The sequence below is a fragment of the Pleurodeles waltl genome, chromosome 5 (assembly GCF_031143425.1).
Source record: "Pleurodeles waltl isolate 20211129_DDA chromosome 5, aPleWal1.hap1.20221129, whole genome shotgun sequence".
Classification (NCBI taxonomy): Eukaryota; Metazoa; Chordata; class Amphibia; order Caudata; family Salamandridae; genus Pleurodeles; species Pleurodeles waltl.
The window spans coordinates 445,393,225-445,681,582 of NC_090444.1; the positions used below are offsets into that span (position 1 = coordinate 445,393,225).

At 43.8% G+C, this 288,358-nt stretch overlaps 1 protein-coding gene across 6 annotated transcripts; it reads left to right on the forward strand.

Moving 5' to 3' along the window:
* The first annotated feature begins 74,634 nt into the window (after positions 1–74,634).
* On the forward strand, positions 74,635–213,097 carry CEP68 (centrosomal protein 68). Of its 6 annotated transcripts, none has more exons than XM_069234259.1 (8): positions 74,635–74,796; positions 87,653–87,783; positions 126,018–126,436; positions 170,541–171,983; positions 176,362–176,484; positions 182,145–182,241; positions 201,371–201,534; positions 211,692–213,097. In XM_069234259.1, exons 3-8 carry the CDS (start codon positions 126,065–126,067, stop codon positions 211,722–211,724), a joined length of 2,232 nt encoding a protein of 743 aa, XP_069090360.1. In that variant the 5' UTR covers positions 74,635–74,796; positions 87,653–87,783; positions 126,018–126,064; the 3' UTR covers positions 211,725–213,097. The 6 variants fall into 6 exon arrangements, with proteins under 6 accessions (XP_069090360.1, XP_069090358.1, XP_069090359.1 ...); XM_069234257.1 differs by lacking the exon at positions 87,653–87,783 and adding an exon at positions 114,816–114,934; XM_069234258.1 differs by lacking the exon at positions 87,653–87,783 and adding an exon at positions 114,819–114,934.
* The last annotated feature ends 75,261 nt before the right edge of the window (positions 213,098–288,358 follow it).

Genomic DNA, 288,358 nt, shown 5'->3' on the forward strand with positions numbered 1-288,358 from the left:
GTGAATTGGGATTTGGCATCCAAATGCCTAGTTGAGGTGATGCTGGATGTATAGATGAATGGGTTTTTTGGCACTGCTGTTGGACTGGTTGTCTGGTCTCATGGATTGGGCGCTGTATATTTAATGGCATAGTTTGGGTGCTGATCGTCTAATTACAGAAATTGTGGCTTGGTTCAGTATTTGCAGAAGATGGGACTTCTTTGTCTACTTGCATGGCTTTGGTAGTTTGGGTGCAAGGGTGTTTGTCTAGTGTAGGAACTGAGGCCTTCATTACAACTCTGGTGGGTGGAAAATGCCACCAGCCAAACTCCTCCGTTCGGGAGACCCTTAGTGCGGTCTCCTTCCCGCAGCCCATATTACGAGTTTCCACCCGCTGGCCCAGTGGGGAAACACCCACAACGTTGACGCTGGCTCATAATCGAGCCGACGGTAATGTTGTGGTGCTTCAGGTGTAGCAGCACCCGCCGCACTTTTCACTGTCTGCTAAGCACACAGAGAAAAGCGCAATGGGGCTATCCATGCCCCTATGCGGCCCCCGGCACCCTGTCTCTGCCAGCTTTTACATGGTGTTTGCTTATGTCAACTGTTTTACTTTTCAGTTTCAATTTATGTGGCAAAAAAGTCCAGTTAGGAATTTACAAAGCTAATAGCTCTAAGTCAAGCAAACGTGAGACCAATTACATTGCAAATGCTTGTTTTAGAGGGCAGTCATTGCTTACATTCTAAATGCTGCCATTCTTTCCATTACTGCCTTTTCGTGACTTTAAAATACAGGCAAGGCTATGGATAGATCATGGAGTGTGTATGCAAAGTATATTGAGGTTAAAGTTGTTAAACATGTTTCTAATTCAGCTTGAGTGATTGTGGAACTGCAATGACCTGACTATCCTCGTTTGACTTTTGTTATCAAGGACAGTCACAGCAAATACATATAGTTGAAGACTTTTATTTTCAGCTTTAAAACAGAAGGAAGAAAGGTTTGGCTGAGTGCTAAGCCACACTGTAATGTATTTTTGTATTGTAATGATCTTAAGTAATCAGTTGGCTTGTTCCGGTGACTGGATATTTATCTATTTACCAGTTCTTTGGAGGATGGTTATCTATCAGAGGTTATTGAGTTCGGAATAGGACTGATGAGCATCTGCAAAAGTTTATTCTTCACAGTCTTGAGTTCTCTTTAAATGCAAACATGTTCATTCTTGAAATCTCCAAACAAGCCTTAATGGGAACAAATATTTATTAAACTTCCATTCACCTGCATTGAAGGAGTGAGTTGTTCATCACAGTAAATTTGGACAAAAACTGTCAGATTTTAAGAGGACAAGAACTAAACTAGAGATGCTCACCCAAATAGGGCAAGTTGATAAGTATAGTTCAAAGTTGCAGTGTGCTATTATAAACCGTGTCTGCTTAGTTTCATAACACACTTATGTCATTTCTAACTGGGGTGACACAGTGAATGCCAGATCCTGGAGCACGGTGCATTAGTTTAGTTCCTCCTGCTATTGTGTGTCTGACTTATGGTATGACCTTGAGGTTTTGTGAATCCTGGTGTACTGGAGATCAAAGCCCTCATTACAGCATTGGCGGTGAATGCCGCTTACCGCCGTGCAGAAGACCGCCAACACACTGCCGTGGAAATCCGCCACAGCTATTACGACCCACAGCTCAGAACTCGCCAAAATCTAGACACCCACACAAGTCCGCCACACCAAAGGTCAGTGATAAACTGGCGATAACAAAACCTCCACCGTCACGGCAACAGGAATACGCCCACACTATCACGACCCACGATTCCACGCGGCAGTCTTTCAACCGCGGTATTCCATTGGCAGTACACACTGCCGCGCTCAAATTACACACACATTTACAAAACACTGCCACATTGGACAAGTCGAAATACACACACCTGATACACATACACACACCACACACCCAATACAATATAAAACACACACCCACATTACCCACAAACCCTTACTACCCAAGAATTTGGAGAAGGCCAGAGAGACAGCAAAGCAAAGACAACACCAGCATACAGAGGCACACAACACCATCCCACATACACATCCATGCACAAAACACCACACATCCCTAAATATCACCCCACACATCACAACACACACCACCTCACACATCACCCACACCACCCCATGGCACCGCAAAGACACCCCAGGTTTTCTGAGGAGGAGCTCAGGGTCATGGTGGAGGAAATCATCAGGGTAGAGCCACAGCTATTCGGATCACAGGTGCAGCACACCACCATAGCTAGGAAGATGGAGCTATGGCGCAGAATCGTGGACAGGGTCAATGTAGTGGAGTGGGACAGCACCCAAGAACACAGGATGACATCAGGAAGAGGTGGAACGACCTACGGGGGAAGGTGCGTTCCGTGGTCTCCAGACAGTTCAGAGGACTGGCGGCGGCCCCCACCTCCTCCCCCACAACTAACAACATGGGAGGAGCAGGTCTTGGCTATACTTTATCCTGAGGGCCTCGCAGGAGTAGCTGGAGGAATGGACTCTGGTAAGTTAAATCTTTAACTACTTCATCCCCCACCCTACCAGCATGCTATCACATACCCTCACCCTCGCCCTCACCCCCATCACTCCAACTCCTCACATATGTCCCACTATCACAAACCACACATCCCAACACCAAGTCCTGCATGCAACAACAAAGCATGGACACCCATCACCAATGCATGTCCACTACATATACCCACACAGACCCCTAAACAATTATCACACAAGGTCCTACACAGGAATGGAAGCACTGAGGTACAGGGTCACCCACCCATTGCACACAATGGCACACACAGATGCAATAATCATGCCTTTACACCCCTGCAGGACCCTTACCCAACGACACTGGACAGGAGGGTCCAGACATGTCCACTCCACCCACAAAAGAGGCCCACAGTGATGACAGAAGCTCTGTCCAACTGGATCTAGATGACCAGCCCGGCCCATCTGGGACCTCGGGCAGTGGGTTCCCCTGACACAGTAACAGGCCACCACAGAGCCTCCCCCCTCAGGAAACACCAGCACAGCACCCACCCAGCGGGCTCATCCCTCTGTCCCCAGGACATGTCAAGCAGCAGTGTGTCCACCACTACAGGGAACCCAGGCTAACCCACCACCCCAAGAACAGAAGGGACCTGGGGGCAGTGGTAGTGGGCACACGGTTCAGGGGACAAAGGCCCAGGAAAACCGGGGAACTGGGAGGGCTGCTGTGCGACAGGGGGAGGACAGGCCCAGGGAACCCAATCTCCACGACGCCCTCTCCAATATCATGGGTGCCTACCATCATTCCCAGGAGAGGATGGCAACGGTACTGGCCAAGTTTCAGGAAACCCAGCAGCTGCAGGAGGAACAGTATTTGGGGTTCAGGGAGGAACTCAAATCCATCAATACCACCCTGGGCACCATTGTAGGGGTGCTGAAGGACCTCGTGAATACCAGGAGGGACACTGTGGCACAACAAGGGGCCCCTAACACTAGCCTGGACGATGAACTGCCCACCACCTCCGCCGGTGCTAGTGGACAGGAGGCACCGCCACAGGACCACGACACAAGCACCTCACCCCCTGCAGATGGAGAACCACCCCGCAATCGGTCCCTGAGAGCCAGGACAAAGACAGAGAACAATGCCAAGACCCCTGCCAAGAAATGAGAACTGATTGTCATCCTTCTGTCCCACTTTGTCACCCTGTCCATCCTTAAACTGCCCTAGTTCCACTTCCTATGCCCCTTTGGACAATGCACCTGTGAGACAAATAGACTGGACTCTGCCATGGACATTCCTCCACCATCACCCCTGCCCATTTTACAACCCCCTCCACTAATCTGCACTTAAATAAACACCCTTGAATCACAAAACAATCTGGAGTCAGTCTGTGCTTTCACTAATGTGTATTTGCTATAACTAAGGAAAATACCAATGTCCATTGTATTGTCAACATACCTATGTCACACAGCTCTAGTCCATGAGGTAACATAGCAGAGGTCACACAGTGGGACCCACATCTGTGAAATCGAATGGGAAAGTGACAAATCAGGGTCCATACACTTGGTGAAAGTGACAGACAGATGAGAGGTCGAACAATTTTATCAGATGTAGGAGGCAGTGAGGTTTTCTTACCTGTGTCTCACTGGAAGTATTGATGGATCACGGTGTTTCTGTTGTCTATGTCCTCTTCTTCTGCCTCCTCTTCTTCACTGTCCACAGGCTCCACAGCTGCCACAACACCTCCTTCAGGACCATCCTCCTGCAGAAAAGGCATCTGTTGTCGCAAAGCAAAGTTGTGCAGCATACAGCAGGCTACGATGATCTGGCAAACCTTCTTTGGTGAGTAGTATAGGGAACCACCTGTCATATGGAGGCACCTGAACCTGGCCTTCAGGAGGCCGAAGGTCCTCTCTATAATCCTCCTAGTTCGCCCATGTGCCTCATTGTAGCGTTCCTCTGCCCTTGTCCTGGGATTCCTCACTGGGGTCAGTAGCCATGACAGGTTGGGGAAGCCAAAGTCACCTGAAAATTTCAAGGGACAACTGTTAGACACACACTAACCCTTAGGGACAACCCCAGACCCAGACAACTATTCACACTGTATAGGGTCCATGTCCTCACCTAATAGCCACACACGGTGCCTCTGGAGTTGCCCTATCACATAAGGGATGCTGCTATTCCTTAGAATGTAAGCGTCATGCACTGAGCCAGGAAACTTGGCGTACACATGGGAGATGTACTGGTCGGCCAAACACACCATCTGCACATTCATTGAATGGTAACTCTTCTAGTTTCTGTACACCTGTTCACTCCTGCGGGGGGTACCAAGGCCACATGTGTCCCATCAATGGCACCTATGATGTTGGGGATATGTCCCAGGGCATAGAAGTCACCTTTCACTGTAGGCATATCCTCCACCTGAGGGAACACAATGTAGCTGCGCATGTGTTTCAGCAGGAAAGACAACACTCTGGACAACACGTTAGAGAACATTGGCTGGGACATGCCTGATGCAATGGCCACTGTTGTTTGAAAGGACCCACTTGGCAGGAAATGGAGGTCTGACAGGACCTGCACTAGAGGGGGTATCCCTGTGGGATGGCGGATAGCTGACATCAGGTCTGGCTCGAACTGGGCACACAGTTCCAGTATTGTGGCACGATCAAGTCTGTAGGTGACTATTACATGTCGCTCTTCCATTGTCGACAGGTCCACCAGCGGTCCCCTCTGTGCTCACCGCATCTACAGGTACAGCTGCCACCCCCGTACCAGCACCGCCCTCCCAGCAGCCCCTCAGCGTGTGCTCCGTGGCCGCTCACCCAGGAGGGTGGGCATCTCCTTCGCCCCAGGCACCTCAGCCCCTGCCCCAGTTATCCCTGCTGCCCTCAGTGAGGAGGCCATTGACCTCTTCAGATCGCTCACTGTTGGGCAGTCTACCAATCTGAATGCCATCCAGGGTGTAGATAGGCAGTTTCAACAGACAAATGCATACCTGGAGGGCATTAATTCTAGACAGGCAGCCCAACAGCGAGCTTTTCAGACTCAGGCCTCAGCACTGATGGCAGCCATTGTCCCTGTGTCCAGCCTCCCCCTCCAACTTCCTCCACCCACACCCAATCCCCAGTACCTCAGCCTATCCCAAGCACCCCATCAGACCAGCATGCACACACCTCAACACACAAGGGTAGCTCTGGCAAACATAAGCACCACACATCCCACAGGCACTCACACAAGCATCATACCCATGCAGACATACCAACAGCCACTGCCTCCACTGTGTCCCCCTCCTCCATGTCTCCCTCCTCCCTCCCTGTCACGTCTCCACTCACACCTGCATGCACTACATCTTCAGCCACTACCTCCATCACCAGCACGCCCATCACCACACACCGCTCATGTGCACTCACCACCCCCACTACCATTCACACATCCCCTGTGTCCTCTCCCAGTGGGTCTGTGAGCCCTTCTCCCAAACTACACAAACGCACCCACCCAACAGCCATCCACCTCACAACAGCCTCCAGCCCATGCACCTTCACCCAAAGTCAGCAAACGAACACCTCCTACAACCACTACCTCTTCCTCCACTCCCAAACCCCCTCCATCTACCCGTCCCAGTGTGTCTAAAAAACCTTTCCTGTCAAACCTTGACCTCTTCCCTTCACCTCTCCCACCCCTTCCGTCCCCTTGGGCCCGCCTTTCCAGGTCCCAAACCCAGCACCTCAGCCACCACATCACCGGGAACAGTGGTGCCAGCAGTAACCGGCTTCTGGAGTGCGCCAATCAGCAGGGCAGCCAGTGTCCCAAGGAGCCAGACCAAGGACATTCCCCTACCTCCAAAACAAAAGAAGTTGCCCACAGCCCAGAGGGAGAAGGCCAAAACACCTGCCACCAAGGGCTCAGCCAGGACAACAGTTGGGAGTGGCAAGACAGCTACGCCACCATCCAAGGTGGGGAAGGGCCAGAGAAAGAAAGGGAAGTTGCCGCCAACCTGCACAGCGGACAAGACCGCCACCGGCACCGCCACCACGGGCACCGCCGCTCAGGACACCACCACCACCAGCATGCTCAGTGAGCTACCCACCAGCACCGCCGCCCAGGACACTGCTGGCACAGCTGCCCAGGACACCGCCGCCAGAAGCACGCTCAGTGAGCCCCCCACCAGCACCGCTGCCCAGGACACTGCTGCCAGCAGCACGCTCAGTGAGCCCCCCAGCAGCACCGCCGCCAAGGACACCCCCGCCAGCAGCACACTCAGTGAGCCCACCAGCACCGCTGCCCAATGAGTGCCGCAAGCACCGCCGCAACTGAGGCCGCTGCCAGCACCGCCAGCGGCCTGTGCCAGTGGTCCCCAGTGGTCAGTCATACGAGGCTGGTGGTCAGTTCCAGGGGCCCGGACAGCTTCCATGTTGCCCCACCGTCAGTGGAGTGTCAGATCCACTACCTCAGTCCTTGGCAGGATGAAGCACTCTGGGCCCAAAGCCCCCTCCAGAACCAGTGGAGAATGACATCCACTACCTCTGTCCTTGGCAGGATGAGGCACTCTGGGCACAAAGCCCCCTCCAGAACCAGCGGAGAATGACATCCACTACCTCTGTCCTTGGCAGGATGAAGCACTCTGGGCACAAATCCCCCTCCAGAACCAGTGGAGAAAGGCATCCACTACCTCAGTCTTTGGCAGGATGAAGCACTCTGGGCACAAAGCCCCCTCCAGAACCAGTGGAGAATGACATCCACTACCTCTGTCCTTGGCAGGATGAACCACTCTGGGCACAAAGCCCCCTCCAGAACCAGTGGAGAATGACATCCACTACCTCTGTCCTTGGCAGGATGAACCACTCTGGGCACAAAGCCCCCTCCAGAACCAGTGGAGAATGACATCCACTACCTCAGTCCTTGGCAGGATGAAGCACTCGGGCACAAAGCCCCCTCCAGAACCAGTGGAGACTGTTATCCACTTGAGAGACTGTGGCCTTGCACTCCCCAGGATACAGCGGTGGGCAACCCACCCACTGGAGAGACTTGAGAGACTGTGGCTTTGCACTCCCCAGGATAAAGCAGTGGGCAAACCACCCACTTGAGAGACTGTGGCTTTGCACTCCCCAGGATAAAGCAGTGGGCAACACGCCCACTGGAGAGACTTGAGAGACTGTGGCTTTGCACTCTCCAGGATAAAGCAGTGGGCAAACCGCCCACTGGAGAGACTTGAGAGACTGTGGCTTTGCACTCCCCAGGATAAAGCAGTGGGCAAACCACCCACTGGAGAGACTTGAGAGACTGTGGCTTTGCACTTCCCAGGATAAAGCAGTTGGCAACCCACCCACTGGAGAGACTTGAGAGACTGTGGCTTTGCACTTCCCAGGATAAAGCAGTGGGCAACCCACCCACTGGAGAGACTTGAGAGACTGTGGCTTTGCACTCCCAGGATACATCAATGGGCATGGAGCCCCCTCGTGGAGCTGGCATCGTGCACTCATCCGGCTGATGTGCCCCCCTTCCCTTCTCCCTTAGGTGCCTGTTTTATTTCGATCTGATGCCCCTGCAGTGTTCTCTCCGTTTGGATCACGTATTGAGTGTGGGCCTCGCCCATGCATTTTGGGCCCAGTGGTCCACGGACTATATAGGTGCAGTACATGGACTTGTATTCTTGGTGTACATATTTGTTAATAGTGTATATATATTTTTGACTAATGGATTTTTCCTGATTACAATCGTTCACCTCATTTCCTTTTGTCCTTGAGTTCTTCCAGGGAGGGTTGGGGGGTGTAAATGTAATGTTTCAGCATGTATTGGTGTGTGTGTTGTGTGTGAGGGTGAGGGTGTTGCGTGTGTGTGTCACTCTCTTTTCCCTCCCCCTCCCCTGTGTAGTAGGTGCACTACTCACCGTGGTCGTCGCCGCCATCGGTTGTGCTCCTGGTAGAGGAGCAGGAAGACAATCGCAGGTAGAATTTGGAGTTCTGGCTGCATGGCGTCCTAGTTCCTTGTGGGGTGTGTAGAGGTGAGAGTTTTCCCTACCAAGGCCAGTTTCCGCCGTGTTTTGGTTCGCGTTGAATCCGCCCCGGAAAAGGTGGCGGATTGGCCTCTCATAATGGTGTGGGCGGTACATTGTCTTCCACTTGTCTGTTGGCCCGTGACCAATGCTGTTTGTTTGTACCGCCGTGGCGGTCGGAGTGTTAAAGTGGCTGTCTATGTTGGCGGTTTCCGCCGCGGTCATAATTCCATTTTTTTTACCGCCGGCCTGTTGGAGGTCTTACTGCCGCTTTAACACCGACCGCCAGGGTTGTAATGAGGGCCCAAGTCTTCTCTCTGTGATGCCATAGAACGTACCTGATCCACATGTGCCTACGTGATCGATGTGGAAATAGCTCGATCTAACAATAAACAGTGCTGCCTAATTATGTGCTTGATCTCATTAGGAAATTTTTTTGCTTTTTGCTGTAACTGTGCCAAACAGTTTGTTTCCACACAAATGTGTTTATATTATTCAAAATGGGTATAGTTCCTCAATGGAAAATGTTGGTAAAGGTAGAAGACTGGAAAGTAAAGTGCAGTAGAACTTTGGTGACGTTTGTTTGTGTAGGATTTCCTCTGAAGTATATTGCGCAACTTTTAAGGCCAGCGTTTTTTTTTACTGCACTGTAGCTTTGTTCTAGAAAGAACCCAACTCATATTATAGCTCTCCAGGTTCCTATACAGAAAACGAGTATTCCACTGTTTTTGGCAGAAGTATTTTACCTACAAGCATTGGGGTGACATTCAAATTATCACTAGTTTTCAGGGAGGGAACATATATTTTTGTTAAAGACCATCTCTTACCCTTTCATTATATGATACGGGTGTCCATTGTGAATGGAGCCACCTCACACCCACTAATCAAATTATAGTTTTTTACACCCCTCTAGGACATAGGCCCTCATTATGAACACGGTGGTAAACACCACCGACCGCCGTGGTGACGGTGAACAGAAACCCACCATAAAATGATGCAAAAATCTGATTCTGACAAAAATCACCCATCCACCAGTCTCCGCCAGGACACTATCAGCGGAAATGCTGGATGTCCCACCCCGCCGAGCACACCAACACTCCGCCCTCCAAATAATGATGCACAAATCACCTTGGCGGTCAGTGGAAGCCTAACGACCATTGGCGGAGCAGACCGCCACGGGCGGCAAGTGAACCCAACAGTAAGAAGTGCACACATTGGATAAGTTAGAAACCCACACACCTGACACACATCCACAACACTATAAAACACTCACAGACACACCCCACAATCCTTTGCAATGAAAGTAGGCTAACGAAGACAGAGAACATCAGAAGCAAACACTGAACGCCACAATCCACGATACTCACACCCAACCACACAAGAGCACCCTCACCTAGATCCACACCAGACACCATTCACAACACTCACCAGGGCACCGCCCAAACACCTATGCTTCACAGAAAGGGAGCTAAGGACCATGGTGGACGAGATCCTGACTGTTGAGCCACAACTATGGAGAAGTGTGGCTCAATGGTTAGAGCGGCAGACCCTGAAGCAGAGATCTGGCTCAAGACCAGGGTTCAAGTCCCGCTTCAGCAGGTCTTGGGCTCAATTCCCCTTGACCAGATAATTCTCGCCTCGGTGCCTAATCTAATTCATGGGTCCCACTCTGCAACTCTGGGCAATAGCTTGCTTAATCTCCACAACGGCCCCAACAGCGCTTGGATGCCTGGCTTCACCCTGGGGGTGCTCAGGAGTGGGCGCCTCACAGGGAAAAGCCAGGAGGGGTTCCATAGCGGTATGAGTACAGCGCCTTGAGACCCTAACGGGTGAGTAGTGCGCTATACAAGTGCTAATTTACATTTAACTATTCGGGGCTCAGGTGCAGCACCAGGAAGATGGAGCTATGGCAGACCATTGTCAACAGGGTCAATGCAGTGGGACACCATCCACACACCAGGGATGACATCCGCAAGAGATGGAACGGCCTGCGGGGAAGGTCAGGGCCATGGCATCTAGGCACCACATTGCAGTCCAGAAGACTGGGGGAGGCCCTCCACCAACACCACCGACAACACTGACTTGGAGGAAAAGGTAATGGCCATCATGCACCCTGAGGGCCTCACTGGACTCACTGGAGGAATGAACTCAGGTATGTCATCTACAATTACCCCATATCCATCACACCTGAAATGCATGCACCACCCCACCCCTCCAACACCCACCAGGACAACTACCCCACCCAGCCCACAGGCACTGAATCCACTCCCCCTGCATGCCCACACCCACAAACCCACTAACTATCCCAGATCCCTCCCCCTGTGCACCGCCACCCACCCCTGCAAGGAAACACAATGGCCTATAACACCCACAATGCACCTCCACATCCTAAGTTAAAAGCAATGCCAACCTCACCAAAGCATCCTGCATGGCCCCAAAGTGTGTAAGCTGCACAAACCTGCCCAGGCCTCTGCACCCCATCCGACCATGCTAATGTAACAGACATGTCCATTTCCCCCAACAGGCACCACCGTCCATGCCACCTTGACGGACAGGACAGGGAGTGCCAGTGCCCCACAGGGAGACAGAGGCACCTCACAGGACACTGGGGATGGAACCCTAGACACTGATGATCAGGCTGGCCCATCACATAGTCCTGGACTGTCACCATCCAGAAGCCCCACCCAGGATACCACTGACACCCCTACCACCCAGCCAATGACATCAGCCCAGGGCAACCGTCCCCACACCTGTGTATTCAGGCCACAGACTGGTGGAACACAAGTTCAAGGGCCACAGTCACCCCCTACCAACAGGCAGGAAGACGATGGCCCCAGTACAAGTGGTACTGCCAGACCTGTGCAGGGGACACAGGCACAGGGGGCTAGGCCCATTGGGAGGGCATCAGTGGCCCTGGGGGGAGGCCACAGGATTGATACTGCAGCCCAGGATGTGATTTTGGAGGTCCTGGGAGCCTACCACCATACCCAGGACAGATTGGCCTAGATAGTATCCACCCTGGAGCAGAGTCAGAGGATGCAGCAAGCACACCACCAAGAGGCCATGGAGCAGTGGAAACTGCACAATGCCACAATGGCCAGCATAGCAGGAGTGCTGCTGCAGCTTGTCCAAACACAGCCTGAGGCCCACACAGAACAGGAAGCCCCCACTACAGCACAGGATACAGACCGGACAACAAGAACATCAGCATCAACCTCACATGTACTAGCCTCTGAGGAAATACAGGGGACATCCATCTCAACCCCTACAGTCCAACAACAGGCGCCCAAATGGACCCTCAGGCCAAGATATGGGACAGGAACACCTGCCAAGAACAAGGCTCCCTCTAAGAAGTGACTCTGCTAAAAACTGTCCCCCAAGTGTCCCACTCAATCTACCACCAAACTGTGCTACAAATAATGAAAACTCATGTAAGCATGGATGGACCTACCAGTACTGCCAACAATGCTGCCACCATGTTGCCATTTTGGATAACCACCATTCACCCACTCCCATCACTGTAATCGGCACGATTTTATCCCTGCACCAAATAAAACACATTTTCACCTGTTACAATGTCCCCTGTCATCAAGTGTGAACAAAGTGAAGTATGGATGCAACTGGTTGATTACTCCTTTATTTGTACCTGAGTAGCATGAAAAGCACCACACGCATTACATGTTGTTGTGCCTGAATATGTGTTGAACTAATGGACTCAATTGTAATCTGTCCTATGCAGACCTGGTCACAGTGGCAATTAGTATTGATCCAACCCCCCCAGATGACAAGGCACACTGACAGTATGATGCACAGACACCAATCTCAGCCAATTGTCCCACATAGTTACTGGAAGTAGAGTTGTATCAGTTGGGTCCTGGAATTTACATCTTACCCTTCCTCATCATCACCATCATTCTCATTCCCTCTCTGAGGAAGCTGGTCTGGATATACAGCACCCTCCTCCTCCAAGAGGGGGTTAGAATTTCTCACAGCCACGTTGTGCAGCATGCAGTAGGCCACCACTATTATACACACTTTTTTAGGCCCATAGGCCAGGGAACCACCAGAGATATGTAGACAATGAAATCAAGCCTTCAGGAGACCTATTGTGCGCTCTATCACTCTCCTAGTACGTCCATGGGCCTCATTGTAATTCCTCTCTGCATCTGTTCTAGAATTCCTTACTGGTGTCAGGAGCCAACGCAAGTTGGGATAGTCAGAATCACCTAGGAAAAGGTGCACAACTCAATTTTAAATGACAAGCCTCAGAGGCAGACAGCCAGGCTGTGTGCTAGGTGGCAATAAGTGACAGAAACACCTACCTATGATCCACCTTCTGTCCTTTTGTAGTTGTTCCATCTTGTGTGGCACACTACTGATCCTCAGCACAAATGAATCATGGACTGAAGCATGATGGCATTCACATGTGTGCTGTACCGGTCTGCAGTACACACCAATTGAATGTTCATGGAATTAAAGTTCTTCCTGTTTCTTACACCTGTTCACTGACTTTTGGGGGGATGATAGCTATGTGGGTGCCATTGATGGCACCTATCACATGGGGTATGTTGGCAAAGGCATAGAAGTCCGACTTGATGGCAGGGAGGTCAGCACTTTGGGGAAACCTCACATAGGACTGCAGGTGTCGTACTAATGCATTCAGGAATCTTGTCAGTATAATGCTAAACATTGGCTGTGAAAAACCTGCACCCATGCCCACTATCACTTAAAATGAGCCCGTGGCCAGGAAATGGAGTGCAGAAAGCACCTGCACTTCAGTAGGGATGGCATGCTGATTACGATTTGCCAGAGTCAGTGCAGGATCCAGTACTGCACAAAGTTCAAGAATAGTTGCACGGGTGAGTCTGTAATTGATAATGAGGTGACGGTCCACCATGGTCCGGACATCCACAAGTGGTCTGTACACCGATGGGGCCCTTCCTCGCCACAAGGGTCTGTACCTAGGAGGAGTTGAAAACACGTGTGAGGAACACACATACATCGGCACACATTGTCAGTCATTGAGCACTGCTAGCATGATTGTCGTGGACACAAATGCATAGTGTGTATGACATAACAGCAACTTGACCACAATGATAGATCAGGGTAATGTTAATTGCCACATGCCTATGGGTGTTGTTTGGGGAACAATGGGCCTGCATTGTGCAGATGTAAGTTTTAAAAATGTGTAGTGTTTGCCAAAATGTCTGACCCATGTAATCCACTACTGTCGTTGTGGAAGTGACCTCATACCGCTAAAGGTTGATGTACCAGCATAAGGCGGTGTTTAACGCTGGGCGCCAACTCATTGGTTAACATGAATGTCAATGGCGAATCCTAGCGTATCATGATCGCCGGCGGCAGTGACGGTGCACACCGCCGCGGTGCGTACGCAAAGAAGTCACCCCATCTTCACTTGACTCCCTGATCTCGTGCATGCAGGTACTCCACTGAGTGTACTGCTGTGTACTGCCTCTGGTCATGGAAGTGGCACGTGTTGCAGGGGAAAGGGCCCCGGCATTCACCCAAGAGGAATTGGAGAGGCTCGTGGATGGGGTCCTGTCCCTGTACACCAAGCTCTACGGATGGCCAGAGGTACAGGAGAGTAGGAGGATTGGAGGCCATGGATGTGTGTAATGGTTAGTGTTGGCTGCATACATGTGTGCTGATCTGAAACTGGATGGGCAAGGGTTCCTGACATGCTGCATGTGTATGTGCTGTTCTTCGATTTGTACTGTCTGTCCCATTGTGGACATATAGCCAGCTGTATATGATTGGCCAGTGCCTGACCTCTGTGTTACATTTATGTGTGTCCCTTTTAGGTAAGCGCCCACCAGAAGAGGGCACTTTGGCATGCCATCGCCAAGGAGGTGCAGGCCCTGGGGGTCTACAACCGGCGAAGCACCCACTGCAGGAAGAGGTGGGAGGACCTGCGACGCTGGGCGCGAAAAATCTGCGAGGCCCAGCTGGGGAAGTCCTCCCAACGGGAAAGGGGGGTGAGTACACATCCCATTTATTTGTCCCTTGATGGATGTGTGTGTGTGCATTCGGACTTATGCTGCTTAGTTGCAGGGACTCTGACTGATGTCCATCTACATTATGGCCCCGAGGGGAATATGGGTGTTTTTGTCAGGTCTACCACACGTCAGGTCCTTAAGTTATTTGGGGAATGGCTGTAGAGCAGGGTTCTGGGCACTAGTCAGGGGAATAGCCCTGGGTATAGCGGTAGGTGCTGCCTGTAGGAGTGTCATCTGGGTTGGTGTATGTATGAACCACTATGTTAACTCCATTCAGCTATTTACAAGTGTCTGCTTTTTTGTCTCCCCATCCCTGTTCTCTTGTGTTGTCTGTGTACATCAGCATCATCTGGCGAGGGAGCTGAGTCACCGGCGAGTGGGGATGCAGCGGCCCACAGATCCTCAGAGGCAGAGTCGTCCGACGCCAAGGGGACCAGAGGGTTGGAGGGCGAGGGGAGTACCACGGGGGAGGCAACTACCACTGGAGGCAGTGACTCCGATACCTCCTCCTATGGAGGTTCCCTGTCGCTGGCAGACCCTAGCGGGCCCACACCTACTGTGTCAACTTCTGCCACCCCCATACCATCACCGCCCTCCCATTTGCTCCCCACCGAGTTGCCTGTGCCCGCTCACCCAGAAGGGTGGGCGTCTCCTTCACCCCAGGCACCTCTTCCGCTGCCCCAGTCAGCCTTGCTGCCCTCACGGAGGAGGTTATTGACCTCCTGAGAACCATCTCTGTAGGGCAGACAACCATTGTCTATGCCATCCAGGGGCTCGCATCAGAGATGCAGCAGACCAATGCCTATCTGGATGGCATTCACGTTGTCGTGTCTGGCCTACAGAAATCTTTTGAGGCTCTGGCCTCCTCTTGGACGGCAGCCAGTGTCCCTGGTCATTCCGTCCCCCCTCCAACCTCCTCTACCCCTTCCAGCACCCCACTCCCTTCACCCATCCAAAGCACACATTCTGACACGCAGGCACACACCTCAACACACAAGAAGCACACTTCAAAACACAAGCACCACTCCTCCCACCACAAGCATTCACACAACCAACATACACATGCACACACAACAACATCCACTTCCCCCAGTGTGCCCACCTCTTCTGCCTCCCTGTCTGTCCCCTCTACATACACACCCCCAGGCACTGCACCCTCATTCACTGTTGCGGAGCCTATTCCTGCAGTCACCACAATAGCACACATCCATATATGCACCCCAGACACCACACCTGCACTCACCACAACTACTTTAGTTGACACATGCAGCACACTCACCAGACTTGCAGACACCCACACAACATACATTCACACTGGCAGCCTGTCTTGTCCCACTGTGTCCACCCCCTCCTCCCAAGACACTGAAACGCACCAAAACACCCACCCATCACACATCCACCACACCTCAGCATACTGTCCAGTCACCTGCACCAACATCACGCACACCTACACCATTTACGATCACTCCCTCTACGTCCACTCCCACGCCTTCCTCCACGCCCAACCCAATTGCACCAAAGAAACTTTTCCTCTCCCGTGCTGACCTATTCCAACCCACTTGCCCACCCCGTCTCACCCTAAACGTGCACACCTCCTTGCCCTATCTACTCCTTCCACGTCACAGCCCGCCCCTGTCCGCCCTTCCCATTCCTGTGCCCCTTCCCCAGAGAGGAAGAAGCCCTGTGCTGAGCCTGTTCCATCTGCCTCCACCCGGTCCAAGCACACTCCCCCACCTTCCAAGGCCAAACCCAAACTCCCTCCAACTTCCGAACGTAAATCTAAGCCCCACCCGTCGTAAATCCCCACCCCCACCATCCCCTGCCCCTGTTCCCTGAGGTGCCTGGATGCCCCATTGTTGCCCCTATAAGGTGGAGTACCATAGCACTTGTGGGAGTCAGGTTGGGGCCATTGTGGCCCATCGGACTGGTGTTCTGACGGCCTGGGCATTGGCCTTATATCCACTTCGTTTGCTCAGTGAGCACAATAAAATGTTAATGTGTGGCCTGTGTTTTTGGCGGCACACTCTGGATCCATGGTCTTTCGATTCATTGTTTGTGAGTGTGGGGCACATGTACGTACTTTGGACAGGTTGGATTTGCCTTGTGTCGGGTAAGTCCCTCTTGCTATGGGGTGTATGGCTTGTGCTGCTGTGAAGGGCTGTGGGAGCGTTGCAGGGAGGGTGGATTGGGTGGTTCTATAACTGTGCCCTTTCTTGCCTTGTTTCGTAGGTTGCGGTACTTACCATCGTTGTCTTCATCGGCAGTCTCGGTTGTGGAGGTATATGGCAAGGAGAAGGGCTGGCATGATCTGCAGCTCTCTATCCATGTCTGCTTCGGCGTGTTGTGTGATGCTCCAGTGGGTGTTTCCTTATATTTGGTTTGTTTTCACCTGGCTTTGCGTGGCAGTGGTTCCCGCCCCAGAACTGACGGCGGTCTAGTGGTTCATTATTTGATGGGCAGGTGGGGCTTTGCTGTCAGCCTGTGGGCGGGCTCTGCCATTGTTGCGGACATTCCTCTGCTGGCGGAGGGTGGTTTTGAGGATGCCTGTGTTTCAGTTGGACCGCATGTCTGTTGGCGGTTTTTACTGCCGCCGCCAGCGGTGCGGTGTTTACCGCCGTGTTCATAATGAGGGCCATAGTGTGTTGGTTGTTGTTTGCTGTTCACTAAGCCCTTTATATAACATACGTTGACATAAACCATAAGCACATCAAATAGAACTTGAGAACAGCTGTCATTGGGGTAGAGTGTGGCCAACCACAATATTTGGAACACCCACAAACATTATCTATGACTCCTGATAAAGGTCGGAGTGGGTTTCCAGAGTGGAAAGCAGAAGAGAGAAGGGTAAAAGATATTTTTTCCTTTGGCGGAATGCAGTTTCTATTTACACCCTCGCGGATTGTCTGTAGTGTGAGCATTCCTGAGGAGTGAATTCAGAGCGGGAGTCTGGGTGGAAATCCTACAATTTCCATAGGTGACCAGGCAAATTTCTGAAGAATTTTTGGGAATCCTCTGACAGAAAGACACATATGGTTCACAGAAGATTTCCTCTTGACTGCAGTCTTCCTTGTGAATTGTGTTCCGTAGCTCAGTGTACATCAAATTGAAAATATGTGAATGTGTTATGTACTATGCAAGGCCCAAACATGCAATCCAATATTATATATTCCAACTTCCTGAATGCTGCTACTGATATCTGTAATTCAGTGCCAACTGGGCCTCACCCACAATATTTTTATATACAGCACCTCATAACTTAGTGAAACTCCTTCCACAATTTTTTTTTCCATGTGACTGATGCTCAGCTGTTTCGGGGATATCACGTTTTGTTAAATGCCTAAATGTGAAATGTACAGATATAGTGTACTTAAACTTGGCATATTTGTACACTGTTAATTTGTATTTGTCTTGAATGACCAGTAATCGTATATATTCTGGAGTGAGTTATTAGCTTTCCCCTACAGACATCTTTTAGCTTTCTGTTGTCGAGCACCTATTATGTACAATTCGATACATAGAGTGAGCTTTTGGTCAAACTTTAGTTTATATTTTATTGGCTTTCTTGTCAGTTTTATTTGCATGCTTCTTATTTGATGGCTATCCTCCCTTACCTTATGTTTTTTGCTCCCTTGGACTGTAGGTTGTGTGGCATCGTTTTGACAGGATAACTTGTTCCTTCAACTGCTTGCCTTCAGCCATCTGTTTTTTAGGGGCGAGCGCAAAGCACTCCGCCCCCTGCTGTAATCTCTCTTTGGGCTTCTAACCATGCCCATGCCATGTCAGTCACTTTCATTGGTTTGTGGGCTGGGCTTTTAAAATCCGCTTGCTTTCATTCGTGAAAGACATGCATAAGTCATGCCTTTTCCAGTGTTTAGCCCACCTACACAGCACCGGTATAATATGAAAACATACAAAGCTCCATGTTTTCAGCATGGTTTCCGGACTACTATATATTTTTATTTTCCACGCAGCGCGATCGCGCTGGGGTTTACGTAGCGCGATCACGCTCTGTTTTTCCGTTTTCAATTTCAGCGCGATCGCGCTGCATTTTACATAGCGTGACCGCGCTTTGTTTTTTTCTTTTAATTTGTATGGCAAGAAACGTCCAGTTAGGAGTTTACAACGCTAATAGCTCTAACTGGAGCAAAATGCAGGACCCGTTGCATTGCAAATGCTTTTTCTTTTGCCTTTAGCACTGCAGGGGATTATATGGGTTGTATGGATCTTCTCCCCGCCACCCAGTGTACTATGATCCCAACTCTCCCTACCTCATCTGTAAAAGCACTGCTGCAGGTTAATTTTTGCCAGGGTTGAATAAAACTCTACCTTTATTGGGTTGGTTCTCTTTTATCTCTTGCGTGCCAGAAAATGGCAACAACAAACAGGTACCAAAGCCTGGTGCAGGAAAGCTCAGGCTTTGGCACCTAAAGGCATCGTGTATGATTCTGTCAGGCTGCTGCACTCACTCATCTTTTCGAGGCAGAATGTTTAATTAGAGTGACTGTCTAGGTGATGTCTCTTCTCCTGGATGCCCATAAATCCTTTTCCAAGGCTGCTGCAAAGACCAAATGGCGATAGCATTTGTTCCAGTTCTAAGGTGTGCGGAAAGTCAATGGCATGCGTTTTCCTTTAAAATTGTGGAAGTTGCTCAAACAGCTATTATATTCTTTTAAGTACTTGTAATATGTTTTTTAAAATTCGTACAAAGTTTCCTGAATGAACCTTGAAAAATAAACTTTGGCCTTTTCTTATCGTTTGAAAGAATTTAATTAAGTGTTTAGTTTCGAGATATCTTAAGAAGTGGGTGTGTGTAGTTTTTCTTCAATATTTTCATTTTTTTCTTTGACCTTTTTAAGAATGCATTTAAATAAACATTGGCTGTTTCTTATTTGGTATAAATCAGGCACAATTTTCTTTTTATTGAAGCACACCATGAATTCTACAGCCCTTGTAGTAATTTTAGCTAGATTTTATGGTAAACAATTGAGTAGCACTATTGTTTCCCTTTTTTTGTGATTGAACGAACATGGCTTTATTGCATAATACCAAATGTTGCTCATTAGTGCCACCTCCATGTACTGCTGGGACCGCAGTAACTGATGTGCATTTGACTTCCATCAGAATGTACCAAAAATGCCCCACTTTCAAAGTATGAGCAGCTGGAAAATCCTTGAAACTTGGGACCACCTTCAGTCACCCATGAAATGTAACTTACTGTTCCTAGGGTCAGTAAGCATATACTTCAAGATAAGTCTATACGGGTGACAAGGAAATTCCAGTCGCCTTGGCTTACTATTTCAGTGGTACCACCCTGGTGAGATGCCCATCAACTCCAGTCAGGTAGACTTCTTTGTCCATTTCTCCTAACTACAACTGCCAAGAAATCGTAGTGACGTAAATAATCAGTCTACGTGCCTGCATCGAAAGCATTTGAAGACCATGATACCTCAAAGAGCAATCTGTGAGAGAAGAAATTCTGCATTTTGACCCCCCTCCATCGTTTTATTTCCTCATGCCTCCTCTTTTTCTGCCACCTGACCACCATGTTCGATGCAGCGCACTCTGAAGCACTCATTGACATCTTGAGTACAGCGCACTATACAGAAAAAATATTACACATCTTTGCCTCTTGATTTCAGGGTTTAAGTCTCTCCTGACTTTTCTCTAGTCATTTGTCCTCGTTTTCTGCCACCTGCGCATTATCTTGAATGCACTATGATCTGAAGTAACCATTTGCCAGCTGCATGCAGTGTGCTAAAAGGGAATCGGCAAATATATATATTTATCTCTAGGAACTCATTGCAAGAGATGCACTGGCTTCTGTTTAGGGGCATATATTGCTTTGAGCCAGGGCAAATGTTGAATGGAGAACCTATATTTTTTGACACAAGATAATTTAGATTAGAGGCTACTTACCAGATGCATTTGCAACTGCACAGAGGACTGGCTGTAGTTTGGGATGGAGATGACACAGGGTCATTGGTTGATCGTTATTAAAATGATGAATAATGTACCGAAGTGGTAAGTGTCGATTAAACAATACTAAGAAATAACGCAGGCATTCTTACCAGTGATGGGGTGGCAAAGCTACAACGGTGTTACAAGCATATATACATGCAGTAGGCTTCTCCTTGCACAACCCTCTCAACAAAATTGAAGTTTTGGAGAGGGGGTTGACTAAACTTCTACACTAGTGTACTCATTAAATATCTTAATTTGTATTAGTTCCTTTATTCTCTGAGTCTTAATCATTCATGTATTCAACATTATTTACATTCATGCATCATCACCATCTTTCCTTTGCTGCCTGTAGTGTGCCTGGAATGAACAACATAAAATTTGTGCCAGCATTAAATCTGTGTGGGTTCTATTGTGCCACTGATGTAGATAATCCACATAAACCAACAGTGATCGTTGTAGCAGATGTATGTGCCATGGATGTCCACATAACATCAACACTGAAATAATCAAAACTTTAATGGATGGAATTTACTGAATTAATCTCAGCCAATTGTAAAATGCTTGGGGCCATATCCTGGCCGTTATTTTTCACATCATGCCACCTTAGTTTAGACCCAGTCATTTGCAAATCAGTCTTGAGCCTGCTGTAATAGGAATTGTCCAGCCCATACTGTGAAGCAAAGTCCTCCCTTAAATAGAACACAAGCAACCCAGGCAGGTTTTGCATTAACTATGGCTCATCAGTTGAGTATAGCATGGTTTCAGTGGTGCAGTGTACATGGGGCCCATGTCTGGGCATACCCTTCCTACTTAGGATGTTGCACTCAAGTTAACAAAAAGATGATGGATAGAAAGCTTGAATTAATCTCAGCCACTGATAATTACTTGGGCTGCATCCATTTTCACGTGCAAATCCCTCCTGATCCAGCTCTAGTACAAGCAGTCCAGCCTGATATTGTAGACCAGGTCCTTCCTGAACAGAAACACAAGCCATAGGAACCGTGTCACAGCTTACTCGTCCCACTTAGGGAATCCCACTGAAGTATCTAGTAAAATGATGGATGGAATGCAGGAATCAATCTCGGGTACAAGTAATTATTTGAGCTGCATCCTAGGACATCACTCTTTTGCACACCATGCCAACTCAGTTTGGGCCTAACTGTACGCAAACCATTCTTGACCATGTTACAGTAGGTATAGCCCAGCCCTAACTGCCAGACCATGTCCTCTCTGAACTGGAGCACAAGCAAACAAAAGCCGATTTTGCCATTATTAGAGCTCATGAGTCTAATTTGCATATGACTGAGGCCAAACTGAGGTGGCATGGTGTGCAAAATACCAATGGATTGGGTCCCTGCAACAAAAAACTTACCAGTGGCTGAGATAAAAAATGTCATCCATCGCTTTTTGTTTACTTCATTGCTACACATGTCAAAAAGTACCAACGGTGTACAGTGGATGTAGACAGTATTGCCAAAATTCCCACCATACTGCCTGAACCATCACTCTCATCGAATACCACAACATGGCAGAACTTACCACCATTGAGCCAGGGTGAACAATATGTTAGGGTTGGTCACCATTGTGCAGTGCAGGCCCACAGTAAGCCAAGACAACCTCATATTGCTATGACAGTCCTTATGCCATGTATGGGAATCACTATTCAATAGAAGCACCCTATATACTAGGAATGACCACCATTTTGTCTGAACTAACATCATGCCAGAGACAGACACCATCATTCCATGGATGCTATAATTGTACAAGGATTTACAACTCTTATTCCAGAGCCAGCATTTATCCACAGCAGGCAACATGCCAGGGAGGCACAAGTTGCTCAGAATTACTAACATTGCAATAGGGCCAATATTTTTATGATTGGGGAAGGGCCATCCTCTCACAGATGCCCACACCACAACAAGCAGTGTACACAACACTCATATACATACATGCATATATGCATGCACACACACACAGATACACAGATAAGTAGGTGCATAAACTCACACAGACATGCATACATACATAAGCCCACACAAACACACAGTATCAACTTATCTTGTAAAACTTACTGTCTGCTGCCGAGCTGCTGTCCGACTCCGGCTGTTTCTCTGAAGTGTCCTTCCTCTCTTTCCCATGGCTAGCTGCAGCTGCTGAAAGGTACTTCCAACATCATGAGGGATGGGCACTTGGAAGTATTTCAGGGAGTCACAGGGGGAGGGCAAGCAGGAGTGCCTGGGGCAGATGGGAAGAGAGCAAGTGGGAGTGCCTAGTTGAGATGAGCAGGAGTGCCTATAAGGTTGGTCTAAGCCAAGAGGAAGGGCCCAGGGAGGAGCAAAATAGGAGAATGGGGAGATTGAGGGCAGGTTTCAAGTGGGAGTGCATTAGTGGAAGGTGCCAAAGATGACACCTGTACAGACATTTGGGTGTGCTTGGCTGGTTCTGGCTAAAGGTAGGGTACTACCGGGCAGTCATGGTCACTGTTGGGGCCAGAAGAGAGGAGTTCTCATTTTTCCCACCAATGAGAGAAACTACGAAAGCCACTGAGGGCAAATCTAAAATGAAAATGAATAAGGAGTTCACTAGGGGTTTTGCCAACCCTCCTTTACTTTCATTAGCAGTGCACTGAAATTGCTTGCTAGCACCGGATTTGTTATTTCATTTATCAGTTCATCCAAAGGCATCTGAAAGATATTCCATATGGAGATATTAATTTAATGAAGCTTTTGGTGTGTGAGCGCTGAAATTAATATGAATATTTTTTACATGTATTCCTGTATTTGATTTAATATATAACATGTATTAATGTTGAAATTAATGTGTGAGACATAAGGTGCCTATTTGATGGGCCACCATCATAATTGATGGTCTTTCACAAATAATGTACTAATATTGTATTGGGATTTTCTATTTGTTTAAAATGCATTGCTCTGTTATATTAATGGCTGAACATTACATGTGCAAATTAAAGGGCCTCAAGTAAGCAAGGCCACAGCGAAAGTTGAATGTCTGCCAAAGTGCTGGAAAGTTGTAACGTTAGTAGAACAATCTCATGTCCCCTGTATAACAAACTCTTTTGTTTAAATCTCAAACTTGTGCAGAGCTTGTATTAATAAAGTGTATTTCCTTCGAGGAAAATGGTGTATAACTCAAGAATGTTTCCACATCTCTGTATCTGCTGCCTCAGAGCGTATTCGGAATATGGTGAACAAAGGGCCTACTGATTACAGTCAGAAGGAACTAAAGGATGATACATATTGTATTTACTGTATTTACGCAAATGGAGAAGAACCAATCATTGACATGCGGATGTCTATCGAACATATTTTTCTGGTATGTAGTAAATCTGTAACTGAACAATCTTCATCACAAAATGCCACTGGCCAATGACAAAGTGGGATAGATTTAATTTAACTGCATTACATTTGGAGTTTGGGGGCAGCCACTATTCCTATGTCACAACCACCCACTTTGACTCGCTGTCACTTTGACACTTGCCAGCCTGTCTACTGATGTTCTGGTACTTTATTATTTTGAGTTATTTCCTATACTCCATGCAATGATGCTGGCACTTACTTTAGCACATAGGGCCAGATGTAGCAAGAATACATTTTGCGACTTGCAAATTGCGAGTCATACCGACTCGCAAATTGCAACTCACAAAAGTGCATGCAGAAAGGTGTCTCAGACACCTTCTGCAACTCGCTATGGGGTAGCAAAGACCCACCTCATGAATATTAATGAGGTGGGTCGCATTTTGCGACCCCATAGCGAGTCCATGCACTCACAGGGATGGTGGCCTGCTGGAGACAGCAGACCTCCATGTCTGTGACTTCTTTTTTAATAAAGCAGTTTTTTTTTTCTTTTTGCAGCCTGTTTTCCTTAACCTTTTTAGTGCGGGCGTCGGCCACTGGCCGATGCCCACACTCCCGCCCTGGTGCGGGTCACGACCAGTGGCTGACACTAGGAAGGTTATTAATAAATCCTCGGGTGCGTCGCACCCGAGGATTTTTTATATTTTTTTTCCTTTCCCCGGGAGACACGGAAGCTTCCGTGTCCCCCACCCCACCCGCCCCTTTGTTTGCGGCGCGCTGACGTTACAAAGTTGTTTTCCCCATCAAAGCAGGAAGCAGCCTTGAGGCCGCTTCCTGCTTCAATGGGGAAAACGGCCTTCCCCACGTTCGGGAAGGCCTCGTAAGAAAGGGGAGAGTCTCCCCTTTCTTACGAGGCCTTCCTGAAAGTGTTTCCTGGCCCCCGGTCGCAGCACAGCTGCGATCGGGGGACAGGAAACACTTTCAAAAGGCCTCGTAAGAAAGGGGAGAGTCCCCTATCTTACGAGGCCTTCTGAAACTGTTTCCTGGCCCCCGATCGCAGCTGTGCTGCGATCGGGGGCCAGGAAACACCACTAGACGCCAGGGATTTCACTTGGGGGGGTCGGCCCCCTCAGAAAACGGGCCGCCCCCCCCGGGGGCATATTTAAAAAAGATAAAAAAGTAGGTCCCCCATGGGGGGGCTGGGGAGGGGGCGCGATCGGGGAAATTTTATTTAAAAAAATGAATAAAATAAAATAAAAGGACAGGGGGTCGCCCGTGGGCAGGGTGACCCCCTGTGGGGACAATATTTTTTTTAGATGTTGTAGGGTTTCCCTGGGGGCCATTTTGGCCCCCAAGGAACCATACAACAACTAAAAAAAAATAGAACTATATATAGATCTATATATATATAGATATATTTATGTAGATATATCTATGTACATGGATATATCTATAGATATATCTATGTAGATATATATATATATATATATATATATATATATATATATATATATAGATAGATCTATATATATCAATCAATCAAAGAGATTTATAAAGCGCTACTCACCCGTGAGGGTCTCAAAGCGCTGGGGGAGAGGGGCGGGAGGAGGGAAAGGGGCTGGGAGGTTCACTGTTCGAAAAGCCAGGTTTTGAGGCCCTTCCTGAAAAGAAGTAGGTTTTGGGTCTTGCGAAGGTGGGTTGGGAAGGCGTTCCAGGTTTTGGGTGCAAGGTAGGAGAAGGATCTGCCCCCAGTGGTGGTGTGTTTGATGCGGGGGACAGAGGCGAGAGAGAGGTCAGCTGAGCAGAGGTTTCGTGTAGGGGTGTGGAAGGTGACTCTCGTTGAGGTAGGCAGGGCCTGTGTTGTGGAGTGATTTGTGTGCGAGGATGAGGATCTTGAAAGTGATCCTTTTGTCAATGGGGAGCCAGTGGAGGGATTTGAGGTGTGGAGAGATGTGTTCGTGTCCGGGGAGGTCGAGGATGGGTCGTGCTGCTGAGTTCTGGATGCGTGTAGTTTGCGCTTGAGTTTTAGAGTGGTGCCGGCATAGAGGGCGTTTCCGTAATCAAGTCTGCTGCTGATGAGTGTGTGAGTAAAAGTTTTTCTGGTCTCTGTGGGGATCCATTTGAATGTTTTTTTCAGTATATGGAGTGTGTTGAAGCATGAGGAGGTGAGAGCGTTGATTTGTTGGGTCATTGAGAGGGAGGAGTCTAGGATGATGCCGAGGTTGCGTGCATGGTTGGCGGGGGTGGGTGCAGGGCCTAGCGTGGTGGGCCACCATGAGGGGTCCCAGGTGTTTTTGTGTGGGCCAAAGAGGATTATTTCGGTTTTGCTTGAGTTGGGTTTCAGGTGGTTGGCTGTCATATATATATCACTTTTGTCAATATGTGTGTGGTTTCCCTGGGGGGGAAAGGGTCCGACTTGTCTAGTGGCAGTTTTAGTGCCATAAAGAAGCGCAGAAGGTTTATATGCCTACTGCAAAGAGCAAATCTGTATTTTATGTAAATAGCTGAGTACATTAGTAAAGTCAGCCATTACCTGCGCTATAATACCAATGAAATGTATGTGCGGGGTTGACGGCGGCTATGGAGAGATGAAGGGCACTTTTGCTGGGTGGTAATGAGGGAATCCTAGGAGGAGGGAGTGGGAGCACCAATAATGATTGTTGGACTGGGCGCAGGAGGTGCTAAAGACTGTGACGAATGGTATGTGACAAGGTGTTTTTTTAGTGTCTTGAAAGAACGTGCTGATTGAGGGAAGAAGCGCAGGTAAGGTGGCCTCTACTGTTGCACGTATCTCATACACACCATCGATTTTGTGACTGTCTACGTAGGCTAGTGTTTTAGAGCAACAGTTTAGCCAATAGCAGAGATGGCATCTTGATGGATGACTGCTGCCTGCACTCGGGTTATAGAGGACCGCTCTGACATAGGATCAGAGACTGAGACATCAGATACTGAGACAGCATCTGAGGGATAGGACAATGGCGCAGACTCTGGGAGTGATTTTTCAGTCTGAGGAGTCCCATTCGATAACTCCTCTTCCAGTACATTATGAGGGAGGTGATGAGGACAGTCCTGCTGTCCCTTCGCAAGCTGTTTGTGCAACTGGGTAATAGTGGGTTAGCCCAACCCAGAGAGCAGGTGAATGCGGCGGCAAGCAGAGAGAGAGAGAGTGCTCTCTTGGGATCTCCCCAATTTAGTTCAGCCCCAAATTCCACCACCCAAATCGTATTGTGGAGACATCAAAATAATCTATGGCAAAACAAACTGGTTTTGTAAGGCAGGCACCTGTGTTTTTGGTCCTGGATTCGGCGGCCATATAGAGAAACACACTAAACCCAAACATTTCTGGAAACTAGACATTCGGGGGAGTCCACAGAGGTGTTACTTGTGTGGATTCCCCAAAGTTTTCTTACCCAGAATACCCTGCAAAGCTGAAATGTTGAATAAAAACTCTATTTTTCTCGCATTTCTGTCACACAAACTACAGGAATATGCTGGGATCCACCAAATTCCTACCACCCAGTGACTCCTCACCTGTCCTGATAAAAACACTACCCCACTTGAGTGCCTACACCTAGTGCCTGCGTCAGGAATGGATCACCCCAGGGTCAACAGCTGCCTCACGTAAGGACCAACATTGACCGTTGTGTGATCTATTCCTGTCGGGGGCACCAGGCCTACCCACACAAGTGAGGTATCATATTTATCGGGAGACTTGGGGGAACGCTGGGTGGAAGGACATTTGTGGCTCCTCTCAGATTCCAGAACTTTCTGTCACCGAAATGTGAGGAAAACGTGTTATTTTAGCCATATTTTGAGGTTTGCAAAGGATTCTGGGTAACAGAACCTGGTCAGAGCCCCACAAGTCACCTCATCTTGGATTCCCCTGGGTTTCTAGTTTTAAAAAATGCGCTGGTTTGCTAGGTTTCCCCAGGTGCCAGCTGAGCTAGAGGCCAAAATCCACAGGTAGGCACTGTTTTCTATGAAAAAATTTGATGTGTCCACGTTGTGTTTTGGGGCATTTCCTGTCACGGGCGCTAGGCCTACCCACACAAGTGAGGTATCATTTTTATCAGGAGACTTGGGGGAACTCTGGGTGGAAGGAAATTTGTGGCTCCTCTCAGATTCCAGAACTTTATGTCACCATAATGTGAGGAAAACTTGTTTTTTAGCCACTTTTTGAGGTTTGCAAAGGATTCTGGGTAACAGAACCTGGTCAGAGCCCCACAAGTCACCCCATCTTGGATTCCCCTAGATCTCTAGTTTTCAAAAATGCACAGGTTTGGTAGGTTTCCCTATGTGCTGGCTGAGCTAGAGGCCAAAATCTACAGGTAGGCACTGTGCAAAGAACAGCTCTGTATTCTGTCAAAAAATATGATGTGTCCACGTTGTGTTTTGGGGCATTTCCTGTCACGGGCGCTAGGCCTACCCACACAAGTGAGGTATCATTTTTATCGGGAGACTTGGGGGAACATAGAATAGCAAAACAAGTGTTATTGCCCCTTATCTTTCTCTACATTTTTTCCTTCCAAATATAAGAGAGTGTGTAAAAAAGACGTCTATTTGAGAAATGCCCTGCAATTCACATGCTAGTATGGGCACCCCGGAATTCAGAGATGTGCAAATAACCACTGCTCCTCAAAACCTTATCTTGAGCCCATTTTGGAAATGCAAAGGTTTTCTTGATACCTATTTTTCACTCTTCATATTTCAGCAAATTAATTGCTGTATACCCAGTATAGAATGAAAACCAACTGCAGGGTGCAGCTCATTTATTGGCTCTGGGTACCTAGGGTGCTTGATGAACCTACAAGACCTTTATATCCCCGCAACCAGAAGAGTCCAGCAGACAAAACGGTATATTGCTTTTGGAAATCTGACATCGCAGGAAAAAGTTACAGAGTAAAACATAAAGAAAAATGGCTGTTGTTTTCAGCTCAATTTCAATATTTTTTTATTTCAGCTGTTATTTTCTGTAGGAAAACCTTGTAGGATCTACACAAATGACCCCTTGCTGAATTCAGAATTTTGTCTAGGTTTCAGAAATGTTTAGCATTCCGGGATCCAGCATTGGTTTCACACCCATTCCTGTCACTAACTGGAAGGAGGCTGAAAGCACCAAAAATAGTAAAAATGGGGTATGTCCCAGTAAAATGCCAAATTTGTGTTGAAAAATGTGGTTTTCTGATTCAAGTCTGCCCGTTCCTGAAAGGTGGGAAGATAGTGATTCCAGCACCAGAAACCCTTTGTTGGTGGCATTTTCAGGGAAAAAAATCACAAGCCTTCTTTGGCAGCTTTTATTTCCCACTTTTTTGAAAAAAACGAACTTTTCACTGTATTTTGGCTATTTTCTTGGTCTCCTCCAGGGGAAACCACACACTCTGGGTACCATTAGAATCTCTAGGATGTTGGAAAAAAAGGACGCAAATTTGGCGTGGTTAGCTTATGTGGACAAAAAGTTATGAAGGCCTAAGCGCGAACTACCCCAAATAGCCAAAAAAGGGCTCAGCACTGGGGGGGAAAAGGCCCAGCAGCTAAGGGGTTAAAGGAAAACGAATTGCAAAAAGAAAAACATCCGAAAACATTTGGTTTCGATTTTTTCAGAGTAGGCTCCTTAAAAAAACATTTTTTTCGTCATTCAGAAAGGGGAAGAGGTCCCATGGGGACCCCTTCCCTTTTGCGAATGAGTTACCACCCACTTCAAGTGGGTGGTAACTGCGAGTTGGTTTGCGACCGCATTCGTGGTCATAAAGCAACTCAGCATGGCGATGCGGTCGCAAATAGGAAGGGAACACCCCTTCCTATTTTCGAATCACATCCCCAAATTGCGAGTCGGTACCGACTCGCAATTTGGGGATGTGCATCGCGTTAGGCTGTTTGCATGGCGCAAACTGCGTTTTTCGCAGTTTGCGACATGCAAACAGCTACCTACATCTGGCCCTTAATGCTTAGAGCCTGTAGCGCTTTACTGCCTGCCTGAGATAATTAACTTGATGGTTAAGAGAACTTAGGCCCTCATTACAACCCTGGCAGTCGGTGGTAAAGCGGCGGTAATACCGCCAACAGGCCGGTGGTAAAAAAAATGGAATCATGACCACAGTGGAAACCGCCAACACAGACAGCCACTTTAACACTCTGACCGCCTCGGCGGTAGCAAGAAACACTGCGGCGGTAACCGCTAACAGTCAGGCAGAAGACATGGTTCTGCCCACTGTATTACAAGAGGCCTATCGCCACCTTTTCTGGGGCGGTACCAACGCCATCAAAAGCAAGTTGGAAACAGTGTTCTGAAGGGAAATGACTCACCTCTCGACACACAAAGAAGAACCAGGATGCCATGGAGCCCGAGCTGCAAGTCCTTCCCATGCTGGTGTATCTGCTCATATACCAGGAGTACCAACGCAGGCGATGACGACCACGGTGAGTACTGCACCTAGAACACAGTGAATGGGGGGAGGAAAAAGAGAGTGACACACACACGCAACACCCCCACCCTCACCCCCAACACCATACACACAAACACATGCAACAACATTACATATACACCCCGTAACCCTCTGGAATAACACCAGGACAAACGGAATGGAGTCAAATTAGTGTAATATTAGACATTTTGAGAAATACGTTCATAAATAAATAAACAGTATGTACAATATATACAATATATACAAAATGAGGGACAATGTCCAAACAAAAATAGTCTGTGGCCCACTGGGCCATAACACATAGGCCAAGCCCACACTTGACTCCTGCCTCAAAACGGAGAGAACAGTGCAGGGGCATCAGGTCAAAAACACACAGGCACCTCAGGGGGACGGGGAAGGGGGGGCACCTCAGCCGGAAGATGGTACTACGTCACTGTTCCCGGAGGGGGCTCCATGCCCACTGCTTAGTCCTGGAGAGTGCAAAGCCACAGTCTCTCAAGTGGGTGCTTTGCCCACTGCTTGGTCCTGGGGAGTGCAAAGCCACAGTCTCTCAAGTGGGTGCTTTGCCCACTGATTGGTCCTGGGGAGTGCAAAGCCAGTCTCTCAAGTGGGTGGTTTGCTCACTGCTTGCTCCTGGGGAGTGCAAAGCCACAGTCTCTCAAGTGGGTGGTTTGCCCACTGCTTGGTCCTGGGGAGTGCAAAGCCACAGTCTCTCAAGTGGGTGGTGTGCCCACTGCCTGGTCCTGGGGAGTGCAAGGCCACAGTCTCTCAAATGGGTGACTTCTTCCACTGGTTCTGGAGGGGGCTTTGTGTCCAGTGTGCTTCATCCTGCCAAGGATAGGGTGAGTGGATGCCTTAATCCACTGGTTCTGGAGGGGGCCTTGTGCCCAGTGTGCTTCATCCTGCCAAAGATACGGTGAGTGGATGCCTTAATCCACTGGTTCCGGAGGGGGCTTGTGCCCAGTGTGCTTCATCCTGCCAAGGATAGGGTGAGTGTATGCCTTAATCCACTGGTTCCGGAGGGGGCCTTGTGCCCAGTGTGCTTCATTTTGCCAAGTTTAGGGTGAATGGATGCCTTCTTCCCCTGGTTCTGGGGGGGGCTTTGTGCCCAGTGATTCAGCACTTGGGGGGTGCCAGGTCACCGTCCTTCACCTGGGTGTCAGAGCCACGAGATTTGCAGTGGCCAGGATGCATGATAGTCCATGGAGGCAGGGCTACAATCCATCCGCTGGCGGCTACGGCTGCACAGTGGTGGTAGTGCCACAGTCTCTCAAGTGGGTGCTTTGCCCACTGCTTGGTCCTGGGGAGTGCAAAGCCAGTCTCTCAAGTGAGTGGTTTGCTCACTGCTTGCTCCTGGGGAGTGCAAAGCCACAGTCTCTCAAGTGGGTGGTGTGCCCACTGCCTGGTCCTGGGGAGTGCAAGGCCACAGTCTCTCAAGTGGGTGACTTCTTCCACTGGTTCTGGAGGGGGCTTTGTGTCCAGAGTGCTTCATCCTGCCAAGGATAGGGTGAGTGGATGCCTTAATCCACTGGTTCTGGAGGGGGCCTTGTGCCCAGTGTGCTTCATCCTGCCAAAGATACGGTGAGTGGATGCCTTAATCCACTGGTTCCAGAGGGGGCTTGTGCCCAGTGTGCTTCATCCTGCCAAGGATAGGGGGAGTGTATGCCTTAATCCACTGGTTCCAGAGGGGGCCTTGTGCCCAGTGTGCTTCATTTTGCCAAGTTTAGGGTGAGTGGATGCCTTCTTCCCCTGGTTCTGGGGGGGACTTTGTGCCCAGTGATTCAGCACTTGGGGGGTGCCAGGTCACAGTCCTTCACCTGCGTGTCAGAGCCACGAGATTTGCAGTGGCCAGGATGCATGATAGTCCATGGAGGCAGGGCTACAATCCATCCGCCGGCGGCTACGGCTGCACAGTGGTGGTAGTGCCGGTGCTGGTGGGGGTGCTGCCAGTGGTGGGGGGAGGCTCCAGCCCTCTCCTGCAGCTTCGGACGGCTGCCCACTGGGGCTGCTGCTGCTGGCAGTGGTGCTACTGTCAGCGGTGCAGGTGGCGGTGCTTGCGGCAGTGCAGGTGGCGATGCTAGCTGCAATGCAGGTGCCGGTGCTGCCAGGTGTGGGAGGAGGCTCCAGCCCTTTTCCTGCAGCCTCGGATGGCTGGCCACTGGGGGCTGCTGCTACTGACCGTAGTGGTGCTTGCGGCGGTGCCACCAGCGGTGCTTGCGGTGGTGCAGGTGGCGGTGCTGGCCGCGGTGCAGGTGGCAGTGCTGGCGGTTGTGCTGGTAGCCACCAGGCCTTCACCTGAAGGCTTGGACAGCTGAAGTGCCTTGGCTGGTGTTTTGTGCCCCTTCCTGCCCTTGGCAGATGGTGGTGTCACCTTGGGTCTGGCAGCTGGAGTCTTTGACGTGGCCTTGCTGGGTGGTTGTGGCTCCTTCTCCTTGCTGGATGCTGTCCCCTTCTTGATCTTGACAGGTGGAAGAGTCTTGTTGGCCTTGACCTTGGCAGGGGTTGGTGGCACACTGGCTGGGCTGACGGGTGCCCCCTTAGAGCCTCTGAGAGCTGCAGAAACCACAGCAGAAGTGGACTTGGTGGCTGAGGTGCTGGGCTGGGATCTGGCCACCCTGGTCTGAGGTGAAGGACAGGGAAGGGAGGGGTAGGGAAGAGGTCAATGTTGGCTAGGAAAAGCTTCTTCAGGACATTGGGGTGGGAAGAGGGTGAAGGTTTGGGAGTGGAGGAAGAGGGAGTGGTTGTAGGAGGTGTCAGTCTGCTGTGTTTGGGTGCAGGCGCATGAGCTGGATGCTGTTGTGAGGTGGATGGCTGTTAGGTAGGTGTATGCTTGTGTTTGTGTACTTTGGGAGGAGGGGTCACAGACACAGTGGGAGAGGACACATGGGACGTGTGCATGGATGTGGGGGTGGTGACTGCCAGTGAGGGGTGTGTAGTGATGGGCGTGCTGGTGATGGAGGTAGTGGATGAGGATGTAGTGCATGCAGGTGTGAGTGGAGACGCTACTAGGAGGGAGGTGTACGATGAGGAGGGGGACACAGTGGAGGCAGTGGATGTTGGTGTGTCTGAATGGGGATGGTGCTTGTGTGAGTGCCTGTGAGATGAAGTGTGGTGCTTGTGTTGCTTGTGCCTGAGCCACTTCTGTGTGCGATTTGGGTGAATGCTGGTCTGAAGGTGTGCTTGGGATAGGCTGGGGTTGAGGGGATTGGGAGTGGGTAGAGGAATTTGGAGGAGGGAGGCTGGAAACAGGGACAATGGCTGCCATCTGTGCGGAGGCCAGAGCCTGAAACGCTCTCTGTTGGGCTGCCTGACCAGAATGAATGCCCTCCAGGTATGCATTTGTTTGTTGCAAATGCCTCTCGACACCCTGGATGGCATTCAGATTGGTTGACTGCCCAACAGTGAGGGATCTCAGGAGGTCAATAGCCTCCTCACTGAGGGCAGCAGGGCTGACTGGGGCAGAGCCTAAGGTGCCTGGGGCGAAGGAGATGCCCACCCTGCTGGCTGAGCGGGCACGGGAAACACGCTGAGGGGCTGCTGGGAGGACGGTGCTGGAAGGGGGATGGCGGCTGTACCTGTTGTTGGGGTGGGCACAGAGATGTCCGCCACCACCAGGGAGCTTCCATCAGAGGAGGATTCGCTGTCTGTAGTGTCCCCTCCTGTCTCCGTCGTGGTGCTCCCCTCGCCCTCCGTCCCACTGGAGCCCTCACCGTCAGTGGATTCGGCCTCCAGGCCCATGTGGGATGCAGCTCCCTCCGTCACCGGTGCCTCTGCTCCTCTGCCAGATGATGCTAATGCGCACAAGGACAGGGTGACAAAACAAAAAAGGGGGGGAGAGACAGAGGATACACTTGGTCAATGCATGCAACACCATTACTTTTGGCGTACACAACACACAGGGAGCAGCCCTATGCACTGGGCAATGCACTACCAGTTACAAAGATAGTCACCAGCCCATGGGGTACATAGCATAAAGCCATCAGCTGCACACCTGAAACAAACAGGGCCCTGACCAGTAGTAGATGCCCACTAACACCATTGGGGTTGGAGTGCTTCAGAGCCTGCCCAACAAGGGACCTACCCTGCCATGTTCGCCCTGGCCTAGGGGCACCCACAGTCCACATCCTCACCCAGGTAAAACCTTAACGTGAACAAAGTCATGATTCTGAATCTGTACTCACCCCTTGTGGCTGCTGTGATGCCCTCAAGCACCCATCCAACTCCTGATAGGCCACCGGCAGGATGCGGAACATCAGGGGGGTCAGGTTACGACGGGAACCCCTTCCTCGTAGGGAGGCCAGCTGGGCCTCCGCTGTCTTCCTTGCCCAGGGGCGCAGGTCCACCCACCGTTTGTGGCAGTGGGTGCTCTGCCTGTCAAAGACCCCCAGGGTCCGCACCTCCTTGACGATGGCACGACAAATACCCTTTTTCTGATGAGCGCTGACCTGCAGGAAAAAGACAGCAGAAAAGAGATTAGTCATACCGTCCGGACTGTCATACTCATGGCCCACCATATCCCTCCCATCCCCTTATGCACATACATTGACCACCATACATGCAGCACTCTGCCCAGGACACCTCAGCCCTTCTCCTTCATGTGGCTTACACACACAACACTCCATACATTTATGGCCCACGCATCATGCTCACAGTGTACTCACCTGTTTGTCTGGAGGACCATAGAGTGAAGTGTACTGGGGTAGAACCCCATCCACCAGTCTCTCCAACTCCTCCAAAGTGAAGGCAGGGGCCCCTTCCCCAGACACATGAGCCACTGTCGCTTCCAGGCACAGGTCACAGCAGCACTTGCAGTGTTAGTCCTCTCCTGTTGAAGGTCAGGTAGCAAGTGAGTGAATAGATAGAAAATGGCGGTCACTTCCACGGTGGTGCGTACTGTCACCGCCGCGTACATCGTCATTGGCTCCTGGATCCCATAGGGCCTAATGTTAACCAATGCAAAGATGCGCGGCGGTCATCGACCGCTGACCGCTATGGCACACAACGCCAGCGAAATTACCTCATTTCCACTTGTCCCTCCTCACAGGTCAGGCAACCGCCATTTCAGGGGGGCACAGGCCATGGCACCTAACCATGTCAAAGCAGACATTGGCACAACAACTGACTCTCGGATTCACATACTGGTTCTGTAAAGGAAAAGATGCATCATTATTTCAATAGATGTGTGAATATGACCCTCTGCTCACCGTTTTCCTCCATAGACTTCAACCGCTGAGGATGAATATGAGATGGAGACATCCTACAGTGTACAGACCCCTGGTGGACCTGGCGACAATGGAGGACAGACACATTATCCTAACCTACAGACTTGATAGGGGCACAATCCAAGAACTGTGAGCCCAACTGAAGCCAGACCTGATTTCAGCTATCCGCCATCCCACAGGTATCGCCCCTCTAGTGCCGGTTTTGTCAGTGCTCCATTTCCTGGCAAGTGGTTCCTTCCAAGCGACAGTGGCCATAGCATCAGGGATGTCACTGCCTATGTTCTCCAATGTGTTGACCAGAGTGTTGTCTGCCCTGCTGAAACACATGGGCAGCTACATCATATTCCCACAGGTGGAGGATCTGGCAACAGTGAAAGCTGACTCCTATGCCATGGGACATATCCCCAACATCATTGGTGCCATTGATGGTACACATGTAGCATTTGTCGTCTCCACCCCTCAACCCCCCCCCGGAGGAATGAACAAGTGTTCCAGAATAGGAAAAACTATCACTCTCTGAATGTGCAGATGGTGTGCTTGGCGGACCAGTACATATCCCATGTGAATGACAAGTATCCTAGCTCTGTGAATGTTGCTTTCATCTTGAGGAATAGCAGCATTCCATATGTGATGTCTCAACTCCAGAGGCACAGGGTGTGGCTAATAGGTGAGCCCATGGTCCCCACCCAGTTGATGTAGGTATATGGGTGTGGGGTTGTCCCTAAGGGTGAGTGTATGTCTAACAGCTATCCCTCGAATATTTGCAGGTGACTCTGGTTACCCCAACCTCTCATGGCTACTGACACCAGTGAGGAATCCCAGGACATGGGCAGAGGAACGTTACAATGAGGCACATGGGCGAACAAGGAGGATCATTGAAAGAAGCTTTGGCCTCCTGAAGGCCAGGTTCTGGTGCCTCCATCTGACAGGTGGATCTCTGTACTACTCACCCAAGAAGGTGTACCAGATCAATGTTGCATGTTGCGTGTTGCACAACCTGGCCTTGAGACGCCAGGTGCCTTTTCTGCAGGAAGATGAGCTTGGAGATGGTCTTGTGGCACCGGTGGAGCCTGTGGACAGTGAGGAAGAGGAGGCAGAGGAAGAAGATTTGGACAACAGAAGATCACTCATACAACAGTACTTCCAGTGACACACAAGTAGGACACTGTAACTTCACTTTCCATTGCAGTTTTGTGGTTGACATTGAACATGGCAGCCTGATTTCCCTATTTCTATGGCCACTTACTGTACCCTTTGGCATCTTTATTTTCAGATCTCTGTGCCCCACTGGCTCCTGGTGTGTTTACTGCTGCCCACTATAGGTTATACCTATGTTAATATTACAGTTGATTAGAAATGCAATGTTTACAGTTTGTGAAACTAATACATTTGTCATATAATCCAGAGACTCCATACTTGAATTTGTTCAAAGGGTGTTTATTTAGGTGTTAATAAGTGAAGGGGGTATTGCAATGGGCCCTGGCTCTGAGGACACGTCTGCTTATAAATGACTATAACTGAACAGATAAGCCTGGGCGCGCTCACAGTTTTGGTAGCAGAGTTTGATGGTTATGTCTCTTTAAGAGCATATCTTACGCAGTTGATTTTGATTAGAGAGTTTTTTGTCTGATTCAATGATGCAAAATAGAGAGAAGATGTGCCCCTAAACGCCCAAGGTGACTCTCCCCAGTCCTTGGAGTTTGCCTGTGTTTGTTGGGAGTGTTCACAGCGTTCTTTTTGACAGAGATAATGGAGTAGTTTATGCGCTTGGACAGCTTTTGCAAACTGCAGGTGAATTGAGTAGTTTGTGAGAGTTTAGGGAGTTTGCGTACTCCAAGCGATGATGCAGAAGGAGTGTGTGTACTCTGAAGTGTGAGAGTAGGATGTCGGCGAACTTCACATGTGTGTGGCCCTTTGTGCTCAAAATTGTCCATGTGGTTGTTGTTATACAGGCCCTATGAGGTCTAAGACTCCAGAGTATACTGAAAAAGTGTATAAGACACTTGGTTTTTGTTGTAATCCGTCAGTTTAGTGGGTTGATCGGGCATGGTCGACAAGTCAGGGTGTGAGTCAAAGTGAGTGAAAGAACTTTTCGACTGAGATTAGGGGAGTTCTATGTGCACCAGGACAGACCCATTGGTCAGATTAAGAGTAAAATTTGCGGGTCGAATTTTGCTTGCGAATCTGGGGAACTGAGAAAGAAAGAATAGCTGCCAGAGCGAAAGCCATCACTTTAAAATCCAGAAGCGATTGTGATTTCCCCTACCTATGGTAGATTTGTTTTATTGGTTTTATTGAAGTACTCACAACAATTTTGCATCAGTTTGGTGTGAATCTGAGTTTAGGAGAACAAGTCTCAAGACTTTGTCAGCCGTTGTATGTGAGTTTGACGTCTTTTGAGCCGCACTGGGATAGGTTGATTAGTTAGAAATGTCACGCACGGAGTGGTGGACAATCGTGAAGCGCTATTGGTTAAGAAGTTAAATTAAGAGGATTGTGGGATTAAAGGTAATTTCCTGATTATTGATTTTTGACATACGTTTGTGAAAATGACGTTTTTCATAGCTTTAAAAAGCGCATTTATGGGAGATGAGTATATTCCAGCTAGAATAGGAGAAGTTTGCGCGCCAGAAGGTACTCCGGCATATATCGTAATTGAGGAGAAAGGCACTGAAGCATGCCTTTGGTTAAGACATCGGTGCAAAATCACAGAAAATGAAGGGAGTCCTGCGTTTCCTGAACATGGAACCTTAAATTTGAGAATTTTAGACAAGTAATGTATGGTTTAAACCCTCCGCCAAGACCAGGTAAGTTTGAAGCATTAGTGATCTGGGAGCTAGTAGCGACACAACAACAAGTGTTGAAATTCGAAAGAAAAATGAGAAGAGCAGAGAAAACACTAGTGGAAGCTAGGTGGGATAATGAGCAGAGTCACTGGAGATTACATATCCTACAGGGAATTAGAATGTTTCCTGAAATTTCACAGAAAGTGAGAAGGAAGCAAAGACAGCTTTTAGATCATCAAACAGGAACTTATCTGAGGATGGAGAGCAGAAATCAAAGGAGACCAGGAAGTCTTTGACTCCTGATGAAGAGTCGGACGATTATGAGTTTATTTTAAGGTTATTGAGAAATCGACCACCACCATATGTGGCACAAGAGAACGTTCCAAGCACTTGTGTGAATCCCACTGCACCGACACCGTTTAACATGTCACAGAGTTCAATACAGAGTAATCTTAACATGACTGAGAGTTCCGTACAGGTTAATCCTAATATGACACAGAGCTCAGTACAGACTAGTCCTCACTTAGCACATGTACCAATGCAGAGCAGTTTTAACCTGCCTACTGCGTCTGCAGTACAAAATCAGATGCTACAGCTGAATTTTCCTAGGATTTATCAAGATGTGCCTATTGTAGATGCAGCAACAAATATAATAATGCCGACAGGACAGGTTTATCAAAAACTAATGTTGGTTCAGCCAGAGCCAACCACCGCTCTTACTGCCTTAAATGCAACCACAAATGATTCCAAAATATACTCCTATAACAGGGACACAGACAGATATGTCTGTATTGATGAGTCAGAATTCGGGAGTGATGCACCCTCAGAATGTAAATGTCAGACCAAGTCCAGACGCTGTGTCTGTACCTGTCACTATTGGTCCAGTGATACCACTGTTTGCTTGGGGAAATGATAGCACAAATGGTCAGGGAATCTTGAGTCAGAGTCGAAGAGGGTCACTGTTAGATTTGAGTCCTTTCAGAGCTCCTCCGAATACTGGAACAGGGTCTCATATTGGTCCCAGCTTAAAGTTAATGACACCCAACTTCCGAATTTGACTGTACAACAGTTATCAGGCACTCAGCCTCATAACATTTCAAAACAAGGTTTGACAGCTCAGCAATTGACTGAATGGTTAGATAAGCCGAACAGCCCACAATGTGCTTCCAAGGAAGAAGAATACTTCAAATGTACTAGGTTTTCAATGGAAGCAGGTGAACTTGTTGAGGGGACTATGGTTATAAATCCCCTTGAGTCCTATACAGAAGCAAAATTGCGATATTTGTATCCGAAGATTACAAAAGAAGCAGGTGAGATACATCGATGGTTAGCAGACTTAGCAGATAAATAACACATAGACATTGAGAAAACTAAATATTTAAAGAGGAATTACAGGTTTGAATTTAATGCAAAGGATTTTGAACACATGAGAAATGTAGGAATGAAAATGCATCTTAAGGACTTACTTCAAAGCATTCAGACATGGAGAGCATTAGATAAGTGGGAAGGCAGATGGGTAAAGAAAAGAGAGAAAGGGAAGAAGGAGTCTGACATTCCCTCTGCAAACATCCAGTAGGTTGGGAGTCCGGTGAAAATGATACCAATGAGAGAGATTCAAGGAGGGAATTTTGTACATGTGCCATGGAGCAGAAGTGACATTTTATAATTTACAAATGATTACCCCAGGTTGACGGAGAAACCTGTAGAATGGTATCAGCAGACAGAGAGGTTTGTGAAACTTGCAGAATGCCTGTGGGAGGATTTGATTACTCTCTTAGAAATAGTAGTTCCAGCAGATTTATGGATTGAATGCAAAAGGAGCACAGAATGGCCAACAAGGGAGCCGCCGATAGATTCGGCAACAGGTCTCTTAAAGTAATGAAATATTACTATAAAGTGATTGAATTTTTTTAAATGAGAATTTTACCCAAAAACATTGATTCCCAGTGCATAGATAAAACAGCTCAGGAAGCGAAAGAGTCAATTCACGAACACTATGAGAGATTGTTGAAGGCACTTAAGCATTACAGTGGTACAGAAACGATTGAGCCGAAAGACATGATTCATTATGTGTTCAGATTTGTTGAAGGTCTCCAGAAATAAGTACGATGATTAAGATTTTATTTGTTGGCAAGCAAAGCCGATTGATGAAGTATTGCAGTATGTGAAATACTGTAGTGATGAGATTCAATTGAAACAGAAAAGGTTAAAGGAAAAGGCGATGAAGATGCAGATCAAGGCTGCACAGACAGGGATTCAGGGAAGTTTTCAGCTTCAGCAACAGCAGGGAAACATGTTGTTTCAGAACGTAGGCAGAGGTAAAGGTCAAGGTGGAATGGGAAGTGTAAATTGTATTCCTGATTTCAATACAGCGGTGGTGCAAGGTGAAGAACAAGGGATGAAAAGAATGTGGCCATGTCACGCTTGTGCAGACATCGGGCATTGGAAACTGGAGTGTCCGATGGTAAATCAGGGAGGTTTTTTTTAGAAAGCAAATTATGTCAGTTCTTTCCAGAATGTGAGAGGACCAAGAGTGAGAGGTCCAAATCCAAATTTTCAGAATAATGTGAATTCAATGCAAGGTTTCCAGCCTATGCAGTACATGCAACCCGTACAGCCATTGCAGGCACAGGTGTCCCAGATACAGCAGATGCAGAGCCACAAGTGCAAATGGTGCATGGACAACAAATTCAAATGCCTAGACAAAAAATCCAAACACCTTATACCCCTATGGACCAACAGCAGGTGATGCTTCTTCAGATGGTCACAGGTCAAAGATTAAACCAAAATAATAATATTGTACACCAATACCCTCTACGCAGTGAGAAGGGAATGAACGATGATTTGATGAATTAGAGTTTGGAAGAGAAAGAATGTGTATTATCTGCTTCTTTAGAAGTAGATCAGAAAGGTCCCTATTTTAAAGGAAAAGTGAATGACACAAAGTCTCATTTTTGGTTGACACTGGAGTTACACGCTCTACAGTGAGAATTGCAGAAGTTCCAGACCTGCCCTTATCAGGGAAAACAGTCCAGATTGTAGGAGTTGCAAAAAATATAACCCAATTACAGAACAAGTTAGAGTTAAAATTGGCAATTTTAAAGGATTGCACATATTCGTAGTCTGTGATTCAAGTTCTGTGTCCTTACCGGGAATGGATTTATTGTGCAAAACAAAATGCTTGATCTCTTCTTCAAATGATGGTATTGCGATACAGACATACAGTGATGATGAAGATGACCCGATAATTAATATTGACAATGACACAGTGAATGAGGAATTTCCTCTGATCAGTTTCTTTCCAGTTTTTGCTGTGAAAGATCTTCCTCCCGACTTACAGAAATCTGTTGCGTCAAAGGTATGGTATCTTTCAGGAAAATACATTGGTTTAATAAAAGGGGTTGAGGCAGTTAGAGTCGCAGTTAAGCCTAATACCCTCAGACTCCATAATACCATATGCCAAAAGATGCAATTGAGAGTGTGAAACCGATAATAGTAGAATTTGTGGACAAAGGAATTTTAAAAGGAGTGTTGAGCAGTCCCTGTAATTCACCAATAATGGGACTGCGCAAGCCATGTGGGAAAATTCAAATTGTTAGGATTTTTTTTTAAGACAAATAAATTACATTGTGGTTAAAGGTTGCCCAGTAGTGCCAAATCCAGCTGTGACTATGTTTCAAATCCCATGTAGTGCTGAATGGTTCACTGTAGTGGACCTGTGTCGAGCAGTTTTTTCAGTGCCTCTTCATGAGGACAGCAGATATCTCTGTTGTTTAAAATACATTTTTTGAGTGTTGGTTCAGGATTCCACAAGGATTCTGTACAGATCACTCGTTCACTCCTCTTCCTTTTACATCTTTATTTTCCAACAAGATTACAGTGCGACATCTTCAGCAGAGCTCCCTGCTCTTCAACTGCTCTTTTCTCTTTTCGCCCCATTCCATCTGACATCATAGTTTACCTCATTATATTCTAATCTCCACCATTAACATGCTATTCCCATAAATTCACACATATTCCCCCTTATATTATTTGAATAATTAAATGAAAACAAACAATACCTTTCAACAATGTCTAAGACTACCTAAGAAGATCAAATAAATGCTAATAGAATATTTTTTCTTTTCTTTTTTTTACAATCTCATATTAAATTATTTTAAAGTTCTTAACAAGTCTTTATAACATTTCAAAATATACATTGGTGCTACCACTGAATAGTCAAGTTTATTATTGATTAACTTTACATATATTTCCCATATTCCACGTTGATCCATTTTCCAAAACCACAACATTATGTCCAACTTCCTTTACTCTTTGAGAGTAGAATGCTTACTATCTCCCTTTTGGATAATACCTCCTTTCTTTATAACAACCCAATCACCCCTTTGTATGTGACATTGTTTCACACCCATTTTTTTGTTATAATGTTGAATATTCTTCTTCTGCATTCCTTCAACTTTCTCTTTTATCAGTTTTCTATCCACTACTACTTTTTCCTTTGTTCTCAACCACACGGGACACTCCTTCACCCCCGGTTCTCTTCCCTTCAAGGACACAAATGGTGATACTCCTGTTACAGAATGAAGAGTTGTTCTGTATGGCCACATCATTCTATTCAGCTCTCTCATCCATGGAAGATGGTTAGCCAATGATAGTTGAATTTTTTCCATCACTATCCGGTTTATTCTTTCCACAAGACCATTAGCTTGTGGTTGGAATATAGCAACCCTTTCATGAACAATTTCTCATTCTATGTAGATAACTAGTCATTTCTTGTGATACAAACTGTACCCTATTGTCTGACAAAATTGTTTTGGGTATTCCTTCCTCTATGAAGGCTTCTTCAAAAAACTCAATCCCTTTGGATGTATTTACCTGTTCCACTGTTTTAACCATAAACCACTTAGTATGATAATCTACCAGCACTATTATGTACTTACACCTCAAACCCAATCTTGAAACAGGGCCAGTAAAATCCACAGCTAATTTTTCCCAAGGATTACCGGGGAACCCTATCGGCGCCAATGGGAGTTGTCTTACCACTTTAGTTTTATCACTGTTGGCACACGCTACACAATTTCTCACTGTCTCCCTACCTCCTGATCCATGCCTGGCCACCAGAATGATGGCCTCACCTTCTCCTTCATCATTCCCCGACCTAAGTGTCCTTCATGTGTGATATTAACGATGTGCTTATGAACCCTTTCTGGAGGAACTAGTTGATTTCTCCTCAACAATCTTTCATTTTGTATACTCAATTGATCTCTAATCTTAAAGTAATCAGATATATCATCACACCATCCATCTTCATCTTTCCATCCACGAACAACCCTTTCTTCCACTTTCCTCATAGCCAGATCATTTCCTCTTGCAGTCTACCACTCATTTATACTTATTGCTACATCTCCTAGAACCATTTCACCTTCTCCTACAATTCCATTCCCCACAACTTCTTCTACTTCAATTGGCATTCTTGACAAATAACCTGCTACCACATTCCTCCTACCTCTCAAAAATCCTATCTCAAAATTGTAGTCCATCACAGTTAACAACCACCTCGAGATGCGTGGTGTAACATTTCCTTCCAACCCTCGTCCACCTTTAAAAATATACGTCAATGGTTTATGGTCCGTCCTCAACCTGAATGGCATACCCCACACGTAGAATCTGAAATTATTAATTTCCCAACAACATGCTAAGGCTTCCCTCTCTATTACAGAATACGATGTCTTGGCATCCTGTAATCACCTTGATGCAAATCCGACCACATACTCCTCATTATCTTTCACCTGTGTCAAAATCACACCAATGCCTACTTTATTGGCATCAGTAGTAATATAGGTTTTTGCAGTTACATCAAGGTGTCCCATGGTAGGCCCTTGTGAAGTACACCTTTTTATCTCTTCAAAAGCATGCTTACACTCCATTCCACTCATATTCTATTCCTTTTTTCATTATTTGTTTAAGGGCTCAACCACTTCTGTAAAGTTTTTACAAACTTTGAGCAATATTCCGCAAGACCAAGGAATGATCTTAATTTATCAGGTTCAGGAGCATTCTCTCTTGCCGTTACTATACTTCTTTTTGGCCTGATCCCCTGACTATTTAAAATGTGTCCTAAGTACGTCACTTCCGGCTTCCTGATCTGACATTTTTATTCCTTAATAGTTGCCTACCCATTACTTCTTCTAACAAAAGTTCATGTTCAATCTCATGTTTCCCTACAATAAGTACGTCATCCTGAAAGCACAACACCTGAGTCATATCCCCAAAAATATTTTTCATTATCCCTTGGAAGACAGCAGAGGCTGAAGTCAGGCCAAAAGGCATCTATTTGTAACGTAAATCCCCCAGTGGTGTTACAAAAGATGCCAAATGCCTGGATTTTTCATGCAAATTTACCTGATGATACACAGATGACATATCAAGAACACTGAATACAACCCCCTTTCCTTTTATTGTTAACATTTCTGAAATACTGGGCAATGGTTGCCTATCAACCCATATGTTCTTAATTAGGTCTCTAAGATCTATGCACAATTGAATTTTCCCTCCTTCCTTTGGCACCACCACAATTGGGGCAAGCCACTCAGAAGACTCAATAGGTTTGATGATGTCTTCTTGCAGTAACTTGTCCAACTCTTGTTTCAAGGGTCCCCTCATTATATTTGGAATATTTTGTACCTTGTGAAGTACTTGTTTTGCATTTTTCTTTAGTATTATTTTGTGGGAGAAACCCTTCAACAAACTCAAACTGGTTGAAAATACTTCAGAATACTTTGCAATTAAATCATGTTGAGACTTCACATTTATTTCTTCTATTTCTTCTGTCTATGCTAACATCACTGGCTCCTTTGCATTGGGATTTAATATTATGCCCAGATTGCTTTGATGACGCCACCCCAACAAATTCGATCCATAGTCTGTGATATATATTCTTCCATAAATAGCTCTACTCTTAAAGGTAATTGTCATCCATTGCATTCCTATAATTTCTATTCTTTTTCCTGCATAACCAACTGCTTTTATATCTGGTTTGATGAGCTGACCATCCTGTATATATGCCGACTCAGATTCATATACTTCATTCGATATGAGAGTGAATAAACTTCCTGAGTCTACTAGAACGTTAATGGGCACGTTGTTCAAAAATATTTGACCATGCTCCCTCGTTGCCAATGTAAAGATCACTCCTTCTCTTCTTTTTCTTTTACTTCTTTATTTTCCAACAAGTTTACAGTGCGACATTGTTAGCAGAGCTCCCTGCTCTTCAGCTCCTCTTTTCTCCCCATTCCATCTGACATCACAGCTTACCTCATTACATTTTAACCTCTACCATTAACATGCTTTTCCCATGTTATCTTCACACATTCTCAGAGTCACCCTCCATTTTCAACAAGATCTTGAAAAAGAATTTAGAATCAATAGTGATGCCATACCAGTTGCCATTGGTGCAGTATATTGATGATCTACTGATCTTGTCCAAAACGAGAGAAGGATGTAAATACGATACGACTGCATTACTGAACTTCCTGGGAGACAGTGCCCTGCTAAATTGCAGTACTATCAGAAAGCAGTAAAATATTTGGGCCATTTGATTTGGAAAGGCATTAGGAAAATCTCAAGAGAGTTTTGCAACCATATTGCAGATTCCAGCCCCAACTACTCATAAAGATGTGAGGATGTTTTGGGGAATGGTGAGCTACTGTCGCCAATGGATCCCAAATTTTTCAGTCATTTCCAAGCATTTGCAGAAACAGAATCATAAGGATGTTTCCAATCCTTTAGTGCTAGATCAAGACTGTATAAAAGCATTTACCGATTTGAAAGAAAGTTTGTGCCAAGCTCCAGCTTTGGGTATGCCTGATTATACAAAATCCTTTCTGTTGTATTGTCATGAACGTGATGCATGTTCTTTGTCTGGCTTGGCTCAAACTCATGGCGGTGTGAATTGCCCAGAGGCATATTTTTCAGCCACTTTGGACCCGGTTGCAGCAGCATTACCAGGTTGTTTGCAATCCGTTGCAGCAGTTGAGCAGAGCCTCGCTCAGAGCGAGAGCGCTGTGATGGGTCATCCCCTCGCTATCATAGTTCCCCATACTATTGAAGTCTTGCTCACTAGGTCCAAGACATAGTACTTGACCAGTGCCAGACTTACTCGGTTTGAGCCCGCAATCCTAGGATCTCCTCATGTGACAATCAAGAGATGTACAGTGCTTAACCCAGCAACTTTGCTTCTAAATGAGAATGGTAATGTTGATAAAATGAATGACATTGAGCATGACTGTCTATAAATTACTGAATTGTGCACACAACCAAGAGCTGATATTAGATATACTTGGTTGGAAGAAAATGACCAAATTACTTTTGTTGATGGTTCTTGCCTGATAGATAATATGGGTACATTGAGAGCAGGATAACAGCCTTTTGACTCAAATGGCTAGATACTATCATGGTCAGGCTCATGTGGGAAGGGATATGATGTTCAGAACTGTTAAACAGTTCTGGTTTAATCCCAAATTCAGACAGGTTGCCGAAGCAATTTGCCACAGGTGCATTATCTGCCTGCAGATGAACGTGGGAAGAGGAACAGTGGTCAGTATTGGCCATATTGGCCTGGCTGGAGGACCATTTAGCAGAATGCAAATGGATTTCATTGAGATGCCTACATGTGGAGGTTTGAAGTATGTGCTGGTGATTGTGTGCATTTTTAGTCACTGGATTGAGGTTTATCTCATACGAAGAAATGACAGTCTTACAGTAGCAAAAGTTACTACTTAGAGAGTCTATTCCACGTTTCGGTTTCCTGGTCTCTTTAGAATCAGATAGGGGAAGCCACTTCAACAACGAAGTGATCAAATTGCTATGTTCAACCTTAAACATTGAGCAGAAATTGCACTGTAGTTACCGCCCTGAAGCCTCAAGACTTGTTGAACAGATGAATGGTACCTTGAAATTGAGAATGGCAAAACTGTGTGCATCCACAGATCTGAAATGGCCTGATGCATGACAGCTAGTTTTGATGGTAATGAGACGTACATCTAACAAGAAAACAAGATTGTAATGGGAAATCCTCGTGGGAAGAGCCATGAGATTGCCAGCTGTTCCTGCAAATGCTCTTGTGAACATTACAGATGATATGGGATTGGACTACTGCGAAGGTCTGGCTGATGTGGTTCGCTCTTTCTCTCATCAGGTGGAAGCTTCCACATTGCAACCGTCTCAAAACGAAGGACACAACCTGAGAACAGGTGACTGGGTTGTGATCCGAAAGCACGTGAGAAAATCGTGTTTGGAGCCTCGGTGGAAAGGTCCTTACCAGGTGGTATTTATCACTAACACCAACAACGTAAAGACAAACTCCAGGCTTGGAGAAAAGAGGAACTGAACTAGAAATGGTGCCTGAGCACTCTTCAGCTAACTTGCCCACTCCTGTGAGAGACGAATTAGAAGAAATACAGGAGGATAAAAATGAACCAACTTTAATTGGAAGAATAGAAAAGTCTAATCAGAGGAGGGCTTTCCCAGAAGCAGACGGTCTTCAAAGACCGACCGAATAAACGACTGACCCCAGCGGGAAAGGAGTTGAGGCAGATCAAAGCCAAAGAGATTTGACTCCTCCTGAACCGGATGCGGGAACATCAAAAGAAGGTAACTTGTGTCCAGTACAGAAAGGAGCACTGACAGGAAAATCGTTGAAAGGTGACAAGTGGCCAGAAACAAGGTCAAAGACAAAGAAGATAAATGTGGTACCACAAATTCAGGAAGAAGTTGACACCACCAGAAAAGATGATCTGAGTGATGGTGACTTAAGTGAAAAACGAAAGTTGAAAAGAAAGAGGATTGTAAACCGAAGATATCCAGGTCCTGATTGGGCTTATGTAACTATCAACGCATGGCAAAAATACATTATTGAGTTTTTGTTTTGAGCAAGACATTTGAGGTCACTATTTTGTCATATGAAGAGAACTGATGAATTAAACTGTTGAGAAACACAAATTAAGAAAGAGACTGTTGAAAATGTTCACAGGAAAAGACTTTGGGAACATGATTTTGATAAGCAGCTAAACTGATTTTTGACAACTTTATTGATTTGTGACAAAAAAAGATCCTGAAAATAAGACTGAAACATATAAATAACTGGTGAAAAAGATTGAAGCTTGCTTTTGATTTTTGCTGCTTAGCTACATGAAATTTTATTTGCTTTTTACTTTCTGAATCTATACGGATCATGAGCAAAATTAACCAGCAGAGTAGAAAGAATAGGTGGTGTACAAACATGGGTACTGGCTTGGCAATTGCACATGTGATAATATGCCTGATATTGATTGTGTGTGTAACTGTTCTCGGTAAGAATGAGGCCAACCATACCACAGCAATAGAGACAACTTCTATGCTTTCAGAACTAGATAGGTTTAGGTTAGATGAAAAATATCTGCATTTAGACGACACACAGGAAGAACTTTCTTCTAATGTTTTCTATCGCTTATTGCGCGAGTATGTTGAACAATGGATACGAGAGAGTGTTGTGTTTGTACACACATTCCAGCCTCTGTTGAAGAGGGAGTAACCTATCATAGTCTGCCTTTAACCTATGGCATAATTTGTAGACTTTTACTAACAAGGTTTTATAACCAGGAGTATATCCAATATTTCTATTCAAATTATGATATAGGGCCTCATTCCGACCCTGGCGGCAGGGACGAAGGAAGCACCGCCAACAGGCTGGCGGTGCTTCTGGGGCAATTCTGACCGCAGCGGTAAAGCCGCGGTCAGAAAAGGGGAACCAGCGGTTTCCCGCCGGTTTTCCCCTGCCCCAGGGAATCCTCCACGGCGGCGCTGCAAGCAGCGCCGCCATGGGGATTCCGACCCCCTTCCCGCCAGCCTGTTCCTGGCGGTGTAGGCTGGCGGGAACGGGTGTCGTGGGGCCCCTAGGGGCACCTGCAGTGCCCATGCCACTGGCATGGGCACTGCAGGGGTCCCCTAACAGGGCCCCATTCTGATTTTCAGTGTCTGCAAAGCAGACACTGAAAATCGCGACGGGTGCCACTGCACCCGTCGCACACCAGCAACTCTGCCGGCTCCATTCGGAGCCGGATTCATCGTTGCTGGGGCTTTCCCGCTGAGCGGGCGGGCGGCCTTTTGGCGGTCGCCCGCCCGCCCAGCGGGAAAGTCAGAATGACCGCCGCGGTCATTTGACCGCGGTGCGGTCTTCTGGTGGTCTCCGCCCGGCGGGCGGTGCCCGCCGCCTGCCGGGGTCGGAATGACCCCCATAGTGTTTTCTTTTGTTCCGATAATTAAATATCTGAGTAAGGTAGCTAAGGAAAATAACATAAAAATAGTGAGAGGCTTCTTTGAGCCTACATTAACGTTTGGGACAGCATACGCGCACCGGAATAATCTGACATGCTTACTTACACCAGTAGAAAAGAGCGTTTTAGATCAAACAGAAGATAGAAGAAGAGCATTAAAGGCAAAAATGGATAAGGGAGTAGTTCTACGAAAATCTGGGAATGACTATGCATTTACTGACATCACTAAACAAGGAAGATTAGATTTAGATGCACAACATGTAGGTAAGCTTTGTATATATAGGCCACAATCATGTATGGATAGAATATTTGTTGGAACAAGTGAATGCAGACATGTGTTTTTGTTTCAGAATAAATAGGCTTTCTTGTGGAATGGTCAAGATCCAGCAGTGCCTGGGATTTATTACATCTGTGGGACAAATGCATATTACCGTGTTCCTAGAGGATGGAATGGCACGTTATTCAGGGATAGTCTTCAAAAAATTTACCAACTTGAAGACTTGAGTAAATTTCCTTAAATGGCTGAATTACAACACAAGAGACATATTTGGAGCAATAATTCCTTCAGCGGGAGTTGTTCTGAATTCTATTAAAATTTGAAAGTTGTCTACTGTAGAGGATAAAATGCTGACAGGTTTCTTAGGAGCCACTGTCCTCATGGACACTGAATTAGCTGCAGTAAGAGCCAGGACTCTTCAGAACCGCCTTCTGTTAGACATCCTCTTAGCAAAAGAGGGTGGAGTTTGTAAATTGCTTAGTCTGCAACATTGATTTTCATGTATACCGGAAAACAGTAGAGCAGTTAGAGGCCTCAATAACAATATAACCAGAGATAAAACTGATTTGAAAAAACTAGCTGAACTCACTGTTTGGGAAAAAGCGGGTAAAGGATTTGCTTCTGTGGGGGATTGCTTTGGCAATCTGGGAAAGGGATCTTAATAAAGATAATACAAGGGATTTTGATTGTTGTGATTTGTCTAATTGGAATATGGGAATGTGTTAATTGTATATTGTGATTAAAAAAGTACAGATTTAAAAAGAATCAGAGGAAGGTAGAAATTAGAATGGAAAAATTATTTAGGGAAAATTCAAGGGAAGAAAAGAATAAATAAAAATTTGCAGGAGACAACATTTTAAGAACATGTATAGTGAACTAACTACATTTATCTGAAATATAAGTATGATGACATATATAGTAATCAGAGGAGGGATTGTGAATGCTGAAATTAACATTAATAATTTTTACATGTATTCCTGTATTTTATTTAATATAGAAAATGTATTAATGTTGAAATTAACGTATGAGACATAAGGTGCCTATTTGATTTGATTGACCACCATCATCATATATGGTCTTTCATAAATAACGTACTCACATTGTATTGGGATTTTCTATTTGTTTAAAATGTACTGCTGTGTTATAGTAATGGCTGAATAATATGAACATTACTTGTGCAAACGAAAGGGCCTCAAGTAAGGAAGGCCACAACTAAAGTTGAATGTCTGACAAAGTGTTAGAAAATTGTAATATTAGTAGAACGATTTCATGTCCGCCTCTTTAACAAACACTTTCGTGTAAATCTCAAACTTTGTTCAGAGCTTGTATTAATAAAATGTATTTCTTTTGAGGAAAATGATGTATAACTCAAGAATGTTTTCACACCTCTGTAACCGCTGTCTGAGGGCGTATTTGGAATATGGTGAACTAAGGGTTTACTGATTACAGTTGGAAGGAACTGTAGGATGATACACATTGTATTGACTGGATCTACGCAAATGGAGAAGAACCAATCATTGACGTGTGGATGTCTGCCTGACATATTTTTCTAATATGAAGTAAATCTGTAATTGGACAATCTTCATCACAAGATGCCACTGACCAATGATAACCTGCGATAGATTTAACTTAACAGCACTACATTTGGAGTTCGGGGGCAGCCACTATTCCTATGTCACTCTATGACAACCAGTCACTTTGACACTTGCCAGCCTGTTTACTGATGTTCTAGTACTTTATTATTTTGAGTAATTTTCTGTGCTCCATGAAATAATGCTAGTGCTTACTTTAGCGCTCAATGCTTAGAGCCTGTAGCGCTTTACTGCCTGCCTTAGATAATTAACTTGATGGTTGAGAGAACTTAGGGCCAGATGTAGAAAGTTTTTTGCACGTCACAAACAGTGAATTTCTCTTTTTGCGACGTGCAAAAAGCACATCGCAATGCACAAACCTTGTTTTGCGAGTCGAATTTAGGAAGGGGTGTTCCCTTCCTAATTGCGAGTCGCAGTGCAATGCAGGATTGGTTTGTGACCGCGCACGTGGTCGCAAACCAATTGCATTTTGCACCCTTTTGAAATGGGTGGTAACCCATTCGCAAAAGGGAAGGGGTCCCATGGGATCCCTTCCCCGTTGTGTATGGCACTGTAAAAAAAAATTCAGAGCAGGTAGTGCTCCTATGGACCACTGCCTGCTCTGAAAAAATGAAACGAAAACATTACATTTTTCGTTTTTGTAATGCATCTCGTTTTCCTTTAAAACTGCTTTATTAAAAAGCAGTCACAGACATGGTGATCTGCTGTCTGCAGCAGGCCTCGATCCCTGTGAGGGCCGCCATTCGCAAGGGGGTCACAAATTGCGACCCACCTCATGATTATTCATGAGGTGGGCCTTTGCGACCCCCTTTCGAATTGCAGATGGTGTCAGGGACGCCATCCAACATTCAGAATTGCAACTCGCAAATTGCGAGTTGCTCTGACTCCCAAATTGCGGGTCGCAATTCTGAATGTTGCTACATAAGGCCCTTTGAGTCCAAATTCTGAACCGTCACCCCTTTCAATGCTCTCCTGTCCTGAGGCTGATGTCCTCCTGAGGAATTTGTTTTGCTGATCCTTAACCCCATTGGTGCGGGCGTCGGCAACTGGCACACCCTCCCTGGTGCGGGTCACAACCAGTGTTTTATTTTTTACTCCCCCGCCCCAACCCCACCCACGCCTTTGTGACGTCAGCGTCACACTTTTTCCTCACCAGAAGATCAAGGAGCAGGTAAGCATCCTCGCCCCACTCCAGTGAGGAAAAAAAGGCCAAAACGGCCTTTTCCGATGCCAGGGAGGCATTGATGGAAAAGGGAGAGCCTCCCCTTTCCATCAATGCCTTCCTCACACCGTTTCCTGGCCCATGGATCACAGCATGGCTGCGATCCACAGCCAGGAAACGGCCCTAGGTACAAGGGATCTTGATAGGGGGGGTCGTGCCTGTGTTAGTGCCCCCCGCGTGGGGACACAATTAAAAAAAAAAAGATATTGGGGTTCTTCTGGGGGGCGATCGCCCCCTCCCCAGATACTAAAATTAATGTTTAAACAAAAATGGCGGGATCGGCCCTTCTTACATGGGCTGATCCCTGGGGAGGGAATATATCATAATTTATTTTTAATGGTTTTCCTTGTGATGACGGGTATGTGGTCATATGAAGTGATAGTGTATCTTTTTTGTTTTTTTCAGTGTCTTCAGAGAATCTGCTGAATCAGAGAAGAAGCGAAGGTAAGGTGACGACATGTACTCCTAGGCACATCACACACACCTACGAGCAATTTTGTGTCTCTATCTGCCTTTTACGTAGGCTAGTACTTCGAAGGGACTGGTTAGCCAGTGGCAGAGATGGCATCTCGTTGAATGACTGCTGCTCAAGCCGTAACTCAGGTTATGGAGGATAGCTCTGAGGCAGGATCAGAGACTGAGACAGCATCTGAGGGAGAGGACAATGGGGCAGAACCTGGGAGTGATCTTTCAGTCAGCGAAGTCCCACCTCTTCTAGTGATTCTGAGAGAGACGATGAGGACAGTTATGCTGTCCCTTTGCAAGCACAGTCTGTGCAGCAGGACAACAGTGGGTTAGCCCAACCCAGAGAGCTGGTGTGTTCGGCGGCAAGCACAGGGAGGGTGCTCTCTTGGCAGCCCCCCGATTTAGTGCAGCCCCAAATTCCAACTTTTACTGTGGATGCTGGATGTCGATACGGCCAACTTTTTGCCAGTCGATTATATCCACCTATATTTGGATGTTGACTTCTTTCAGGAAAATTGTGCGGCAAACAAATTTGTGTGCAGACCAATTTCTGAGGGAGCATGGAGGCACACTAGGGCCTCATTCTATGGCACACCAGTGGACTCCCACTTCGCAGGCGGAGTTGAAGATATATTTAAGCCTTACGCTCAAACTGGGGTTAGTGCAGAAACCCACCTTGCAGTCCTACTGGACGACTCGCACAGTTTGGTTAGCCCCATCTTCACACCATACATGAGCAGAGATCGTTTTTTGCTACTGCAGCGCATGCTGCATTTCAATGACAATTCTGCTTCATTGCCCCGGGACCATCCATAGCATGACAGGTTGTTCAAAATTCGGTCTGTCGTGGACTATTTGTCTGCCAGGTTTTCAAAGATCTGTACCTCTGGAAAGAATATAGCAGTCGATGAGTCCTTGATCCTGTACAATGGACGGCTGCTGTTCAGACAGTACATTGCGAGCAAAACAGCTCGCTATGGCATAAAGCTGTAAATGCTGAGTGAGACCTCTTCTGGCTATGAGCACAGCTTGAGAGTGTATACAGGGAAGAACTCTACCCTCAACCCTGTAGGTTGCACTCGCGTGTTAGGGGTCACAGGTAGGATTGTGTGGGAACTTGTCCAGCCACTCCTTCACAAAGGTTATAACCTTTATGTGGACAATTTCTATACAGGAATAGAGCTGTTCAGTGAACTCTACAAAGCTGGCACTGTGGCCTGCAGTACAGTTTGTTGTAACCGCAAGGAATTCCCACAGGAGCTTGTTTGCAAGAAGCTCCAGAAATCCCAGAGTAATGCGTTGCGTTGCGTTTCAACGGACTGCTCACAGTCAAGTTTTTGGATAGCCGTGATGTATGCATAATCATTACAGTTCATGATGAGAGCACTTCCTCCATCACGGTTTGGGGTCAGATGGCCGAAGTCCACAAGCCCATCTGTATACTTGATTACAATAAGTACATGGGTGGAGTGGACAAGAACGACCAGGTTTTTCAACCATACAACTCGCATTTGGTACAAGAAACTGTTTACCCACCTGATCCAGATGGCAACATACAATGCGTATGTTGTTTACCGCCATACAACCACAGGAAGACTCATGACTTTCCTTGACTTCCAATTGTCTGCAACTGAAAGCCTCACTGCAGTTACAGAAGCAGCAGTAGCCTCCACCTCATATGTTCTGGAGGATGTGGCAAGGCTGCAAGTGCGACACTTTACTGATTACATTTCTAAAACACCCAAAAAGGATTGTCCATGTCATCACTGCAAGGTATGCTTGAAGCATGGAAAGCGGCAGGAGAGTCGGTATTACTGTACCTAGTGCCCATCTCAACCAGGGCTCTGTGTCCCTACTTGCTTTACGATGTATCGTACTAAAGCAAAGTTATGGGAAATCAACAAAAGTGGAGCTGCTGTGGGTAATCCTTTCAGTGGCTGTGCATGGATACCGAAAATCCATAGGTCACTGCTTTGTTAGGCAAGCAGCCACAGAATTTTACTTCATCTACTTCAGGAAACTATGGACTTCCTTGTGGCCTGCTTGACACCTATATCCACTGTCACAACGTGGTAGATATTCTGTTCAATTAAGGTGCATTATAATCCCCATACTGCACATACTAGTGGACAGAAAATATGCCACACTGTCATGGAGTACACTGTGTGGCAAAATGTTAAAGGCATGACTGAATTTTGAAGTGCTTGTAAGGGAACTTATGTATGCTACACAAGCACCACCGTGATTGCCAACGAGAACCAGAGTTAGTGTAATAAGTCACACAAATGTTCTGTCGGACATATTCACCAACATTTCTACTTGTTTGAAAGTGTGCAAACTCAATTTGTAGTTTCACTTTCAAAGCAAAAGTAGAAGTGTTGGTGAATGAGTCCCACAGGATATTTGTTTGACTTTTTACTTTAGAGACCTTGAGATTTCTTCACCAGCATGTCTGCCTTAGTTTCAACAGTAGATATGCTGGCTTAATTCAGGGAATAGGCCTCCAAAGGCATACTCGGACACCTCCAACTTGCATCCACATACTAGTATAGGTTCACTTGGCAATTATACAGGATTAGTCAGGACTCTGATGAGAACAGAACCATGAATGGGTAAGGAAAGCTTATGGTAGGTGTGCCTTCACAGGGATATTGCACAGGTAGAAAGCAGATAGTAAAGGTAGTACAGATGTACATCACCTACACCTATGGATTCAAACCCATTGGTGCCATTCCAGCACTGAACGACAATGACACGTATGGGTCAGTGTTTGACCTGCTTTTCATGTTCATCCTCTATCAGAACTTAGTAGATGTTCAATTTGCTGTATGATCAGTGCATTACAGTCACAGCACTGCACATAATGTTGGCTGGGACATATGCTACGTTCTCACTGACTATCCTGTGTGCCAAATACTACCCTTTTTCATAGCCTATGACCATCTCTTTAGGGAACATCATGAGAATTCCCCAGCATGTCTGCCTTAGTTTCAAAGGTAGATATGCTCGCTCAGTTCGAGGAATTGCTTCGCACATACTCGGACACCCCCAACTTGCATCCACAAGCTGGAAGTAGTTGGATTTAGCACAGTGAGTGTGCTAAAGGCACATGAAAAAACTGTATTCCTGAGCCTCAGGTGGCTGTCATGGGAGTCATTAGTAAAAGTTTGTTACGCATGCCTTTGGTAATGTTTAGGAAGAAGGAGGTGTTACTTGACAGGTGGCAAAATGTAGTTAAACTTATTCCGTCATGTGGTGTATGAATGTGATGGGCCCTTGTCTGGCAGCAGTAAGTTAATATGAGTGCAGTGATTGGTTGCCTGGGGCCCGTAACGGGCGGTATGAAAGGGTTGTTTGTTGTGCCTCAATGGCGTGTGAATGGACCATAAAGATGCTGGTGTCTTGACGAGGTTTTATGGCCCACCTTGAGAAGGCTTGGTTTCAATATTCAGATACTTTGATAAGTATTGATGCTTTGAAACCATAATTTCTGGAGATGCTGAAACCAACCAGTGTGAGTGTTGGATTAACTTTAACATACTAGTACCAGAGGAGTCCAAGGGTGCATGACTTGCGTGGCTCTCACCAGTTTTGTTTTGCCCAGAAATCATAAACTTTGATTAAAAACACTTTTGCCTTGCATTTCAGTGAGGGGAAGTCCTGGAATCTGCGGGCAGCCACAAATTTTCTACCACCCAGTGTTCCACTAAGTCTCCAGAGAAAAACATTGCCTCACTTTAGAGGGTGGGCAAGTGACCGCAACAGGGAAGTACCCAAAACGGATTGTGGAGACATCTAAATTACCTACCACAAAACAGCCTGGTTTTGTAAGACAGTCACCTGAGTATTTGGTCTTGGGCTCAGCTGCCATATAGGGAAACCTACCAAACCCAGACATTTCTGAAAACTAGACACCCGGGCAGTCCACAAAGTGTGGAGTGTTTGGATTTCACAAAGTTTTCCTACCCAGAAGACCCTGCAAAAGTGAAACGTTAATTAAAAACATTATTTCCTTGGTTTTTCATCACAGAAACTACAAGAATGTGCAGGGATCCACAAAATTCCTACCACGCAGCATCTCCCCACTTGTCCTGATAAAAACACAACACCACTTGTGTGCCTGTGCCTAGTGCCTGCGTCAGGAATGGCTCACTCCAGGGTTAACAGTAGCCTGATCCATTCCTGTCGCAGGCACTAGGCCTACCCACACAAGTGAGGTACCATTTTTATCAGGAGACTTGGGGGAATGCTGTGTGGAAGGAAATCTGTGGCTCCTCTCAGATTCCAGAACTTTCCATCACCGAAATGTGAGGAAAAAGTGTTTTTTTGGCCAAATGTTGAGGTTTGCAAAGGGTAACAGAACCTGATGAGAGCCCCAAAAGTCACCCCATCTTGGGTTCCCCTCGGTGTCTAGTTTTGAAAAGTGTGTGAGTTTGGTAGTTTTCCCTAAGTGCCTGCTGATCTACAGCCTAAAATCCACAGCTAGGCACTTTTCAAAAAACAGGTCAGTTTTCTTTGGGAAAATGTGATGTGTCCATGTTGTGTTTTGGGGCATTTCCTGGCGCGGGCACTAGGCCTACCCACACAAGTGAGGTACCATTTTTATCGAGAGACCTGGGGGAATGCTGTGTGGAAGGAAATTTGTGGCTCCTCTCAGATTCCTGAACTTTCTATCATGAAATGTGAGGAAAATATGTTTTTTTTGCAAAATGTTGAGGTTTGCAAAGGATTCTGGGTAACAGAACCTGATAAGAGCCCTACAGGTCACTCCATTCTGAATTCCCCTAGGTGCCTAGCTTAAAAAAAATTATAGGTTTGCTAGGTTTCCTAAGGTCCAGGCTGAGCTACAGGCCAAAATCCACAGCTAGGCACTTTGCAAAAAACAGGTCTGTTTTTTGGGGGGATAATGTGATGTGTCCACTTTGTGTTTTGGGGCATTTCCTGTTGCAGGCACTAGGCCTATCCACACAAATGAGGTACCATTTTTATCAGGAGACTTGGGGGAATGCTGGGTGGAAGGAAGTTAGTGGCTCCTCTCAGATTCCAGAACTTTCTATCACGGAAATGTGAGGAAAAATAGTTTTTTTGCCAAATTTTGAGGTTTGAAAAGGATTCTGGGTAACAGAACCTGGTGAGAGACCCATCTTGGGTTCCCCTCGGTGTCAAGTTTTGAAAAATGTGTGGGTTTGGTAGGTTTCCCTAGGTGCCGGCTGAGCTAGAGGCCAAAATCCACAGCTAGGCACTTTCCAAAAAACACATCAGATTTCAATGTAAAAATGTGATGTGTTCATGTTGCGTTTCCTGTCGCGGGCACTAGGCCTACCCACACAAGTGAGGTACCATTTATATCGGGAGACTTGGGGGGGACACAGAATAGAAGAACAAGTGTTATTGCACCTTGGCTTTTTCTACTTTTTTCCTTCCAAATGTAAGACAGTGTGTAAAAAAAAGTCTATTTGAGAAATGCCCTGTAATTCACATGCTAATATGGGGAACCCGAAATTCAGAGATGTGCAAATAACCACTGCTTCTCAGCACCTTATCTTGTGCCCATTTGGAAATACAAAGGTTTCCTTGATACCTATTGCTCACTCTTTATATTTCACCAAATGAGTTGCTGTATACCCGGTATACAATGAAAACACATTGCAAGGTGCAGCTCCTTTATTGGCTCTGGGCACCTACAAGCCCTATATATCCCCCAACCATAATAGTCCAGCAGACGTAATGGTATATTGCTTTCAAAAATCTGCCATAGCTGGAAAAAGTTATAGAAGAAAACGTGGACAGAGACGGCTTTGTTCACCTCAATTTTAATATTTTTTTATTTTATCTTTTACTTTCTGTAGGAAAACCTTGAAGGATCTACACAAATGACCCCTTGCTGAATTCAGACTTTTATCTACTTTCCAGAAATGTCTAACTGTCCGGGTTCCAGCATTGGTTTCACACCCATCTCTGGCACTAACTGGAAGGAGGCGGAAAGCACAAAACGTAGTAAAAGTGGGGTATGTCCCAGTAAAATGCCAAAATTGTGTTGAAAAATTTGGTTTTCTGATTCAAGTCTGCCTGTTCCTGATAGCTGGGAAGATGGTGATTTTAGAACTGTACACCCTTTGTTGATGCCATTTTCAGGGGGGGGGAATGCATTCTGTCTTCTGCAGCCCTCTTTTTCCCCATTTTTCTGAAGAAAAAATTTTTTTTAGCTGTATTTTGGCTAATTTCTTGGTCTCCTCCAGGGGAACCCACAAACTCTGAGTACCTTTAGAATCCCAAGGATGTTGGCAAAAAAGGAGGCACATTTGGCGTGGATAGCTTATGTGGACAAAAAGTTATGAAGGCCTAAGCGCGAACTACCCCAAATAGCCAAAAAAGGGGTTAGCACTGGGGGGAGGGGAGGCCCAGCAGCTAAGGGGTTAAGGATAGGTAGTGATGACGCAGAAATGAAGGTTTTACATTTATTAGCGCATAAACGTAGTGCCGCAATAATCAAGTGTGACTTTAACCGAACTAATAAAGATTGTACGGGGACAAATGTGCCCTCAGAGTAGTTCGCCAACATTTATAAGCGTGCTTTATATAACGTGATGTATTAGAATTGTACTAATCTGACATAACCGTAAACGTGTGTTATGATTTGCTTGTTTGAAATGTTTTAGCTTAGCATAACTTTAGTGGAGGCTTCGGCCTAGTTGCCTTGTCTCACGGCTTAGATGCTCGTGTTTTTCTAAACGTGCTAATAAAACGTGTATTCTTGCTTGAAGCTGTATTTTTCCAGTGAGATCGGTTCACATGCTTATCTTTAAGGTTTCGTGCCAGCCTGGCATCTTCTTCTTTGCTCCAAGGTCAATCTGCAATGGACCCTCTGAAAGTGAGTTAATTGGTAAAATATGTTGCAACTTACGTTCCCGACTCCAAGGATAATGTATGCCTAGGTAGAAGCTTGTGAACTGTTGTTTTGATTGGACAATTTGAAGCCAACCTATGAACCCTCCAATGGAAGACCCTACTGGATTTGAACTGTTGTTTATTTAAACCTGGTGCACAAGAAGAAAGCAGCCATTAGCCATTTTTTTGCCAGCAGACATTTACATTGCAGACATTGCAGACATTATGGCCCATCTTGCCGACTTCGTCATTTTGCCATCTTCTACGATGCCAATTGATGTTCGACGCCATTTTGAATGAGACTTTGGTGCTTTCTCTAATCGAGAGAAAGAGACTTTAAGTAATTCTCGCCCTAGAGACTTTAACTTCGATTTGCCCTTTGCATAAAGTATTAGTTTGTCCTTTTATCTTGCCGCTGTGAGGCAATTGCCCCGTCCACCCTGCCCCTTTGGCCCCGTCCCATGCTGATCGAAACCGGTACCTGTGAGACGAAGACTTCCTTGAATGCTGATTGAATTTGGTAAATATGAAAGGAAAATGTACAATTGCATTGTGTTTCTTTTAGGTAACCAACTGCTGATTTTTTTATAAGAACCCTAGTTAGGAGTTTTCCAAATTAATGTTGCTAAATTGTTTTGCATGAAGTCCCACATGCAGATGCTAATTTGAGGTTAGATGAGGATTCATTTGTTGCACGATGCAATTTGAGACCTTGTTATGCTGACTAATGTATGCAATTAGCTCATTACAGATTATAGTTTTAGTGGTTTGCGTTGCTATCATCGAATGTATTGTTATTCAAATGCTGCATAGATTGCATCTGTTTCGCCGTTATGGACAGCTATTAATGTTCATTTACATATATCATTTGATGTTGAGACACATTTATATCGTGCTAGCTTTGTTAATATAGGAAAATAAATTCATTAACTTTGAATAAACTGGTGTGGTTATTCATGACCGGAAGGTCATGGTTCGCCGAAATGTTTTCTGGATTAATTGTGAAGTGTTATGTTGATCAGGGTATTGCTTATGTTCGTTATTGATTATTGATTTGATTAAATTGACTGATCTCGGGTGAAGTGAGCCCCACTTGGTCAAAAGATTCATCGACCCAAGAGCGTCCAAATCCAGGTAATTTATTAGGTCGGAACGCTCTACCAGTAGATGGTAGCAGAGGATGGTTTAGATCTTTGGGACCCCACTCGAGAGGTATATGGTGTTGAATTAGATTTTTCTTGGGTAAAACAGATTGAGAGAATGATGATGCCCTAAGTCCCCCGCGACTTTCCCGGGATCTCGGAGCTTGCGAATGGAGAGAATGGAGGTGTGAAATCGGCGTTGGCGGTACTAGTGACGGTATGAGTGAAGTCAGGGTTTTGCGCTTGCATAGCTTATTGCCGCAGATTGTTTGAAAAGGTTGCGAGGATTTTAGAGAATAGCGGAGGTGCGACTCCGAGTGTGAGAGTAGGGAAGTCGTCGAACTTCATGTGCATGTGGCGCTTTGTGCAGAAAAAGGTCCACGTGGTTGTTGTTGTTGAGACGGGCCCTGCGAGGTCAAGAGACTCCGGAGTATGTTGAAAAGTGTATGAGACACTTGTTTTATGTTGTGGTCTGGTCGGTTTAATAGGTTGACCGGGCGTGGTCAACGAGTCGGTACGTGTGTTAAGGGAGTGAAAGAAAACTTCGACTTCGGGCTTTGACAAATTCTAAGTGCACTAGAATAGATCACTGACAAGTTGAGAGCAGAGTCTGCGGGTCAGATTTGCTTGCGAAAGTGGGGACCGAGAAAGATGGAATAACTGCCGAGGCTAGTGAAAAATCCCTAAGGTCCTGAAGCGATTGTGTTACCCTTCCTGTAGTAAACCGACAGATCTGTTTTATTATTATTTGGTTGCTCGCGATACATGCCAGAAGTTGTTACGAGAGGAGCTGAGTGAAGGAGGACTAGCCGCGAGGCTTTGTCAGCCGCAGTGTGTGTGAGTGTGACGTCACTAGGAGCCGCGCTGGGATAGGTTGGTTGCAGAGAAGGGTCGCGCACGGATTGGACGCAGTCCGTGGGGCTCGATTGGAAGGGGAAAGGCAAGCGAAGAGTATTCCGGGAATTAAAGTCACTTATTGATTACAAATTTTGTGAAATAAAAGACGAGAAAATGAAATTTTTTAAAGCATTAAAGAGTGCGATGAAGGGGGAGTCTTACATTAAAGCGAGCGTAGGAGAGGAGACGCCACCCGAAGGTACACCAGCTTACATTGTAATGGAGGAAAGAGGGGTAGCTCCGTGCCTTTGGCTAAAGCAATGGCACAAGCTGACAGAGAAACATGGGAGCGTAGCGTTCCCGATCCATGGGACATTCAATATAAGGATCCTAGAGAATTTGAGATTCGCGATGTACGACATGAAGGTACCTCCAAGGCCAGCACAGTTTGAGGCTCTAGCGATTTGGGAACTAATGGCTAGACAGCAACAGCAAAAGAAGTTCGAGACCAGGGTAAGAAAGGTAGAAAAGACACTAGCGGACACTAGGTGGGATAATGCACAGAAGGTGTGGAGGTCGGATATATTGCAGGGGATAAAATTGTTTCCCGCAATTGCTAAGGAAGAAGAGGCGACAGGCAAGAAAGCTACCTGTAAGACAAACAGGAGGTGTTCCAAAGATAGAGAAGACGAGTCAGAGGATGAGGAGCTCATCATGCAATTGCTGAATGACCGTCCACCACCTTATGTAGAGAGTGGACGAGGTCCAAGTACCAGTTCTGCCCCTCCGGCACTGGTACGGAATAATGAAACTCCGAATTCAGAAACGCCATCGGGATCTAAGGACCCGAGTTTACTGTTCACCCCGCAGATACCGCAGGTTAGGAGAATATATCCAGATGTGCCTATATTGAAAACAGCAGAAAATTATCAGCCGCAGGTCCCAAGGTACTATAGCAGTGACAACAGTACGGGAATGATTCTAGATCCAACCGTAATGGGAGTACAGAATGGTCGCAACCCAACATTGGCACAAGCTGAATCAACCCAGTTTTTGATGCCTCAAAAGCAGATGCAGGGGGAAACCGCACATGCTCAGATGACGGGGAGTCAGACGGGCATGCCGGCAATGATGACCCATAGTGTGGGAATGAACATGCCTCAGAACATGGGGAATGGACAGAACCCAGATGCGATATCCCTACCCATTACTGTAGGTCCACCTGTACCTTTGTACATTCAGCCTAACTCTGGTATGAGCGGTCAAGGATCAGTGGTGCAGAATGGGACGGAAAGCAGGTGCATAGAAAACACTCCAGAGACAACTCCGATAGCGGCTCAGCCAACTGGATCTGGGTCCTTGATGGAGTTTAGTCCCATATGTGCTCAGTCAACAGTGGTGAGGTCGAGTCCCCCACTGGTGATACCGCTATCATCGAACACTGAAAAGTTGCCGCAACCATCAGTGGCAGTCGATGTGAATGCTACACTGATGGGGTTGAATGCGCAACAGCTAACACAGTGGTTCAACAGTCTGAATTCCACACAAAGCTCAGCCGGTGGGAAGGGAGAAGACTATCTGAATAGGGTAAGGTTGAACATGGAAGCAGAAGAATTGGTGGAAGGGACTATGGGTTTGAATAGGTTAGAGTCCTACTCGGAAGAAGAGCTGAGGTATCTATGTCCCAGGATTACGAGAGAAGTGAACAAGGTACATAGAAGGTTGCAAGAAATAGCTGACAAAAACGGGGTTGAGATAGACAAGACAAAACACTTGAGCAGGAGCTATAGATTGGATTTCGGGACCACAGACTTTGAACACATGAGGTCAGCAGGCATGAAAACACACCTTAGAGAATTGTTGCAGAGTGCGCAAGTGTGGAGGTGCTTAGACAAATGGGAAAGCAGATGGGCAAAGAAAAAGGAAAAGAGGAAAGACAGTGTCCCAGAGCACAACGAGAAAAGACCACAGAGTAGTGATGCAATAACCATGTTACCAATGAGGGAGACAGCAGGGGGAAAATTAATACATGTACCGTGGCACAGAAGCGACATTCAGTCTTTTACGGATGATTTTCCCAAACTGAGAGAGAAACCGATTGAATGGTATCAACAGACTGATAGGTTTGTGAAGCTTGCAAAATGTCTTTGGGAAGACCTGAACACCCTCTTTGAGATTGTGGTTCCGGCAGATTTGTGGGAAGACTGCAAAAGGGCTGTAGGTTGGCCGACAAGTGAACCAGAGAGAGACAGGGATACGGGTGCACCATCACCTATGGTAATGAGCTTGTACTATAAGGTGATTGAGCATTTGAAGACGAAGGTTGCCGCGAAAAATGTGGATTGGCAGAAGATTGATCGAACTGCCCAAGAGGCTAAAGAGTCGATTCATGGTTACTATGAGAGGTTGTTGAAGGCGTTCAAGAACTACAGTGGCACGGAAACAATAGAGGCGAAGGACATGCTTCATTTTGTGTTTAGATTCGTGGAAGGGCTGAGACCAGAGATAAGTCAGATGATAAAGACGCATTTGATTTGTTGGCAGTCGAAACCTATTGATGGGGTGTTGAATTATGCGAAATACTGTAGCGACGAAATTGAAGTGAAACAGAAAAGGTTGAAAGAGAAAGTGATGATGATGCAACTTAAAGCAGCTCAGACAGGTTTGCAAGGGTTGCAAGGGTTCCAACAGCAGATACCGCAGCCGCAGCCGCAGCCGCAGGGAAATATGGTGTTTCAGCCACAGGCGAGAGGCAGAGGCAGAGGAGGCTTTGGGAGTAATGGTCCGGATTTGAACACTGTTGCGATTCCGAATGGTGTGCAGGCAATGAAAATGGTGATGCCGTGTCACGTGTGCGGAATCGTCGGGCATTGGAAACGCGAGTGCCCGATGGTGGTGCAGGAAGGTGCAGGTGTTGGTCAGCAAAACAATGATGTCAATGCATTCCAGACAATGAGGGGACCGAAAATGAGAGGTCCAAACCCAAATTTTCAGACCATAAATCAGCTGCAGGGATTACAGCCTATGCAGCCGCAGCAGATGCAGATGCCCCGTATGCAGATGACGCAAATGCAGCCAATGCAACAGCAGTTTCCTATGGTACCTAATCAGCAAATGCAAATACCCTTGGCACCAGTGAGTCAGCAGCAAGTGATGGTTCCTCCACAGGTCTCGAGTCAGGTGATGAGTACAAATGGCACAGTACAACAGTTCCCATTACACAGTGAGAATGGAATAAACAATGTATGGGAGAGTGAAAGTTCAGATGAGGAGGGAAATTGTGTGCTTGCAGCATCCTTGGAAGTTGATCAAAAGGGTCCATATGTGGAGGGAAGAGTTATGGGTCATCGTGTTTCATTCTTGGTTGACACAGGAGCCACACGTTCAACTGTTAGGAGCATTGAAGTACCAAATTTGCCACTCTCAGGGAGAACAGTTCAAGTAGTGGGAGTAGCAAACAGGCACCTGACGAACCCAATCACAGATCCAGTACAAGTCCGAATTGGTAACTATCAAGGGTTACATAATTTTGTGGTATGTGACTCAAGCCCGATAGCGCTGTTAGGGAGAGACCTATTGTGCAAATTGGGATGTTCGATTATGTGTTCGAACAATGGAATTAGAATTCAGACGAGCAGTGATGGGGAAGAAGAGGACAGTGTAGAAGGGGATGAGATGGAAACTGTCGATGAAGAATATCCTCTGATTAACCTTTTTCCGATGATAACTGAAGCAGATATTCCAGCTGAATTACGGGAAACAGTCGGAAAGGAAGTGTGGGATATGACAGGAAAAGAGGTGGGATTGGTGAAAGGAGTTGAACCAGTGAAAGTGACCGTAAAACCCAATGTAACCTTTCCCCAGACCCCACAATACCACATGGCACAAGACACCCTCATGAAAGTCGCTCAACTCATTGACGAGTTTGTAAAACAGGGAGTATTGAAAGAAGTGTTAAGCAGTCCATGTAATTCACCAATCATGGGACTAATAAAGCCGATTGGAAAGGTCCGAATTGTGCAGGACTTGAGGAAAATAAATGACATCGTAATTAAATGTTGCCCTGTAGTACCGAATCCAGCTGTGATAATGTTTCAAGTCCCTTGCGATGCCGAGTGGTTCTCAGTCATCGACTTGTCACAAGCCTTCTTTTCGGTACCTCTTCATGTGGACAGCCAATTTCTCTTTTGTTTCAAATTCTTAGACAGAGTTTACAGTTGGTGTCGAATTCCTCAAGGGTTTTCTGAGTCACCGTCAATTTTCAATCAGATTCTAAAGAAAGACTTGGAAGCGTTAGAATTGCCATTCGAGTCAACCCTAGTACAGTACATTGATGACTTACTGATTGCATCTAAGACAGAAAGTGGCTGCACAGCCGACACCATTGCTCTACTGAACCATTTGGGAAGGAATGGACACAAGGTGTCTCCTTCAAAGTTGCAGTTCTGTCAGAAGAAAGTGAAATATTTGGGTCATCAAATAGAGAAAGGGTCACGGAGAATAATGAAGGAAAGAATAACAAGTGTACTTCAAATGAGTCCACCAAAGACGAGGAGGGAGGTGAGGAAGTTTTTGGGGATGGTGAGCTACTGTCGTCAGTGGATTCCCAACTTCTCAACTCTAGCAAAGCCTTTACTGAAACTGACCCAGAAGGATGCCTTGGATGAAATTGAGCTGAAAGGAGATGAGATGGATGCTTTTATTGAATTGAAAGAATGCATGTGCAGGGCTCCAGCTTTAGGTATGCCTGATTACACAAAGCCTTTCACATTGTTTTGTCATGAACGTGATGCATGTTCGTTGTCTGTCTTGACCCAAGCCCATGGTGGCATAAACAGACCAGTAGCGTATTTTTCAGCTACTTTGGATCCGGTCGCAGCAGCACTTCCAGGGTGTTTGCGCGCCGTAGCAGCAGTTGGTATCAGCCTCACTCAGAGTGAAGGAATAGTGATGGGACACCCATTAACAGTTATGGTCCCTCACTCAGTTGAGATACTTTTGACCCGCTCCCGAACGCAACACATGACTGGAGCAAGACTCACAAGGTATGAAACAATAATTCTGGGCTCACCGAATGTGCAGCTGAAAAGGTGCACTACGTTGAATCCAGCAACCTTGCTTCCCGGTGAAAATGCTGAAATTGAGAACGCTGAAGACGTCGAGCATGACTGCCTTCAGGTGACTGAATTTTGCACAAAACCCCGACCTGACATTAAAGATACTAAGCTTGATGAAAATGACCAAATTGTTTTTGTTGATGGGTCATGTTTAAGAGATGCATTGGGAATATTGAAAGCAGGATATGCTGTATGTACTGTAACAGGTGTCTTGGAAGTGTCCTGGCTTCAAGGAGTCTATTCCGCACAAGTAGCAGAGTTTGTAGCCCTTACAAGAGCATGCCAACTGTCTACATTGATGAAGGTTACCATTTACACTGATAGTCAGCACGGGTTTGGAATTGTGCACGACTTTGGGCAACTATGGTCACAGAGAGGTTTCCTGACCTCTTCAGGGTCCCCAGTGAAAAACGGGGAGAGAATAAGGGAATTGTTACACGCCATTCAGATGCCAGCCGAATTTGCAGTGGTAAAGTGTAGTGCTCATACAAAAGGACAGGACTATGTTTCCCTGGGAAATGCATATGCGGATCAAGTCGCAAGATTTTGTGCCTTGAACTGTATATTGCTCAGGGATGAATGGAATTTGATAAGTGAGCCAGAGCTCGAACCAGCTGAAGCATTTGCTTTGAAGGTCGTGGATACAATGGATGAACTAAAAGAATTACAGAATAGCGTCAGGGAGGATGAAAGAGCTTCCTGGGTTAAGTCACAATGTACAAGGAGACCAGATGAGTTATGGGTTTCAAATGAGGGAAAATTTGTTTTACCAAATTGTCTCTTATCGCAGCTAGCGCGGTTCTATCATGGGCAGGCTCACCTAGGGAGAGATGCCATGATAAGATTGTTCAAAACTGATTGGTTTAACCCCAGATTCCGTCAAGTTGCAGAAGCAGTTTGCCATCGTTGTGTCATTTGTCAACAGATGAACCCAGGAAAGGGAACGGTTGTGAACGTGAGCCACATTGGTAGGGCGGGTGGCCCGTTCAGCAGAATGCAGATGGACTTTATTGAGATGCCTGTGCATGGAGGTCTGAAGTATGTGTTGGTGATTGTGTGCATTTTTAGTCACTGGATTGAAGCATACCCCACACGTAGAAATGACAGCCTTACAGTTGCAAAACTATTGTTGAGGGAGTTGATACCACGTTTCGGATTCCCGATCTCTTTAGAATCAGATAGAGGAAGTCACTTCAATAACGAGGTGATAAAGTTACTTTGTGCAGCGCTGAACATTGAGCAAAAACTGCATTGTAGCTATCGCCCAGAGGCCTCAGGACTGGTGGAACAAATGAATGGTACACTGAAATCAAGAATGGCGAAAATATGTGCATCGACAAATTTGAAATGGCCTGACGCATTGCCTTTGGTGTTAATGTCAATGAGAAACACCCCTGACAGAAAGACTGGATTGTCCCCGCACGAAATTCTCATGGGCAGGGCCATGAGACTTCCTGCAGTTCCCGCGAATGCGCTTTTGAATATTACAGATGATATGGTGTTAGACTACTGCAAAGGTCTGGCTGACGTGGTTCGCTCTTTCTCTCACCAGGTGGAAGCAACCACCTTGCCACCGATCCAAGGTCCAGGACACACACTGAAAGCAGGTGACTGGGTCGTGATAAAGAAGCACGTGAGGAAGTCGTGTCTGGAACCCCGTTGGAAAGGCCCTTTCCAAGTGATCCTGACGACCACTACCGCTGTGAAGTGTGCGGGAGTTCCCAACTGGATCCACGCCAGTCATACAAAGAAAGTGTTGTGTCCCACAGATGAGGAAGTTGAAGCGCTGAAACTGCCAGTACCTGATAACAAAGTGCCGAGCGCTGAGACAGAGCAAAACAGAACTAGAAGCGAACAGGCAGAAAAAGAGGAGAGAGAAATATTCTCTGAGGACGAAACAATCGATTCACTTGGGGAAGACCAAGGAGAAACCTCAGACAGCGACGAAGCAGCTGAAAGTGACAAAGAGCCTGAAGAAAGTAACGGTGACAAAGGGCTCGAAAGAGGTGAAGAAGCAGGAGAGCCTGATCAGAGGAGGGCTTTCCCAGAAGCAGACGGTACAGAAAAAGAAAAGAAAAACCTGATTGACTCCCCAGAAGGAGGGGACGAGGCAGAACAGAACGAAACTGTTCAAACTTCTTCAGAAGAGATCGCAGGTCCATCAAGTGGACACAGTGCAAAGAGAAGACCAAGTATATCACCAGTAAAAGTAAGAACTAGAGAAAAGTTGAATGATGGTGAAGGGCCTAGAGTGAAAGAGAAAAGAAAGGAAGTGTCTGTCGTGATACCAACATCAAGTGAAGAAAAAGACTTGGCCAAAGAGGAAAGTATCAGTGAGGCAGAATCAAAGAGAGATGCAAAATTGAAAAGGAAGAGGATACCAAACAGGAGATATTCTGGTCCAGAATGGGCATATGTAGTCAATGACGATTGGACCGACGAATTTGTATCTCTTAGCCTCGAGAACGAAGAAGAAGAGATACCAATAGAAAAGAAAAGTTTTATGGACACTATTGACTGAAAAAAAAAAAAAAAAAGAGAGAGAAGAGAAAAAAAAAAACTGATAAATGACATTGCTTGCTATAATCTAACGTGATACAACCAGCTGAGACATTGCTAAACCGGATGAGACATTTGCTAACTTGATAAGACTTTGATAACCTGATTGACTCTTAAACCTGATCTGAGACAACGTTGCAAACTGATAAAAGACTGAGTTATTGCCGATTTGAGACAAATGCTGCTAACCGATAAGTGACTGGGCTCCTGAAGAAAACTGTGTGAACATTGCGCTCGTTCAGCTTTGTAACTAATTGCTAAATCGTTTCTTTACAGGTGCTTCTAGCTCTCTGATTCTATACAGATCATGACTATGTACGCTACACAAAACAGTAGAGTGAAATATTGTAAATATGCGTGTATAGGCTTGATAACTGCATGTGTGCTAATAATAATGGCAATAGTGCTTGCAACGTGTGGTCAGGGTGAGAATGAGAAAATTGATGCTTCTACTTCTGCTCCTGTTACTGTCACTGAACTAACCGCATTGAAAAGACTAGAATTAGATGAGAGACACTTGCATGATAAGAAGGAACTTTCGTATAATGTTTTCTATCGCCTGCTAACAGAATATGTTGAGACTATGGATGCGAAAGATTGTTATGTGTGTACACAGATACCGACATCGGTAACGGAAGGGGTGACTTATCACCACATGCCTCTTACATATGGGATTACATGTAGTTTAGTAACTTCTAGATTTTATGGTCAAACTAACATACAGTATTTTTACTCAAATTATGATGTTACCTTTGCATATGTTCCTATGATAACGCAACTAAGCCAGATTGCTAAAGATTGGGATGCTAAAATAATGAGGGAATTTTTCGAGCCAATGCAACCTTTTGAAACAGCTCACGCTCATAGGGAAAACCTTACCTGCTCGCTCTCTGCAGTAGAAATAAGCTTCTTAGATCGCACAGATGATAGAAGGGCACAAATGAATGCGAAATTAGAAAAAGAGCTAAGTAAGAGGACTTCAGTAGATAATTATGCTTTTGCTGCAATAAAAACACAAGGGAAAATAGCTTTAGATGCTTGGCATGTAGGGAAATTTTGTATATATCGTGGTGAATCTTATTATGATAACATTTTCGTAGGAGCGAGTGAATGTAAACATACGTTTATCTTTAAGGCCAAATGGACATTCATGCTGAACGGACTTGACCCTGTCATACCTGGTGTATATTACATTTGTGGGCATAGTGCCTATTATCGTCTTCCAAAGGGATGGTGGGGGAGATGTTATTTGGGTATAGTGTTCCCAAAGGTTTATCAACTGGATGACCTATCGGTGATTCCAAAGACGCCTGGATCTCATCGTATCCAGAAAAAAGAGACCGCAGCTGCTGTGGTAGGAGATATATTTGGAGCCATGATTCCTTCATTGGGAGTTGTGTTGAATTCCATCAAAATAAGAAAGTTGTCTACTATAGTGGATAACATGTTGACAAAGTTTTCAGGTGCTATAATCCTGATGGATGCTGAACTTGCAGCAGAAAGAGCTATGACTCTTCAAAACAGGCTTGCCCTAGACATTCTTTTAGCAAAGGATGGCGGCGTTTGCAAAATGCTTGGTGCGCGTCACTGTTGCACGTATATACCAGACAACAGTGTGAAAATTAAAACAATGCTTGCAAATCTAACAAAAGAGAGTGCAGACTTGAAGGAATTGAAAGAACCAGGAGTTTGGGAGAAGGTTGGAAAGGGAATTGCTTCAGTGGGAAATTGGCTTGGTGGCATTTGGAATGGAATATTACTAAAAATAATACAGGGAATACTAATAGTACTAATTTGCATCTTTGGGATTTGGGGAATAAAGAGGGGAATACTAATGATCATGGCAAGAATTAAAAGAAGGAAGGAAGAGAAAGTAATGAAAAGAATGGCAGAAGAATACAAGGCAAGAACAAGGGGAACTAAAAGGCAAAGAGAACTGACAGAATTTTAATGGAATAAAATTTGTGGGAATGGTTTTGTGTGATGACAAGTAGTCATCAGAGGAGGGATTGATGACGCAGAAATGAAGGTTTTACATTTATTAGCGCATAAACGTAGTGCCGCAATAATCAAGTGTGACTTTAACTGAACTAATAAAGATTGTACGGGGACAAATGTGCCCTCAGAGTAGTTCGCCAACATTTATAAGCGTGCTTTATATAACGTGATGTATTAGAATTGTACTAATCTGACATAACCGTAAACGTGTGTTATGATTTGCTTGTTTGAAATGTTTTAGCTTAGCATAACTTTAGTGGAGGCTTCGGCCTAGTTGCCTTGTCTTACGGCTTAGATGCTCGTGTTTTTCTAAACGTGCTAATAAAACGTGTATTCTTGCTTGAAGCTGTATTTTTCCAGTGAGATCGGTTCACATGCTTATCTTTAAGGTTTCGTGCCAGCCTGGCATCTTCTTCTTTGCTCCAAGGTCAATCTGCAATGGACCCTCTGAAAGTGAGTTAATTGGTAAAATATGTTGCAACTTACGTTCCCGACTCCAAGGATAATGTATGCCTAGGTAGAAGCTTGTGAACTGTTGTTTTGATTGGACAATTTGAAGCCAACCTATGAACCCTCCAATGGAAGACCCTACTGGATTTGAACTGTTGTTTATTTAAACCTGGTGCACAAGAAGAAAGCAGCCATTAGCCATTTTTTTGCCAGCAGACATTTACATTGCAGACATTGCAGACATTATGGCCCATCTTGCCGACTTCGTCATTTTGCCATCTTCTACGATGCCAATTGATGTTCGACGCCATTTTGAATGAGACTTTGGTGCTTTCTCTAATCGAGAGAAAGAGACTTTAAGTAATTCTCGCCCTAGAGACTTTAACTTCGATTTGCCCTTTGCATAAAGTATTAGTTTGTCCTTTTATCTTGCCGCTGTGAGGCAATTGCCCCGTCCACCCTGCCCCTTTGGCCCCGTCCCATGCTGATCGAAACCGGTACCTGTGAGACGAAGACTTCCTTGAATGCTGATTGAATTTGGTAAATATGAAAGGAAAATGTACAATTGCATTGTGTTTCTTTTAGGTAACCAACTGCTGATTTTTTTATAAGAACCCTAGTTAGGAGTTTTCCAAATTAATGTTGCTAAATTGTTTTGCATGAAGTCCCACATGCAGATGCTAATTTGAGGTTAGATGAGGATTCATTTGTTGCACGATGCAATTTGAGACCTTGTTATGCTGACTAATGTATGCAATTAGCTCATTACAGATTATAGTTTTAGTGGTTTGCGTTGCTATCATCGAATGCATTGTTATTCAAATGCTGCATAGATTGCATCTGTTTCGCCGTTATGGACAGCTATTAATGTTCATTTACATATATCATTTGATGTTGAGACACATTTATATCGTGCTAGCTTTGTTAATATAGGGAAATAAATTCATTAACTTTGAATAAACTGGTGTGGTTATTCATGACCGGAAGGTCATGGTTCGCCGAAATGTTTTCTGGATTAATTGTGAAGTGTTATGTTGATCAGGGTATTGCTTATGTTCGTTATTGATTATTGATTTGATTAAATTGACTGATCTCGGGTGAAGTGAGCCCCACTTGGTCAAAAGATTCATCGACCCAAGAGCGTCCAAATCCAGGTAATTTATTAGGTCGGAACGCTCTACCAGTAGTATACATACACTGTGCATTGTTGTTTGTCTTTTGTTTCTCAGGTACCAACTGCTGTTTTTGATAGTGCCATAGCTAGGTATTTTCTTGACTTGTGTTACTAAAACTTTTGCATGAAGCCCAACATGCTAATGCAAATCTGGAGTTAGTAAGGTGTTTTATCATTACCTATGATCTGACATCATTCTATTGTTGAACAAATGTACATTACTTTTCTTGGTCAAATATTATTGCTAATAATTTGTGTTTTTGCTATAGTGAGTATTGTTTTAGTCACTTTGTATAAATTAAGATTCTTCAGGTGTTTTGGACAACCTGTGTTGTTTCTCTATTTGTACCATTTGGTTTCGAGACTAGTTTTCGTGACCTTAGCGTTGATAATTTAGGGAAAATACCAAACACTTAAATGATAAGAAAGGTGTGGTTATTGGTGGCCAAATAGGTCATGGTGTGTTCTTTACTGACTCTCTAATGATTTGTATTGTTTAATATTGATGACTTTTATGTGCTATTTAAGTTATGATCGTCTTAAGCAAGTCAAAGGGTTCATCGGCCTTGAGGACGTGTCTGCTTATAAATTACTATAAACACATAAGCTTAGATGCGCTCACAGGTGCCAGTAGTTTTAACATAATTTTACACGTAGCACAATTACCATTGATACATTTTTCAAATAATACATGGTATGTAAATCATTGGACACTAGTCTGAACAAGCTTCAATTCGCTTGTTTGCATGATTACTATTCCGGACTTCAGCCAAACAGTGGGCGGCATGTAGCCAATTTAAGGCTCTTTTAACTGTCCTTCCTTCAAGAGCCACTGGAGTGCGCACGTTCGTCGCTCATCGTCCTCCTTTTTATGCACGAGTCAGTAACAAATATCACAAGCTTATCATAACATTCTTTAGAGTCACTATTCATGTATCTAAAAGTAACCTAAATGTTTTGTCCTCCTTGTCAATTGTAGTACGCGCAATATAAATGCAATTAGAATACAACGCTATGAACTAATGATTTACTGGCTCGCATTAAAGTAAGACTGGGGTTCCCGATTATGTCTGCGCTCGCAGTTTCGTTCTGCAACGCTGCTCTGCCCACCCGTCCACACAGAGAAAACGAATGGGCGACCTACTACCGTTCACGGGAGGGCGGATCAGATGTAGACAAGAACAACTGAGAAATCTCTTAACTAGCATATCGGCCAGTATGCAATCAACTGTTCCCCTGGGGCACTGTCTCATTGTTGTACCCCGGGGGTATCGACGAGAATCGAGCAATCACTTCCGGGATGGTGTATTTTGTTGGGGATTTTTTGAGCCGACTGGACAGACTTTTCCGGGGCGGGTCTTGACGTCCTAACCAATTGTAGTGTTTTAGGGCGGGGCGGGCACTCCACACCTTAGCGTACTGTCCCTTAGACCGTCAGTAATTGAGAACTACATTTGAGATTCTCTTGTTCCTGCCGGCGTGTTAGAGATTTGTAAGCAAAGCAGAAGCATACGGATGTTGAAAACAGTCCTGGGGAGGTAAGGTCAAATTCGGAATTTTCTAAACGGTTGCAGGAGGCTGTGCTTGCATATGTGGTTGGGTTTGGTAGGGGCTATTTTGTGTGAATTGGGATTTGGCATCGAAATGCCTAGTTTAGGTGCTGCTAGATGCCTAGATGAATGGGTTTTTTGGCATTGCTGTTGGTCTGGTTGTCTGGTCTCATGGATTGGGCGCCGTATATTCGCCGGCATAGTTTGGGCGCTGTATATTCGCCGGCATAGTTTGGGCGCTGAACGTCTAATTACATAAATTGTGACTTGGTTCAGTATCTGCAGAAGTTGGGACTTGTTTGTCTACTTGCAGGGCTTTGACAGTCTTGGTGCAAGGACGTTTGTCTAGCGTAGGAACTGAGTTTTGTTTGTATTATTCTTTGGTCATTTTGTAGCAGTGGCAGGGACTTAGTTGTTTTGCTCCAGGTTGTGGCTTGCCTGTCTGCTTTCAGAGATTGGGTCTTGGCTCTCTAGTTGTAGGGATTGGTGTTTAGGTGTGCACGTGTTGGTCCGTGTTGCCTGTGTGCTGAGTCTTGGTTGTCCAGGTGAGGAGACTGTGTTGTCTGGTTACAGAGAAAAGTCTATCGGTTCGACCATACCTTGTTCACCCTTGGCACAACAGGTGAGGCAAACATTATTCTTAACAGTTGTACAGGCAGTGGTATCTTCCTTTTTGAGAGTAGATTTTCAGGTGATCGGATGCTTGATATTTGTAGGTAGGTTAGAAAGTGAATTGTCAAATTGTGTTGCTGTCAGACGGTGGAAATCACTCGCTTCAGTGGTTGTATTCACCTGAGAAGCAGTTTCTGTGACTTGACTAACCTGACTTTTACTTGCTTTTATAAAGGGCAGGCATTGCTTACATTCTGAATGTTTACATTTTTTCATTACTGCCTTGTCGTGACTTCAAAATACATGGAATGCTATGGGTAGATCACATAGTGTGTCTGCAAAGTATATAGAGGTTAAAGTTGTTCTTAAATACGTTTTTAATTCAGTTTGAGTGATTATGGAACTGCAGTGACTTGACTACCCTCGTCTTACTTTTGTTATCAAGGACAATCTCAGCAAATACATATAGTTGAAGACTTTTATTTTCAGCTTTAAAACATAAGGAAGAGAGGTTTGGCTGAGTGCTAAGCCATGTTGTACTATATTTTTGTATTGTAATGATTTTAAGCAATCAGTTGGCTTGTTCCAGTGACTGGATATTTATCTATTTACCAGCTCACTGAAGGATGTTTATCTATCAGAGGTTATTGAGTTCGGGATAGGTGCTTATGTCGGACTCCGGTCTTCATTATGTCTTTATCATGATCTCTTTGTTGCTTCAGATTTTACTTTGAAGCTTTTAAATCGTTATCACCAAATAAGCATCAGCGAAGGTTTTTTTTTTCTGCAGTAACGAGTTCTCTTTAAATGCCAACATGTCCATTCTTGAACTCTCCAAATAAGCCCTAATGGGAACAAATATTTATTAAACTTCCATTCATCTGCATGAAAGGAGTGAGTTGTTGATCACAGTAAATTTTGAACAAAAACTGTCCGATTTTAAGAGGACAAGAACCAAACTAGAGATGCTCGCCTAAATAGGGCGAGTTGATAAGTGTAGTTCAAAGCTGCATTATGCTATTATAAACCGTGTCTTCTTAGTTTCATATCACACTTATGTCATTTCTAACCGTGGTGACACAGTGAATGCCAGATCCTGGACCACAGTGCATTTGTTTAGTTCCTCCTTCTATTGTGTGTGTGACTTATTGTATGACCTTGAGGTTTTGTGAATCCTGGTGTACTGGAGATCAAGTCTTCTCTCCGTGATGCCATAGAACGTACCTGATCCACATGTGCCTACGCGATCGATATGGAAATAGCTTGATCTAACAATAAACAGTGCTGCCTAGATTATGTGCTTGATCACATTAGCAAAACAACATTGACATTTGAGCTCTTTGCTGTAACTGTGCCAGTTTGTTTACCACACAAATATGTTTGTTATTCAAAAGGGGTATGTTTTCTTGAGGGAAAATGTTGGTAAGGGTAGGAGACTGGAAAGTATGTACTATTTCCCCTGAAGTATATTGTCCATCTTTTCAGACCGCGTTTTTTTTTTTTGCTGCTCTGTGCTTTGTTCTAGAAAGAAACTCTATTTTATCTCTCCAGATTCCTATGCAGAAAATTAGTATGCCATTGTTTTTGGCAGAACACTTGTACTCGCAAGCATTGGGGTGACTTTCAAATGTATCACTAGTTTTCAGTGTGGGAACATATATTTTCCTTAAAAACCGTTTCTTATCCTTTCATTATATGATACAGGTGCCCATTGTGAATGGAGCCACCTCACACCCACTAATCAAATTATACAGTTTTCTTATACCACTTTAGGACATGGTGTGTTGGTTGTTGTTTTCTGTTCACTAAGCCCATTATATAATATAACGTACTTTGACAGAAACCATTAGTTCACCAAATAGAACTTGAGAGCAGCTGTCATTGTTTGTAGTAGAGGGTGGCCAACCACAATGTGTGGAACACCCGCTAACATTATTTATGGCTCCTAATAAAGATCGGAGTGGTTTCCAGAGTGGAAAGCTGGGGAAGTAAGTGTAAAATATAGTTTTTCCTTTGGCGTAATGCACAGTTTCAGTGTACACCCTCGTGGATTGTCCATACTGTGAGCATTCCTGAAGAGTGAATTCAGAGCGGGAGTCTAGGTGGAAAACTACAATTTCCATAGGTGTCCTGGAACATTTTTGAGGTAATTTTTGGGAATCCTCTGACAGAAAGACACCTATGATTCACAGATTTTTCTCGTGACTCCAGTCTTCCTTGTGAATTGGGTGCCGTAGCTCACTGTACCTCAACTTGCAAATATGTTTATCTGAAATGTAATTATGCAAGTCTCAAATATCCAATCCAATATTATATATTCCAACCCCCTGAATGCTGCTTCTGATATCTGTAATTTAGTGTCAACTAGGCCTCAACCACAATATTTTTATATACAGCACCTCATAACTGAGTGACACTCCTTCCACAAAAAATGTTCCCTGTGACTGATGCTCAGTTGTTTTTGGGGATAGCCTATGTTTTGTTAAATACCTAAAATGAAATGTACAGATATAGTGTATTTAAATTTGACATATTTGTACACTCTTAATTTCAGTTTGTCTTGAATGACCAATAATCATACATATTCTGGAGTGTCTTAGTAACTTTCGCCTACAGAGATCTTTTAGGTCTCTGTTGTTGAGCACCTGTTAAGTAAAAATCCATACATAGAGTGGGCTTTGGTTCAGCCTTTATCTTATATTTTATTGGCTTTCTTGTCAGTTTCATTTGCTTGCTTATTATTTGATGGCTTTCATTCTTTCCCCTATGTTTTTCCTCTATTGGAGTGTAGCTTGTTTGGCTTCTTTTTGAATGGATGACTTATTCCTTCCATTGCTCGCCCATAAGGCATCTGCTTTTTAGGGTCGAGCCTGCGTTGCATGCGCTCGCGCATGCGTATCGCAGCGAGACGCTTTAGTGTTTAGAAAAGGGCTCGGAGCCCTGTCGACGTCACGTCAGTGTTTTTCATTGGTTCGTGGGCTTGCCTAATAAAATCTGCTTGCTTTCATTAGTCAAAGGCATGCATACGTCATGCCTTTTCCGGTGGCTAGCCCTCCTCGAGCGCATCGACCAAGTACAGAAAACATGCGAGGCTCGCTGTTTTCTGTCCGGCTCGTGGACTACTTTTTCTCTAATTTAGTAGCGCGATTTCGCTTGGCAGAAGTCGAGCACTTTACATAGTTAATTGAACTTTTTCGGGTCACGTACATAAATGCACTTTAGCCGATAGGTGAAAAGTCAGGTTAGGAGTTTACAGCGCTATCAGCTCTAACATGAGCAAACGCTAGACCCGTTGCATTGCAAATGCTTGTTTCTTTTGCCTTTAGCACTGCAGGGGAGTACTTGGGTTTTCTGGCTCTTCTCCCCGCCACCCAGTGTACTATGATCCCAACTCTCCGTAACTCATCTTTAAAAACACTGCAGCATGTTTATTGTTACCAGGTTTGAATACAACTCTAAAACAAACAGGTGACAAAGCCTGTTGCAGGAAAGCTAAGGCTTTAGCACCTAAAGACAGCATTTGTGATTGTGTTAGGCTGCAGCACTCAATCATCTTTTCCAGTCAGAATGTTTACTTAGTGACTGTCTAGGAGATGTCTCTTCTCATGGATGCCCGTAGATCCTCTCCCAGGGCTGCTACAGAGACCAAATGGCGAGAGCATTTGTTCCAGTTCTAAGGTGTGTGGAAAGTCAATGGCATGTGTTTCCCTTTTAAATTGTGGCAGTTGCTCACACAACTATTATATTCTTTTAAGTACTTGCAATATGTTTTTTAAAATATGTACAACGTTTCCTGAATAAACCTTGAAAGATAAACTTTGGTCGTTTCATATAGATTGAAAGAGTTTATTTAAGTGTTTAGTTTCGAGATATCTTAAGTGTGTGTTCTTTTCCTCCAATACTTTTCGTTTTTTCTTTGGCCTTTTTAACAATGCTTTCCGGTAAACATTGGAAAAGTCCGTTGCTTGCCTTATAAAGTCGAAGGTGAGACTAAATGACGTTGCCAATGCTTTTTCTTATTTGGTATAAAATCAAGCACCGTTGCTTAACGGTGTGCTTCAATAAAAATAAAAAAACATACAGCAATAATGTTACAAAGATGCATTCTACAGCCCTTGTACTAATTTTGGCTAGATTTATTTTAACAATTGAGCAGCGCTATCGTTTCCCTTTTTTGTGATTTAAACAATATGACTATATTGTATAATACCAAATGTTGCTCATTAGTGCCACCACCCTGTACTGCCTGGACCGCAGTAACTGATGCACATTCGACTTCCATCAGAATGTATAAAAAATGCCCCACTTTCAAAGTATGAGCAGCTGGAAAATCTTCAGTCACGAAACTTGGGACCACGGTTAGTCACCCATGAAATGTAACTTACGGTTCCCAGGGTCAATAAGCATATACTTCAAGACAAGTCTATACCGGTGACAAGGAAATTCCAGTCGCCTCGGCTTACTATTTCAGTGGTACCACCCTGGTGAGATGCCCATCAACTACAGTCAGGTAAACTTCCATGCCCATTTCCCAAACCATAACTGCCAAGAAATCGTAGTGACGTAAAAAATCACAGTGCTTTCCTCAAAGCGCTGAAACAGCCTTCATGCCTACATCAAAAGCATTTGAAGACCATGATACCTCCAAGAGCAATCTGTGAGAGAAGAAATTCTGCATTTTGATCCCCACTCCATCTTTTTTTCCTCATGCCTCCTCCTTTTCTGTCACCTGACCACCATGTTGGATTCAGCACACTGTGAAGCACTCATTGACATTTTGAGTGCAGCGCACTATACAGAAAAAATATTACACATCCTTGCCTCTTGATTTCAGATATTGTCTCTCCTGTTTTTTCTCTTGTCATTCGTCCTCGATTTCAGCCACCGGTGCATTATCTTGAATGCACTATAATCTGAAGTAGCCATTTACCAGCTGCATGCAGTGTGCGGAACAGGGATCAGCAAATATATATTTATCTCTAGGAACTCATTGCAAGAGATGCACTGGCTTCTGTTTAGGGGCATCTATTGCTTTGGGCCAGGGCAAATGTTGAGTGGAACAGCTATATTTTTTGGCACAATGTTAGAAATGGGGTCTTTAGTTGGCAGTCTGTTTGCACCCTGTCCAAGTAGGGACCCTCACTCTAGTCAGGATAAGGGAGATACCCGCTCAGATAACCCCTGCTCACCCCCTTGGTAGCTTGGCACGAGCAGTCAGGCTTATCTAAGAAACAATGTGTAAAGCATTTGCCCATAACACACAGCAATAAGTGAAAACACTACAAAAGGACACCACAGCAGTTTTAGAAAAATAGCCAATATTTAGCTATATAAAACAAGACCAAATACAATTAAAATCCAATATACAGTAAGAAAAATATGAATTCTGCAAGACTTACTCAAAACTACAGTTCCTTGAAGTCGATACCTCCACCTGGGGCTATCAAGGCATCAAGATCAATAAAACCAACAGTTCAGGCTGGCCACAGCGCTGCGGGCCAGCTATCGTGTCTGGAAGACCCGCAAACAGTACCTTGGATTTGTAGGGCATCGTGATCCTTGCGGTGAGCTCCGGAGAGCGACGTGTCGGTTCCAGAGTTGGTGCAGGAGTCGTCAAGCCCTTGAAGTCACACGCGTTGCAGATCGAACTCCAGGCTGATGAAGTCAGGTGCGCTGGTGTGGATGGCGTCGGGACTGCGGTGCGAAGCAGGACGATCCAACATGCGGTGTCCACAGGTCACGGTGCAGGCAGCGGCGCGGGGACGGCGTCCATCGGCGTTGGTGAGACCAGGGCTGCGGTGTGAAGCGGGACGGTGCGACGTGCGGTGTCCACAGTTCATGGTGCAGGCAGCGTCGTCGTCATTGCTGAAGCGTTGTCGTCGGTAGGCCCAAGCCAGGGGTGCGGGACGGGATGATCCTCATGAGCGGTGGCCACAGGCACCAGTGCAGGCATGATGCCTGGTGACGACATAGGAATCGATGGTGCTGGCGTCGGTGGACCGGGGCTGTGGTGCGGGTTGGGACGGTGCTTTGTGTACCTCACAAGCAGTGTCCACAGGCATGGTGCAGGCACCGGTGTCAGCAGGAGTGGCATCACTGGTGCACAGGCTGCGATGTGAGCAGGCGATGCTGGAGTGCGGGGCCCACAGGGCAAGGTGAGGTCGTCCGATGATGGCATTGGGGAGACCCGGGTCGCGGTGCAAGGCAATGCGACTCCGTGTGGTGTCAGCAGGTCATGGTGCAGGCCAGCAGCGTCCCTGGCGGCGTCACAGTAGTTTCTCCTCTTAAACAGCACAAAACACACAGTTCCCAGTGCTGCAGGTCGAGGAAACTCAAATCTTTGGTGTCCCTGAGTCTGCCAACAGGAGGCAAGCTCTACTCCAAGCCCTTGGAGAATTTTCTCAAGCAGGACACACAGCAAAGTTCACCCTTTGCACTCTTTTCAGGCAGAAGCAGCAACTGCAGGCCAGTCCAGCAAAGCAACACAGCAAAGGGACAGTACTCCTACTTCAGTTCTTCTCCTTGGCAGAGGTTCCTCTTGATGATCTAAGCCAAATGAAAGTGATCAGGGAGGAGCAAAATAGAAGAATGGAGATTTTGAGGGCAAGTCTCAAGTGGGAGTGCATTAGTGGAAGGTGCAAAAAGGTGACACTTGTACAGACGGACGTGTGGGTGTGCTTGGCTGGTCCTGGGTAGACATAGGGTACTACTGGGCAGTCATGTTCACTGTTGAGGCGGACGAGAGGGGTTCTTATTTTTCCCCACTAATGAGAGAAACTACCAGAGCCACTGAGGGGAAATATAAAAGGAAGATGAATAAGGAGTTCACCAGGGGGTTTGCCAATCCTCCCTTACTTTCATTAGCACGAGATGACATTTCATTTTTCACTTCATCCAAAGGCATCTGAGTGATATTCCATATGTAGATATTAATTTAACAAAGCTTTTAATGCCAGTAGAATTAGCTTGCTTAGGTCGTGCATTTTCGTTGAGCAAGAGGCGTATGCTATTTTTGATATATTGTTTACTTCTCATTTTTGTTTTTAACCTAATTTTACCAGTAGCACAAACACCACTGATACATTTTTCAAAGAATACATTGTATGTAAATCTTTGGACATTAATCCGAACAAGCTTCAATTTGCTTGTTTGCATAATTACTATCTGCACTTCTGCCAAACAAGAAGAGAGACGTGAGAAGGTTGGAAGTTCGAGTTCAATGAGTAGGAGGCCATGGCCAATTCTGCTTTAAAGTCCAACCATGTTCGCCGGGTGTGGAGCACCTGGAAGACGCTGACTTGTGTTCGGGAGTGTGATCGGTGCCAACCCGTGCTGTGAAGGGTCACCTGGCCTCCCTGTGTGGTATACTCCAAACTGCATTAGGCATCAACAACCACCCAAGTACCAAAATGCTGTGTGATATCACTGCTGCAAGCACACAGATACCTGTTCTGCTGCTGACTGATGTTTTGTGGATAAAGATGTCCCCATCTGGAGCCCGCATCTGCTGAAGATAGATGACCACTGATGGACACCTGCCATGCTGCTTGCTTCAGAACCGAGAGGCGGCCGCTGCAGTGACCCTGCTCCCGCTTACAGAATGAGCACTTGTGATGTTGCGAAGTGTGCACTGCAACAGCTGCAGCGTGGAGTCCAATTCTTGCTGAGGCATGTACACCGAAATGAGGAACGATTGCAATACAAACTCTTCTGCAAGATACGTACCAAATTGACTTACTAGCCCTCCCAATTGGAGATTACTTGCATATTCAAGATACTGAACTCCCACCTGTGCCAGTTTTTGCCTGTTTATTTTCCTTTACTGCTTGGCCACTCTAGTAGTTTGAGACTGCAGAGAGATAGCAAGAGATAGCTATAGGAATTGGTTGGAACCTGTAGTGCTGTTGAATTCTCTATCTATCCCCTCTTTGCTATGTGTACTATTCTGTTATTTTTGTGCTATTAAAGTACTTCTTTTTTTTTTGGGTAAGACAAGCATTGGAGTGGGCAGTATATTATAGTGACAAGTTTCCCCCCGCCCTCAAACGGTGTCTGACAAAGGGTCACAGGGAAAAATGTGTAGTATGCTCGGTTTGGAAAGGAGCAGGTGCATTGCTAGAGAGTCTGAGATGATACGGACTATGCAGACTTTCCACAATTACAATTTTAGGACGATATCTGCATGTGCTTACTCTCTTGCTGCTGATATCCTGATGGTTTTGGCCTACTGAGCGGAGGCACCTGCTCCCTCGGCACTTCGATATTTGAAACCGTCTCAAGAACTGGCACATCTGCATAAACCCTTGGTACCGAAGGTGTATGTACCTGCGCCTGAGCTACAGCACTAGTTCCTGTGGTAGGTGTACTCTGTACTGCCCCTGACAACTGTCCTCCTTCTGTTTGTACAGCTCCCGGTGCTCCCTGGGATGTTCCAGGATTAGCAGGAGGGTCTGTAGCTCTAGTTCCCAGACCCCCTGCATAGGTCGTCATAGGTGGAGGTCTGTCTCTCAGCAACTACGTAATAAGATCCTCGACATCAGAATCATCATTATCCACATAAGACTTCTTCCTTTTTCTTTTTTCCCTCACTCTCCTCTTCCTTGGCACTATCCCCTTTTATCTGAGTCAACACCCTCTGTGATGGCTGGGAACATGTTAATCTCTTTCATAGTTGCTATCTTACATCTCTTCTGCTCCCAATACATCTAGCTTCTGCTAGTGACTTTTCTACCTTCTTCATTCTTCTATTGGACTTCAACTCTTGCTGCTGTCTGGCCACTAACTCCCAAACTGCTAAAGCCTCAAACTGTGCCGGTCTCGGTAACGGCCTCATGTCATACAGTGATAATCCCAACTGGTCCAAAATTCTCAAATTGAACGTTCCATGCTCCCGAAAAGCTAATGTCCCTTGATTCTTAGTCAATTTACTTCATTGCTTTAACCAAAGACAAGAAGCTATGCCTTTCTCTGTCATCACAAGATGCGCCGGAGTATCCTCCTGGGGGGATGGCTCCCCCAGCTACACCTTGATGTAAGAATCCCCCTTCATTGCACTCTTAAATGCCTTGAAAAACGTAATTTTGCCTGTTTTGTGAAATACAAATTCAATAAATGAAATGACTTTTACTCCCAAGATTCCCTTCACCCATTTACTCAACCAATTGCCTCTTTTGGACGGCTACCAATCCGGTCACGGCTCTTCTCACTAACTGACCTATCCCAGCGCGGCACACACTGACGTCACACTGACACACAGCGGCTGACAAAGTCTTGCCGCTTGTCCTCCTCAACTCGATTTTACTAAACTAATGCAAATTTATTGCGAGCGCCTTCAACAAATAATAACTAAAACAAACCTGCTGGTTTACTACAGGAAGGGACACTCGCTTCAGGGACATTACGGATTTTCAACAATGGCTCTTTAGCTATTCCTCTTTCTCAGTCCCCCACATTTGCAAGTAAAATTCGACCCGCAAACTTTACTTAAAACTGATCAATGGGTCTGTCCTGGTGCACATAGAACTCGCCAAATCTCAGTTAAAGCTTGTTTTATTCGTCTAACATTCACCCCGACTTGTTGACCACACCAGATCAACCTACTAAACCAGACAGATTTACAACATATAGCCAAGTGTCTTCTACACTTGTCAATATACTCCGGAGTCTTAGACCATGCAGGGTCCATACATCACCAACAACCACGTGGACAATTTTTTAGCACAAAGCGCCACACACGTATGAAGTTCGACTTCCCTGCTGTCACACTTTGGAGTACGCACACTCCTACTAGCCCTGAACTGGAGTACGCAGACTCCCTACTTTTACCTCACACACATCACAGTACACCTGCAATTTGCTTAAGCTTGTGCAAGCGCAATCTACTATTCTGATACTATCTCAAAATATACGCCGAGAACATACTCAATCTTACCAACGGGATCCAGGATGTGGGAAAGTCATTTCTGGGCTTAAGGGGACATCATCTTTGCCACCATTGCCATTTCAGAAAAACAAAATTTAAATCTTATAAAAAGTTCCAACAACTGTACCTAACCTAAACTACTACCATAACCACTAGTCACCACTTAACTAGTTCCCCAAGGAAACTAACCATCAAGCTGCTACCCAAAACTGCTAGCGCGCCTAGTCCTTAGTAAGGAAATTTACAAGGGGATGCGTATAGGTCAACGAACCTTTTGGGTCGCATGGAGTATCCTAGTCAAGCGGTAACCAATGGATCATCAATAAGCATTATAATCAACAAGAAAACACCAAGGAAAACCCTATCTAATAAGAAAATACCATGACTCTAAAAAAATAATTAATCGTTTTTACTCCCTATTAGTTACAATTCTAATCAAAACCTTTATTGAACTGTATTTGTTAATCAAACTTTATTAGAATCCTAAGCAACTATTCACCATGAATTATTGATAAACAAAAACAAGCATTAACATAAGTCAGCAAATCCTTTAACATTTTGAATAATTCAGCAATGCAAGTTAGTCAGTCAACTGTCACCATTAAGTCACCCTTGTCAGCCTACCGAACTCAAATTAGCATCAGCATGTGGATCTGCATGCAAAAACAATTTAGGCAAAAATCAATAATTTGGAAATAAAATCTATCTAAGAGAGAAAAATATTTTTAAATAGCACAGTTGGTACTGAGAAGAAAAAGCACACGTTAGTCAGTCACATTGTTATAGCTACCTATCCAAGATAGATCAGTAACAAGTCAGTCTTTGTCTCCATGTCATCAGTCATCAGCAAGTATCAGGCTCACAGAGAGTAACCCAGTTATCAGCACTTCGGACCGCGTCTCCTGACGTCATCACCTTTTGCCTCTCTGTTCTGAATTTCCTTCCCTTGTCATGACTTTTTATTAGGGTCTCCCAGTCTGTCCCACAAATTGCTAATTGGTCAACCTCATCAGGGGTTATGATTCTAACCTATAGTTTTTGTTTGCCACTTGTTTGGGTCGGTTCAAGCATCAAGTTCCATTAATATGATGGGTCCTTCTGTTGATGAGAACATCATCCGGCTCTTCAGGTAACAAAATTGTTGCTCACAGTCCTTTAGTCAGTGCTTCTATTGTTCAAGACCTGGGAACGTACATTTAACCTACTCTACACATAATTGTATCAATTTGTTTTGATCATCTCCTGTCCTGTGGTACATTTGCAGACATTTCTAGCAGAGTCCATCTGAACTCTGTACAGTTCAAGGTCCTTTTCTCCAGTTCCAGTCCTCGGCAGCTCATTGCGTCTCCATGTTTAAGCAAGCAAGGCCCAGCGCCGACCAGGCCTCTAGTTCGGCTAAGTTAAAGAATATGAAGCATCACAAAACATAGATTATACAATCAAATATGACATAGTAATACATAATTTTTAATATTTCACATTATTTTAGCATTGTTAACACAAATGGTGACCACTCCCCGAGGGGACATTTTACTCATTACACGTTACTTTCAATTATTCGTTTCTCTTATCAATATTTCTCATTAGTATCTATACGCAAATCATTAGAAAATTCTCATATTAGCATATCTGCTCCAACAGCCGCTTGCTAGCTCACTTCGTCAAGGGACATTCACTTACTTTTCAGTCAGCTGCATCACTCTTCAGGGACCTGCCACTCTGTGCCTAGCAGTGCCGCTTCCTCTTCTTCCAGGCTCACATCAGCACGGCTTCTTCCCAAGTCCTAGGCCTCGTCTCTGATCTCGAGGGTAAACATCAATATCCAGAGGCCTAATTCTGGCAAACCACTCTCTGTGTTGATGCACAGAGCACTGTCTTGAAGTTGAGACAAAGTACTTATAACCAACTCAATTAGGCCAATATGTATACTATTTTGGGATCTCTGTGGGATGCCTGAACAAAACAGATACCGAACTTGCTTCAGATTTTGGAATGCAAGACTACCCTTCTCTCCCCCCCTTCAATGTTGTGGGATGGGGAATGTAAGACCCTATTTGTGGTGGGAATGGACAGGTATTATGGGGAGGACCCGTAAGATGCCTCCCACCAGTGGTACAGGTAATAGTTCTGCACCACTGCACTAGAATAAGCACCTAACAGCCATCAGACTCCCAAATACACTAGTGTGAAAGGACAGTAGCCATTCTCGATTATGAATCAGTATACACGTTGGGTTCTCCCCTTGGCCTGCAGAGCCAATTACACTGGCATACTGTTCAATATCAATATATATCGCCATTGTGCTTGCAGATTGGTTTACTTTGCTGTGGGAAAATACCAGGGCGGGCAAGAAAAAGTGGAAGAAAAACTTGAATGGCACTTGAGAACCCTTGTCCCTGAACAGGACAAATAAGACACCAATAAGACAATACTCTTCTCAGGTAAGTAGGCCTACTACAATGTAATCTAATTAGAATATAATATTTTATGTGGTTTCCTATGTTTCTACAATATTTATGTTTGTAATCAATGTTTTCCTCGTGCACATTTTGTAGATGCAGTATACTCTTTATCCTAACCCCGGGCATTTATCTATCAGATCTCCTTTAAATGCATTTGTTCATTTTGATCCCGAGAGGACTATAAGTATGTTTCATAGATCTTCCTGTGGAATAGCTTACAATATTAGGATCTAACTGATGCTTGTCTGCCTCGCTTTCTTCTCAGATTTGGCTACACCGTGAATGGTGTGCATCTGGCTGTAAGTGCAAGCCTACTTTTGGATGCAAGCAGTACACACAGCATACTAGTCCAGAAATTCATGGGCAAAGAGAGCAGTGTAGTGCTGTACAACACAATGTCTGTTTACTGGTTCGAAGATCTCTGGTCAGAGGTTTTAAATATGTAGTGACTAATAAAAGGAAGGGCTTTTGCATTGAGAACTGTGCATTCTGTGACGCATACTAAATCCATGGTCATTATCAGTGCAATTATACAATTACATATAGTGCATATAATGTTCATTGAGTTGTTGTGCTGTAATCCTTGCTTAACTTGAATAAAACAGCCTATATGGCTCAACTCTGAAATGTTTCCTTTTGTTTTACATTCATAACGTGCATTTTTCTTCGCTATCCATTGTATCACTTCCATGTGTTTATTTGTTCCTTAGTCATGAAGTCTGTTTTTTTTGTCTCCTGAATTTTTCTTCTGATGCTCTATTGATTCCCGAGATAAATTGCAGGAGCGGCCAGATGTGTGTAGTCAACATGTCAACTTCCTGTAGAGGCAGTGGAGGGCTTCCTGAGGTTTAGGATAAATTGGCTCATCTGTAGTTAAGGTTAGCATGAGGCGACCAGGCTTAGACCAGCTAAGCTATTTCCATGTCCGTGTATGGGGTGAGTGCCTCTTGCAGTATTCCCTCTCCCTCTGCTTTTTTGTTTCAGTTTGACAGGGAAATTGAACATATGACACATGCTATATTTGAGAGAAAAGTTATTTCTTCCATATGTTTCTATTATCTAATATTGACATTTACTGAGTATGTGAAAGGCTTGCTTTAAGGAATAAAATAATTATTTTTTTGCTTAACGTATACTCCATCCTTTTCCAGCTTGTCGCCTCTTCTCATTTTGACAGATAAAGCACCGAAGGTAGGTTGACCTTCCTGGGGTTGACCAGTTTATTTAGAGGTTGATAAACCAGAATTTGATCCCTGATTTTGAAGTCCGCAACACAGCCTCTAAACCTGTCATCCCAATCAGATTATTTGTTTTACAATGAAACGTGGGTGGTGCCATAACAGGTGTACTGTTGTAATAATAATAAAATATTTCAGAACCAGGCAGCTGCTATCAATATAGAGGGAAGCACTTTTTGGTGTTGGTTACTGTGAGTTTTAGCTGTTGTTGTTGAATGAATGATCTTTTGTGTGCATGCCCATACTTACAGTGGTCTTTAGCAGAGTTGGTTGCTTAGCATTGCTTTGTTTTCTTGTCTATCTCAACTGCTTGTGTTTTTTTTGTTGTTGTTTTTTTTTTTTTTTTTTTTTTTACTGGATGAATTTTCTTCCTCTTCCTGAATTTATTCATCCATTGGAGTATAACTTCACCATTTTTCTGATTGAATGGATTATATTCTTCCACTGCTTTTATTCAGGGAGCACCCTTTTTCTTAACACTCCATCTGAGTTCATGTGTTTTCTTGCTCTCTCTGAGTTTGCTGTTCTCCCTTTATATCCCTGCTTCCCCACCACACTGCCTTGTTGCTCTTCCAGGTTATCTGTTGTTTCCACTGCCCTTCCTTGTCCCACTCAGCTTTTTTTTCTTTCAAATCTGCCTCTAAGCATCTCTGTTGCCACTTCCCCCTTTCCACCCTTTCCACCCTAACTCCTCTGTTGCCCCACACCGCTCTCCGTTACTTTATTTCTCTCTTTCATATAGGACCTGCCAGCAGCAAGTTGTTACCACACTGCTTCTTTTGCTATTATATGGGATAAAGTATCCTCTTCCTTACATTATAAGGATATTGCAAGTGACAAGAGTTCGATAACTATAAAGAGGAATGATGCCTGAAAGCTGAATTTGTTTATAAGGTTATGAAACTCCAAGATAACTTGCAGTACCCTTATCATTTACAGCAGGGGGTACATTATCCATTATAATAAATGGCCACATCGTCACCTACTCTCACAGACCACTTAAAACCTTAGTGCATAGCTCTTTCATATGAAAGAGCGAGCATGTTTGTAAACATGAAGGATAAAAATAAAAACTCTAGTTCAAAATTAAACATATTCAATTTCTGCTAGATATTTGTTGTAAGAAACAGTTAATACAAGTCCAGTTTAAAAAAAAAAAAAAGCTGCAGTACCTCAGAATGTGTAGAAACATGCAGAAAGATTGTAGCTTTTCTCTATCTAATGAGTGCAAAAAACAAACATTCTCTCTGCTTTTCATTGTAAGCTAAAAAATATAGCAGAAGAAAGAAAAGCAATGTTCCGTTCTCGTTGCTTTGAACAGCTGCTTCAATTATGTTCTCTGACCTGACTTGTCTTTCATCTCCGCTGCTGGCTCTTGCAGCAGGCATTATGACTTTTGAAATTGACTTTTACAACTTATAATAGTCGAGTTCTGACGTTTTATCTTTGTAAATGGCGACTGGGTGTGTCATAAGTCCCAGATTATAAAGAAATCAGAGACTGCCTGTTTATAACGGGGAATACAGAATCCTGGGTAATATAAAATTATTTTGCATACCTTTTTTATATATTTTTTAATTTATCTCTCCAAGATTGGTGTCCACCATCTTGGACTGGTACATGTTTGAAAAATGGCCGTCGCTGTGTCATGATGAAAGTGTTTGTATACACAATAATGCTATGGCTACTGCAGCATCATGATCCATGTGTGTAGATATGTAGTAATTCATGTTTTTGTTTACCTCCTTAAGTTAGGGCCGTGTTCTTTTTCTGATTTTTTTTGTTTTTTGTTTTTTTTTAATCCGTGCAATACAGCACCAGGAACAAAGTCGGAAGCTAACTCAATTGAAAGATGAGACATATTGGTTTTGCTGGTGCTTCTTAATCAAAGGTCTGCAGTTTAAGATGTTTGGTGGTTTAGTTTTCACTTCTTGGAGGATGGTTGTAATATGCATCTCCACATTCCTTACACACCTATTTACTCTGTTCTTCAGAGCAGTGTCAGGAAGGGGGAAACAGCGTTGGTTTGCGAAATCGGATGCCTCCAGTAAGTGCTTCTGAGGCATGGGCAAGTTCTAACTTGCTTTGTTAATGAAATTTGTAGACGAAACGGAACAATGAGCAACGCTGCGAAGAAATGCGACCCCTCCGAGACATATCATCCGACCGTCCTAGTGGATGCCAGCCTTGTCAAATCGTACATTTATATTATTGTGCCTATAAAATTGTTAATTGCCGAATGTGATTTGCAAGTTCCTCTAAGATTTCAGCACAGGATTGTGCAGTCGAAATTTTCCAATTGGATTTGTTATCAGGTGGAGTGTATAGGTTCAATTGTTTCCTGGGTAACCAGCAGACATTCACGCCTTCCCGCAAGACAAAAGCGATGTTATCTTTATCCAGGGAAATAGTTTGTGCTATGTCTCTTTTCTGCTGCCTCTTCTCAAGGTCATCGGCCTTTGGTCACGGTGTCACTGAGGATTATCATCTGGTCATTGCCTAGCCAGCTCCACTGGAATAATAGCCAGAGGTCTCCAACTCTTGTTACAATAAGAGCTACTTTTGTTCAAAGCAAATCCTCTAGAGCTACTAATATTATTTGAGATGTAATAGTTACCACATCAGAGAAGATTACATTAGTTGCCGCAATAAGCAAATATTACCAGCAGTGATTATTTCAGTGCATCAGGCATGGTTGCTATCAGTAATGTAAAATGCTTTGTCAATTTTGAAATGCTCTACATGGATAATACAAAACACACAATGGCTGCATTCCCCAAAGCACCAAGTCAAAAATATTAGTAATAATTCTCCCCAGACCTGTTCTATTTTTATCACTCAGATATCAGCTGTAAATATATTTTGAAAATGCAATCATTTTTCTCCAAGCATCAGCACTATGAGTACTGAAAATGCACACATTTTAGTCTCAAATACATATTTTTCAGTTTTGGAATACATATATTCAGCCAAGCAAACACTTTTGATTTAGTTTCCTGAGCTGCACACAGGAGAGTTACTTATGGGTAGCTGGAGAGCTAATAGTAGCTCACCAGCTACTCGTTAGAGAAGCCTTGTATATAGCCAGTATTTACTAACTGCCAACATTCCGAGTACATAGCGATAGTTTAACACTCTGTTTTATTGAAAGTGGCTATTACACGAATACCAATGAACCTAAAGTAGGCAGAATTGTAATCCTGCTGATCTACGCACTTGTAGAGCCTATAGAGCTCCTGTGTTTTTGTACACTGTAGGTCCGTGCTTGAGAATGAAAGTTAAACATTAGCAACTAATTCTATCAGTGCATTGAAGGGATCTGTTTCTGCAGTAGTGGTGTTGAGTGTTACGGTTCATTACGGGTAGGATTGGCAAATAGGTATATTGTGGACAGGGCAAAGGGTCAAATTTCAGGGCACAATTCAGGACAAACGGTCAATTTTACAGACCTCTCCACGGAGAAGGCCATACGCCACTACTTATTCAGTGTATTCATCTACTCTTTTATATACTACACAGTGTCAACCCTCTATAAACAATCTCCCCAAACTTTCTTGGCGAGAAAGCAACAGCAACATTTTGAATATGTTTATAAACTTTTAAAAACCCTGGTTAAGTGACTTTTTCACCTTCTGCGTACAATAATTTGAAAAATCCCATGAGTACTCCATGATCTTCATATCAAGGAAGTGCTAAGCAGTGCGCCACCAAGTGCTGCACAGTACACCATTCCCGTTGTGTAGCATGCCCCCACCAATGGTTTTGTTCATCCCCACACATAGCACGGTGCACCACCACCCTCAAAGCAACATACTACACCCTCTGAACAGTGCACCATCACCAGCTGTGTAGTATTTGTTAATGCTCTGGTGGAGACAGTTTGGGCTGCACAAGGCCAAGGTTTTCTCCGATTTTACATAGCTATTCAGCGCAGTGGTGGAATTGCAATTAAATAAAATGGTTACTGTAATAATGAGTGCAATTGAGGTGAGCTGAGTGAACGTGTAGTCAAAGATATGGTTGAAAAGAAGAAAGTAGAGCGTGGCCAACAGTCATGGCTGCATGGACGTGATCCACAGAGGCTCTGCGTCCAACTCTGCAAACCCAATCTGTCTGCTAGTCCACTCAATTCATCTCTCAAGCTGCTACATTTGCTGGGGGAACACCTACAGATGCTGGTGATATGTTCCTTACTGTATCAAAATCAATGCAACACCAAGTGTTCTCCTGCAGCCTCTCTGGCAATACGGCATCATGGAGGCACTTGGGATGGCCTGGCAGCTGTGGCAGGGAGAGGAATGTCTCTAGGGGCCACCACAACTCAGGTTGCCTTCCCAAGATCAAGGGTCACTGCATGGGGTGACCAGGAGGCAGCGCAGACTGCTGAAACTGACTGAGCGCCCTGACCAGATTGCTGCCTTACCTCAACATGGCAGCTGGCACGCCATGGCTCCCCCACACACTGGCGGCAGAGGAGTGAATGAACTTTGGAGTGCACAATGTGGTGAGATGCTACTCCTAACCAATTAACCTTAGTGCCCTACCTGCATGGTGGCAACGATCTCCAAGCACCTACTTCCTTCTGAACTCATCGCACCCTCACACTGCTCGCTCCCTGGTCCCACCCTATGAGTCTGGGCCCACTGCAAACAACTGGACTCCAGCTGCTCTTTGGAAACGACCTGACTGCTGTTCCCTCATCCAGTGGAGGCCCTCAGAAATGGATATTGAGAGCTGATGGCTGCGCCCGGCACAATCACCAAGAGGTTTTGGGGGAGAGGACCCAGGCTATCTAGGGGATGAGTAGGCTCTACTTCACCTCTCTAAAAGAACTATCCCAGTACCGTGACTAATATGCCACATACAGAGAGTCCCTACTTTTGCACCAAGACACCCCACGAGCTCCTGATTTCAGTGTGCAGACCTGAATCCCCCTTCTCTTTGCCAAGGTACCGCCTTCTACCTACAGGTGACTGCTGCTTACTAGGACAGGGGTTTGCCTCACGTGGTTGGCTGATCACTTTCTATCTGCCTGCCTAATCAGGTCTGCTGGACTGGACCCCACCGGCGGTCGGTGTTGGCACAGATCGGCTCTCCTCGTTTTCCTGGAGGTTCCTCTGGCCTGGTTCCTTCCCTGATTGCTGGTCGTGACATAGTGGCCCCTAGCCCTATGCTACCAGCAGCTTATATGCCACCAAAGAAAACACAGTTGAACAGGGTGTCAAGTTACTTCTCCCAAGCAGCAGCAAAAAACTTGAGCGAAGCTCTACACTCTGGCTAGACCATGACCTTGACGAAAGACAACCGACTGTCCTCACTCTGATTTTAAGAAGGAACTCCAGTAGGAGCTGACAGCAGATCAAACATCCTCTCTGGAGATGCTAAGCGTGGACATCAGTGCCAGGCTTTACTCACTACAGGCCATTGTAGACTCTGTGGGAACACTTCCATCTCGAAGTGAAATACCAGGACCTGGACCGTAGTGTCCACATCGACAATCAATATGGAATTTATGGAACGCAACTGCAAACGGCCCTCAAGTGCGAAGACCTGGAGAACCGCTCCAGATGGGACAACATCCCCATCCGAGGTCTGGAGCAGGGCGCAGAGGTACTGGACCTGAAAGCCTTTGTGGTGGGCATTGTCTCGAAACTCTTGGGAGAAGATCATGCAGAATTGAAAATAGATAGATTCCACAGGGTAGGGCCACAAACACCTGGAGAAGGGACATGCCCTAGGGTCGTTCTTGCCAAGCTCCATTCCTTCAAGAGGAAAGAGATGATTCTTCAGATGGCTTGAAAACATGACCCGGTTGCATTTCAGGGTGCCACATGCCCCCCTTTTTTTTTTTTTTAGGCCATTGCACTGGCTACCCTATTGAGACAATTGCAGTTCAAACCTGTAACCGACCACTTACGCAAGGAGCATGTTAAATGTTGCTGGACTTACCCCTTTGGCATAGCCTTTGGGTACCAGAATAAACAGTCCCACTTCACTGATCTTGAGGGAGCAGCGACCCTGCTAGGCCTACCTATGACAGCACCTCAGAGCGCCGAGGGCGAAACGAGAGAGAACCCTGCAGATCATGTACGGACTAAACTCTGTGGATACTGGCAGATGCAATGTAATGGGGGCACACTGGCAAATACAATTTCCATACACCCCTGCTGTAGAATCCGGGTAAGCTCCATTGCTTGACTCAGACATGGACACGATACCTTGAACTTCCCTACTGCATGCACCTAAGGCCTGCTATGACTATGAATCCGGGAACTGATCCCACAAGAGAACTGTCTAAGGACATCCCCCAATACCCCCATTTGAGAGAGAATACTTCATTAGCACAGCGCTGATAATATAGGCAACTTAAAAGAAGCTGGCAGAGTATGGCCGTGGACATGGAGCAACGATCCCAGACCTTATGTGGTTTGAGATTTGTTTTTCATACCTTGGGGAGCCAAGGCTCCCATGTTTTTATAGTTGTTTCGTATTGTTATTGCATGTGTGAGAAACGGGCGATGATGGGGGAGGTTGGGTTTGTGGTGTCGAGAGCGTTGGGGCTGGTCGCTTTGGGGTGGATACTATGGAGCTGTAGTTGGAGCCTCTCCCACCCTGAGCCAAAATTACGACATCCATACATTTAGTCCCAGTGACTTTGCACACTGTCTCCTGTAATATTAAGGGCTTCAACTCCACGGCCAAAGTCCATGAATTGTGAAAATAAGTATTAGACTGATGCTTCGATGTGGTAGCACTGCAGGAAACCCACCTCAAATGTAGTGAAGACCACAGGTTAAAAGACAAGTCTTACCCACTGATCTACATATCATCGGCAAATACTAAACATAATGGGGGTAGCCTCGCTTTTCAACTCATCCCTGAAATTCCAATTTATGGGCTTAGTCAGATAAGGAGGGGAAAATACTCATGGTTAAGGGCTTCAATAGAAGCCATAAATGTACAATTAGCCACAATTTACACACAAACACGGGCCAAGCGCATTTCCTCCTCTCCTGCGTCTCCCTTCTAGGAGGGTTTGTAGAGGGGGATATTATACTACTGGGGGATTTTAATCTCATTTGGGAATCCCAACCTCGACAGTACTCACTCTCATCAAAAATATATACAGGCACTTTTACAAAATCTAAGAAACTGGAGCTGTAGAAGCTTGGCCTGCTATACACTTGGAGATCGCTTCACCCGACAACACAGAACTACACATTCTTCTCTCATTCCCACCGTACATATTCTAGACTCTGCCACATATTTGTTAACCAAGCTTTATAACATGCCATCACAGCCACCAATGATCACCCTATTACAAGCCCAGATTATGCCCTGGTTTAGATCATCCTAGACTGGCAGGCCCAGAAGCACTCCTTCCTTGGGTGTTTTTTCCAAACCCGCTAACACCAGATTGACCTTTAGAGGCAAAATCCGTGAGTCTATTAGGGAATATAATTTTAGCCCAACGACCCATGAGACACTAACCCCTCTATGACCTGGGATACCTTCAAGGTGGTTATATGGGGGAAAATCTATCTTGTTAATGTCCACCCTCATACACTAGAGAGAGGGAGAGATAGAGACACAAGAACTGGAGAAAGAGATCCTTCAGACTGAGCAAGCACATAAAGTGAACCCCATTCTGACCATTCAAAAGAAAGTGACAGCTATCCACGGGAAAGTTAATGCCAAATATACTAATACGGCAGAATTCACCTTATTGCGTCTCAAACGTACTACAGGGGGTAACAAAGTGGCCACTCAGTTAGCTTGACAGCTCCAGGCTAGACAGGAAAAGGAACAAATAGATACAATTCAGGGGATTTAGCAGGAACTGGTCTAAACAGAAGATGGAAAGACTGGAGTATTTCGATCCTTTCAAAAACCCTTCATACTTCAGACACCCCTAAACAACTGCAGTACCTAGCGAAAGTGAATATGCCCAAAATTACACCCACTCAGTTAGAACTACTAGAAGAGCCTAGTGGCAAAGAAGTGGTCCAAATGGCGATAGACTCCCTCAAGTTGCACAAATCCCTGGGACCAGACGGTTTGCTGCTCAGTTTTACAAGACATTCAGTTCTGACTTAGTGCCGCACTCGACTACCCTGTCAAACTGGGAAAGACCCCTGCAGCTGTGTGTCTTACTGACTGATTTCACTGCTTCACCTTGAAGTGAAACTGTACACTAAAATTCTAGCTAATCGGCTGGAAGACATCCTGCCAGACTTGATCCATCTAGATCAATTTGGCTTCATTAAAGAACGGCAGACCCATGAGAATCTCAAAAGAGTGATTCACTTAGTGGAAAAAGCAACCAGGGAACAAATCCCAACTGTGCTACTGGCATTAGATGCTGAGAAAGCATTTGACCGGGTGGATTGGAACTTTCTCTTTCATACTCTTCATCACTTTGGTTTTGGGGGCAAATTCATAGCCGTGATCTGGGCAACTATGCACCCCTCCCCCTGCTCCATAGTTCAAGTGAATGGGACCGCTTCTGACTTCTTACCACTAGAATGGGGCACCAGGCAGGGGTGTCTACTTTCACCCCTTATCTTTGCCATCAGTATTGAACCCATAGCTGCTAGAATACTGGCTTCCCCACGGTTTGTCTTTTGGATTGGATATCCATAAAATATCCTTGTTTGCCAACAATGTCCTCCTGATTCTCACCTCCCAGCAAGAATCACTGTCAGCCGTACAAGCGGAACTATAGGTTTTTGAGCCCATTGCTGGCTTCAAGGTTAATCTCCATAAGACTTTTTTACTTAACCTTAATGTCATCACAAGAGAAATGAAGGTGATAGCATCCTTCACCCCCTTTCAATGGGTTTAAAAGGAAATTGCATATCTAGCATAAAGATCCCTCCTAGAGTGACTGACCTCTATAAAGCAAATTATCCCCCACTCATATATGCAACTAAAACAAGACTTTAAGAACTGGACCCCTCTATATTTGACTTGGTTGGGACGCATCAATGCTAAAAAAAGGACACTATGACTGAAAATCCTATCCCTCTTCCAGGGCATTCCTTTTGATGTGGAACAAGACTTTTTTACAACTCTCTGCTCCATGTTTGCTGCTTCTATCTGGCAAAGTCATAGAGCCCGACTACCACATAAAATATTAACTACTCCTAAAGAGGCGGGAGGTCTGGCACTCCTGAATCTTCCTCTTTACTATAAAGCGGCACAATTGCGAGTAATAACAGAACGGTCCCTGGTGAAATCTGACAACCACTGGCTCCATATGGGCAGGGCATTGACTGGAAAAAGAATTTGGAATGTCCTATGGAAGTCCAATTGCCCACCCAACACCTACATAAACACTCCCACTAAAACAACTCTGAAAGTCTGAGATGGGGCAACCCATCTACACAACCTTACAACCTTTCCTTCGCCCTACACTCCTGTACATTACAATAAGGCTTTTCCAGTGGCTTTTATTCCCAGATCCTTCGACGCTTGGTGAAAGGGAGGCTGCCTTGCCATATCTGACCTCATCCATCGGTGGGAAATCCTTAAATTTGACAACTGCCACTGTGACTTTAACCTGACAGCCACAGAGCTTTACCACTATAAGCAACTAAAACACTGGGTGATGCAGTCCGAGTTTGGCTTGCAGCCACCATTGATCTGTTACCCACAGAGAAATTTGTGCACCACCCAGGAGGGACCCTGGGATGTATCTGCTTTCTCTATTCGCTCCTTGCCTCCTCTGCCATTACTACCACTCCTAGACATATACCTCTGTGGGACCAGATATTAGGAATGCCAGTTGCCCCGGAACAGTGGCGTAAACTCTGAAATAATATAACCAGATTTAACAGATCAATGGATCTCTGGGAAACACACTATAAAGTGCTTTACAATTGGTACCTACACCCAGCAAAACTTCATAAAATATTTGCTAGGGACTGCAGATAGATGTTGGAGGGGCTGTGGGCTCTTGGAATGTTTTCAACACATTTGTTGTACAGAGATTTTAGCACAGATGAGGGAGATTTTGAGCTACCCTTTTCCCCACAGGCTGGACTTTTTCCTCCTGGGGTTACACGACACATCCCTTAAACATCAAACGGCAGCAAAGCGTTCTATCTTGTGGTTGGACTTAGGAGCCGCTAAGATGGCTCTGGCGGCAGCCTGGAAGAAACCTGAGGTGCTATTACAGTGGCATGCCCGCCTCTGGCAGGCCCTCACCATGGAAAGAATGTCATTCTTACAGACTCGATAAAGTTTAAACTACATATGGGGTCCATTGGTGAGGTTTCGGCCTTCCTCTCTTCTCCTGCCCCATGTGGACGAGTAAGCTCCACCTGCTTTAGATTTAGGCTTCTCCGGGGAGGCCCTAATCCTGGCCCTCTCTGGGTTCCTCAGCTCCTTCTGATGCACTCATTCCCACTTCTCGCAAACTAGCCTAATGTATAGCTACCTCACACATGCAAGTAGTTTTGTTTATTTGTTCCCACCATTTTGGCATGTTGGGGGTTATATTGGGCACAGATGTGATGGATGCTGATATGCCAAATGACATTGATGACACTGACGGACCTCTATGTATGATACTGTCTGTTTTGCAAATGGGGTCTCATATTCTGACATCTTGATATGTATAATTTCTATGTCAAGGAAATCAATGAGAGAAAGTTTGAGGGGAAAAAAAAAAGAACAAAGTATTCTGTAACTATTTTGTTGATCTGTCACCGCCGGGAATCTTCATGTAAAATAACACATACCTTAAAATAAAAAAATTAAAGTTAAAATATTCAGAGGGAAATGCACTACTTTATCATATGAAACCTCTATTGGTTGATGTGTTCACTGCAGATGACTGCTTGTGCAACCAGAGAGCCACAGAATTGAATCATGGTCGGTGCAGCAGTGAATAGTGACGTTTGTATTGTTAGTGCTGTGAGGTCCCAGCCTGTGACAGTAAGCACTGTTAGTGTGTAAGTCTTTATTTCAAACTTGCACTACACACAGTATAAGAAAGGACGCCACGACATGCGCAACAACATAGGTTTAGGTTCTAAAAGTACTTCCAAAGTATAGATTTTAGTCATATGCAGACTGTACCTAGTGCAGACAATGTTTATAAGTATCCATTAAAGGCACACATTCCCCAGCTATGGTGGTAATACACTTAGTGCACCTCCCAAAAATAATACATCTTTGATATCAGGAAGCTTCAAGTGACTGCAACAATTAACACCAATACATGGTTCCAAGCAGCCTTTACATTTGCAGAACAAACGTTTGTGCACATTTACATTTCTTTCAGGTAGCGGGCACAGTGGCAAAACGGTTTATTTCTTGTTTAGTTCTCTGCCCCTCCCTTGGCAACAATGTGTAGGTTACTCCCTCCCTCTTCACCTGAGGCATCTTAACTGTCGAATTAACCATTGTCTCTTAGCAGAAAGGCTAAAATTATGGACAAACGCCTTCCTTTGAAACATCAGTTATGGACAACAAACTTCAGGGTTAAGTTACGGACAGTCTGTGTAAATTACGGACAAGTGGACACTCTAATCACGTGGGACTTATTTTAAGATTTACTTAAAATATCTGGTTACCGTTTATACTGCAATGAAGTAGATTCCATTAGGTTGAGCCTCTGCATACCATAGCTGTTTACTTCACATGAATCGCCCTACGGTGAGTGTGTAAGAGAAAGTATTTCGAGGCCTTGCTGAGTAACCTTGCTCTAGTTGAGCAATGCGGAGTACCATTTTTAGGTCACAGCCTGCCAGACAACGCAGCTGTCTGGTTGCGAAAGGCTTATTGGGGACATGTTGATAGCTGACCTGAAAAGCAACTTGACACATTGCTTTCCATTGGGGTTTTTGATGTTTCTTTCTTATTTTATTGTTTTTTTTTTATCCAATGGTTTTGTTTGTTTTCACCTGTCTGTTTAATGTTCATCCCTACCGTAGAGCATAGCCTGTTTCCCATCTCTTTGGTTGGCTCCTTTATCCTAATACACATGTTTATCTGGAATTTTTCTTTTCTTTCTAAAAGCCCTCCATGAGAATACATATGTTATGAAATCCCTTTTTTAATGAGTTAATCAGGTGAGATTTTAAAAGGAATTCATGACTCTTTAGAACTTAATATTACTATCCATGCCATCGGCAGTCCTTTCTCATGAAGGGCCTTGAACAAGCTAATTGCTGAAATGGGGTGAATGAGAGAGCCCAGTTTGTTAAGCCCCACTACCTGAGATGCTACCACCTTTGTGAACATTTTCTAGGAAGATTTCAGGCAGACTGGGAGGATCTTGACCTACCAGTGTTCTTCCTAGATGAAAAAAATGTAGAACCTAGTTGCAAATAGATTGTTCAGGTTAGCATAGTGAAAGTATATTGTTCTGAGAAATACACCCAGGAAGATCATACATAGAATTTGCTACAAAGTCTAGAACTAGATTCTCTTCATACCGAAGTTTAGCAGCTTGAGATCTGTTCTCAGATAAAAGTTGTCAGATGAGATCTGCATCAGAAGAACCAGCATTGTAAGCATTTTTAACTCATTTCAATTAATAAGCGGCTCATTATATGGAATTACGAAATGTGATTCATGTGGACAAGATGGTGGGGGAAATGAAGAAAGCGTGTGAGATAAAGTCAGCAATGGCCTTCATGACTCTAGCACCCCTAGCGGTTCATGTGTACCATGTCGTTGGTGTGATAGGAATATGGACGCCCCTTGGGGGGGTCATTATAAAATAATTATCTGAAATACATGCTATATTAGCGGGGCAAGCTTTTAGTATTTGGAGCTAGAAACGAAATTCACTGTCGCGCACATAATACCGACAAGGAATAACAAAACATGAGACAGGTTGCACGGAAAACAACAAAGTGAGAAATTCCTGGAAATCAAATGTAATGTCACATAAGAACCTTGGCTTAGCTTCCGTTACGGCCATCAAATGTGACCAGTCACCACGCCTGATAAATAATTTTATTCCACAAATGTTCATATACAATCCAAGGAAAGGGTTTGAACGTCTTTAACAGGTGAGTAGTGAGAGTACAGTGCACAACCCCTTGTAGCAAGATTAAAACGACTGTAAACATTCTTATAGGCCATCTCCAGTTTCTTATACAATTGATCCTTGACAGGTCCATTATCCGTGACAGGAGAATGGCTGGCAAACATTACTTCTAGTCCCATTTTTCCTTCTCCAAGGTATACTGACAAGTTAGGAAGCTTCAAAGTGCAATCTTTTCCTGTACATGCCATTCTCGAAGTGGAAGAACTTTAACAATATCATTTACTGGCAGTCTAGGGTAAACTGCGACTCGGAGCTTCTGAAACATGGATTCACTAGTATTGGGTTTCCCCCTCATCTGTGTGGGGAGGCGGGTGATTTAGAATACCAGCCAAATACTGCAACAACTGGGGGTTGTGTGACCTGTTAGTATATATCCCTCTTGGCTCTGAATGTTCTTTCCCGCTTTAATATTCAGGGGACAATCCCAAAGATGAGGAAGAGGTTGAAGCAACAAGAAAGAAGGCGTCAGATGATGATTAAAAAGGAGATCCCCATTTTCTTTCCTCTCATCAGTGCCCTAGAAACACTGTCAAGCATTGGGAGTCGAGTGGGAGTCCCCATTTTACCATCATGGATGCTGAAGACCTCATGGAAAATTCTACGCTGCTTCCCTCTATTTACCTCTTCAGTGGCACCTCTTCTTGAGTGCTTACAGCAAATCATTATGACTGAAGGTACAAGCTAAACCTCAAAAATGCTGATGTCCCTCTCCGCCTGATCCTAATAGAAACAGTGAATCATGTCAAGTGTATCCCAAACATTGCCTATTCAGACTTTCTAGTGAGTACACCAGCGTTATTGCCCAACTAGCCTTAACAAAAATGGTGTTAGTAACGTAACGCCGGAGACTCATTTACAAAACATTCAGGAGCTATTAGTATATGATGCTTGCAGTTCTGTTGTCCCTGCAGGGCTATGGTTGCTCCATTCCACAGCATTCAACAAGGGCACAGCAACAGAACAGCAAGGAACTCTGCCTCTGTGTCACCGCTGCACCTTATAATCCGTGGAAATGCCATAACATCACTTGGGGACTGCAATAACTAGCTCCTGCATCTGCTCCGAGCACTAATACATGTATTAAGTTGGCCTGGAAGCACAGGTGCAGGTGCTCCCGGTGGAGCATTCTTAAACACAAGAGTAGGTGATAGCAGCTTAGCTTTGCTGCCTTTGCATCAGTCCCATGTGCATTAGCGAGTCGCTGGTGATAGTCTCAGCTAGAGCTTTAAGCAGTCTTAGGTCCATTTATTTTGAAGCGTTGTGCTTTTCTTAGTAGTTTTCCTCATCTTGATAGCGTTGTATTTCACTGGTTACATTTTAAGATCGTTGTTTTATTATGAAAAAACTTTAACCTGCTTGTGTCAACCAACATTCTTTGAAAAATTAGTCAAGCAGTACAGCTGTTGTTCACATGATGTCCCATATAATACTCCTTCTTTGAAGAGTATATGTCCATAGGCTGTTGGGGTTTTATTCTTTTATTTTAGTTGATCTATTATGTAATTGCTTGTGTCATGGGAAACTCTATCTGAATTCAAATCCCTTTTGGTTTAAGACCTGTTGCTTTTTCTGACCCTTCTTGCCTAAAAGTATTGGCAAACCACTGAGTCTCGCATGTGTGAGAGCTAATGGCTCTGCCAGTATCTTTTAGCTATGTTGTACAGCAGGATGGCTGCTATTCAGTATGGCTAAAAGTTAATGGTGTGGCATAGTGGAGTGGTGTAAGGTAGAGCGAGAGTGCTGAAGTGTGGAGTGGCATAGAGCACCCTATAGTGGCACTGTGTTGAGTGGTGCTCTACAGAGTAGAGTGGCAGGAGTGGCATAGAGTAGAATGATGTAGACTGGTGTAGAGTAGAGAGGAATAGAGTATGTGGAATAGAATGACTTAGAGTGAAGTGGTTTAGAGTGGTATTATGTGGAGTACAGTGGCACAGAGTGGGGTGGTGTGGAGTACATAGAGTGGACTGACATAGAGAGGCATTGTGTTGAGTGGAGTAGAGTACCGCAAAGTGGAGTGGCATCAAATAAAGTAGAGTGAGGTAGAGTAGAGTGGCAAAGAGTGGGCTGGCATAGAGTGGCATTGTGTGGAGTAGAGTAGATTGCGTAGAGTAAAGTGGCATAGAGTGAGGTGGAGTGGCATAGAGTACAGTGCATTGAAGTGGTGTGGCACAGAATGGCATAGGGTAGCCTAGAGTTGTGTGGAGTTGAATAGAGAGGGGTAGAGTGGCGTAGATTGCTGTAGAATGGCACAGAGTGGTATTGCATGCAGTGAAGTAGCGTAGAGTAAAGTATAGTGGTCTATATGGAGTAGAGTGGCATAGAGTGGGGTGGAGTGGTGCTGATTGCCATAGAGTGGGGAAGAGAGGAGTGGAGTGGCATAGAGTGGCATTTGTGAAGTGGGGTGGTGAAGAGTAGAGTGGCAAAGAGTAGAATTGCGTAGGGTGAAGTGGGATAGCATACAACAGAGTTATAGAGTAGTGGGTGTAAGTAACTAAAGTGTCACTAAAGATAGCAGATAGGGTGAAAGCAACCTAAATAAGAAGCTATATGTCTGTATTAAAAGTAGGAAAGCACATTGCACATCCAGGAATAATACCAAAGCACTTATGAAATTGAAAAAATGATAGTGCATAGAGCAAACACAAAGAAGAACACATTTACTTGGGCCATGCTCCAAGGAAGAGTTAACACAAGAAGGGAAGGGAAACCTATATGAGCTAAGCAATCGAAAGATTTCAAATGCGAGTGACAACTAAAACAACTAATGGTATGTTGTGGGCGAGTTTTAAGCCCACTTAATTGTAAACGATATGTCTTGCAGCACAGCACTTGCACTATGCAGGCTAGACCTAAAAAGAGTAGGTCTGTTTTGACGGAAACATGCCTTCCTCAGTGGTGTTGATCTACAGTGAGTAGGAATTCTAAGTAATGGGCTCAAAGATTTTAGTAACAGTTTAAGAGATTCAAAGTTAATAAGATTTTGTATGAATCTGTGCCTGATTTGAAGAGGAGTTTGAAGCAGGGTGAATTGTCAAGGAGATCCATAATGTCTTCAGAGAGTGTTGATTTGGATATGGGGTTCTAACTTCTTATTGTATGAGAACACTTTAGCTTCACGAGGAGTTAGATAGCATGAGAATCCAGGAGAAGAAATGCAACGTCTTCTAATTTTCATTAGCTTCTTCTAAAAAAGAATCCGCATGATAGGTACTTATTTATAAGAAATTGAATTATGATTTGGGGTGGGTGACTGCTCTCCTCAAGGACAATTTCAATCCTTGTTAGGATGAACCCTCAAAGTCACTATGGTAACCTGAGCTCAACTCCCTTGTTACTATGTCACAGCACAAACAGGCTTATCTTGGAGAAGTGTGTAAAGTATTTACTCACTACCAAAACATTAATGAAGTTGAAATGCATCACACTAAGTATTCCTGATCGATTTAGAAACATAGAGTAAAATGTAATTTACAAAATGGCAAACGCCCAATAAGGGGATTGGGAGATATGAATTTCAAAAGTTTTGAGTAGGAATAGCACCAAGAAGCATAAAGTGCCAATAATAGTCAATGATCACGGTATACTAGGACCTAGTCACAATTTTACGCTGATTGCAATGAAGCTCAGGTCCGATACCCGACCAGGTATGTCTTGTACAAGAAATGTACTTTCTGACTTTAGTCCTTTAAGTCCCAGTCCATCACAGGTAGCACTTAGCAACTCAGTTTGTCAGGTAGAGGTTCAGTCAAGGTTAAGTTGCCACTGCTCAGCTGGACAGTTGCAAGAAAAAGCCTCTTGTAGCGTGCGGTGTTCCTGTAGCTTTAATAAGAGGTCAGCCTTATAACTTTGGAGTCCACTCCTTTGCCCTAGGCACACGAGAGAGAACAGGTCTAGTCTTCTAGTCTCTTCTCGGATAGCAGGTTCAGTCCTCTTCTGAACTTACACAGGCCCAGGACTGTTCTGAAGTAGGTGTCTGGTGATACCACATTAATGTCTGGCATAAGCTAGTGGGTGGAATGTCTTGTAGGTATGTCCTAACCAATGGGGTGAGAGTTTCAGGGTCTGACCCTACCTACTTTGGTCATTTTATGATGACCGAAGTCTTTGACTACACTAACCTGGGTTCTGAGGGCTTAGGTGGTGTGTAGGGAGCATTGTATTGTAATCCTAGTGTCCTCCCACATCTAACAATAAAATCCAGTTTGTGGCAGTCACTGTTCCTAGAGACAGAAGTCTGGTAAAACAAAGCATGTTTTTTCAGCAACTCAGCCGTGAATACAGAAGAATTGTTTTGAAATCCTGTTTCCCTTCCTTTCAAGTGCCCCCCCCCCCTTTCCATTGTTATATGTAAATCCAACAGATCTACCAAGCATGAATTAGTGCCGTAATCTCAAAAGGGATGCTCACATACCCACCAGGCATATCCTGTCTGGGTCAGAGAGGTCATCTCTGCCCAGTGAGGTCAGCTTATTCTTAGCTCCTGGGAAGCATTTTGCACCTTTTCCCTTCTATACAAATGCTAATTTCTGGCTGGATGAAGTGGGAGAGCAAATGCAAATGGGCCTCCAGATGCTTTAGGCAGGGAAAGAGTAACTTCATAAAAGTACCTTTTTAATTAATATTCATCAAAAATCGAACTCGCCATTGAATTGGATTTTGAATAAATATTACAAATAGTTGTTTGCTTATTTTCTAGCTGTTTCCCAACCACAATTAGCATTATTAAATGTAATAATATAACCCAGTGTTTTCCTATGGAACAGCCAGCCTTGTATAGTGAAAATACATTTTAGGGCTTTTTCACTGCAAGGACTTGTTTAACCTTAAACTTTTACTTGTATTTTTAAAAAGCATGAGCTCTTCCTTATGAGCAATAAGGCATACTTGGGGGTGACTTGTAAGTATTTAAAAGAAAGATTTTGACCTCTGTCAAAAGGGGTTATTTTTACAGGTCGAATTTACAGTTTAAAAACTACAACAGCCAGGCTACAAATAGGAGACCTGCAGTTACATTTGCACTGTCACTGTAGTGGGTGCCACTATGGGTGCCACAGTCCAATTAGTGACATTTAACTTACAGGTGCTGGATACACTTTCTACCATATACTTGGGACTTATTGGTAAGTTAAATATGCTACTTAGGGTTATATCAGTTTCACCAGCTTGAAAGAGGAAGCACATGTGCTTTATCACTGGTTAGCAGAAGTAAAGTGTAAAGAGTTCTATAGCAGGCAAAAAGATAGGGTCTCACAAAAGCTGAAAAATCCTAGGTGTCCCTGCAGAAATGGCAAACTTCCTGCACTATTGATCTTTCAATGTAGGTTAAAGAGAACTAGCTCTCTTAGTGACTCCAGTATCTGGTTCGGTACGAGGTTTGTTGTCAAGATAGGTTCTACTTGATACCTAATTTCCTTCCATTTGCTGAAATACACATTTTACTATTGGCAGGAACCTGTAATATCCACTCAAACATTGAAACACATTCCACAGTAAAGGGGTTTGCTCAGGACTTTCTCATATCATTTTAGTGAACATGGATACGTTGTGGAATTGAAAACAGCTGTTTTGTGCGAGAGTTTAGTGAATTTGGTAATTGAAAAGCAAGTAAAAAGTAGACCAAAGGTTCATTAATTTGAGTTGTTTTTTCAGTTTCTGGTTTGCTGTTCTGTAGTGAAATCCACTTGATAACTGTTTTGGGGTTTCCAAAATGGTCGCCACTGTTGTTATAGTGATATTTCTACTGTCAGTTTGGCTGCCATTGGAGCCTGGGAAAAAGAGATGAGAACACTAGATTAAGACCGTCTCCTTCCTGCAGGCATGGTCACGTTTACGAGGGGATCCAATTTTTCGAAGTCCAGTCACAGTCTTCTCTGGTGACTGGCTGTGTTTTTTGTGAATCGTACGTGGTGGAGCTCTTATGGTATTTTTTCCGAAGTTTCTTAGTACTAGGTTAAGATGTTAGAACTTGATTACTTGACATAGTTGATTTGCAATGGGAAAAGAAGCAGGTGCTAAGTGTTTGCGCTTGTCTAATCCCTGGCTAAAGCCTCACTTGTGACTATTTTGACCTTTGATAGCAGTATTTCTTATTGTATGTGTGACTGACAAAAACTGGATTGTTCAGAAAATGTAAAATATCATTGCATTTTTGGGCATGCTATGTATACATCAAAATAGGTATTTGATTTAGCTGTGATGTGCTGGCAGGCATTTTGGACACTAGTTAGTAATTTCAGTTTGCAAATATATGTTGGAGACATCCCGAAAGCGTACTTAGAAATGTATTCTGACCACTGCTTAACATTGGCTGTGGTAAGCAATGGTTATATTGCCTGCTTTCAGTTTGTGTCCGAGCTTGTCAATCTTGTGGTTGGCTATCCCATGGAGCATTGCCTCTTTGCTATGTGTGTTTGCCTGGTGTCTGTGCTTGACGTTGGGGAACTATTTTTTGTTTTTGTGTAAGCATTCACAGAGAGTGTGTGTGTTTGCAAGCCGTCTCCTTTATGTACTTCTCTCATCCATTGTGCTGCTGCCTGTCCATGTGTTTCCCCCGCCCCCCATGTTCATCTCCATGTTGCATCCTCCCCGAGTTGCTTCCCTGTCCCTCCTAAGTCTCCTGTGTTGCTTCCTTGTCCTGTGTGGCGTCTGTGTCGCACATCCCCCGCTCTCCCCTTGTACCTTTTGTGTCCCCACACCCTTCCCATGCTGCTTCCATGTGACCCTGCATCCCCATGTTATTTCCGACCCACACCCCCGCACTACTTTATCTCCCGTTGCTTTTGCTCCCCTCCTTTAAAAAAAAAAATGTAAAACACTTTTGTGCGTCTTGTTCTAGTGTTAGTTACTGACCGCCAACTAAAATCAAAACAAATTGTAGGTGTGCATACGTTGTGCATATGCCTAAAAAATGATGCAGGTGGCCGCATAATACATTTTTGCTGTTGTACTTTAGCCATGTTAGGTCTCAAAGACGAGACCAATTGACTTTGCCAATGCTTGTTTCTTATTGGTCAACAACATTTTACCGTAAATGTATTCAAGATAAAAACAGATGTGAAGCACATACATTTGTGAATCCTTGACATTTGATATTGCGTATGTCTGCCATGATCTGGAAGGATTCGAGGTGTAATAGGAATTATTATGATTTATTAGAGTGGTAGAGTTGTAGGACAGCTAGCATCAACCTTTTGAGGATGAGTATTTCAAAACGGAGCATTCAAAGGTCAGCAGCCGTGCACTGAAGTCCCACACTTCTATGTCTGTGGGGTGCAGAATCTTGTGTTTTGGAAACGCTTCATTATTCACATCTTTGTAGGAAAATCGGCACAGCACAACATGGTACAGAGGAGCTGCTCCACGTCAGCATCAAATGCTTTCACCTAGATGGCCTCCTAAAGACAAGCATTGGCAAAGCTAACAGATCTTGCCTTTAGAAAGTGTCCATTTATTGACATTCCCAGTGCTTGTTTTCCTTGGCAAATTAATAGAGTTAATGTGGTCGCAGTTACGCTCATCTGTAGCAGTAAGCTTGGATTAGTACTACTCATGAACTCTGCTCCGATATCAATTGTTTTGCTGTAGTACCTCCCTAATCTGACTGTGGTCACCACATCTAATGTCTTTGCAAGTCCCTAAACACAATAAGTTACATTCCTTCAGATCTGGCGATGCCAGATCAAGAAGACTGTCTGCTAAACTACAAGAAACTCGGCAGTGGGACAAAGGTGTAAATAAGGACGGTGGTTGGTTATCTGTACAAAAACCATAATCTTTTCATACCAGACAGTATGGCCCTCATTTAAATGTTAATCCTGAAATACATGCTTTATAGAGTGACAGACACAACACAGCCAAAAGTCATGCCCAGTGGCTCAGCACAGATATGCTGATCACTGGTGACTCCGCAATCATTCTGCAATTTACAACACAGAGCTTCAAAAAGGTCCCAGTTTGCTGACAGGGCAGCTCCTGGGATCACCATACACATTCTCTCCCATCAGTGCTCAGCCAGACAGCACCAGTGGCAGAGGATGCCCCATTGCAACACACAAACGGTTTGGGAGCATAGAAGTGCTGAAGGTTTAAAGTTCTCCTTTTAATATACCAATTCAAGGTCAATAGCCGCTTGCCACATATACTTACAGCTGCTTCAGTCAAATGATGAATATTTGTTTAAAACAGTATTCCTGCGTTAGACTGAAGCTGCATGTCTGGACCTATTTTGATTCAGCATTTAGTGCGGACTCTGTTCTGTACCATATAGACTAGGCACTCAGGAAAATGCGTGTGAGCGACACCCTCTGAATAAAGTGATAATTCTGCTTTTCTTTTTCACTCTTCAGTACTACCCACACATCTGCGGGATACAGTGTGTTATTTTCATCTGGGCTACTTTCCCTTCCCCTCTTGTAGCCCTAGCATTTTAATGTTGTGCCCTGGTGAAGGTGGTTGTCCACATTTGGGTCTGACACCGAAACACTCGTGTCGGTGGGAGCAAAGTGGGGAAAAGAATCGTATACTATTAAGCAGATGCTTTCAAGAAGATAAAGGGGATCCTGCACTACAGGAGCTTGAATTTATCCCTACAGAATGTTCTAATGTGTTCATGGAGCAAAGTAATAAGATACTGGTTATGTAAAAAGGATACTGTACAACGTTTAGAGGGGTAAAAGTCTGTGCAGATATCTCTGTTAGCTTTGGTTTACAATAGATACAGAAGTAGTTGACTTGTTTTTCACATATTTTTTCTTTTTTCTTTGTGTCCCCTTAAAATTCTTTTTAATTGTTGTGAGATGGTAGTTGCAATTGAGTTATGCTTGTCGTATGATTGTGATGATGCATGAATGCAGGTTGAGTTTTTGATAATAAGATGTGGGGAAAAGGGTCTGTATAGCCTTATAGAAATACTCTTGAATACTGTGTTAGGTAATAAATATTGTGCACAGAAGATGAATTGTGTGTATAAAAGGAATTATGTTGGCAGTAAAAAAAAAAAAAAAAAAAAGTTAATATAAACATATTCCTTATCGGGCTCAACACATATGTTTTAAATATTTATCACTTGACAGTAGCAGCTGAAGTATATGTGGAACGCAGCTATTGATCTTGATTTGTTTTTGATTTCCCCTGGATCCGCCCTTTTATATTGTTCATTCAGGGGCCCTCTTTTCTTCCTTAGACTCATTGTAATAGGCAACATACCACACCACTGGATAGTGTTAAGCACACTAGCAGTTCCTCCCCAGAGCACAAGTTATCAGGTGTGGCCCTGTATTTTTCCATTCTAATATTCGTAGTCTTCCATTTATAAGGCGAGTATGAACAAGCATTGGCAAAGCCCGTAGGTCTCACCTATGAAAGAGCTGTTGGCTTTGCCAATGTGTTTTAGCCATGTTGTACACCTTTATGGCTGCTTTTTAACATGGCTAAAAGTTAGTGGGTGGAGTAGAAAAGAGTGGCGTAAAATGTCATAGAGTGGAATGGAAAAGAGTGGAGTAAAATGTTGTTGCATAGAGTGGCGTGTTTTGGAGTGGCATACAGTAGAATGGTGTGCAGTGGAGCGGTGTAGAGTGTTACAGAGTATAGTGCAGTGGAGTGGAGTGCAGTGGCATAGAATTCAGTAACATACAGTCCAACGTCGTAGAATGCAGTAGTGTAAACTAGAGTGTTGCATGGTAGAGTTTAGTGGCATAGAGTGCAGTGGTACAGGGTGGAGTGGTGCAGAGTAGAGTAGAACCAAATGCAGTGGCGTAGAGTGGTGCAGATTAGAGTGGTGCGGTGTAGAATATAGTGCCACAGAGTACCATGACCTAGAGTGGAGTGCTGTAGAGTGGAGTGCTGCATAGAATAATGGCTTAGTGTGCATTTGCATAGAATGCAGTAGTGCAGAGCTGAGTGGTGTAGATTGCAGTGGTGTAGAGTGGCACATATTACATTGGTGTATATTGAAATGACGTAGAGTAGAGTGGTGCTGAGTACAGTACAACAGAGTAGAGTGGACTGGTTTAGAGTGCATTGGCATTGAGTGTTGCAGAGTATAGTGACTTAAAGTACAGTGGCATATAATTCAGTGGTGGCCAAAGCAATGGTGTAGATTAGACTGGTGTACAGCAGAGTGCAGTGTGGAGTAGTGTACACTAGTGCAGTCATGTAAAGTGGCACAGAGTGAAGTTGCCTAGAGTAGAGTAGAGATGTGCAGAGTAAAATATAGTGCCCTAGAGTGCAGTGGTATAGAGTGCAGTGGCATGGAGTGTTGCTGACTGCAGTAGCATAGAGTGGAGTGATGCAGAGTAGAGTGGATTGGCATAGAATGTAGTAGAGTAGAGTGATGCAGAGTAGAATGTTGTTGAGTGGTGTAGAGTGCAGTGGCACAGAGTAGATTGCAGTGGACTGGTAAAGAGTGCATTGGCATAGTATTACAGAGTGTAGTGACAAAGAGTGCAGTGGCGTAGAGTGCAGCATAGAATTCAACGGCCTAAAATGCAGCATCGTAGACTGCAGTGGGGTACATTAGAGGTGTCCATAGTAGAGTGCAGTGGTGCAGAGTAGAGTGGCATAGAATGCAGTGGTGTAGAGTAGTGTGATTTAGAGTGACATAGTGCAGTGAGGTAGAGTGGTGCAGAATAGAGTGGCATAGAGTTCAGTGGCAGAGAATGCAGTGTTGCAGATTAGAATCTCATAGAGTACAGTGAAGTAGAGTGCATTGACATAGAGTACTGTGGTGCAGAGTAGAGTACAGTGGTGAAGAGTGTAGTAGAATGGCCTAGAGTGCAGTGGCATAGGGTAGATTATTTCAGAGTAGAGTGGAGTGGTGCAGGGATGATTGCATGGTGTAGGGTGGCTTACAGTAAAGTGGTGTAAAGTGCAGTGGCACAGAGTACAGTGGTGCAGAGTAGATTAGAGTGGCATACAGCGGATTGGAATAGAGTACAGTGGCATGGAGTTAAGTGGTACATAGTAAAGTTCATTTGCATAGAGTGCAGTGTTGCAGAGTGGCATAGAGTGGAGTTGTCCAAAGTAGATTGGAACAGCCTGGACTAGAGTGGTGTAGAGTGCATTGACATAGGGTAGAGTGGTGCAGAATAGATAGGTGTAGGGTGAAGTGGAGTGATACAGAGTGGAGTAGAGTGCAATGGGGCACAGTGGAGTGGTGTAAAGTGGAGTGGTGCAAAGTAGAGTTCAGTGGTGTTGAGTGATGTAGAGTGGAGTATGCATGGTGTGGTAGCCACTTCCATTACAGACAACACATTTTAAATTAAAATGACAATTAACTTTGGACAGACATACAGTTTTACTAATAAAACTATAACGTGTACAGACGCAAATGAGTGGAAATTGCATCACCTAGCTTAATGGTTCGTTTTGATCATATTAAAGTATTTGTTTCTAACACTTCTCGGAATTAATAACAAATGTGCTTATTTTTGAATTCCTAACTCTGAAACACTTGCAGTTCATTTAAATGTTGTGTTATAGAAAAAGCCCCTTTCCTAACCCCAATATCCAGCAAGTTTGTCACATAAATCCTCTATCTTTGAAGTCGGATACAGAAAAGTAAACACCATGCTCCCTTGGAAGACCGAGCATGATATTTGACCTCTGCCTTTGACTGCACAGCAAATGTGACAAGATAAGAACAAGATTCAAAGAAAGGAGCAGCATTCGTGAAAGACTTCAAGGGGAGTTGGTGTGAAAAGATTTTGCTCCTAGGAAGGGACAAACTCAACATTTACAGCCTAAAAGAAATGAAGCCAGCAAAAAGAAAACCAGAAAATGTGAGTTACAAACTGCAAAGCTAATGGTAAGCCATGGGCAGCATGCATTTCCAGGGAAGCTGTCTGAATATCCCCAAGATGTATTTAGCAGACACAGACACAGGCCTCAGGCCTCAAAAAATGTTATGGAGAGTCAGATTTTGTTTTGTTATGGGGAGGACGAGTAATTTACAGCACCTGTTGTCCTTTCTGGCAGTGAGCTTGAGCTGGAAGGGACAGGTGTTCTCTCCATTCAGAAAGTGAATGAGAAGTAAAGACACCTTTATTTCTTGTTTTATCTCGACACATTTGCTATCTGTTCAAGGACAGCAGTCAAACTTATCCTGGAAAATTGTCTTTACTTTTCTTTCTCTTATTACAGTTAGAGGTTTTTGTCACGTGAGCTGTTTGACAGTAATTGTGAAACAAAAGTCTGCAAAATGTCAGTTTTCTCTAACATAATTAAACCCCTTGTAAGTGAATAGTCCAAGTATTTCAAAATACTCCAGGAATTGGGAAAGTACTTTTTTTGTAATTCATTGTGATGCATACAAAGATTTAAATCTTTGCAAGCAAAACAAATCAGAACACTTTACTTGGCGATGTGCAAATGACAAATATTTGCAGAAACCATATTTCCAAATATTGTACACTATATAGTTTTAGCAATAAAATCTCATGTCAGTGGGAAATGTTGTGGCCATTTCAATGGAACATCTGCTGATTGCAAATAAGTGTGCTACCACTTCATGCTTCTGGTATGTATTTATTAACAGTGATAGATTTTAAACATGATTTGAGAAACATTCCTGCCCCTGCCTTGATGACAATGCAGTTAATGATCCAAGAGACAAATCAGCGGTAATGCGTATCTTATATGTGGCTGCATTTATATTATATATGGCGCAAATCTTTAGTCTGTTAAATCAAACAAATGTGTTTTTTGTACAGCAGACATGCTGAACTTGTGGATTAGAAGGTGCTCTCATGTGATGAAGAAGAAAATGACTGCTCCGTGAATTAAATTATTTGCCCAGGATCACATAATTTGAAACCAGTTTTTCGGTCAGGTAGGTTATTTAAGTCAGTAAGCCTGCAGGGCTCGTAACATTTGTAAGATTTTTCAAGACCTGAGTCTGCTATGCTGTTCGGTAGGCTTCCACTTAAAAATGCAGCCTGCAAAAATTATTTAAATGGGCGAGGGACATCTATTTGGTAAGTCCCATAAGACAATCTCTTCTGCCACGTTTACCAAAAGACAGAATACCCACGGGGTTTGCCCCTTGAGTAACCAAACATTGGGGTAGTGGGTTCAACTCCACAGTCACCACACAGAACCATCTACCCTGATCCTTACACAGTTCTAAAGGCCCACAACCAGACCATTTCCTGCACTCAGACTTTGCGCTGGGTTAGTACTTCGAGGTGTCTCTGAGCAAGTTGAGCCATATCCTAAATGTCTGGAGCCAAGCAGGGCATGGTAAGCAGTTGTACTTCCTTTATTTATGTATTCATTTTGCATGGTGATACTTGGAGGTTTGTCATTCTTTTTATTAGTTCAGGACTGTAAGCACAAGAATGCAGTGGAAAGTGGGACTCAAAAAGCTAAACAAATCTGACATGTAACCAACAATATTATCTTTGTGTCAGTTCCAAGCCCTGCTGATCCCTGACACTTTCCCAGACAATGCAGGCCACCAGTTGGGGCATTGTGCAGAGATCCATTTCCCTGTTCAGAGCTAGCCATCCACGAATGGCTCTAGTGCTCACTGGTCCTGCAGGGCTTCCTGCTTGCTTTTCTTGGCGGCTCGACACTGCCCCTTCATAAGGCTATAGACAGCATCTTGCCTCTTGGTCTTGCACTGCCTCCTGTATTGCAAGTACACAGTTACAATGCTGTGTGTGCTCACTGCAGTCCTTAGATGCTGTTGAAGCTCATGGGGGCATACTGACCAAGCTGGTTACGTATGCTCACTATACTCGCAGGCAACTTCAGGAATGGTTGCTATGGATAGGCAACCACTGCCAAGTGATGATTGTGTGAGGAGCTGAAGTAGAAACCAGGAAGAGAACCACATGAAACCAACCAGTGTGAAAAAGGAAAGACAAGGGAACTTGAACCACTAAAACAGACAAAGAACAAGAAAGCAGAGGAAGAACTAAGCAGTTTGAGCACACTATTGACTATATGTAAATGGTGCGCCAATCTTTGAGCAGAAGTCACAAACTAGCTGATTTGCTGGCAGTTGATTTTTTTATTTTATCTTGTGGTACTGCACAGAAACCTAAATACTTTGCAATTATTTTGAATGTTAGAAACAAAATAATAAGAGCTTCTGTAAAGGAATTCTATTTTGGAGTGAAAGGTTAGACTTTAGAAGTCATAATGGAAAATAATCAAGTTTGTCCACATTATTTTTTTCTCATGCTTTTCTTATGAACTTCAATTCTTGAATGAATGTCCGTTTCTTTATGTAAACATGTATTCCCTAACCTATCCGGCCTGGGCTCATTGTTTTCTTGTTGCTAAAAGGTCACAGTGCACATGTTGAAACCGAGAACCTAGCTGCTAAATTGCCAGTTTTGCAGAACTGTGTGAGAAAAGACTGTAATTATATGCCAGGACCGGAGGCAAGGATTATGCTCTTCTTTCTCCACTTTATTAGGTCAGTAGCCCTACAGAATTTAATAGACAAAAAAACTACCTTTCCGGGAAACTGAACGAAATGACTACAAAAACTAACAACAAATCAAGTAGTGAGTCCAAAGCATAGTCTTCCTGCTCTGTTCGCACCTCCTCTTTCTTTGCTGATCAGCAGCATGCTCAGGTAAGTTCTCCCTCTCCAATATTTCTTCTTTGTATGGCGTTTAACTAATGCGTTATGAAAGCAAGTGCATATTGTCACTTGTTGTGTTATTGTACTGCCTAACTCAAGTTGCTTCTTTAGCAGGGGCCCTTTGGATCACACGTCGGGGATCCTTTCACTGGATGGGTTTCTTGCTGGGGGTGCTGCATGAGTGTGACGAGACTGGAGGGCCTCCAGAGAGCGCTCTTAAGAGTAGAGTTGCTTCTTTCTTGGTGGCCGCCGTGTGCCTCATTCCTTGCATTCCAGCGAGGATCGGACAGTGCCTGCCGTGGACCCTTGGCCCATTTTCCCCCGTGAGCAACCTCGAGGGACTCCTGGCAAAGACCAGGTCTGTTGAGGGATATCCCTCATTGTTGTGCAGTTTGGTTGTGGTGACCGGGATGCCAGCTCCTGCATGTCTGTATTCATTTAGTCGCCTCGTAGCTATTGTTGGCACCTCAGGGACTGGCCCAGGCTGCAGTACGCTGATATTCTTAGGGCGCAAGGTCCCCCACAGACATCTTATCTCTTCCATTTGCTGGGTTTCCTAGCGCCTCTTTCCTGAAAGATGCAAGCCTCCCAAGATGCCTAAATTGAGGACGAGTCCTCAACCCTGCTCCTCCTTGATGATGAACTTTATGAGGTGATAGATGCCTCTCAATAGCATGCGTTTGCAGCAGTGCTGGCCCCTCTGGAGAAAAAGATCAGTGAGTTGGTGCAATCATATCAGGAGCAGCAATGGGGCCCGTGGGGTTGCCCTTCTGCACAGTGCCCAAAAAAGACTGTGAGCACAGGGTTGACAAGGATGCCTTTGATAGCCTGAAACAGGCATTTCTCCTGTCTAATCCAAAAATGATTAGCCCTGACCCCCTTACACCATGAGACCCAGACACTTGGGATGAAGAGGAGGGGTCTAGGGATGAACCAACCAGGCCCCCCTCCAGATCGTGGCATCCTTCAACAAATCTAGCCCAGGTCTCAGTCAGAAGCCCTGACTTCAGGCATTTTAGACCTGGAAGACCTGCTTCATCCCATATCCTCCATGTAGGTCTTCCTGTGGGCAAGTGGTCGTTTATATGCCAGGACGGCTAAGAAAACCCCTTGACAAAGAGGTGTGGGCTCGCCTTCAGGCCGAATGTCCCTATCTCTCGCTGGAAGAAAAAGTGGCTTTGACCCCAGAGCTGGACACATGCATGGTCACCTTTCTGGCAAAATTTATACGTGATCCCAAGAAAGGCACTGACTGCTCCTGTTGTTCATGCCAGGATAAACTTCTGTACATTTCAGGCCCACTAACCAAGATACTAGATATGGCGGAAGACGCAAAATAGTCAGGTTCCCTAATCTCCCCGGGGTTCCTGTCTGGCTTTGTGCAAAGAGCTGTTGTCTTGCGAATTTTGCTCTGTCAGCAGAATGTAGATGCTCTTTGTTTATTAAGGTAGACCCCAAGTTAGCTGACTTAACCTCCTCTGAGGGGGGTCCTTCCACTCGGGGAGGTTTATTTGGAGAGCCTTTTATTAAAGAAATCGGGAAATTTGTTGCTGCCCTCAATTCATTAGACAAAACCCAGCCCACTCTTAAAAATACTTTTTTGGTTAAGGTTTTCAGGAGGGTGGGGTGCCGGACCTGGCAGGTTGCACTTGTCTGGCCGCTTCTCTACAAATGCTCCTCAGAGAGGCCAAGGCTCCTAGACAGGCGAGTGGCAAAATCCGAATAAGTATGGCAACTTCTACCCTTCCCAGCACTTCCAACGCGGACGAGGTGCTAGAGGTGGCGGCATAGGCTCCACACCATCTTCCCAAGGTAAGGACTCCCCTTTCCTCCCAACTAAAAGTGGGAGGAAGGTTGGGTGTCGTTCTGGGGAACTAGAGGGTCATCACATTGGAAAGCCTGAGTGCTTCAGTTGGTAGAAGGCTTCCACGTAGAGTTCTTGTGCACTCTGGTGCAAGATTCAGGACCTCAACCACTTTGTTTTTCCAGAGAGGATGTCGTTCTCATAGAGAGGGAGATAGGGGAGTTGTGGTCCAAATGGCGATATTGGCAGCTATTTGATTCCTGAGGAATATCTTTTTGGTAGCCAAGCGAGATGGTGGGCATCATCCATTCATGAATTTATGGGAGTTCAACGATTGGCTTGTGTATCGCCACTTTAAGATAGAGGACATTCACTTGTTGTGCGACCTCCTCAGGCCAGGGGATTGGTTAGCGAGACTGAATCTCAAGGTTGCCTATTTGACCATCCCCATTTTTCTGCCACATCGCAGGTTCCTGCAGTTCAAATGGAATCACCAGGTGTTCGAGTTTCTGTTCCTTCCCCTCAGTCTAACATTGGGTTCTTGGTACTTTACCAAGGTGCTCAAGCTGGTGATAGAGCATCTTCAAGGACAGGAGTGTGCCTGATAGTCTATTTGAAAGATATTCTATTGATGGATCACTGCCCACGGGTCTTGACATCTCAGCTGCAGATGGAGGTGGATCTGTTGGAGCAGTTGGGATTTGTCATCTACGAGAAGAAGTCTCTACTGGTCCTGGCGCAATGCACAACTTTCGAGGGCTTCGTCATAGATCCCAAAGACTCTTGAGACTGCCTGCCAAGAAGATGGTGAAGATTCAACGCAAACTCCGGAAATCTCTGGCAAGACAATCTACATCTCTCAGGCAACTGGCCAGAGTGGGTGGTGGGCCTGTTGGCAGCTTCCATCCAGGTGATCTTTTCATGGCCCACTCCATTGCAGGACGCTTCAAAGGCTAAAGGTGGTTCACCTCCGCAGGGTACTCAGGTAGTTGAAGTCTGTCCAGCTGCCAGACGACGCGCAAGAAGAGATGGTGGCTCTCATATATGAAAGCTTGGAGCTGGAGCGCAATCTTCGGATTCAGTCCGGACATCGTCATAGAGTCCGACGCCAGCAAATCAGGCCGGGGTGCCAGATGTGCCAATATTTCCACAGGCAGAAAGTGGTCTTCAGAAGAAAGTGCTCTGCATATCAACTGCCTGGCGATGTTGGACCAAGGACAGAGTGAGTTGCTGTGTCCTCCTCAAGATGGACAACATCTCCGCAATTCAGTAACTCCAGGCATCTGAGGGGTCTCAGCGCCTGGCAACTGCACCCAGACGTTTTTCGACAACTGGAGAAGGTCTGGGGTCCATGCTCAGCGGACCTCTTTGCATCCCGCTTGATTCATCAAGTGAAAAAAGATTCTTCCGCTGGAGGCCAGATCCCCTGGTGGTAGTGAAGGATGCGTTCTTACAGGACTGGGAGTCGGAGAAGGGGTAGTCCTTTCCCATGTTAATCATGCTCATGCACTTGTTAGCTCAGGTCAGGAGGCTGAAGGCAGAACTGGTAGTGATAACGCTGTTTTGTAGGTCTCAAGTGTTGTTTACAGTGATGATGGAACTTTCCTGTGATTCCCCAATCTGTACCCCACAGGAGTGATCTTCTCCGCGACGATCAGGGGAATCCACACCAGATGATTCTGGACTTATCACTCTGCCTCATGGCTTGGAGGATTTCCAGAGTAGATGGACCGTCCGAGACCTTTCAGAGGAAGCTGAGCAACTTCTGTCAAGGGCCTGGGCAGACGCGACAAATAAGAGATATTGATCTGCTTAGGGACAATGGCTTTGTTGTTGTCTTCAGAGTGACAAGGATCCTGTGGAATCCAATATCGTTCACATTCTGATCTTCTTGCCCGCCTTGGTGTCCGAGGGATTAGCTTATCAGTCAGTAAACACCTTTCGTTCTGGTATTTCGGCTGGTCCTTCTCAAGTGGAAGGTTCCCTAGTTGTAGAACATCCTTTGGTTTACAAACTTAAGAGAGGTATCAAACTTTCTGTTCCCCCAGCTCCCAGAGACTCTTCTCTCTGTGGTGTGGATAAATTGCTCAAATAGTTTCTTTCATGGTCACGTAATAAATATGCTCTCCAGAAAGCAGTGTTGGGGAGTATTTAGCCCAGATGGGGTTACTTTCCATGTCTCAAGACGTACTAAATGTAAAGGTGATTTCATACCCTTCTTTTCAATACAGACCAAAGCTGTGTGTGGTTGAGTGTTTTAAGGCCTATGAGGCCATTACAGAAGAGATCCAAACCGCTTGGGAGAGACAACTCCTCATTTCCTTATGTAAGCCTTACAAGGCTGTTTCTTCCCCCACCATAGCTAGATGTGTGCACTTTATGATGCAAGAAGCTGAGATTGATACATTCTCTTTTGGGGTCCACACAGCGAGGGGAGTCATGGCTTCTGAAGCTTATTCTTCTGGTGCCCGACTGGAGGATGCTCTAAGAGCGGACGATTGGTCATCAGAGTTACTTTTAAATCCTTTTTCTTTAAACCGTAGATGATGGCCACATCGGTTTTCACTATGCTTTAAGCAAACAAAATCCTGTCCTCCGGCCCTCACATGGAATGAAATTTTTTCCAGCTTTAGTAACGAAAAGTTTCAATTCTATTAAGGATACGGAGGTGAGAATTATTCCCACCCGTAGCAGGAACTTCTTTGCCCTCCCATAAATTATAAGTTTAGAAGGGTGAGGAAGTTTCTCATATGGTGTAGGAATCAATATATTTTTGCTATCAATTGATGTGTGAAAGTCTTGCTGTTATTATTGAAACTATGTTTCTAAATTGTGATATTGTTTTTGCTATGATTTCAAATTGGAGTATTCAAGAATTTATAGAGAGTAGTTAACTATTACCTCGTTTTTTTCTTATAGGGGAATGATGGTTCCATACGAGAATGAATACGGAAAAGGCCATGTTCAAGGCTGGATTCACACATAGAGGGGGCGTGAACAGAGCAAAAGGACTTTATGCATTTGACTTAATAGTTGATTGGTTGGTTGTTTATGTAGTTGTTTCTTTCAGTTTCTGGAAAAGGTAGTTTTTTTGGACTATTCAATTCTGTTGGGCTGTTGATCTAATAAAGTGGAGAAAGAAGACCATAATCCTGGCCTCCGTGTCCTTAATAGAATCGAAACTTTTCATCACTAAAGCTAGGAAACTTGTCATTCTTTTTTCAACAAAAAGACACTAGCACAAGTGTATATAAGCATTCCAAAATGGCCATGTGACAACTCATGTATTGTGATGCTTTGGCAGCCATTGTGCATTTTTAATTTACCATTTAGACACTGCTGAAGGTCATTTTAGAACCATAAATTGAAAAAAGATTTATAGTGCGTGGAGTCATGAAAAAGGAGTGAGCAGCCCTGCCACAGTATGCAGTTGTCTTTCCCTGGCTGAAAAAAATGTATAAACCGCTTCTGTGCCTTGGACGAGGTCACCTCGTCCAAGGCTACAGTTCCCCTGTGCCTTGGACGAGGTCACCTCGTCCAAGGCACAGGGGAACTTGGGGGAGCGCTAGCGCGCCACCCCGTGCACCCCCCTCCCCCCCCAAGGCGGGGATGGAAGGGGAAGACCTTCCCCTTCCGTCCCCAACCCCCCCTCAGCACCCCTGTGACGTCAGCGCGCGCTGATTTGTCACAGGGGCCTCCCCCATCGCGATTGAAAGAGAAATGCAAAGGTGGGGAGCGACCCCTTAGGCAAGGGTCGCTCCCCTAGGGGGCAAATTATAATTAGGCCGTTTCTGCAGATTGGCAGATTGGTCTATTTTGATGAGGCAGAAACCACTAGGCACCGGGGATTTGTTTTTTGGCGCCAATGTCATGCAGGGGGAGCGACCTCGTAGGCGAGGGTCGCTCCGGGGGGGGGGTTTGGGGGGCAAATTTATTTTAGGCCATTTCAGCCTCCCCTGGGGGCAGATCGGCCTATTATTAGGCCGATCTGCCCCCAGGGGGGCAGAAACCTCTAAGCGCCAGGGCAAATTTTTCTGTTTGTGTTTTTTTTGTTGTTTTTTTTTGTTTTTTTAGAGCTGGGTAGCGACCCATCAGGCAAGGGTCGCTGCCCTGGGGGGCAAATTGTATTTAGACCATTTCTGCCCCCCATGGGGGCAGATTGGGCGATTTTAGGTCAATTTGCTCCCAAGGGGGCAGAAACCACTAGGCACCGGGGATTTGTTTTTTGGCGCCAATGTCACGCAGGGGGAGCGACCCTGTAGGCAAGGGTCGCTCCCGGGGGGTTAGGGGGGCAAATTTATTTTAGGCCATTTCTGCCCCCAGGTGGGCAGAAACCTCTAGGCGCAGGGCAATTTTTTTTTTTTGTGTGTTCTTTTTTGTTTGTTTGTTTTTTTGGAGATGGGGAGCGACCCATCAGGCAAGGGTCGCTCCCCTGGGGGGCAAATTGTATTTAGACCATTTCTGCCCCCCTTGGGGGCAGATTGGTCGATTTTAGGTCAATCTGCCCCCAAACGGGGCAAGAACCACTAGGCACTGGGGATTTGTTTTTTGGCGCCAATGTCACGCAGGGGGAGCGACCCCGTAGGCAAGGGTCGCTCCCGGGTAGGGAGGGGTTTGGGGGGTTGGGGGGGTCAAATTTATTTTAGGGCATTTCTGCCCCCCCCTTGGGCCGGCTGAGCTAGAGGCCAAACTCCACAGGTAGGCACTTTGCAAAAAACACCTCTGTTTTCTGTGAAAAAATATGTTGTGTCCACGTTGTGTTTTGGGCCATTTCCTTTCATGGGCGCTAGGCCTACCCACAGAAGTGAGGTACCATTTTTATCGAGAGACTTAGGGGAACGCTGGGTGGAAGGAAATTTGTGGCTCCTCTCAGATTCCAGAACTTTCTGTCACCGAAATGAGAGGAAAAAGAGTTTTTTTTGGCCGAATTTTGATGTTTGCAAAGGATTCTGGGTAACATAACCTGGTCAGAGCCCCGCAAGTCACCCCATCTTGGATTCCCCTGGGTTTCTAGTTTTAAAAAATGCGCTGGTTTGCTAGGTTTCCCCAGGTGCCGGCTGAGCTACAGGCCAAAATCCACAGGTAGGCACTTTTTTCTATGAAAAAATGTGATGTGTCCACGTTGTGTTTTGGTCCATTTCCTTTTGTGGGCACTAGTCCTACCCACACAAGTGAGGTATCATTTTTATCGGGAGACTTGGGGGAACGCTGGGTGGAAGGAAATTTGTGGCTCCTCTCAGATTCCAGAACTTTCTGCCACATAAATGTGAGGAACATGTGTTTTTTTTTTTAGCCACATTTTGAGGTTTGCAAAGGATTCTGGGTAACAGAACCTGGTCCGAGCCCCACAAGTCACCCCATCTTGGATTCCCCTAGGTCTCTAGTTTTGAGAAATGCACAGGTTTGGTAGGTTTCCCTAGGTGCCGGCTGAGCTAGAGGCCAAAATCTACAGGTAGGCACTTTGCAAAAAACACCTCTGTTTTCTTTCAAAAATTTGGATGTGTCCACGTTGCGCTTTGGGGCGTTTCCTGTCGCGGGCGCTAGGCCTACCCACACAAGTGAGGTATCATTTTTATCGGGAGACCTGGGGGAACGCTGGGTGGAAGGAAATTTGTGGCTCCCCTCAGATTCCAGAACTTTCTGCTACAGAAATGTGAGGAACATGTGTTTTTTTAGCCAAATTTTGAGGTTTGCAAAGGATTCTGGGTAACAGAACCTGGTCCTAGCCCCACAAGTCACCCCATCTTGGATTCCCCTAGGTCTCTAGTTTTCAGAAATGCACAGGTTTGGTAGGTTTCCCTAGGTGCCGCCTGAGCTAGAGGCCAAAATCTACAGGTAGGCACTTTGCAAAAAACACCTCTGTTTTCTTTCAAAAATTTGGATGTGTCCACGTTGCGCTTTGGGGCGTCTCCTGTCGCGGGCGCTAGGCCTACCCACACAAGTGAGGTATCATTTTTATCGGGAGACTTGGGGGAACATAGATTACCAAAACAAGTGTTATTGCCCCTTGTCTTTCTCTACATTTTTTCCTTCCAAATATAGGAGAGTGTGTAAAAAAGACATCTATTTGAGAAATGCCCTGTAATTCACATGCTAGTATGGTCACCCCGGAATTCAGAGATGTGCAAATAACCACTGCTTCTCAACACCTTATAGGTTTTCTTGATAGCTATTTTTTACTCTTTATATTTCAGCAAATTAATTGCTGTATACCCGGTATAGAATGAAAACGCACTGCAGGGTGCAGCTCATTTATTGGCTCTGGGTTCCTCGGGTTCTTGATGAAACTACAAGCCCTATATATCCCCGCAACCAGAGGAGTCCAGCAGACGTAACGGTATATTGCTTTCGATAATCTGACATTGCAGGGAAAAGTTACAGAGTAAAACGTAGAGAAACATTTATGTTTTTTTCACCTCAATTTCAATATTTTTCTTTTTCAGTTGTTATTTTCTGTAGGAAACCCTCGTAGGATCTACACAAATGACCCCTTGCTGAATTCAGAATTTTGTCTACTTTTCAGAAACGTTTAGGTTTCTGGGATCCAGCATTGGTTTCATGCCCATTTCTGTCACTGACTGGAAGGAGGCTGAAAGCACAAAAAATTGCAAAAATGGGGTATGTCCCAGTTAAATGCCAAAATTGTGTTGATAAATTGGGTTTTCTGATTCAAATCTGCCTGTTCCTGAAAGCTGGGAAGCTGCTGAGTTTAGCACCGCAAACCCTTTGTTGATGCCATTTTCAGGGGAAAAACCACAAGCCGCCTTCTGCAGCCACGTTTTCCAATTGTTTTGAAAAAAACAAAATTTTCACTGTATTTTGGCTAATTTCTTGGCCTCCTTCAGGGGAACCCACAGAGTCTGGGTACCTCTAGAATCCCTAGGATGTTGGAAAAAAAGGACGTAAATTTGGCTTGGTTAGCTTATGTGGACAAAAAGTTATGAGGGCCTAAGCACAAACTGCCCCAAATAGCAAAAAAAGGCCTGGCAGCGATGGGGTTAAACAAAGGCAGCATGGTAAGGAGATGGTCAATGAGCAGCATGCAGGTATGCGAATAACCCGGCAGCAGTGTGCAGCTGCTGCTGCCTTGCAGAAAAAAGTATAAGAAAATATGAAGCAAGGAAGCAGGAGGAGTGAGGTAAAAATGAAAAAGAGCCACTCCCTCTGGCCATTGTATGAAGAGCAGGGAACTGAGACAAGACAAAGTCATCCACCCACAAGCAAGGTGCTAACCCAAAGCCTACTCTGTATATTGTATTGTTCAAGATTTTTGCTACCTGACATCTCAAGATGTCTGTAAAGCAACATCCTAAAAATAAGACATCTAAGCAGCATTTGTGGGGTCTTACTTTAACTTGATTAACAGTATGAAGTGGAGTTTTTGTGCTTAAGGGGGTGTTGGAGAGTGTTTTCAATGGCAAGTTGCTAGCATTGTCCACGTGAGAAACATTTATTATAGGTGTTGGTATTACTGAAGTTTAATTTTGAATATTGATTTGACCTTTATTTCAGGTCTTGGACTACACCTGCTAGGTCTCTAGAAAGTGCCTCCAGAGTTAATGGCCCTGGCAGTGGAAAACTCAGCAGCACATCTGACTCCCATACGAACATCCTTTGTTAATCGGAACTATGGACAAGTTAGTACTGACTATCATGATTTGGAGGACAGCGTGAGGGAACTATTAGAAACAGATGAGGCAACATCTTGCTGTGAAAGAAGAGAACTTGGGAAGGTCAACAGACTTTATTCACCCCCACAGAAGCCGGATGAGGGAATTCGAAAGAGCCCAAATCGCAGTGATGGATTGTTCTTAAAGTCTCCTACCAGATTTTCTCAGCAAAATACAACATATTTGGAACGAAAGCTGCCTCTGGCCAGGGCTAAACACAGTTCTGAATCACCCTACAAAGTCAAGGCAGAAGAACAGAAGGTAAGAGGTTTGGAAAAACATGTGTTTTATTGTGTTCTATTATGTTTGTTAACTTACTTTGTGCTTTTTGGTGGTATTATTGACCTAGAAAAGTTTGTAAAGTTGTCGTAGTTTAACTATTTAAAGAACAGCTATTAAGTGGAAAGTTTTACCCAACGCGTTTCTGGACATTAAAATGCCACACCATAACAATCCCTGAATCATCCAGCCATTGTATTTTTTCCAGTGTAAGTTCATCTACTTACATCAACTGCTGAAAATAAACCCTTGGGAGTCAGGGTCTTTTTCCTTCTGGCTATTCTCTGACCCAATTTGAGTGCTAAAATGCTCATCCTACCTTAATTGGATGCATTGACATGAGAGCTCCACATAAGGAACAGCCCTAGCTGTTAGGGAATGTAGACTCTTCGAATTTTGTAGGACCATTGCAGTGGAAAATAATAGTAAAAGGCTGAACCTGCATTAAGATGCATAGTGTAACTTAGGGAGTTAATACTCTGTAAATGTTTCCATTCCAAATTAGGACTCTATCCTCCAGATGCTGTTTGTGTTTTTTCCCTTACTCTTCATCTGTCCGCTTTCGCTATCTCTTGCTGAAAAGACCTTGAGAAGATTTGGCGTAGATTACTTTTGCAGTGCAAGAGACACACAAAAATGTTTCCAGGATTACAAGAGGCAGCCGTTCTCCTCCAAATCAGCCTTCCTCGCTAATAAAGTCTTGCAGGTCGAGAACTCAGCAAAGGAAATATTAGGGATTGTTCGTAACTTTTCCTCCCCTTACTGTGTGGGAAATCGATTCACAACTCCTAGGACCTGGAAGATCAACTTTCTAATTATCTGGAGTAGACGGTGTCTAATGTTCTAAAATCTTTATCTTTTTGTGGGAGACATTGTGACCCTAATGTTGCAGAAATAGGGCCAGTGCCCTGTTGGGTTGAGCAGAATGGTAGGCCAGTACAAAAATTTCCTTTTGATTAACTAGATGAAAAGTTTGCTCCCCGTATGATATAAATCTAGCCCCCATATGGGTTACACATGAACCCTGAATTTCCTCTTAATTTACTAATTACATTGTCATTCGTGCAGGGCAGGAATATTTCTTGGTCAATTTTAAACACTCCCTTCTAATAAACATATTGCTAAAGCATGATGTGGAGATACACTCACTGTCATTTAAAGACAGCAAATTTTCCATTGAAAGTGGCATAAACATTCCCAGTGATGTGCAGTTTTATTGATAAAACTATACAGCGCATAAACAATGTGTGAAAATTGGATTTCAGCAAAAATATTTATCTTTTGCACATCCTCAAGTAAAGTGTTTTGACTTGTTTTCAACCCAAAAAAATCTTGTTTTCACCACACAGAATTACAAAAATGTGCTTTTATAACTACTGAAATTTTATTTTGAAATGTTTGTATGGATCACTTATTATTAAATGTTGTGTTAAAAAAAAGCATGACATGTTCCAGCCTTTCATTTCACACACTGCACAGCACGATTGTCAGACAGCTCACTTTATACAATTCAACTTTGCAGTTAGAGAAAGAAAATGGAAGAAGACAAACTGACCTTTTCTCTGAAAGCATAGCAATTGTGACAAGATAAAAAACATTTAAAGGCATCTTTATTCCTCATTTAATCTGTGAGGGAACAGAGCATCGGCTGTTTGTCAGATTGGGCCAGTAGGCCCTACAAATTGCTTGCCCTGACTCACCATAGCAAGTGGGCTAGTAGATTTCTCCAGGACAGATACATTTTCAAAATGATGCAAGTAAAAAAAACACCTTAAATATACAAATGGGAGAAGGTATTAAACCGAGTCAGTGTATACATCAGAAGATAAATTCCTACTATGCTATTACCTCCCACACAAATGCACAAACCTAGTATATTATTACTACCCACACAAACGCACAAAACCTACTGTTTCATAAAAGTCTGCACTCCTACACACCGAAATTACTTTCGTTAAATGCTCTCTGTGCCTAAAGTGTAGCTAAGAAGACTTTGGAAAAAGTTAGCCACAAACATTGGTCTCCATTCAAAACATTGCATGACTTTGTAATTGCTGCAGTATCCGGCTGTAGGTGAACAGAGTTTCCGGCTGTACGTCGTCTGCACGTTGAGGGGCGGAGCCTCTGAGCTGCCGGATCGGTGTGCGGTTCCCCCGAGTGAGGGGGGGCCTCTACGTTTCACGCCTGCTGGAGGTCTTGGCTGACTCCTGGCCCCCGCATCCCCTGGTCTTCCCTGCTGCTCCTCCCCCGCAGGAGTTGGTGCAGCCGTGTCAACACCGCGGCCTAGGTTGTATAGCGGCCACATAGCTGCCCTGCTGTGCTGAGCTGCTGCAGTGCCTTGGTGGCGCTTGACAGGGTGGGGGCTGGGGGCGCACACATCCCGCCTGCCCTCCTGCCGTATCTCTGACCTTGTTGGACTTCCGGCCCGGGGATCCAGTTCCTTGCTCAAGAGCCCCAAAGGCACTTAAGGCCTGGACAGTTTTTGCTGCTGTTGGTCTCTGCCCCTGGTGGCCCCGGTGTTTGGCAGTCCCTGGTGGGGCCAGTCAGGACCCTGCACTGGGTCATACATTCTACGACAGACGATCCTGGGTGGAATCACTGAGAGAATTCCTGGTCCTGATCCTGGTCCTGCAATCTACCTCGATCCTCCTAGGGCTCACACAACTGGAGTTCACAGGGGATGGCGGCCTAAGGCAAGTGCCTAGCATTCTGCAAGTAGGGTCAAAGGTGTTGGGGCATAAACAAACCAAAGCTAGGCTGCAGGCAACCGTTTTTTGACGGAACCGGCTGGCGTTAAGCCTGTGCGGCTTGTCTGGACCGCATTGCCTTGCTTCTCCTGCCCCTCCTTCTCTCCTGCTTAATCCAACTTAACGGGTCTCTACTATTCCTTCTTCTTCATCACAAGCTTGCAAGCCTTCAAGTGGAGTACTGATACCCCTCAAAAAGGGCCATAAGCGTTTCTAAGAACCTATTACACTGAGTTACTTCACCTTTCGACCTGAGCCTCGCCAGATAAGGAAGGACTTCGGGAGTCTGCCTCAATATGAGGTCTGGTAAAGTAAGGAATGAGAACCCAAACCCTCAAAAGCGTAAGAAATGCCGCCGTGGCAATATTATCTTGCATTTGCCATCGACCCCTGAAAAGTGGATATATCCTCTTTCACCTACTGCAATTACAGCGGCCACCTCTCCACTGGCTGCTGATCCGCCCAACCCAGTCACGTTGAAGTCTCAACTCTCTGTTGTTCATACGCCGTATCCATGCCCTTCAAAAAATTTTAAGTCTTCTCTTCTGGATTACTTTAAGTAAAAACCTAAGCAGGAACCTCCGGCAAACGGTGGGGAGAATGAGCCGGTGCAAGTCGGGGGGGGGGCGGGCCTCTTCGGAATTTGCAGCCATTGATGTTCTACTCATGGCTTGTGGTTATTCAAAAACAGCGGCTCTAGTCCATCGTTCTGCTTTATCCACCTTCTCTCAGCTAGCATCTCAGGATGAAGTATGCCATTCGCCACCCTATGAGGGCCAGCCGGCCTGTCCTTGTCAAAACACGAACTTTCACAAATTATTATATCCAGCAATCATTCTTTCAATGTTGGAGAGTGGGAGACCTCCTTGGTAGCCTCTCCAGCTGTCCTCCTTCGGCAGGACGGTCTGGCTGTGAGTTGCCACGATCGCCACAGGACTGCAGCATTTCCACATCCTCTAGCCCACTGGCAGCCCAATGGATTTGTAGTTCAACTGGCAGTATTCATCCAATGTTACCAATAAGGTCCCCTAGCTGTGTAGGTGACCCTAGCTCTCAAACGGAGCCTATCAAGGGCGAGTTCAGGGACCAGTCCCTCCTTGATCTTTCCTGTCTTCAACCCGATTCCTCGGTAGGGGATGGTAGGGTATCCAACCCTGTGCCTTCCTCTTTGGTCCCGGCAACCGGCTCTGTCTGGCCTCAGCTCTTGCAAACTCTTCAATCCACTGTACTGGCTTTGAACTATCACTCCGATAAGCTGGACGTTCAAGTCGATTTGCTGAATACACTGGCTTCTTCCGTAGCTGGTATTGATAAAAAGATAGAAAATCTTGACCAGCTAATTTCCAGAGCCCAGGTGATGCTGATGCTGATGCTTTCCAATTATTGAAAGCCTTTCATCTTTGCCCACCTTTTTAAGTTTGGTTCTTTGCGAAATCAAGAGGCTATCTCCAGATTCTGCACCTATGGTGTGCCAGCCGAATTCAAGCTCCCATTCTGCCGTGGCTCAGGATCCTCTCAAACCAAAAACATTGGACGATTACTTCTTTCTAGTCAAAAGTGCAACCTCTATCCTCTATCAACCCTTCTCAGCTAGCTGCTATGGGAGCCTCGGAGCATGTTATTTTGGCCAATTGTGTTTCCAAGATCTTTCCTTTACTTGAACTTGAGTCTATGGTGCCTGCACCGCCCACTGCCCCTGCATTCTTGCTCAACCTGCTTTTAACACATCCAACGCCCCTCGGAGTTGATCTTAGGGCTCAACATTAGCTGGGCAAGAGGGGGGAAAAAAAAGACTCCGCAAACAACGGAACAAAAGGCGGAGCCAACCCCCTCAAGGATTCCTAACTAATACACAACCGTTGGTCAGTCTTGAGGCGCTGCAGCTCTCGCAGTCGTAGGTGGTCCCCAAGGTGTCATCACTGTCCAACTCTCCCTTGACGCCACTGGTTGGTCTTCCTCCCTCGACTGAGGTTGTCAAGGACCCTTTGGCTGGTATTACTGTGCTGGGAACTGAACTCCCCTTCAAGGACCCTTTGACTTTGGTTGAAGAATGTAACTTAGGTGTAGTGTATTGGATACAGTAACCTCACACTGGGGAGGTGGAGTGCCTGCCTGCTCCACAGCCACATTGTTTGAACCTAAAACTGTCTACGGAAATACCGGTGGTGAGGTTCTGGTCCCTGGTTCTCCTAATTCCTTTAAGCTGCCTTTTGATAACATAAGATGCCTTCCTGCAATTTTGCCATCAAGCCTTTGGTCCAATCCTCCGGATATGCTGGCCCTGGTGGGTCCTGTAGGCTCACATATTGTAACGGATCAGTTACAGCCTTTATACCCGTGTCCCCCAATGGCCTTACTGGAGGGTATAACTTCTAAACTTGTGTTCATTCCTGAATATCGCTCTAGGGGGTCACATGACATCCTGAATAAGGGGAACATTTTAAGGCTCTTTAATGCTATCTCGGATCTTAATAACATCGGCTCTAAGGACATTGTGTCTATTGAATTTCTGGACTCAAGCGGGTCTAGTTCAAGGGAGTCCACACTGGTTTCTTTATTCTCTGCTTCAATAGCTCAGTCTATTTTTTCTAAGAGAGACCTATTTCACTCGTGGGGTATTACAATTATTCCTTATAAGGAGTCTGGCCATCCTGCACTGTTATCAGAACTTCAATGTCCAACGGCTCCTATAGTATTGAAGCCTTTTTCAATGTTGAAAGGTGCTCTAGCTTTGATGGCACCCCTCGCACTGGTTCTGGTTCTCAGGGGGCATCCAACTGGGACTGGCTGCCCTCTACCCTCTTGCACGAGCGTCCTCATTGACAATCATGGGTGGGTGGTCAACATCTGGATGTCTGTCCCTCTGCTCTTGGAACATCAGCGGGATTATGCACAAGTTTGCCTCGGCTGATCTCTTAGCATTCTTAAATAGCTATGATGTAATGGCCCTCCAGGAAACCTGGGCTGAGAACAGCAGTCCGCTGTCTGGGTATTTAGAAATGTGGAAACCTGCTCTTAGAACGAGCAAGAATGGTTGTGCCAAGGGAGGACTAGCACCTATGTAACTGTTAAACTAAATGAGAGTATTCTGCCACTTTGGTCTGGGATGATAATTGGATTCAGGGGACAGTCATCAGGAACGGGACTGCACAGCGAACCCTTATGGTAGTGAATGTTTACATTGCGCCTGGCACAAAGAACAAAAGGGGCAGGTTGTCTCGATTGATGCAGATTTTTTAATGCAGATTATGGGCGATTTAGTTGGGGAGTACCCTTGTGCTAACTATCTTATAACCAGATTTTAATACAAATGTGTTTCAATACATAATGGAGGCTCTTGACAGCCCTGATCTCTGCAACCGTCAGTCAATTCCCAAACAACTGAGGCCTCAGGGCTGTTTGCATTGCCCGTTGGGAGAGTACACAGTAATGCACCTTAATAGTATGGGCATTAAAGTCCTGAATGGGCGCTTATGTGACAATGTACAAATGGACAAGATCGGATGGTCGATCCTACTCCTATTTAGATTGTACCATTTGCAACAGTGAATTGTTTCCCTTCATTGAAAAGTTTTTGACTCTGCCTCGAAGTGAGAGTAACCACCGTTCACAAATTGTATCGATCAAATCTAGATTTCCTTTGCATGATGTTATGCGGGTGGTGGCGTCTGCTCTGAGTCTTTAAAGCGCATAAAATTGAATTATTTTATTGGCGGCATAGTATTATCTGAATGTATTAACTTTTTTGACTCTGAGGGAGCGGGTTGTGAGTCCCCAGTTATGTCATGGGCTAAACTATCCTGCCTTTTATTGTCAAGGTTTCACCAACCTACGCGTAATCCACACTGGTCCTTTGTCATTTCTGGGGAATCCAGGAACCTAAAGAAGGCGCGCAACAGCTAGCAATGGCACTTAGGAAAAGTCCTGACTCCAAGTGTTTATTCATTAAATACAAACAATTGAGGAAAGACTACAGGAAGGCTGTTTATGATGACCACCGATCCTACCCTAATCAGGCTTGGGCTAAACATTTAAGTGCAAGCAAAGATTCAAATTCTATGACATTTTAGTCCCTTATTGACAATCTAAATAGCAGTCAAAGGGGCATTGGCATTGCCAACATTGCCAACATTTCTGAAGGAGTCTGGACGTCTTATCTGACAACCCACTTTTCTGCAAGTAAGTTGGATGGAAAATTGTTGAAAGTGGGGGCTTATAGCCCTATTTCTGCTCTGTCTAAGACGTGTCCCATGTTTATTGGGTCACCAACTCCCATACAGGGAGTGAAGAAGTCCTTTCAATTACACCTTCCTCATATCATTTTGAAGGCTAAGCAATTTGGAGCTCCCGGCCCCAACGGTCTTCTGCCGGCACTGTTCAAACAGGATCCTCTCTTTTGGGCTAATCATCTTGCCCATTTGTTTGAGCACTGCCTTCTGACTTCAACAATTCCTGAGTCTTGGCGGGGTGCCGTTCTTCATCCCTTATATAAAAGTGGTTCAAGGTCAGACCCCGCTAACTTCAGGATGATAGCCCTGCTGGATAGCGAGGCATAGTTGTATGCCAGTCTTTTGTTGCAAGATCTTCGTGCCTGGGTGGACTCAAAGGCCCTAATTCCCATTGTTCAAAAAGGGTTTTCTGCTGGATCAGGCACTTCAACAAATCTGCTAGCACTCTCTATTTTGATCGACAGGACGATTCTATCAGGCTTAGCGCTGAATTGTTTTGTTGATTTTAAGGCGGCCTTTGACCAGATCCCCAGTAGCGCTTTGTGGGCTAAACTACAGAATTGGGGTATCCCCTCAGTGCTTTTAGATGCCATCATAGAACTCCATACAAATCCTTGGGTGTTCTCTTTCTAGAAAAATCCTCACCACTCATGGTGTGAAACAGGGCTGTGTGCTGGCTCCTCTTCTTTTCAATTTGTTTATTGCAGATTTAGCAACGTCTCTTGATGTTGTTCATTCTCATCCCCCTAAGATTGGTGGCCTTAGGCTCCGTCATCTGCTTTACGCCGATGACCTTGTACTATTTAGTTACACTAAGATGGGCCTTCAATGGCTGCTTAATCAACTTGCATCTTATACTTCAGTGAATCAACTGGCTTCCGGATTTGGTGGCAGTTGGTGCCGGTGCTGGCCGTTTGGAGGCAGTCCTGTGGCAAGTAATCAGTGAGTCTCTAAATTGAAGGGATCATACTTAAATTTTTTGGCCGAATGCAAATGGCGACTGGGCGTTGATGATCTTTAGGAAAGTAATCCCCCCCCCCATTCTCTGTTCAAATTAGGTGTAAAAAGGCTTATTCAACGGTATTAGTATCACTCAGATGGCTCCCTCCTTGTTCAACGGAAGCATGCCTTGTCAGTAATCCTTCAAGCCAGGTAGGCCTGTTAGCTTTTTTTCCTGTTTTTATGGGTCTCTGTTGAAAAGGTCCTTTATGGCCTTAAGGATGGGTGATTGGGGTTTCTTGAAACATCTACCTCAATAGCGGCTATCCTCTGGGTGAGGGGTGACATGCAGAAGCTGTAATAATGCGGATGAAACCCTGGATCATGTGGTCTGTCTGTGTCCAGCTTTACTTAAGGAGCATAGATTTTTGCTTCGATGCAAATGGAATGAATTGGAAATTCGCTCCTGTCAGCAGGCTATTATTCAGTCTCTGGACCCTGCTAACAATGCTGAATGTGTTATTGATTACATTTATCAAAATTGCTCAATCTAATTTTAGTGGCACTGCGAGCAAAGGATAGGCAGGATTGGAATTTCTTTTTTTCTTTTCTTTTTTTCTCTCCCTGCTCTTGCCACGCTGTTCCCTGTTGATTAAGTTGTGGATTTTAATGGCACATGCTGGTATTTATTGTAGCCATTATTAATGCACTATGCACTTTAGGGCCTGGGCTCATGTATTTTGTTTTGTTATGCATTATGTGGATTTCCGGGCTTGGTGGTTTAGTCTAGTTTTATATTTAAGACTTTTATATTTTAGGTAGTAACTCTTCCTCTTTTTAATATATTATGTGTATTCTAATCATGAAGTGTTTTTAGCATGCATTTAGCTTCTGATTGTATTTCTTTTCTTTCTGTCCAATTGTATTGGATGTTATTATCTGTACAATAAATTATTTAAAAAAAAAAAAAGACTTTGTAATTGATTTTTAACTAAATATGTTTGTATCCAGCAGGTACTAAAAGCTAATTAAAAGTAGCTGGCCAAAGCTGCTAGGGCGGAACAAACATTGTCTTTAATTTCTGCAAATTTACCTGCTTCAGAGCCGGTGTACTTGGAGTGTGTGTGTTCATTGCAGCACATGCTCTGTACAGTGCACTTGCCAAGTGTCACTCAGCCACCATCCGTAACAGTCACCCGCAATGGCATGTTAAGGGCTTGTGTCCGACATGCCTTGTGCTGACACTGTATACTAGGTTCAGAATCCATCCTCATATCTCGCTCCACTTCCGTGCGTGCAAGGAGGAGAAAGGACTATTACACGTCCCGCTTAGAATAAAAATGTAATAATTTGCTGAGTTTTGGTTTAGTATTCAATCTACTCTGGTAACATGACACAGTGGATGAGTCAAATTAAAACTTAAAATAGTGACTGGTTATGCTTTGTAATTAGGACCATGTCATGAAATGTAACTTAGCAAATGCTTTAGGTAGGTTAGTGGATTGCTGCACCTACTGCAGGGATCACAAATTCAAGCAACGAGTTCTTTCCTCCTCCCAGTGCTAATAAAGTGAGTGACATTGACTTGGTTTCAGCACTTAGAGAGCTTTCTGATTGTAATGTGCTCTATGCAAATATGATATGCCACTGCAGTTTGGAGCTCAGCTTTGAGCAGATGTTGTTCTGTAGTAGGTTTTATGTATAACTGTGTTACTGAGTGCGCACACTTCTTATGTAACAGTGAAATGGACTGCACACATCTTCATATGCGTGCTTACCTGTCATTGAATACATGCACTGTGTAGTATTACTATTGTATACCTCTTTCATATGCTGAGTGTGCTTGCTTATAAGTTAGTTGATACTGTGTTTGGCGTAATCAATATGTGTATGTTGTTGAGTGCACTCTTTTTTTTCAGGGGTGCAGGTGATTATGAAAAATATCTCATACGCTGTACACAGGTGTTGACGTTCCCAAGTCTTCTCTTGAGTCAATAATCTTCCACATTGTACTTTTTTCTTATAAAGTGTAAATGCCCCGGCCTGTCACTTTGTTGCATGTTGTACATAATGAGTATCTCATGCAGTGCACGTTTTGACATGTCAGTGAGTGGACATGCTACACGCATCACACGTGCACCATGTTAGTATGCTGCAGAGGTGCAGGTTGCTAATTGCCATAGGAATGTTGACCCTTTCCTCTCGGGTGACAAACTCTGATGGGGAGTGTGGCTTCAGCGCTCACCAGTGGGAGATGAGGGAGGGGTAGGTTCACCATTGCTGGGTATAGGGTGCTGCGCTTACAGAAAATTGGCTTTTAGCATGCTTCAGGTGTCTGTGAGCACATTGCCCCAATTTCCGGCACTGCAAACCTGATGGGACTCATGCGAGAATGTCCGCATGGGTCCCAGCCTCACACAGGGGTGCACCATTCCCTTGTGGGATGTCAGGAGTAACGTTTTGTTGTAAACTTGTAACACTTAGGGGGTTATTACAACTTTGGAGGAGGTGTTAATCCGTCCCAAATGTGACGGATATACCACCAGCCGTATTATGAGTTCCATAGGATATAATGGACTCGTAATACGGCTGGTGGTATATCAGTCACTTTACCGTCACTTTTGGGACGGATTAACACCTCCTCCAAAGTTGTAATAACCCCCTTAGTGTTGTGGTACCAGTTAGTGAAGCGCTTTTGCTTTTATCAATTGCTTATTGTTACTCCAAGAGGACGCCTAGTGAGAGATGACTTGCACGGCCACTGAAGGACCGTTCACGTGTTACAAAACCATAAACTGTCCACAGCTGAAACTTTGCAGTATTTAAAGAATAGTTTAAATATCACAACACCTAAGGCACACTGAATCACAAAACACTGGCCTGTGGTCTGTAGTAGGCGATTGGAGGTGGCAGTGCATTATGGAGATATCAGCATCATGAAGTAGCATAGGAGCATGTGGGGTATTCTAAACAAAGCAGTGAAAAAAAAGACAAGGAGGGACGGCGTCACCGATGCAAAATCCAGTGATTCTTGGCAAGTCACTTATCTCTCCGTGCCTAATAAAAAAATCTCATCTTCATCTTTACAGCCACATAAATGGAGTATAGGAGGCGTACCAGTGGGCTCCTTGTGGAGACTAATCTGCATTCCTCTTTTCTATAAATACTCTCACATTGAAGTCAGCCAAAAGCAAATCGAGCTTTCTGGAAGACATAGCTTAACATTTGACCTCTTTTTGAATGCACAGCTAATGTGACAAGATAAGAACAAGATTTATAGGCCTGTTTGCAGATAGCAAGCTCTCGGAAGGATCCTGGTAAATAAGGTTTTGGCATGGGAGGGACGACGTGAACCTGGAGAGCCTAAGCCAGCAAATGGAAAGCAAGAAATTTAAAGTTACAAACCACAAAGCCAATGGTAAGCAACAATCAGAATGCATTCCGAGGTAAACTTTGTGAAACTCCCAAGATGTCTTTTGCAAACTGGATAGCTCCACTGTATGGTAAGCTTCGACCTAAAAAGGAGGTTCAGAGCTTTCCTGCATTTTTCATGGCTATTTTCTTCTGTGCTCTTGATCAAGACATTTTTCTTGGCCACCTAGGCTTCTGTTGAGTAATAATTACAGCACAGAGCAGGATGGTAGCAGAAGGCACACTGCTGCTGACGATGTGCTGGTTTCTGCGCTGCCTCCATTGTTACATACTATGGAGCCTTTTGCCAGTCTTCTCATGTTATGTAGGGGAGGCAAAAGAGGTGATTGCAGACTCTTGCATACTTACTAGTTGTGAGGCCTTGCTGAGTTGCATTGATTCCTGGAGAGTCAGTATGTTAATGGAGACCGCTGCCATGTGTAGTACCGGTGCTGCTTGAATGGTTCAGTCTTGGGCTAGGTCCAATCATTGAGGAGTAGCAGTCAGAGAAACACAGTGTTCTCTCACACCTGAGTTGATTACCCGGAAGACAGCCAGTGGAAATCCACACGAGTACTTGCAGCCCTAGATTTCCCTGACGTGTATTGAAAATGTGATTGTAGAATCTACGTCTCATGGCTGTTCTCTAACTATTAATGGAGACACTACAGACACCTATTACTTCAAAAGACAAAGCGGGGTCCATCATGGTATGATGTCCTTCTTGGGTACAACAAGCTTAAATAAATGGAGTAAAAAGAGAGGACTTGAGAGAATCTACCCCTGAGAGTTTCCAGGTTAGTTGTGAGGGCCTTGCTCTTCTCCATTAACATCTTGCATAAAGATGTGGCGCATAAAATCATTAACCTCTACTGATGTACGTGTTTCGGGGAGACAATTGTCATGGCAAACAGAGTGAAGGGCTTTAAATATGCAATATGGATGTGGAAGTGGATGCTCTAGAGTGCAGTGCTGAGGAGGTGTCTTCCTCAGTACAGGACCTTAAGATGTTAAGAAGCACTATAATTAGCAGCATTTTGAAGCTGACTGAAGGAAGGCAACCTATAGCCATTGGATGAAAAGGGAGGTACTTACTTGAGAATTTTGCTGAACCCTAAAGAGATCTCTGTGACTGTGCAACACAGTGCCATTGAGAGAGTTTTATGTGATGTTCTTGGTGAATGTTTGGTGTCTGATGCGTTCCTGTTTTTATTGACGAAGTACAAGGAACGTGCTGATTCTGAAGGGGGGGACTCCAAGTCCCAGGAGACTGTTTTGCCCTGTCACCACCTGGAACCTGCAGAGGGGTGGGGGCGCCAACAGGCACATCAAAGGATGCAGCCAGTACTGCAGCATGGGACACGGTGATCCTGAAGGGGGATCCCAAGTCCCAGGAGGCTGTTGTTTTGCCCGGACTCCACCTTGACCCTGCAAGGAGACGGGGGCACCATCGGGTGTAAGGAGGCAGCCAGTACCGCAGCTTGGGACGCATGCGGAATGTGCCTGGGTGGACCCATCTGCAGCCGGACGAGGCTGGGCAACCCCATTTTGAGTTCATCCTCAGATTCTACTCCCGGCGAGGCCCTACATATGAGAACTGCTATGCTGTGCAGTTGATACCACTGCCATTATGGGGAAACGCAAGGTTGGTGGGTCCCCAGCGGCTGTGTGCTCCTGTTTCAGTTGAGAGTATGCTGGAAAGGGGTGTTGGAATCGTGGCCAATGAGCTAGATGTGACTGAGCACAGACTTTCTATTGATTATGGCGCATCATTTCCTCGATCTCTTGATGTTGCTGATTGTACTGATGCAGTTGTAGGCACAGGTCCATTCCAGGGGGGCAGAGGTCAATTGCCTTTGGGTCACGTAGTTACCCCTACTAGTTCCACCAGTGATGCAGCCCACTCCCAAATGTGGTTGTCATATCGGAATCGAGTCATCCCCCGGGGCAACAGATTGCACTGGCTACACCAGTTCAAAGGAAACACCAGCTGGGCAAGAATAAGATGGTTAAACGGAAGCACCCCCGTCTGGCCAGAGCAAAAATGGACAGTTATCGTCTTGTTTCCAACCGCAAACAAACCCCAGCATTTTGACATGGGTCTGCGATAGTCAGACTTGTGGCTCTCTGCTATCTTAACCCTTTTTTGGGGGATATTTTGTGTACTAAAATTGGTAATATATATCAAGAGCACACTGAAACCTTTGATAGATCGTCTGGTTACGATTGGGGGCTTTTTGGGTGCTGCTCCTATTAATCTGCAACCTGAGTGTTCAAGTAACACTGTGTTCGATGGCATCTGTCGCTGTAGATACGCATGTTTTGCATAGCTCGCCATCTGGTGTTGGGCCGGAGTGTTACAAGTTGTTTTTCTTCGAAGAAGTCTTTCGAGTCACGGGACCGAGTGACTCCTCCTTTTGTCTCCATTGCGCATGGGCGTCGACTCCATCTTCGATTGTTTTTTTTCCGCCATCGGGTTCGGACGTGTTCCTGTCGCTCCGAGTTTCGGAACGGAAAGATAGCTAATTTCGGAAGATTTTCATCGGTATTGTTGCGTTCGGGATCGGCGTAGTTAGATTCAACACCGCGTCTAAGATCGAAGAGCTCCGGTGCCCTTCGGGGTAATTTTTTCGATCCCCCGTCGGGGCCTGGTCGGCCCGACTGCGTGCAGAAGAACGCCGATGGAACGGACCCCGTTCCGTTTCTGTCCCAAATGCCACAATAAATACCCCTATACAGACCAACACTTGGTCTGCAACCTGTGCCTGTCACCTGAGCACAGTGAAGACACCTGCGAGGCCTGTCGTGCGTTCCGGTCCCGAAAAACACTCCGAGACCGTCGAGCCAGAAGACTTCAGATGGCGTCCGCGCCGACAGCCCACCGGGAGTTCGAGGAACAAGAAGAGGAGGGAACCTTTTCGATCCAAGAATCGGACTCCGAAGGATTCGACGATACAAAAACCGTGAGTAAGACGTCGAAAACCACTCAGAAGAAGATTTACAAGGCCCAGGGGACGCCACTGCCACCAGGCCATGGCTCGACCCATAAATTCGGTGACCGACCGTCGGCACCGAAAAAGGCCCAAACAGTGCCGAGATCGTCCGACTCCGGTCGAGACACCGGCACGCAGCCTTCTCGGGACCGAGAAAGTGCTGGAGACAAGCATCGACACTGAGATACCGGCGTAGACACGGCTCGACGCCGAGACAGCGGCACCGAAGAAGATCGACACCGAGAGGTTTCGGCCCCGAAAAAGAAAAAAGTCACCTCGGAGCCGAAAAAAGATGCAGACAGGGTTTCGGTGCCAAAACAAACTGCAACCGACCCAGTTTCAGGCTCTTATACAGAAGAGCACTCGCTAACCTCCCAAATGCAAAAGCATAGGTTTGAGGAAGAGCTACACTCAACTGATGTAGACCATACGCAAAAGCGTATTTTCATACAGCAGGGGACAGGAAGAAAGAGAAGATTGGAGTTCCAAACTGAACAACCACCACAAACAAAAGTGGTGAAAAAAGTTACCCCACCACCCTCTCCTCCACCTGTGATTAACGTCTCACCGGCACAAACTCCATCACATTCCCCAGCTCACACCACCATGAGCCAGGGTGACCAAGATCAAGACGCATGGGACTTATACGACGCCCCAGTGTCAGATAACAGTCCGGAGGCATACCCTACGAAGCCATCTCCACCAGAGGACAGCACTGCGTATTCTCAAGTGGTGGCTAGAGCAGCACAATTTCACAATGTAAGCCTCCACTCAGAACAGGTCGAGGATGACTTTTTATTCAACACACTCTCCTCCACCCACAGCTCCTACCAAAGCCTGCCTATGCTCCCTGGTATGCTCCGGCACGCAAAAGAAATCTTTAAGGAGCCGGTCAAAAGTAGGGCAATCACACCAAGAGTGGAAAAAAAGTATAAAGCGCCTCCTACAGACCCGGCTTTCATCACTACACAGCTGCCACCAGACTCTGTCGTTGTAGGAGAAGCTAGGAAAAGGGCCAACTCCCACACATCTGGAGATGCACCACCCCCAGATAAAGAAAGCCGCAAGTTCGATGCAGCTGGTAAGAGAGTCGCAGCACAAGCTGCAAACCAGTGGCGCATCGCTAACTCCCAGGCACTACTTGCGCGCTATGACAGAGCCCATTGGGATGAGATGCAACATCTCATTGACCATCTGCCCAAGGACCTACAAAATAGGGCAAAACAAGTGGTTGAGGAGGGACAGACCATTTCCAACAACTAAATCCGCTCCTCCATGGACGCTGCAGATACAGCTGCACGGACAATTAATACATCTGTAACTATCAGAAGGCATGCATGGCTCCGAACGTCTGGATTTAAACCAGAGATTCAGCAAGCAGTTCTCAATATGCCTTTTAACGAAAAAGAACTGTTCGGTCCAGAAGTGGACACAGCGATTGAGAAACTCAAAAAAGACACGGACACTGCTAAAGCCATGGGCGCACTCTACTCCCCGCAGAGCAGAGGGAATTACAGCACATTCCGTAAAACACCCTTTAGAGGGGGGTTTCGGGGTCAGAGCACACAAGCCAGCACCTCACAGGCAACACCGTCCAGTTACCAGGGACAGTACAGAGGAGGTTTTCGGGGACAATATAGAGGAGGGCAATTCCCTAGGAATAGAGGAAAATTTCAAAGCCCCAAAACCCCTACTACTAAGCAGTGACTCACATGTCACTCACCCCCTCCACACAACACCAGTGGGGGGAAGAATAAGTCATTATTACAAAGCATGGGAGGAAATCACTACAGACACTTGGGTTCTAGCAATTATCCAACATGGTTATTGCATAGAATTTCTACAATTCCCTCCAAACATACCACCAAAAGCACAAAATTTGACAAAACATCATTCCAATCTCCTGGAGATAGAAGTACAGGCACTATTGCAAAAGAATGCAATCGAATTAGTGCCAAACACACAAATAAACACAGGAGTTTACTCACTGTACTTTCTGATACCAAAGAAGGACAAAACGCTGAGACCAATCCTAGACCTCAGAATAGTGAACACATTCATCAAATCAGACCACTTTCACATGGTCACACTACAAGAAGTATTACCATTGCTAAAACTACACGACTACATGACAACTTTAGACCTCAAGGACGCGTATTTCCATATACCAATACACCCATCGCACAGGAAATACCTAAGGTTTGTATTCAAAGGAATACATTACCAATTCAAGGTACTGCCTTTCGGATTAACAACCGCACCAAGAGTCTTTACCAAATGTCTAGCGGTAGTCGCTGCACACATCAGAAGGCAGCAAATACATGTGTTCCCATATCTAGACGACTGGCTAATCAAGGCCCATTCGTTAATAGAGTGCTCAAATCACACAAATCAGATCATACAAACCCTCTTCAAACTAGGGTTCACCGTCAACTTCACGAAATCCAACATTCTGCTGTGCAAGGTACAACAATACCTAGGAGCCATAATAGACACAACAAAAGGAGTAGCCACTCCAAGTCCCCAAAGAATTCAAAATTTCAACACCATCATACAACGCATGTATCCAACACAAAAGATACAAGCAAAGATGATATTACAACTCCTAGGCATGATGTCTTCATGCATAGCCATTGTCCCAAACGCAAGACTGCACATGAGGCCCTTACAACAGTGCCTAGCATCACAGTGGTCTCAAGCACAGGGTCATCTTCTAGATCTGGTGTTAATAGACCGCCAAACTTACCTCTCGCTTCTGTGGTGGAACAACATAAATTTAAACAAAGGGCGGCCTTTCCAAGACCCAGTGCCACAATACGTAATAACAACAGATGCTTCCATGACAGGGTGGGGAGCACACCTCGATCAACACAGCATACAAGGACAATGGAACGTACATCAAACAAAACTGCATATAAATCACCTAGAACTTCTAGCAGTTTTTCAAGCACTAAAAGCTTTCCAACCAATAATAGTTCACAAATACATTCTCGTCAAGACAGACAACATGACAACAATGTATTATCTAAACAAGCAAGGGGGGACGCACTCCACGCAGTTAAGCCTGCTAGCACAAAAAATTTGGCGTTGGGCAATTCACAACCAAATTCGCCTAATAGCACAATTTATACCAGGGATCCAAAATCAACTCGCAGACAATCTCTCTCGAGATCACCAACAGGTCCACGAATGGGAAATTCACCCCCAAATTCTGAACACCTATTTCAAACTCTGGGGAACACCTCAAAAAGACTTGTTTGCGACGAAGGAGAACGCAAAATGCCAAAACTTCGCATCCAGATACCCACACAAACAGTCCCAAGGCAATGCCCTATGGATGAACTGGTCAGGGATATTTGCTTACGCTTTTCCTCCTCTCCCTCTCCTTCCTTACCTGGTAAACTCAGTCAAAACAAACTCAAACTCATATTAATAGCACCAACTTGGGCAAGGCAACCCTGGTACACAACGCTGCTAGACCTATCAGTAGTACCCTACATCAAATTGCCCAACAGGCCAGATCTGTTGACACAACACAACCAAAAGATCAGACACCCAGATCCAGCATCGCTGAATCTAGCAATCTGGCTCCTGAAATCCTAGAATTCGGGCACTTACAACTTACCCAAGAATGTATGGAAGTCATAAAGCAAGCCAGAAGGCCATCCACCAGGCACTGCTATGCAAGTAAATGGAAGAGGTTTGTTTGCTACTGCCATATTAATCAAATACAACCATTACACACAACTCCAGAACATGTAGTGGGTTACTTGCTTCACTTACAAAAATCTAACCTGGCTTTCTCTTCCATTAAAATACACCTTGCAGCAATATCTGCATACCTGCAGACTACCTATTCAACTTCCCTATATAAGATACCAGTCATTAAAGCATTCATGGAGGGCCTTAGGAGAATTATACCACCAAGAACACCACCTGTTCCTTCATGGAACCTAAATGTTGTCCTAACTAGACTTATGGGTCCACCTTTTGAACCCATGCACTCCTGCGAAATACAGTTCCTAACCTGGAAGGTTGCATTTCTCATCGCCATTACTTCCCTAAGAAGAGTAAGCGAGATTCAGGCGTTTACAATACAAGAACCTTTTATACAACTACACAAGAATAAGGTCGTCCTAAGGACTAATCATAAATTTTTGCCAAAGGTTATTTCACCATTCCATCTAAATCAAACAGTGGAACTTCCAGTGTTCTTCCACAGCCAGATACCGTAGCTGAAAGGGCACTACATACATTAGATGTCAAAAGAGCATTAATGTATTACATTGACAGAACAAAGAACATCAGAAAGACTAAACAACTATTTATTGCATTTCAAAAACCTCATGCAGGAAACCCAATATCAAAACAAGGTATAGCCAGATGGATAGTTAAATGCATCCAAATCTGCTACCTTAAAGCTAAACGACAGCTGCCCATTACACCAAGGGCACACTCAACCAGAAAGAAAGGTGCTACCATGGCCTTTCTAGGAAACATCCCAATGCAAGAAATATGTAAGGCAGCCACATGGTCTACGCCTCACACATTCACCAAGCACTACTGTGTAGACGTGTTATCCGCACAACAAGCCACAGTAGGTCAAGCCGTATTAAGAACATTATTTCAAACTACTTCCACTCCTACAGGCTGAGCCACCGCTTTTGGGGAGATAACTGCTTACTAGTCTATGCAAAACATGCGTATCTACAGCGACAGATGCCATCGAACTGAAAATGTCACTTACCCAGTGTACATCTGTTCGTGGCATCAGTCGCTGTAGATTCGCATGTGCCCACCCGCCTCCCCGGGAGCCTGTAGCAGTTTGGAAGTTACCTTCAACTATTTGTATATGTATCATCTCAACCTTAAATAGGTACATACTTAGTCACTCCATTGCATGGGCACTATTACTACAATTCAACTCCTACCTCACCCTCTGCGGGGAAAAACAATCGAAGATGGAGTCGACGCCTATGCGCAATGGAGACAAAAGGAGGAGTCACTCGGTCCCGTGACTCGAAAGACTTCTTCGAAGAAAAACAACTTGTAACACTCCGGCCCAACACCAGATGGCGAGCTATGCAAAACATGCGAATCTACAGCGACTGATGCCACGAACAGATGTACACTGGGTAAGTGACATTTTCATTATGTTAATGTTGTTTGTGATCCGTTGCTACCGAACAGTTCCATAGGTACAGGTCAGAAGAGTACAAGTAATATAGCATTGACATCTGGGGGCCTCGCGGGGGCTGCGCACTGTTTTAACACACATACTATGACTAAGGTTGCATTTAATAACAGTGAGCTTAGAAACTGTTTGCAGTCCGCCTCCGCATGTTGCCCTGAGTCTCCAACAGGTTCATTGCCTCTGCCTGTTGGGAGTTGTGCTGGCCCTCTTAATGGTACTTCAGCCCTGGCACCCTGTCACAACACTCTGAGCCTTCCCCCTGCAGCTTGCCTATATGTTTTAATTTTGGCTGTGGTCCCTCCTCTAAGGGCTGGCCAAGAGAAGTGTTAGGACCAGCTTGGTAACAATTATATGGATGGGGTCAGAATGATATCTTGATGATAAGAAGAGTGGTCTGGTTGGGGCATTCTAAGAAAAACATTTCAGTAGACTGCATTGTCGTAAATTTAAAAAAAAAACACATAAGCGTGTGTCACGTTCTGTCTAGAAAAGAGTATAACAGCTTAACTGAAATCAATTTTACTGTTTTACCTCTTGGGTTTTTTAATCGTCCCCTTGCTAATTCTCAGAGCACTTATGCTCAGTTGTGAAGTTACCCTGGAATCACACATTGTAGGAATACATTTGCTGTGTTTAGTGGTTTAGCAAATGTAAATTGACTCAATGGGTGACCTATTTTGTGTATGCAGGTATTTAATAATAATGTATCTCTTTCTCCTATTTTTATGCCTGATAATCCCGATGTAGACGTTGTGATCGGAAATGGTTGTGAGAGATTATGATCACATTCTTTGGCTCCTCTTAATGAGGGCATACTCCCGTGTTTAATTGCTGACAATCCAGAGGCCCATAGTCGCGTTTTTAATGTTATCATAGCTTGCAACACACCGCTCAAAATACTAAGTTGGAACATGACTGGTCTCAGCTTTAAATTACACACTCAAGCCTGGATAACTTTTCTTAAAAACTATGATATTATTTTATTTCAAGAAACTTGGGATTTAGTACCTGTGTTTGTTGATGGATTCCAATGCTTTAGCATCCCTGTCTCTCCGTCACAAAGTGGGTGCGCCTCAGGTGGGTTGGCAGTCTGGATTAGTACAGCCATTAACGACACGTCCTAAATCTTGACACTCGTGATTGCAGGTTTTCAGAGCTTAATTATTAAATCTGAATATCATTAATTTTTATCATAACAGTTTTGTTGGTATACCAAACACAAGATTTCCCCATTGTTTAGATTTATCTCCAATTTAGTGGAGAGCTTAGCGTCCACTGGTCAAATGTTATATTTAAATTTGGTAGGAGATTTTAATGTGAGACTCCCTAAAAATCTTGTTGTATTTAGGTCAGTGCCCTGCCCTATCATTTGAACTGTCATTGACCCATGTAATAGAGAACTAATTGCGCCTCTTGCCCCTCTCAACACGGTCAACGCCCTGGATATTGTGGATTCCCATTTTAGTGAGGTACCAACGTTCGGGGAGGGAGCCCTTCTATTATGTCCTCTTCACACTTATGATTGAGGATTTATTATCAAATGGCATGGTTAAGCTTTCTAGTTAAAGGTATCACAACCCCATCGAATTTTCGCTGATGGCCCACCACAAGGAAACGTTTAGGAGGGTCATTGGGGCTTGTAATGTGCATCCAACCACTGATAATCTAAAGTTGGTGTGGGGGTTGCAAGACCCTATCCAGTTTCTCACCACACTAATCAGGAATTAGTTCTGCTTGTCTATCCGAAGAGTCCCACAGCTTGTTGCTAGTGGGTGCTTTTGTTGATCTTTGTCAGGGAGTGCGGAATGTTCTTTTGAAATCTATCTGATCCACAACGAGTACTCCAAGGTGGTTTAACTCTGACTGTTCAGCAGCAAACAGGACACTTAGATTAGAGATGGTGACTAAACCTAGAGATTCTCCCTTGGTTGCTTGTCTGCGTAAGCAATATAAAGAAACCCCTGCTAAATGTTATCAGGAGCTAGCTGCTTCTCAATTGGATGCATTAATTCAGCCAGCCAAATCTGGCCATAGTAATTTCTTCAGTGCCACTGTGTCTAAATTTGAAACGTAACCATAGGCCTCCTAGCTCCATTACCTGCCATATTTCTAGACGTGTATGGGAGAAGCATTTTGAAAAAATCTATGCAGCTTCACCAGCCCTGATATATTTATCTTAGATTATCAGTTAGCCTCTTGCTTCCTGACTACTGCAACAGAGGTTGAGGAAGCCATTAACGATAATTGTGGTGGTAAAGCTCCGTGTTCAGATGGTGTCCCAATAGATTTGATCAAAGCCAATGTTGTGTTTTGGGCTCCCCTTCTTAAGAATGTCTTTAATAACCTTGCCCATGCCCCTTTACCTAGTACCTGGAGCGCCTCAATAATAATGACTATTTTCAAACATGCGTTTACAATGCAATAAGTCTCACATTTACGAGAGTTGGAGCTATTGGCATTGTAAATGCATAACTGGACTCTCCTTGGCAGATAAATTGATCAACCTTGCAACTAACAACCATTGACAAAGCCAATAGTCCTGGCTTGTGTAGGTGTAATGTTACTTATTGTGTTATATCCCTGGATGCAACGACAGAAAAAAGCAGCAAAAATACCAGCCGGTCGGCACGCTATGCTAAGAAGAGATTTGTATTGATAACGCGTCCGTCTATGTTAATTTATACACATCAGGACTCGTTTTAGGCCGATGAATCTTTGGACCCAGTGGTGAGACACCATAAGACGAGATAACTGATCAATATATCAATTAATATGTCAATAACATTGTCAACAGTAAACACCAAAATATATCTTACTTTAGTCATTAATAAACATTCGGCGCAATCATGACCTTTCAGTCACGAATAACCACACCTTAATGAAGTTTTAGTGAATTTTATTCCCTATTGATTACAATCTAATAGCAAATGCATTAATCTCGAAATCAAGAAGCAAATAAACATAATCACAGGAGACAACTAAGATAAGCTTTCAATACTGCAAAGATCAGAAACATAAGATAATCATGCGAATAAAAACAGATTGCGATACATAATACCTCCTAAAGGTCTTAGTTCAGCATAGCACTACGTCAGTCAAGTTAGTTTCGTCAGTCGTAATGAATACCTCATCTATCCTCAAATTAGCATTAGCATGTTGGGCTTCATGCAAAACAATTTAGAACATCAATTTGGAAACTTCTAACTAAGGTCTCTAATCAAAACATACAGCAGTTGGTACCTAGAAAAAAAAGGCAAATAAATGTATTTCCATTAGCAATAATTGTAATTACCCTCCTCAGAATAGGTAAGCATACAGGATCAGTCTTCGTCTTCAGGACATCAGTTAGATCACCGTCGGTCTGTCTAAGTTAAAGGCAAGGGACACTCTCCTCATAAGGAGGAAAGTGTAATGGGGCAGTCTATGGGCAAGGATGGTTTTGTCTAAGTCTCAAATCACCAAATAGAGTGACAGTTTCTGGATGCAATCGATATCATTCCCTACCTAATGCCCTTTGTCTCCTGTGTCATGGGTTTTTATCCCTTTTTCGTAATACATTCCCCCAAAATTCTATTGGTCAGTCACTACACCCCACTATCGGTAACCTATCAAATTATACATTAAGTAATGCATTTGTCATTTCACGATATATCTCTGAATCCTAATTGGTCTTCATAATTGACATTTTTCGTAGGTGGCACATCCGGGGTTACTTTATTTCCTTGGCACACGTCAGGTCAAAAGTTCTCTTCTCCACGCTTTATCGTCCTTGGAAGTGCCCATAATTGTTTCGAAGTTTCATAATTTATACTAAAAGCTGCTAGCATGCGGATGGGAAAATTTAGCATTGTTGCAAATAAGTAAGGAAAAGAACAATCGCTGGGTCATGGTCTTTTGCAAGTCAGCACACTGGAGAAACAGAAAAATACGCTTTAATATGAGAGTTACACAGCTAGTTCTCGACTCACGCTAACTTAAGATATACGGGTTCTAATGAATGCAGTTTTATACGTGTTAATGTGCTCAGTTAGGCATACTATAAACTATTATTTCTTACAGTCGACATTAGTTTACACATATGAACAATTCTCCACGTTTATGAATACGTTTCAATGAATATTATTATTAATGCAGCATCGTTAAACATAAGCATTTCATGTCTATAATATGTAATACTTAAACTACGCTCTCTCAGTATCTTACATGTTTTTTAGCCAGGCCCATAATTCTATCAGCTACACCCCTTTGAGACACCCACAGTTTTTTCAACCCACTTCAAGCCCCTGGGTATGGGAACACAGTTTGATGTGATTGAGGTTAGGAAACCCGATGCATTCTCAGTGATGGGCAAGCAAGGACGGGGGTAGGTGGTGAGGGGAAGTGGACAGCACGTGGAGAAATAACGAGTGGGTGCGGAAAGCAGTAACAGGAAAAGCAAGTGGGCATGATTTGTGTGCTTTACCTAAATTACGAGTTCACTTCAGCCTAGTACTTGCCTGCTCGTTCAGTTCTTTGGCTCGAGTATCGCTCGACCACAGAAGCTGCGCTGACTGTGTGAACATGGAGAGAGAGGAGGGCTGAGGGGAGGGCGAGGAGGAGGGACATGAAAGAGGGTGCTGTGCCATATATACGAATGGCGAGTACTTTCTGCATTGTGCCCTACGCTCTGATGTCTGGTAAACGTTTCTTAAGTATTTTGTTCTAAACGCAATGGTCTTTAAACAGATGCAGGGAGTGAATGCGACTAGGACAAAGAAAAATACTGTCCCCTTTCAATGTTAGTTGTAGGTAGATTAGAAGCAAGCACAACTATTGTAAGGGTAACAAGAATTACAGATGTTTTAAACACAAATGCAATGCACAGGCATCACTGGCCTCGGAGCCCTCCAGATTGTGCTGGGAGAGCCAGGTTAAAGATTAAAGGGGGTGCCATGCTAATAAATTAAAGATTCACAGGACAGATTTAATCACGCTGGAATTCGAAAGGCGGGGGGAGAAGCTTTGGAAAGGAGAGCCTTCCCATGCTGCTGTGCAGAAACAAAAGAAACCAGGGCGCCAAAGCTAATTGCAGCCAAACATTAACATGAGCAGGACACAAAAAAACAAAAAAAATAGTCTCCAAAGGAACTGATAAAGGCGAAAATATACAGTAGTTGGTCCCTGCTCTGGGAAGGAAATAAAAGTGAAAAGGAAGAACAAAAAAGCATGACTGACCACTAGCACGCAAGGATTTTCAAATGGCAATGAAACAAACAAATGAAATGCCTTTAAATCCCGAGAAGAAGTATACAAGAGGTTGTATGCTTACGCTGAACCTAAAAAGGAGATTGAGCGCTTCCAGGCTGCTATTGCCCGATATCTCTGATAGATTCAACTGTCAAAATATTGTGGAGCATGATTCAAATAAAAGAGCGGGTGGGCGTCAAATCAGTTTTACATCATTGTCAATATGGGTTCAGGCATAAGGTAGAAACAATCGAGCAATGCCTCAACCTGATTTTAGGGAACTATACTGTGGCTAAACAAGTACCTCTGTACTTGGCTTTCATGGATTTATCCTCTGCTTTCAATTTTGTGAATCGAGCCAAAGTATGGCACATGCTTATGACATCGCTCCAATAAATTTTCCACGGCCAATGGGTCTCTTTGTAGCTTTCCCCAACCTATGGGAGGAGGACGCCTTACCCCCTTATTGGAAATCTACAAATCTCAATGTATTCCAATTGCCATGTATAGGGCTGAGATGCAGGGGATTTCTAACCGTGTAGCTATTCAAAGGGAAGAAAATATATTTCTTTATAAAGTTTTTTTTATTTGTCCCCCTGTCTGCCACAAATTTTATCTGCCATAAGGAACTTGGGCTTTCTTTTACTGAACACCAGTTTAAGGTTCAGCCCGCATTAGTATGGCTTTCTGTCTTGAAAAATGACAAGGCTCTCTTAACAAGAGAAATATTAACTGATTGTCTCCCCTATGAAAAAGGGCTACAGATTCCATGGCTCGCTTATGTAATGGCTGTCTACAGTAAAATTGGGATGGAACAGTTTTTAAGAATCCTAAAAAATATGTAACCACTAATAGGAAGTGTGTGGCTAAGGCTTTTGTATAATCTTGAGGAAATACCGCGGGCAAAATCACTGGTGGATTGGGCAACAGTTGTTAAGTACCTTGACCTATACACACTTGATTGTTCCATTGATTGTTGATTGGAGTGTTTGTAATCGCTGGGAGCGTTCTTTATTGTTTTGATTAAGATCTGATACAGTGAAGTACTTGCTCTGCTTTTCTTTGAGTTATACGCATAATTTAGAAGCTGTGTCCAGTCCGTGCCATAATATATCTGGTCAATCTGTGATTCATTTTACGTTCCTTTGTAAATTTTATGCACAATATATGAAACTGTGTGCTCATTACCTCTTTTAAAAAAGTATTGTCGCAATATTAATCAATGTAGACGTGCTTTCAGGTTTTACAACTCTTACTTGAAAAGGACGTTATTTTACACATGGGGTCCTTATAAAAATTCTCTGTGGTCTAAGCTGCTATAAATGCTGCTGATCATTACTGCTTTCTGTGTTTTGTACTGTATTATTATGTATTGCATGCACGTAACCATGGAATTTTATGAGTTGTCATTTTTTATCCTATTTGTAGTATGTATTTGTTTTTATGGACACGTGTATGCTTCTGAATAAAGATTTTATTGATTGATAGACTAAGCACAAGGAGATTGACTTTTTGATCTTGTACAGGAAGGCCTTTAATGGCAGTCCTGGGTTTTGCAGACCTCAAGGAATCCTGTTCCTCACAAAGTCATAAGAAGAAAGGAAATGTATCTCCTGTGCTGCTTTTTCCTGGCTTACTCCTCAACACACTTTCCAGCCTTGCTGGTGATTAAGAAAGATTTTGACTCTTCCCAAGACTTTACCCTGTCTTTAGTGGTCCTATCTTTCTCTCCATAAAACTTGTTGGTGTGGTCGGCTCCATCACTTCTAACTAAAAGTACTTTTGATACACGCATCGACAATCTTAAAGTCTAATACGGTACAACGCAGGCCTGGATTTTGAAGGTCTTCCTGTATGTCTTAACCTTGAAATTAGTTTATCCTTCTAACCAATGACAGTAAAGGCTGTCTCACTACTCTGAACCTCATTAGCTTCAGTGCACAAGTTGCTGATCATGCAATGTTTTTCGGAGTTTATATTGATACTAACCTTATCTCCAAAATCCATATTGCGACACAAACTACAAAATCGCCGTCCTCTAAAGTAGTGCAGTTTTTCTTATTCAGACTCCAGACTTTCTTTAAGCCCTTTTCCTCTTGCATCTGAGCTGTGTCACCATGCCCCTTTTGTCTCTTACCCCCTTTTAAGAGCGTCCTGGATACTGTGAAACTTTTCTTCATATAGTTCAAAGATGTTCAGTAGAGTCTCCACAGAAAGTACTGGCTTTTTAGCCCACTTGAATCTGGGTCGGACTGGCAAATAGGACAATCTGACAGTACCAGAAGGGATCTAGCAGGCCACTATGGTCTATGGTGGGCCGGGTTTACATTTGATTTCCCTGATATTACCACAAACATTGCCTGCAGCAGGCAAAATGCACGCAGTCGCACATGCCTTGCAAAACACCTATACAAATTTGGGCTACCTATATAGCTTCCTGTTTCGCCAGTGGGAAAACTTATTTTGGTGCCCAGGGCTATTTCTTAGCCTCGTCCAAACGCGACTTGAATCAGCTTTGGATTGTGCGGTAACATCTTAAAGGCACAAATAATAATAACTTTACGCAGGGAAACAACTATCTTAATAGTCATGAGGTTGCTTGAATGTGATTTTACCTTACTGCACAAATGTAAACTCTTGCAGCCTATTTTTCACCATCGTGAGGGAGGGCATCATGACCCACTGGAGGGTTTGCCTTCTGTGAGTTATGGCCTCTACCCACACTTGCAGGTAATAAATACATGTTACACCCTGTACTTATATTACATCACAAGTGTACCAGTGCTTTTGTTAAGTGCAGTCCTATATTTTGTCTGCATTTTGTCCACATGATGGTTTTCAGCTGTCATCTTGACTCGTGGTGTAGGATTGATAGTCTTGGCTTATATTCTAAACACATTTTTCAATTAAGTCTATTCTTTTGAAACAAAACAGCACAATTGTTATACTAAAGCTGCATTTACTTCCAGAATCTTCCCTCCATAGTTTAAAAAAACTGCAGTGTCCACATCCAGACAGTGGCTTACTTCAGATTTCCTCAGTCACCATAAGTGTTTAGAAAAAATACATGCTCAGCTTTTTTTTTTCCTCCAGAGTGTTGCACAATTAAAATTGTGCATGTAATATAACTACCTCAGACACATGGTCAGTTCTGTATTACATCCTAAAGTTCCAGAACCTCTTGAAAGTATGATGTGCTTTTAAAGGGACAGTAGCTGCATAGCTGTGCCTCGCTGCTTTTATGAGACAGTTCCACTACTTTATAACAGGTATGTTAGATTTTATTGGGATATGTCTCTCACCTACTATTAGGGCTACTATAATTTATTTGAAAAGACCACTGCTTTTTATCATTGTATTTTTACTTTCAGGAAATGTCTACTGTTGTGATACTGCTGAAGCATATTTTACGTAGGGTTATGTTTTACAACAAGGTAGATAAATCTTTTTACCCAGCATGAGGGTTTTGGGTCACGAGGCATCAAAATATCACAACAAATCAAATCAGAATGACAGTATGATCAAGTTGGTCATACAAGGAAGCTCCAGTCTGAAATAAGGTTAATGGGTTTTATTATAAGCTCAGACTCAGTCATGTAGACAATCTCAAAACAAAGTTATAAAAATACAGAATCATCATTGGTTGACCAAGGTGATGGAAAAGATTCAAACTAACTAACCTTAAGAGGACTAAACATTCAACAAAAGCAATGCAAAACATCAGAAGGATTATCTGATGAACAGAAAACAAGTGCTGGTCAGTTCTTTTAAGCATTAGGACAATTCAAAAGTCATCCAAGCTTAGCTAGCTAGGGCGAAGGAAAACCCTACAGATTTGCAGGTCAAAAGTTAACATGTGCTGGGCTAAACACATGTGGACAAAAAGTAAAAAAAAAAAAGGAAAAATACAAAATTAATTTGGAAAAATGACATCTAGGGGCAAAAGGCGACTAACCAAGATTGAAAGTAAGTAAAAAGGGAAAGTGTCAGCATGTCAGAAGCTTGGTCGAGTCTACTTCTTGGGGTCGGGGAAAAGTTTCTAAGTCTCAGCAAAGCATTGAAATCAAGGGTAAGGGTAGAAAGGTCTGTACCTCCGAGTCCAAGGGGGTTACAGCTAGTACAGAAAAGTGGGGAAGACTGACCAAAGTCCACCTTGGGAATGGTACATTAACATTCATAGCGCAAGATGATGTGCTAATCCATCACTCAGCATGACGCAGAAGTTGTAATTGTCCAATCATAGTCAGTCATGCGACATGGAACTGCAACATCAGTGAAGATTCACATTACCAACATGTAGAAGGCATTCATCTTGGCTCATCCATGCGGGTTGAAACAAATGTAGACAGTTTACTTCCACAGTTCCTGAATATACTGGGCTCAAGGTTGGTTTCTCAGGGTCACTATGTGTAAACCAATAGGGCATCTATTACCAAGCTAGCATTTCATGGTAACGAAGTCTGAAAGAAAAGTTCACGTTAAGAAGAATGACTAAACATTTTTCTGCACAGTCAGAAACAGGGCTTTACAGGCTCACTTAAGCTAAGTGAAACAAATTAAAGTAGTACATTCATGTATGCAAAATGGGGAACATATAACATGTAACATTATAAATTCAACATTCACCTTTATCAGTGTCCATGTTACGGTAGACTTAAAATGAAATAACTATTAATACATTGCCTTAACTATAGTACTGGACTGCATTCTTTTGCATGTACTATTTTAAACATTACTCTCTTGAAATCTTTTATCGTTTTAGTGCAGACTATTAAGTAACACCATAGAAATTAACATATAGTTGAATTAATTGATTAGATATGAAGTTTAAAGGCTGTACCACCACACTTTAGTTCTCTATCCTACAGTGAATGCACAGTAATATAGGCTTTCAGTTCACTCCTTTACTACTAATTATTAGTACTTCAAGTAACAAAATGCATGGATTGTCACACACAGGTGATCACTGTCACATCAGGGGTAGCAATAATATTTCTACCACATCAGTCCCCCATCTGATAGCGATTTCAATCCATCACATCAGATTACAATCTCTAATTTTCAATTAGACGGGTCACAGTCTTTGAAGTTGTTCTAGGAAAGAACTTCTAGACTCCTCTGGCTGCTTTATGTCACTGTAGTATATACTTAATCTCTTCCTTTCTTTTTCCTCTCTTCACTCTCATCTCTTTCAGCTTCTTTAACAACTTATAGAGACCAACTGCAAATAAGGCAAACAAAGCTATAATCAATATAGGTTTCAAGATACTCCCAGCGAGTCCCTTCCCCAGACATCCAAACTACCTTCCAACTGCTGATAAACAACTACCTATTGCTTCCCAGGCAACTGTTGTCTCTAACTCCTTCAGGTCCTTTTTCAGGCTTGTCATTTTCACAATATACATTCCCAGCTCCTTACTGTTGTCAGATACGTAAGTGCAGCACTGTTGAACCTGTAAAAGTTAGCAAACTCCACCCTCTTTTGCAAGAAGAATGTCTAACCCAAGGTGGTTTTGTAAAGTCATTGATCTTACAGCAACCATTTCTGTGTCTACTAACAAGACGGCACCTTCTCTATCTGTGGATAGCTCATCTACTAATATGACAACTTCCTTATCTGTGATCATTGAGGACCACTCCCACAGATGGAATTATGGCACCAAAGATATCTCCTACAATTTCTGAAGCACTGGCACCTCTTTTAACTCTGGTGTCTGACTTCTCATCCCAAACATCGTTGAAATGCTCCACATAATATATCTTTGGAAAGACTACTCCTAGATAACATGTACCATACTAATACGTCCCTTGGGTAGCTCGTAATATGCATTCTTTCCACAGATAAGATAAAACACCTGTCCAGCTAACATGAACATCCAAACACTCTTAAACAAGAACACATGTCTACATTCACCAAACCCTACAAATTTTGTGCCAGTCTTCTATTTAGGTCTGTATACACACAACTTCCCTACATCTTGTCAACCTAAGCCATGGGATCCTTGACTCCCTGTCGATGGATAAGCTGCTTCTTCTGCATACCAACTGTGTAGCACTACTCCTTTTTAGGGTCGAGCCTCTGAGTGCATGCGCTAGCGCATGCATCTCACTCGCAAGACTCTCTTGTGTTCAGTAAAGGGCTTTGGCCTGTCTGTCACTTACAATTTGTAGGCTTGCATGCCATTCTTTTTTACAGCCTCGTAATTCGTTGCTTCAGGCCAAACATCATTTCTGTTCCTCTGTCTGGAGCAGGGACCAAGCACTGATTGATTCAACTTAATCAGTGCCCATCCTCTGCTCCCGACGTGATTGAGGTACTATTTTGTTTGTTTCAACTTCTAGTGCCCTGGAAACAGAAGGCTTGTGACTGGAAAAAACGTGCCCAGCCGGACAAACAACATTGCAAAGTTTTATTTTTTTATAGCTAACTTTCTTTTATTTTGCCAAGTCATCTTTTCTCACCTTGCACTTATGTTTTCTTTTGTTCTTGCTTGTGGGCGCTGTTCTCAAAAGATGACGATTATCTTGTTCTAAATATTGCAGAGCAACATTGTTTCTCTATCATGTGTAACATCTGAAATTATGCTGACACTTAATTGTGCAGTACTCCCCAAGCCACCTCACTCCAATCCACCCCACCTCAACCCACACCAATCCGCCCGCCTCACTTCACACCAATCCACCCCACTCCAATTCTTCCCGCCCACTCCAATCTAATCTACCCCACTCCAGTTCACCCCACTCCAATCCAAAACAATCTGCACCACTCAAAAACAATCTGATCCACTCCAATCAAAAACAATCTGCCCCAGTCCAATCTTACCAGTCTGCCCAACCCCAGTCCGCTCCACTCCAATCTGACCCACTTGAATCCAAAACAATCTGCCCCACTCAATCCAAAACAACTCACTTCAACCCAAAGCAATCTGCCCTACTCCAATTCGCCTTGCTCCAGTCCAATTCAGCACTCTCAATCCCAATTCACCCCACTTCAATCTACCACAATCCACTGCACTTCAAAGCAGTTGATCCCACACCAATCCACCCCAGTTTTATCTGCCTCCCTTTAATCCAAAACAATCTGTCGCACTCCAATCTGCCCCACTCCAATCCAAAACAATCCACCCACTCCAATCCAAAACAATACCCCCCACTTCCATCCAATCCACCCAACTGCCACCCAATCTACCCCATACCTGCCCAATCCACTCCATAGCCATCCAGTCCACGGCATTCAAATCCAATCTACTCCAGTCCAATGCACTCTTATACAGTCTGCCCCACTTCATTCCAAAACAATCTGCCCCACTCCAATCCGTCTCACTCTAATCAGCCCCACTCTAATCCAGAACAATCTGCCCAACTCGAATATTCCCCACTTCAATTCAGAACAGTCTGTCCAACTCATATCTACCCTACTCCAATGCACTTCAAGCTGCACCACTCCACTTCAAATCAATCTGCCCCACTTGAATCTATAACACTCTGCCCACTCCAACATAAAACAAGCTGCCACACTCCAGTCCAAAACAATTTGCCCAACTCTAATCCGCGCCACTCCAATCTGCCCCACTTTAATCCACGACAAGCTGACCCACTACAACCTCCCCATTCCAATCCCAACCAACCCAACCCACTCCAATCCAGTCTGCCTCACTCCAATTTGTCCCACTCCAGTCCAATCCACCTCACCCCAATCCAGTCCACCCCACTCCATTCCAATTCACCCCACTCTAATCCACCCTCTACAATCTAGTCCACCCCACACCAATCCAGTCCACCCCACACCAATCCAGTCCACCTCCCACCAATCCACCCCAACCCAGTCCAATCTACTCCAATCCAATACACCTCACTTAGCCCACTCCAATCCACCCACCTCACCCCAGTCCAATTCAATTCATCCCGCTCCAGTCCAATCCACCCCACTCTAATCCATCTCACCCACTCCAATCCACTCCATACCAATCCAGTTCACCCTCCACCAGTACAGTTCATCCCACTCCAGTCCAATCAACTCTACTCCACCCAAATCCACTCCACTCCTGTCCACTCCACCGACTCTAATCCACCCCACATAAATTCACCACTTTCAGTCCAATCCACCCCATCCAATATTCCCCACTCAATCCAATCTGATCCACCCCAATCCAGTCCACCGACTCCAACCCATTTCTCCCCACCAATGCAATTCACTTCATACCATTCCAAATCACCCCATGCAATCCAATCCACCTCACCTCACCTCACCTCAATGCAGTCCACCCCGCTCCAATCCACCCTGCTCCAACCCAACCAGCTCCAATTCTCCCCACTCTAATCCAACCCGCTCCAGTCCAACCCTCTCCAATACATCCCACCCCACTCCAGTCCACCCCACTCCAGTCGAGTCCACTGCTACCCAATCCACCACACTCCAATCTACCCCAATCCAATCTACCCCAATCCAATCCATCCCACTGCAGCCCACCGCACCCCAATCCAGTCCACCCACCCCACCTCATGTCATTCCATCCCACCCCATTCCAATCCACCACATTCACTCCAATCCACCACATTCTACTCCAATCCATCCCAATCCAATCAAGTCCACTGCTACCCAATCCACCTCACCCCAATCCAGTCTACCCCAGCCCAGTCCATTCCACTGCAGTCTACCACACTTCAATCCAGTCCCCCCACCCCATCCCAGTTCAGTCCCCCCACTCCAATCCATCCGGCCCAACCTACTCCAATACACCCCTTTCCAATCCAATCAACTCCACTCTAATGTACCCCAGTCCAGTCCACCCACCCCACTCTAGTCCTGTCCACCCTACCCCAGTCCAATCAACCCCACCGAGTCCAATCCACCCTGCTCCAATCCAGTGAATCCAATACAATCCACCCCTCTCCAGTCCAGTCTAATCATCCTTACTCTACCCCATTCCAGTCCAATCCACCCCACCTGAATCCAATCCACCTCACCCATCTAATCCACCCCAATCCATTCCACCTCACTCCATTTCAATCCACTCCATCTACCCCACTCTACCCCAATTCAATCCACCCCACTACCTCAATCCACTCCAACCCACTTCACCCTATTTCACCCCTCTCCACTCTGACACTCTCTGACACTTACCCATTCAACTCAATGACACTCTACTCCCCCACTCCACTCTACGACACTCCAACAAATCCACTCAATGAAATTCTTCTCCCCTATTCCACTCTGACACTCGACGCCATTAACTGTTAGACGTGCTGAACATCAGTCACACTGGTGTACAATGTGGCAAAACACATTGCGAAAGCCAATAGCTCTTGTATAGGTTAGACCTATTGGCTTTGCCAATGCTTATTCTGTCTTAGTTTTCATTGCTCTTCTTCTGTCTTCAACTTGTCCAATAATTTCCCTTTCTACCGGGGTAAGAATACAGGTCAGATTGTTTCGTTGGGCATAGACTGTACCAAATGTCAATGTAGGTTCAACAAAGCCTCCCACTGTGTCAATTTGTTTAGCTTTGCCAATGTTGCTCAAATGTTTCATGATGGGGACAATTGAGAAAACAAGGTCATAATTAAAGTAACAAAACTGGAAATACTCTTGCTGATACAAAAGAGTCAGCAACAAACTACAAGAAATTCCATAAGTCCAGGGGATACTACAATAAATGAGTCCTTCACTTACTGATGAAGGCAATTGGGTGCAGACGTAACAATCTTTAACTTCCATGGTATTTACATATTCATAGAACAGCTTGTAATATAAATGTGTAGACAGATCACCTCTGGAACCATATGCATGTAAATCTTTCTCATTGAATAAGGACCTTTTTACCATTGCGCTTGTAGTCTTCGGGGCACGTCTCTAAACTAATAGGTGCTGATAAACTCAATCCAATAAGCAGCAAGATAATTATTATGACTATCACAACTAATACTTTGATGCATATGTATTTAGACTTACTACTTTTGTTTCTATTTGACTCATGAGTTCTCTAATTTCAGACAAAAAAAAATCAAAATGAAAATATGCAAATAGCTGCAGCAAAAATATCAACTGTCTCTTTCAGTCCTCTTGATTGTTTGTGGGCAAAGCAAATATCCAGAAAAATATAACTAAAACAAAAACTATTTTTTCCCCTTGAAATTCAAACATTAGTTGCAAAAGTGATCTTATAGAAAATTCATCAAGTTTTCTCTAGCAAGTGTTTAAAAAGCCTCTAATAAAAGGTCAAAAGTCTCTAATAAATGTGCGGTTCAAAAATCACCAATTAATACACCCAAGATATAATGTCTCCGTTTGTCAAGTGCAAAAAGAACAGATGATGGATGGAATGCTGAACAATGCAACCATTCACCCCCAGTCAAGAAGATCTGTGTTTAATCCATCATTTTTTTTGCCCATCATGCCACCCCAGTTTGGATCCAGCCATATGCAAATCAGTCTTGACCATACATGGGAACAGTCCAGCCTGAACTGCCAAGGCAGGTTCTCCCTGGACCGGAAACAAGGTTTGTTCAGCGTACTATCCATCATCTGTTTTTTTTGCTTTTGTCACCCTAAGTGGGAAGGGTATGCCCAGATGTGGGCCCCGTGCTCACTGCTCCACTGGATTCAAGCTACCCTTGCTGTTGACAGGGTGATACCTTGAAACCGGTCCCAGGATGCTTCATTCAAGTTCAGGAAGGACCTGGCTTGGCAGTTCAGGCCTGACTGTTCCCCTGGGGAGCAGGGGCAAGTCTAATTTGCATATGGCTGTGTCCGAACTGGGGTGGCGTGATGGGCATAAAAACAATGGATTAAACCCAGATCTTTGTGACTGGTGGTGAATGGTTGCATTGTTTAGCATTCTGTCCATCATCTGTTCTTTTTGCCTCAGTTCGTCAGGTTGCAACAAAATTTCAAAGCTCAATTCTGCCACAAGAACAAATTCAAGTATGCTCAACTGGATATGTATTGTTTAAACAAAATGTTGTAAATTCCTTCACTCAGTCATTTGCTGCAAAATATGTCCATTCAGGTGTGGCATACTTTTGAATAGGAACTCTTCTTCTTTTTGTATCTCCAAGCTACTGGTTTGTCAGTGTCACTGTCCCTCTGAAAAGATTCTTCAATTTCTTCTGGTATTGTTGAGGGGGGGCACTTGGACTAATGGCATAGCTTTCTCATTTAGCCATCTTTCTCTGGGTACAACCCTTTTTGGTATAGCACTTGTTCCTTTGTCAGCTTCTGAGCTTTGCAGAGCCAACTGTTTCTCTCTTAACCCTTCTGTACCAACCACTGCTGTTGACTTGCTTAGAACCTCCTCAGACCGCAGTTGTACTATATCAGCCACTTGCAGATTCCCAACAGCTTGACTAACCTGATCCCTCCGAATCACTGAAACCGACCCTTCAGGGACAGGTGCTGTGTCCTCAATGGGAACAGCAACTTTGCGAGTGTGGCTAGCATGTACCCATTTGGGGAGACTAGAGCACTTCACAGCTGTTGTAGTCACTAAGACGACCTGGTATGGGCCCTTCCAACGCGGTTCTAAGCAGGACTTTCTCACATGCTTCTTGACCATTAGCCAGTTGCCTAGGCACAGGTCATGGCAGAGTGACTGCTGAACTGTAGCTTCTCCAACCTGATGAGACACAGAATTAACCACGTCAGCTAGTCCTTTGCAATCATCCAGTACCAGGTCATGTGTTGTTCACGAGCACATTCTCGGGTACAGCTGGCAATCTCATAGCATGCCCCTTGATCATTTCATGTGGGGACAGGCCAGTCTTTCTGTCTGGAGTACTGCGCAAACTCATCAAAACAAGCCCATTTTAGAGAGGTGAAGGCACATACATTTGCCAATCTGGACTTCAGAGTTCCAATAACTTGCTTCCCCCAATCCAGCAGCTTCAGGCCTGTAACTGCAATGTAGTCTTTGCTCAACCTTTAATGCCGCACATAATAATTTCAGGACTTCACTGTTGAAGTGTGTCTCTCGGATGTGTCTCTCGGTCTGACTCTAGAGAAGTCTGGAAGCCAAACCTAGGTTTCGGTTCCTTAAGTAATAACTTTACTACTGTGAGACTGTCATTTCTCCTAGTCAGATAAGTCTCAACCCAATGAGAGAAAATGCACACAACGACTAAGATGTATTTCAGACCATTGCAAACGGGAAGCTCAGTAAAATCAAGCTGCATCCTGTTGAAAGATCCTCCTGATCTACCTGTGTGGCTGCTGTAAGTTTGCCTACATTCATCTGATGCCATGTATGACATTGGTGACATAGGACCTCTGCCATCAATCTGAATCTTGGGTTGAACCAAGTCGGTCATGATGCTATGATTAGGACATTCAGACAAACATGAGCCGGACCATGGTATTGCCTAGCCATAGATGGTAACAAACTATTAGGCGTCACAACTCTTCCATCACTTGAAACCCAAACATCATTCTCATCTCTCTTGACATGACCTGCTCTATCCCAACCTTGCTGTTCTTCCTCTGACACTTCTTTCTGCAACCTCTTAACTTCCTCCCAGGTATCTGTAGCTGTTAACAGAAGATTGTGACTCAACTCATCATTTGACTATTGGAGTACTCTCTATTAAAGACAGTACAATTCAAGGCACAGTATCTAGACACCTCATTGGCATAATTGTTGTCGAGTTACATAATCAGTGGCTTTGTGGTGTGCAGAGTATTTTACAACTGCAATCTGGGCAGGCAACTGTAATGCATTCAAAAGGTTGTATACTTTATCTCCATTGCAAATTGGTGAGCCAGAAGATGTTAGAAAGCCTCTCTGGAACCACAACTCTCCAAAGTTGTGAATGAACCAAAGCCATACTGAATATCAGTGAAAGGTGTTACCTTCAGCTATTCAGAAACACAGCATGCTCTCATAAGAGCAACTAATTCAGCTACCTGGGCAGAAAAGACTCATTGAAGCCAGGAGGCTTGAGCTACGCCTAAGACAATTCAGACTGCATAACCAGCTCCCGGGGTACCATCATCTCTTAAACCGGAGCTTTCAACAAACATGACAATCATTTTTTGAAGTAGGGGAATGTCTAGAGTGTAAGGTCTTGGCTTGGTGCATAGTTCAGTAACATCAAGACAGTCATGCTCAATTTCATCAACACAATCATTATTTACACCTTTATCATTCACAGGAGCTGGCAAAAGTTTAGAATGATTCAAGGTATTACAGTGTTTAAGATTTACATTCTGGGTGTCGAGAATAACCTGCTGATTGCGTTCTGATGCGCTGGTGTAAGAAGCTGAGTTTTGTTGTGAGTTAACTAAATCTCCACTGACTGGGGGACAAAAACTTTCAAACGTTTACCCATAGCAATGCTTTTGCACTGTTCTATGCTGACATAGACTTCAGCAATGGCTTTAAGGCAACCAGATAAAGCTGAAGCCACAGTATCAAGACTATCAGAAAAAATGTGCCACAGGTCTGTTAGCATTCCCATACATTTGAGTTAGAACTGATAGAGCTCATCCATTTCTCTCACAGCAGTACAAAGTAAAAATGTATTGTAATACAGCAGCTTTTCTTTCAGCTCTCTGAAGGCACATTTGCAGTTGCCATCCAAGGGTACCGGGTCAGTAACACATCTTTGTGTGTTAGCCTCTGTAAAGGCTTGACCAAAAAGGTAAAGTTTGGAATCCACTGGCAAACAGTAGCCAACCATTCCCAGAAACATTATGACTTCTTTCTGTGTCTTGGGGTATTCATTTTCAGAATTTCTGAGATTCTTTCCTGCAGCACCTTCTGTGCACCTTTCTCAATGTAGTGTCCTAAGTACAAGAGTTCTTTCTTACATTACTGCAATTTAGTCAGGGAAACTTTGTCTATTGTCAGCTAAAACGTTGTCTATTGTTAGCTAAGTGGTTCAACCGGATGACTGTATCTCTCCTACATCCTTCCTGAGTGTTTAATGCTACTAGTAGGTCATCAATGTACTGAGCTAAGCCTGAATGGCAGGATATTTTAAGGGATTCCAGATTCTTTTCCAAGATCTGGTTAAAAATTGAAGGGCTCTCAGTATACCCTTGTGGGACTCTGCACCATACCAAAACACGACTGCCAAAACTCCACTTTGATCTACAGGAACACCACGTCCTCTACCTTGTTGCTGATTAACTCCCTCTTGTTGCACTCCTTGCATAATACCAGTATTTCCTACCAACCGTTGATTCTGACTAGCTTTCTGTGTAGCCTTTACTTGCATCACTATCTCCTTCAACTTTTTTCTGCTTTAATTCCAATTCATCACTCCAGTATTTTGCATACCACAGAATCTCCTCAATTGGTTTGTTCTGCGAACAAATCAGATGCTGCTGAATCATGTTACTTATGTCTGGCTTCAATCCCTGCTCCAATCAGAACACAAAATGACACATATCTTTCGCTTCTATGGCTTCAGTACCACTGAAATGCTTGAAAGCCTGCAACAATCTCTCATGATAGGAATATATAAATCCCTTAGATTCCTGAGTCGTTCTGTCTGTCCTCAGCCAATCAGTGTCCTTAGGACACCTCGTTCTTCAAAAAGCCAATTACTTTCTGGTATTTTTTCATTATCTCTTCAGATGGTGAATTTGTCACTAGATCTCTTGGAGATTCACTGTCAGGCCAATCATCAGCAACCTAACACTAAGTCCGTAAATCACTCGTAACCACAATGCCAAACAATGTATTCAAATCTTCCCACAGTCATTATGAAAGTTTCACACATTTTTCTGTCTGCCTATACCGCTGGTTCTCTCTCAGTTTCGTTTAATGATCTGTGAATGAAAAAATATCACTCCTACTCCAAGATACATGTACATATCCACAACCAGGAACTTCTCTCATGGAAAGCATTTTCTTTAGCTTGACTTGCTCCTATTGGAGCCAAATCTGTTTTCTCTTTTTTCTAATCTCTTTTCTTTGCCTATCTTCCTTCCCACTTGTCTAAGGCTCCCCATTTCTGAATGTATGTGATCAGTTCTCTAATCTGCAATCTCATTCCAATAGGTTTTGTGTTTAATATATCCTTGTCAGTAAAGCCTACTCTGTAATTTGTCTTGAAGGGTTTTGATTTCTCTAAATCAACATCAAATCTCTGGGCTAATTCAGCTACTCTGTCATAGGCTTGGTCTGCACGTTTTGTAATGTCTTTGCACACAAACCTCAACTCATCTTCAGTGTAAATTTCTAAGTGAACTGTGTCTACATTTCCCATGTAATTTAATTCTAATTTCAATCGGGGTATGTCCGGTGATCTGTCTCTCTGGGGTGTTTTTTGCTATTGCACTGCAATTTGCTCCTCCTGTTGCACGTTCAGGGCTCAAATTATTCAGCCACTCATTCAGTTGCTGGGCAGTGAAGTCTCTTAGACTTATTTGATTTTTCAGTAGCATTTCTGTTTCAGCATGACCTGGAGCTACACTTTCCGACTATGCTTTCACAGGCACAAAACAAATGAAACTCGACCAGCAAATCTCACTCCGGTTGATACAGATCCTCCATGCACACTCAGGATTCACTTTATACCAGCCCACATTCACTCAAGAAATACTATTGGCACTGTCGACGATGGCTCACGACAAGCACCTTACACAGCACACAATAATTTAACCTAGTGCCTTTTGCACTTCTGCGTTATCCTTAGGCTACGGCGGACCTGTTGAACAACAACTGCTCTTGGCATTAGGTGCCACAACCATGCAAGTACAGCAACTCTGCAAGCACTTCACAACATCACACTTCACCTCAGTCTTTAGCCAAAGCAATACAAACCCAAACCCTAGTAAAACACACATCTACTGCAGAGGAAAAATGCTGGGACTTCATCAGTCTTCAGAATGAACCGTGGGACAAACATTTTCGGGGTGGGCATTTCGCATGACAAAAGTTTTAGGGCTCCCTTACACTATACCTAATTATGTCTCCACAACCCCCTTCCTCCCTTGTGGGAGTATCCAGACCTCTGCTACCGGATTTGCTATAGCATGTTTTACTTAGGGTTATGCTTTACAGCGAGGTCAATAAATCTTTTCACCCAGAATAAGGGTGTGGAGACCCAAGGCATCAACATAACACAACAAATCAAATTAGAATGACAGTATGATCAAATGGGTCATACAAGGAAACTCCAGCCCGAAGTAAGGTTAAGGGGTTTTATTACATGCTCAGACTCAGTCTTGTAGACAATCTAAAAAAGAAGTTGTAAAGATACAGAATCACCATAGGTTGACCAAGGCGACAGAAAAGATTCTATTGAGCTAGCTTCAAGAGGACTAAACATTCAACAAAATCAATTCAAAACATCAGAAGAATTTTCTGATGAACAGAAAATATACGCTGTTCAGTTCTTTTAAGCATTAAGGCAATTCAAAAGTCATCTATACTTAGCTAGCTAGGGCAAAGGAAAACCTTACAGATTTGCAAGTCAATAGTTTGCATGTGCGGGGCTAAAAACACAACGTGAAAAGGAAAAGTACACAACGAATTTGGAAAAATGACATCTGGGGCAAAAGGTGACTAACGATGATTGTAAAAAGTAAGTAAAAAGAGAAAGCATCAGCATGTCAGAAACTCGTTCAGGAGTCTTCTTCTTAGGGTCAGGGGAATAGTTTCTAAGTCTCAGCAAAGCACTGAAATAAAGGATAAAGGTAGAGAGGTCTGTAACTCTGAGAGCAAGGGGATCCAGCTAGAAGAGAAAAGTGAGGAAGATTGACCAAAGTCCGACTGGGGAATGATATATTAAAGTTCATAGTGCAAGATGATTCACTCATCCATCACTACCACATGACGACGCAGAAGGTGTAATTGTCCAATCATAGTCCGTCATGCGACATGGAACTGCAACACCAGTGAGGATTCTCATTACCAACATGTTCACCTACCTCTAGCCCTTGTCTGCAGGAGTGAGGAGAAAAGGGTAAGGAAGATAAGTAGCAGGGCTGAAAAGACCATATTTTCTATCTATTCAAGCAGATAGAGAAGTCTGGTACTTCTGGGGAAGGGAAGAGGGGGGGAGGGTGAAACCATTGTTTCACATGTGAGGTCACCTAACGGGATGGCCAGTGCTTTACTTCTTATGATTTAAAGCGTGAGATAATCAAGTGATTGTTGGTTGAGGAACATAATGATTTAATCTCATTGTAATGTTCAATATATTGTGTGATATTAATGATATAATGATACAGTTAATTACATTCCCTTAAAAACCCAAAGGTTGCAGGGATTTTATAGTAGGGTGGTGGTCCTCAGGGCCATCTACCGCTCCATGTTTATTTTAGCCCGGGGGAGGTGGTGGTCCCTGGAAATGTAGCGGTCCCTGGGACCTGGGGGTGTGGGGTGTCTGCATGGGCCCCCCTGCTTTTATTTTTAGACATTTATCCTGGGGAGGTGGTGGTCCCCAGGGCACGGGGGCATGCGCCCCTCCTGCATATTTTTCTCTCAGCCCCAAGGAAGCAGTGGTCCCCAGGGAGATGGTGGTCCCTGGGGCTACAGGAAGCCCTAAGAAGGGGGCCCCATGCACACCCCTCCTTCTTTTTTTAAGCTCAACTCCCCCCTTGACCCATATACATGGGCCCTGGCCTACCCAGGGTCCAACTAAAAGAAAAGCACAGGAGACCATTCTTTTAGAGGAAAAAAATAAAACCAGAAAAATCTGTGAATCCATCTGCGGATTTTTCCAAGATTTAAAAAAACATTTTTTTTAATGCTTTTTAGCTCCTGGAAGGCACCAAGGCTAGGGGCTCCGGGTGTCCCTACCTCAGCCCCTTTTCTTTTTTTATTATCTTTTTTTGTGGGACTCCAAGCCAGGTCCCAAATGTCTGCCAACGCTTCCTTGTTGAAGTGTTGCCCACCAATCCGATATCAGCACATGGACAATTGGATGCGCATAGGATCCGCGTCCCTCGATATCTATATTTTTTAACCTTTAATATCTTAAAAACTACTGAACAGATTTACAACAAATCATAAAAAGTACACTTTCTAGACCAAGAGCTAGCTTTCTGCCAAATTTAGTGTAATTCCGTCCAGCGGTTTGGGCTGTAGTCTTGTTTAAAATCCCTACAGGAACATGAAGGGGGAACATGCATTTTGGGACCCCCTTTTTCCTCAGCCTCCTCTTGACAGATCACCCCGAAACTTTCAAGGCAGCAGCTGAAGTATAAGTTTTGAAAATCTTGTGAAGATTCTTTAAGTGGTGCCAAAGTTATTGGCAAAACAAAATATGCTCTTCCTATGGAAACTAGGTCTTTACTATAATTACCTATTGTACCTAGTGTGTGTGTGTATCTGTGTGTGTGTGTGTGTGTATATATATATATGTATATTTATGTATATGTGTACACACACACACACACACACACACACACACACACACACACACACACACACACACACACACACACTCACTCACTCACACACACTCACACACACTCACACACACTCACACACACTCACACACACACACACACACACACACACACACACACACACACACACTCACACACTCATATCTATACATTACAGGTCGTGTCCTTTCTGGGTCTTGGTTATCAGTTCAGTTCATAGCAGGCCCCACAATAGAATACACTTCTGAGTAATGACCGTTTTAGGTGCGCTGCGCCTGGAAAAAAAAAAAATAACACTTTAAATTCCACGTGAACATGCTAGCCTTTAAAGCGGCACCTATCAAAGTCTAGAAGGCAACTTTTGTAGGTAACTTATAAGCAGAAAAAATTATGCTTGCAGGTGATGTGAAGTAGGCTGTGTTCTAGATACATTTTTAGGTTGATGCGCTAAATGTAAAAAAGTAACTATGCATTTTTGTTTTATTGCATTATTTTTTAAGTAATTTGAATAAGTAATAAAAAGTGTGTGCTAAACCGTAAGCTTTTTGCAGCATGGAGCTGTTGATACCACTGAGCTGAATATTCTTGAGGAGTAGTGGGCGTGGTCTTTGCCACATCCATTGCTCATTGTTAAGCATCATGTCATGTCTGCCTTTTTTCTATTTTTCAAAGCATATTTCTTGATTTTATGGAGTAAAACAAGCTTGTATTGCACTTATCCGAGGACTTGCCACGATGTAGATAGGATGAATAAACCCAACATGCAGATATTGACTCCTATAAAAAAAAATTAAAAAAACAATGTAGTGCCATGAAACTTTAGCCCAGTGAGTATAAAAATGTTTAGAAATGCAAGATACCCAGAAAAATGTTGCAGGTGTATTTATCGTTCATTTTGTACCTCATCCAAATCATGATTACTTAACCGTTGTTTGTATAATGCATAGTATTAGTTCGTGGGTATACATTTAATTCCTTTTATGTATTTTCTCCTGTCTTTTAATCAGCTTAGGGACACAGACATGTTGTTCACCGAGGAATATCCACAACAGTCAACTTACCAGACACTGACAACACCACACACAAGAGATAACATGGACTTCAGTGGAATTCGAAGAACATTTCCTTCTTACTCATCAGGCCCAAAGTCTTCATTTAGCAAAACAATCCATTGTCCTAAAGGACCATCCCCAAGATATTCCAAAAGCCACCTTTCTTTCACTCTTCCAGACGCTTGCAGCCCTCCACAGGAGAGGATGAGATCAAGGAGCATGTCCGCAGCCAGATGCCTCTCTTCAGAAACATTTACACCTCCTTGTCGACATAGTCGGGCAGATCTTGTTGATGAACGTTTGGCAGTCTCACGCAGACCAGTGCACCATAGCTTTAATAGTGCTCTGGAAACTAATAGTTGCTGGAAAGAGTCTCCTTTTCAGGAGGACTATTGGGCTTGTGCACTTCCTAATATCCCACCACCCTCACCAGACCGTCAATCTCCCCACTGGAATCCAGATAAGGAATATCAGGATTTACTAGATTATACATATCCTTTAAACTCAAAGCAAATACGATCAAAGGAGATCTCCAAAGAGTTTGTATCACCTGAACCCTTTTTGCATGATTCCGGCATAGGCCTTGATAGCATTTCAGTTTCACCAGATGATACGCTACAGTCTGTTAGTACATCTTACGATGATCCTCGGCCTGCAATAGGAAGCCAGCGCAGCCTCACTGGGAAGTACTTCAGCTCCTCACAACAACTCTACACAAAACTGTCCACTAGCACTGGCTGCCTACAGACCGATTCTGTATACCAGCCTATCTCTGTTGGCAAAGCAACCTTCGAAACATATTCCACTAGCAGAGAGAATATTTCAACCGATTTTAAAACACCATTTTTTACTTCCACCTTCTCCAGTTCTGATACATCATCTAGTGTGGATGGCAGTGAATGGGGCAGTAAGGATGAACACACTTACACCAAAAAGCAGCAAAGTGATGTTGGTTTCATACCTTGCACACGGGTCCTGCAGTTTAAGAGTGAATGGGACAGCGATGATGAATATCTTACTCTGCCTCCCAGAGTTAAAGAACTGGAAAATTTAGCTCAGCAATTAAAGGATCTTTCAATCACTACGCAGGAATGTGATTATGATAATAAAAGAAGAGACCACCAACATTTCACCATAAGCAATGATGAACTCTCACTAACATATGCTGATGAGATAGAGGGAAAGTTGGTCTCAGATCCCAGAGAGGACACTGAGGACATTGTTGATCATAGATTTCATTATGATGGGCCACAGAGGACTAGTGCAAAGAGTTGCAGTCAATGCCAAGGTGATGCAGCAGGCGAGCTAAGGAAGTTATCCTCCCTGAGGCACATGTTGGACTCTGAGAAAGATGGACAGCAAATTGGAGGGAATGGATCTCTTGTCCATTGTATCAAGGTAAAAATACAATAAGCATAATAAGTAATATTTATTTATTTAATTGGTTACTCTTGCTCCAAACTGATTACTTGTTTCTGATGTTCAAGAAGCAGTCATTGGTTAATTTCGAATGTTGTGCTTGAATGAAGATTGTTGCTTTGTAGAAATAAAATGCTGGTTTGGGAAAGCGGTGATACTAGTGACAGGAGGTGTACTTGTTGTAGGGAATGACTGACATAAGTGCGTGAAAAAGCCACTTAGTCAAGCCGACTTTTTCAGACCTTTTGCTCATCCTAGGTCAAGCGAAGGGCTCGCTATGTGCCACTCCACATAGGGAATCCCAGAGCCCAGCAGGTTGGCTTAAAGAGTCAAGTCAGTTTCTAGTAACTTCCACAACTGTCTCATCCAGATGTTGAAGTCTCCATTCATCTAGGACCACCATTTCAAATTGTTGTCTTCAGACATCCAACATACAATGGTGGACTAATCAGCTTCTGTTTGCCCGGGATGCTTCTGTTTTAGTTGATAATGCTCAAACATTCCCAGTTATGCTATCGACCATGAGGTTTGTAATCTTGTTGCTGTATTACCCGTTTACCAGTTGGAACACTGCCTGGGAGCAATAGGAAGGCCAATTTAAAAAGTGTGTAGTATATCCCTCTGCGCAATTACAGATGTTTCTGTGGTGGTACTATTAGAATGAAAAAAACAAGCTTGTTAATGATTTTTACTATACGTTTCTCAGCTCTTTTCCTCTGTGAAAGTCTTTTATATAATAAACACAGGTGCAAACACTTTCACACCAGTAAAATTGTCTCTGTGTGATGGTGTGGTCAAATCAGTGGTTAACACTTCAACTGGTTACAGTCTGGCGCACATGTGTTTTGGTTGTGTCATAGAGGACAATGACTTCTTCAGAGCTAGGAGAGCTCAGTATACAGAGCAGTCAAACTAATACAGTATTTCCTCTGAGTATTTTCACAGAAATCGTCACTCTACTGTCGTGAAAGAAACCTTTGAAACACCAGTAAAAAGAAAGGGAACTCGAGTGAGTGAATAGTGCCATATACTTGGGCCGATGTGATAAGTAATAGTACCCTCAAATTTGTGATAATTAACTGTTTCCAGTGTTAATTAGATGCCCGAGTACCAACACAGGACAAAATCTTCTCCCCTTATCACCAAGGTGCATGTGCATTAAATCTATAATATGAATAGACAGATGTTTACTGTGTTGCCAGTTTCATAAATCATAAGTAGTTTATCAGCAAGAAGAATAGTCCCGGATTTCTTAATCACTTCCAGAGTCTCACCTGACTGCAGAGGAAGGAGGGCCTAAATCGATCGGGTTTCTGATCATAGTAGCTTCAGTATAAAACCCATTCTTTGAGAAGTTGATCGTGGTTAACCAATTTATAGTACATTCCTGACGTATTCAGAAACTACATGTGAACTGCCATTCAGCCTCCAGGTGGCCTAATAATGAAAGAACACGAGCTTGAGTCTTTCCTATTGTCATCATCAATTGCAATCTTATTCTAATATTTGACACTAAGCTTATCCCAAAAGACGTAGGCCCTCATTTTGAGTTTGGCAGGCGGGGGAGGACGGAAAACAGCCACTCTGGTTTTCCGCCCGCTGGCTCTATTACGAGTTTACCACTGGCCCAGCGAAAAACAGTCTACAACATTGACACTGGCTTGTAATAGAACAGGCGGCAATGTCACGGTGCATCAGTCAGGTGCGACTGCACCCGTCGCGCTTTTCACTGCACACCATTCGGGCAGTGAAAAGCGCAACATGGCTGTCCATGGGGCCCCTGGCAACCCATCTCTGCCAGTCTTTGTATGGTGGTGGGACCGCCATACAAAAGCCAGAGGAGAGGGGACTCGTAATCCCCAGGGCAGCGCTGCCCTGGCGGATTAAGACTGCTGGCACTGCCAGGCTGTCGACTGGCAGCAACCTAGCGGTACCGGCGGTCAGAACCATGGTGGCTCCGCCATGGTTATGATGTGGAGGCCGTACCGCTGCTTTGGTGTCAGTCCGACAGCCACAGCTGCCCTCCCATGTGTCTCCTCAAATGCCCTCTTATTAATTTTCTTTATTGCAATCATCATATAAAGCACCATCCTATCTCATCTGAGGTTTCACAGAAACATTTGTTAGTGAGGCAACATCCCAATCCAGGCATTATTGCACCAGATATAATGTGTCTGTAATTGCAATGATACTTAAGTCAACTTCTAACATTATTGCATATGTCTTTCTCTGGCTCTTCCAGTGAGTAGTTCGTGAGCTACTGGTAGCTCTCAAGCTATGAAAAAGTAACCCTCTTGTGTCTTGGTCTGTTGATAATATCCTATAAATACCAAAATGTAAAGTGTGTAATCAAGACGAAAATGTGTTTATTATAGGAATCGATAAGCTGATGTTTGGAGAAAAAAAGGTTGACCTTCCAAAATGATACATCTTGTGGCATTGGAGAGACATAACTAACTAACATGATTCCCTTGGTACTAGGGACATTGCAACTGTGACTTTTATGTATTCCCTGTGGGAAGGCATTCCAAATTGACAAGCCTTTTGTTTTGTACATTACTGCTGGCAACCCTGCCTGATGCATTAAGGTGTATAGGGTGGCCTCTAAAGTAATCTTGTCTGATGTGGTCAGTATTACAGCTCTATTAATGTATTGGGATGGTTTTCATTGAACATAAGTAAGTCTTATTACAGAAATGTTTGAAGACACCTGTTCTGGGATCTCTGTATATACACACTGCAAACATTGGCATGCTTAACCTTGTGCTCTTCGATTCATTATAAATATTCCTAAAAGATCTGTAATTTCCTTCCTTCTTCCCTGGGATGCTGTTCTTGCTCTGATGATGTTTTAACTTACAAATCTTCAGTTCTTTCTCTGCGAAATGTTGGTGATTTCTAACCATTGCCTCCTTGCAGATTTAAATTCAGCACATAGTGTCTCTCCCTCTTCCTCTTTCTCTCTGCAGGTCCTGATATTTTAGTTTTGAATAAAATGGAGAGTTAAGTGCAAGTAGTGCTGTTCCTCCCTGTATCCTGTCCAAAACTGGTTGCACCAGGTCCAGTGGCCAGTGTGAGGCTGGCAGAAGTAAAGTCATTGTTCCCGTAGGAATAAATTAAGTGGTGGCACTGTCAGAAAGTTTCCACAAACTCGTAGATTATGCAACACTAACATAAATGCAGACATGAAAAATACCTCAACCAAGCGAAGTATGTATCTAAAGACACCATGGTTTGCTGTATCAATTGACATGCTATAGATGCAGCAGGTGATACGCTATATCAGGCTTCAGAGATGCAGAAGAATAAACATCTCTCTCCCCAGTTTGTGTTTTCATGTGCCAAAGAGGCAGATGAAAATAACCAAGCTCTTGAAATGACATGTGAAAACATGGAGAAAGAATATATTTCTCTTTGCCTGCACATGCGTATTAACATTTAAATTTGAAAGCTAGGCCCAGATAGTTATTTCCTTGTGTCTCCTAAGCTTAGAGATACCAGACAGGCATAGCTGCACACACGGCTTATGAACTTCACATGCAATTTAAAGAAAACCCTCCTATGTATAATATAAATATTGCCAGACCTCTGCTGCATTGATAAATTTAGGAAAAAGACGTAGAGATGCAAGCAGGTGTAGCAAAACCATTTATATCCTGATTGTGATCCACTTTAAATAATGTTTGGCTTGTAGACCTTGTTGCTCCTCAAAGCCTTAGACTTTGTCTCGGTTTGTTGTTTCTACCTGTTTTCTCAACCTGTCTCAACCTTTACCACACTGCAGCTTGGTCCCCTCCAGGCTCTCCCCCTGTACCTGGTCCTAAATATATATTGTTTCTGGACAGTCACTTTCTTAAACACATGGCATTCCTAGATTACACTAGTAATCTAGGAATAAATATTGTAAGGGTAAACACAGTTTAGTGGTTGAGACTACCTTTGTCATAGTTGATGTGCTTCCTTATGAAATTTAGTGGTTCCTGCTTAATGCATTTTACTGCACTTGGGATTCCCTTTGGATAAATGGTCCATTATTTAAAGCTTGACTGTTTTGAGTTCTTTGTATGGTTTCTTGCATCCCCAGTACTTGCAGAGTTGAGTCTTGTGTTTGGATGAGCTACCATAGGGGAGCCAAGAGTGACTTTCCTTCATTTCTTTCAAACTAAATTTGAGTTCAGGGAGCTAGGCTATTGCACATTGGAATCTATTTCCCCGAGATACTGCATACTGCCTCACTTCTTGGCAAGTTGATAATTAGCAGTGCCAAAAATAAGCAATCCATATGTAATCTCAAGACAGACAGACATTTATCATTCTTGCATCTGTGTAACACTTTTGTTGTATTGTTTCTCAATAGATGTTCTGCAGTAAGCTAGAAGATCTGATACAGTGGCTCTATAAAGTTGCAGAGGTTACAGAGAAATGGGTTCCACCAAAACCTGATGTTGAAAGTATCCAGTCCGCCCTCCAGCTATATCTCGTAACTATTGTATTTCATTCTTTCAAATGCATTGTTTCTACTGGCAGGTCTTTAAACTGTGGGGAAATGTTCATATATTGTCTAGGAAAAGTCATAAGTCTATTTCTTTTTTCATTAATCAAATGCTGAATGTATAGTTTGTTTTTCTTACATTGAAGGCTGGTAACCCTAGTATTATAGAAAAAACACCTTTCACCCGCTTGCCAAGTTGAAAAGCAAGCACCATCATTTACTTTTTAGATACGAGTTGCCAGAGCAGCTGTATTTCTAACTTATTGTTACCATGACTTTGAAATATACATAGAGTAAGGTTTTGCCCCATCTACTGGCGTATTTCTCTCTCACCTCAAGCGGTTTGCTGTTTGGTATACCATTCCACCTTCTGTGAACTCCTTGTATTGTAGGGAGTATTTTGCATCTCAAAAGTGTGCTGAAGCAACACATTACATGTTTTATTTTATACACTGTATATAGAAAGTCATTTTTTTAGGTCTCAGCTAGACAGCGCATGCGTTGTCTCAGAGACCTGCTGTATTCAGTATTGTGGCTTCAGCCTGCCCATAGGCTTCCCATTTGCGGCTCCATCGTCGCTCTAATATTCTTTCTCCCCATTTGTCCATGGCATGGATGCATCATGCCTCTTTCTGTGTTTAGCCCTCCTGAGAACATGGACCAATTACTAATATCCAGCCACCACTCCCATATTTTTTATTTTATACATTGTATCCAGGAAGTACATTTTTAGGTCTCGGCTAGACAGTGCATGGACTGTCTCAAAGAGACATGTTGTATTCAGAATTTGGGGCTTCAGCACGCCCACAGGCTTCCCGTTTGCTGGCCCCATGGTCGTTTTCATATTCTTGCTCCCTATTTGTCCATGGCATGCATGCACTATGCCTCTTCCTGTGTTTAGTCCTTCCCGAAAACATGGACCAATGACTATCATCCAACCATTGCTTTTATCTTAGAAACTGTTTTAGGAACTACTTTTTTTTTTTTTTTTGTTTAACAGCACTTCACATGAGCGCTTGTGTTTTCACTCGCTCCAAGCTCCATTTCTGTAAACAGGCCTGTATTTCTTGTTCTTATCTCGTCACATTTGTGTGCATTTAAAGACTGAGGTCAAATGTCAGACGCTGTTTTCCGAGGGCTCCTGTTTTGTTTTCCTTCTCTGACTGCAATTGAAGTACTATTCCTTTTTTTTTGCATTCGCATTAAGTAACGCAAATTGGACCCGACCTGAGCTTTACATGAGTACCAGTTACATTACGTAAGTTACATTTTGAGTTTACCATTGCTAAAGCCTTTGAACGAGTTCCCTAATTAAACAGAAGGTAAAAGTGATTTTAATAATAAATGCGTTTTTCCATTTGTGGGTTACGCGATACATGAGGACGCAGAAAATGAAGGTTAAATGTTTAGTCCCAAAAGATTCAAAAAGTACAGTCACTAAGCATGATTCTCAGAAAGTTTCAGGCTCTAGTGGGATTTAAAATGTTTCATTATGTGAACCTAACACAGTGAAAATGTACCATTGCTTTATAAGTCCTTATGAAAAGGGGTCTTTATGCAAACATCTGCATAGAACAGACAGGCATTCAGAACACTTGAAAAAGTGCGGAAAACCCTAATAAATGTCATGGTATAAACATCCACTGGCCAGAGTAACAATGCAACTGAAATGAAAAACGATTTGTCAAAAATAAAATGACATTGTTTTAATTATTGCAAATGCCCCACACATAACTCTTCTGGACACAGAAGGTCTGGGGGCGCATCAGTTATCTGAAAAAAATCTATTCCCCCCCGAGTAATGGCGATCACTCCACTTCAGCTGGGGTCTTAAAACTCTCAAAGCTGGTCAGTCATCATATCCATAGTGCAAGGAATTGATTTCTCCTGTTGTCAGTGAGATGCTCGGGTTCTGGACTAGCATGCTTCCTGACACATCAACACTTGATGTTCTACTGCTTCTGGGGCTTTCCTGATAGGAGTTAAAGTACAGTGCTGTCCGGATTCCTGCTGTTGTGCAACATCCCCTGGCTAGACCAATGCCTTAGGAACCGGCTGCAAGGGGCTTCAGAAATAAAGTTATTGTTTCTACCACCATCACCAAACCCTCATCCCTGTATGTCAAGGATTTGGCGGAGTCTCCGCCTTTAACCAGCCAAGTGTTCCCCCATGGCCTCAGGAATGCAGTGATGACTGCTCTCGGAGGAGAGGGTGCCTCGCAGCTCAAGCTCAGCAGACTGTAGGCTTTATTCACGTTACAATGAAAAGGCCATTGTAACATTTTCCGTGGGATATTTTGTTGTCTGATTCATTGAGATGAGCCAAAGTTACATTGTCCAGTTGCTTCAAGACGTTTCAGCAGTTTTTATGTTTCGAGAACATGCACAATTGAAAAAAAAAATCATTCTTGTTTGTGGCTTTACATAGGAATAATGGAATATGCTCAAATGTTTGACTATAGGGTTAAAGAGTATAAGGTACTTTTAAAACAAGCATTTTTTTCTTCTCATTTAAAAAACAAATCTAGTGTTGTAATCTATAGGAGCTCTTACTTTTTCAACAAGCATTGGTAATTTTCATTGTTGACGATGTTGCTACTTATTTCTCCTACTCCTGTCCATAGATCTTCTTATCTCACCTTGTTGCATTCTTGCAGATGTGCTTCTGAAAATATAATGGATCAACAGGACCACAAGTCCACAAAATGCAAAGACAGGCCCCAGTCTCAAAGATCTACTGACACAAGTGGTCATGGGCAATGTGGAAACTTGAGTGTTCTCCTTAAGAGCCTTATTCTTTCTGGTGTAACATATTCTTTCTGGTAGTCCTGTTTATAGATAACGGCCTTGTACTATCACAATTTAACACAACCCTATCACCAGTGCACAGAAGGTGCCAACTGTAAACACAAAGGGAGTCTTCCACGCCCTATTAGTGCTCCGTTCTCTGGCAAACACCTTGGCTGAATAGTTGTGGCATGAAATAATGTACGGATGCACCCTTTCAGTGCATGTGACTAATGTCAAGCTCGTTTGGGTAGCCATGCAGAAGGCCTTTGCGGACTTCAATGCAGCAGCTAATGCCGTGCCTGAAAGTGGCCGTTTTCATTGCAAGCAGATATGTATTCATGCATAACTCAGCAAATTCAGTTCTATAAGTAGGCAGTCAGGTACTATACACCTGGACCTGGGAATCTGTAGAGCGCCGAGTTGTTCTCTCTGAAATCAAACTTGACACCTGGAGGTAAAAGGCACATATTTGCAGTATGTCTCAGCCCACTTAGCTTCCTTTCCGGCCTAAGGAAACAGAGTAAGTGAAATAAAAAAGTGTTCACACTTTCATGTTGGGGATTTATAGTAGGCACATCGATGGGCTTATCAGACAAGGTGAGATGCCATTGCTTTTCAACATGACTAAAAAAAAAATGACAGTGCCAACAGCTCTTGGATTGCAGAGACCTGTTCGCTTTGCCAATGTTTGTTTTGTATTTTTAGAGTATCTGACTTTTTAGGGTCGAGCCTGCGTCACATGCGCTTGCGTTTTGCTAGCGAGGCGGTTTAAGGATTAATAAGGGCTCAGAGCCCCGTCCACGTGACGTCGGTGTCTTTCATTGTTTCGTGGGATTGTCTGTTAGAATCTGCTTTTTTTCATTAGTGGAAGGCACGCATACGTCATGCCTTTTCCAGTGGTTAGCCCTCCTCGAGCGCATCGACCAAGTACAGAAAGCATGCGAGGCTCGCTGTTTTCCATTCGGTTGTGGACTACTTTTTCTCTATTTTCGCAACACGATCTCGCTTGGCAGAAGTCAAGCGCTTTGCATAATATCTACCCTGTTACACAGTTAATTGCACTTTTTCCGGTTACGTACATGGTTTATGTTGCAAGAAAAGTCAGGTTAGGAGTTTACAATGCTATGAGCTCCAACACGAGCAAACGTCAGACCCGTTGCATTGCAAATGCTTGTTTAATGTTTAATCAGAGCTCGAAATACTGAATAGACCCATTGCGTTGCCTATGCTTGTTTGCGCTTCCTATATCTCACAATCCCCAAGATAGAAAGCATTTTTTGGGCGCTCTCTCAAAAAAAGTCTCTCGTGTTTATATAGTGGTGTACGTCATGGTGTTAGTTTAGCATTTCATCATAAAAGTAGAGTTGTGAATATTTTGTGGGGCAGCAGTTTTGCCAGAATACAAAGTTTTTATTTCTAGAGAGGTGCATACATGTAGAAAATGGACTTGATACTTTGACGTAAATTGATCAGGGTGGAAACCTGGAGCATATGAGCTATTACGGATCCAATATTTGGACTGACAGTTCCGATTTTTGAACGGCTTGGGTAAATCTGCGGTCTAGAAATAATTTTGATACAGAGGGCCAAAAGAAACAACGATATGGAGTTTAAGAAGGGCTCTCTCTTTACTGTACCATTTTTTATACCTGACATGTTTGATTATATGTAAATGTTAGAGGGTTTTATTACTACTTAGTAGGAACATGCAATAGCAAAAGATTTAAAGCTGAAGCTTCACCAGTCTTCCCCAAAAAAGAGTTTATTAAAATATGGGCCAAACTATACATGCTAGTCATTAGTGATCATTAGTGCATGCCTGAGGTTGTGTTCATTGGCATACTGCCAGTGTTTGTTTGTATGTTGTGGACCGTTTGGAGGCATCATCATGATCTGCAGTCCAGTTGGCATCTTGATGCCTTTTACATCTGTTTTGCTCCAGGTCAGTACCTCTACCACACCTGTGAGTCCCTGAGAACGTTCCCAACTGATATATTCATTCGAAGTCAAAAGTGGCTGAAACTCCAAATTAATCTGAATAAATGAACTTGAGGTCAGAGACCTCTCCCAGTTTAGGAGAGTGTGAAATGGAGAGGAGTGAGTGTAATCCAGGGAGTGGTACTCAGTGAGGCACAGCCATATGTAGGGATTTGGAGAATATTTTGTGACAAAGCCCATAACACTAGGGACCTTTTCTGTAGAAAAAGATTTTCACTCATTTTCATAGTGCAGTACTTGATAAACGAAGGAAAATTGTAGTTAGTTACTTTCAAACATTCAGTTTTCGAAATAAAGCTAATGCAGGATATTTACTCCAGCATAAGAACTGCTTAAGACAAGAGAGCCCCGTTTGTGGCTTCATGTCGGAGTTTTTAAAATCCGTATGAAACTTACATTCTACAAGCTTATTGTAAGTCAGCGTACGATAATTTCAAAGGAAACTAATTGTGCCATAATTATTAAAAGGATGATAAACTATGTCATCAACACGGAGAATACGGAAGTGGAAGAGGGCTAATATAGTGTCTTACTTACTGTGATTAGTCTTTGCTGGCACTTTATGATCAATGTTTGTGAGACTGGACATCGGCCTGCATCTCAAGGTGCCCAGGGACATAGCTCATATTATATTGATCTCTTTTGGGCCTAATGGCATGTTTTCTTATGAATTTGAAACCAGTTTGGACTGGTTTTAAAGACTGATACACTATTTGAAGAATTCAGTATACAAAACAAATCGCCAAAATGACAAAAGACAGATAAAGTTTCACTGACTGTCTCTCCCGTTTATAATGATTTTTTTTTTATTGTTCTGTTATGTTAAGATTAAAACAATGCTGTCTTTTTTTTATTACCTAGAAATTTAAGAAAGATGTAATTGGTCAACAGACAGTGGCCAATAATGTCGTGAAGATGGGGGAAATCCTTCTAAAGACCATGGCAGCAAATTCACCAGGTATTGTTTTATGGCATTTGTTTTATGTGTATATGTGGCGGGAGTGACATAGAGAAGTGAGAAGTGGACAGTGTTAATGTGATCTGCTCCAGTATCACTGCATATCCTGCATTAAACAACGTTACTTTCTTCTTCGGGTTGCCACGTTTGTACATTTTGTTGCTAGTTTTACCTCAGTAGTTTACTGGCTGCTTCAGGTTGCATTTGTGTACGGCGGGACTCCGCAAGTACTAGCAGGTTATTAGTAGAAAAGTGCCTCAAGTATTTTCCCTAAGTTAATATACCATTTAAAATCATAATGTAAAATGTTAATTCTCATCCCTAGAAGATCCCTAATACTTTCAGTATGATAGCATGGTTTTATTAGGGTACTCTTCAAGAGAACAGCGCTGGGTTATGGGTTGACCTGAGAAATTTAGAAAACAGGATTGCCTTTACCTTGAGAATCATTACAATTATGTTATATCATTTTCTTTGGTCAGGTTTCTTTGTTTCATTTACTTCAATACCATAAACATTTTAACATACATTTTCATTTATTGTACAGTAGACATTATTGTATAGTAGACATTTGCAATTAACCAGACAGCCAACACATGTTTAGGCCTTTCTGGTATGCAAGCCTGGAGCTTTCTTAGGGATCGGAGAGAGGATTGAGATCAAAAAGTCATGTTGGTCATCATTTATCACTAAAGTGCATACTGGTCCTAATTTGGTGTGTCACAGAGCAGTAGGCCCAACTCTTTTAAATAAGCTTTTTGCACCTACCTATTGGTTTATGTTAAGAATTAATTATGCATACTCAGACCTGCTGGGCCTCGCTTGCAACATTAGAAAACAGCTTTGGGTTTAACAGGGGATAGGACCACTCTACTTATCGAATGGAATTGAATCTGTTGGACCTAGGAGGCATTGTAGGCGTGCTTTACAGTGCCCCAATCACCCAAATACTTTCTCATTGCACCCGGATGACCTTACTGTGCTGGAGGGCGGCGCTTCCATTCAAAAAATCGAACTGCAAAGTCACTGAGATGACCCCGTCATGGCAAGGAACGTAGTTACAGCCTGCTGCTGGTCTACAAGTTTTGCTTCGTACGACAGAATAGGGTTTACTCATCTGGGGGACGACAGGCGGGGTGATGCCATGCTGTCTTTCCAGGAGATGCAGGAACAGTACCAACCCCCCTGCACACAGCATCATCGATATCAGCAATTGTGCAATGCCTTATCCGGGCACGTTCCCACAGGTACCCAAATTCCAGAATTTAGCCCTCTTGAAGCTAAGATCTTGAAGGAAAGGCTGTCTCCAGGATCTATCGCTCTACAGTCATTTTTGCTTCGGACCACTTACCGGAGTTGTGTCGGCAGTGGGAGACATGGGTAGGATACCTCAATGATGATGACTGGCTCCCAGGGAAATGTCTATACCCTTGCACTGCCGCATGATCCAACTTAACTACCTACATCTTACCTATATTACCCGCAGGCAGTTACACCGAAGTGGCAGACCCTCTCAGTTTCGATGTGCATGATGCTCCCTGACAGAGGCTGACTTCTTTTACATGGTCTGAACCTGTCCCAAACTGACCTCCTTCTGGGAAAGGACTAGGGAGGGAGCTCCTTGTGGTTCTGGGCCGTCTGATTGACCTTATCCCCAGGATCACACTTTTGGGCTTATTGGAGGAGGTCACAGCAGGGGATAGAATGGTCCTTTATTGGGGTGACTACACTGGTGGCCAAGCAAGACATAGGCAGTAAATGGGAGTCCTCAGTACCCCGCTCTATGGCTGAGTGGATGACTGGGTGGACTGGTGTGCCCACCAGGAATGACTGATTGATTTACAAAGCACGAGGATGCTCCCAAAACCACGGCAAGATCTGGAGCAAGAGGTGGCAATTTCATGGGCTGGATGTGGGTATTTAAATTGGATCTGTGCCTACTGCGTAGACATGTGGAACTGGCCATAATGTGTACTACAGATGGGAAAGTCAATACAAATCGGTTATCAAAAGAAAACAGCTTTGACTCAAAACTTCATTAAATGCAAATCCTAGTTATCTACCCTCTCATATTTAGGTCATGGTTTTTCAAGGGAAAGCAGTTTATATTTAAGACCATTAAAAAGCCTCTGCTCTAGTTAACTAGAGTGAACAGAATTGTCTGCAGTTTGCTATGCCAGCTTATCTATTCGTTTATGGGTTTTGATCCATTCTCACGTATATTTGTTATCATTGATGCTAGTGCAATTTGTATCAAGGCAGTTTTATTTCAGTGGAATCATAATTGTCAGAAGATTGTAGCATTTTCCTCTTTCCCTTACAGGCGTTGAGGTCTACCACTTAGACAGTACAGGTAAAGTATTTGCCTGTGCCTGGGTTATCATTAATTTTAGATGGTAAGGAATTAATTTGAAGGCGTGCTCAAAGACTCCTCTCCAATTTACACAACTACCAGCGGCACGCTAAGATCCTTCATGCGCACGTTTATTTTTGAAGTCTCGGTTCATGAATTTTCAAGGTTGGATGGAAGGTAAACTCTTTATGGATAGCCCCGAAAGCAGAGTTTTCAGATTGTGTTTGGTAGTAAAGATTGCTTTTTTGTTTTGAGGGTAAGTTTTTAACATAAAACGAAAGTGCGTGGCTAGAGACATGTTGGGTTTCAAGTAGAAAGAAACTACTCCTAAGATTGTGTTGGTTCTTTAGAGCTGTTGGAGCAGACAGTTGTAAGGATGGAGGAGGTTTATAACATTGTTGATCATCAAGTTTGGTACGTGGGGTATTCCTGATCCTGCTATGGACAGTAGGGTGCAGATTCCCACTGTGTGGTGTGCTGTGTAAACTGATTTAATTCCATCAATATAGTAATGACCTGGAAAAAAAGAGTACATAAAATGAAGAAAGGAACGTTTCAGTTTGTTTATTGGCAGGACTGTATTGTAAACTGTCTGAGTTGTTATCTTCCGATGTATGGCATGAAATCACATTAGTTTTTGTGCATGTTCCTTTACAATGAGGCATGTGTCCGTGCTCTAACATCATGCTAGATTTTTTTTTTTTTAAATAGATTATTTAGCTTGGATGTCAATAAGTAAATGCCAAAAGGTTGGTCACGCATGGCTGTTAGAAAGATTATTATGGCCAAACCGTACTATGATGAAAGAAAAGGGTTTGAGGTTCAAGACTTAAGAATAGGGTAATCAGAATCACCTTGGGAATTCTGCACCAATGCAGGACAACACTATGTGGCAGGGTACACTGAGCTATGCAACAAGGAAAAGACCATGTGTACAGTGTTTCATGAAATTGAAGACAAAATTAGGCCCACTGTGTCCATTATTATCTAGCTGTTTCAACATAGTTATACACAAACCTAATTATACAAAAATGGAGTTTAGTTATTTAGAAAATGCAAAGGTCTCTGGCTTAGCTCATTCTGATCAAATACTGTTCACCAGAATTAAAGATGTTGGGCATGATTTAGAGTTTGGTGGATCGGTTACTCCATTATCGATGTGAGATATCCCGTCTTCTATATTACAAGAGCATTAAATCCTTTTAAACTTTTAATTCTGCAGCCGGAATATCAGTCACATTTGTTTAAAAGTAACCCATCTGCTGAACTCTAAATCATACCCTTAGTCTGGTGTGGGAAGGCAGATCCCCATTTTATTAATACTATCTGTGCATGCTAAAATTGTTGTGTAAAACAAATATAAAGTTGCACTCTGCAACACAGACATCCTATATGTATATAATTATTATGTAAAAAGATGCACCTCTTAACTTTTTGGTGTTAACGTTACCTATTAAAAGCTGTTTCTGAAGCCCTGTTTTATGTTTGTGTGTTTATGCTTTGGATTTGATAGAAGCACCTATTTCCATCGCAATCAGACCTGCAGAGCTGTACATTACCAAAGTGTTGCACAAATGTTTCTCTAGGAGGCATTTAAAGATTACAGACATCAGCCTTAAAAAGATTGTGGGGTTGAGATGCCTTTCAAGATAAATGCTTCTCTTTAGAGCATCCATTTGTCTCCTCGTATGTGGGCCAGGCAATGGCATACATCACGTCTTTTTTACTGTACAATAGAGGATGGATGTGTTACAGCTGAATCTGTACAACTTGCAGCTTCCTGTTTGTCAGAAGTTGAGGTGCTCCTAGGTAGGTGGTGACGGGGAGGATACAGTGATCTCTGAGTGGTCCCCCCGTCTGTGTGTCTAAGCAATTTTGTGGATTCATAGGTTGATGCATCTAGGGTGCTCGTGTTCCCATACACTTCATGAAAAGGGTCTTGAAAGATGCAAATACAGAGAGGATTCTGGGATGCATTGTAATGGGGGAAACCTGCATTGGAGCCAGCTGATCAGTGTGGCACTGCTAACAATGCCACTCCAATAGCATCTTGTGATCATGTAGCATAAAATATGATGAGCACTTAATGGTCATGTTGGGGATCAGACAGCCCAGCTTTGTCCTTCTTTTGAAAGGGCAGCACATTAGCAGGTTAAAGCAAATGGAAAACAGAGTTAAAAGATGGGTCATACCATGAACAAAACAGATACCAGTGGATACTACTTTAAACAAAAGGTACAGGTAAGAAGAACTGAGACTTTTCTAACTCCAGGGATGCAATCCAGAAATAGTGCAAGGTAAAACATGATATCTCTGGCGGGCATTTCCAGTGCAAAATTCCGGAAGTGCTAGAGAGATTAGTAGCTTTGATCTCCATTCTGTGTACAAAGTAAGATAAGTTGAAAACATTATGAAATTGGAAGTGAAATTTGCTAATGTGGAAGAAAGAACTGAGGTATACATAAAGTCCCTACAATACAGAAAGAGCAAAGGGTAACATATAAGTGCTATGATGAAGGGTCACAGGGCCCTTGCTGCTTTTTAGACAAAGTAACTGCTATTTAGACAATAGACAACGTCTACCCAAGCAAGGGTGATGGGTCTACCAGCCCATGCATAGGGAGATGAACCTGGATATTTTTGGGGTTCGTAAATTGCAGGACTTGTAGGCCTAAATGTTGAAGGGCATCCCCTGGTGCTATTGATGTAAACACTGGCAGATAAGCTGTATAAAAAAGAAAGAATGAGGCTGACTCAAATATTCAGCTTGATGAATAACAGAGGTAGGAACCTGGCAGCAGCCAATGGCACATGAACATGAGATGCACAAACTTAATCTCTTTCCAGACCTGTCAAAGAGTGTAGGCATGTATTGGGTAGAAAAACATTTCAACCACACCCTACATAAATAATGCTTATGGACTGATGTGAGATTGCGCAAGACGTTATTTTGTGCTCCTTGTCTAAAGGTGTACTGTATTTCCCTGCTCTAAGGAAAAGCTGCAGAGTGTTTCAGAATATGGAACAATTGGCTGGTGGGAAAGATCTACATTTCATTAGATATAATCTTTTTGGTAATGAAAAAATCAAGATGAGAATATGCCAAGATGCTCTTTGTTCTTGTGCGGTTGTAAATTGTTAGGATTGGAGTGATAGTTTTGGAGTAGAACCAAAACCAAAGGCCTGTTATCTTTGTGAAGTAAAGGTAGTAATTATACTGGGATGATTATGGGGAGCTACACGGTTGTGTCACGTTAAGCATTGCAGATGGTGTCATTACCTCTGGGTGCACAAACTGACCCAGAATGAATGTTGGTCCTACCTGCAGAGGTTTAGCCTGTGCCAACCTCTGATGAAATGGCAAAGTGTTTGTGAATATTTTAGGATATTTAGTGGTTCCTTTTGTTACTTTTCCTTGGTATTCCATGTTTATTATTGGTCAGAGCAGAGGGCTACAGAGTATGGCCTTCTGTTGTGTATACTTTGAGCTCATTGCTTTTCATTTTTTTCGTCGAGTAACCTTTACAAAGTCTTGCTTCCAAGTGGGTATTCTTTCCTATCTGTCCCTCCTTTTCATGAGTTGTTCCCTGCCACAGAGCACTGCCTATTATTTGTAGCCTCACACTTGTTCCATGTTAGCAACTGCTTTAGAAACTTCTTTTATCTTTGGCTCAGAGCAGTTTACACAAGCATTCTGTGTTTTCAATCGCAGTGAGCTTTTTTTTGTAAAAAGGCTGTAATTATTGTTCTTATCTCGTCGCATTTGCTGCTCATTGAAAGACTGTGAACAATGTTCAGGCATTTTTTCCCCCGAGGGCACCTGTTTCCTTTTGACTGTCTTTTGACCCTGCCTAATTATAGAGTACGATCCCGGGGTTTCAATTGCACCAAACATTTTAAATCTAACGTAAGTTGTTAAAAAAAGGTTTTTGCATCATTTCTCATATGGTGTTGTACTGCATTGGCAGCTTTTCCCTTGTTCCTTTTTTTTTTTTTTTTTTCCAATATACTTTTTTATTGCCTTTTTTGTCATCTCTTTCAGTGGTACATATAACATCAATCTATAGATCATAACATTTCCCATAGCTTAGAAACCTGAACTTGAAAACAACCAGTCACACCTTTCTGTATCTCTCGGATCCCTCACATACAAATTAAACAAATCAGTTATATTCATCAACTTGCTTCGTCTATGTGAGTTTGCGCAGTTCTGATGTCATCCGAATTTTATAATGTTCATTTAATGATTAAGCATTTCAGTCATCAGCTTCTGTGCCTGTTTCCATGTCCCATCCTCCCCATTTGTTTTTGTATTTTTTCATACATCCTCTGCCCTTTTACACTTCTTTTTCAATATGTCTACACTGCTCTGTTCCCGTTTCCCAACACTGGTGCATAGAGAGCGAACCTGATCTCCATCTCTGGGCAATGTCTTTTTTTGCCACCATGCATCCCAGATTAATAAGTATTTTTTTAAAGTGTGTCTGGTCTGAGTTTTCCCAGATGCCCAGTATTGCTTGTCATGGTGTCGGAGTTAAGGGTACATCTGGTGCTCCAGTTAATGATTTCTCCACTCTTTCCCAGAACTTTTGTATGTGGGGGCAACTCCACTATATATGTGGAAAGGAGCCTTCTAGTCCGCAGTATCTCGTGCATCCAGTCTGGTATCCAGCCTAATTTATACAGTAGGGTGGGTGTATAGTATATCCTATGTAATATTTTGAGGTGGATCAGTCGAAAACTTGCTTTTATAGCCCCTTGCATTGGAAATGCTAGTGCTTCCCTCCAGTCTTCTTTATCCAAGTTTCCTACATCTAGTGCCCATCTGTCCTGTAATTTTTCCAATGGCCTTTGTGTATTTCTCATTACAGTGCCATATGTCTGGGACACAAACTGCTTCCTGCTTTCAAAGAAGGGCGAGTGGACAGTACATTTCAATTGATGCATGGTTTGCTTCCATGACTTTCAATAGATTAATGCTCTGCTTAACCTATGATTATCTTTTTTTCAAACAGTTCAGCAAAGTTTCATGTGAGCAGTTGAAACGGGTACTCTGTGTTTTCACTCTGTGAGTTTTTTCGTAAACAGGGCTGTAATTCTTGTTCTTATCTTGTCATATTTGCTGTTCATTCAGAGACAGAGATCATATGTCAGACGTTGTTTCCCCAATGTCAATTGTTTCCTTTCATCTATCTTTTGACCATCTGCCCCAGTGTAATTACAGCTTGTGATGCCAGGGGTTTTCATCGCTCCAAACTTTAAAAATATAACTTAAATTGTTTTTTTTAAAAGGTGTTGCATCATCTCTCATATGATGTTGTACTGCATTACCATTGACAATTTTTTCCTTGTTCCTGTTCCTTTTTAAGTTTTGATTGAATGTGACCTTATGCGCATGCTTGCAAAATCTTTTGTTAGTAAAAAACAAAAGTTAAAAGGGGCTTGGAATTAGCCCCTTACTTAACCGGACTTACTATTGGCTTATTCCACGTTGCTCTGATTTACCTGCTTTGAATTGGCTAGCACATCACCTTCATGTCACTTCCTGTCATTATCGTCTTCTTCGCCAATCTTGGCGTTGATTTGTCTGTGGACTAAGTACTCCTTCCGGTCACTTCCTATTGGACACTGCCCAGTGTCCGTCCTCCAGCTGTGACACTGAAGGTACTTATTTTTTCTTCTTGCATGCCATATTCTTACTTCGCTGATGTTTTTTTTCTTTGATGCCTTCTTCTCTGTCTTCTTTCTTTGTTGCCGTCTGTCTCCTTTTTTCTTTCTGCATACCGTCTTCTGTCTTCTTTACCACATGCCGTCTTCTCTCTTCTCCTGCCTTCTCTTTTCCCACCTTCTTTCTTCTTCTGCCTTGTCTTCTTTCTATCTTTTTTCTTCTAACATGCATGCCAGTACGTTTCACCTTTGTTGTTTTTTCGATGTAACTGCCTTACAAATATTAGAAACATGTTTTAATGTTTGTTTTTAATTTAATAAAACAAACATTATTATAACATTTCGCTACTATTTGTAAGCCAGTTACATAGAAGAAAAGCAAAGGCGAAGCCTATTGGCTTTGCCAATGCTTGTATTTACTACACCCACTACTGAAAAGTAAACGTTTATCCAGACACCATTTGAAGAAGCTGTTCGAAAGGTAAAAGATTTCACAAACTCCAGAAAATATTTTTTATTTCCTTTTTTCCTTAGCTTGGTTGCTTTTCATGTTTTATGTTTACCGCCGGTAATATCACTCAGATTGCAGGACTGTGGTGCCACCTCTGTACACTTCCAACCGCAAAGTGGTGAGATAGCACACCAGGTTGAAGTCACAGCTGGATATAGAATAGAGCTGTGCAGTCTGGGATCCCAGAGCTTTCTTACTGGGTGACAGTGACACCTCTTAGTCACAACGATGTGCAAAATCAGCATTTTAGCAGGAAGTGCTATGTAGAAAGAACACATGGGCTTCACAACCAGAGGTTTCAATCGCTTGCTGCAGAGACCTGTGTGAAACTTGGAGGTCACTGGTTGTTATCTCAGGCTTTCATCCTTTCTAGGTCAAAAGCATTGGTCCTATTGAGTGAGTAATTTCAATACATGATACTTTGAAACCTTGTTATTGTACTCTTAAAATAAACCTTTATTCAATGCCAATGTTAGCTCGGTGAGTTAATGCACTTACAATATGTGTGTAACTTGCTAGTCGCTGGTCTTTGCTAATTCGCTCAAGCTTTCAACCTTCGGATGTCATTAAATGCTTAGGTAATTAAGTGCAAACTATTGCACTGGGTAAGGAGCATTAAGCCTTGGCGAAGTGACCAAAAAACTGCGCCGCGCTTTGCGGATTTTAGCAAGCGACTAAGTACGTTAGGTCACGCCGTTCGTGCTGATTTGTAGCGCTGAGTGTTTGTCCCCTGCTGAAAAATCAGTGTGAAGGGCATTGCTTCTTTTCTGCCTCTCAAGTAGATTTTCTACTCGAGCAGCACCTTCCTCATCACGAACGCAAGGTTTCTCAAAGCGAGCGGTAGCGACCCTTTGTAACCACCACGTTGAGAAATCTGGCTGGGAGGTAGTCTGAGTAAGATTTTCCTCGCTCGTGCTCGTCAATTTTAAAGTTGCCAAGTGCGAATGAGGAAAAAAACTCTGCTCCATTACGCTGAGTTTTTCGGAACTCCGCTCTCTAAGCACAGTGCGAAGTGGGAAAAACTGTGCAAACTCGACGAGCAGAGTTCACCACCCACCCCTAGCAAGGATGGCTCTTGTTATTGACAGCACATCATGCGCTGTCATAAATCTGACATACTTTTGAGACAGTTGCATTTATAAATATTAGGATTAGGCTGAAAATAGGGCAGATTTGACAAGAGGAACTCAGGTATCCAGTCTGGTTAGTTTGTTCATTTTTATAAAATCAGATAGTCCTTTTGCCATAGCCTTACTGCTGGCGCTGCTGAGGTTGTTTTTACCCCTCAGATTCTGCCCATGTTCAGTGGATTCAGCAAAAAGCTGGAGGCGACCTGTTGGAAAATACTTTAAATTAATATAACCTAGCCAGCAGAGATCCCTCGCAGCTTTTCATTCATCTTGTAATATAGTAACCTTATTAATGCAGGGCGATCTGCCACAGGCTTGTGCCTTCACAGGGCTGTACATAACAGTTTCTATTAATTAGCAAATTGTTAGGACTCCTTTTATCGATGCAGGAAGGGATGAATGTCTGGGACTGAAGGTGTGATTTGCATAGTATTCAGACTTACGCAGCAGAGTTATTGACATGGTTTGTGTTTTAAGACATCACTCCAAATATTTATCTTTGAGCGGGGAGGGTATACAGGCCCCTCTTCCAAAAGAAAAGTTCCCATTGGGCCTGACGGTGAGACCACTGACTGTCAGTCTAATTAAACATAGTTGTCAAAACATGTATAAGTGTGAGCAAAGGTAGTCCACAGCATACTAAGGATAAGTGATGCCTCTGCCCACTGATACGTAATCAGTCATTTAATGCCTAGTAATCAGTAATATATCACTGTGGCGCATCGTTAAACGTAACCTATCACGTTGAACAGCAGTGTATCACTTTATGGTTTAGTAAACTATTACATGCCAAGTTGGTGCCCTGATCGTTAAAAGGTGCCAGTAACAAACAATCCTTTTCCTTGATCTGCCGGTAATAAATATTCACTTGCTGTGGTGTACCAGTGACCTGCACACTATCACTTCGGTGTCTCATTAACCTGGACTGTAATCTGTCAATTTTGGTGCCCCAGTAGTCTTCAACCCATTATTTTATTACCAGAGAAATCTGTAATCAGTCACTTTGGTGCTTTATTGTACTATAATCTACCACCTTTGCTGCCACAGTTACATGTAACCCGTTACTCTGGTACCAGAATCTGTAATCTAACACTCTGGTTGCCAGTTAATCAGCAGAAGGCCACGTTCAATTCTACTGCAATCTACTGTTTGTGCCCCAGGAATCTACGTTTGCTTTAGTTTCGCAATAACCCGTAATCTGTTACTTTGGTGGGTAACTAATTTACTATTCTAGTACACCAGAAATATGTACTCTATTAATTTAGTGGTTGTTAAAATTGTTATTTTCACACTTTGGTGCTTCAGAAAAGTGTAATCTGTTACTTTAATCTAGTTAGGTGTCAGGTAATCTGTAAAACATTTGTTTGGTGTCTCATTATTATGTAGACTAACACCTTGGCACATACCTCAGTTTTCTGCAGTCTGCTACATTTGCTCCCAGTGAATCATTTTTTTGGTGCCATAGTAACCTGTAATCCATTCACTCACACTATAGCACCATGATCACCTATGCATTAGTTTAGTGCCCTGCTAGTCAGTAACAGTCACTTCAGTGTCACAGTAATCTGTAATACTGTACTTTAGCGTCCAAATAAAGTGCAATTCATTACTTTAATATCCCAGTAATCAGCTACTTTAAAGCCACTGTAATTTGTAATCCATTGCTTGAGTGTCCGGGTAATATGTAATCCATTTCCTTGGTGCCCAGCAGTCTATACTTTGAGGTTCTGGTGCTCAGCAATCATTAATACGCTACATTGGTGCCCCAGTAATCTGTAATCTTAAAGAATGTCGAATGTAGTTGATGTTAGCTATGCCAGAGGCGCGCGGCTGCTGCGAGGGGTCCCTCAATATGTTGTGCACAATTACTGAAGGGAGCAGGGGGGGTAGTGGTCTGCAGTAAAGAGGCATACGGGAGGTTTGGGGTTGTGAGAGATATCACAGGAGGAAGATAGTTCTAATGAATCCAAAGATGCCCCGTCTGTACCCCATGCACTCCCTTCTTCACTCTCATCTCTTCTGTAACATCGCAGTGCCTTGACGCAGCCTACGTAAGCGCTTACAGCAATCTCATGATTCATTTTGTGCTTGTTTATATAGAGCAAGCCCGCCTTCTATGTGCTCCTACATGGCGGCATGTGAGGTGAACCAAAGGTTAGCTCTGAAAAGTTTCCAGGGATGTAATTTTGATAAGACAAACCTTATTATAACATTTTTCTAATATTTGTAAGCCAGTTACATAGAAAAAAAGGCAAAACCTATTGGATGTTTGTTAAATCAATAAACAACTATTAATAGTTTATCAAATTTAAAACATTATTATAACCTGTTTCTAATATTCAGAATTCAGTTAGGTAGTAAGATAGAATGCAAAAGAAAAAACAAAGGCAAAACCCATTGGCTTTGCCCAAGCTTGCTTTTGATGTTAAAGATGTTGCATGTTTTGAAAGTGTACTAACTGGGCATGTGTGTGCTTGCCTAAATGCACGCCTTTGCATACTGTTAGCAGGTTATAGGTTGCATGTGTCTCTTCTGAAAATGATTTTAACATCTTAGCAGTGCTGCTTTGCTTGTTAATTAATGACAGCTCCATCTCCTAGTTTTTTTTAAAACCCAGAATATGGTATCCTTGAGTTTTTTTTTTTTTTGTAGTAGTAGTATTTATGAGAAATTATTTCAAGCAATGGCTATATGAGGACTCATCTAAATCAACATCACACCGCAGCAGTCAAAGAAACGTGAAAACACTGGCACGCACACGAAAACAGACACACAAGCACATACATAAGCATACTCGCTCACAAGCACACAAGTTCACATGTGTGTGCGTGCAATTATACACACACTGCTTCCTGCTTTCTAAGAAAGGGGTTTCTTCCATGACTTTTAATAGATTAATGCTCTGCTTAACCTGATTAACTTTTTTTCAAATAGTTGAAAACGTTTTCATGTTAAATATTGCTTGTCTGCCAAACGTGACTGCTTTCGCTGCAGAATTAGTAAAGAGGATTTCCACAATAATGGAGTAAAGCAGAATAGTAACACAAAGATTTTCTGTTTCACAAAGTATAAATGAAAACGAAATATATTGTCAAAGCCAATAGGTCTGGTTCTTTTTGTCAGTGCTAAAGAGCAATAGCAAAAAAAAGCACTGGGTCTGCTTTGCTAGGTAGTCTTGTTAAACATATATGGTTCACGACTGGAGTAAAAATATATTGTTTTGGGGAAGTTCCGTTAAGCTTGCGCACACTTATCATTAATTAATCTGCCATCCCATTCACCACCACCCGCCATCCCGTTCACCACCCCGCCCGATTGCCAAAGACAATAGCTTACCCATAGGTGATATCTATTGGCTTTGCCAATGTTTGTTGAGAATATTGTCGCTATGGGATTAGCTCTGTGGAGTGTATTCCCAGGGTTCTATCCTGTGTTCTGGACAGTTGGTTTGTGCTGTGGTTAGTACTAAGAAGTTGTTACAATACCTCACCATAAAAGATTACGGTGCACAATTCTACTGTACAGGCATATACATTGAACCCTCTAGCATCCACATTTAATGAAATCCTACTCTTGTTCGTATTGCATTCTGGTGCTTTTTCTCAACCTTTTGCAAAATCGAAAATATGAAACCAATACTTCGGCAAAAATCAGCCAATGAGTGACGACATTTGCTCACTTATATTAAAAATCAATCTTGATAATCCCTTCCCCCTACCTTTCATTTTCCTTCTTTTTTCCCGATCCCTGAAGGCTCTGACTTCTGATTTCTTTGAGATCAATTTGAAGTAGTTTCCTCACTCCTGCCCATCACCTTCCCTCTGGTGCGGAGATGAATATAGAGAGAGGAACGCCTGCACGAACCCTTTAACGAACTATCACCCACCAGGAGGGACAGAGGAACGTAATAACTGCTTCAAAGAAGACAAGGTAGGAAGAAATGAGGATTACTACGAGTAATAAAAGTATTACTCCTCCCACACCTCTTTGTACCATTCATTTACAAATTGAGGACATGTATAAGTCAAAAAGTTGAAGGAACAACAAAACAGTATTTCAAGACAGAGCTCTTGCCACCAGCATACAAAATGCTTATTCGAAAGAAGAAAGCAATGTAGGAAAATCAAAAGACCACTAAACCAATGTTGTACTTAAGAGAAAACTGCTCAACCTACAAGAGAGTCCCACCTTGAATTAGTAGTCAATTTTGAAGAAGGGTATTAGTAGAGGCTTATGTTTCTACACTACATGTTTCTGTTGGAAGAAGTGGTCTGGCTGAAACCCAGGACGAAGCAACAGCCCTGCTGGACTGACCCTGTATCAAAGGAGGAAAAGTATAGCAACCATATTATGAGTGTGGACAATAGGCATTCACGTGTAGTTGACTGAGGGTAACAGTGGAAGTAGTGTACCAAAGAAGACATCCATGGAGCCCCCATTAACGATTCTACAATTAAGCTACAAAGGCATAGATACCCAGCCAATGGGAGGCATAGATACCGAGCCAAGCTACCGACACAGACATAGGAAGACTCTACAGAAAGGCAGAAGTCCTGGGATGAAAGGAAGACTCTGATCAACTGGCAAGCCCCTAAGTTCACTTTGCCCTCCATATGGATGAAGGTCTGAGATTATACCTGTGGCTCTGTCTATCTGAAGATTTGTGAGACCATCAGGGTCAAGGCCAGAGTACAAATTCTACCCATCCCTCCTGGCAATTTACCTAGGCCTTGTATATTGTATTGTCTGCCTGTACCAGGACCAGAGAAGGGGTGGAAGGCTCCCTTCAGATTGGTGAATATGCTGATTCTGTCTCAGTCTATAAGCCCTTCCACCAAGAGTGATGTGTGCAACCACCAAGGGAGAGCCAGCTGCAAATGAAAATGGTACTGACTTTAACTCTGGTCCCAAAACTGAAGAAAGTGGGACAACCGTGGTCTTGAATGGAAGAATCGCCACTGTACTTAAAAGACACTTGACACCATATGACCTTGCACTCAAAGCCGTGTCTTCACATGGCTCGAGCTGGAGTGAAGAAGGAGCTGCAGCGAATCCTAAAGTGCTGACACCCTCCTTTAAAGAAGACTTACTCTAATCACAGAAGTTTGAAACAATGCCAGAATTAACTCCTCCTCCTGACAAGAGATGAGATGGAATGTTCCCCTGTACACCAGTAATTTGTGCATACAGGACATTGCACATTCTCCTTGTGGCCAGCACAGACCGCTTAATAGTGTTTAATAGAGGAAGCCCTTATCAGCAAGTCATCCTGGTAGAGAAGAATTGGTGGGCCCACAGACAAACTGATAGGTATGTCTGCATACAGTAAATCAGAGGAGAAATACTTGCCAGAGTTCTGAGCCATAGTGACATGGAGATGTGCACCCTAACGATTTGGTGACCGGAAGCGTCTTGTTATGCCCTAGAGATATTACCTACTGTTCAGTCACCATCTTGAAATGAAGATTTGGGATCCAAACGTTCGGGTTTTTCAAACTCTTCACAAGCCTGAATGCATCGGAGACCTATAAGACCACAAATACCTGAGTAAACAGACTGCCACCTCATACAAAGGATGAACAGGAACAGTAGGTTTGTTTTCTGAAAGATTTGCAATGTCTTTCTGTAAGACCAATCTGCACACTGGAAGGCTGGGCCAAGGAGTCGCAATAAGCAGATCCCACTGGTGAAGTGATAAACTCCAAATGATAACTGTGAGACCCCACCTGTAACACCCAGCGGTCTGACACTAGACAAGTCCAGGTATCCTTGATGAGTCTCCCATATCCACTCACTGAAGGATCCAGTCACGGGCCAATCCACCAAGCAGGAGGAGAAATATTTCTTCTGCTGCGGAGACAGGAGAATTCACAACTGAATTATAGTTTATGGAGCGATGAATAGGAATGTTGGAACAGGAAGTAAGATCGTACTTGTCAGGTCAGCCTCCCCAAAGAGGGTTCCAGGGTTGAAGGAAGCACCACCTTAGCCTGATATTATCAAGCTGCAGGACCAACGTTGATCTCTCATTAGGCATAAGATGAGATTGAGAGTCTCCATCATTCTCAAACATTAAATCCACCATAAACTAAGGAGAGGAATGATGAACTCCTAGTTCTCTGACCACCACCGCAGACACAGAAACATCAGTCAATGTTCTTGATTCTTTCTTGAGTGCGACAGATGGTCCTAAGAAGAAAAAGGCAAATGCTGATGCTGCTCTGAGGGAGAGCAGTGGTGTCAAACAGCAGGTCTGGAGTGGGAGTGAGAATGGGGGCAGGACTTACTTCCCCCTTTCCTCCTCCTTCCAGATGACTTGTTCCCAGTGTTAAGCGTATCTGAACATCCACTTGCATCCCCAAATGGATGTGGCCCAACAAAATTAGTCAAATATCCCGGAGTATCTTACCTGGCTGTTTAATGAAGTTGGAGTACAACATGCTGCACATCTGACCTGGAAACAGATCACCCAAGCTTGCGTCTGTATTATGGCTGTGATGCCGCGTCTCAACTTAGGCAGAGAGGAAGCTCTTTCCCGATTCTGGGCCCTATGGAATAAATATGGAACCTATAGAATAAATTACCAATCAGCTTGCGCAGCAACACTAATTTTCTTAGTTTCAGGAAACCGCTCAAGACCTGGCTGTTCCAAGTGGTTGAGGCGTGGGAGTTTTCTTCTTCCTGTTGCGGTGAGAAGCCCTCTTCGAGGGAAGCCATGTGCCTTAAAAATCCATGTAGCATAGCATAACACCCGATTCTGGCCTTTTTAATCTCCTCCTCTCCTTCCTTCTGATTCCTAAAAAAGAGTAAGGTGTTTGCATCCAGAGACATGGCCTAGCTGCTCCCCGGTTGTGTATTTTTCTGACAGCCGAAGCAGGCATCCAGACTGCAGAAGAACCACAGTCCTTGCAGAGGGTTGCTGCCCTTCCTCAATTTGTCAAATACTAAACCTGTCTCGAATGACCAGAGAACAGGGTGTGTGCAGATATTCTTCCCTTAATGGAATCCTCAGGAGGGAAGGAAATTAACAGCTCCTAAGAATTGAACTGAATGAAATCGGAACATCAGGGTTCAGGGGTCGGGAAGAAGGCAGATGTTACCATTTGTGAATGAATTGTATGTTGAAGTAAGTAGGGTTAGGGTCATTTCTATTACTAAGATAAGCAATAGCCCTTTAACAATCACTAGTTGCCAGTTTGCAACCAAGTCTACGATTTGCTGCCAGAGTCCATTCACTCCACTCAGTGACATTCCACTTCACTCCAGTTGTTACGCCACAACCAGAATATGTTTGACTTCTATTTTTCTGGTTTTAAATGCCTTTATTTGGGATTGTGCAGAATCATTAAGTGTTAGAAACAACACAACAACAACAAAACGTTTGCAGGAAAACCAAAGTGCACAAATCACATTTAGTGGTAGAATTTCCATCAAAAAATGCTTTTGAAGTAGTGCGCAATCAGGTTTTGGGATGGTGGTGAACTGTGATTGAGAAATTGAATACTTTTTAATATTTGCAAAACCTCATCTAAGGCATTCTAAATTCACAGTCCTAATTTAAATACTGTGAAGGAAATTATTTAAAGTGTGGACGCTGTCATATCACATACTTGCTTTGTGTAGCCAGCTAGAAAGATCGAATCATGAAATACATATAGAAATGCAGAACTTGAATTTAGTTTAATTTTTAAGCACTCCACATTTTCATCGAAGTGCAATAATGCAAATTAATGGTAATGGAAATTAGCCCCATAAACTAGCTAGGACTCTTTGTGAGATCATGTTTAACAGAACCATGAGTAGTTCACTTCTCTGTCTAGGGTGAGATGTGGCCTGATGCCGAAGTTATTAATCGTAAACCTCTGAGACCCAGGTTCTAGTCCGAGGAGCTCCGTTTTATGTAATCTGGGATAACTCTGTTCATATTAATATGTTTTGATTGACCTAACTGACAAAACTTAGATCACTTGTGAACTTCATATAACTGACTTTAAGTCCTGGGTGCTATATAAAACGGGGGATATTTTTAAAGACCCTTCTAGCCTTTCTCTCAGAACCACTGTGAAAATCGGTCTCTTCAGGCAATGCAGTAAAGGTATCAAGGGGCACAATTTCGATTTTGGCAGAGGGAGGGGACTGCAGTAAATTGGTGAGTCTTTGTTACCTCACTCTATATAGAATCTGGGTGAGGGGATACAGGGTTTACCACAGTGGAGCCTCAGCCATCTCCACCAGCATAAGCCTTTGACCTGATGGCCCGTCCACCAAAGGTCCATTAAATCAAAGTGACAGTGGCCTCACTTTCTTTAGGCTGGTGCGACTGTCCCTTTTTCCCTACATGGGACCATCATGTGAGTCATAGGGGCCTGGGAAGTCAAAATGTATAATAGCCCCAAGTGCAGGGAGCAAAACTCCCTGTGAGTCAGTGCCATGTTTTTTTCATTTCAAGAAAGAAACTCCCACTTTGGAGGTTTGCTTCTTGATAACAAAAAAGACTCTGCTAAGTAGGCTCATCAGGCTTGATGCCCACTTGGCAACCCTTCATTGCGTACAGTGGAGCTTTGGCAGCCCCGCTGAAGACCCAGAGATCTTACCAGCCTGCTGGGATCTCTGAATATGATTGATGGTCCTCCACCGGGGCAGCAGAGGCTGTACCCTCTGCCGACCTGGCAGATCAGTATGCAATCCTCCAAGATCTAAATGACCCCCTCAATCATTTTTACATTTTTGATTATTTTTTTTGTATAGAGTGTGGCTCTCGGGCATCACGGCTTTGAAAAGAGATGATAACTATCTACACAATTATATATAAAAGGTGTGTTGTATGCCGTACTACGACAAGAGGCAACATTTGTTTCTTTTTTCTTTGCGGCTCACACATATACTACGTTACCTGTGCAACGTCTTACATTATAACTCGGGTCTTCATCGTTAGCATTTCTTTCAAGAACGACATTTTAAATGTGTATCATGTTAGTGAGCCGCAAAGATGAAGACCGGCAGCGTTGTAGTTGTTTTGGATATGAGGCCCTTGGCTGTCTGAGGTGAGGCTGAGACCCTGATCAGAACAGGACTGGCGCTTGGCCAAGATTTAAGGTGCTCTTCTGTTAGGGTTTGTTCAAATTTCTGTATGGGAACTAATATTTGCCGCATTATTTCTGACGTTATTGATATCAGTTAGAACATTGCAAGTATCACGCCGGTGGTATGCGTCTTAAAATGCAGCGCTGGCGCGATCCATTCAGTAAGTAGGTGCGCCACTGCTTCCGGGGGGAGCGCGCGACTGCTTCCGGGGGGAGCGCGCGACTGCGTGCGGAGCCTGAGAATGAAGGGGACGCGTTGGTGCTGAATGGGTAACTTCACTAGCTGTACAGACATTCTCCGTTACTAACATACCTGTTCCGGCATGTTTCGCTTCCCCCTTTGCTCGCTTACAATGTTTGTGTTAATTACTTTCCTAATTGTTAGTTCTGAGGGATGCCCTCGCACTGATTGCGAAAGAGTCCGAAGCGCTTGAAAGACACGGGGAGCGGCTGTATGCCTCGGTGCTGGGAGCTATGGATACCGTCTCAGACAGCGACTCCAGGCTGAAGAGTGAAGCACAACAAGCCGTCTCCCAGGAAATGGATTGGGTAAGAAGCAAACGCTAATGAACTGCGTGTGCCTGGCATTCCTGCAAGTGGTGATGCGGAAAAAACAGACTGAGTTGGGCTTTAGTACTGGTTTGTCAATGATATATATTATTTAATCCTGTATATCGTGTCCTTCTCATCGATTGCTAATTTGCCCATTTGTTTAAGCACGTTAGCAATAAAAAGTTGCACCTTGCATTGCTGAATACGTTAAAAAACGACTGTAACTCTCACTCTTGTGCCGCTAATCGATTGGGAAGCCGTAAGCCACATAAGAAAATAAACCCCTGTCTATAGAATTATAGGTATGTGTGTAATTATATTTATGGAGCGCACACCTATCTAGGATGTCACGGAGCGCTGTGCGTTACTTGAGGTGTTGGGAGACGATCACCAAGATCGTGTACATCTAGTCAGGATTAGTGAAATACATTTCACACATTATATTTCACGTACAATGAATTTCCCTCGGTATAGAGCCAGCCTATCACAGTCATGTCAGGTTGCTGAAACTCCCGCAGAAAAATACCTCAAGCCAGGACCTATGAATGCGCACTTTATCCACTGCCCCATCAGCCCCTGCTCTCCTGCATTTTTGTTTTCATGTCACTCTGTTACTTGTTGTCACTCAGAGTGCTGGAACATGCTTAACCTTTTCCTTCCCTTTTTTACATGCGAAGAGATAATACCTCTTGCTTTGCTTTTGGTTGTGATTAGAAGTTGTTTGGGATCTATAGAGTGAATCTAATTAAGAAAAAGCGCTGGAGACAACCGGTATTTAGTTTATGACAAGGTGGTGTTTGAAGAGGTTCGTAGTTTCTTTAATTTCAGAATTAAGGATGGGGCCGATTGATTAGCATTAGCATTCTTCATCTTTCGAGCATACCAAGAGAAAACCTAGTGTGTCAGCCACCCTCATACTCCACCCCCACCCCCTCTAGTTTTCTTATTTTACTATTGTGTGTTACTGTTAATAGACGTCCTGCATTGTTCACCAGCAGTCTATATTTCATTTTCTAGCTATGGTCTAGTGCCAGCACTGGTCGCCTTGTAGACGTTTCAGCCATTGAGTTGCTGATAGTGACATTTAGTAAAAACTACTTGCACACTGCTTAGTCTAAAATTGCCACATTTTCTGTTCCTGTCAGAAGCAAAAAATATATGCTGTTTTATGCGGGACCTCCAAGAGTACCAATGGGGTTCATACAGTTCAAACTGCTTCGCCCTGAATCACAGAAGAGTTTCAGCCCCATTATTCCAATTTAAACCCCACTGAGTTTTTGTATGAGGTTATCAGCTATGTCATATTATGTTTCTTTCTCCCTTATCTTTGTCACTAAAATTTTGAACATAAAAGGCTTTCAGATTGAAACGCATTTCCTTTAGCACCATGATATTCATCCAGAGCTTTCAGTTCCCAAAAGGCCGCGTTCTGGATCCGAAGAATAGCAGTCCAGCCATACTCCATAGGTGCAATTATTAGCTTGATCAGGCTGTGTCCTACAACAGAGCCCCCAAACTACCAGTCCGGTTTACCTTTACCAAAACAGCTCTGCTGGGTCTCTAGGTGGGAGGGGCATGGGAGTTGATGGGATTGACTGTTTTGTGATTGTAGTTCTGGGAAAATTGGAGCTGAGCTTTTCCCATCCGCTGCCTGGACCAAGAAGCCACATGGACTCGAGGCACCATAAGACCTCAGGGATGAAAACACAGAGGCGATGAGTAGAAATGCTTTATTGACTATAGTAATTGTGTGCCTTGGTTTACAAAGCGCTAAATGTTGTGCCTGCTGCAATAACCTGTTTATTTGTCCATTTGCGCACAGCTAGAGGCTTCAGACTTGCAAGTCAGCTTCTCGTCTGATGAATTAAGGGGACCTTCGATAGGATACACAGACATTTGCAGTACTTTTCACTTTGTAAGCACTAGTGTATATATGTGTGACATAATAGAGTTGTAACTGTATTATAGAGTAGCTGCCTCGCTATCCCTCACATCTGCACTAGTGTGTGTTTTATGAATCACAGCTAAACATATTTGACTGTTTTATAGAACAGTTGCTCGCTGCCTTTAAAACTTTAACTGCCCCTCGTAATCACTGATGGACATTTTGATACCTACACAACACATTTGCGTTCTTGTAGATGGACGCGTTTTCAGTACTGTTTATTGATGTGCAAAACAATACCAACGAGTGACGGTCAAAGCAACACAACCCGCTCCACCATAGGTTCACTGTACTTCAGTTGCAGGAAGGTAAAGATCAGTTCTTTATTGCTTAGCTCCGTTTATGAATTGTTTTAGAAGTGCTGTTGCTCATTATTTACCCTCCTTTTAGAGTGGTTTTGACTAGCAAAGTATGCAGTCGCCATGCCCAGCGACTACAAACTGCTCCGAAAAGCCCGACCTTCCAGACCAGGCGGCGGACTAGCCATTGCCCATAAGACCACCCCCCGCCTATCAGTCAACACACAGGGACCTTGTGTCCATGAGGACCTCCTCATGGAGCATCTCCACTTGTACGTCCACGTCACCCTGACACCACCATCCACGGCACAGACCTATTGAGGCAGCCTACTGGCCATCTATGTTCCTGTATGTTGCCTATTTTAAAATTTCGCCAGCATCCAAAGTCTTTACTCCGTCATCGCACAGCGACAGAAAGACTTTGCGAGTGGTGTGAAGACTAGTCTTGCTGCTTGTGTTACATTCATGGCCTCTCAGAGGGGCAGTGAGTACTGCCTAATTTGAACAGGTGTTTGCTGCTGCTCAGCACCTGCACTTATTTGTGTATACCACCATATGTGTATGAGAAACCACTACATGCTGGCGCTGTAAGTGCACTTTTAAGCAAGGTTTATTAGTGAGGCATTTAACTATTTAAAGTTTTTACAAAACATGATAAAGCACAGACTTAAACCTGCAGTTTAAAGTGACATGTTGGTTTTGCCACCCGCAGTTCGCCCATTTGTAATACCTTGGCCCTGGCACTTATGTTTTTTATGCATATACAAATTAAGCACTGGAAGTTAGTCATTGACAAAATGGCCCTTCTTAAGAAATTATTTTTTTAGACGTGAATCTTGATATTTATAATGTTTTTCTTAAAATTCAAGTGAGCCTAGTGCTTTGGAATTTACACTTGGAAAACGTCCATCTACCTGATACCCAAAGTCTCATATTGAAACCGCCTGTTATCAGTGTAATATAGAACCTTCGTACCTCACCATGTCTGGCTGTATGCTGAGATATGAACTACATTAACGTTGTGATACTGAAATACAGAGGACCATAATGTTGAGAAGGTAAGGGCACATAGGTAAGTATAGAATATTCTTAACTCCATAGCTACCTTCCTTGAAGAGACATATGTCACCAAGGTGCATATATGTGGAGTTAAGTAAAGTAAACATGTCCTTGCCTGTGTTAATGTACCTTCTCAATATGTTTGCCCCCTGTGTTTTGTCTACACTATTCTGGAGTCAAAATTAAGGTGGAATACCCCATACTTGTGCACTGTTTCAACGGGAGTAACTATACTTTTCCCACGGGGAGTGCAAGCTCTGTTTACAGTTTTTGAAAAGTGGCACTTTTAAAAAAGAAACCCTACTGTAAAGTTTTATATTAACAGTTACCCCAATTACTCCTTATGTGGAAAGTTTTATCACACTCCTAGTGATGAAATGCTGACTTAGTCTTCTGAATTCAGGTATGTCACCCGAATTGTACTCACAGCAGGTGCTTTAACCAACAGATGTACGGTAAATTGTCGTTCTTTATGCACTACGCTTAGATGAACCTTTAGAGAGTAACAGGTGCACTCTGTGATATTACTTATATTTTTCCTTAGGATAAATAGTATGCCTATGGACGCAGTGTAACTTTGTGCATGTGATAGAGAGACAGATTGTGAGCGTTAATTTGTGCACGTGTTGCGTTTGTGTGAACTGAGTATGTAGAAGTGAAATTGTGTGTGACTGTGTGTGTGGTGCCTGAGTGTGAAATGTGTGTGCATGTGTACGAATGTAAAAGTATGTTTGCTTGTTTACGGAGGAAAAATGTATATGTGCTTTTGAGAGTGAGGTATAGGCTACGTGTGAGTGCATAACTGTCTGTAGCTGCACTTTACAATCTTGTGAGTATCTGCGTACAAGTGATATTTGAATAGGTGTTACCTTGTGCACAGCTGCTGCGCAGACCCCTTCTAGGGTCCATTTTGTAGGTGTGCGAGTCCAGCCTTCCTAACAGGAAAGGGGGTGGCTTTCCCTGCTGTGCTGCAGGAGTTGAGCAGCTTCGTCAGTTCGGCCTTCCTGCTGTCCCTCCTCACTGTGTTTGGCCAGTCGGCAGTGGTGGAGAGTTCACCTGGAGTTGCCAAGACGCTGCACTGTGATTCGTAAGACACAGTATGACACTTTGTCAACCACAGGGCAGATTAACGTCTGACCTGCCCATTTTCATCCTTCTAATTCATGCAGGTGTGTTTTGCTAGTGCCGCCTTCTTCATTTGTCTCTCGGTTGATGGCTGCACAAGTGGTTTATGAGCAGAGGTAGTTATTGTTAGGGCAGCAGGTGTAATGGCACTGGTGCCCAGATATGTGAAGCTCATAGGTTGTGACTTTTATGTATCACCCAATCGGTTGTTTGATAAGCTGCTTGTTCTTGAGTGATCTACGGACAGCAGGGTAAAGCCGTGCTGTGTATTGGTACCTCTTGTGTTGCTGCTTTCTGCTCTCGACCTCTGGTGGTAAAGTGATCAGGAGTTCAAGGCACTGAACATCAATTGTACTATCTTTTCACACTTCCAGCAGGAGGTTCTGGTTGTCTCCTTAATTCACTTAGAAGTCCATGACTGAGGCAATCGTGAATAACCGCTGCCCTCAGAATTGCAGCAGGAGCCCAGGTATCTGAGCCAGCAGACAGCCGCAGCAGCATGACTGCCAGCCGAAGGACATTGCAGTACCATGGCAAGCTCCAATGTACTAGACCTGCTGGTTGATCAAGACTGTGATTTACTAGTTTCGGGCTGAAGGTGTGAGACATGGGCAAGGACCACATTTAGGTCTGTTTGAGCACCACATGCATCTGAATGTTTGACTGCTTCACGGACCACAACCAGAGAGATGCCAGCCAGGTGGACACAGTCCGGTCAGGGCCAGGCTCTCCTGATTGGCTGCAACTCTGCATTACAGTGTATGCTGCCATTCGACCGGATTCGGAACCTTGGGAATTATCTTCTTAGTCCTTACGGTTTTGGAGTTACCATGTTGTGGGCAACCCGAGCTTTAAAGTCTAGCTCTCTAGACCAACGTGATGAACTAGTAGGCCCAGTGGCTGTCCATTCCAACCAAAAATCGTGACAATACATGAATAGTTTCTAGACAGGCTTAAACGTTGTGATGCCCCAGGGCCTTACGTTCAACGCTAGCCAGCACTTGTAGTTCCTACATCCCAGTTTTATCTTTGAGACTAATTAGGATGACTAGATAACTGGCCCAGTGCATCTCCTCCCATCCTTTGTGTCCCATGACCCCCTTCACAGACTTCTGAATTACCTTTAACACTCACGTTATGTGTGCACGGATTCTTGCACATAGTTCTTCTGCCTCTCATTTGCGTAGTTCTACATTCTCTGTTATGTCACAGCTGTGCTCTGTAGGTTCGGAAGCCTTTTGGTGTGCCAGAGCCTGGATCGGCTTTGGTGGTGCACATTTGATACTTGAAATTAATGCCCTTTTGTTCGTCTATAATGCCTGAAACTTCATAATTCAGCAGGCCAGCGGAAGCACACAATATTCTTGTTGATGAGGACTAGTTCTTGTGCATGGGGCAGGAGACGAACACCACCTTTTCATGATAGCCTTATCCAGGTTGAAAAGGCCCACGGGAACTATATGTGGCAGTTGGCACACCGAAAGCCTGAATTTAATTGAAGACATTTTTGTAGAAGAGGGCGGCATGCAATACACTTTTAACAATATATGCGTTACCTAGGACAGGAACTGCTTAATTGCACGTGCAAGCTGTTTCGACTCAATCACTCTGTTGCATCAAGCTCTACATGACAGAGGACACTTCAGTCTGTTATGTGAACGTGCAACTGTGCGTAAAGTTCATAGGTCACACTATGCCTGGTGCCAACACCATATTTAATTGGGACAACGTCTAACTACAAGAGCTGTACCTGCCACCGTGTCATGGCTGCCTGTGCTTTCTTGTTTTGAGAAGTCAGCAGCAAGAGAGGAACATTATTGGAGCCATAGGGACAGGCTGTGAACGTGGTCGTTCATTGAACTGATGGACCTCAAGTAACAGCTATACCACTCGATTAATTTTCATTGTGCATCACTGTGACATTGCCTTGTGGAATGGGGAACTTCAATTTTCACAATTCTGTGAGTTTTTGTTACCAGGAAAATAAAGTTTGTGATATGGTTGTTATGTTATGTAGTTTTCTTCAGTCTATTATTTTAGATAGTTGTGTTAGTTTCTTTTTTTAGCTAATTAATTTCTCCCTCACTGTTCTAAACCCACGGCTGCGGCCAGAATGGCTCAGCTACCACCATTTTTATCCGAAATGGGAGAACCTACGTTAGCATATCCTCGGTTGGTAAAGCTATTTAATAGCTACTTGATTACCTTTGGTGATGAACACTTCTCCTTTGTGGAAGCAAAATGTCGCGCTACACAACTTGGGCATTGAAGGGAGAAATGTTATTGATCGCATACCTGAGCTCACAGTGGGAAAGGTAGGTGTATTCTCTTCCTCAGGGTACATGGGCTTACCCTCAGCCCCAAGACTAACCCTACATGGAACATAAATCCATAATGTTCATTCTACTCTTTCGCATTTTCATCGAACGTGTTGGGATTTTCTTGGACTGCAATAAAGGACATTGATCTTTTCCACTTACCCAATGATCCCAGGGATGAAGGAATTTTCTAGCAAGACTTAAGTTCGTTCATTGTGTACTCCGAAATAAAATCAGACCTGTTTTCGGTCTAATGATGTGTCTGGATTTCACTGTTTCCCGCCAAAACCCCTACATGCGCCCAAACCTTTTCACATTGCACGGCACTTTCACAGTGTTCCTATTTGTTTTGGAGCACCTTACTGCATAAATGCTGTGATTATGATTGGTGTTGTATATCGCCATAGAAAGTGCTAGGGCATGTGCTGCCTTTTGTATTTTTTTGTATTTTAAGTGCTGTAGTTTCCTACCCATTAGTATTCTTTTTAGAAAACCCATAGCTGCGACTGAGCATTGAGTTTGACTGTAATTATACAGTAACCAAGCTCGAAACTCTGTGCCACCTCCTTGAACAAGACTTGAAGGTTCACCCCGACAACAATTAGAGTATTTACATGGTGTAACTTGTTTATCATTTTTAAGTCAAATTGTAATTTTAGTCTGGGGAAACCAGTGGGAACAACAATACCTAAAGCACAGTGCATCATGATAAACATGGCAGGCAGGAGTGTCATAACATTCTGTATAATTAATTCCCGATACAAAGTCACCAAATATTTAATTCTGGTAAGTTAATGGTCAGGCTTATGAGTAGCAACTGGTCTTAAACAGTATTCTAAGGCCAGTGTGCTTTAAAATTAGCAATGAAGCCAGAAAAACTGAGAGACAGTTCTTGCGGTGGAAGAAGGATTCATGGAGGTGTGTAGCACTGTAGAGGAGAGTGGAATAGAAAGCACCCTTATGGAACCCCTTTTTCTTTTCTTTTTTACTAGAAGTGTTGGGAAGAGTATTCTTCCAGACAGAATTCTGACCTATCCCAGGAGAGGAAAGAGAAAAACTAGGTTAATTTGTGATGCCAGACGAAAAGCCAAGTTCCAAGACACTTAACTTGGTGCATTAAGCCCTGTTTGCAACCAGGAGGTGCAAATTCGAGAATGACTGGTTTGCGAAGAGGCCTTCGTTTTGAAATAAGACTGATGTACTAATTATTCTCATCTTGAAATTTACATTAGCTGGACTTTACAAAAACCTGACGTGAACATTAATAAGGCTTCAGGGATTTTGCGATCCCCTGCAAACACCTGTAAATACAGGGACAGAGGCCTGCAAGGGAACTCCATTGCTGCATTTGCATTCCATCCGTGTGAACGTGTTTTTAGGTCTCATCTGCCGGGGCATTCAATATTGCTTGCTGACGATATCTTCTGTCTAAAGAAAAATTGAAAACTCTCAAAACGGGACTTTTAACCTGACCATTACTTACCATTCCTTGCCATCATTATCACTCTTCTGCCTTCTAATTCAGCAGCACATGGGAGGCGTCACTTCCTTTTCTCTATGTGGAGCATGGACTAAGCACAGATTGATTTCTCATTGAGTGTTCGTCCGTTGCTCATGCAGTGATCAAGGTACTTTTTTTTTTTTTTTTGGGTGGGGGGGTCCTTTTTATGAAGCATAAACTTGACCCGAAGGTATTGGAGCACTTTACATGAGCACCAGTTACATTACACAAGGACTCATTCATTTTATTTTAAAAAGGTTAGACACAGGGAGATTAAGTGCTTTGCTCAGAATCACAGTATGTTGAGCTGACGCTGGCAAGTGAACCTGGTTCCCCGTTTGCAGCTCTGCCGTAGCACCACACCCTCCTTCCCCTTCCACTCTTTCTCTCTTGGGTTGCTGTCTTTGGCTTGATCAGGGCTTTATCCCTGAATCAATTTGTGTCTGTTTCTGTGTTGGTAATGTAGGGCTAATGTGTCAAGTCATGAAATACTGAAATGCACTCCAGGGAATGCCTAGCTTTTCTTACCCCTTCCCCACTCCCACGAATATTAGAAATACATTTGCATCTACTGCAGGGTTTGCCAAGAGCCTCCTGGTCACCATGGATTTCATGTTTCTTTAGAACGATCAAAGTGAAAATACGAATAAAGTTTCAGAATGCATTCTGGCTTTAAATGAAAGCCCAGGGCTGGAATAATGGTTTCACTCTGACAGTTATCTGGTATGAAATCCATCCCACGTATTAATAAGGTAGGTATTTTTGTTACGTTATCTAAGTTATATTCAATGCTGGAATTTGTGCTAAGCCTACATATTACAGGTTTGATGCCAGGTTTGTTGTGCTCTGCCCTTCACCTTTTGAGGTTGATAAAGCGAGTGTGATTGAGTCAGATAATGGCAACGCATAATATTTATAGTTCCAAAACATATGGTAGAAGCGCTATCTAAAACATTATAGCAGCATTAGTTTTCTTAATCGTTCTCATTATGTTATCCTTAAAGATGCGAAAGTCTGAGGAAATAGTACTCAACCCTACTTTGCGGGAAGTTAATGTAGCTTATTTTACTTTCAGTCGTGCTGCTGTATAACATGACAACTAAACATTGACAAAGCCGTTAACTCTCATAGTCGAGACCTATTGACTTCACAATGCTTGCCTAAAGAGCAGTCTGGGTCTCTTTAAAGCAGCGCTGACTGTTTTCAGAAATAATGTCCACAGCGGACAAATGATGGCGGAGAAACAAGGCTGCATGTTAACATTCTCAAAGAGAAGGTGTCCCACCGGCACAGTAAATGGCCAGCGGTTTGTAATCACAGTTGTGGTCTGGAACTATTGATACATTTCATTACAACTCGCAGTTGGAAGGTGGATGCCCTTCAGAACTTAAATTTACTTTCCAGTTCACAAAGTAACTTGTTTGCGTAGCGATATATGTTTTTACAAGCTCAGACCACGCAATTTTATTAATCAGAGCCTTTGCAACAGCAGAAAGGCTTTGTACCTCAAGTCCTCTCTTTCAGTTGAAACATATAAGCCACTGATGTTTCAGAAGAGCTGAGAAGGGAAGAGTGCCTCTTAGTATGAAGATGGGTGAGGGCATTTTCTTTTTTCTCCGAAGCCCCCATCCTCTATACGTTGAAACCAAAAATGCTTGCTGTATTCCGATCTGAAATATCATTATTGCAACAAAAACTGCTTGTCTAATATAGTCCACCTCACAGAAGCTATTACATTCTATCATGAAGGTCAGAATCACTTTTTTTTAAAAACATGGTGATGGCTTTTATCTTGTAAATGTTTTTTCTTGTCTCCAAGCATGTTGTTCACGTAGGCTGCCAGTACGGGCTATATTTGTCAGCATTACTGAAAAAAACATAATATTTTTAATCTTTTTTTTTTTCAGATGCAGTCATTAGAAGATAAAGCTTCAACATGACTGACCTTAAACGTGTTTGAAGGATCACCAATGTGTCATTGTACTTGAAAATATCAACTTAAACTACTTGATGCATTTAAAAATAGCGTCCGTTAGATTTAGATGTCCATGTTGAAAACACTGCATCATGAAATGACATATCCCGACTTGTTGCTGACGTTATGTAAACCGTGATTGGTATTGAAGACCAGGATGTGTTTTACTGAAAGGAACAACCACACCGCCCACCCTTACCTGCAGACTGAAGCCCTGGGTGAAAGCCGGTGTATCTTGCAGTGCCTGCTTCTTGAGACATTTGGACACCTAGAAAAGTTTTGAGAAGGAAATGAATGAGCTAACCTACATAGGAAAATCGATAGCAAAACGGTTTATGTTTAATTATAAGGAACGAAACGTGTAAAATGCCAATCTGGGTTAGCCACCCATTATATGCACCAGTCGGCAACGTAAATGAAACATTATTTTGCATTGAAAAGTTTGTCAGTGGCAGGCAGGGCACAGTAGTCTGCCATTCGTTTATTAAGCAAACAAGCCCTCTTTTCGAACTACAGCAAATTTGGTGAGAGATGTGTGTTTTTTAATCTGTTTTCTATATATAAAGGCTATTATTAATTTAATGACATAATCGACAATTATGATTTATTTTATTTTTGTATTTTATACTTTCTTTTGTGTGTTTCATCAGTATATAACCTATTTTCATAGATGCCTTAATATTTGATCTGTCACCTTGGAATATTCACAGATATTTTTTTCTGTACTGTTCTTGAAAGGGGTGTCTTTTTTGCACTGCAAAGTTTTTATGTTTGTTCATAAGAGCACATCAGTCTTTTTAATGCCACATTCACAGTATAGATGGCTGATTTAGTACACTGCGTGATCACAATAGTTGCTGTACACACATTTGTGTATTAGCAGACAGTCCTTTGATTGAGACTTTGTTTCATAAAGTTATTGTTGCCTTATTTTGTCTCATTTATTAATAGCCACACGAATGTTTAACTTGTTGAAAGATGGACCTGACGTTTTTGAACATTGATGAAGGGTGAGTTATTTGTGCAACTGGTTAATAAATTAAGATGGATTGGGGAGCTACCTCAGTTCATATCTTTTGAAATTACTGAAACAGCGTGGCGGAAACAAAATCCCAAATAAAAGATTGGGCCAGACAAAGTGTAAACATCGAAATTCACTCACTGTTGGGAATTCAGTCATTTCTCAGTTTTATCACCAGAACTTTCATAATGTCTTATAGACATCCATTTAAGCACTATATTGTGTTTTCAACAGAACTATAGCTCGTTGTTTGTACAATATCTAATGAGATATCTGATCAAAATAAAAAGGCAAGCATGATTGCTTTGTGTGCTGAATTCCACAGTGATCGTTTGTTCTATTCATTTAGGGAAATTTGATCCTGTAGAACAAGCTAGTGTAATGTTGCCAAGTTTCATTAACTGGCAATAATACTGCTTGTAAAAGAGCAACAGTTTAAGGGGCATTATGACCCTAAGTAAAATCTTTAAAACCACAGAAGTTCACCACTTACAAGAAGCTACACAACCATAATTCCCTAATTGTCTGCAATGTGGAAGTGTTTAGGTTATATCACTATGTAGCTCATAAAAGCATGTTCCCTTCATCCACCCCATGTTTCCACTCAATATTGAGACAAAGGACCTACAGGGTGTAAGGAGCTTTTGCCAGAAGGGCTTTTTTAGGTTTACATCTTTTTTTTTTATTGGGTAACATCAATGACTGATCACACCGAAGGCAACGACATTCACTAAGGTAAACTTAGACTCATCTGACTCGCATCTGAGACACCATTAATAAGCACTGATTCTTTTACAGGAGTATCTGTTCTAAAAGTAAGTTACTATTCTCCCCGGGAATGCACAGAATGGTAGAAATTAGGTTTTCAATTTGATCAAATAATCTGCAACATTCAAAGTCACCCAATGCTGACCACATGATGCGCTTAGAAACTTATATTCATCATGTCCCCTGTTCATTTAAGGCATAACATAGAATAGTTTGAAACCTTTCTAAAACCAAGCTCTCATATGAGCCCTAAAAACGTTGAGTGGCACAACAAACACGTAGGTTTTAAGATGATCCCGCATTCACAGCTTTGCGACGAGAAACAATGTTACTATGTGGCTGTGGGCATTAGCTAGTTCATTACTGCTTGCCGGTCCGGTCTGTGCCTTAGGCTAGCCAGGCTCACTTCTGGGAAAATGTGAATCCGTACGTTGTTAGATTCCATATTGCCTTTTTTAGTTGCCAGTTCATTAATCGACGCATGCTGAGTGGAGGCTGCCAGCACTGTCACTAAGGGCCTGATTTAGATTCCGGCAGGCAGGTTACTCCATCACTACGATGACAGATATCCTGTCCGCCGAACGTTAAATCCCATTACTTCATATGAGATTTGTATTTTGGCGTAACCCGTCTACCAAAATGTAAATCGGGCCCTATGTTTTTTCCATTGATCTTCTAAAATTTAGTAGCCAGGCTTAAGGTTTTCACCACTGATAGTACACAAACATTTACAGTCTCTGTTGTCACAATGCTTTTAAAATGTACTGCTGCAGTGAAGCTTACGGGCTCTTCCATTTCTGGGAATCTCAGTAGTGTAATTTTGTTGCACTTAGTGTCATTCTTTAACCCTTCTGTCTTGGACTTCAGGTTTACTGTTGACTGAAACTTCAAGCTTCTGACATCACTGGTTATATTATGTTTGTCCACTTATTGTATTTTCCACTGTTTGCACGTGCTGATCTACAACACCCACATCTCATTTTTAAATTGAGTAAAGATACTTGATGTCTTCCAGTGACGCCATTCTCTTGTCAATACAGTGAGCTGTATGCTGCTGCAAATCATTTAAAGGTGCCATGATAGGGGACTCCTCTTGGTTTGAGGTTTAATTTTGTTCCCTCTGTACATTGGCCTCTTCCTCCTGTGGACCTTGGCTGCTTTTGTATTTCTGCAAGAAAAATATTTGATTTACATTTGGATGTTTGCCACTACGGTTTTTATGTGGCATTTTACCTCTGAGTTATAGTTTTTTTCCTGTGGCATGGTCAAGGTCTGGGCCAATAACTGGACTTGTCATCGTTTATGAGGAGGGGATAATCTCCAGAGTTATATTTCCCATGCTTTCCTTCAGTGAACCAACACTTCATTGCCACACTACAGTAGTCACCTGTGCTCCTCCAGTATACAGTTCTTCAAGTGGCCCCTCACCCACACCGGAACAGCACCATACTCTTCAAGACATGCCTAGGCATTGGCAGGTCTAGGGACTCGGTCTGAGCTTCATCTATGCTGCCATCTTGGCTCCCACAGTGCGAGGCAACTCTGGTCTAATCACACCGGTCAGCTGTGGTTTCAGCATTCTGGGTGAGCCTTCCGAAAAATCCCCCCGGTTTGTTGTCCTGTGAACTCATGCACCAAGAAGCAATCAATGGTCCCAAAGCCAGAGCCACAACAGAGGTCTGATGAACACGATCATCATGGGACCCTGTGATAGCCCACCACATATTCACTATGAACTCCAAAGTGGGTTTAAGCTTGTTTATTCCACATAGGTAGTAGATTCTGGTTCCTTCTTATAACCGCTCCTTGCAACTGACGTGTCCCTACTAGCTCTTCAATTCTATTCCCGAATCTCCAACATATATTCCATCTCACACCACATACGCTCCACACATGCATTCCATTTTACATCACATTACTACATTTCTCCCCCTTCTAGAGGAAAAAAAATAAGAAAGGGAGAAAACAATATAAATAATTTCTAATCAAGTTATCTCTGACAATTTAGCAATGTTCAATCAGTCGATCCAGTTTCTTTGGATTCTTTCAGATTTTCTCAGTAACTGTTCCTTTTGTTCAATTGTATTTTTTTTCTACATCAACTCTTGTCTTAAATTTTTTGAAGAAAGTTGTATTTCTCGTTACTATTATGTTTTCATCTTTTGTTGTAATTTTTGTTCCTTCAACCGTTGTCACTTCCATAGGTGTAGGATGAAAGCTACTTTGTGACTTTAGTGTTTGTTTGTGCCTCACCAATACCAGATCATCTATTTGATATTTTCTTTCTCTGTCTTGAATATTTCTTCTACCCTCTATATGCTACTTCATTTTGCTTTTTTGTCCCCTTTCAGTATTTCATCATGATCTTTTGGTGGATTTGCTAGGTGTGGCAAATGTGTTTGCCTTGCTTGTCCAAACATCTACTCTGAAGGACATTTCTCAGCTGATCCTGAGGAGTATTTCTATAGATGCGTAGAACTTGACACACAGACTGTTATTGAAATTTGTGAAAGTTTTGCCCTTTGTATGGCTTTTTTAATAGTGGCCATTAACCTTTCCACCATTCCATTAGCTTGATGCCACATCCAGAGTTACTCTTCTATGTTCCCTAGTAATTCATAAATGTTTGAAATTCATTAGAACTGAAAGGTGGCCTTTTATCTGTTTTCAATACATTTGGTATCCCACAAGTGGAAAATATATCCTCGAGAACAGGAAGTACAACTGGTGTGGATGTTGATGCATCACTTTTACTATGGGAAAATGAGAATATTCCATCAATTATTACCAACAAATACTGTCCAGAGTCCAATGGGCCACAAAAATCTGCTGCAATATTAGACCATACAGCATCTGGCAATTCAGACATGTAATTCTTCCATAATTTTTTTTCTTTTGGGGTACGTTGACATAAATGACAAGTCTAGACAACTTCTTCTACTTGACTGTCTAATCTGGGAAACCACATCTTTTCTCGTAAAAAAAAAAAAAAAATTGTCACTGAGACACCTCTGTGACTTTCATGAGCCATATCAGTTACACACCTTTGAAGTATTGATGAATTGACTAATTTATTACCTCTCAAAAGTATTCCAGATGAGGCAACAGATAGTTCAGCATGTATATTCTTGATACCATATTATCATTTCTTTATATTAGATTGAAAACAAGTTGCATTATTCATTTTTCTCCATTTATTTTCAAGTATGATTTTCTTTACTTCTTGAATTGTTTCATCATTTTGAGATGCTTCAATTAATTATTTTTCCAAAACAACTCCTGGCACTGCTGATCTAATTATGAAACATATGTATTCTTCTGCTTCCGATTGTTATGTATCATTTCTGATTAGGTGTCTAGATAAATAATCTGCAAGAATATATTCTTTTCCAGGTTTCTGAATGATTTTGAAATGATAATACATTGTTATTCTCCATCTCTCAATCTCTAGGGGCATTTTTGTTTTTGGGTTACCAAAAATAGATGTCAGCACCTGATGATCTGGTATAATTACAAATGGCTTTCAATAAAGAAAATCTTGATAGTGCTTGCATGCCCAGACAACTGCCACACTTTCTTTTTCTGGCTAATAATACCTTTGTTCAAATTCAGATAGGCTTTTGCTGGCATGTGAAACCACATATCATAGAGTTTCTCTACCAGGCTTATTGCTGTACCAATATTTCACCAAGTCCAATAGGATTAGCATCCACCACCAATTTCGTGCATATTTCTGGATCAAAATATTTCAAATTTGCTGCTGATGATATTTCTTCTTTTATTTTCCTAAAAGCACATTAGAACTTTCACCCTTTCTTATTTTTTTCTCTGAGTGGATTGCTTATGGTGGCAACATTTTTGATATATCACGAACAATAACTAGCCATTCCCAAAAATGAACATAATTCTAACACATCTTTAGGTCTGAGTACTGCATTTAGAGATACTACTTTGACTGAATTCGGTCTCATTCCCTCACAAGCAAAAATGTGACCAAAAAATGCTAGTCAGGCTTATGTATTTCACTTTTCTTTTTTAGATTGTGTCAAACCGCCCTTAATGAGTTGTTGACATACTCCATCTAATGCCTGATCATGTTCTTCTTGTGTTTTCCCAAAGATTAAAATATCATCACTGTAATTCATTGCATTTTTCACAGGTCTTGTTATGTTTTTTAAATATTCCTGAAAGACTTCAGCAGCACAGCATATACCAAAATTCAACCTCTTCTATCTAAAAAATTCAATATGTGTTGAAAATGTCGTGATGTATCAAGATTGACTGTCACTTTCTAATTGATTATATGCATAAATCCAGTTTTGAAAAGACAGTAGCACCATTAATAGTACTGATCATCTCACTTAAATGTGGGCCTGGATACCTTTCTCTTTCAGTCGCTGTATTAGGCACCCACATATCTGCGCACATTCTGATATCCTCTGCACCTTTTTTTGGAACCACTGCAATAGGTGATACCCATGGTGTTGGGCTAGTATCTGGTTCAGTTATATCCTGTTGAAGCAATGAGTTTATCTCATTTTCTACTTTTGCTTCTAAGTGTATTGGAACTCTTCTGTGTGTTTGAGCTACCTGCTTCACTGCTTCCTTAATATGGAACGTAACCATTTTATCTTTTAGTTTACCTAACCCATTAAACTAATCTGGATATTGGACACTATCAAGAACAAATGGAACTTTTGAGAGACAACCATTATATCTATTGTGGTTGTTTTCTTTTCCCTTCTTATTATGTTGATTTGTTGGACCTCATCTTCCTCACACATAATGTACAATCTTTCAGATTGTTCCACTTCTTCCTCTGATTCATATTCAACACCTTCATTTGCCTAAGGCATTTAGTGTTTTCTATTTTCCTTTTAGCATCTGACACGCTTTGTCCCAATTTTCTTTTTTGTTCAAGGATTCCTTTTTTTTTCTTTCTTGAATCTACACACATGTGCAAAGTGATTAGGTTTTCTACACCATCTACATTGTTGTCCTAACACTGGACATGTTTTTACATGTGGAACTTGCTATCCACATTTGTAACATCATTTTCTTTCTTCATTTTGCAGTTCCATTTTTTACGGTTTGCCTGCACAGCGCTTGTGCTTTTCTTGTGAAGTCTCTTGTCATGAACAAAGAATATCTTAAAAGGGCCTTACAGGATGCCCATTACTTAGCTGTACTTACCATTAGTTGGCTCACATGTCACTCTAGTTTCCTTGCTTCTTATTAGACAGAACCTCATCCTTGCCTCAAGCTTCTTCCTGGATCTTCATGGTTGCTTTGTGTTTGTCCCTACTGTGGAGCCTGGACCAAGTGCTGCTTCCTGTTTCTGCCTGTACACCTGCTAAGCTCCTTTTTTTAGTCATAACATTATTATTATTAGTAATAGTGGTAGTAGTACTAATATGCTATTATTACCACGAATAATGCTATAATGACTATGGTGGTTATTTTTATTAATTAGTAACTTTAAGCTTAAAGAAAACGTTTTTGATTTCTCAGTATTAATAACATTCACAATCCATGTTAACGTATATGAAAAATTGGAGTGCAAATTTAGTTTTTTAATTGCCTCTGCAAAACTTAGAACATAGGTCAATAAAATGTAATAGAATTTTAATGAGCAGGACGTTTGTTATATTTTGTATATTTAGTGCCTATTTTTAGGTTTAATCTGCACAGTGCTAGTGATGTGCTTGCAAAATCTCTTGTATTAAAAAAAATAATCTTAATAGGGGTTTAGAGTCTGCCCATTACTTACCTTTATTTATAGTTGGCTGGCTCCCACGTCACTCTCCATTCCAGTATTCCTATTGGTCATCGGCTCCTCCTGGACTCTGCTTCATTCTGAGTCTTCATCCATCCTGTGGAGCATGGATCAAGTAATGGTTCCTGTGGCCAGTGTCCTTCCACTGGTTCCAGGTGCTCCTTTCTCCCCCTCTAGGTGGCTTCATCCACCCTCCATCCGATGTCTTTTCCACCCTCCTCCCTCATGTTGCTTCAATGCCCCAACCTCCCCCACACTGTGCACCATGTAAAAAAGCATTGGCGAAGCAAATAGATTTCACATAGGCGAAACCTGCTGGCTTTGCCAATGTTTGCTCTTCATTGTTGCCTTTTTTAGACATATGCCTAACTTGTTTAGTAGTTTTTATTCTGCCTCCTTCCATGTTTGTAGCAAGTTTGTGTGCTTGTGTTTCCATTTTACCCATGTGCAGAGTTTGTGGCAGATCATACGTTTTTTCCAACTACATTTTTCTAAATTTTATTGAGTTGCACCATTGTAGTATTCTCAATCTTATTGATTCCTCATTGGTAAATTTCTCAAATTCATATAAATTTACTAGTTTTCCTAGTCTCGTTACATATTTAGCCATTGTTTCATCTTCTCACTGAAAAGCTGTATTAAAATTGTATCTTTAAAAATCCAGATTTCTCTGGGGATCAAATTTCTCATTCAGGCATTTCATGAGTCCTTTATGTGTATTCCGCTCTTTTTCAGGGAATGGTATTATTATGTCTTCCACATCATCTCCTACTGAATTGAGTAGTAAGTCTTTTGCTTGTTCATCTGAATGTTTTTTACAAGTGGTTTTAAAACAAATTTCAAATCTTCTCCATTTTTCCCATCATTGCACAATATTTTGTTGATATGCAATATCAAATGGTAATGGCCTTCGAAAAATTATACTTGAGAAAACTTCCCCCTTTTCTTCATCGTATATTTCTGCATCCAAGTTTATCGTTGTTTTCCTATTTGTTTCCTCACTAGACATCACTTTTATATTAATATTATGATTTATTACTGAAAATCAACATTTTTAATAGAGAAAAATGTTTTGCCTGACTTTAAAATGGTATCCTGCAAGTCTTTGAAGTTACGTAGGTTATGCCTCATTTTAAAATGGCCACCCAGATTTGAGTGAGATCTCGGTGTATTTTAATGTTTTCATTTTTAGTCATTAATAGTTGCTCTTAAAACTGCACAATTGTAAATGGTGCTGTATCACAAAGTCATTCTTTTGCTATTAGTTGACCAATCTCCAATTCACAGCAAAACACTTTCTTGAAATAGAGCGTTTTCTAGCTCTGCGTGTGCACCTGATTTCAAAATGGCAACACTATTGCAGGCTTGTACCTAATGCGCATGCGCATGCTTTACAATGGCTTTCCCTAAAAATAACTGCACTCAGCGCTTGATGTTCGAGTGCAATTCACTGAGTGCGACAAGCGCTGACATTCCGAGCGCTGATCTCCTCGCAGCTGCGCAGCAATTCCCAGTAACGATTGCGGCTGCATGGAACTCTTCACAAGCTGTGCGAGAGCTTAACAAGATCTACTGTTGCCTGTGAGTGCTTGTCGCACTTAGTATGGGCTTCTTCCACTGGTCGCCATTGTGATAGCCCACCACATGTGTACCATGAACTCCAAAGTGGGTTTAAGCTTCTTTATTCAACATTAGTAGTTAATGCTGCTTCCATCTTATAGCCTGTCCTTGCAACTGACTTGTGTGCATTCAAACTCCTCAATTCTATTCCCAAATCTCCAACATACAGTCCATGTCACATCACATTCATTCCTCACATGCATTCCATTTTACATCACATTACTACAAACCTATCCTCTTGGAAATGTTATAGGAACAATCAGGAGCTGAGGAAAGTTTACGCTTTTTATTATTTGTTCTCACCAAAAGATCCCTCGCTCAGATTAGCATGGTTTCTTGGTGTTAAATTGGGAATCCAATGACTGGCTGATAAAGGCAGTGAACTGTGGGTTGAGCTCATATATCCTACAGCACTCATTGGTCTTTGAGACCTAGTATCAATCCAGATGTTTTTTGGGTGGAATGCTTAGTAATGGTACAACACTGTTCTTATTTAAAGAATAGTAAATGTATCGAGCTTGCTTCAGATAGAAATTATAGAATTAATTTCTTTCAGGAGTGGTGGGGCATAGTAAGAAATAGAATTTAAATAGTCACAGTTGCAGGCTTGCCAAGCTATATTGTACTGCAAAAAGTTAAGTATACAAAAGGTAAGTAGTTGGGCTGAATGAATCAGCCTCATTAACCTTTTTGCGTTTCAGAGGAAGAGCATTGGCTTCTCTGTGCAGGAAGAGGATGCTTCAAGATAGTACGTATCTGATAGAGACTTCTAGTTGCAGATTCATTACGTTAGAATTTCCCTCTGCGACAGACTGGATCCGGAGATTGTTCATCGAGTAGTGCCCTGACGTGCCGTCAGGTGGCATCAGTCGACTCCGTGTCCGTCGTGGTCGCTGTGATGACATCGCAGTCGTACAAAGGCGCCACCCCGGTGTGCTGACGTAATTTCTTTTCTTTCTGCACCACGCGCAGATCTGGAGAAGAGATGCCCTTAGTCACTTTTTAACTAAGTTCAACCTTTTTGTCATTATTCTTGATTTTTTTTTTTGTGCATCAAGGGGTGTCACGGAAGACCAGGTTCAAACCGCATGACTCCTGATGATGTCCGTGACAGACCCGCGCCTTGTGTGCTTGTGGTGTCTAGGGCACGGCCATGACTTAAATTTGTGCGCTGAGCCTTGGGCTGTGAACTCGAAGGCTTTGAGGGAGCGGTCCCTAGACTCCGCATCGCTCCCGTACTTGTGTGAGAGTAAGATCTTGAGACAGCTCGCTGAGTCATCACCACTCCTCGTCGTGTTCTTCAGGACACTCTGGACATAAGAAGAAGTTGAAGAAGGCCAAATGTTCTTCGACTTCACCCCGTTGCTCGGCTGATGCGACACAGGAAGAGTATCAACACTCTAGGCCTCAGTCTGTGGAGCCTACTACTGGGTCGGCTCTGCGCCTCCCCGACTTTCCGAGAGCCGGAGTCAACCCTGCCCAGCTAAAGGAGTTTTATAAGGCCATGCGCCTCATCTGGAACTCGGTGGGCGGTGGAACTGGGGGGCGGTGTTTAGTTGGGGTCCCTTTGGTTTCCGTGCCGGCGGCTTCAGCTCCAGCCACTGAGGGGCCTTCCGGATCCATTATCGAATCCATGCCGATGCCAGTCATGCCAACTCAACCTTCCCCGGCACCGGCAAAGATGTTGACACTCCCGGCGCCAGTTGGGCCCACAATTGACGTCAACCCAATCCTCATCCCTGACAACCCGGAGCTGGAACAGCATTCTTTGATGCTGGATCGGACTTCGATGGGGTCTTCTCACCCCAGGTTGGATTCTGACCCTTTTTACTATGGGTATGGCCATGGGTTAGGTTTGGCGGGGTCGCTGGACCCTCTAGAATACCAACTTGACAACTCTGAATTGGACTGGGCACAAGAATTGGGTGAGACTAGTGATCTGGCTACTTCTTCAGATGCTGGCATGCTTTCTCCCCCTACCGTGGCTACGGCAGAAGAAGCATCATATTCTATGATGATCAGTAGGGCATCTGAGCTACTCGGCCTCAAGCTTCTTTCTGTGGCGGTTAGGACTAACCTCCTGACAGAGGTGCTTCAGCCTGGGGCTTCGACTTCAGAACCCCTTTTACCCTTCAATAAAGCCCTCATGGATATCCTGCTGGGTGCCTGGTCCAGACCCAGCACAGGGGATCCTGAGAAAAGGACAAACGCCCACCGCCATTGGCCTGTGCCGAACAACCCTAAATTCCTGTCCCAACACCCTACGCCTGACAGTGTTGACATCCAGGCTTCTTCATCTTCGGGCGCATTCCTATCTGCACCCCCGGATAGGGAATCAAAAAGACAGGATCAGCTTGGGAAGAAGATGTTTTCTTCCTCCAGTCTGGCATTGTGGTCCTTGAACACCACATGCCTTTTGGGTGGCTACACCCATTCCTTATGGGATATGGTCATGCAGATGTTGTCAGAGGTCCCGGAGGAGGCCCGGACCATCATCTCCCAAGCCTTGCTGATGGGAGGGATGTGGCCAAGTTCATGATTCATTGAGGGCTGGACACGACCAACTCACTAGGTAGATTGGTTGCGTCGACGGTGGCCTTACGGCACCACACCTCGTTGAGAATGTCTGCCTTTTGGGGGAATGTCCAACAATCTCTCATGGACATGCTCTTTGATGGCACCTGTCTCTTCGGAGACACAGTGGACTCAGCACTTGAGTGTTTTAAGGAGTCCTGGGGTACGGCTTGGTTCGTTGGCCTCGCAGCAGCCCCTTGCCCAGCACAGTGCACTCTTTGTCCCTTTCATGGCCACGGAAGGGGCTCCATTTTGCGTCCTTTCCCTACCAGCCACCGAGCCGCACATGCTACTCAGTCGCTGCATGGCCGTGGAATCCCATGGGCTCCTGGGTCAGGAAGCCAGAGGTCTGCCCAGTCCACACCTGCCGCCGCTGCAGACTCCAAAGCCTCCTAGTCAGTCACTCCATTCTGGATCAGTAGGAGGCAGGATCTGCCATCATCTGCCCCACTGGGAATCCATTACGTCGCACAGGTGGGATTTGCAAATAATCTGAAGGGGCTACTCCCTCCCATTTGAGACTACACCTCAGATCATGACACTGTCTTACGACCATTTCTCAGAGGATTGTTTGGCACTTCTCCACAAGGAAGTCACAGCTCTGTTGGCCAAGAGAGCCATAAAGAGGGTCCCTGTGCCAGAAGTAGGTTGTGGTTGTTATTCCCGCTACTTTCTGGTGCCCAAAAAGTACAAGGGCCTTTGGCCCATTATAGACCAGTGGGCTCTCAATCTCTTCCTCACGAAAGAGAAGTTCAAAATGCTCACTCTAGCTCAGGTCTTGTCTGCCTTGGACCCTGGAGGCTGGATGGTAGCATTGGGCGTGCAAGACGCTTACTTCCATACACCCGTCCTGCCTGCCCACAGACGCTACTTGCGATGCGTAGTAAACCACAAGCACTTTTAGTTTACAGTGCTTCCCTTCGGTCTTACCCGTGCTCTTCGGTGTTCACAAAAGTGATGGCGGTGGTTGCAGCTCATCTGCGCAGGTTAGGGGTTTCAGTCTTCCACTACCTCGATGACTGGCTGTTGAAGATGAGGATGCCCCAGACGGACATCTCCCACCTTTCGACTACAGCGGAGACTTCTGCACTCGCTGGGGTTCACTATAAGGATGCTGAAGTCACACCTGACTCCCTCTCAGATACTCCCCTTCATTGGAGCTGTCCTGCACACAGTGAGGTTTCAGGCTTATTCTCCTGAAAAGCAAGTCCAGGGTATTCAGGCTATGATTCCGATGTTTCAGCCTCTATCCTGGATTTGAGTGAGAATTACTTTAAGGCTGCTGGGCCTCATGGCCTCCTGCATCCTGCTGGTGACACATGCCAGATGGCATATGCGAGCTCTGCAGTGTGACCTAATGTTGCAGTGGGCACAGCATTAGGGAAATCTCTCTGACATGGTCCAGATCTTGGGGGGGAACTGTGCAAGATCTACAGTGGTGGCTTTCGAATCACGATTGGGTCAACTGCATATCCCTCTTCCTTCCCCAACCAGATCTTACACTCCTGGGATGGGGCGCAACATGGGAGAGGAGGAGATCAGAGGTCTCTGGTCTCCAGCAGAGTCCAGACTCCACATCAGGCTTTTGGAGCAATTAGGCTTGCATTGAAAGAATTCCTTCCATCTCTAAATGGGAAAGTGGTGCAGGTGTTCATGGACAACACCACCGCCATATGGTACTGCAACAAGCAGGGCAGAGTGGGGTTGTGGACTCTTTGTCAAGAGGCTCCACGCCTCTGGACAGGGCTGGAACACCAGGGCATAACCCTGGTGGTTCAACATCTGGCGGGCTCTCTCAAAGCCAGAGCAGACAAACTCATCCATCAATGCATAGTCTACCACGAATGGTGTCACCATCTGGAGGTGACGAAAGGCCTCTTTCAGGAGTGGGGGAGACCCTTGGTTAGATCTGTTTGTGTCCGCTGGGAATGTGCAATGTCAGCTGTTTTGTGCGTTGGAGTTTCCAAAGCGACACTCGCTCGGCAACGCTTTTCATCTCGAGTGGAGCACAGGCCTCCTTTATGCCTTCCCGCCAATACCACTTCTGCCCAGAGTTCTAAAGAAGATCAAGAGTGACTGGGCCCAAGTAATCCTTGTGGCGCTGGACTGGGCATGAAGAGTCTTGTATCCAGAGCTTTTGAGCATGGCTAAGGATTCTCCGTTCAGACTGCCCTTTCTGGAGGATCTCCTATCACAGCAGCAGGGGACGGTTCTCCACCCAAACCGTCCAGTCTCCGTCTTCTTGCATAGAGATTGAGCTGCAGCAATTGACAACATTTGACCTTCCGCCTGAAGTCTGTAACGTTATCATGGCAGCCAGGCATCCCTCCACCAAATCGGTATGCGCCCGTCATTGGCACAAATTTGTGCCATGGTGTACCAACAAGTCTGTTGATACCCTTTCTGCACCTATGTCAGAGCGTCTCCTCTTCATCCTTTCTCTTGCACGTCAGGATTCTGCTTTGGGCATCCATAAAGACTATTTATCTGCCATCTCAGTCTTTCTCAGATTGCCAGACCAGCCTTCCTTATTCAAGTCTCCCATTGTTAGGACATTCCTTAGAGCACTCACCCATTTGTTTCCTCCAACCCTGTTCATTATGCCCAAATGGGACTTAAATCTGGTCCTTACCTACCTTATGCGTGCCCCTTTTGAGCCACTTCACAATTGTCCGTTGCAGCTCCTCACCTTAAAAACTGCTTTCCTGATTGCCATTACCTCTGCTCGCAGAGTCAGTGAGATTCTAGCTCTTTCTTCGAAGCCACCAGTTTTAGCTATCCATCCTGACAGTGGTGCTTCGTACCAGGGCCTCCTTTCTTCCTAAGTTTGTTAAGTCTGTTCATGTAGGCCAACTCATCACCTTGCCTACTTTTTTACGTACCTCCACTTCCCTCTCCTGAAAAGGAGATACTCCATCGTCTGGATCCAAAAAGAGTGTTGGCGTTCTACCTCAATCGTACTAAAGATTGCCAGGTGGATGATCAACACTTTATAGCATATGTGGATGCAAAAAAAAGGCAGGTGCTGCAGAAGCGCACCATCTAGTGTTGGGTGGTTCTCTGCATCAAAATGTGCTATGCTTTGGCTATAAAGCAACTCCCTGAGGGCTTGCATGCTCCCTCCACCAAAGCAACTGTTACCACCACAGTGTTAGCAAGCGGAGTTCCTGTCCTGGATATCTGCCAGGCAGCAACGTGGGCATCCCTGCACATGTTCATTAAACATTACTGCCTGGACAGTCAGGTCCACAGAGACGGCTACTTTGGTCATTCGGTCCTGCAGGACTTTCTAGTATGACTGGTTTGCAGCCCACCGCTAAGGATTGTATTGTTTGGGTATCTATTCTAAGGTAATTAGAAGTCTCTATCAGATGAACAAGTTACTTACCTTTGGTAACAATTTATCTAGTAGAGACATATTCTAGTTGCAGATTCCTTACTGACCCGCCCATCCTCCCTGCACTGCAAACTGAATTCTAGGGACAAGGACTCCCTTGTCAGGGCCCTAGTTCTGGCACACCAATAGCAGTGTTCTTCATGGTTCCAAGCTACTTGCATGGAAAGTTGTGAAAAGAAACTGACGTCAGCTCGCTGGTGTGGTGCCTATGTATGACCGCAACGTCATCACGACGACCACGATGCCAGCGATGGCGGCAGAGTCGACCGACACCACCTGATGGCGCGCAATAGTACTGCTTGAAGAAAAATCTCTGGATCCAGTCTGATGCCTGGGGAAATACTAAGGTAAGGAATCTGCAACTAGAATATGTCTCTACCAGATAAATCCTTACCGAAGGTAAGTAACTTGTTCAACTGCACCTAAGTCTTTCTCTTTGAAACACTCAAATTTTTTGTAACTTAATCCTCGCCACCCTTCTCTCACTCCAATCTGCCCAATGATGGTGTATGCACAACAGCATCGAAGAAACAATAGAATCATTCATAAAATGAGTTGAAATTAAACAAGAGCATCCATATTGCCCATCCCCAAGAGCAAGAGGCTGTTGGCAAGAGATTCCAGGAAACAACATCACCTAGAAAATACTTCCACACCCTAACTAAAAACTATAGCATAGCAATAACCCATACAGGATATCAGCTTGTGATATTGCTGGTCCGAGGAGAGTGAAAGGCGCCAAACTTCAGAAGGGATTGTATTCCTCAGCATAGTGGACAGAGAGAGGGTAGAACAGAAAGCAGTTTTTTTTTTTTTTTTAATACTGAAGGAATCAGAATTCACGGGGAGGACCCAAAGATCAGTATCAGTCTTTCCTAACGACAACTCTGGCGAATAGTTAAAACCAGAACAGTGGGCACATACCACACCCAGAGCCAGGAATTCTCTAGGCTTCAAGTACCCAAGATGGAATGTGGAGCCAAACCATGCCAGCAAGCACACTACACCAACCATGAAAACATTGTCCATATTCCAGAACCCCTTGCTTACACAGAATGATTTCAGTGATTTGGAACAGGCGCTAAATCTCACACTCATTATGGGTAAATATGTGACGCCAGGAGAGGTGACCTGCATATGGCCTTTATGGACCTCTCCTGTGCGTTTGATATGGTGGTTAGGGAGTTATTGTTTGGTCTTGATGGAAAAGACAGGTATGGATTTCCCGTTATTAGTTCTTATACAGCAGCTCCACCAGGAATCCACCACCAGAGTGCGTTATTTGTGGAATGGTGACTGTACGGCCCCAATCAGGGTAGTTAGGGGAATCAGGCAGGGCTGCATACTTGTCCCTTCCTTTTTTTTACATTGTTTATTTTATATCAATTCCCTGGACATAGCATTATATCGGTGCACCGAGGATGTGCCTAGAATTGGTAACCAGTTAGCGCTGGTACTGCTGTATGCAGACTATGCTGCCCTTTTGGCATGTAGAGCAAACGGCTTGCAAAAACATTTAATTGGTTTTAATAATTTTATGACTGTTCATAAGCTCAAAGTAAATCACCAAAAGTCCTTTGTAATGTCATGCGGCCCCAAAAATCTTAAATACAATAGTTTTTGCTGGGAGAGACCAATTGCAAAAACAACAACGTTTAATTACCTAGGTATTTTATTCAACTTAAATGGGACAGGCTAACATCTCAAAGACCACTAAAAATGAAAGCAGTGGGAGAGGCTTTATTTAGATTTTCGAAAAGCCTTGGGCAAAAGCCGGTGAGGCAGTTGATTCAGCTTTACAAGTACCTAGCAGTAGAAACTGACTGAACTGGAGTCTGGGGCTGTTTAGCAGAGAAGAAACTTCAGGCTGCTGAAAACAGCTTTCTGTGTACGCTCAGAGTTAGTTCCAGAGCCACTGCGAGTTTTATTGTACACACGCAATTAGGAGCAGGATTCATAGAAGATTGTATTAAGTTTATGTCCATGGTTTAAAATATGGAGTACCCCCCCAGCCCAGTTTTCCAGAAAAGTGTTGATTGACTGCTTAAAATTGGACTACATGAAAGGCGGGGCTGAGCGCTATGCAAGATGGCTGCATCTTAAGGGAGCCCTGTAGCTGCTTCCACAGATTCGCAAACCATCCACCCAACTATGCTCACATCAAGCCTGGACCGGTGACACCTAACCTGAGTAGCCTGGACCTGAACGGAGGCTTCCTGAAAGCTGAGGCTCCCTGATACTCCATTATAACCGAAGGCGGCCTACGGAGTGTGGCGCAGCTGCCTGAGTTTCTGTGCGTGCACATGGGAGGCCACTGTATCCTTGTTTTACAGCCCACCTTGCCAGAGAACCTGGAATTGCTGAGCGGCCCCGACCACTCCTAACCGCTTGCAATACAACAGGGAAGGCGCCCTGGAGACTGCTCCAGCCCTGACCTGGGTGAAGTAGACCACCAGTGAAATGAGACCGAAGGAGGGGGCCTTCACTGTATTGTGGAGCCTGGGGTGCAGTCCCGGATTGGAGCCACGGCCGCACTGCCTAGTCACCGATTTCTGTGGAGGCCCTGCCGCTGTGTGGGAGATCTGCACTGACTGGGGCCTGGCTGTTGTGCAGGAGTGGTGCGGGCAGGGCCGTGTCCCGAGACAACAGGCGTATGAGGCACTCCCGGGACGGAATGGTAGCTGCGTGAGTACCAGATATCGGCCATAAAGGGCAGATGGGAGGCCCTGGGGCATTTGGGCACAGATCCTCTGGCATGAACACTGCAACAGGCGGGACCTGCATGTGGCACATAGGCGGTGTCTGGTGCTGTTCCTCTGCCTCTCATCCTCTCTAGATTGAGGCTGGAACATATCTTTGGCCCTTTCCCCTCCACTGAAGCCTATTAACTGCCTGGCGCCTTCCATTAGACAAGACAATCACTATTTGAATAATAGAGGACCCTGGAAACCCTGACCCCCACCTAAGTCATATCTGGGCAGATGCACCCAGAGCGAGGTCTGCCAGGCTTCAAAAAGTGACAGCAGTGCACTGGTGCTTCGAGGTTGGTGAACTGAGGGCCGCTTAAGTGCTGAGCTTTGGTGGTGGTCTGAGGGTGAGCGGGGTGTGGTGTGCTGCCCCGGGGACTGTGGGGTGCGCAGTGCTGGACATAACTAGAAGAGACCTCTAGGGGGCTGTTATGGAGACAGTGAGACAGCATGGTTAGAAATAAGGGGCAACCCTGTTTTCAGGTGAATAAGAAGGACAAATACACTGTTCCAAGATTGACCAAGGTAAACACAGCAAGCGAGGAGGCAGGGAAAGGTGCGAGTGCGGACCGCAGCCCCCACGTGGAACCATCACTGGGGGCAATAATCGCAGCCTTAGAGGTTCTATGGAACCCAAACTGGACACAGTGACAGTGGATGTCACACTTCTCCACCTGGAACTCAAGAAAGTTGCTGAGAAGATAACAGCTGAAACAGACATTGCTTGCCTGCAGTCCACCTCTAAGAGACTTCAGAATCAAGTACACTTCCTCATCAAAGAACACAAAAGAATCATGGCTGACTGTAGGACCAGGAAGGAAGGGTGAGAAGGAATGACATCAGAGTAGTTGGGGTGCCGGAGGGGTCTGAGGGGCCAAGTGTCGAACTCTTATTGGAAGACCTTATCACCAACACCCTCCATCCCTAGAGACTGTCCAAATTTTTCACAATAGAAATGTGCATAGGGAACCGATACCTCCACCATGAACTAGGGCCTCACACAACAACCACTGCGAGGATCTTCAACTTCCAGGGCAGGGGTGCAATCCTGCAAGCAGCCAGGTCCCAAGGCGATCTCCAGTTAAAAAATACTCGATCTGGTTCTTCCCAGACTTTACATTTCAAGTGCAGCGTTAAAGGCGCAGTTTTCAGGAAGTCAGAAAAGCATTGCGAGAATGTGTGCTCAAGTGCATGATGCTCTTTCTGGTGTGCTTTGGAGTGATCGCAGAGGGCAAGACTTTGCACTTCACTTCACTGAAGGAGGCATGGGAATCGATGGATGGCTGGCGCACTCTGGGCCGTAGACATCACCACAGCAACAAAGACTGACCCCAGAGATGAGAAGTGGAAGGTGAACTTACAAACATGCATGACCCTAGGCAGACCACAGAGGGCTCAACACCATTATAAATTGATGACTCAACTACATGGTCACCCCAACATCCCCTGGGATTGGAACATAGATTTACTCCCCGCGCTGGTGGGGGTTGGAGTGAGAGCGGAGACCCAGTTGGCAAGTGGGGGTGAACCATGGGAAGGCCTTGCCCTGGTATACTGGTGGCGAGTCTTAAAACTTTGGAGGGCCAGAATGGGTCATTGTCTGTTGAACTGAACAATCCAGGAGGGCAATGACCAATAGTACAGCTGATATATTTTGGGATCTGTGGCTACTGTTATCATTGATTTATGTTGCAGGCCAATGGTGGCGTTGCTAACCCACCTACGAGTGTGCATCTTTTATTAAGGGTGACAGGCACTCCGCATATTAGGGGAGTGGGCAGTTCAAAGCATACTTTGCTGGGTAGCAAGGTGAGGGGAGTTTGTTGCATGGGGATGTTTGTTATTAGTTTGTTGATCTCCTGTATTCTTGCTATTGCCCTCATTATGCAGGCACCCTTCCAGATGGCAAACATATTGACACATACCCTTAGGGCGATGACGTGGAATGTGAATGGGTTGGGTAGCAGAGTTAAGCATACCATAGTTCTAGAATTTCTGCTCAAACATGTCCCAGACTTAATTATCCTACAGGAGAGACACTTAAATGGAAATCACTACAAGGCCATGAACAGATTGGGTTACTCACAGTTACGCACATGTGGGCTATACAACTGCCTCCGGGGAGTAGACATCCTTCTTAGAAAATCAATAACTTTTATCACAACTCGCACCTGGTGGGACTCATTGGGCTGATACCTGGTGATCTCGAGAATCTGGGAGGGTCACACACTTAACATCTGTTCGGTCTGTGCCCCACCGAAGCTCCAGGAACCTACACTCAAAGACTGTCACCGAGAACTCTACTGGGAGGGGACCTAAATTTGGTTGATGACACAAAAGTAGACCAGGAGTGATGAGCCCAAATACTGGACATCTCTGAGACATTAGACTTGTTCTTGATCTGTTGGGCCTGACAGATCTGTGGAGGGAACACAGCCCTGGGGGTGCTGCAATATACTTACTACTCAGTACCTCATGGTAGTTCCTCCTGACTGGATTGCTTGCTCTCTATGTGGGCCCATGTTGGGAAATTTAAGGGGGCCACTCATTTTCTGTGAGGTATCTCAGAACACTCACCCGTGGGATTGACCCATTTGGGCCCCACATGCTGCCAACCATACTAGACCACTGGCACCTGAGGGGCCAGACTTTCCAAGATAAACTCAGAGAGAGGGACGATCAATATTTTAAAGAGAACACTGGTTCCGTGGACTCAGCCTGTGTCTCCTGGGAGGCCTTCAGAACCATCCCCAAGGGACATGCACAGGACCTGATGGGGGAAAGAAAAAGTAGCGCAGGTTACAATGCGATGCGCATGATCACGACATTGTGGACTTGGAGGCCCGGCATTAGAGTGAGGGAGGGGATAGTAGTTTCCTCCAACACCAACTGGGACTAAAGAGACTGGAGCTGTGGGAGCTGGTAGAACAACAGGCACGAGCCTATGCACTAGCATCTCAGCGGCGACTTTATGATGTAGGTGACAAAGCCAATAAACTTTTGACGTGGCTTTATAAACGGGACCGGGAATGGTCCTGGTTCAGGGAGATAATGAACAATAAGGGAGTCCTTTGTCTGTCAAATGACACCATTTCACAGCCCTCTTAAATGATATCCAATTGCTCGAAACTGTCAGACAAGGAAAGGGAAACCCTCAATGGGGAATTGACTGAGAAGGAGATCACCTTGGCGCAATGGGATCTGAAGTCGGGTAAGGCAGCTGGACCCAGTGGTATCCCAGCAGGGTTCTTGAAGTGCATGATGGGCAGGGTGGCGAAATATATGTTCTCCATGTTTCAGGAGTCACTAAAAATAAGGGATACTGCTGGTATAGTGGTGATACCGAAAAAAGGCAGACCCCTTCAGGGAGTGCACCTCCTATAGGCCTATTTTACTCCTTAACATGAAGGTCAAGGTCTTGGCAAAGTTTTTGGCAAATCGGCCACGCACGGTCATCACTAAAATTATACACCTGGATCAGTCTGGTTTCATGCCGTCTAGGAGCACGAGCCTCAATCTGAGGCACCTACATGGGGTGCACCAGATGACGAGCAAACCGAGTGGAGAACAGGCAGTACTCCTGTCTCCTGATGCCGGGATGAGCTTTGATAGTATAGAGTGGCCCTACATTTTAGCGACTATTCAGAAGTTTAGGGTCAGATCACAGTTGTGCAAATAGGTAAGACTCCTGTACTGGGACCCGCTAGCCCAGGTATGGGTCAATGCCACACTTTCCAGACCTTACGCTTTATGCCAGGGCACTTGGCAAGGATGCCCACTCTCCCTCCATCCTATTTGCGTTAGCACGTGAGCCTCTGGCGGCCTGGATCTGCCATGACCCTTTAGACAGGGACATTGGCAACAATGGAACGTGGGATGAACCCATTTCATTATATGCTGACGACATACACCTCTACGTTGCCAACCGGTGCTGTTCTATTGACACAATAATGCATATTTTCTGCATCTTCAGAAAGCACTCTGATTACCGATTTAATTGGGACAAATCCTTAGTCTTTCCTCTGATGGGTGACCCCCCGCCCTCTGTTTTGCCCCCAGATGGTGCTGTGCCAGACGTTAGAGAGGGCTTCATATACCTGGGAGTGTATATCATGAGGAGTGAGGAATCTTTACTCTGGGAGAACCTTCACCCACAATTAACTAGATTTCACAGAGACGTGTAACACTGGAGTAATGCGATGGGGAACAAAGGCTGCGAGTGCGCATTGTACACCCGCTCAAGCATGGAGGCTTGCCGATACATACTGGTACATTAGTGAGGACGTCGAATGAAGCAACGTATTATTTGGGGTGAGGTTCTATCCTAACTGTCCAACCCCCATTATGGATCAGTGATGATCTGAGGAGGTGAGAGCTCTGAGTGGATTTAGGCATTGGTCACTTCTGGGTGATATTTGGATGGAGCAGGCATTGGTACCATTCAAAGTCCTCCGGCAAGAGTATGCCATGGCAGGCACTGAAAGCTTTAGATATCTGCAGTTGAAGCATGCCCTGCGTTGTCATATGAGATTAGGGGATCTGTTACCAGAGTCGACCCCTCTAGAGGATTGCCTCATTTCTGCTCCTCTAGAGTCCAAGGTCATTTCTATGATTTATAAGAGACTGATGAATAATTTCCGGACCGTTGATTGCCCTTCGGGCTGCGTGGGAGGCTGATGTTGGGACATTAGATGATGAAGACTGGGCGAGGCGAGACAAAGGTGGCAATTCGGGCTTGATTCAGACTAGTCCAGTTGCAGGTTCTGCACAGGGCCTATTACTTCACGGTGGTCCTACATAAGATGGGCAGGGGCGACTCCCCGCTCTGCCTGAGACAGTGTGGGCCTGTCCAGAGGTACAGGGTTTTTGGCAGGGAGCCTCAGAGGTTATGACCTGGGTCCTAAGCCAAAACGTCCCTTTGAACCCCAATCTGCTTTTCTTGAATATAGCAGGGGAAGAAAACTGGACGAAGTATCAGAAACTGTGGTTGTTGATGGAGGCAATGTTGGCCAAACGCAACATAGCACAGGCTTGGGAAACAAGGACTTTGCCCCAAATACAGGAATGGAAGTCAGACCTAGACTTGTGTCGTGGGAAGGGAGGGAGCAGAACAAGTAGTCTACCAAAGTAGGGGATGCTCCAAAAAGTAGGACAGGGTGTGGTGAGAGTGTAGCGCATACAAGAGGGCTGAGAAGCTTTTGGAGTGTTCCATTATCAAAGTTACCTAATGTGGTTCTTGAATAGGGACGTTACGCCCAACCTGGGCCAGAATACTTGTTGTAAGTTGTTTCAATTGTACGATAAATGCTGAACTAAGTGCGGCCAATTGTCAAAGCAGAGCAATAGCTGTTATATGTTAACTAATAAAAAGATTTATAAACATAAAATAAAATATTGGATAACTTGGTGTTAATTCCGTGACTGGCATATATAAAACACACTTTTTATAATTTAGGTTGTAGGCCCCTTTTTGATAACCAGGAGAACATTGCTGCTAACTCTAAAGTGAAATAAATAGAGCTTTATGATTCTGCAAAAGAGGAATCCAAGCTGGTTGGCATTTTAGATATGCCCACAGTAACGAGGTATGTGCAAATTTGCACAACCTCTAGCCTGGAGTCACATTTGTCATCGTTAACCAAATTAGAACATAGATTTTATCTTACCAAGTTAAGGCTGAACACAGGGTATCACTTGGTGGCCTCCCTGGTATGTGGCACTTGGCATACATCTCTTACACCCCTGCCCTTGCAATGGGCTGACCGAACAATCTAGTCCGCACTTTATGCTGTTTTGCACGTTGTATGTTTCACCCAGACGGAGATTTCTACTCCCCATTTTGTTGAATAAACACTTCATCTTATGAGGAGGGGGTTAATGTAGATTTTCCTAGTCTATGACGGAAAGTCTTAATTTTATTAAAGACACGGAGGCGAGTATTATGCGTTTCTTTTCTTGCTTTAATTAATGAGCAGCAGTCAAGAAGCTACAAATCCCATAAGGCTTAACATCTGTAGCCAATGGGATTAAAAACGTAGTTCAAAACACACATAACCAATAGTAATTACGATATGCCATTATGATGTCACTTGACTGCAAGCAGCCCTCTTTTCTTGCAAATGAAGTCAGTTAACTGTGAACAAAGGGAGTAATAAACAAAGAATAAACAGAGCCATGAGGAAAGCAAAGACATCAGAGAAAAAGTCCAGGAGCTTGCAGAGGCAAGGGTAGTCCGGCCAAACCGACAGGGATGATCCAAATCCTGAAGGAAACTAATTGATTGGATGATCTGACGGGATCTGATTAGGACGTTGTCTGAGTGGTTGAAGCCGAAACTAGAGAAAGGGAGGGATAAACAAAGTTATACAAGAGGTGGGATAATACTCGCCTCCGTGTCTTTAATAAAATTAAGACTTTCCGTCATAGACTAGGAAAATCTACATTTTATGGCAAGACCGGAGGCTCCTATTATGCGAGTTTAAAGCATATTAATCACATTCAAAGAAGCATTATCAATCGGTTTGCAATAAAATACTCTAAAAGTATTGTCATTGGACCAATCCGCAGATTTTAGAATATCCTCCAAACGGGATCCCGCCCAGAAAGCTTTGGAAGCCATAGTCCCCCTAGAGGAATGAGCTCCAAACTTGGAAACATCAATACCAGCCAAGGACATAATCAGTCTTAACCAACGGGCTAATGTAGCAGAAGAAACAGGGTTATGGGGTTTCCTAAAAGATATGAGAAGTTGGGAGGAGGATGTTCTCAAATCTGCGGTCCTATGCTCATAAACTTTGAGACATTGTCCTACACACAATTTTGGTTGAAGTGGAAAATAGGGATAAAAGACTGACGACAAATTGGTCTTGGTACGTCTTACAACCGAAAACAGCACACCCGACGGGGTGAATTGACGGTTGGAGACATCCAAAGCCTTAACATCTGATAAACGTTTAATAGAAACTAAACATAATAACATTGTTAATTTAGCAGATAAAAGCTTTAATGATAAACTTGAATTATCTGGTAATGCAATCAAGTATTTCAAAACAATATTAACATCCCACAAATGATTGTATTTTGGTAACGGAGGTTTAGAAAATGTTACTCCCTTTAATAATTTACATACCAACGGGTGCTCGCCTACTGGTTTCCCGTGAACATGAATATGGTTGGAAGAGATAGCAGATCTGTAAAGATTGATAGTGCGAAAAGCTTTACCTTTGCTGGCTTCCGAGGCTAAAAAATTTACGACAAAAATTACATCTGCTGAAAAGGGATTAATTTGTCTTCCCACACACCAGCAATCCCATAGAGACCAGGCTGCCTTGTAGGCTTTTTTGGTGCCTGGGGCCCAGGAGTTTGAGATATAATGGGAAGCTTCTGCCGAAATGACAGGGAAAGATTGGGAATCCCTGAGATTTTCCAAGCGGATAGGGTTAGGATGTTGTTCAGAATAAGGGGATGAGAACGGTGAAGAGGGTCTAGTAGCAGATCCGGAAAGGATGGAATTAACAAGGGAAAATCTATTGACAGTTCTAAAAGAGTGGGGAACCAAATTTGGGATTGCCAAAACGGGACGATAAGAGAGAGAGAAGCGTGTTGACGTCTGGCCTGAGCCAGAACCCTGTTGATCATTATGAAAGGGGGAAAGGCATAGTTGTGGGAAAACGACCAATCTTGTGAGAAAGCATCTGATGCTAAGGCTAAGGGATCTGGGCACCAGCTGTAAAATTGGGGAAGTTGAGTGTTGAGGCGAGAAGCAAAAAGGTCTATGGAGAAGGGGCCCCATAAGGATTGGATGTTGTGAAACACGGAAGGATGAAGTCTCCAATCGCTGGAATCTCGAAGGTGACGAGAATGCCAATCTGCCACTGTGTTGAGAGCCCCCGGAAGATACTCTTCATGTACCGAAAGATGGTTTGAGAGGCAAAACTCCCAAAAGCTCTTGGCTAGATCTGCCAAAGGTTTGGATCGTGTACCCCCAAGATGGTTTATATATCTGACCGCAGATATATTGTCCATCCTGAGCAGGATTGCACAATGTACTTTGTTCTTTGCCAGACTTCTGATTGCAAAGGAGCCTGCAAGCATCTCTAAACAATTGATGTGCAATTTGGACTCCTCGCTTGACCATGTACCCCCAGTCGAGATGGGTCCACAATGGGCTCCCCAGCCTTGATGGCTTGCATCGGATTCTAACACAAGATCTGGGGCTGATGGAAAGATACTTTTCCCGTTCCAAGCATCTAAATGGTCTATCCACCATTGAAGCTCTGTGCGAGACTCTATGTCTAAAGGAACGAGATCGGAATACGAAAGCCCCTTTCTTAGGTGTTGAATCTTTAATCTTTGAAGAGCACGATAGTGAAGGGGACCCGGAAAGATTGCCTGGATGGAGGAGGAGAGAAGACCCACAACTCGGGCTAGACTTCGGAGGGAAATGAGGGAATTTTGGAGAATTTGCAAAATTTCTGATTTTATGGATTTTATTTTTGAGGAAGGTAGAAGAAGGGTCGCTGAGAGGGAATTGATTTGAAATCCCAGAAATTCTACGATTTGGGAGGGTATAAGAAGGGATTTTTCCCTGTTTATTATGAAACCCAATTGTTCCAACAGAGAGCAGGTCGTTTGTAGGTGAAGTAGGAGAGTCTGAGACGATTGACTTAGGATGAGGATATCGTCTAGATAAATTAATAATCTTATCCCTTGAGCTCTTAGAAAAGCTACCACGAGTTTCATGAGTTTTGTAAAACACCATGGGGCTGACGAGAGACCGAAGGGCAGAGAGGTAAAGTGATAAATTTTTTCTAACCACTGGAATTGAAGACATTTTCTGCATTCTGGATGAACAGGAACGACTAAGTAAGCGATATGTAGATCCAATCTGACCATCCAGTCGTTCTGGAGGAGAATGTCTCTGAGATGGAGAATTGTTTCCATTTTGAAATGCCGGTATACAACAAATCGGTTGAAATGTTTTAAATTGATGACTGGACGCATCTTTTTGTTTTTCTTTTGAACAAGAAAAATTGGGCTGATAAAACCCGAAGAAAGGGGAAGAGCGGGCGCAATCGCTTGTTTGCGTAACAATGTGTCTACCTCTAGGGAAATTAGATGAACCATTTCTGTGGAAAAATGGGGAGGAGGTTGGAAAGAAGTTTGCACCGGAGTAGAATAAAGTTCTATTTTGTAGCCTAGAACTGTGTTTAACACCCAAGCATCTGTTGTTATTGCATGCCAATTTGACAGAAAATGGGAAATACGACCTCCTGTCGGGAAAGAATCGACAAGGAGGCTTACCTGTTGGGTTGGCGGCTCTGGAATGTCTGGCTGACCTGGCACGGTATCCTCTGCCGCGTTGGGGGTAGAACTGAGGCCTGAAGTCCTGCTGATAGGAAGAGTAATAGCCTCTGGAGCCTTGATTGCTGAATCTACGGCCGGTAAAGCGACCCCTACCTCTACCGGCCCTGGCAAAAACCCGCTGGTGGAACATTTTTCTCATGGACTGTTGGGCTTTGGTTAATGAGGTGAAAGTAGCAACATATTTGCCGAGGTCCTTTATAAAGGAATCTCCAAAAAGCTGTCCATCTGATTGGAGCTGAGGTTGAACGGTTGCCAAATTTACGAGTTTGGGATCAAGTTTGATCAGTAGGCCTTTACGCCTCTCGTGAATGAAGGAAGAATTTGCATTTCCCAACAGGCAGAAACAACGTTGAACCCATAAAGATAACTCTTCTGGGTCGAGGAAGGAACCGTCTAGTCTGGCTGATTCGACAAGATCAAAAATCCTAGTAAGAGGCCCTGTAATGTCTAAGAGTTTGTCTTGACAGGAGGACCAAGCTGTATCCACGCCCTTGCGCGGGTCCTTTCCTTGTTTGGTGAAGAAAGTCAACATTTGTTCATCAATAGTAGGGGTAATAGTGGCTTTATTAGAGAGTACGGGACGAGGACATTCGGATTTTAATTTAGATCTCGTTTGTTTGTCTAGGGGTGAAAAAAGTTTTTATGCCACATAACGACCCACATGGTCAGCTGGAAACCACTCAGTAGAATTGGGATGATGAATTTGAGAGGGATCGAACATAGGAAACCCTTCTGAGTCGAAAAGAGAAGGGGTAGCGGAAGTTATTTTTGCTTTCTTTGGTGGAGGAATGGAAAAGGACTCATCATCGTCTTTGTCAGATAAATATGAATCTGAATCTACATCAGGCATATCTTCGTCTGTATCCTGAATAACTGGAGAGATAACAGGGAGAACATTGCGTTCTTTAGATTTTCGTTTTAACAATGATTTTGGAGCCATATTGTTATACTCCTTGGCAGGAGCCTTGTGAGGAACCGCGTCCTCTGGCGTACGTGAGATGGACTCACCTTCCATTTGCGTCCCCATACCTGGCTTCGCTGGCGGACGCATACTGCTTTCCCCCGCAGTCTGGGCCGATTTGGAAATGTAGTTAGAAAGGTTATTCTCCAGATTTTTTGATTATTTTTGTAATGAGGAAGATACTGGCTGATGAACAGAACTTCTAATGAAATCACAGAGTTCATGTCTCATCTCTTCCAATTCAGTGGAAACACCCTGTTCCATAGAGGAAGTGCCAGGTTCCTTTATGTTTTAATTTCAATAAAATATATTTAAACTAGAAATAGGTTTGTATGTTTAATTTTGGAATTTAAGGAGACCGAAACTGAGAAGAAACGGAGTCTTTTGTAAAAACAGGGAATAGAAGGGGTTAATAATATGGCCCAGGTCTAAATAAAGCGACTAAAGTTGCTCTAGGAAAGACTAAATAATGCTGTGTGAAGCGCTCTGTCATCCGACGTCTCTGCCTCAGGAGCAAACCGAATGACGGTTGCTGCCTGAGGCAAAGGAATGCCTGGAATTTGGAGCGCGCGCAACGCACGTGTAAAATAAACAAGACCGACGTCAGAGCTGAAACGCTCAGCTCGGAACCTCTCAGAAGGGAGGTCAGAGCGAAATGAACACACGGCAGCTTGTCGTCAACTATAAATTAGAAAGAATGCCTATGAACTCACGCGACGCGCGCTAACACACATAAAATAAAGACGGAGCTGACGAACTCAGCTATAAATAACAGAAATGCAGTGGACGAGTTGCCGGAGACACAAATAAACATGCGGCAACTTGCCGTCTAACATAACAAAGGCAATAAAGCGGAATATATGTAAAAACCAACAATATTGAACTTATTGAATAATGTAATTAACGTGGGTAAAAGAAAATGCGACTTATCTCGACTGCAGCAGCAAGAAAAGAGGGCTGCTTGCAGTCAAGTGACGTCATAATGGCATATCGTAATTACTATTGGTTATGTGTGTTTTGAACTACGTTTTTAATCCCATTGGCTACAGATGTTAAGCCTTATGGGATTTGTAGTTTCTTGACTGCTGCTCATTAATTAAAGCAAGAAAAGAAACGCATAATAGGAGCCTCCGGTCTTGCCATAAAATTTGCTTGCAGAGTCTGTTCTCCGTCGATGTTCAGTGCCCAGTTATATAACTGCTGCCCATGCCATAAGAAGAGCCTATGCATTTTAATGTTTGTGAATATTAATTTATTTCGGAAAATTCCCCCCTAAAAGTGGTCATGTGTGTATGGATGAATTTATGTATTTTTAGATTGACTAATAGTTGAATACTTTTTATTTTTTTAAATATTTATTCCAATTGATGAATAATTTAACTTGGATGTGTTTTTGTGATTTTATTATTTTATGGCGGAGTATATTGGCCGAATAAAGACTGACTTGATTTGATTGATTTAGGGATTCTGCTATATGAAGAAAGTAACTCCATCTGGGCATTCCATGGAAGCTGTATTACTTATGTATATCAAAGATATTACTGCAGTGCTCTATTGGTGATGTTTTTTTTCTGCTTGTTTTTCATGTAAAATGCTAATAAAGACAATTAAAAAAAGAAGGTAACTCCAACACCAGTATGCCCAATAAAGGGGACTTTCAGGCTCACAGGCCTCAAACCAATAAGTGGAGATGATGGAGAGGAAAAAGTCAGAGGTGAAACAACAATCTGAATTCAGTAATTTACAATTGGAAAGGAAATGGTCACCAATACTAGAATAACAAGATACTAGTAGGCATAATGTTATTGTTTCACTTATCTGAAGTATGACAGGCAGCTCCAACACCGTCTGCTGAGTAAAGCTGACGGGCCTACCACCTTAGCAGATATTACTACCACGCCTGCCTATCCAGAGAATGTCACAACTTACTTTGCACTCCTAAGAAGAACAAACATAGATCACAGGCCATGGAAACGTTAGCAATTTAACAACCATGAAGTTGATGTAAATGCTCATCTCTTTCTAGGAGCTGCAGCGTTAACGAGCCATCTTGGTCCAAACATCCTATGCAGAAAAGGGTTCAGTCACTAAAATCAGAGACTTTTCTGACAAAAATGCTTTCAAAACAAAGTATTTCTCTTGATGGCGGAGAGTCATTTGTCCATTTCTGTTGAGCCCTGCTCACACATGCCAGAAATTGAGATCCTGAAAGAAAATGGGGAAAAAACCAACAGTGCTATTGTTCCTTGTAGGTGACTTGAAATTCATTATGATCAATATTTAGAACGTAGGCAACAAATTCTGGGATAAACAATACATAAACCTTCTTGCCATATTAATGCGCGGCACGTTTATCAAAGTGGTCAGGTAGTAGCTACCATAGTAATACAAGTCAAGTAATGTGAACCCTAGTGGTTGAGCAACGCAAGCACTTTTTTACTTTCAAACTCTTGTTCATAATAAATTGTCATTCGAAGTTATACATTTTTCTCCGAGTAAGTGTAATCAGGGCTGGTTTAGTCATAAACATGGAACTATCACCATCCATTTGGCATTGTAAAACTTGTGCAAAGTCCTTCTCACCCAGCCATGAGCTTCATACATAAAACAAACTCACTACCAACTCATTATTCAGGAATATAGCTTCCAAAGAGAGGCAGAAAAGGACCCCCCACCCGCCAGTGACAGATGGGCTCCATCATGTCGACCGAGGTCTTGGAACTGTCGCATTTTGGAAGGCAAAACTAGTTGTAGAAGAGATCCTGAAAGGAAATTACCCTAGCCAAGAGTTGTTCTAAATCCCCGTGCGTGTTGCCTTTCAAAGCCCTAGTATTAAATTGCCATGGAAAACAGATGAATGTCCACCGCTTCAAAATGGATGCCTCTATTCAGGCCAGTCCCACCATTCTCTACTCCCGCAACACTTTCCTTCTCCCTGCACCGCCCACATCAGCTCTTTCTTCGTTCTTTTACTGCTCTGTAATGTTATGCCTCCTCCAGTCATCCTCCACAGGGTCAAGCAATAGGATCCCTGCAGTTCGGGGGACATTTTAAGTTATCTCTTCAAACATTCCCAGCAAGAATAATATTTCATGGAGACTGCAAGTGCTTTTTGCATTAGACCCTGGTTCCACAAAATCAGACCAAGCTGAGGGGGTGCAGGCTGCCTGATGAGTGTCATTGTGGTTTACATTTTGCTGCATATCACCAGGGCACTGTGGGGCATATTTATGCTTTTTGGTGCAAAACTGCACTAACACAGTTTTGCATCAAAAAGTTTTGCACCAGCTTGCACCATTCTTGAGCGCCAGCCGGGCACCATATTTATGGAATGGTGCAAGCCGGCGCAAAGGGTAGGCTAGCATAAAAAAAAAGACGTTAGCCGGGTGAGGGTGGCAGTATGGGAGATGGGGGTTTTGCACCAAAAAATGATGTTAAGCAGGTTAGAGTTGAAAAAAATGACTCTAACCAGCCTATTGTCATTTTCTGACGCAAAACCATCTATACCACATGATTCCTGTCTTAGAAAAGACAGGAGTCATGCCCACCCCCCCAATGGCCAGCACAGTGGACCAGGGTCCTCTGGGCATGGCCATTGCACCCAGTGCCATGTAGGGGGGGCCATTTCAGGGCCCCCAATGGCACTTTAAAATAAAAAATAAAATACCTGTACTTTCCAATACTTACCTGAGATGGGGTCCCCCATCCTCCGCTGTACCTCTGGTGAGGGTGGGAGTGTCCCTGGGGAGGGCACCTGTGGGCTTATTCCATGGTGCTCCACCATGGAAATAGGCCCACAGGTCCCCTACTGCCTGCCCTGAACCAGGCATTAAATAATGGTGCAAAGCAAGCTTTGCACCATTATTTGACCCCTCCTCCCCCTGTGTGTGATTTTTACACGGGATATAAATATGGCGCTAAGGCCATAGAGTCATTTTTTGCACGGGAACGCCTACCTTGCACCTCATTGACCCAAGGTAGGTTTCCACGTCCAAAAATTGACTTTAACTCCATAACCTTGGCGCTAGACGGATCTAGCGCGAAAGTATAAATATGGAGTTAGATTTGCAACGAATTTGCGTAAAAAAAGACTCAAATTCGGCGCAAAACAAGTATAAATATGCCCCTGTGTGTCCAAACATGGAGGCCCATTGGAAAACTTTGTGTTCTGGGAGTTGATTTGTAGTCTTGGCTTGCTTATATTGAAAGAATGTAACTAACCCACCCGATTACAATGATTTCAAACAAAGAAAACCTGTAAGGCTAGTCCAGGAGGTACGTGCTACCATCGCTGTAGCTGTTACATGGGGGGGAACTAGATTACCGCAATGCTACCCTATTGTGTGTTAATGATGTTCTCAACTTCTCCATTTTTTTTTTTTTTTTTAAGTATGTAGGAACCTTATATGTGATGACGTGCTGCCCTCATGCTGCTTTTTCTCTAGCTCCCCCTCCATGCCCTTGCTCCAACTATGGATTTCTGACTATATCGCCTGCTTTCTCTTTCTTACTTTTATTTTCGCCTCACGCCTCTCGTTCAAAGCACCCGTTGCTTTTCGCCCATTTGGTCCTCCGATACTTCCTTCTTTCATTCTGTCCTTTTCACCTGTTTCTCTCCTGTTTTACTCTTGCTTCTCTCTCTGCCTCCCTTATGCCCTCCTCTTTCTCATCCTAATCTCTTGCCAGTTTGTTCGGTCTCCCTCTTGTTTTCTCTTCTTCTTTCCACTATTTCTTGCCCCGTCTGATTCCCCTAAGCTTGTCTTTCATATTTTTTTCTTTCCTATTCCTCCTCTGATTATCTTTTTCTTTCTTCCTTCTTTCTCTCTCACCATCATTCCTCTAGTTCCTTTCACGCAATTTATTCTTGCGTGTCTCCTGGTGTTCACTTTTTCTCTTGATTCTCTCCTTTCTGTTTTTCCTTATTTCTCTTCCCCTCTTAAATTATTCTCTCTTTACTTTTTTATTTCCTCCTGATTCCCTTTTCTTTCCTTGTCATGACCTCTATTTTTAATTCCATCTTTGTTATCCTTCTGTCTTTTGTGTCGCTTTCTTTTTTTCCCTTCAACCCATTCTCTGCTTGTCTCTCCATCACTTATATCATCCTTTCCCTCACCCTGTTTTGTGTTTTTTTTTCTGCACAATTTCCGACGCCTTTTCTTAGGAACTGCATCGTGGTCTAACAGCGCATGCATGGCCTTTACAACATGCAGCAGCCCTACAGGTACCTGGACTAAGCCGCTAATTAATTCTCTGCTTCCCCAGCCCTAACTGTCCCGGGGAGTATTACTTATGGCGTCTCTCATGGTACAGCACAGCACCTATACGCTCCGTGTTCACCTTTTCTTTTTTCTGCAACACAGATGTTGTGAATCCATGATTGTTGGTGTAGCTGTGCACTAGCACAAAGGTAAGTCTGCAAAGTATTTGTTTGCTAAACCTCGCTTCTACTTGATCCTAAACTATATTCCCTTCCAATTTACGCCGCTAGAGAGCAGACTTACATTAAACATGTGTAGTTTATGTGTATCCAGTTATAGATCACAGACCTCGTTAAGGGCACATAAGCCCACATTTTTTTTTTCCAATTGTGTAGTGTACACAGTGTGCCACACCACTTCTAGGCATTGAAATGATCGATGATAACAGCAGACAGTAAGAGAGTTTTGAGTTATTGAACGATCATTCTGCGACTAAATATGACAGTATCAGACCTTCCAATCTTAGAACATTTTCCACAGTGTGATCCTTCCGCTAGTTCAGGGGAGTGGGCATAGCAGCGCACACAGGGTGGTAGTGAGAGTAGAAATATAATACGTGACATGTTTATTCTGAGAACTACCAGGTAGTTTATTAATTGCTGCATGCCCATTGACTGTGCTTTAACATTATTGTAAACATTAAAGTACATACATTAGCAGCTATGCAGTGTTTCCTTTGTCAGCCAATGCTAGTCTGGTAAACACAGTTCTGTTCTCTGCCCAATCCTAGCCCAGGCTTTCAGATCTGAGTTGCTGCTTTTCTATAATGAGAATGAACAATGCAAACAAACAAACAGATACACCACAAAGCGTGTTGCAGTATGGATTGTCCATCCCTCTCAAATCAATATATACACTACCATAAAGTAATCTGGAGGGTGGGCTCACACTGAGGACAATTAGATTTTGATTTTCTCCCAAATACTCAATGCAGAGCAGATCAGATCCATTTCACAGTGTGTATTCTCCTGGGACTGTTGGTTATACAGCACTAAGGCCCATATCTATACTTTTTTTTCGCTGCATTTGTGTCATTTTTCGACGCGAAAGCGGCGCAAGCTTACAAAATACAGTTATATTTTGTACGTTTGCGCCGTTTTTTGCATCAAAAAATGACGCAAATGCGGCACAATATAAGTATAAATATGGGCCTAAGTATCATATAATCAGTACATGTAAGCTTAGGCGGGCAAACAATTCTGGTATAGGAGAAAGCTTATCTAGCCTCCACCGAGGCCTTGTTTCAGTTTCACCAAACAGAAAGGTAATTTTGTTGTAATGCTTAGTTGAGTCATACCTGGAACCTCGCCGTCCCCTGTGTTCCAGGACCTACTTCTGGAGCTTGGAGACGCTAAGGTTCTGGGAGGAAGGCGTTTGGTAGAGAACAGCAGTCGTAAGATGACGGAGCACGGATCCTATTTTTGGGTTGCTCTTCCTGCAATAAATCTCCATCTAACTCGCAGCGTTTGTCTTATTATAACACTAGCGACGATTTACCAACCCTGAACCCATGGACTCACCGGACACTTTGATGATTTTCGGTCCGTGCTGCCGCTTATGGTGTTTGAGGCTAAGGAGCCTATAAACTGAAGATTGCTGGAGTACTGGAGGTACTGTGCCACAACTGAAACTTTAGTTGTATTCTTGGTTTTTCCTGCCTGTTCCCGTGTGGGGACCGTTTTGAAACCAAGCTCGTGCTGTGGCCGTTGTCTCCTGTCGGAGCGTGCGCTCCTTCTCGCGCCTCCCTTCGCGCATGTTTATTTGCGGAACGTGACAATCCTGACGTCACGCGTGCCTTTGGTGAGAGCGGTTCAGGATCTAGACCGCTACTTTCTACATCCTCGTGCCTTCCTGCGTGCATGTTATTTGCATAATATGACAATCCTGACGTCACGCGTGCCTTTAGTGCGAGCGGTTCAGGATCTAGACCGCTAATTTCTAAAAATTGAACTGCCGCTAATAAGAAGATGTGTGCTAAACTTCCAAGCCGATAAGCGTCTAAGTATAGTTTTTTTTGTCTCTATTCATCGGCTGCCACAGTTTCAACGGAAGGGAAAAAAAGAAAGAAAAAGAAGAATACTGTGTTACTCATATTTTCTTGTTTTCTTTATTTATTCATTTTCTTGTGATTTGATACAGTTACTACTCTGTTACTAATTTCTGACAATTTTAACTTAATTTTCCTTTGTGCTACTATGGCTACACCTACTATGTCACAACCACCTCCTTTCTTATCTGACAAAGGTGACCCCATTCTCCCATGGAAAAGATGGAAAAACCTTTTTGATTCTTATTTAATAGCTATTGGTGGAGAAAATTTTTCCCCAGCCAGGAAACAAGTGGTTCTTCTACACAACTTGGGAATCGAAGGCAAAAATATATATGACAGTTTGGAACCTTTGGTTATTGGTGGAGCGGATGGTGAACCTAGAGATGTTTATGAGATGTCGGTGGCAATCCTTGCAGCACACTTTGAGTCCAAACTTAATGTTGTGTTATAGAGACATACATTTTTCGCCAGATCTCAAGGTATCACTGAGAGCGTAGGGAATTTCGTAGCTGCCTTAAGCACTTTGGCACGCACCTGTGATTTTGGTGAAATCACGGACTCTCTTATTCGCGACCAAATTGTGCGCTGTACCAATAGTAAAAAGGTTCAGGAAAAACTTTTGACGAAGAACCCTGACTTGAGAGAAGCCATTGCCATCGTTGAAGGAATGGAGAGTACTACCAACTGGATCAAGGAAATGAATCATACTGAAGGGGACAATATGGCTACTGTGCAATTACCAAAGGTTCAAGAAGAAGTTTCTAGGGTTAGCAATGACTTTAAAGCACAAGTATCCATTCAAGAAAAGAAAAGAGACATTAAAGGGTTGCGTTGTTACCGCTGTGGCAACGCGGGTCATGCTGCAAACAGTGCCAATTGTTTTGCACGTAACTCATTATGCACAAAGTGTGGGAGGAAGGGCTATTATGCTAGAGTTTGCAACAACGATAAGAGCAACGTAGATTGTGTCACCAATAATATCAATAAGATGGTATTATGTGTGTGTCAAGAGATTGACCATGTTGGGCATGATACGGGCACAATAGATGAGGGACCTGTGATCATGCCCGAATGCACTATTAAACTTGATAATAGAACAGTTATGGTTTTAGCAGACTCGGGTTCTCCCTACACTATGGTTGGTGTTAAGAGCTGGCAAGCCATTTTCGTGGAGTCTCTGGACTCTCTTATTGAACCTGACATCAACCCGGTCAGCTATGGGGGAACCAGAATAGAGATAATAGGATATAGAGTCATGAAAATACAGTTCCAAGACAGAGTGACCATAGGAAAAGTTTACGTAGCTAAACGCAGTAATAACTTATTAGGATGGCGACACCAACGAGACATGGGTATTAAATTAGATCCCAATGCGGACAATCAAGTCATGGTGGTAAACATTGATGATGATCCGTTAGAGATTTGTAAAGAGTTTCCGAGTGTGTTCAGTGATAGTTTAGGTTGCCTAACAAATTTTGAACACAAGATTATTAAAAAAAAAATGCTGTGCCAATTGTACATAAAGTTAGAAGAGTAACCAAGTTAATGCTAGAACCTCACAGAGCAGAACTTAATAAGTTACTTAAGGCTGGAGTTATTAAAGAGATAGAGTCTTCAGAGTGGTTAGCCCCTGTTGTTTTGGCACCCAAAGATAATGGGAAACGCATCCGGATGTGTGTGGACCTCAGGGATCTTAACAAGTACATTTGGATAGATCGCCAACCCCTACCCAGCATTACGGAGGAATTGTCAAGTTTGGGTGGGTCTAGAGTAATTTGTGTATTGGATCTTTCCTCGGCTTACCATCAGATTGTTTTGCACCCCGAGTCCAGGCATCCCACCCCTTTCATTACACCTTTGGGGGCTTACCAATTCTTGAGGATGCCATTTGGTCTAGCCTCAGCGGCTGCGTGTTTCCAAGGCATCATGAAAAAAATCTTGGGAGAGGTCGCAGGCACGTTGTGTTTCCAGGATGACATTTTAGTTCATGGTAAAACTGTAGCTGATCATGACGAGGTATTAAGGGTAGTTTTGAGTAAGTTAGCAGAGGCCAGTTTTACTGTTAAGAAGTTAAAATGCAAGTTCAGAGTCACATCTGTGTCATACCTGGGCCACACCATTTCAGGTGAAGGGATCCGACCCAAGTTGGAACTAGTGGATGCTATAATTCAGGCACCTGAACCTAGAGACAAGGATGATGTGAGGTCATTCCTAGGGTTGGCGGAGTATTATTCTAAATTTATTCCCAATATTTCTAGCGCGACACAACCCTTGAGAGCCCTTTTAAAGAAGGGGTGTGAGTTCATCTGGGAGGAAGAATGTATGACTGCTTTCTCTTTTGTCAAGAACTGTATTGGAGTGATGCCCACCTTAGGGCATTTCGATGTGTGTGCAAAAAAGTTCTTGTACACTGATGCTAGCATCAAGGGTCTTGGTGCTGTTCTTGTGCAGAGAGTTGGTCAGGAGCAGAAGGTAATAGCTTTTGCTTCCCGATCTCTCAAAGAGGCTGAACAAAATTATTCGGTCATAGAAAGAGAGGCCCTTGCCTGTATGTGGGCGGTTAAACATTTCAGGTTTTATTTGTGGGGCCTACCTTTTGTGGTGAGGACGGATCACAGACCCCTCGTCCAAATCTTTTCTCCTAAGAAAAATGAAGAATTGACCCCGAGAATACAGAGGTGGACAGAAGGATTGTTAGAATACAATTTTATTGTGGAGTATGTGCCTGGACCGAAGAATGTTGTGGCGGATTTTTTGTCCCGTTCTTCGGTTGACAGAGGTGATGAAATAGTTGATGAGGTTATGATTGGATGGGTAAGGGAAATGGCCATCAACGAAGAGGAGTGGAAGTTAGCTGCAGAGATGGACTCGGACAGACATAAGCTTAGTGAATTTATTATTAGGGGATGGCCAGAGTTTAGGGATATACCTGACTCATTAAAAGGCTATTGGAATGTGAGAAATGAACTTTCCCTAAATGGGAGTGAGTTGTTTAGGGGAAGCAAATCTATTCCTCCTATGGGGCTGAGAAGTAAAATTTTGAATCTGGCTCACGAGGGGCATCTGGGCAGGAGTTTAACCAAATCCAGACTTAGAGCCATCTATTGGTGGCCAGGGCTGGATAGTGAAGCTGAGGCAGTTGTGAAAGATTGTTTGAGTTGTGCACATAATGACAAGAGCAAAGTGGTGGCGAGAGCGCCCCTCTCTCCCGTCGAGATCCCGGATAAACCCTGGGTGAAATTAGGTCTTGATTTCATGGGACCCTTCCATCTGTTACCACCGAATGAACGATATGTCATGCTTATGGTGGATTATGCATCCAAATGGGTAGTGACTAAATGTGTGAACTCAATTGATACCTGTACTGTGATTGTATTTTTGGAAGAAGAGTTCTCTAAAGAGGGTATACCTAGTCATTTAGTCACGGACAATGGAGTGCAGTTGATTTCACAAGATATGAAGACATTTCTAGACTCCCTTGCTATTGTACACTTGAGAACGGCCTTGTACCTGCCACAAGCCAATGGTCTAGCTGAGCGTATGAATAGGATGGTGAAGGCTTGTGTGCAGGAAGCTATTGAGACTAGAACTCCCTTAACCATTCTTCTAAGAGATCTGTGGTGGGCACATCGCAACACTCCAAATAGCATCACAACATAGCCCCTTTTGAGTACATGAGAGGAAGGTTGGGTCGTACTAAGTTATTCCCGGCATGGTTCAGCAACACTCTACATCGGGTCCATTTGGACCCAGATAGGTTTGATAAGGCACCTAGTCTCCGAGATAAGTACCAACGCAATTACAAGTTGCGCTTTGATGCCAAGAACTGTGTTGGCAAAGTGAGGTGGAGGGTTGGTGACCTAGTGTTGGTGAAGAATCCGAGTTTTAAAACCAAGGGTAAATCATCTTTTAAGGGCCCTTTCCGCATCAGGGAAGTAAAGAAAAATGTTGTGATCCTGGACAATGGGGATGCGTGGAGCATATCCAGAATTGCGAAATGGACTGGTGTGGAGAACTCCTCTACTGGTGTCGAGAGCTCTTCCACCTTGAATGATTGGAGAGGGAATCTCTCTACAAAAACTTCCATGGAGTCTACTAATGTTCCGTCCAGACTACGTTCCAAACCAATCTGGATGAAAGACTATGTTTCTTAACTTGTTGTTAGTTGCGGGTTTGTTTTAACACTGTATTTTTCTATCTCTTTTATTGCTTTGTTTGTTTTTGTTTTGTTTTGGGTTTTGGGACATCAATGTAAAGGGAGGGGGATTTGTTGTAATGCTTAGTTGAGTCATACCTGGAACCTCGCCATCCCCTGTGTTCCAGGACCTACTTCTGGAGCTTGGAGACGCCAAGGTTCTGGGAGGAAGGCGTTTGGAGAGAGAACAGCAGTCGTAAGATGACGGAGCACGGATCCTATTTTTAGGTTGGTCTTCCTGCAATAAATCTCCATCTAACTTGCAGCGTTTGTCTTACTATAACAAATTTATTTCCCTTTTTCAATTCTTTTCCATGTAAAAGGCTTGTAAAGAGAGGAACAACATTCAGTGGCTTCAATTCCAGAGAGGCCTGCTTCATAAATGTTCCTGTAGGTGAATAATTAGAAAGTGTCTCCAAAGAAAGCACAGGAAATGAAATTGCTGACCTTTATTAAAAAATGTTAGTATAGTGTATCTCAGACTCACTGTGCTGTAAAGAAAATTACTAAATGGATTGAAATAAGCAAATACTCAACAGTAGAAAAGGTAAACCTGAGTTTGGGGCTGTTGAAGCAGATATGCTAATTAGGAAAATTATTAATGATTTATGTGTTGTTACTAATGAGAAAATACATAGAGAAATTAATCGTAGAAAAATAATGTGCATGTTTGAAAAATGTGCCCTCAGGGTATGGTCACCATGTGTACTAAAACAATTGAAAATATGCAGAATAATGAAAATATATGAGAAAAATGTAGTAATATGTCATAATGAGACGCGTAACCTCTGTTTTGTATTATTAAGTTAGCTGAACTAAAAGCCTAGTTCCACTCGCCTTGCACACTCTGAACATGGAGAAACCGGACGCCTTGCCAAGGATTGGAAATCGCGGACTGCAGCCTTGACCCGTTCGAAGTTAATGTTACTTAGCTAGAATTTTCTGCAATGTACCGGCGGACAGGAGATGATGAAGACAATTTGATACAATTACATGTAGGCTAAATGTACTTTCCCAGGACTTGAACAATAGAGGCACTGACTGGAGAGCCTTATGCAACAATTTTGATACCTAAAGGGCCGGATGATGAGGGCATTGCATGAAGCACCAATCTGTTTTGTGTAACTTGAAATTTATGAAAATTCATAGATTCGGTAAACAAAAACTATAGGTTAAAGTCATATCTGCTGACTGACTGACCAATTAGCAATTAGGGAGATGGACTGGGAGACCCTAATAAAATGTCATGACAAGGGGCGAGGAATCAGAATTGCGGGGAGAAAATTGATGACGTCAGGAGACGCTGTCCGAGGTGCTGATATTGGGTTCATACTCTGTGAGCCTGATCCGTAGCTGACTGATCGATGACCTGAAGACGAAGACTGACTTGTTGCTGATCCATCCTGGATAGGCAGCTATGAAAATGTGACTGATGATTTTTATGCCTTTCCTTCTAGGTACCAACTGCGCTGTTTATAGAGATTCTCACTTAGGCAGAATTTTCCAAATTAATGTTTTCTCTAAATTGTTTTCGCATGAAGACCCCCATGCTAATGCTAATCTTGGTTAGGTAGGCTGTTAGGGGTAACGTTGACGGTGACAAATGACTGACAAACTTAATTGCTGGATTACGTTATTAATGCTGGTATTCATAGCTTATGGTGTTGCTTTGTCCCATATGTTTTCTTAAAGATATAATGGCTTTTAACTGATGAATTAATAAAGAGTTGATTTGAATAAAGATTGATCTAACAGATGATTTAGAATTGTAAGCAATAGGGAAATAAAACTTGTTAACCCTTTCCTGAGTAGTGGTTATTTTTGATTAGTATGGTTTAACGTTGTGTTTTCATAAAGTGTTTTCCTGATTATTGATGTTAATTATTGATTCAATGGTCACTGCATGACTAGGATACTCCATGCGATTCAAAAGATTAATCGACCTATACGCGTCCCCTTGTAAGTTTACTTACTATGGACCAGTCGTGCTAGCAGGGCTCTTCCCAAACGCAGAACTCGCTACCCAGGTTTCTACCCTGTGAATTAAGATGCTGGTTAAACAGACATCTCTTCAGGCCGTGGCTGCCCTTACCAAAAGCAGAACTCACTGCCCAGGTTTCTATAGTATGTAACTGAAGCAGGGAAACGTTGGCCTCCCGCAGCCCATGAGGTTCTTTAAACGTGGTGTCCTTTATCCCACTAGGGAGTCCATCACCTCTCTCCCTAGCGTGTGCACTGGGAACTAGGCCATGTGCACTCCCACCACCTGCATCCTGCAGGGCCAAAGAAGTAGTACTCACTTGCTGAGGTCCCCTGCACAGACTACTAGGGATTATCATTCTGCCCACCTATGACCCAGAACCTGTCAGACGGGATCCTCAGTCGCTGACATGTCCACAGGTACCCCAGTATCTGTGCGCCACGTGCATGTCTTCATTTTAAGGCATGCTGAAAACGAATTTAGACATTTTAATTTCACATGATTAGAGGCGCACTGACCATAATGCTGGGGTGGGCGAACTTGGGCAAGGGACGCAGATCACTGGTCCGACTCGGGACATGGTGAGGCTTAAGGAGGGATGGAATTATACAAGTGTATTCCTGAACCTTAAACTCGCACTGTCACTGGTGCTGAGCTCCCGCCTTTACCCTGAGGTAGGGGTCCTCACCACTCACACTGTTTCTGCCACTGCGTGCTTCCATAAGGTGGGTGCCAAAGGTGTGATATATGCACTCCCAAATCCAGCCAGTGACCCTGTGGCTACCAGTGGGTCTTTTTCCCACACAAATTGAGAAATCTATCTCATTTGTGCGGGAAATATCCCATCTGGGATTATATCGTGTTATATCAGCTCTTCACCGGGAGACCCTGTGAAGTGAACCAACATTGTGTTGCACAGTCTTTCACCATGTGAGTTGGCAGGTATGCAGTATCTGTTACAGCCATCCTATCTTAAACCACCACTCCTTGGTGGTACAGTCTATATGGGATTTCAGGCCCCTATCGCCATCCCATGCAAGTGCGTCATCAGGATTCCAAGTAAAACACATCTGTGTTTTAATTGAGGGGCCAGATATACAAAACAAAACAATGGGACAGGTCACAGACATAGTAGATTCTTAGATTCACATTTGGCACTGACAAGAGCCAGAGCCCGTATTACCATAAGGGTGCACTTTCCCTAATTGTGCCACAGCGCACCTTGAAAGTGATGCGGTGCTGCAGACCTGCCAGCTCGTACTGTGCCACTGTGCGTCACACTATTTCCGTTCCCTTCACACACTCACAGGGTGGAGAGTCGAAATCACATGGTGGTAAGGAAGACAAGCTGGGAAGCACTATACAGAGTTGTTTTCCAGCTTGTCTTTGGAGGCTTTAAGCAGCGGATATCCATTAAACATACATACCAATCCACCGGATTCAAGCGAGAGACTCCTGATTTATTTCAGCAAAAAATGGCTTTATTTTAGCTGTCTTATGCCTGAAATTCCCTCTCAATAGGTCAGTAGGACAAATACATTATTATGGTGAATGCTCTGCCTGCAGGGAGCTGCAATCTCGTGCTGCTGGTGTGAGGTGGGGTTGTGGGGGGTGGGTTGGGGGGGGAGTGCTGCACATTAAAGGCTCAATGGGACCCTCTTTTTCCCCTCCAGAGGGCTGCCTTTAGGAGACGCACTGAAAGTGCACCACTTTTCCATAAGTCATTTTTGCCTTTGTGCCCTTGTCTGTAACACAGGCCTTGCTCAGAGGCAAACAGATTCCTTCATTTAAATGCGGCCACGCATGCAAATGAGGGAACGCCTGCTAATGATAGCGTTGACGCTACATGTGTGCCAGCACTTTCAGTGTTACAGAAGGCACACATTCCCGTTGTGCGCTGGGACACTTTCTGTAATATGGCCCCAGATGGACTAAACTATTTGGTGGTTGCAAATTCTCGGATTTTTACAGCAAAATAGGTTTTCTCTATGTTCTAATCCCATTTTAGGAGTTGATCATATATTACTGACCCCTAAATGGTATTGCAAATGGATACGGATTATAAATTTGGGAGGGGGTGTTATAAGCATCCCTTCCAAATTGTGAATCAGTATCATATCTGATAATGAACCCGGCCACAAACCATTGAAAAGGTAATCCCTAAGTTGGGGTGCTATCTAATTTGGACCTCTTACCCTTTGGCAATTGAAAAAAAATGTTTCTGGTAGAGAAGGGAGTGATCCAGAGGACTAGTGCATACCCATGTGAAACTCTCAAAGAAACGTTTAAAAACATGTTTTTTTTTTCTAAAGCAACCTCATTCTCTTTGAGGAAAAGGAATCGATAAAAAACAAAAAAACTTTATTTAAAAACAATCACAGATATGGTGGTCTTCTGAACCTTGCAGGCCACCATCCCTGTGATTGCAACCAATCAGACTAAGGGCTACATTTAGAACTTGGCAGACAGGTTACCCCATCACAACGATGACAGCTATACCATCTGCCGAAATCTAAATCCCATTATATGCAGTGGGATTTAGATTTCGGCAGAATTAATTATGTAGAACAGATTGGGACTAAGTTTGAATTGATCTATTAGCATATATGTCAGTGAGCAAAATGACAGGGTGTTTTAAAACCTTTACATAGCATTAATATCGTGTAAATTTATATTTAAAGCAGTCTGAGAAAAACACTTCAAAGTAATACTTTTATTAACTAATGAGTCCCCTTGTCCATCCTCAGACTGTGATAAAACTCAGAAGAAGGTCAGTAAACATGGACTTTATCGAATGGCATCTTTGTTATGCTAATTGACCCCTCTTTACATCTTGCTGTATGTCATGAATGAGATAAAGCACCACAGTATGGGAGTCTTTAAAGCAATCTGCAATCTGGAATCATGAGCATGCATGAACATTGTTTACTAATGTGTTCACACTCACCCAAGCCTCTCTTCAAGACTAGGACATGTATTTATTTTAATGAAAACTGACAGAATGCCAGAACAGACTCTAAAAAGCTAGGAGCTCAAGGGCCAATACTGAACTTATGTGCTGAGACTGAACCCCAAAAGCCTTGGTTGACTGCATAGTAGTGGTGATGCATGTGTATGAGTACAACCATATAGAATGACCTGTTTCAGTGGCATTTAACTGGAGTCATTTGAACCCTACCCGCTAGCAAACCAGAGGTCAATATGGGTGGGAACTATTGGAAACAATGTCCCTATGCTTTATTAATTGCAATTAAAAAAAATAAAAGCCCCCTCAAGGTTCCTTTTTAAATTGCAATAGAACACACACATGCTCCTTAGACATGTGTGCTCTACAGGTGCGCCCCTATTTTTGGGGTGCACCAGTGGGGTCAATTTTCCCATTGCCATCCATGGTTTTGCATTTCCCAAATGGTGATTTCTTAATATAAAAAAAAAAAAAAAACGCTTTTAGGAAAAGCAAAACAGGCCCATTCACACAAATGCAATGGGAAATTTTAATACTGATGTCCTAATAGTGATTCCTACTTTGTAGGGATTGCTATTAGGAAATCAGTATCTTTGTACATAGCATTTTGCAATTCTTAACTAGTGTTTTCTATGACGTTGCTATTTAGGAAATGCAAAATTACATTTTCGTATATCTGGCCCCAAGAGTCCTAAGTAAACTGACTTGTAAATTTAAAGGCTGCGGGGGGGGGGAAGCAGAAAATAAACACTTGCGGCATATATTGTTTCCCTACATATTAAATGCACGTCTCTGCAGTCTTCGATTCCCTGTGGAACTATTCAATTAATATTGAGCCATGTGTAGTCCTCCGTGTCACATTGTAATCTTCGTCAAAAAACTCTGTGGGTAACTGCAGTTACTATAAAGATGTGTGTGTATTTTAGGGAACATAGATTATAAACCCAGTGAGAAAGCTCAGTGGGTTAATGCACTCAAAGCAGAGATCTCACGGCACAGGCTCTAGTCCCAGCAGGATAGCTTCCTCGAAGCAATGCGCTGACAGTGCGGAATATTTTGTGACTGGTGATTAAAAACATAACGCTTCATACCTTTTGCAGATGCTTTTAAATTTCCTCAATCCTCTACTTTTGAATAAGACACCTTCACTGTCAAATAGGAGACCCTGGATTCTAATAAGTAGCATGGGGAGTTGGAGTAAATTGTGATTAATTCTTATGCTTTTTTTCATCTCTTGAAGGCAGGCATATCAGTGCATTCTCCTCTCAAAATGTACCTTTACATAACATCTCAACTAAAGGCGATAAGGTCTAATAGGGGAAAAATATTGTTAAATTCTGGAGTAATAGCGTTTTTTACTGCCAAAGTATAAGGCGGGTGGTTTGCTGCATCTCATACACCCTTGTACAAGTGCAATGGCAACAGAAAGGTATTAATTTGCTCTGTTAAAGGATATTTCTTCCCCAGCTTCTTCTTTACGTGGATTCAGCATCATTATTTCGTCTAAAAGGTAGCTAGGACATTAAAAACCTTGTGATTATGCGCCTGCTTCTGAGATGTGTGTGCAATCCCCGGCTCAAGAATCGATGTGTCCACTAAGCCTCTAACTACAAAATTGACATAAAATGTATTACTTCATCAAAAATTAAATCATATTTTTGTTTAAACATGGTTTTTCAAACCTTCCTCTGCATTCACTGCCTTCAGAGGGAAGATCAATGTGGCGATGGTCCATTGATGAATGCCTTATAAACATGGCATTATTGAAAAATACTAGTTGGGTCTAACTACATACTCTTACTTGATCTGACTGTGTAAGGCAAAGGAGTGGTTCGTTTACAGGACTGGTGTGTGCACCACTGCCGGAAGTAAAGCCTGTTTAATGCCTGTGTGGCGTACAGACAGTGCAGCTTGTGAACCCAAATATGGAGTCTTCGAGAACAAACCAGCATTGTCTCCTGTCAGCTGATTCAGCTGCCTGGAGGAGCACGAGGAGAGCTGTGGGCAAAGTAAATTAAGTCGAGGCCTTGGGCCATCGAAACAGAATAGGAGCTGCAGGCCCTGCGGGCAGAATCAGGCGAACCATCTTCACAACATCCACCTCAGAGCAGCAGAGGGGCCAGTGAAATACCAGCTGGTGGTAACCCTAGCTAGGAAGAAGGGAGCAAGCACCAAAATGCACTGCACATCCCTCACCTTAAGTAAAGCATGTGTAGGATTTCTCTTTACAGCATGTGAATGATTAATTGTGCGAGTCACATGCAGACCCCCACCCCCGCCCTGTGATGGATTAGGAAGGGGCAGCACTTGCTCACTGCTAAACAGCCTTGGGCATCAGAGGGTTTAAGCATGAGGTACTCGGGCTGCATTCAATCAGGGAGTCTGCAGTGCGTCACATGGGGGAGTAACCCCAGAGCCCAGGCTTACCAGATCCAACAGGGCTGAATGCAAGTAAGCCCTGCAAATTTTGCGATGGCTGGCCCATTACGGTCGTGGAAAAAAGGCAATTCATCAATGCTCCTATTGCCATTTCCAACTCGTTAACATTTTCTCTAAAGCCAAATAAGGTCTCTCGTCACACAATAGGTGCAAAATGATGGCCAAACTTGATCTCCAGTTGGCAAATGTCCCATGTATTTGTTGTTTCAGCAGTTTCTTTACCTGATCAACCCACACATTCCCACATTGTGCCACCACCTTTTTCTGCCCCTCTGGGTCAGAACTGCAAGCAAGGGAAAATATTGCAACTTTAGCACTTTCTTAGGAGCAGCTTGCGGCGAGGAAAAGGGGTGGGGTGGCACGTGGCGGGGGGATTGTGGGAAAAGGGAAAACTTTTTGAAAAAAGACCTGATTTCCTGCTGCCAAAGCACAGCTCTTCAGCCTCCACTGCTGGCACAGGCTCCCAGCCAACCCAGCAGTCAATCCAAATGCTGCTGTAATGCTGCTGGCAGCATGAAAACAACGTTAGGTTTGGCCGGAGCACCCTGGCTTGGTTCTTCGAGGCAGACTGGGAGCCTCTGCCTGCTCTCTCCAACCCAGCCGGCAACACAGTGCCGGGTTGGAGACAGCCCAGTGCGCATGTATGATTGGCCAGCCCAAGACGGCCAGCCAAACACACATGAGGGGAGTGCTTGCTGTGACTTTTCCCTCTGTCCCTGTCATGCCCCATGACCCCACCCTTTAACAATAAAACTATAATAAGCATAGTTTTATTATAATTTTATTGTTAAAGTTTTGCAGCTGCTGGCGGGGTGCAACCCCATAGCGGAAGAGCTGTGCCTGCTTCTACTCAAGAACCTTTGAAATGCAAGGTTCAATATGTACCTCTCCCTCAGTGCTCAGTAATGGTGGCTGCCATCTTGCCATCAGAGGAAAAATACAATTTCACACTGCACATTTCCCAAGTGTCCCAGTACCAAAATTTTTGCCTTTTCCCCTCCAGCATGCTTACCTCTCATGGCATCTTTTTCCTCTGCATTTAGTCCGTTGTCTTCCTCAGCCCCCATAGCCATGCCCCCAAAATAGTTTCCAAGTCAGCACCCTCCTGACTCGAAATTTGCAGTCTCCTCCTTTTCCCTTCTGTTCCCTGTGGTCCTTACCCTGTCCCTTCTCCCCCTTCTCTTTCCTATTCCTTATCTGACCCCCTGAGCAAGCGTCCGCTGCTCCCTCCATCTGCAGTCCTCTGCCTCTTCTATCCTTGTTGCACTTTCCCTGCCACCTCATTATGCTTACTCCTTACCAGATCCAAAAATCATCCTTATCCTCATAGCCACTCTCCTCTACATTCTGCTTCTTCTCCTCTTTTTGTGCTCCATTCCATTCCTGCTTTCCTTTTTCATTGTCCATCTTGGCCTTTTCTGTCTTTCTCTTTATGCCCTGTACAATGTCCTGTACCAGTGCCTCTCACCACCCTCTTTCATCCTCTCCATGGCTTTTCCATTTAGCCACAGACCCACTACTTGTGTACCCTTTCTCCTTTAAAACTCCCAGCATACCCTTCCCTTTACCTTCCTCTTCTGTGCTGCTTCCCTGCTTTGCACATGTGCTTGCTCCCACCCTAGATCATCTAGTGCTCTGAAAGATCCCCTATTATCACCACCTCTGCCCCATTCATATTCTCCAATGCTTTCTTCTCTCCCCATCGTCTTTTCTTCCAGTTGCCCTCACAGCAGAGGCGTAATGGACAACCTCACAGGTCCCACTGGAAAAAAAACCCAAAGTTAAAGTAACATTATTGTTAGAAATGTGGTCTTTGGTTGGCAGTCAGGTTACCCCCTGTCCAAGCAAGGACCCTCACTCTAGTCAGGGTAAGTCACACACAATCCAAATTATCCTGTGCCCACCCTCTGGTAGTTTGGCACTGAGCAGCCAGGCTTAACTTAGAAGGCAACGTGTAAAGTATTTGTGCAATAAATCATGCTATACCACAGTAGAACACCACAAAAATACACCACACAGTGTTTAGAAAAAAGATATAATATTTATCGGATAAGATGCAGGTCAAAACGATCAAGATACAATAAGTATACGTTAAAATATCACTGTAAAAATTATATAAAGTGTCTTTAGTCTTTTGAAAGCAACAAATGTCTCTTGCAAGCACAAACCAAATTTGAAAGCAAATTACCTGGTTTGCTTTCAAATTCTCTGCAAGGGACCGCAGAGGAGGAGATGCGTGGAAAACGGGGAGGTGTGCGTTGATTTTTCTGGCGCACACAATGTGTTGTTGAGTTTTCACACAGGGCAGGCTTTGCGTCAATGTCCGGCGCTTAGACTGGGATCCTCTTTGGGTTGCAGGGTTTTTGGACGCCACAGGGATGATGTGGTGAAATCCGGTGCTTGCAGGACGAAGTCACAGGGGCTGCATCGATCTGGTGGGCGATGCGTGGAAATTTCTACTGCACAGCAGGCGCTGCGTCGATTCCTCTCAGGAAGTCAGGCTGTCTTGTTCCGGCTCGGCTTTGCGTCAGTGCAGTGGGCCGTGTGCCGAATTTCTGGTCGGAACGCTCGTGCTGCGTCGATCTGCTCCTTGCGAAGTCGGGCTGCGTCGTTCCGGTTCGGCTTCCAGTAATTTTCTCACTGCGATACAGCATTTGCATCGTTTCTTGCAGGCAGTGCATCGATTTCTGCCGCACAAGGACTTCTTTTGCAGGAATGAAGTCTTTTTGGTCCTGAGACTTCAGGGAACAGGAGGGAAGCTCTATCCAAGCCCTTGGAGAGCACTTCTCAGCACAGCCAGAGAGCAGCAAGGCAGCAGGGCAACAGCAAGGCATCAGTCCTTCTCAGAAAGCAGTCCAGGTGAGTCCTTTGGGCAGCCAGGCAGTTCTTCTTGGCAGGTTTTCAGGTTCTGGTTCAGGATTTCTTCTCCAGTTGTATCTTGTCCAGAAGTGTCTAAGTTGGTAGGGTCAGAGACCCTGCTTAAATACCCAAATGTGCCTTTGAAGCTGGGAAGACTTCAAAAGAGTGGCTTAGAAGTGCACAAGGTCCCCTTTCAGTTCCTTCCTTTCTGCCAGGGTCCCAGTAGGGGGGGTGTCAGTCCTTTGTGTGAGGGCAGGCTACTGTCCTTTGACATGTAAGTGTCAGGCCCCCCACCCTCCCAGCTCAGGAAAACCCATTCAATATGCAGGTGTATGCAAGTGTGACTGAGCATCCTGTGTTTGGGGTTTGTATGAGTGAATGTACAAGGGAGCTGTCAACTAAACCTACCCAGACGCAAATTGTAAGGCACAGAAGGATTCAAGTGCAGAGAAATGCTCACTTCCTAAAAGTGGCATTTCTATTATAGTAAGATTAAATCCAACTTCACCAGTCAGCAGGATTTTGTATTACCATTCTGGCCACACTAAATATGACCTTGTTACTCCTTTCAGATCAGAAGCTACCACTCAAACAGTATATGAGGGTAGCCCTAATGTTAGCCTATAAAAGGAGCAGGCCTCATGCAATGTAAAACAAATTTAGGAGTTTTACACTACGAAGACATGTAAACTACACAGGTACATGTCCTGCCTTTTGTCTACACAGCACCCTGCCCTATGGGCTACCTGGGGCCTACCTTAGGGGTGACCTATATGCAGAAAAAGGGGAGTTTTAGGCTTGGCAAGTACTTTTGAATGCCAAGTCGAAGTGGCAGTGAAACTGCACGCACAGGCCCTGCAATGGCAGGCCTGAGACATGGTTAGGGGCTACTTAGGTGGGTGGCACAACCAGTGTTTCAGCCCACTAATAGCATTTAATTTACAGGCCCTGGACACATGTAGTGCACTTGCCTAGGGACTTACAAGTAAATTAAATAAGCCAATTGGGTATGAGCCAATGTCACCATGTTTTAAGGAGAGAGCATATGCACTTTAGCACTGATTAGCAGTGGTAAAGTGCTCAGAGTCCTAAAGCCAGCAAAAATGAGGTCAGAAAAAGAGAAGGAGGAAGGCCAAAAATGTTGGGGTGACCCTGCAGAAAGGCCATTTCCAACAATTATAATTAGGTGAATTTGTCAGTGAAAACATTAAAGTTTTGAACTAAAAAAAAAAAAAAAAAAATTCACAAGTTAACTAATTGTACTTAACTAACTATAACTTGAGCCCGCACTGTGCACTGCTTATGACCTCACATGACCTCACATATGACATCACTCATGCATGACATGTTCTATGACATAATTTATGACTTCACTGATGACCTCTCAAATTACGTCATTGATGACATCACTGATTACACCATCCAAGCTTCTTTTGTTCACATTGCTCTATAAACGAGTATATCATTACAGCTGTGACAGTAAGTACAAAACAGCTCAGAATAATATGAAGTGTCTCTACTGTTATCATATATACACCGGCCATAGGTAAACGAAGCTTGTGTTATTTGCAACATCGGCCCTATACCGTACACTTCATGGATAGCTGAGTTCATGTCGACTATGAACCACAGATGAAAGGATAACCTATCCTGTGCACGGTGTTCAATTTGCATACAAATGTTCAGGGAAAACCAAGTGGCTTATTTACAAGCCCCATGTGCTGCTGTTGTGCCACTTTTTGTGATGCACCAGTGTCGCATAGTGCAGTCCTACATCTACAAGGCTACACATGGCTTTTTATGGCCTTTTAGGCATGGTGAAAGGCAATGCAGCGCAGGTCACTGCATTGCTCTAAACTGCATCAAGGAGGCGTTCCATGGGCGTTGCTGTGGGTTTTCCCATGGAACACAGATGGATTTTGACGCATCCCCAGATTTACAAGAATCTGTAAACCAGGAAATTCATCAAAATCTTATGCCTCCAAGGGGAGTCACAACGAGGAAAAATATCTTTATTTCTCCTCGTGTTTCTTTCTCTATGTGTGCTTCATTCTGCAGCACACATAGAAAGAGGCAAAGCCTCCATGGATTCTTTTTGTGCAGGAAGGTGTCCCTTCCAGCACAAAAACAATTCTGCACAAAAACAATGCAGCCATCCTTGGACCATGGTGGAAAGATGCCTGCATCGGCGCTAGGCAGCCCATTGTGTTCCAGCGCAGGGGAGAGGACAGAAATGTGCTGTATCTTGTAGATACTGTGCAGTTCTGCCCTTTCCCTTTAGAGCAAAGCAGCACAGCTAGGTGAATAAACCTCCAAGTTCCTCCAGATACCAAGCCCTGTTACATAGCTAATCCAACCTGCATCAAACCCCTGATGGTCACTGAATCTACACAGAGAAATTAAGTGTATATGATTAGAAAAGTGGTTTATTCTATGGAGAGAGTTTACTCTGTGCCACACTGTTTGCAGATGGTTAATCTCTCATGTGAAATACACCACAGAGTACTAAAAATGTATCTACTAACCACAGTGTTACTAGGCATTACATCACTCATGACATCTTCTATGAGATCATTGATAAAATCGCTGTAACATTTGCAGTAAAATTGTTGATGTGAAAACTGTGCGCAGTGGGGTTGCGAGTTATAGTTTCCCTAAGGCCCAAGTTATAGTTACTTGAAATAACTGATAACAACTGAATTTCTATAGTTTTGTACGTGTAAAATCTGAACCTAACAATAAAATCCCTCTAACATTTGTTTTTTTTAGTGAATATATATATCCCACTTGCCCTCCATGGTCAGCTTGCTGCTCCTCCCCTGCCCCCTTGCCTCCTGCCCCCCGTTTTCCATGTGCAGGGCCCTATCCCCTCCCTCCTGCCTTGTCTGGTCTCTTGCCATGCCCCTGCCTCCTCCCTCTTGCCCTTTATGGTCCATTTTGCTGCAACTGTCTCTCCTGTCTGGCTGGTATAGTCAGCTTGCTGCCCTTGCCTCTTTCCTTTCTGCTCTCTGTTGTCCATGTGCATGCCCCTGTCCCCTCCCTATTGCTTTCTATGGTCTGTTGTGCTGCACTTCTGTCCCACTTGCCCTGTGTGGTGTATTGTGCTGCTGCAACCCCTGACGCCTGCCCTCTAAGGTCAGTTTGGTGCCCCTGCCCATCTCCCTCCTGTCCTCTGTTATCCATGTCCATGTCCCCACCCCATTCCTCCAGCCCCTTGTGATCCAATCCACCATATTTGCCAGCATTTTGAACTTGGTAATTGGGAGATTTAAAACAAAATCCAGGGACTTTATTTTCTCAATTGACTTGCATCGAGAAAGAGGAGATTTTTGGCACGAGACAGATAAAATATAGCCCTTTTGGGTTTAAAAACATTGGCAGTCTCCTGCCTGTATTGGGTCTGTTGGCATTTAGGGTTGCACTGCCACTGCCTCTTCTTTCTGCCCTCAAAGGTCTGTTATCTTGCCACAGCCTCTCTTGCCCGTCCTATGTGGTTGGTTTGTTGCCCCTGCCCCCAATTCCCATACCCTCCATGGTCCATTGTGCTGACAATGCCCCTACCGCCTGCCCACTGTGGTCAGTGGTTGCCTCTGCACCCTCCTCCCTGCCTTAGCTATCCGAGTCCATGCCCCTGACCTTTGACTCCCCACAGTATTCTAATGAACAACTAGATTGCTAACATTCTATATTTATTACAAGAGTGTGGCATGTTCCTACAGCATCTTGATGTAATGAAAACTGTAATACCTAAAGAATTTCCTTTAGAAATTCTAAAAATAAAAAAAAAGAGATGGTCTTATTCCCACAGAAATAATGGGTGGCACTTGAAAAAATTAAAATGAGGATATAGTTCTCAAATTGCGACACAGCACTTTCGAATGATTCGCTATTTTTATGTTTTTTAGCCAGTTGATCATTTGATTATATGTTACACCTAGAGAGAGAGAATGTGGCATTATGGCCAGAGCTGCAGACTTTGCAACTGGGGAACCAGGTTCAAGTTTTGGCGTTAGCTTGACATCCTGTGATTCTGTGCAAGTTACTTAGGCCTATATTTATACTTTTTTAGCGACGCATTTGCGTCATTTTTGGACTCAAAAAAGGCGCAAACTTGCAAAATACAATTGTATTTTGTAAGTTTGTGCTGTTTTTGCATCAAAAAGCGGCGCAAATGCGACGCTAAAAAAAGTATAAATATGGGCCTTAATCTCCTCATGCCTAAAACTAAAATGAATGTGTCCTTGTGTAAAGTAACTGATCCTCAAGTAAAGCACTCCAGTGCCTTCAAGTCAAGTCTGTGCTACATAAAACGGCAAAATAAATTGTGTTCTGCACACTTCTGTCACTGGGCTATACTTGGGCTACATTTGGGTGACATTTGTACTACATTTGGGCTCTTTTGTCTCGGGTGGCCGTTTTGGGAGACTAAGGCCCATATTTATACTTTTTTAGCACTGCATTTGTGTAATTTTTTGGTGCAAAATCGGCGCAAACCTACAAAATAAAATTGACGCAAATGCAGCGCTAAAAAAGTGTAGATATGGGCCTTACTTGTTAAGAAGCTCCCTAATCTCCTCATTTACTCCAATATCCTCAGAAGAAAATGCTTTCAGTGTTCTCCTTTGATTCCATCAAGATGGCGTTCAGATGTGCCACACTTTTGGCATCAATTGAGAATGTTAGGACTCTAGTTGCTCATAAGAACACTGTAGTAAAACTGATGGTCACCACCAGGGAGTAAAAGTTTTTCTAGCTAATGCAACAAGAATTTTCAGTTCTATTAAGGACACGGAAGCGAGGATTATGCTTCTCTTTCTATGCTTTATTTTATCACGCAGCCAAGAAGAAGTTTACAAAACAAAACATATCCCATAAACCCCTTAACATCTCATGGCCAACCATAGAGATGGCCTCTATATAAGGTGACAGCTAACATAACATTTCTGCTTTCTTTGCATAAAAGGACAAAATTAGACCCAACAAGGACCAAAAAGTTAATGAACAGTTCATATCCAAAAGGAAAACTTGACGCCTTCCGCCCAAGGGAACTTATCCATCGCCGGAAGTACGCTCCAACAAAATCTACAGACCTCAGTTCTTTTTCTGATCGTAACCTAGAAAAATCAGACATATAGAGAATCCATAATATCCATAAAGACATAAAACAATCCATATACAGAAGATACTTCCAATCAAAAATACATGTCATAACAGGGTGTGATAATAATAATTCATCTAATAAAAATAAATAGTACTTAACTTGTAAGAAGGATAGCCATGTTCCATAGGGTGGGATAATCCTCGCCTCCGTGCCATTAACAGAATTGAAAATTCTTCTTGTGTGAGCTAGACATTTTTTTATTCTATGTCAGGACCGGAGGCTCCAACTATGCTTGTTCAAAGCTGACTTACCGTCACCGAAGCGATATCCACAATGGGCTTATATTAAAAGGCCTTGAACGTCCACTCTGTTGATCAATCAGCCACCTTCATAATGTCCTCAATCTGGCTATCAGGGTAAACGATTTAAAAGCCATGGCTCCTATAACTGAATGCCCTCTAAAAACAGAGGTATCAATTCCTGCTTCAGAGAGCAGCCATCAAATCCATCTAGCCATGGTGGCAGCAGTTACTGGGTTAAATGGTTTTTGAAAAGAATCAGCATATGTCCTCCAGGATCCCTCCTGAATTCACTACTGGCTGCTTCATAAGCTTTCAAACATTGGACAACACACAGCTTGAAATTATGGGGAAATGCTGGATAGGACACAGTCCTAATATTCGTTTTTGTTTGTCTGGATATAGAGAAAGAAACCCCATCAGGGGAAAAAATCCTCCCTCCCAAATCAAATGCCTTGACATCCACCACATGTTTTTGCAAGATATAGGCACAAAATTAAGATCAACTTGGCAGTTATCTGTTTTCTAGAAAGGTACCTATTCCCCAGCCATCTTTAAAGAAACGATAATACCACATAACATCCCAAACGGTCGAGTAATGAGGATGGGGAGGATTAGAGAAGCGAATGTCCCTCATGACTTTACACACCACCAGATGTTCACCAACTGGTCTGCCAGAAACAGGTAGGTGGCCCGCTGAAATAGCTGAATGATAGTTTTTAACCCCTTTGCTTCCAGGCTTTTTCCCCCTCAGGTGCCAGGCCTTTTTTTGGCTATTTGGGGCAGTACGCACATAGGCCCTCATAACTTTTTGTCCACATCAGCTACCCACGTCAACTTTGTGTCCTTTTTTGCCAACATCCTAGGGATTCTAGAGGTACCCTGAAGGAGACCAAGTAATTAGCCAAAATACAGCAATTAAAATAAAAAAATTGAAAAAAAGGGTTGCAGAAGAAGGCTTGTGTTTTTTCCCCTGAAAATAGCATCAACAAAGTGTTTGTGGTGCTAAAATCACCTTCTTCCCAGATTTTAGGAAGAGGCAGACTTGAATCAGAAAACCACATTTTCAACACAATTTTGGCATTTTACTGGGACATACCCCATTTTTACTATTTTTTGTGCTTTTAGCCTCCTTCCAGTTAGTGACAGAAATGGTTGTGAAACCAATGCTGGATCCCAGAAAGCAAAACATTTCTGAAAAGTAGATAACATTCTGAATTCAGCATGGGGTCATTTGTGTAGATCCTACAAGGTTTTCCTACAGAAAATAAGAGCTGAAAAAAAATATTGAAATTGAGATGAAAAAAACAGCAATTTTTCTCCAGGTTTTACTCTGTAACTGGACTCTTCTGGTTGTGGGGATATATAGGGCTTGTAGGTTAATCAAGAACCCTAGGTACCCAGAGCCAATAAACGAGCTGCACCTTGCAATGGGTTTTCATTGTACACCGGGTATACAGCAATTCATTTGGTGAAATATAAAAATAGGTATCAAGGAAACCTTTGTATTTCCAAAATGGGCACAAGATAACGTATTGAGAAGCAGTGGTTATTTGCACATCTCTGAATTCTGGGGTCCCCATACTAGCAAGTGAATTACAGGGCATTTCTCAAATAGTCATCTTTTTTACACACTGTCTTACATTTGGAAGGAAACAATTTAGAGAAAGACAAGGGGCAATAACACTTGTTCTGCTATTCTGTGTTCCCCCAAGTCTCCCAATAAAAATGGTACTTCACTTGCATGGGTAGGCCTAACGCCTGCAACAAGAAACACAACGTGGACACATCACATTTTTCCAAAGAAAACAGATCTGTTTTTTTTAAAGTGCCTACCTGTGGATTTTGGCCTCTAGCTCAGCCAGCTGCTAGGGAAACCTACTCAAACCTGTGCATTTTTTAAAACCAGACACCTAGGGGAATCCAGGATGGGGTGACTTGTGGGGCTCTTACCAGGTTCTGTTACCCAGAATGTTTTGCAACCCTCAAAATGTGGTTAAAAAAAAAACACTTTTTCCTCACATTTCGGTGACAGAAAGTTCTGGAATCTGAGACGAACCACACATTTCCTTCCACCCAACGTTCCCCCAAGTCTCCAGATAAAAATGGTACCTCACTTGTGTGGGTAGGCCTAGTATCCGTGAAAGGCAATGCCCCAAAACACTATGTGGACACCTCAAAATTATCAAATACGAAACTACCTGTTTTTGCGGGGGGCACCTGCGTTTATGGTCCTGGCCTCAGCAGCCATATAGGGAAACCTACCAAACCCAAACATTTCTGAAAGCTAGACACCTGAGGGAATCCAGGGAGGTGTGACTTGCGTGGATCCCCCAGTGTTTTCTTACCCAGAATCCTCAGCAAACCTCAAATTTAGCTAAGAAATCAAATTTTTCCCACATTTCTGTGTGGGATCACCGCACCGGGACAAATTTCCTACCATCCAATGTTCCACTCAGTCTCCTGGTAAAAATGATACCTCACTTGTGTAGGTGGGCAAAGTGCCTGTGACAGGGAAGAGCCAAAACATGTCGAAATTGAGGGGGAACCAAAGCGGGTCCAAAAGGGCAGTTTGAAAAAAAATCATTTTTAGGCTGACAAGTGGGGCAGAATTTTTATCGGTATAGGTGCGACAACGCTGGGTGGTAGGAAATTTGTGGATTCCTGCAGATTCCGGAAGGTTCCATCACAAACATGTGGGAAAAATGTGTGATTTCCAGCAAAGTTGGAGGTTTGCAGGGCATTGTGGGTAGGAAAATGGTGTGGGGTGCATGTGAAGCACACCACCGTGGACTCACCCAGATGTTTAGTTTTCAGATGTGTCTAGGTCTTGTGGATTTTTCTACATGGCAGCGTCCCAAAGTCCAAAAAGTTCAGCCCTCACCATTCCAAGTGGGACGCTTTTGAGAGTTAGCAAAGCTTTCATGGGCCAAATGTAAAACCAAAACCCAAAATAATCAAATGTCCTTGTACTTGCTGTGGGATAAGATGTTTTAGTGTGCGGGGGAGAGCTGAAAGACTGTTACCCCCTTCAGTTGGGGTGGGGGCATAACCATACCCATACTGGTTGGTAGCCACTACCACACTATATTAAATTCCCTGGCATCTTGTAGACTTTCTGCCCCCGGGGTGTGGATCAGGGGTAATTGCCCCATCTACCCACTTGTGGGCAGAACTACTTTGGCCCCATTTATTTGGGGTGGGGGCATGGCCATACCCCCACCCTCTTATTTAAAAAAAAAATCTTCCCTAGTCTCTGGTGGGCTTTGGCCTTCCAAAAGTAGGTCGGCCTGCCCCTAAGGGGGGCAGATATGGCCAACTGTAATGTGCCCCCATGGGGAGCGACCCTTGCCCAAGGGGCTGCCCCCCCAAACAAAACACACACATACACACACACACACACACCAATCCCTGGTGCCTAAGTGGTTTCTGCCCCTCCGGGGGTAGATCAACCTAATAGAAATAGGCCGACCTGCCTCCAAAGGGAGCAGAAATGGCCTAAAGTAAATTCCCCCCTCCCCCTAGGGGAGCGACCCTTGCCTGCGGGGTCGCTCTCCTTGTGTGAAATTGGCACAAAAAAAAATCCCTGGTGCCTAGTTTTCTGCAGATCGGCCTAAGAAAAATAGGCTGATCTGCCCCCAAGGGTGGGGGGAGCAGAAATGGTCTAAAATAAATTTGCCCCCCCAGGGGAATGACCCTTGCCTAAGGGGTCGCTCCCCACATATAAAAAAAAATAAAAAATCCCTGGTGCCTAGAGGTTTCTGCCCCCAAGGGAGCAACCCTTGCCTAAGGGGTCACTCCCCTCATGTGAAACTGACAAAAAAAAATCCCTGGTGTCTAGTGGTTTCAGGCCTAATACAAATAGGCCGATCTGCCACCAAGGGGGCCAGAAACGGCCTAGAGATAATTTTGCCCCCAGGGGAATGTCCCTTGCCTATGGGGTCACTCCCCACATATAAAAAAAAAAAAGAAAAGTTTCTGTCCCCCCGGGGGCAGATCGGCCGCTCCCCTTATGCATAAACACAAAAAACAAACAAATTCCCTGGTGTCTAGTGGCATTGATGTAATCAGGCAGCAGAAATGCTGAGAGACAAGTAAGGAGAGGAAGTCTTTTCCTCTCCTTTCATGCCTCTTTCGCCCCCTCCACGTGATTGGAGGAGAAATGCTTTTGCATTTCTCTTCCGATCCGCGCTGGTAGCTGAGCTTCCAGTGTGGAGGAGTAGGCCTCTGATGAGATCAGCGCACGATCGCGTGCTGATGTCATCAGATGCCATGGGGGGCTCTGGGGGTTCGGAGGGGAAACGATTCCCCTTCCATCCCTGCCCAAGGGTGGGGGGTGCTTGGCCCTCCCCCGAGGGCCATAGCTGAACGAGCTGGTCACGTCCTTGGCACTGGGCAACCATAGCCGAGGGCGAGACCAGCTTGTCTTCAGCACCCGAGGGGTTAATAGACCTATAGGCAACCCCGGACGCTGCCAAAAAGCCAGAAAGTTGATTACCAAATTGACATCACCCTTAAAGGGATTGTAATCCCACTCTGAACATCAATCCACCCATCGTCACCAAGCTGAGGCATATCGTTTCTGGGTGCCTGATGGCCAAGCCTGATTAATGTAGAAGGAAGCATGTGAAGAAATGCCTGGCATGTACGACCATCTCCTGAAATTCTTCATGCCACCAGACCTAACTTGCCTGTTGAGGTCAACGGGTGCGAGTTCCCCAACGGGTCCTGCAACAAGTTGCTCCAAACCGGGATTAGACATAGGATATCGCACAAGAGTTCCAGAGCTACAGGGAACCAGGACTGTGCTCTCCAAAGAGGAGTCACCAGGGTTATCTCTGCTCGTTGCCAACGAACCTGCACCAGAATTTGCTAAATCAAACTGAAAGGCGGAAACACATAACCCAGATGGTTGGACCAATCCTGCAGAAATGCATCCATAGCTGTCACCTCTGGATCTGGTCTTTAACTGAAATACCTGGGTAGCTGATGATTCAGGCAAGAGGCGAAAAAGTCCATTGAGCATGGGCCCCATCGCTGATTAATCTAATTAAACACTCTCGGTGCAGTTTCCAATTGCTCCCATCCCGGAGTAATCTGGGATTCCAGTATGCCACTGAATTGTTCGCCCCTGGCAGATACTCCGCAATCACCAATATCCTGTGCTAAAGACAAAAATGCCAAAAATGCTTGGCAAACGTCGACAGAAGGTGTGATTTAGTACCACCCAGTTTGTTGACATATCTGAGTGCTGAGATGTTGTCTATCCACAGCAGAATGCAATAATCTGGTTGAAGAGGGGAAAGGCTTCTGATAGCAAATGAGCCCGCCAGCTGTTCCAGCCAATATATGTGGAGATGGAATTCTTATTCCGACCAATGACCCCCCCGTCGTCAGGGACCCTCACCGGGCTCCCCAGCCCCATCTACTGGCATCCGACTCCAGGATGAGAGCCGGTGAGCTGTCAAAAATTGCTTTGCCATTCCAGGCATCCATGTGTTCGAGCCACCAAATCATCTCTGCCCTGGCCTCACCTGACAGGGGAACCTTCAAAGAATAAGATAACCCCTTCTGGAGATGAGAAATCCTGATCTTCTGAAGAGTCCTGTATTAGAGAGGGCCAGGGAATTTAGCTGGAAAGATGATGCCAGAAATCCCACTATCCGTGCTAAATTTGTCAGAGAAACAAATTGCTTGTCCGGAAGGAGACATAACTCCTTCTTTATGCTGCGCACCTTCTGTGCAGGTAGGATCAACTGGGACCTCACTGAGTCTATCCGGAAGCGCATAAACTCCATCTGCTGAGACGGAAAAATGCATGATTTGGTCTGGTTGATCAGAAACCCCAGTGTCCAAGATAAATGCATGATAAGAATGGTTGGATCTTGCGCCAAAAAAATCAAATAGTAGAGGTAGACAATTAACCTCACCCCACAAGCACAAAGTGACTCCACTACTGGCCTCATCAGTTTGGTGAAGCACCATGGGGCTGATGACAGTACGAAAGGGATAGCCTGAAACTTGAAGCATTGGTCAAACCAAAGGAATTGGAGGAAACGCCGATGAGTAGGAAAGATTGAAATAGTTAGGTATGCTTCTTTCAGATCCAAATGGACCATCCAATTTCCTTCCTGAAGAACATCTCTTAAGAGATGAAGACCCTTCTTCTTGAAATGCCTGTAAATTACCCAGGCATTGAATGCTCTTAGATCTAACACGAGGAGAGAGCCTCCTCCTTTTTTGTCCACTAAGAAAATTGGACTGATAAACCCCCCGGGATAAGGGAAAGAATGGCAAATTGTCCCGCTGGATAATCAAGGGAAATAACCTCTTGATCTTGTTGGGAAAAATGGAGTTGCGGGGAAGGAGAGACCTGAAAGGGGGATTTATAGATTACAAGTTTGTAGCCCTGCACTGTCTCTAGGACCCAAGAGTCGTTGGTCAAATCCTGCCAATTGGAAAGAAACAAATGCACTCTGCCCCACTGAGCCACATCTGAATAAGGAATAATTCTCACCTGAAGATGAGGAATCTTGAGAGGTGCCTTGCTGATCTCTGCTGTAATTCTTACGGAAGCATTGGCGTCCACCCCGGTAGCGAGTGTGATAGTAGGTAGCATCAGCAGACTGTCCTGTGTCGTACCCTTGTCCACGGCCTGATGAATCACGCTGGGAGTCTGTGTAGTAGAAACAGCCTGACGATCGGCCCGCATTCATCCAGCCCATCGAAAAAGAGTGTTGCGAAACACCTTTTTGAGGGTCAAAATGGGCCTAATCCATGGAATTGACCATAAATTTGGAGAGGTCCTTGATAAAAGGAGCTCCAAAAAGAAGTCCCTGCGCAACCGGGCCTGCCTTCGAGGAAGTAAGTTCCTTTAACTGATGATCTATTCTTATCAAAATTGAATGACGCCGTTCTGTAGAGATCACCACATTGGCATTACCTAATTGGCAAATAGATCTTTGAGCCCATCCAATTAAGATGTCCAGATCAGTAAGAGCGTTTGTCTCCCTTGCCAGAAATGCTAACTCCAAGATCTTTGCCAACGGGCCGGAAAGATCCAGCAATTTATCCTGACAGGATCTCCACGCTCGATCAAGTCCCTTCTTTGGGTCCTTAGACCACTTCTTCATAAAAGTTACCATCGTAGGGTCAACCTCGGTATCTGTGACTTTCCCATCTAGGTCGGGTCTGGGACACTCTGCATGGAGTCTGGCTCTTAGTTCCTTGTCAAATCTCAACCTTGATATGCTCCTGAATATGCTCCGCCACCTTAGGAGGAAGCATCCAACTGGAGGAACAAGGGTGTAAGATTTCTTCGGGGTTAAAACTGAGACTTAGATCCCAGGAACAGTCAACTGTCTGCCTGCTTACGCTTACTTGGGCCTGGAAGGTCTTCCTGATCTGAGTCCGATTTGGAGTCGGGTGATGTGTCAGAGTCTGATTTGTCGGTAGGAGTGCCTGCTTCCTGCCATTCCTGGATTTGAGACAGTGCTTAATTTGTGCTTGTTGTTTCCGTTGCTAAGCACCGGCACTTATTGTTGAGGGCCGGCGCTTATAGTTCTGCCTCAAGCATTTACTGCGAGCAAAGGACACATATGAGAAAGACGGAGTGAGAGAAAAACAAAAAAGCGTCACAAATGGAGAAAACAGAAAACTGCGAAAGTGAGCTAAAGGGGCAGGGAGTGGCTTTAAATAGATTGAAGAGGCCCGAGTTGGCTTCAGGATTACGCTCCCTCAGTATTCCATGCTCGCACCTTTAAATGCAGCAGCCCCGTGTTTAAGAGGAGTTTGAGCACCGGCACGTTTTAATTTACAAATTAAGCACTGATTTGAGAGCTACTGAATCCATGGTCATCCTGGACTGATGCTGACAAGCGTTCAAATATCTCAGAATGGGGCCATTTCTTGGCTTTAAATTCATTCTTAGAATGGTTAGACTGCTTAGCGTGAGGCCCATCGGATGATGCAAGAGGGGGTAATCAGCCTTTTTAGCAAGAGAAACTCTCAAAATGGTAAGGGGACCCAATGCTTTTGCCAAGGCTTTGTTGACTGATAACTGGACACTATTGTCCAGAGCCCCCACTAGACTCTCTTCTAATGAAGGAGGGTCATCACCAAAATATTTATCCTCCTTATAGGCATATGACTGAGCCATTATTCATAAATCAAAGTTCCAGAGGGACTGCGTTTCAAAAGCTACAATCAGGGGGAGTACACAACCCTATCAGGCGTAGAATGATAATATATAGAGCATAGAGGGAACTGTCTGCAGCACTCTAGGCAGAGCCTAGGCCAATTTGCACAACCCTGTGAAATTTATAGCAACAGGTTGAGAGGGAGCATTAAGGGGCACCTTTTTGGTGCACCAGGAACCCTTTTTCCTTTTTAAAATTGGTGCAATCCACAAGTTTTTATGTTGGTGGCCCTTAAGAGGAGCTAACCTCTTCCTCCGTCGGAACGCATCTGATTCCGATCACCGCCACGTTCAAATGAAGCGCGCGATGATCAGGAGAGGGCACGCGCACATGCTCTTTGTCCTGAATGGGACTAAAATTAGGACTGCAGTGCTTTTCCATAAGGTAGGTGAGCGCTCTGGAGCGCTGCAATCAGTAAATAAGCACATTACACAATTAGGATACAACAGCGCTAGTGCGACAAAAACACTAATCGCATAGCGCATACGCAATAAAATCCTTTTAGGAGAGAAGAAAATGTCACTAAAATGGCTGCGGGAGCAGCAAAGACAGAGGAAATGTTATGATAGTTGTCACATTATATAGAGGTTGGTCATGTAATGTTGAGGTTTATGGGATATGTTTTGTTTTGTAAACTTTCTCTTATTGGCTGCTGGATAAAATAAAGCATAGAAAGCGAAGCATAATCTGAGCTTCCGGTCCTGAAACAGAATTAGCAGGCAGTCTGTTGCTGGTGTTGAAAGAGTATGTTTCAGTCTGCATGTCAAAATGTTTTAATGCAATATAAGAGGAAGATATTTGAGAACTCACTTAAAACGCGTCCTAAAGTTTCTTTCTACAGCACTAACCATAGTTTCTATGACTAAATGAGCCTCTTCATTTTGTTCCTTTCTAAGTAAATGTTTTAAGTTTTACCAGTTTGATTCAATCAAGATGGCTTCAGGTGTGCCACACTTTTGTCCTAAGTAAGATGGTAAGCGCTCTCTAGTTGTGCTTTAGAACACTCTTGAAGGCTGCAGTAGAGCACAAGGGAATAAACTGACAGGCTGCTCCTGTTGGAAGTTAATGTTTTACTAAGAATGTCAGACTTCATTCTCATATAGCTGAGAAAGATAATGTGAATTTACAGGAAATTACCCCTCATTTTAGCTTCTGGATCACCTTCCATAACTTCTATGAGATAATCATGCAAAAACTGTTTTCTCACAAGCATGATTCATGAAATCCCAGCAGAATGCTTTTTCACAGGGTAAAATGGTCTTAGAACACACCACAATTCCTAAAATGAGTATGGTACCATCAACAAATGATTTATATTGTAGGTAAAATCTGTTATCACCCTTTTATAGCTTCTTCTTTTTGTGACCCTCAAAACCTACCATTTACTCTAATGCATTTCAATGGGGACCATGCCTCAGAGACCTGTAAGTGCTGCCACAGCATGTTGTGGCCAAACAATAAAGGGGGGGGTCCATTTGGGACCCCCATATGTGCCCTTTTGGGTCTGGGTATGTTCACCCTGCCCACTTACATACTTGTGTTAATTAATTTTCAGGACACAAGGACCAAGTCCCTGAGTCTTCTAATGGCTTGCCAAAACATATTGCTCAGGCTGTCACCAACCAATCAGGGTTGACTACTCTCCTTTTAAATTGGCCAAATGTCCTGATATACAATTTTATTTTTCCTTTAACATCTCAAAAACTACTGAATGGATTTATACCAAATCACATTAAGCAGGCTCTCTGGACCAAGATTTGGTGTAATTCCATACAAGGGTTCGGGTAGGGGGACCAGCTGCACCAAGGCTAGGGGCTCAGGGTGTCCCTACCATGGCCCTTATTTTTTTTGTATTTTTTATTTTTTAAAGCTTTTTTTTGTGGGACTCGGCTGAAGCTGAGTCCCAAAACAGCAGCCAACACTTCCTTGTTGAAGTGTAGGCAGACAATCTGATATCGGTACAGGGACAATTGGATCCACAGCCCTGGATATCTATATTTTTTCACCTTTAATATCTTAAAAACTACTGACCGGATTTACACCAAATCACAAAAACACGCTTTCTGGACCAAGAGATAGTTTTCTGCCAAATGTGGTGTAATTCCGTCCAGCAATTTGGGCTATAGTCATGTTCAAAATTCCTATGGGAAAAATACATGGGAAAAAACATTGTTGGACCCCCTATTTCTTAGCCCCGGCTTGACGGATCACCCCGAAACATTCAAGACAGCAGATGAACACTCTGTTGTATTAGTTTAGAAAATTTCATGAAGTTTTGTCAAGCGGCGCCAAAGTTATTGGCAAAACAAAAAACATTCTTCCTATGGAAACTAGCTCCTAACTATACCTACTGGCAACCGCCAGAAGGTAATACATACATATATATATATAAACATATATATATGTATATATGTATATATATAACCGAGAAGTCAGTTGGGAGAAATATGCGACAGGCCAGGAGAAAGAGATGATGAGTGAAAATAAACTTACAATAGTAAACATTTCTTCACATGTCTTATCCCATGGTGAATGGACTGTTCTGGAATTGGGACTGTCCTTCTGTCCTGAAGCTAATTTTGACTATACCAAGACGCGTATTGATGTTTTTCAATTTGTTCGAAAATTGAAATTATTGAAAATCTTTACTCAACAAAAAGAGAAATGTATTCAGCAATGTCCAGTGATGGACCCAGATGTTGTGGTTAGGCTGGCAGAACTGACTATTGTTGACATTGATGGTTTGGCCACCGTCAGAGAATTGGAAGTAGGGGAAAGATTATGGGACACTGAAATAGATTTGCTGAAGGAATTGGGTTTGGTAACTGGGGATATAAGTGCCAGCAAGTTTAAGCCAAGATACAAGTGCAATCCAACCACCGTCCATGATAATATAGCTGCTTTTCATGAAGCAGTGACATATGATATCATTAAATTAAGTAGAAACAGCAGGGATATGTTTGCCAGTAATCTTACAGCTGGACAACGAGCAGCATTGGTTTAATTAAACAAGGCAACCTCTTTTGTGATTAAGCCATCAGATTAGGGTGGGAATGTGGTTCTATGGGATGTGGAAAAATATCAAAAAGAAGCGAGGGGACAGTTGTTGCTTTCAAATTGCTATGAGAGGTCGACGGTGGCAGAATACCCAGCATCAATAATAATGTTTCATGACTTACTTGTTGAAAGCTACAACTATGGTCTTCTCACACATGATGAATTGAAATTTTTGATGGTTAAGAAACCAGTGGCACCTTGCTTTTATATGTTGCCAAAATACATAAAGACAGCCAGAACTGTCCCGGTAGACCTATTGTATCAGCAAAGGGTAGTTTATTGGAGAATACTTTGATATATCTTGATTACTTTTTATGTCCATGTGTACTCTGTTTGGTCTCTTACTGTAGAGATTGCATGGATTTTATTAGTAAGATACAAGATATGACTTGGAAATCCCATTATATCATGGTTACTATAGATGTGGTGTCCCTATATACATGCATTCCACATGATTTACGCATTTGGGCCTGTCAGCACTTTCTTTAGAGATAAACCCATCAGATTGTATGAACATTCCGAATTGCTCTTACGAATGCTGAGATTTTGTTTGGAGAATTATGTTTTCCTTTTTGAAGATCAATGGTACAGACAAACTACAGGAACTGTGATGGGAAGTTGCTTTGCTCCAAGCTACGCCTGTCTGTTTATAGGGTGGTGGGAGATACAACATGTATTGACTGATGACAATGAGAAATGGTCCAAACATATAATTCTCTGGACAAGATATATAGATGATATTTTTGTAATCTGGGACGGTCCTGGGACAATATTGACTGATTTTTTGAACTGGCTATCTGTTAATAATTTCAATCTTAGATTTATACACAAGATACATAGACAGTTTATGGAATTTTGGGATGTGGAGGTAACTGTAGAAGGAGAGACCCTTCAGACTAAACTTATCAGGAAAGCAACAATGGGAAACAGCATTTTATATGCTGATAACCATCATCCACCTAACCTAAATTGGAGCACACCTTATGGGAAACTACTCAGAGCAAAAAGGAATTGTAGCACACCCCAGAGTTTTCAGAATTAGCAGGTGAATATGATTCAAAGGTTTAAATCCAGGGGATATCCGATGAAAGTAATTAAGAATGCTTGTCATAAGGTGGCAGGGGTCAAAAGAGACGCTCTGTAATTTCCAAAAAAAGAAGGAAAAAAATGAGAATAGTTTGCGATTTATAACTTCTTACAATGCTTACTCTTCTGAAGTTAAGAAGATTGTGACTCAATATTGGCATTTGATAAAGGCGGATAAGGTGATTGACCAGATGGTCAGCCCCCACCCGAGAATAGTGTACAGAAAAAGCAGTTATTTACAGGATTTGCTAGTACATAGTTATCAGATGAATATGAGGGATACCTTTTTAGACAGACAACAGGGATTTTATAAATGTGCCAAATGTAAGGCCTGCAAAAACAGTGTAAACTGTAAAATATACAAGTTACCTACAGGAAACAAAGTGAAAATCCCAAAATGGCTAAATTGTAATTCAAATTTTGCTGTTTATGTCATTGTTTGTCCCTGTGGTTGGCGATATGTGGGAAGTACGATATTTCCCCTTAAAACGGATATTAGAACACTGGTGCGCCATCAAGAATAATGATGCAACTTATCCGGTGGCCTGTCATTGTAATTTGGTGCATGAAGGAAAGTCGGATGAAATGTCATTTTTTGGTATAGATAAGGTGTTACCAAACCCAAGGGGAGGTGATAGGGAGCGTAGACTTAGGAGGATGGAATCTGAATACATTATGCGACTAAATAGTAGCTACCCGTTGGGTTTAAATCAGGATGAGGAACTTTATGTGCATATTGGATAAATCTGTAACAGCGTATTGATAAGGTTGTGTTTGGTTATTAGAATAATTGAGCCATCAGGGTTTCTATTCATTGTGTCTTGCTCTGAATAGTGGCCGATACTCCCGGGATGGATAAAGGAATTGATTTTTGATATAAAACTCATATAAAACAATGAATACTAAGATTCTGTAAAAATAAAATGGAAAAGAGGGGACCAATTAATTTTAGGCCACCAAGGGGTGTGTTGATGTTAACATAGGGTTTATTTAGATTTAGATTAGTCTAATGCATTTTTGGAGAGAGGACAAAGAGAAAAAAAAAATGTTTTGGTAATAATAGTTTAATGTAGAAAGTATTTGAGAACAATATTTAAGATAATTGTGGTCCCATCTTTTGATTTTGGGGTATTTAAGTATTCATGTTTGGAGGTATTGAGGATTTCTTTTATGTCTATCATGGTTAATGGTTTATCTTCTATTGGGGGGGGGCTCTGTAATGATTGGGGCCAATGAAGAAGACCGCATAGGTCGAAACGCGTCGCTTTTTGCAAGCTGATGTATTGTTATCTTGAAAAATAAGCCTGAAGTAAATATTTAAGCTGCTTGGAGTGCCGTCTGTGAATTGTGTCATTTTAGTTGGGTATATATATATAAATATATATATATATATATATATATATATATATATATATATATATATATATATATATATATTTATATATATATATAAATATAAATATATATATGGGTGGTAAGCGTGGTTTAGGGTGGGTAAGAATATTTGGGTGGCAACGGTCTTTAGGGTGTAGGGTAGGTAAGGATATTTGATTGGTAAGGGTATTTTTAGGGTTTAGGGTGGGTAAGGGTATTTGGGAGGACAGGGCTTTTAGGGTTTAAGGTGGGTTACGGTATTGGATGGTAAGGGTATTTCTAGGGTGTGGGGTAGGTCAGTTTATGGGTCGATAAGGGAATATATGTACATATATGTGTGTATATATATATATATATATATATATATATATATATATATATATATATATATATATATATATAATTCACTGAAAATAACGAAGGTTAAAGGGACGTTATAGCTAGGAAATAGAATTAAAAAAACATAGAAATTCACTTTAAAAACCTAAGGTTACAGGAACCTTATATTTAGGCTCTGAATTTACTTGCGCAAAACCAGAGGATTCAGCAGTTATAGTTAGAATTATTTGTCTACTAATGTTTTAGTGATATTTTTATTGATATTATAAAAGTTGTCACAAGTGCTGTAATAGCTAGGTTAATTAGCAGTGCATGGCGAGGGCACAAGTTATGTTTACCTTAGGGCGCGAGTTACTTGAGATAACTCAATTTTTATTACTAAAAGTTAATCCAACCACAGCCTGCAGCCAGTGTCTGCGGCCAACTATCCAACGCCACGCTGCCTTTAGCCATGCGCAGCAGGAGTTGGCTGCAGGGCCTGTCTCTCTGGGTGTGAGAATAGGTGTGAAAGGGTGTCTCCGTCGGTGTGAGAGTCGCTGTGAGTGTCTCTCAGGGAGTGAGTGGCTGTGAGTGGGTCTGTGTGGGTGTGTGAGTGTCTTATTGCGCTCCAATAGATGAAAGATGCATTCACCTCCACAAAGGGTTTTAGATCGTTTTTCAATATGGAATCGCAGAATAAACACACTTGCTTTGCCTTCACCAAGCCCAGGAGTTAGGATCATTGGTCCTTTCCAGAAATGGAGCTTCAATTGGGGCACCTGCTACATTTATATTTGTAAGTGCTTCCTGTTGAGGTTTAATTTCTATAAAATGAGCATCATGACCAGAGCAGAAGTTCACCTGCTCGTTTATCCAACAAGAGTTCACAGTTTGCACAAAATATTTATCCAGCTGGGGCACTTTCTACTGGTTAGTTACTAAGTGCTACCTAGTTGGGTAAATGCCTAGTCTGGAGGAGGGGGGTGAAACGGCCCCCACCCCTGGCTGATTTCAGCCTCAGGGACTCATCCCCTGGGCCCTGGCCTTCAGTAAATAGAGGAGGGGGGCGTGTATTCCCCTTCCCAGAGCCAATTTTAGCCCCGGGGAGCCCATTTCTGAGGCCCCGCTTTCATATATACATAATTTTCTCTGGGAGAAGGACCGCGCAGCCCTCCTCCTGTGCCAATCTCGGTCCCAGGGAGCCCATCTCCCAGGGCCCAGCCATCTGTCCTGGGTGCCCCCCAGAGCTCCCAGTCACCATCATTAGGGACCACGGGGGGAGGAGGCCTGAAGGCCCTTGCGGTCCTAGCCGGCTCCATGCCTCCTGCGGGAGTTGGCATTGCTGTCACAGATTGGGAGCTGCTAAACATGTCTGTGAGAGCAATTGTTTCCTCTGTTTCCCTGCCTGCATATCTGCAGACAGAGAAACAGAGGAAAGCTCTGTTTGACAGCTCTTGCTTACTGGGACCAGAGTGTTTGCTCTGACTTGGCGGGAGATGTCAGAGCCCCCGCCAAGTCAAAGCAAACAGCTATGCTCTGGGGATAGGCACCCCGGGACATAGCAGGAGCTGTCCCTTCGGGGGGGTGGCAGTCCCCTTGGCCATTACTGGCTCCACATGGGGGCCGTGAAGTCCCTCTCCAACATTTGAAATTAGCCCGAGGGAGGTCCCTGGGGCCGGGGGTTGGCAATGGCCCCCCATCCTTACCTTTTTCAGCCCAGGGAAGTGGTGGTCCCCGGGGCTGCAGGAGACCATGTGCGCCCCCCCTTTAATGTGAAACTAATTGCCCCAGGAAGGTGGCGGTCCCTGAGGCTGCACCTGACTGTGTGTGCCCCACCCCCTGCGTTCATTGATTCTTCAGCCCCTGGGAGGTGGCGGTCTCTGAGGCATCCCCATGTCAAATTATTGCCCCGTCCACTGAGTGGATGAACAAACTCTAGTTCATCTGAAGCTCCTTAAAGCAAACATATCATTTAATCCGACCAACGCTGGTACTTATATGATGTTCTGAACATGGGGAGGAGAGAATAGTGATCATAACCTCAGCAACCATTGCTATGACAGAAAACGAGGATTACAAGCAAGTCATTTTTAAAAGGCGTTCTAAGAAATTCTTGACTACAGGAATTCTGCAGTGATATCTTGGATGCACTTACTGCTATATAGACTTATAGCATTTGGGGGCTGCATTTGCTGCTATATAGACTTAATAGAAGAACAATTTAGGCCAGATTCTGCCAAATAGAAAAGGTATGGAAGTACTGTATCTTCTTGACATGAGACAGGGCTGACAAGACTCCTCGATACACCACAAACAGAAGCCAGTATTTAACAGAAAATGACGGACCGCGACACTGTGCAAAAATTGGCAGGGCTGCACTCTGTCATTTTCACAATGCAGGGATTCGCCGTATTTAATTGAATGTGGCACACCACTGTGTTGTTCTCTGCGCTGGCGCTAAATTGAGCTGCCTAGCGCCAACGCAAAAAATGAGGAGGAATAAAAGTATTCCTCATTGTTACGGCTTGCTGGGGTGGGGTTAGATTTTGGCACTGCCTCAGGTTTACGAAAACTCGTAACTACGAGGCAGCATCAAAATGCAATGGGTGTTTCTGTGGCATGCCCACAGCAACACCCATTGCACGTCCCTTCCACGCAAAGGGCTGCATGTGAAGGGGCCATATTTACTAAGCATCAATAAGCCACAAAAAAATGGCTTAACGCCACCTTGTAACTATGGCGGAGGGCTTTGCGGCACTGGAGCATCATGAAAAGTGATGCTCCAGTGGCACTATGGGGTCATAAATATGCTTCCGAATCTCGTCCATTTAAAGGCATATAGTGTTGATCTCCTGTAGGGCTTTTTTGCCTTACTTAGGATGTGCATACAATCTTGGGGCATGTTCAAATGACCATGTTTGATGAACTCAGGTCCGATACAGTTATGTACTGCAGTGTCAGGTTGTAGTGGATGATCTTTGCCATAGATCCAGTCTACACTGCATTCTTACGTGTGGTTCATCTGAGATATGAAGTCGATTTGTGAACCATCATTGCCTCCGCCATTGCAAAGCTATGTGAATCGCTCAGTCTTGATTTAGTTTGATGATTACCTTTGGCATAAGAAAGTATATTGGAAAAGCATGGATAAATGCAATAAAAATGCATTCCCCAAGTATCTTGCCCTTTGAACCTGGATATGAAGCTTTAGCTTTTTGTAATTTCTGCTGTTACAAAGATGTTGATCTGAGCATGACTCCGTCACACGAAAAAATCTGCTTCAGCATGTTGCAATACATGATCCTCTGATATGCATCTGCTTAAGGCGTCTTACTTAGGATGTTTTTGCACTTAGAAAGTGTATTGCCAGGAAAATGATTCTTGTGAGTATCAGCAAGTATCATGTTTTTGTCTTCCTGGACAATGCCCTCGACTTGGGTCTTCCCTATTTATTAAGATAATATATTGTTAATGTCATTTTTAAAGTAGAATCTTTTTTTTCATTGACAACTTCTTCGCCAGGAGGACTCCTCTAAGTTTCAGCACTCTGCAACATGACATCTCCCTTTGAGACCGTAGAATGTTCAAAGTGGGCTCAATTAAGCAATCAAGTATAAAGAGCAACAGTCACCTAAATTGTTTTTTTTGGGGCTAAAAAGAGGCTTGTTCAACAGATGAATTACTGATTGAATAAGAAAGATATCAAATACTTTCTAAAAAAGAGTAATGGAAGGTTGGCTGAGGAAGGCTATGAACAGGGTATTCCATGCAGGTGGCAGCCAAAGAAAAGCTATATCTCTAAACCCAGGTTATGTTATTTTGGGACTTAGAGAAGACATTTTGAGTGGATCTTAGACTCCTTGAAGACGTATGCCATCAACATCTTTTAGACTTGACATCAGGTAATTGAGAATACGTTGCTTTGGGCATTGTGGTTATAGCCACAAAAGTGATTCTGGCATGAACTGAAAGCCGGTGCAAGGCTTTCCTGGCTCCTGATACTGGCTCAGATTTTTTCAGAGTATGGATAATACACACAGCTGAGGTATGAACTCTTTTTCTTAACCGAACTAAGGCCTAGATTTATTAAGAGCGCGCAAAAAAAATATTCCAACCAGGACAGAGCAAGTGCATTGATATCTATTTCAGACATTCGGGTCAAAAGGATTGTATGGTCTATATTATCAAGGGCTGCTACTCGGTCCAAGAACCCTAAGGTCCCTTGACCCCCGGCCTTCTTCATCCTCCAAAGATCATCTAAAAACCAATACCACAAACGGCTCAGAGATGCGGCCCAGTGGAAAACCTGCTTGTTGCAGTCAAGATGATTATTCAACTGTACATATTCCAGTAGTTGCAGGATGGTTGTTATTCCAAGCGTTTCTGATTAAAAAAAGGTAAAAGTAAAATTTGCCAAAAATGAATTAAACTAAATCGATCCAATAAAGGATTTTTCATCGGTGGTCATAGAATTGCTTCTTTCCAGCAAGATTTTACCAGTAGAAAGTGATTGAGGGGGAAAAAAGATGTTCCTATCTTTGCAATAATAAAAACAGCTATTTGCTGAAACTGCAGCAGTTTAAAGGACAGTCTGAAAAATGCACCTTTAGTAACAGATCCAACAATGTTTTTCACATAAAATATCTGTTGCGGACACTATCGACTGACCCATCAATGAAGGGAAAAGAAGTAATGGTGATTACCAAGTGTGTTCTAAGGTGATGTTACCGTGAAATGTGAGAAATGCAGTGTGTCTGCTGTGATTTCATGAATCATGTTTGAAAGAACCTGTTCTCCTTCACGATTTTCTCATCGGGGTAACAGAAGATGCCTCAGAAGCTAAAATAAGAGTACATTTTCTATAAGTTCACACTATCTTCCTTAGACATGAGAGAATAAAGTCTGATATCCTGAACAAAACAATTATTTCCAACAGCAGTTACCTTTGATTCCTCAGGGTCTTTCTGCAGCTTCTCAGTGTTCTAAATGAAAAACTAGAGCACTAACATTCTTTATGACAAAACTGTTGCACACCTAAAACCATATTGATAGAATCAAAGCTGGCAAACAAAGCATTACCTTTAGACATGAAAGATATGAGTGGGTTTGTTTTGTCAAATAAATTATGGTTAGTGGTCTAGAAAGCTAAAATGACACATTTTCTGTGAGTTCTCAAATATATTCTTCTAGGTTAGTGAAACATTCTGACAGGCACATTAAAAATGTCCTTTCAACAGCAGCAGCCTGCAAATTGACTCTCAAGTAATCAGCAACATCTTTAGCATAAAGTTGCACTAAGCAACTAGACTAGTAACACTGAATTTATGACAAAAGTGCGGCAAACTTGACACTGTTTGGAGGGAATCAAAGATGTAAAACAAAGCATTTTAGGATACAGTTGTAATCAGTATGATTGGGGGAGCGGGTGTGAGCTTCACATTTTCCATCAGTCACGTTGGGACACCTTGTTAAAGCACATTATATGAGAAGCAGAAAATATGGGGGAGTGGAGGTGGGATTAAGTGGAAGTGAAAGAGAGAGAAGTGCAGATCCGTAGGGGTACTTAAAACATTATTTTTCAAACTAATCAACATTCATTGAGACCTTCAAAACGTAAACAGCAGTATGTGTGCGTTTTTTTTATTTTTGTCCGTTTGGGCCTGTAGAAATCTGACTTACATTTCGCATTACCCAACAGAAAGCACATGTACCCAACTATTTACTACAGAATATATTTTTAGGGGTGAAAGACACCCAAAACATCCCTCCAGTGCCCTCCCACCCCAGCCCACCGCTACCCTCCTGACTAGCGAGTAGGATTCTGTGGTTAGATAAAATTCCACCAGAAAGAGCATTACCACATGTAAGTTAATTGATCTTCTGATGGTTACTTCAAACTACAGACTTCAGTTTTAGAACAGATACAATAGTAGTACCTCATATGATGGAGGGTCTGGAAAGTCAAGGAGACCAAAATGTCCTACAGACCCAAAAGGGAAAGTGACACTCTCACTGGACCAGACTGTCAAGGCATAACTGCTTTCGGAACATATGCAGTGATGCCCACCTCGGAGCATGTCAGATGTCTAGCACAGGCACCCCTTGGCCCTAGAGGAGTGGGCTTCAGGCCATCAAAAGATTGCTTCTTAGCGAAGGCATAGCAACGTTTAATACAGAGGTCTTTCACATCGACAGAGTTTTCTTTCACACTGCCTTCCCTTTCTTTGTTCCACAGAGATCCACAAGAGACTGACCATCTAAACAGTGATCTTTTGCAAAGTGGCTTGAAAAGCTTACAGTACTCATTGACTATCTCCTCCTCAAGGGGTGAGGTGAAGCAAAGAATGCTGGTACAGTGGCCAATTGGCAGACATGAAAACATTTTGGTAGTAAGTCTACCAGGGTCCTTTGCACCAAATAGTTTGTAAAGGTGGTGGTGTCGGGCAGCTGCATCGCAAGTACCTGCAGCACACTCATTCGACATACTGACTTAATTGCAACCTGGAAAACTGTTTTGAGCATCAATAGCCATAATGAGCAAGTCTGCATGGGCTGAAGGACCCTGCACATAAGAAACATGAAGACCAAATTCATGCCCGATTGTGTAACAACAAATGATTTTAGGGTGGGAAACTTTTAGGTCAAACATTTTATAAAAAGCATCACAATCGAAGACTTAAAGAAAGTAAATGGTCGAAAACACCCCGTGCCACCTCAGGAGTAAGATTCCACTCATGGTCTACCAGAAAATGTCTTCTCAGTTCCTTCTCTCTGGCATTCAGAAACATGCCAAGTGGCCGTCTATGAGAAAGTTGTTCTGCTGGTCCAGCCTTCTCCAGAGTAGTACAGACTCCTGAGACATGATCCAGAACACAACCCAGGATGTTGCAGTACCAAAATGGTGGTTGTGTTAACTATTAGGACTTGCACACATTCTCCCCCTGATGGATAGAAGCATGGGTTTTAGGGCCACACAGATTGACAGAAGATGGAGCTGGCTCTCTGCCAGAGTCCAAAGACATACAGATTTTGAGACGCAGGGCCACCCCCACCTCTCAAAATCAGCAGTCTCACATCAGTTGCCACACTGCCTGGGGAAGGGGCTTTCCCCCAAGATCAGTTAGGTCACTACTGGCCCATATATGCCACCTGGTGTTCGTGATGGGGAGAATACACAAGTCCCAGAGCC

Excerpts from the sequence above, each read along its gene's own strand:
- CEP68 (XM_069234259.1), top strand. The coding sequence starts at position 126,065 with ATGGCCCTGGCAGTGGAAAACTCAGCAGCACATCTGACTCCCATACGA. Across the intron at positions 126,437-170,540 it reads TCAAGGCAGAAGAACAGAAG|CTTAGGGACACAGACATGTT; the intron begins GTAAGAGGTTTG and ends TCTTTTAATCAG. Across the intron at positions 182,242-201,370 it reads CATGGCAGCAAATTCACCAG|TTCTGAGGGATGCCCTCGCA; the intron begins GTATTGTTTTAT and ends CCTAATTGTTAG.